This window comes from Panthera tigris, chromosome C2 (assembly GCF_018350195.1).
Source record: "Panthera tigris isolate Pti1 chromosome C2, P.tigris_Pti1_mat1.1, whole genome shotgun sequence".
Taxonomy (NCBI): domain Eukaryota; kingdom Metazoa; phylum Chordata; class Mammalia; order Carnivora; family Felidae; genus Panthera; species Panthera tigris.
In genome coordinates this window covers 28,659,911-28,948,268 of record NC_056668.1, presented here as the reverse complement: position 1 = coordinate 28,948,268, position 288,358 = coordinate 28,659,911, and the positions used below count along the sequence as shown (strand labels likewise).

Sequence of the window (288,358 nt, the reverse complement as noted above, 5' to 3'; positions counted from 1 at the left end):
GGCAGGAGTCAGGTATTTGGTAACTTTTAACAATGTCTTCATACTAAGATCCTAAAAGCACATCCAGAAAACCAGTACATGTGCCTGGTGATTTGTTGGAATGGTTACAACCAGCAAGCCCCTTGGCAGTTGGCAGGCACTCACCAGCCCCATCACAATTTCTGAGTCAGGCTCTTCTTTTTGTCCTATGCTTCTTTTCCAGAGGATTTGAGCTCCTGTTCACACATCTATCCATTTATTCATCCACAAACATTCACATAATGCTTATTACATACTCGGTAGACAACAAAATACAACAAACATATCTTTCAAGTATTGCCAATTGTTCAAAGGGTTTTTTTTTACTCTTTTATTCCCCTTAGTCACTGAAGGTAATAAAACTACCTAATGTATATGGTAGCTTTCAATACTAAATGAAATAGTGCAAGTCAAGGACTTGCTAAAATCACAGACTGGTGGGGCACCTAGGTGGCTCATTTGGTAGAGCAGGAGACTCTTTTATTTTAAGTTTATTTATTTATTTTGATAGGGAGAAAGAGAATTCCAAGCAGGCTCTGCACCATCAGCACAGAGCCCGACACAGGGCTTAAACTCACAAACTATGAGATCATGACCTGAGCCAAAATCAAGATTTAGACGCTTAACCAACTGAGCCACCCAGGTGCCCTGAGCATGAGACTCTTGATATCAAGGGCATGAGTTCAAGCCCCATGTTGGGTGTAGAGATTACTAAAAATCAATCAATCGATCAATCAATCAATCACAGACTGTCCCATAGTAAGTATTCATTGTGTATTTGTTATTATTATTATAATAATGCAAAAAACAGGACTAATACATAGGCCATAAATTTTATGACTCACAACAACACCTTTATGAATAAAACTATTTCTAAGTATTCTTACATAATTTTGCCTTGTCTATATTGGCTACACACACACACACACACACACACACAATTATCCAATATTAGAATGATATTACAGCCAATGCAAATGATGCAATTTGGTTTTTTTAATGTGTAGTTTATTAAAACAAAATACAGTTTGCCGAGGATTATATTTACTCCTCATTTCAGTCAACCATTATTGGAACAAAGGTATGATTTGTTGCTTTGTTGGTGATTTTTTTAAATATAAAATTTATTATTCCATGGAAACACAAGAAGACACATCAATAAAATTGTAATATATTATTTAATTAGATAAATCCTAAAACTAACCTAAAAATAACCAAACTGCATTGTTGAAAGGACTTTGAAAGACAGGGTTGAGTCTTGATTCATGCCAAGTAAGCATCATGAAAGATAGAAATTAAACATCTCATCTCTGTTTCCTTTTCTATCTGTTCCAGAACAGCATGCCTTCAAAGCATCCTGGTGTAACATATTTTGTGCATAATTCTTATTTGTTCCTTTTGTTGTCCCTGATTATTGCTATAGAATACCTGTGCTTCACCATAATCCTCCAAAAAACACATTTTTCCCCTTTTATTTTTGATCTATGATTTCCACAAATTTAAAAAAAAAAGAATAAAAAATGTTGCTTAAAGACTATGAACTTGAGGTCAGAGGAGTCACAGCCTTCTTCCCTTCTCTGTTTTTATCTTTTAAAAAATGGGAATAATTAGAATCCTGGAAGATATTATAATATGGAAACCTATAAATATTTTATAAGCTTGTGTCTTCAAGTTATACTTGGGAGAGTCTATCACCTGTGGCAAGAAGTTTTATTATAAAGGTTACAGGAGCCATGAAAATGCTATAAGTTTCTCTATTATCCAGAAACCCTAAAAACTGGAATACTGGAACAGAATTTCTGGTCCTCATAATTTATCTGTAGTGCATTTATTGACATTTAATTTTAAATGTCATTCCCATCACAAACAGATCCAAAAGTTGCTGGGAATATCTGGCAAATTAATTAGAGAGGATTAGCAATTACATGAGGGTTTGTGGTTTTGTTTAAGAATGTGAGCAGACACCTCAGAGACAGAGAGGAGCAAACAGGTGTCTCTGCAGACTTGAGTCAGAGGCCTGTGTGGTGAAGGCTGAGGCAAAACCCGAAGGCACTGTTTTCAAAAAGGACTATCAGTTGAGGTACAGGCTGCACTGATTAAATCCCTGGACAAAAAGTGAGGAGACTTCTACTTGTTTCTGCCTGGAACACTCATCTAGTACATCAAGAGTCTTCACACATCAGTGTTTTCCAGATGGGCAACAAAAATGACCCCAATTAATCTTCAAATGGCTTATCAGGCAAAGGTCATCATTGTGGAGCTAATGAGTCATGGCAGGTATTATGGACTGAACTGTGCCTCCCCACCCCACTCCCTTCCACCACCACCCCCACCACCGCCAAATTCATATGCTGAAAGCCTAACCCTCAGCACCTCAGACTGTGACTATATTTGGAATTGGGGTCTGTAAAGAAGTGATTAAATTTAAATAAGTCCTTTAGGGTAGACCCTCATCCAACTGGACTGGTGTCTTCATAAGAGGAAATTCAGACACATGGAAGAGACATCATGCACAGAACAAAGACCATGTGGGGAAACAGCAAGAAGACAGCCATCTGCATGTCAAGGAGAGAGGCCTCAGAATAAATGAAGCCCACTGACACCTGGATCTTAGACTTCCAGCCTCCATGCCTGTGAGAAAATAAATTTATGTTGTTTAAGCCACCCATTCTGTGGTATTTTGCTGTGGAAGCTGTAGCAAACTAATATAGCAGGAAGTCAAAACACACGGACTGTGACTGTAGTTGACATATTGGTTTATAAACACACATGCAACAAACCTTGGGAGTATTCAGACATATGTGAGAGAGTGGAGGCCCAGGAATCCCTCAATGTCTTTATCAGCAGAAATAACGAGGTCAATCTCATAGGGTTTTTGTAAGGATTAAATGAATTGATATATGTGTTATTAAACTGTGTAGCAATACAGGGATGTATGTAAGTGTTAACTATCAGTATTTTTATTATTATTTTCATTACATATTTCTTACTATTATTATACTAATTTGAAAAGACACCAGTCAAAATATTGACTCAATCTTCACAAAAATTCTTAGGTGACTGAAACATGATAAAGTTTAGCTACTCAAGTTCACACCATCAGTAGGTGGACCCAAAGTCTGACCTTAAATATTACGGACCCATATATTACTGTGCTCCATAGAAATAAATTTATTTACAATGCCAAATAAATCAAATATATCTCTAAATGCCAAATAGATCACTAAACACAAGGTGGATTTATGTTTACCAAATTTACATTAATCCAAGCGACTTCTCCAAGTGACAAATTTACAATTAAAAATACTTCTTTTATGACTGCAGTTTGACAAGTAGAAAATGATAGTTTAGACAGTGTATTGAAACAATAGGCTTCTCTTTTTTCTAAAGACATATTATCTATTAAGTAATTAAGGGAAACATTTAATGATAAACATTTGATTGAGGTAAACAGAGATAAACAGCTTTTAGAATATATTCAGAATGCTTTACTATATGCATTTTAACATTTTTCTGTATTTTTTATTTTTAAAATTTATTCAGGAAGTAGAAGTATGTGAATCCCAGATTGAACAATGCCTTCATAAAGAAATGCTGATTACATTGTTCCCATTTACAAGTTCTTTAATCACAAACCGAATCCTGATGTGCATGTGCTTGGATTGAGAAATAATTCCTCATTTCCTTTAAGAACAAAATTATATATGCAAAGTGGTGGTCTGTGAAAAAGCAAGGGAGAGAGAGAAATAATTATTAATAAAAAGCAGCAAAGTTTATTTTTTTTCTCATAAACATTAGAATATTCAATGCCTATAATTAATTAGTTTTCCAAATGCAGGGAAAAATCTATAGCATCCTTTCCATTCCATCTCACTTGGCTACACAGGGATGAAGTAGACACAATATTTATGAGAAAGAAAAAAACTGTGTTTCAAATTCTTCTCTCCTTGATGCCTCTTTGGGATACTAACTTTATATGGGAAATATTTTTGGATACTGAAATAGCTGAAGCCTGAACTCAACTCTTAGTGGCTGGGCCACTTTTTCTACTGGGAGAGCCACCATGAAAGAATGGAGCTTAACTGCATAGACAAATTCTGTCAAAATAATGTAATCATTCCTTTTTTCCACCTGCTAAAATGGAAGTAATAATGAGTAAAGAATTCTGTGTCTTGGAGAGATTGTGTATTTAGCATTTGAATATTTCTGAAAAGTCAAATCACTGTGGTGAATCGAGCATCTTGTCTAGTTTTTATCTCCCATTAATGTCTTAAAAACTTTCAAAACAGGTAATCAAGGAGGATAAGAAAAGATAGGTTAAAGTTTAGGAAAGGAGCTAAAGAAAAGATGCATTGCTCTAATTCAAGATACACATTGCTCCCAATCTCCTTCTAGCTTGCTTGAGACACCACTGAGCAAGTTTTTAAAATATTCAACAGCATTTTTAGTCAAGTTATTCATTTTTAGATAAATCAATTTTCTATGTCTGCAAATTTGATTAAAATAATAAAATATAGACATACTCATTTTTAATTATAAAAACTGAAACAGAATACTAGAGTATCTTCTATTTGAAATAATAAAGGCACCTTGGAATTTTAATTTTAATGCTATAACAGTGAATATAAAATGATAATACTTCAATCATAAGAATTTTAGGTGTTAGCAAAAGTAGTTTTTTGTCACATTATCAGAGATCATCAACCTTCCTTCATTATTAAGAAATAGGTGTAGGAATGACTTTACCACTTCTCCAAACAAATGTATATATACTCGTGTCAATTCTTTACCTATGCCGCTATACCGCTTATCCATTGAATGTGACTTCACTGTTCTGGACCTCCCTGATCTACCTCATTTTTAAGTTGTCATAGTAGAACAAGTGTGTCATTAGACTTATTAATAGGTAAATTACCTCAACCATTAAGTAATTATTCTATTCAAATATTTATAATATAAAGGCAAGTGTGGTTTTACTTGTTTTCTACAATAAAATATTACAATATGTTCAATCAGTAATATAATAAATGCATATTTTTGAATTAAATATTCTACATTTTACAAATCTTTGCAAGCATTACAAGTCAGCTGGGGCAGGTTTATAATACCTACCAAAAGTTAAGTTTCATCAAAATGTATGAGAAATATTAATTTTCTTTGTTTTTACGTTGTGAAAAGCCTGTCTACTTCCTCTGCCAGGACTCTAATTTTGACATCATTTATTCTATGTTATTAGTTCCTACTCTCCAACCTATAAAATTTTTTAAAAACTATAATTTAGAAGAAAACTTGTGTTATATATTGAACTACCATGGGGAGATTATTATATGTTTACTTGTTTAGTTTTAAAAAGAACACTGAATATTGCATTTCAAATGCTTTACTTACCACAAATTAGTGAGATAAATACATTACTTTGATTATATAAAATAACAGAAGAAATCTAGTGATAAAAAACTCTAAAATTCAAACATAGTTCATTTTTTAAAAACTTAAATCCATGTATTATTCCAAATTACAAAAAATACATGTACTTCCTTATTTTAAAAAGCTCCCTAGGGCCTTTGTACAATAAATCACCACACCCAAGCTTATCATACTGTTTTTAAAAGTTACTTAAGGTTCTCAGCACTAATTCAGGTGCTTGTTCCCACCTGCCAGATGGGAAAAGCCAGTATTTCACAGGTCACTGGGGAAGGCATATGGAGGTTCTTGCCTCAGTAGTGGGAGTAATTAACCCTAAACTACTCCAGGACTGCCTAATAAATCTTGAAAACAGGACCCGAAAAAAAATCAACCTGTTTATAAGAGCTTAAGTGCATCTTCAGAATAAACCTGAAGAATATTTATAGGAATATAAAAATATAGAGCACCCAACATAATAAAATACACAAAAATCTATCATCTAATCAAGAATTACCAAGCATGCAACGAAGCAGGAAAATGAACCCATATGAGGGTCATCAGTTGGAACCAACCCAAAACAAAGCACAGATGTGAGAATCAGCAGGGGACATTAAAGGAGTTATTATAACTTTATTTCATATGTTCAAATAGTAAATAGAGAAATGAGAAATACAAAAAGATACTAGTCAAACTTGCAGAGGTGAAAACTACAATGTCTGGGATCAAAAATACCCTGGATAGGATTAATATCAGATTAAACATTGCTGAATAAAAGAATAGGAACTTGAAGACATAACAACAAAAGTATTCAAAATAAAATACATAGAGAAAATTAAATATAAAAATTAACAGAGCATCAGTGAGCTGTGGGATAACTTCAAGCAGCCTAATGAACTTGAAATTAGTGTCCCCAAAGGCACAGGAGAGAGGGGGGACATGGAAAAATGTATTTTAAAAACTAGTCATGATTTTAGATGAAATTTGGTGAAATCTATAAAACTATGGGTCCAAAAAAGGTTAACAAATACCAAACACAAGAGGTATGAAGAAAATTACAAGTAAGTCACATCATAATCAAACTGCTTAAAATCAATAGTAAAGCGATAATAAAACCAGCCAGTCAGGGGCGGTGGGGGTGGGGAAGACATATTATCTTTACAAGAACAAAGGAAGGATAGCAATAGATTTCTCATTAGGATCAATGCATAGTAGAACACAGTCCAGCAACATCTTTAACTAACTGAAATTAAAAAAAAAAACAAAACTGTCAAACTAGAAGTCTATACCCAGAGAAACTATTTTTCAAAATCAAGGCATCACAAAGAATTTTTCAGACACATAAAAGTTGAAAGAATTCACACCAGCAAACCCAGACTACCAAACCAAACCAAACCAACAATAAACCTTAAAGGAACTCTTTTAGTCCAAAGGTAAATTACACCAGATAAAAATATGCATCTGCATAACAGAAGCGTATCAGAAATGGTAACTATGTGAATATATAAATATATAAGACTTTTCCTAATTATTTATATCTCTTTAATAGATTGACCCTTTAAACAAAAATGATATACTGTATTATGGAATTTTTAGCATATATCCAAGTAATATGTCTGCCAACAACAGCACAAAAGCCAGGATGGGAGAAATGGAATTATACTACTCTCAGGTTCTCATGTTAAATGTGAAGTGATAAAATTCACTTGGAGGTAGACTCTGATAAATTAAGGATTATAATATGAACCCCAAATAAACCACCAAAATAATCAAAGAGTTAATAACAATGATAATAAACCCAGAAAGGAAATAAAACATAATCCTAAAACTACTCAATTCATCCAAGAGAAGGCAGACAACGACAAAACTGGGAACAAAGAACAGATGGGACAAATAGAAAAGAAAATAATAAGATGACAGGTTTAAACTCAACCATATTAATAATCACATTAAACTAACTAATCTTTATACCCTCAATTAAATGGCAGAGGCCATCAACATCATGTGTCATTTGAGAAATCCAAATTAAAAACACAAATTAGTAATGAGAAAATAAAAACCAAACAACAAAAAAACTTGATGATGATGCAGGAGAGCAAAGGAACTCTGCTAAGTGTTGACAGGATTGCAAAATGTACAGTCACTTTGGAAACCAGTCTGGCAGTTTCATATGAAGTTAAACATACACTTACAGTATGACCCAGCGATTTCACTGCTAGGTATTTATCCAAGAGAAATGAAAACTTATGTTCACATAAAAACCTACATGCAAATATTTATGTTGGCTTTATTCATAGATAGATATCAAAAACTGTGAACAGACCATATGTCCTCAAACTGGTGAGTGGTTAAACGAACTGCGGTAGTCATCAATAACATTCCATTGATATAAGCAACAAAATGCATGAATTTGGAATGTTTGAAGCTGAATGAAAAAAGCCATATTTAAAAGGCTGTACATACTGTATGATTCTGTTTATATAATGATCTGGAAAAGAAAAAACTAGAGACAGTGGTTGCCAGAGAGTGGGAGTGGGTAGTGGGGTTGAAAATAAGGGAGCAGCACAAGGCAGTCTTTGTCATTGATGGAAATGTCCTGTACCTTGAATGTGATGGTGGTGTATGACTCTATGAATTTATCAAAACTCATAGAACTATACACCAAAGAGTACATTTTACTGTTAGGTAAAATTTTTAAAAGTAGATTTAGTCCCACTTTTCGCAGGAAGTCATCCCAGGTCACTTCCACTAGAAATATTCCTCTCAATCCCTAAGTTCAAAGGCCCTACTCTCCTGGAAATGCCCTGAAGGAACGATGCTGTAGTCTCTATCAGAGTTTGTTACAGAGAGATAATTACTGGTTGAATGCATACACAGTATATCTGGGCCATACGACGTCCCACTTTTATAACTCACGTTCCCAATAATTTGGCAGTGCTAATTCTCATTAATTGCACATTATCTGTAGGGACGGATCTAAATAGGAAAAGCAACTAAACAGTTAATGGCAATTATCTAGGTAATTAAACTTAAACTATACATTTCATCCAAGCATCTGTTAGCACCCTCAACCAGCAGGGAATGCTGTGTTTTGCTAACCACCCACAAGTTTTTTTGTTTGTTTGTTTTTTGTTTTTTTTTTCCTCATGAGTAGAAACAACTGTATCTAAATTGTATAAATTTGGTAAATTTTCATAGTCTATTCACTGTTTATATTTTACATAAAAGTTAAAATTACATGCATGCTTATTTTTTCTCTATAGCATATTCGATTACATTACCCTATTTTTACTGATTAACCAATGAATGAATTGTGTACAATATTTGTCCGTATAAAAATGATTAAGAAAATAGGGATTGACATATAATAGTGGACACATCTGTCTGCTTTTACCATTTCTTTTCCCCTTATGAGTGACTCAGAAAAGAGAAATGCATGGAAAAAGTCAACTCTCTACGGCTCGCCAACAATCTGTATGAAGGTGTGAACATCATGTGCTAAGGTGCAAGATTTGAAACTGTTCTTCATCCTTGATGTTCCTTCTATGAATGTAAAACAAGGAAAATTGTTTACCGTGCAGATAGTTGTCTCTGCACAGAAAATCAGTATCTATGATAAGCAAGCACTGAGGGGAAAAAAAAACAAAGTACTCAACAAAACAGGAAAGACCAATTTGAATGTTCCACAAAAGACAGAATATAATGGCAGCCACTAACTTACATTTTGGAAGAAAAAATTGCTTCTAATCAGGTCCAAGGTACTGCACAACCCCAAGTACATTATGTTCACATTGTTATCTATGTAAACAGTGATTCCCCCAAAGCTACTGCAGTGAATAAGCTTCATGATTCTACACAGAAAGCCTGCTTATAATTTAACATAAATAATCAGAGTCAGGGGCGTTTGCATGGCTCATTTGGTTAGGCATCTGACTGTTGGTTACCACTGAGGCCACGATCTCACAGTGTGTGCATTCAAGCCCCGCTGTCAGCACAGAGCCAGCTTGGGATTCTCTCTCTCTCCCCACCCCTCTCTCTTGGCCCCTCCCCTGCTCATTCTCTCTCTCTCTCTTTCTCTCTCTCTCTCTCAAAATAAACTTAAAAAAATAATTAGATTCATGATTCAGTTATAACATGTGTGATTATTAGTAAGCATGACAAAATATTAACAGTGGTATCTCTTAGTTTTAACATTATATTTGAATTAAATTGCCTGAATACTCCATAATGGAAATAATTCACTACATTAATTAATGAAAAAAAATGTTTATTCCTATAAAAATAACAGCAACTAAAACAAAAGAAAACAAGAACATTAAAAACCGAAGAAAAGCCAGGCTTCAAATCATTGCAAAGGCACTTCTAGGCTTAGAAACCGTAGATGTGCTATACAAAACCCCTCCGTTTCTGTTCCTTTACTAATAAAACAAAGAAAATACCTACCTCAGAAAGGTGTTGCAAGGATCGCAAAAATAATGTCTGGGATGTAGTAGATCTAAACAAATTTAGCCACTATTATTCAACTTGAAAGCAGCTTACTAACAGAAAAAAGAAAACTTTGGGATATCTCTTTCATGCCTACCTCTTCAAAGAAGTCATCTTTCTTTGGTACATAAGAATTTTCCCTTAAATGGTATACATCATACAAAACATGCACCTAAAAAATCCCTTCCATGTGTGCTAGTTCCCTAAAAAAGAAAGTTAAATTACATTTAGGGCAAATAATTTGGACAATAAGTTCCACTTTATGAGATGAAATTGCAATCAATGCGAGTTTTCTTCTCTGAAGTTCTTAATATATTGTCTCAGAGTCTTCCTATGTCCCCAACAAAGCCACTGGGTGAAGATTCTGATCACAGCATTATCAGAGAGGATAGTGTGGGAAAGCGAATACAGAGTTTGTGTAGGAAGTTTCAAAAGGACTACAAAAGGAAAGTTTTACAAGAAGGTAGAAGGATATATATATGGAGAATGAGACAGTTTCATAAAAATATTGGGAATGAGGCATTTTAAGGACGAATTGCTTTAACAAGACAAACAGATCTCTTTCATGTAATTATTGGCTTGGTCAATCTTTTGCTTTAGCTGTGTATTTACAGGTGAAATGAGGTCTAAGAAAAGTTAAATTAGGGACCAAAAAGAGAAGAGAAGAAAAATGAGAAAAAAGGGATTGCTTTAATTGGCCATCTATTATCACCCAAGTATAAACTTTATGTATATTCTGCCACTGAAAATATTTAGAGCAAATTAAATCACAAGACAAATATACAAAAAAACAATTGTTTTATGAACAGTAAGGATTGACTGAAAATATATTTGTTTGTTATATATTAATGTAAGGTACTTTTAATTCAATGTTGTTAAGATTTCTATTGCTTATTGGATATTTGTGTAATAACTATAAACTGCACCTAACAGCATAGTGAAAATATATATGTTGTACCTTTTATGATTACAACTTGAAAAACCCTGATTACGTTGTCCAGTTTTACAATTGCAAATTGGAATTATGTCATCATAACTTTTAAGCAAATTAAAGAGAACCACTTATTTCAATTATCAAATATTTTAAAAATCCTTATATAACTGCAAGAGAATTTTAATCTAAAACAATGTTAGGAGAATATTAATAAAACTATCTTGTCCCTTAATAATTAAAAAACTGAATTTCTAAAAATATTTAGGTATAACATTTTTGTTCAATAATGACTCTAATAGTATATAATATGAGAGTTTGTGTGGTTGGGTGGCTCAGTCAGTTGAGCATCCAACTTTTGATTCCGACTCAGCTCATGATCCCAGGGTTGTGGGATCGAGCCCCACATAGGGCTGTGAGCTGAGCATGGAGCCTGTTTCAGATTCTCTCTCTCTCTCTCTCTCTCTCTCTTCTCCTGCCGCCTCCCCTGCTGTCTTGTTCTCTCTCAAAGAAAATAATAGAAAAGAAAGAAAAGTAAGGAAAGAAAATAAAAACTCATTTCCAGTCGTCCTAAAACTACTTAATTCTCTCTTCCTCTGCCCCTCTCCCCCGCTCTCTTGCTCTCTCAAAGAAAAAAGGAAAGGAAAGGAAAGGAAAGGAAAGGAAAGGAAAGGAAAGGAAAGGAAAGGAAAGGAAAGGAAAGGAAAGCAAAGCAAAGGAAAGGAAAGGAAAGGAAAGGAAAGGAAAGGAAAGGAAAGGAAAGGAAAGGAAAGGAAAGGAAAGGAAAGGAAAGGAAAGGAAAGGAAAGGAAAGGAAAGGAAAAGAAGGGAAAGAAGGAAAATGAAAGGAAAGGAAAGGGAAAAGAAAAAGCTCATTTCCAGTCATACTAAAACTACTTAATTCTCTCTTCCTCTGCCCCTTTTCCCCACTCTCTTGCTCTCTCAAAGAAAAGAACAGAAAAGAACAGAAAGGAAAAAAGCTCATTTCCAGTCATCCTAAAACTACTTAATTCTTATATGAGGTGTAGCTTACATTACATATAGAAACACTATATGCATACGCTACTCACACAGTTGACATTGTTTTGGAGTTCCTGACCCATATCACCTCTCAAAATTACAGTGACCTAGAGAACATCATTTGGGGACATAGGAAAAAGTGGGGTGTGGATATTGAAGATGGAGGACAGGTTTCAAGAAGGATGAACAAATTTTGGGAAAATGTAAAATGAGTTATGTCAAAATTGCTACCTGTAAACACCCTTCAGAGTTCTAGAGTTCCAATCCTCATATTCCCCCAAAGTACTGCACGGGTCGGCCTTCAGCCAGGCAATTTCAAAGACACAAATGCAAGGTTGAAGACTTTAGCACAATAATGTAACTGTAAATGGGTTTTCTAAGATTACTCTTTAAGTTGAAGACAATACTGTTGCCTTTTCCTAACTAAATGCTCTCATTAAATTTAAGTTCCATGTATAGTATTTTCAAAAGAATCTGGAAACCATTCAACTAAATGCAATACTAAATAACTAGAGAAGTTATCAGGAAGTAAGTAAAGCATTCAGGCAAAAGCTACAAAATTATTGATCGAAATATTTAATTAATTTGAAAAAGTACAAAATGTCTAAATGTATTTATAAGCCCTCCAAGATATACTGGAGGAAATTATTTGAGGAGTTACTACAATGTTCAATCTCAAGTTGTTTTACAGGCAAAATATTACATTGTAGCCATCCAGAACAATAAATATAACCACTTAAAAAACCTAACTTACCCCCAAATTGTTTAAAGTATCTTGAAAAATCTGAATTTGAGTACTCCCACTTAAATATTCATTTTTTGCCTTCATTCACAGGTTAATTGCATCTGGCAAACAAATTTTGATTTTTTTTTGTTAAACCAATGTGTAACTTTAGTAGGATACATTACAACCCAATGTACTTTCAATTAATGTTTTGCTCGATTTATCAAAATATTTTCAGTTTTTCTGTAGTGTCCTGTTATTTTCGCCACCAAGCATCTATTCCCTTTCAGGTAATATAATCTTCTTTGATAATATATCCTTTATCATTCTTTATCCCACTCTCGATATATAAACTTTGATTGAATTCGATTCCATCTTGTTTCAGAGTAAGCATAAACCAAAGGACTTATTTCCCTGGCCAATCAGAAGAATCTATTTCCTTGACCACAGTGTAAGGTTCAAAGGTATGTACTTGCCCAAAGTCAGTGAGATGCAAGGAGACCTTAAAATCTTTTCTCCACCCATCCTCATGGGATTAGAACTTGGAATCAAGTAGTAGCCAAATTGGTATTCTATAGACAGAGTATGAAGCAATGTGAATGGTAAAGCCTAGAGCTAGCACAGAACTGTTCTTTGAATGCAGCCAAACCAGGAGGCATATCTTCCATGGGATTTTCAGATATGTCTGGCTACATGACCCTTTTATCTTTAGGGACTTGTAGTTGGATTTTCTGTCTTTTGTAGTAGGGAGTTCGCTTGTTTGTATTATCTGCTATACAACATTGTGCCTATAGTAAACATTATCATATTGTGCACTTAAAATTTGTTGAATGTAAATCTCATGTTAAGAGCTCTTACCACCGCAACAATAATAAAAAAAAAAAAAAAACAATAGACAACTTAGCAGGTGGTGACAGAGTTTGCCTTTTGCTTCATGTGAACTCTGAGCAGCAGGGATAAGGTCTTTAATGAATAAGCCATTTGGTGAAACAGGTAAGGGGGAAGCACTTGGCAGAATGTCCACAGCTATTAGAAAGTATATTTGTTTACATCTTCATTACACATTATTTATACAACAAAAGAAAAATAAAACATAAAATAAAAAGCTCAGATCATTTTTGTAGTTTGTACATTTTCTCTTTTGTGTCCTTGTCTGTTTATCCTCGTAATATATTCATCCTTTTATTACTGATTTGTAAGATATCTTTTTTAATTAATTATTTTTTCAGCTTTATTGAGATATAACTGACTTATAACACTGCGTAGGTTTGAGGTATACAACATGTTGATTAGATACACTTATATATTACAAAACAATTACCACCATTACCATTTTTTGGTAGACAACATTTAAGATTTACTCGTAGCAACTCTCAAGTATATGATACAGTACTGTTAACTATAATCACTACATTATACATTATAACCCCAGAACTTATTCATCTTATAACTGGAAATTTGTATTTTTTTACCAATATCTTACCTTTTTATCTGCCCCTTAGGCCCAGGTAAACACCATTCAAGTGTCTATTTCTATGAGTTGGGCTTTTTTAGATTCCACACACAAGTGATACAGTATTTATGCTTCCCTGATTTATATCACTTAATATAATGTCCTCAAGGTCCATGCATGTTGTCACAAACTGCAGCATGTCCTTCTTTCTTCTTTCCTCTATGATGAATAACATTCATACACATATGCACACATACATATAGTGACCCATCCATCCATTTGATGGACACTTCAGTTGCTACAAGATTTAATCTTCCACTCTATGAAGATTTCTTTGAACACTTGCAGAATTCTATCTTTTTTTAAAAAGTTTATTGATGTATTTATTTTGAGAGAGAGAGAGAAAAAGAGAGAGAGAGAGAGAGAGAGAGAGAGAGAGAGAGAGAATCCTAAGCAGGCTCCATGCTGTCAGTGCAGAGCCCGATGAGGGGCTCAATCTCACAAACCATGAGATTAAGACCTGAGCCGAAATCAAGAGGCATACACTTAACAGACTGAGCCACCCAGGTGCCCCACAGAATTCTATCTTTTAAATTTTTTTTATGTTTATTTTTGAGACAGAGACAGAGCATGACTGGGGGAGGGGCAGAGATACAGGGAGACACAGAATCTGAAGCAGGCTCCAGGCTCTGAGCTGTCAGCACAGAGCCTGATGTGGGGCTTGGTCTCATGGACTGTGAGATCATGACCTGAGTCGAAGTTGGACACTTAACCGACTAAGCCACCCAGGAACCCGCAGAATTCTTTCTTTATCACCAAATTTTAAAAAATAAAATATATAAGAGTGAGTCTAAAGATTGGTCTCTTTTAGTTTCTGGTTCTTAGTTTACTCTATCAATTTGCGATCTGTATCTTCTTTTGAAGACAGTTTTCTTGTATCACATCTGCACTTAGTTTTTCTGTTGTGTCTCCTCTTCAACAACACCAGATAGCTATATTTTGCATTTCAATTATTTTTTCCCAACAATTGTTCCTCAATCTTTTATATTATGTATATCACCTTATTCTGTAAATTATTATAAAATGAGTTTTTTACATTAGTGATCAATTCTATTTTTTTATTTTTAATGTTGATACTAAACTTGATACTGTCTTTAGTTTAACTGTGAGCTCACTCTGCATCATAGTCAGCTGTTTCATAATCACAAACAAGTGCTCTTCTCTTGTTCTTTAATGAATTAATGTTTTCTTAAATATTATTAAGAACACCAAGCAATGATTTGTACAATTTCCATCTATTTCCTATAATAAATCTTTTAAAGGGTCAACCTTATTTCTAAATCTTGATTGTTAGATCTTTTTTTCTATGTTGCTTATGCTGAAATAGGCAGCATTTTGTTGTCGTCATTGTCACTGTTGTTGTTGTTATCGTTTTTTGTGTTTTTTCCTGTTCACTTTTGCTTAAATGATAAAAGCAATATCCAGTCCTATCATTTGCCCATATAAACAAAGGGTGGATTATCCTTATTTCCTGTTATTGTCCTTGTGTATGTAGTTAAATTTCTCTTTCTCATCTTGAGCTTCTGTGCTATTTTATGTATAAAGGTTCTAGCTAATACCTGGTATCTGGCCAAAGCTTACATTATATGCTTCTAGACTGAAGAGAAAATTCTTTTTCTTTTTCCAGTTGTGATATATAGGGAAAAGACTTTATTCAGGGACAATATGAATTCTTTACACTTAAGTACCAGAAGGAAGGTATAAAATTACAACCTCTAAACTTCTCTGTTCATACCTTCCTTAAGCTCAGAGGAGTATTAATGGGGGAAATTAGGAGGCTATGATGGTGCAACAAGTTTGGTCCCTTTAAAACCTAGCTTTTGGAAACACAAGTATAGTCTGCATTCTTATGTTTACCAGAAGATTTGCATGTTTAAGATAATAAATACAGAGATCAGTTGAAGATTACAAATCTTGAGACTAGTCCTTTAAACATTACCCCCTAATGTGTGTGTGTGTGTGTGTGTGTGTGTGTGTGTGTGTGTGTCTGTTTGTCTGTCTGTCTGTCTCTCTGTCTTTGGTATACTCTGGCAGGGAATAATATCACTAATATTTCTAGCTGAAAATTTCAAATATTTTGGTATTTTTGGTAGGTATTTCAATCAAAGGCAAAGAAAAGTAGAATTACCCTGAGATTTTTTCCACTATAATGACATCTTAATTATTGACTTTTGAGTGACTAAATATTCTCATACCAAAAGTTACAAAATAATTTACACTTCAAACAATCTTTCCAGTTTTCCTCTGTTAATATAGACCTCATCTAAATGCATGGTCTTGTCATTTATTATTTTTATTCTCCAAAACTTCTTATTTACTCTGTTCAACATTCATATAAAGGTAACTGGAGAATCAAATATACAAATACAGAAAAATAAAGAGAAATAAAAAGAAAGATCTACAGTCAACTAAAAAAGTGCTAGCAATTCACAAACCCATTGCTATTGACTCTCAGCTGGCACTCACAGTTGGAACAACTCACATCTCACATATCCAAATTGACAGATGGTCAGCTCATTAAAGGGGTCTTAGTGGTTCTTAATGTTTTCACAGAGGTGTTTCTGTGGGAATATGAATTCTGTCATGGTGAACATGTACATCAATAACATGGGCACAAGGATAGTAGGAAAACCTCTCCAGTTGTGAGAACATGGAACTAAGAAAAGCATATTAAATGGACAAAGAAAAATACTGATACAGTCTATCGTCTTCAAATATCCCCAACATGTCAGGATAGTATCACATTTTTGTGTAATGGAGATATTTGTGATGTAACAGAGAAACCAAGGCATAGGAGTCAGACTTTCCTCCTGCTGTTATTGTATATATGCTAGAGCTTCACTGATGTCAATATATTCCTAGGGTTGAATCTCCAGTGATGTCTAGACTCCGATATATAATAGATAAAAATGGATTTTTTTCTCTTCCCAAATAAAAATAAAGTTAAGAGAAAAATCATTGAAAGTCCTGATGACTTCTATCTTCTATGACGATATGCTTCATGATAGAGTTTTCAGCCATTGAACCCCATCTAAAGAATTGTACAAAAGGAATCTCAACCAATCTATAAATATATATGTATATGTAAGAAATTATTGATCAACTTCTAAGGCAGATATTTGTCTCACATTTTTCATTTTTATTGTGTCTAATGAAATGATTGTGTTTTTTCTTTGCCTAGGTAATGTGACTCCAAACTAAACTTCATTCAAACTAATTTTCATTTAAAAAGTGCATTTTTCACCTTTTAGATATTCTAATATTTGTGTAAAATATAATCTGAAATACACAATAAACATATATCTGAACATATGAATTCTTAAGCCATTTCTTAGCATACTGGTATTTTCAAGTTTAAAAGATAATATACTGAAATCAAAATTTAGTTTTCTTACCTTTCTGGATAGGTAAGTGATTGTACCATGACACGGTGGATGTTGTAATTATATTGGAAACATTGCCAATTTGAGCTCTGAAAATATCCCAAACCAATGCCTGAAATATTTACAACATCATTTGAAAACTGAGCAAGAATCTTGACTTCTTGAAGTTGATAAAATGATCTGTTCTTCCTAAACAGAAAATTTAATATGCTCACCATATTAGTAATTTAAAATTTAATTTAACTCTAAAGTCAATATAATCTTAATGTAGTATAGAAACAACAATCTTAAAGGAAAAAAAGCCAAAACATATTTGTGAAGTATTTATTAAAATAAATTGAAACAAAATAAAATAATAATATATGTATCCTCATACAAAATTATTTGGGGACACTTTTTGAGAAAAAAAGTGGGGCATCTTGTCTTTCTGACTTGGTGTCTAGATTGTACATTTGTCTAAGATTACAGGAGTCATTTTATGCTTCCTGTTTTAGACACCGTAACAACTATTACAGTTCCCTGAATGGACAGGATACTCAAATAATAATTCTTAATTGATCTGTGCCATTTTGTCAAATATTTGTGAATTATTACAAAAGATTCAGATTCAAAAGGAAAAAAATAAATGTAGAATTTAATAAGTACAATTTCCTGAGCATTTACAGTGTACCCAGAACTATAATGAAGCTTGACATGCTTGACCTTATCTAACTATCTTGACAACTCCCTTTACTAGGTACTATTAGTATTGCCGTTTACAGATGAGAAAACTGAATATCAGAGCATACAAATGACTTTCCAAAGCTAGTGAATGCAAAACAAACACAGCCATGTCAATGCTCTTCTTCATCACTCTACTCAAATTCCTCACCCCTATGTGCCAGAAACATAGGGGGGCCTGGAGTCAGATCAATATGGATCTGCTTGACTACAAAGGAAACTCCAAAGAAGGTGAAGAAGGGGGAGGAGGAGCAGGATAAGTAAGAGAAGGAGGAAAGAAAGGGAGGGAGAGTAGGAGGAAGGTGGGGGAGGGGGAAGAGGAAAGGAGGAAGGAAGGAAAGAGAAAAGAGGAGAGAGCAAAAAAAAATTTAAAAATCTGTCGTGTTAATTTCCTCCAAGGTGACAATGATTTGCTTGAGCAAAGGCAACAATCATACGTAAAACAGCTGAGGAGCAACCAGTGGTGTCTCCAGCTCTTGTGCCATCTTATATTTATCCCTGCTCTTTCCTGCTTTTGATTCTTCGAAACAGCTGGGCTCCAAAAAGGTTGTTATTACTCTCCTCAAAGCCCATATCTATTCCCCCCAGGAACTGATATTACCTCCTCTTTCATGGAATATAATGTCATTGTTCATATCTCTAAGACGTTATCTAGATTTCTCAGAGATGCTTCAGAGTCAGTATGTCCAGATGGGAACGTGCTATCTCTCCCCACAATTTCACATCCACTTCAATGATTTCAAATACCAACTATTTGCTCGTGACCACCAAACCTCTGCCTCTATCTGAGCTCTGTTTGCTGATATCTATGGCTTTTCACCATGTGTACCTGCATACCTTAAGGATGTCTAAAACTCAGTAGGGTTCAAATCTAAATGACATCTTTCCCAACACCCATCTCTCACACACACAAAAAAAAATAATAAATAATAAAAATAAATAAAAATAAAACCTACAACTAACAAATTTTCTTATTATTTTAAATGGCACCACTACCTATTACCCAAGCTAGACAACTAGGATTCGCCCTTGATATCACCCCCTCTTTCAATCCCTACATCCAATCTATCATAAATTCCTACTGATTATTCCTACTAAATATCCTGAATCTGCTTTGAATTCATACATTTCCACAGCAAGCACTCAGACACCACTGTTCCTTTCCTATATTCTTGCAACAGCATCCTGTCTTTTTCCTTGTCAACACATTGTGGTCAAATTGTTTTTCCAAAATGAAAATCCAACCCGGCTCCAACCAAACTGCCCCAACTAAAACCCTTTAGTGATTTTCATTTGCTCAGTGAGAAAAATATAAATCCCAAAATATGCCCTACAAGTTCTAGTTCTTACAAAATCCAGGGGCTCTCTACTTCTCTCATATCTCTCTTGCTGATCCTGCCTCCATTCTAAGACATTAGAAAATTCCTTCAGATCCTGAAATGGGCTATGTTCCCTCCTGCTTCAGGATCTGTGCATTTGTTGATACTTTGTCCTGTAATATAGCAAAGAAAATCAATCTTGTCCCTCATTTAGGTCTCAACAAATATAAAATGTTCTCAGAGAAACTTTTAGTGACCTCACTAATTCATGTCCCTTATTTCACGTTTCCATGCACACTATAATTTGCCTCGAGACATTTTTCAGATTTTATTTATGTAGTTTTATTTAATTTTTATAACTGTTATATATTTCATTAGGGCTTTAAGCTTAAAGAGGGTAGGACCATGTCTATCTTTCTCATCACAGTATCTTCAGCACTTAGCAAATTCCCTGCTCAATGTAGATTCCTCTGTTTGAATAGAGGAATGATGAACATCATCATTTTATTTGTATTATGTATGTGTAAAGTCTATCTGCTGCACTAGACAGAAGTTATGTAAAGACAGCAATCTAATTTGTCCAGAATGGTATCCCTAATTTCTAGTACAGTTATTGGCCTATAGAAGCTTTCAAGAAATTATATTGAATGATTAAACTGGCTCCTCTCCATGACTTCCTAGCTCAATAAATGGCATCATAATTTAACTAGTTATCTTAAAACTGGTTTCTTTACTTAACTTTCACATATTTAATTAATCATAAAAAATATCTATCCTAAATCCTAAAAAAAAAGGAAGAAACACCTCCACATATTGAGTCTAGACCTCCATCATGTCTCACATAAATTATTAAAACAGCCACCTCTTTGGACACATGCCACTCTAATCTCTCCATTACTCATCCTCTGGGGGAATCCTTCCAACCAGAACGTCCAAAATTGATACCTCTTGTTTAAAATCCTATATTTATATATTATTATATTTAGCATCATATTATAACGTGTGAGTAATATTTAGCGGCATCAAAAAATGATTGCACTGTAGCATTCAGTATAAAAATCAGGATACAGAACACATTTGTGGTAAGATCCTAATTTTGCTAAATGAAGAAAATAATGTGTGTGTGCACAAGGGTATATACCAGAATGAAGAGAGGAAAAAGAGGAGGTAAAGGAAGAGGAGACATAGTTGTAGACCACATAGTAAATGTGAACATCCCTGGATGATATAATTATATATGATTCTCATTTTCTACTGTATAATATGACACATTTTCTACAGTAAGCAAATCTTCCTATTTTAATTTTGAAGAGGGAAACAAAAGGTCATTTAAAAATCTCTGACTTCCCTGGTTTCTGAAACAGTTTAAATCTCAAAGCATGACTAAAGTTATTAGCAAAGAATTATTAATAGAAAAACAATAAAGCCCTTGTCCAGTCATAGATGGACAGATTTGTCATGAATATATCATCCTTCATGAAAAATGCACTAATTCAAGGACGTGAATAAAATATATCAATATTTCATGGTGTTCTGCATACACAATGACGTTTATAAAGGAAATGAAGAATCACAATTTGCCTTTTGAACAAGTTGGAAACAACTTCTCTAGGACTGTAGTCTGTGAGCTGTTACTGAACTCAGGTACTCTCCTATCTCCATGCCTTTGAAAACACTGTCTCCATTCCTTGATTGCAATATCTCTCCTTTAAATGTTTCCTTGCATCTTCTTCATACACCCACAGCACATAAGTATTCTGCTACTATAGAACTTATTACTCAAAGCTGTAATTACTCATCAGTCTCCTTCAGTGTTCTGTGACTTCCTTAAGAACTGTAACAGTGCTATTTTAGCTTGAGTATCCATTATTTAGCGAAATGCCTGAATAAGTTTCAGTGGTGCTGAATAACCCTGTTGAATAAGTGGATTCAAAAGCAAAGAAAGCATATGTTTTAGAAAAATAAATAAAGGATCATACGCATATGTGTGTGCACAGATAGGCACATACATACACTATTTTAAGCAACATAAAGCAATAAACTATTACAAAATAACTATTATAACCCAGTCAATCGTACTGAGAATTAGGTGGAAAGAATTTGAAGTTTCTCTTATTAAAATATGGGCCTTGATGTAAATGAAGAATTTAGATTGAAATCCTGGTTTGATTTACTTAATAGTCTTTGGGTGACTGAAAAGAAGTTGAGAAAAGGGAAAAACAAAAATAATTGATGCTCACTCAGGACAAGTTTCATCCAACTACTAAATTATCTGCAAAGCCTTTAAAAATTTTATGAAAACTAATTTGGTAAGGCTCTAATATTAAAAATACATTTATCTCACAGTTAAAAAAATTTTCTCTGACTTATGACTCAGAATGTTATTTCCAAGAGTGGCCTTAGTATCCCATGATACTATAAATAGTTTCTATGTTATGTCAGTACACAGGTTCTCATTATTTGATCATAATATACTTCTTTTACTATTATTTTCTTTGTGGATTTTAAGGTGTTAAAGATTTATCTACAAAACAAACTTGGTTTATTATGAGCTATGGCTACTTTGTATATTTTTGTTATTTTAGATTTTAAACAAAGGTTCATAATAATACTGTAAAATTACATACATCACTGCCATTATTTGTGACACTAATATGCAAATATATAAGCATGCAGAGACTTTTCCCTGGTTCACTTTAATGGTTGCATAAATTTGGATGTCATGATGTACTCAAGTCTGAATCCCATCACACACTAGATTTAGTCAATTCAGGTATTGTAACTTCCTAGACTGTGACAACAGTAAACATTGGATATACCAACTATGCTTCCTGAAATTCGAATGATGTCATCAGTAATCAGTCTAAACTTAAACCAAACTGTTGTAAGTCCAGGTGTAATAAAATAAAGTGTTTCTTTTATCGCATCACTAGATATGTTACCTGTGAGCCTTTCAAAAAGTTACATTATTTAATAGATTTCTAGAAGTCTAGCACAGCAGTTTGGAAACTACTATTTAAAAATGTTTTTAATGTTTATTTATTTTCAATAGAGAAAGATGGGGGCCCGGGGGCGGGGCAGAGAGAGAGGGAGACAGAATCTGAAGCAGGCTCCAGGCTCTGAACTGTCAGCACAGAGCCTGACGCAGAGCTCGAACTCAAAAACCGAGAGATCATGACCTGAATTGAAGTCGGACGCTTATCCAACTGAGCCACCCAGGCACCCTGAAGAAACCACAATTTTAATAGTAGCATGCATCTTCATACCATTCTTTTATTTACCAGAAAATGAATTTCCTTGTTTGAGAACTTATGAAATAGACAGGTATACCTTCAACAAATTCAAGCTGAGAACATTCTTTGAGATGATTAGATAACTTTTAAAATATGTATATGTAACATACATCTATACACAAAAAGCTAAATAGAAGATTAAGTAAAAAAAACCCTCTTCTATTTTGTAGGATTTGTAGCTGCAAGTGCTTCTCTGAAATACTGAAACTGGGTCGCTCTACTGACAGAAGTTACTTGACATTTGGTCATATCACTGTGAATACAATGTTGCCTGAAAACTAGAGAGAAATAGAAGGCAAGGTAGTTTGAGAAGAAGAACACAGGAATGACAATCAAAAGAGAAAAAAAAAGTTTTCCTAATGTTTGTAGTCCCTAGGTGTGTATGACATAAAGAAGTTAAGTAGTAGACTTCATATTCCACATCTTTCTGCAGACAATGAATGAATTAGAATATAACACCTGAGATATTTTAATATTTAATATTTTAAGACTCTCTGGAGGAAAAAATTTACACTATATGTATTATATTCCAAAGTGGATGCTCAAGAAAACAAACATTTAATTTATGAAAGAAAAAAATTACTAAATTATACTTACTCATAGACTCTTGGCTCTTCAACCATTCCAAGCTGGTTTAATAATTTAAATGTAATATAGCCATTTTTCATATTGTTATCCAGAACAGTTATACTGAGAACAAAATAATAGCCTACAAAAAATATAGAATGCAATTGACATTATTATTATTTTCTACTTATTTTTGGTACCTATACAGATATATATATGTGTTTGTAAATATGTGTGTATAATATATGTATTATATGTAATATACATGTAACACATGTAATTACATACATGTAATCTAGACACATATTATATATGCACATAATATCAAGAGGCACTTTGTACATGGGTAATATATTTTCATTTTGTCAATTTTTAACTAGACTTGAAAATGAGAAATGGAAAAACCTGCCAGAAAGTCATGGGTATGGTAAAGAGCTGGCCAAATAGAGAATACTAACTGGTGTGCAAACCAAAAAAAATCATAGTTTAGGTCAATGAAACAATTTTTATTTTTCAGTAGCACACCTAAAATAAATATGATAAGTTTCCATATTTATCTGAGGAATTGTCTTGGCTAAAATTGCTTGACAAATATAATTCCCAATTTCATTGTTTTTTAGGAATGACTGTAAAATTAAGTATTTTTATACATACCCAGCTCATAGTAGCTCTTATTCAAAATACCCAGTCAAAATATCTGTACACTGAAAACTGCATAACACTTATGGGAAAAAAACTGAAGAAGACACAAAGAAATGGAAAAACATTCCATGTTTTTGGTTTGGAAAAACAAATGTTGTTAAAATGTCAGTACTACCCAATGCAGTCTACATATTCACTGCAACCCCTTTTCAAAGGAACATGAGCATTCTTCACAGAGCTAGAACAAACAATTCTAAAATTTGTATGGAACCAGAAAATACTTCAAATAGCCAATGTAATGTTGAAAAAGAAAATCAAAGCTGAAGGCATCACAATTCCATACTTTAAGCTGTATTACAAAGTTGTAATCATCAAGACAATATGGTACTGACACAAAAATAGATATAGATCAATAGAACAGAATAATACAGAAATGGACCCAAAATTGTATGACCAACTAATCTTTGACAAAGCAGGAAAGAATATCCAATGGAAAAATGACAGTCTCTTAAGCAAATGGTGTTGGGAAAACTGGACAGCGACATGCAAAAGAATGAACCTGGACCACTTTATTACACTATACACGAAAATAAACTCAAAATGGAAGAAAGACCTAATTGTAAGACAGGAAACCATCAAAATCCTAGAGAAGAAAACAGTCAACAACCTCTTTGATGTTGGCCACAGTAACTTCTTACTAAACATATCCCTGGAGGTAAGGGACACAAAAGCAAAAATGAATTATTGGGACTACATTGAGATGAAAAGGTTCTGCATAGTGAAGGAAACAATAAGCAAAACTAAAAGGCAATCGATAGAATAAGATGAGATATTTGCAAATGATATATCGGATAAAATGTTAGTATCCAAAATCCATAAAGAACATGTCAAACTCAACACCCAAAAAACAAATAATCCTGTGAAGAAATGGGAAAAAGACATCAACAGACACTTTTCCAAAGAAGATATCCAGATGGCTAACAGAGACCTAAAAAGATGCCTAACATCACTCATCACCAGGGAACTACAAATCAAAACCACAATGAGATACCACCTCACACTTGTAAAAATGGCTAAAATGAATAACTCGGGAAACAACAGATGTTGGCAAGGATGCAGAGAAAGGAGAATCCTTTTGCACTGTTGGTGGGAATGCAAACTGGTGGAGCCACTCTGGAAAACAGTGTGGAGGTTCCTCCAAAATTTGAAAATAGAACTACCTTATGACCCAGCAATTGCAATATTAAGTATTTATCCAAAGGACACAAAATGCTGATTCGAAGAGGCACATGCACCCCAACGTTTAAAGCAGCACTATTGCCAATAGCCAAATTGTGAAAAGAGCCCAAATGTCCACTGACACACACACACACACACACACACACACACACACACACACACACACACGGGAATATTACTCGGTGATCAAAAAGAATAAAATCTTGCCATTTGCAACAATGTCAATGGAACTAGAGTGTATTATGTGTGCTTAAGTGAAATAAGTCAGAGAAAGATAAGTATCATATGATTTCACTCATGTGTGGAATTTATGAAACAAAACAGATGAACATAGGGAAAGGGAAGGAAAAATAAGATAAAAATAGAAAGGGGGTCAATCATAACAGACTCTAAAATACAGATAACTGAGGGTTGCTGAAGGGGTATGGGGTGAGAGGATGAGCTAAATGGGTGACAGGCATTAAGGAGGGCAGTTATCAGGATGAGCACTGAGGGTTAAATGTAAATGATGAATCACTAAATTCTACTTCTGAAACCATTACTACATAAAATGTTAAATAACTTGGATTTAAATTTAAAAAAATAAAAGAGGAAGAAAAAAATGCCCAGCTAAAAATTGATACATATTTCAGAGGCAAGGATACTGAACTCACCCCCATACTCAGTGTTGTCTGAACTATAGAGAAAGTTCTGACTCCCTGTGAGATTTTTTTTAGCACAGAAGAATTTATTAAGGAATATGTAGCTCAAACAATCATTCAGGGCCAGAGAACAAGGCTCAGCCAGAAACACTGCCCCAAAATCACAGGACAGACTGCTTCAAGATCCCATTGCTACCACTTCCAAACATGAGCTAGAAGATTAGCTAAGAAAGCAAGTTTAAGACACTTTCATTTCTATGATGAGAAAATAGTAACACATCTGGACAGAAAATACCCAGAGGGAAGATTTAAATTCACATCAAAGAAATATTTTTAAGTATGCACTACATCTACCCCTTTTACCAACTAACATCAATATCCACTCTTCCTCCTATATTTCAAGCACAATGCCATTATTGCTTAGATGCCCATTCCATAGTACCAATAACAGCCAAGTGGGCTACATTTGGCTGCAATCCAGGGTAAGGCAATACCCATTCTTTTAGTTCTATCCCAATCCTGTTGTGATATTGTAACTTATGGACTAGAATGTACAGTCCATCTCCATCATACTTTATATAAGGGAGGTAGACACTAGTCCCTGTACTGTGAACTATTTCTTAGAAGAAAACATATAAAAACAGAACATGGAATGTATGAAATTATCTTGTGAGAAATACATGTAGTAAAACCATGCAGGCTAGGTGTTAAATGTTGCTACTGAACAGACAAGAGTAACTTCTTGTTTTATGCCTGATGCTTACTTAGTACCACCTTAAATAAGATAATTTATTTACCACTGGACCTCAAGAAATTCTAACACAAGAGACTGAAGAACCACTTCTTACTCTGAAGTGACTCCCCAGCTTTAGACAAAAGACTTTGTTTCACCTCACCCAGAAAAGTAGGTGTTCAGACTCTCTCAGATGATTTCTGGTAGTGTGACATATTAAGATGTCACAGAAAAAGCCCATCTCATGTTACAAGTACATGGAAATGATGACTGTACAATCCATAAATTAAATACAAAACCAAGCTCAGATGAAGGCAGGGAAAATATCACAAGGCAGAAAGGAAGAGAAAATAAAGGCAAAACATAAGGAGGACTGAAGCCCTGGATCCCTACACGACCTGGGAACTAGATTTAGCATGGAGACAGAGGATGCATATCAGCTTCCATGCACAGGAGGCATGATGCTAAGTAAAGGAGCTCAGTAAGATAGAAGTTAAACCCAAAAGGAAGAAGTAGGGGAGGGAGAAGAAGGCCAGATAAAATGTAGAAAAACAACTGGCAAATAGAGTATTTGATGTAATAGCATCCATAATAAATACTAATTGTTAAACAACAAGTGAAATAAAATACTATAGAACATAATATTCAAGATGGAAAAGAAGACACAGATTTAAGGGGTCTATGAAACAAATTGTTGTGATAGAATCAGATAAAATCAGGAGGCAATTTTATGTACAAAGAAAAAAAGAAGGAAGTCACCAGGCAACTATAAAAATCCTGAACTTTTATACATCTAAGAAGCCATAGTCTCAGAATAAAGCTAAAATCTAAACAATAGCTGCCTGCTCAAAATAAAAGATTTAAATAGGACTCAAATTCCAACATAATAGACAAAATGCTCAAAACATTATTGAAAATTGCCCATTATACCAAGAACAAAGACAATCACAACTTTGGTGAGAAAGGAAATCAATTGATGCCAACACTGAGATGAATCAGATGCTAGGATTATCTGACAAGGATTTCAAAGAAGCCATTATAAAAATGCTTCAAAGTCAGTTTCTTGAAAAAAATGAATAGAAAAATCTGAGCAAAAAAATAGAAACTGGAAAAGAAAGTAGAAATTACATAAGTAAAAACTATAGTAATGTATATATAACTCATTGCATGTGCCTGACGGTAGAGTGGATGATAAAGGATAGAAATCAGTGAATCTGAAGACAGATCAATTTGGCACTCAATCTCAGCAATGTAGAGAAAAGAGATTTAGGGGGAAAAAATTAACAGGGCCTGAGACACTTGTGGGACTAAAACAAAAGATGTAATTTCTGTGTTATCATCATATCAAAAAGAGAGAAAGGAGAGTGAGGCTGAAAGAGTATTCAAAGAAATGATGGCTGATGGCTGAGGACTTTCTAAATTTGGTGAAGGAAACTAACATGAAGATTCAAGAAGCTGAGTGAACGTAAACAGGATACTAAACAAATCCTCACCATGTCATCTCATAACTAAACTTCAGAAAACTGGGAGGAGGAGCCAAGATGGTGAAACAGCATGGAAAGTTTTTGTGTGTCTCACATCCATGAAATACAGCCAGACCAACACTAAACCATCCTGCACACCTAGAAACCTAATCTGAGGATTAACACAACAATCTACACAACCTGAACCACAGAATTCAGCAGGTACGTGGCATGGAGAGGTGAACTTGGGGAGAGAGAAAACATGGAGGGCAGGGAACTGCTTTTGCATGCAGAGAGAGGACGGACATGGTGGGGGAGAATAAGGGGAAAGCACCCCTCCCTAAAAGCAGCTGGAGAGAAAGTGGAAAATTGGAAACAGCTGCAGGGACTGAACTAAAAAGGGAGAAAGGAGAAAGGAGAGGGTTTAAATTCCATTAAGACTGTAAACAAGGGGATCAGAGTCTGCAACTCTGCAGCTCAATACCTGGCAGTGGTCTGGTGGAAAGGGTGAATCCCCAGGAGCAGAGTGGGGTCTGACAGGTTCTCGGGCTACAAGGGGAGAAGCGGTTCCACTGCTGGAGAGAAGCGGTTCCACTGCTGGAAGGACGTTTGTTAGAGGCTGTGAGGCCACCTATGCCCAGCAGACCCCAGAGAAGGGCCACATTCACTGGTGCTGGAACAAAGTCATTAGGGGTGAAGCCTGGTGCCAGATGTGTGTTATTATTTTCCATACCCCTGAGGTGCTGCTGCTACACTGTCTCACGAACTTTTTCTGGGGCGGGCTAGCACCCAGCCGCAGTTAGTGGGCATCGGCAGCAGCATGATCCCGCAAGCATTCCTGGGTGTGGCCGGCACCCGACTATTGCTCTGTGAGACCCTCTGCAGAGGGGCGGAGCAGGTCAAAGCCACAGTACCTCAGAAGTGGGGGGATGGGGAAGGCAGTGGCATCTGAGACAAAACTCTGGAGGGAGGTGCTGCCTGGGGTCTGGTCACTGATGGTGTGGAAGTGGCGAGTGGACAGAAGCTGAAGATGAAGGACGGGTGCACGATTGCTGATTGGGGAGAAAAGAGTTCCAATACTAGAGACCGAGTAGCTGGGTGACACCATTTTCACTGCTCCCACACATGCGCATATGCACCTACAAGTGCCACAACAATCCACCCCAGTAGGCTAGCAGTGCCATCTAGTGGATAAGGGAGCCGTTACACTAAGCCCCGACCAACTGGGCTGACCAAGCTCTTCAAGAACACAAGTGTCACCGCTTGCTCAGTATATGTACTATAAAGTGCTTCATAGTCTGACTTCTAGGGGGAAATGAAGTAATTTAAGTACTATTTCAATCTGTTAGCAGGTCCATCTATTCAATTTTCTTTCTTTTTTCTTTTTTTCACCTCTTTTTCTTGAATACAGAAAGAGAAAAAAGTTTATTTTTAATTTCTATTAAAAAATATATTTCTTTAATTTTTTCTACTATATTCTTTACTTTTGTGTAATTTTTTTCAAATTCTATTTTACTTCCATCATTTCATTTTAGTCTATTTCAGTATTTTCATTTTTTTCAAATTCTCAAACACTTTCAACACCGAAACCAAAACACAGCCAGGATCTAGCATCATTTATTCGATTTTTGTATGAGTGTGTTTTTAATTTTTTAATTTTAATATTTTTTAATTTTAATTTTTCTACCTCATTAATTCATTTTCTCCCTTCAAAATGACAAAACGAAGGAATTCACCCCAAAAGAAAAGAGGACGAAGAAACGACAGCAAGGGATTTAACCAACACAGATACAAGCAAGATATCTGAACAAGAATTCAGAATCATGGTAATAAGAATACTAGCTGGAGTTCAAAATAGATTAGAATCCCTTTCTGCAGAGATAAAAGAAGTAAAAACTAGTCAGGATGAAATAAAAAATGCTACACCTGAGCCGCAATCATGGGTGGATGCCTCAGGGGCAAGGATGGATGAGGCAGAACAGAGAATCAGTGATATAGAGGACAAAATTATGGAGAATTATGAAGCAGAAAAAAGAGGGACATTAAGGCAAAAGAGCATGATTTAAGAATTAGACAAATCAGTTACTCATTAAAAATGTACAACATCAGAATCATAGGGGTCCCAGAAGAGAAAGAGAGAGAAATAGGGGTAGAAGGGTTATGTGAGCAAAACATAGCAGAAAACTTTCCTAACCTGGGGAAAGATACAGACATCAAAATCCAGTAAGCACAGAGGACCCCCATTAGAGTCAACAAAAACCGACCATCAGCAAAGCACATCATAGTCAAATTCACAAAATACTCAGGAAAGAAGAGAATCATGAAAGCAACAAGGGGAAAAAACTCCCTAACCTACAAGGGAAGACCAATCAGGTGTGCAGCAGACCTATCCAGAGAAACTTAGCAGGCCAGAAAGGAGTGGCAGGATATATTTAATGTGTTGAATCAGAAAAATATGCAGCCAAGAATTCTTTATCCAGCAACGCTGTCATTCAAAATAGAAGGAGATAAAAAGTTTCCCAGACAAACAAAAATTAAAGGAGTTTGTGACCACTAAACCAGCCCTGCAAGAAATTTTAAGGGGAACTCTCTGAGAGGAAAAAAGATGAAATTATAAATAAATAAACAAATAAATAAATACCAAAAGCAACAAAGATTAGAAAGGACCAGGGAACACCACCAGAAACTCTAAGCATCATAATGGCAATAAATTCATATATTTCAGTACTCACCCATTAAATGTCAATGGACTCAATGCTCCAATTAAAAGACATAGGGTAACAGAATAGATAAGAAAACAAGATACATTTGTTTACAAGAGACCCACTTTAGACCTAAAGACACCTTTAGGTTGAAAATAAGGGGATGGAGAACCATCTATCATGCTTATAGTCAACAAAAGAAAGCCAGAGGGCGCCTGGGTGGCTCAGTCAGTTAAACGTCCGACTTCAGCTCAGGTCACAATCTCGCGGTCTGTGAGTTCAAGCCCCGCGTCGGGCTCTGGGCTGACGGCTCAGAGCCTGGAGCTTGCTTCCGATTCTGTGTCTCCCTCTCTCTCTGTCCCCCCTCCCCCCGTTCATGCTGTGTCTCTCTCTGTCTCAAAAATAAATAAACGTTAAAAAAAAAAATTAAAAAAAAAAAAAAGAAAGAAAGCCAGAGTAGCCATACTTGTATCAGACAATCTAGACTTTAAAGTAAAGACTGTATCAAGAAATGCAGAAGGGCACTGTATCATAATCAAGGGATGTATTCACCAAGAGGACCTAACAATCATAAACATTTATGTGCCAAATGTGAAAGCACCCAAATATATAAATCAATTAACCACAAACATAAAGAAACTCATCAATAGTAATACCATAATAGTAGGAGACTTCAAAACCCCACTCACAGCAATGGACAGATCATCTAATCAGAAAATCAACAAGGAAACAATGGCTTTGAATGACACACTGGACCAGATTGACTTAACAGATATATTCAGAGCATTTCATCCTAAAGCAGCAGAATACACATTCTTTTCCAGTGCACATGGAATGTTCTCCAGAATAGACCACATGCTGGGACACAACAGCCCTCAGCAAGTATAAAAAGATCGAGATCATACCATGCATATTTTCAGACCACAACACTATGAAACTCGAAATCAACCACAAGAAAAAATGTGGAAAGGTAACAAATACTTGAAGACTCAACAACATCCTACTAAAGAATGAATGGGCTAACCAAGCAGTTAAAGAGGAAATTAAAAAGTATATGGAAGCCAATAAAAATGATAACACCACAATCAAAATCTCTGGGACACAGCAAAGGCAGTCATAAGAGGAAAGTATATAGCAATCCAGGCCTTTCTAAAGAAGGAAGATCTCAGATACACAACCTACCCTTACGCCTTAAAGAACTGGAAAAAGAACAGCAAATAAAACCCCAAACAAGCAGAAGACAGGAAATAATAAAGATTAGAGCAGAAACTAATGCTAACGAAACCAAGAAAACAGTAGAACAGGTCAATGTTAATTCTTTGAAAGAATTAACAAAATTGATAAACCACTAGCCAGTCTGATCAAAAAGAAAAAGGAAATCACCCAAATAAATGAAATCAAGAATGAAAGAGGAGAGATCACAACCAACACAACAGAAATAAAAACAATAATTAGAGAATATTATGAGAAATTATATGTCAATAAAATGGGCAATCTGGAAGAAATGGACAAATTCCTAGAAACATATACACTACCAAAACTGAAACAGGAAGAAATAGCAAATTTGAACAGACCATAACCAGTAAGGAAATCGAATTAGTAATAAAAAATCTGCCAAAAAAACAAGAGTCCAGGGCTGGATGGCTTTACAGCGTAATTCTACCAAACATTTAAGGAAGAGTTAACACCTATTCTCTTGAAGCTGTTCCAAAAAATAGAAATGGAAGGAAAACTTCCAAACTGTTTCTATGAAGCCAGCATTACCTTGATTCTAAAACCATACAGATACCCCACTAAAAAGGAGAACTATAGACCAATTTCCCTGATGAACATGGATGCAAAAATCCTCAACAAGATATCAGCCAACCGACTCCCATAATACATTAAAAACATTATTCACCACAACCAAGTGGGCTTTATACCTGGGATGCAGGGCTGGTTCAATATCCACAAAACAATTAACGTGATTGATCACATCAATAAAAGAAAGGATAAGAACAATATGATCCTCTCAATAGATGCAGAGAAAGCATTTGACGAAATACAGCATGCTTTCTTGATAAAAACCCTCAAGAAAGTAGGGATAGAAGGAGCATACTTAGAGATCATAAAAGCCATATATGAATGACCCAATGCTAATATCATCCTCAATGGGGAAAAACTGAGAGCTGTCCCCCTAAGGTCACGAACAAGATGGGGATGTCCACTCTCACCACTGTTATTCAACATAGTATTGGAAGCCTCTGCAATCAGACAACACAAAGAAATAAAAGGCATCCAAATCGGCCAGGAGGAGGTCAAACTATCACTCTTCACAGATGACATGATACTCTATATGGAAAACCCTAAAGATTCCACCAAAAACTCATAGAACTGATTCATGAATTCAGCAACGCTGCAGGATATAAAATCAATGAACAGAAATCAGTTGCGTTCCTATACACCAACAATGAAGCAACAGAAAGAGAAATCAAAGAATAGATCCCATTTACAATTGCATTAAAAACCATAAAATACCTAGGAATAAATCTAACCAAATAGATGAAAAATCTATACAGTGAAAGCTATAGAAATCTTATGAAAGAAATTGAAGAAGACACAAAAAAATGGAAAAGGATTCCATGCTCCTGGATAGGAAGAACAAATATTGTTAAAATGTCAATACTACCCAAAGCAATCTACATATTCAATGCAATCCCTATCTAAATAATACCAGAAGTCTTCACAGAGCTAGAACAAATAATCCTAAAATTTGTATGGAACCAGAAAAGACCCCAAATAGCCAAAGCCATCTTGAAAAAGAAAACCAAAGCAGAAGGCCTCACAATCCCAGACTTCAAGCTGTACTACAAGGCTGTAATCATGAAGACAGTATGGTACTGGCACAAAAACAGATACTCAGATCAATGGATCAGAATACAGAACCAAGAAATGGACCCACAAACGTATGGACAACTAATCTTTGACAAAGCAGAAAAGAATATCCAATAGAATAAAGACAGTCTCTTCAAGTGGTGCTGGGAAAACTGGACAGCGACATGCAGAAAAATGAAACTGTACAACTTTCTGACACCATACACAAAAATAAACTCAAAATGGATGAAAGACCTGAATGTAAGACAGGAAGCCATCAAAATCCTCAGGGAGAAAGCAGAAAAAAACCTTTTGACCTTGGCCGCAGCAACTTCTTACTCAACACGTCTCCAGAGGCAAGGTAAACAAAAGCAAAAATGAACTATTGGGACCTCATCAAAATAAAAGCTTCTGCACAGCAAAGGAAACAATCAGCAAAACTAAAAGGCAACTGACATGATGGGAGATGATATTTGCAAACGACATATCAGATAAAGGGTTAGTATCCAAAATCTATAAAGAACTTATCAAACTCAACACCCAAAAAACAAATAATCCAGTGAGGAAATGGGCAAAAGACATGAATAGACACTTCTCCAAAGCAGACATCCAGATGGCCAACTGACACATGAAAAAATGCCCAACATCACTCATCATCAAGGAAATACAAATCAAAACCACAATGAGATACCACCTTACACTTGTCAGAATGGCTAACAATAACAGCTCAGGCAACAACAGATGTTGGCAAGGATGCAGAGGAAGAGGATCTCTTTTGCATTGTTGGTGGGAATGCAAGCTCGCACAGCCACTCTGGAAAACAGTATGGAGGTTCCTCAAAAAACTAAAAATAGACCTACCCTAGGACCCAGCAATTGCACTACTAGGCATTTACCCACGGGATGCAGGTGTGCTGTTTTGGAGGGACACATGCACCCCCATGTTTATAGCAGCACTATCAACAATAGCCAAAGTATGAAAAGAGCCCAAATGTCCATCGATGGGTGGATGAATGGATAAAGAAGAAGTGGTATACATATATACAATGGAGTATTACTCGGCCATTAAAAAGAATGAAATCTTGCCATTTGCAACTACGTGGATGGAACTGGAGGGTATTACGCTAAGTGAAATTAGTCAGAGAAAGACAAATATCATATGACTTCACTCATATGAGGGCTTTAAGAGACAAAACAGATGAACATAAGGGAAGGGAAACAAAAATAATATAAAAACAGGGAGGGGGACAAAACAGAAGTGACTCATAAATATGGAGAACAAACTGAGGGTTACTGGAGGGGTTGTGGGAGGGGGGATGGGTTAAATGGGTAAGGGGCACTAAGGAATCTACTCCTGAAATCATTGTTGCACTATATGCTAACTAATTTGGATGTAAAATATAAAAAACAATAAATAATATAAAATAAAATAAAAATAAATAAAATAAAATAAAATAAAATAAAATATCCAGTTAAGAAATAGGCAAAGGATATGAACACACGTTTCACCAAAGAGGATATACAGAAAAGATATTCATTATTATAAACCATCAGGGTAACAAAAATTAAAACCACAATATGGCATCACTATCCACCTATTAGAATGAATAATTTTTTAAATAATGACAACACCAATTATTAGTAAGAAATCAGAGAAATTGGATCACTCATACTTTGCTGAGGGGATTGCAAAATGATACAGCACTCTGAAAAACACTTGGTCAATTTCTTATAAAGTTAATTATCTTCTGACCTAGCAAGTGCATTTCTTAGGCCTTTGGAGAAATAAAAACTTAAATTCACACAAAAACTTGTATATAAGTGTTCATAGCTTTATTCATAAAGCCAAAATTAAAAATATCCCTCGTGTCCTTCAAGAGATGAACAATTCAACCAGCTGTAGTACATATATACCATGGAATACTACTCAGCAATAAAAAGGAATGATGGCTAAACCTCCAGAGAATGCTGAGTGGAAAAAAAAAAGAGGCAATTAAAAGGTCACATACTGAATGAGTCCCTTTATGTAACATTTTCAAAATGACAAAATTTTATTTATTTTTTATTGTATCTTCTTTTTTTTCTTTTTTTTAAATTTAAACTTTAGTTAGTTAACATACAGGGCAATATTGGTTTCAGGAGAATTCAGTGATTCACCACTTATATACAACACCCAGTGCTCATCACAAGTGTCCTCCTTAATACCCATCACTCACCTAGCCCATCCCACATGCACCTCCCTCCATCAACCCTCAGTTTGTTCTCTCTCATTAAGAGCAAAATGACAAAATTTTAGAAAAGCAGGACAGGATGGTATATGTGGTTATAAAAATATCACCCAAAGGATCCTTGTGGTGATGGAACTGTTCACGATCTTCACTGTAGTGACAGATACTAGCCTTAAACGTATCATTAAATTGTACAGAACTACACACACACACACACACACACACACACACACAGGAGTGCCTGGGGAAATATGAATATCCTGGTGGTGATATTATATTATAATTATATTATGTTGCAAAATATTAACATTGAGGAAAACTGGATAAAGTGTACACAGGAGCTCTCTGTATTTCTTATATCATTTGAATCTAAATTTAATTTAGTAAAAATTTTAATTAAATAATAGGCCTAATTCCAAATGGTACAATATAACACTAATATTTTAAAAATTATTTTAAAATATTTTAAAAATTATAATATCTTAAAATTGATAGCAACTGTGTCTGCAAAATATTAACACTAACAGCCCTAAAAATACTTTTATTTTTTATTTATTTTTTAAATGTTTATTTATTTTTTAGAGAGAGAGAGAAAAAGAGTGCGAGCAGGGGAGGGGCAGAGAGAGAAAGAGAGGGAGACACAGAATCTGAAGCAGGCTCCAGGCTCTGAGCTGTCAGCACAGAGCCCAAGGCAGGGCTCAAACTCACAAACTGCGAGATCATGACCTGAGCCAAAGTTGGATGCTTAACTGACAGCCACTCAGGAGCCCCCAAAATACTTTTAAATACGGGAATCGATTTTAAGTACTTATCCATTAGTAACTAAAGTCAATGGCAGTGACTTGAAACTTCTCGTAAGATTCTTCTTATAATAGGATTTACCTTTATTTATAAACAACTACCAGCTTTTCATCTTTAAACAGAATAAAATTTAAAATAGCTCCTCATAAGTCTAATTATTTAATATATTTCTAAGAGATTCTCTCTTGTTCATTGAATTTTCTCTTGCCTCTAAATATATAGGGGAGGTTATTATTTACTTATACATTTTGTATTTATATAGTTTAGGTTCAGTTCCCAAAGGATATTAATAGTGTAGACAGATGTCTTGAACTCTATAATCTGGTATATGTTGACATAACTCTAAAGGTGGGAAGGATAATCAGGCAAATTTGGAGGAAAAGAACAAACAGACTTTATTGTTTCTTTGGGAAAATATTGCCCAAAGCATATGTTCATTCTATCTAAAATATCAAGTCCTTATTTGAATTTGGCTCCAACAAATTTCAGAGTTCCTTGAAATTACATGATGAAATTGGAGTGGGTATAAAGAACATTTTGGAGAATATATAAATTAGTATATAAAACTAATTATTTGTTCATTTGTTGAAAATGTTAACTTACTGCAGAATGGTTTTGTGGCAGTAGTATCCAAAAACACAGTGGTCCTGAGAAATCTTTTTTCTTTTCTTTCTTTTAAAACATCTTTCCATAGCTCAGCTTGATAACCTGAGATTTGAGAAAGAAAACATTAGAAACTAGACTTCAAGCAAATAGCACACAAAGCTTTCAAATCACTAAAGGAACTAAAGGATCAATGTATTATAATAATTATTATAATTATAGTTCAGGATCTTTATAACTTAAAAATGACTTTTCAAATAATTTTACATTATATTTATTTTAATTACATGATACTTCAAATTAAAGATTCACAAGCAAATCTACTGCCTGGAAATCTTATCAGAGGTTAGAATACTCTATATGGCTACAATCCATTTGTAGCAGTCTTTACTAATATATCATAAATTAAGAATTTTATTTGTATCTTTTTAGTAAATATAGCAGAATAAAATTATTAGATAAAATAAACACAGAATTTAGTTCCATGAGTACACCCCCCAATTCTCCTACAAATACACATTCAAAGAGATACAGTATATATGTCTGTACATTATATATAATACATGAAGTGTAGATAGCATCTATATACACTATATATTATGTATATAATATGGATATTTCCAATATATACATTATTACTAAATTTGAAATATTATCACACACACATATATATTGAAAATGCTTCCCACTTTATGTATTTGTCTCTTTCCACTTTCTACCTCTGAATTTGAAATGTGAACAAGGTAGAAAGAACACTGAATTGAGAATTAAGGATTTTAACTCTAGCTCTCACTTGTGTCCTTACATAATACTTATGCTCACACCGGGTCACAATTTTCTCATTTATATGGAAGAGCAATGAAACCAGAAAAGCAATCCCCAACATGAGGTCTGAAGAAAAGGAATCCCACAGGATGTTTTCTGGACAGAAGAGGTCTACAAGAAAATAAGTCTGACAAAGCCTGCATATTGCCTGTCTCTCCTAGCAATTCTCTATGCATGTTAGTATAAACCTCCTGCTGAAGAAAACTGCAGGAAGCTTTTTAATTCAGCCTTTGTAATTGCTTCCCATTTAATAGAGCCCCTTTGGCTCTGGAAACATTTCTGGCAGATCCTGATCATGACACTGATCAGATGTTTACATGCTCATAACATGCCTGGGGGTTGGTAATGTCTTTGGAAAATCCTGAACAAACAACCCCTGAGATTCTTTCCAGCTCTTACGTTCTATTTTTATGTGGATTCATTTTTCTCTATAATTTCCCACCAGCAGGCTGTAGTTATCGAAAGTTGGAATACTTAACTGCTCTTGCCAAGTTTTATCAATTTGGAAGGTGTGAACCATGTATGATTCATGTCTACTTGCTAATAGCAAATGAAAAGCTAACAACGGTTTATACCTCTCCACTTGCTCCTAAAGCTTTCCATAAAAATAAAAACCCTCAATGCCACTAAGAATGCACAACTCTCAAAAAAAGAAAGAAAGAAAGAAAGAAAGAAAGAAAGAAAGAAAGAAAGAAAGAAAGCAGTCTCTTTCTTTAATGGAAATATACATGGATGATAAATAGTGAGAGTCCTCTGCAAAGCAAGAACAAAGATCCTCATGAGACCACCAGATCTGTATACTACACTGAGCATAGAAAGGCAGTTGATTAAACTTCTCTCACTAAATACCTTATAAAATACTTAGTAGGAAATAAACTCTTGTGTCTGGTTGTTCCACAGGCAATTTTTCCATAAAATGCTAACATGTTCGTAAGTAAATAAAAAGCTTCCAGCAAAAAATACTAACAATTATGTTATTCATTTTCCACAAAATCTTATAGTCAACATACCAATCTCACTTACCTAGCCTAGGACATGATTTTTCCTTGAAGTTGTCACAGTCCACACATGAACCAGCATGGAAATCTTTGTGTGAAGGACAAGGAAATGAAATAAAATTGCAGGTTGTTTCCAAAGATGCCATGAACAAGTAAACGGCTCTCTGGTGACTGCATTTAATAAATGCAACGCCTTAAGTGTTAAAAAACAAAAAAACAAAAAAACAAAAAACAAGCAAAAGAACTGCAGATGTATTAAACCAAGTTCAAGCAAATTAGAGAAAAAATTAAAGGTTAAGTTCTACTCAATACCATGCACTTGTGAATATTGAAATGTTGCCTGACCACCTTGTGCCGTTTTAACTCAAGCAGCTAGAGGTAGTACCATTGAAAATGTAAATTCAGTATGCTTTTACAGGAGATTTAAAAGACATTTTTCTAAAGTAATAATTACCACAGGGGAAAAACGTGTTTAATTTCAATAATCTGACACACTACAAGCACAGTGCCACAACACTTAATGGCTATGTACACATGGTTCTCTTCTAATCCCTCACCCCTAATATTTCTATTTAATGTCAGAGATGATTATGAAACCAGGTAACATTAGAACTTCATTATGTACCTTTCTTTCCTCAACTTCTCATATCCTTATAACCTTTGATCAAACTTCTCTAGCTACAGTGGGCTTTGGCCATATGTTACTTGACCAGGTGTCACTGTAGATGCTTCCTATGGCTCTGAACTGAGCCAAACTCCACACCTGGAGCAGCTGTTTGGCTATTTATGTAACAACCAAGTGCAAGAGATTATGAATCTGTGTTTGTACAATACTACAGTGATGGTAAAGATTAAGTCCTGGAACCAAACTCATGTTATGTGATACTTTGCCCAGATTGCTTCTTCAATAACTCAGAACTTCTCCTAATGTTTAAAATAATGAAATACAACTGTTGAAACTAATGTAATAGGTTTCATCATGACCAAATGGTATATCTACTGGTCAACTTTATGAACCAATAAAAATCCAATTAAACCATTTTTCACCAATGACTCTCATTAATCATGAGCAACAGTGATCAAAATCTTGCCCATAGATTAAGAGGGAAAAAAAGTAAACTGATTTTCTTTCATCATTTTGAATCATCTGTAATTCATTCAAAAATATTATTGGTATACCTGCAAAAATGGATTTAGGACAGCCAGGTTGCTTTTTTCCTCCATTTGCATAAAAATCTATATGTCCCAAAGGTTCATTAATGCCTAAACCTGAGAAGAAAAGCACTCGAGAATCACAAAGTGAACATAATCAGGTCAGCAACACTTGTACAAATAGCATCTCCTATAAATTCCATTGAAAGTGACTCCTACAGTTTGAATTGAAAATAAAATACATGCTATTTTTAAAAAGACGCATTTTAATGCCTCAAATTAACTCCTCATGAAAATTATGTCATTAATTTAACATATTTATCAGTCACCAATTTACTATGCCCATCACAGTTCTTTGTGCTATGAATATGCAAGTAAAAAAGAAAAAGAGAGAAAAAATCCTTTTTTTTTGGGTGGAAATTAAATTTTAGTGAGAGAAAGACCTAATAAACAAGTAAGAATATAGTATGCCAGATAATAATAAGGGCTGTAGAGAAAACACAAGTAGAACAAGAGTACAGTTAGTGCCTAGTGAGGGTGGCAGGTTGCTCTTTCAAACAGTTTGGTTAGGGAAATTCCCATTGAGGAGGTAGAGTCACACAAAATGTGAAAGATGTAAGACAGTGAGCCCAGCAGAAAACTATGTGAGCGTACCTAAAGTATTCAAAGAAGCCAGGCTAGCTGGAGTACAACGTGGATGAGGGAGCACTGGAAAGAATGAAGCCAAGTCATACAGGACCTTTTAAGCCAGTGTGATGATTTGCTTGTACCCTGGATAATAAGGCCTAAGACTTGGTACTAGATTCACTAACTGGAAAAATCTAAAGATGCTGCTTCAGCTGGAACAAACTGGGCCAGAGTGACATAAACCTGTAGCTATGATTTAAGGGCTTTTGTATATCTGTAGATCCTCAAGGCACTGGAGAATTACAAATTCTGAGTCCATGATTACCAATATGGGATCTATAACTTGGGGAAGTCATAGGAATGAAAGAGGGTAACAAGTTCAGAATACTCAGGACTATGATTAGAAATGAAAATCTTGCTGCCAAGTAAGCCTGCTGGGCTTTGGCTTAGGGACTACAAATTTCCTACAACATAATAAACTCTTAAAAGTGATCGGCAATAGATATATATAACAAAGTAAATACTTGCGGCTGACAGTCAAGATTAAGATGCAGCAACATGATTTGGTTCTGGTATGTAACAGAACAAGATAACCATTAGTGAGGTATTTATTACCAGAGCATAAGAACACTGGGCATGTGCAATGTCGGGGAGGGGATTCAATGTGTAAGGAAAGGCAAAGAACAATTTTTTTCTTTTTTTTTTTTCCTTCTTTTAATGTTTGTTTATTTCTGAGAGAGACAGAGACAGAGACAGACAGACGATGTGAGTGGGGGAGGGACAGAGAGAGACAGGGAGACACCAAATCTGAAGCAGGCTCCCTAAGCAGGCTCCAGGGTTTTAGCTGTCCACACAGAGCTCATGAACCACAAGATCATGCCCTGAGCTGAAGTCGGATGCTTAACCAACAGAGCCACCTAGGCACCCCAGCAAAGAACAATTTGGGTGAATTCATTGGAACTCCTTAGAATTGGGAAGCATAAGTGTGATTTGACTGTAACAGTGGTGAGGGTTTGATAGCCTCTTTATATTCCATCAACTGCCTGCAATTTCCTAAATATGGCCCCCAAAAACAAAAAGGCCAATGATTTTGGAGACCTTTAATTTCCTTATGTCTGAACTCAACATGGAGTTCCAAGAATAGGGGTTCCAGGTTGGAGCCATCATTTTCTCCAATCTTCTACTAAAGTAGAATCAAGCCAAGAAGACTCCTCAGGGATCAAAGAGAAGCAAAAGACATTTATATTAACTTAACAAACAGCCCTTGATGTCATTTTCCCTTTATCAGATGGAGGAAGATGAGCAGTTTGGTCATTTAGGTCATTCATTTCCTTCATTTGAGGAAGTATAGGAAAAGCATATATGGCTTTTTAAATTTTCTTTTTATTATAGTTTATAATACGTATATGAAGAAAACATAAAGCTATGGATTAATTACTATCAGGGAAATAGTCAATTAGCTACCACACCAATGTCAACCTGGAAACCCCTACAGTGTTCTTTTTTTTTTTTTTTTTTTTTTTAATTTATTTTTGGGACAGAGAGAGACAGAGCATGAACGGGGGAGGGGCAGAGAGAGAGGGCCACACAGAATCGGAAACAGGCTCCAGGCTCCGAGCCATCAGCCCAGAGCCTGACGCGGGGCTCGAACTCACGGACCGCGAGATCGTGACCTGGCTGAAGTCGGACGCTTAACCGACTGCGCCACCCAGGCGCCCCTACAGTGTTCTTATCTAATCACCAGCTTCTCCTTTTCCTACAATAATAATAACTACCTTTTAATAATTTTTTTGCTAATCTTTAGCTTCTAAGGATGCCTCCCAAAACATTACAATTTATATTTTCCCATATAAAAATTGACTCATATTCATGTATCCTTTTATGTATGCTTTTATTATAAACTTGCTTTCTTATAATAATCCAAATTGGGTATGATTCATTATCCATTTTTATATGTTGCTGAATTGGTTTACTAGTGTGATGTTTTATGTAGAATTTTTGTATCCATGGTTATAATAGAAAATGTCCACAAATTTTCTTTTCTGTAATGTCTGTCTCAAGTTTTGACATTAAATTTATGAAGGCTTTTTAAAAAGGTTGTAAACAGTTTCCTACATTTTTTTTACTTTTTAATTTTTTTTTAAACATTTATTTATTTTTTGTGAGACACAGAGAGAGAGAGACAGAGTGTGAATGGGGGAGGGGCAGAGAGAGAGGGAGACACAGAATCTGAAGCAGGCTCCAGGTTCTGAGCTGTCAGCACAGAACCTGATGTGGGGCTCTAACTCATGAACTACGAGATCGTGACGTGAGCCGAAGTCAGATGCTTAACTGACTGAGCCACCCAGGCACCCTGGGATTTTTAAATTACAGTTTCTATTTCATTAATAATTATAGAACCAAATTTTCTCTCTTAATTTGTTAGTTTGGTAAATGCTTTTTCTTCTTCATAAAATTTTTCTATTTTATATATCATACCATATAATCATATATTTTCATTTCTGCATAATATTGTTCATTATATCATAATACAGTCATTTTAATACCCGTAGCATCCGTAACACTATCTCCTGTTTATTATTGATATTGTGTCTTCTCTCTTTGTTCTATTTTTTCTCTCAAAGAATATATTAACATGGAGAGTGATATATAAAATTTAAGCATTCTATATTTCCTTCATTTCATGGAAAGAAGATAAAAATGAGATGTTTTACAAGCTTCATGTATGGGTTTCAAAAATATTTCTGATACCTCTGCATCAGAGAACTTACTACGAGAAAAGTGACTCCAAATCGCCAGTTCACTTCTAGAATTTTTCTAGATGTTGGACTGGTAAGTTTTCCCTGATATCCCAGCAGGAATATTAGCCCAAATTACCTAATTCACAATTTTGGAAGGCGACATAGATTTTTTAACATATACAACTGAATAAGGACAAAACCTATTGGTAAGTAAAAGATGCACTCTGAATAGTATTCAAGGAAGAATTAATCTGTCAGATATGTACTGACCCCAAATATCTCATTCAGAAATTCCTTGAGACAGGTGGATATGCAGCATCAAAATTCTGTGTCCCTTATTTGTGATGGTCATGAAAAGATCAACCAAAGGTGCCAAAACAATGTGGCATTTAGTGGTAAGTTAGATCTGATAGGTTGGGTCATCAAAAGATGTTGAGAATGAAAGACAATACAAAACAGTTTATTAGGAAAATCCAAAAAATAAAAATAAAATAAAAAGTAGGAAGAGCTAATTCCAAGGCCATAGGCAGAGCTGAAGTTGGGATTTCAGAAAGAAGAGCTCAGACAAAGAACTGCAGAGCAATTGGGCAGTACGTGTATTATGTGTGGGAATGCTAAGCTGATATAAAAGCTAGAGATAAGGAAGACTTGAGAGGTTGAGGTATCACACTAGAACTGTGAACCTTAGGCACTGACTCCCTGTGAGATATAGGTGAACTCAGATTCCACTTTAGAAGCAAAACTGTACCCATATAGAGTTAGTCCAGGCATTGATATTGAGAAATTGTCATCTATGGCATTTATAGCATTTGTATCTCTTGCAAAGGCACTGGTATGGATCACCATGAAGACAATTTAGAGGACTATGGGAGCAAATAAATTACCTGGACCAAAGAGAAAAGTAACCTGAGGAAATAGGAGAATCAGAATAGTCTTTGCATCACTTCCTCCTTTCTCCATGGTAGCACCATAACCTCCCCATGCCCACAGTGACAACACATGTAAATTATCAGCTAATCAGAGCAAGAAACTGGTGAAGGCAGGCTCTGGAATCAAAAGATTTCAAATTTTTTGAAATTTTGAAATTTGAAATTTCAAAAAATTGAAATTTTGAAATTTGAAAGCGGCTCTGCCACTTACTGGCCTTGTGACTTTGACTCTAGCTTCCCCATAAGTAAAAAAGAGATGACATTTACTTATCTCATGGGAACTTAGGAGAATGCCATAATTAATTCACATAAAACATTTAAAACACTGCCTGAAGTATATAGGAAGTGCTCAATAAATATTAGTATCATCAATTCCAAATCAGAAAAGGGCTTAGGGCCATCTAACTTATTCCTTGAAAGTGCCTGTCCAAAGCATTCTGGACCAAACTATCAATAGCATATTTGACATTTTCAGGAAGATAATTAAAAACAATAGAGAAATTATTTCTCTACCTTAGGGGAAGGTATTCTTTACCTGTGCCTGAAATGCTGTTTTCATTTCTAGTTGATAGATATCACAGCAAGAAAATGAGCGGAGAATGGTAACCTAAATACATCAGGAACATTAAGCATGGGAGAATTTGTGATCAAATCAAAATTGTCAATAGCATGAACAAGATGAAGTATTTTTTAATCAAATTTCCGCTTTTTAGGATGATAGGACAGGTCTTGAAACCTGAAGGAGGTAAACTGAAGGCAAAAAGTGCCATGTTAACACCATAGGATATCACTAACTCCAAGAAATACCACTTGTGGGAAACATAATCATTTTATAATTACAGACTCATCATCACTTTATCCACTAATCTTCCTCCTTTTATGTTCTCCGCATCCCAATGTCTACATCTCCTTTTCCTTTTCAAGTAATTAAGCAATAAATCCTACATTGTTACCATTGATATCAGAATGGATGACATCCACAAACTTTGCATCAGTGTAATCTAATCTGAGATCACATGGCTGTCCAGAGAACTTTGGCCCAGCTGGGTCAAGACCTGAAATTCAAGAAAGAAACTATCAATCAATTAAGCAACTTCTACTATAGTGTTTATTAGATCATATGTTTGCATTATTATATTATAAACATAAGTCTATACAGCTTTAAACTTGTCTAAAAACTAATCTAAATATAAATGAAATTGGATGAATAGCAAATATCTTCATTATCTGAATAATTTATACCAATCTTCCGAGTTTACCAACAATCTAGTGTTAAGCCACACTAGAAATGCCTCAACAAAATATTGTAGGGTTTTTTTTTAGCATTTTTATTTAAGAAGTACTTAGAGATAAACTGGTAGTATTTTTATAGTTAATAAGTAACTACTACTTTTCCTGGAAGGGAAGGGGAATGAGTAATAGCCTGGTCCTATCTTGAACTTCATGCCTTACTAGTTCATCCCAGATCTATCTGCAGTTCTAAAATGAATTTTAAGTGCCAAATACAATTTGTGGTGGGGTATAAAACATAATTATTCTTATGTTATCATTTATTTTCCACCAAAAGCTTCCCATATACACACAAGAAGAGAAAAATGTATTAAAAGTTCCATGGAATATAGATATTATTTCTGGTGCATGTGAAATTCTACATAGAAATTCTAGGCTCATGACCTACTGGCAACTGTCAAAAAGGGGCAAAGAGGTAAAATTCAACACCTTGAGAACATCTGTGCAATGGGAGATACACTCATCTCAAAAAAGAGATTTTTTAAACTAAAATATAATGTTGCTCATCCCAAACCCTTCTATTTTCCCTAGTGTATTTATCCCACTTGACTGAATGAGGCAGAAACTTCTCTTTTCATAAATAATTCTGATGTAGAACTACTACACTTGCTGGAATTTTAAACCCTGGTGATTGCTTGACATGTGGAGCCATTCAAACTGGACTAATGTGTGAATAAACACACTTTAACATAAAGTAGGATTACTGTGATGGTTGAAAGAGAAATAGGCTTTGGTTGCTAGAAAGCTTGGCATAAATCCTGGCTTAGCTGTTAAGAACTTTTTGACCTTCCTACATTCATTCAGTTAACCTGTTTTCGTATCTGTATAACAGGGATATTACTAAAACTGATCAAAGTAAGAAAGGTATACTTAAAGTTTGTAAAGCTCTTACTTATGCAATTTATTCACCTCTCCCCTCCCCCTTTGCTTCACTTAATACTCTATTACTTTTATTAACACTCAAAATCATTATAAATCTTCTACAGACACATATCTCAATAATTGTTTTAAAAAAACAACTATAGGGCACTTGAGTAACCTGACTATAGGGCACCTAGGTGTCTGACTCTTGATTTCAGCTCAGGTCATGGTTTGGGTTCCACACTGACAGTGTGGAACCTGCTTGGAATTCTCAGTCTCCCTTTCTCTCTGCCCTTCTTCTCATGCTTTCTCTCTCTCTCTCTCTCTCTCTCTCTCTCTCTCTCTCTCTCTCAAACAATAAACCTTTTTTTTTTTTAAGCTAAATTGGTTGGGGAAGGATACTAACTTTCTGGTTCTAAAATCACCACCATTCCCAAAAGGAAGCATGAAAATCCATGTCAGCATTATTTGGCTACTAAACTTTCTGCATGCAGGAACTCTGTGAAGGAAAATATGAGAGGAATCAGGATCTAGACTCCCTCAAGCCTGGTTGTCAACTCCTGATTCTCTCTTCTGATGTTCAAGTAAAATTTTTAAAAGAACTGAAATATGTTAATGAAAATTAAATACATGGGTATATATTTAGTTAATACATGAAAAAAAGTTTTATAAAAAAAGAGTTACAGAGGGAAGGAGGCAAACCATAAGAGACTCTTAAATACTAAGAACAAACTGAGGGTTGATGGGGGGTGGAAGAGAGGGGAAAGTGGGTGGTGGGCATTGAGGAGGGCACCTGTTGGGATGAGCACTGGGTGTTGTATGGAAACCCATTTGACAATAAATTATATTTAATATAAAAAAAGAAAAAAGTTTTATATTTAATGAGTCAAGCTTTTCTCTGGATTATTACAATAATAGGTTCTTAAAATTCACATGGAGCTGCAGAAATTGATCTTCCTCCCACTTCTATATGAGCACTTCAACACTGCTTAGAACTAAACAAGAAAGAAGACTTTAGAATCTAACTAAAACAAAGGCGAGCATTGAATATAATATAGAAAAAAATAATGTGCATCATTTTTACTGTTTAACTATTGTGCCTGTTAACTTGTAAATAAAGTAATTTCTCATGGTTAAAATTATGCTAAAACACTAATTTTATCAAAAATATTTTACCTGTTATTCTTCCAAGTTGACCTTGAAATATCTTTCCAACAAATCCACTAACATGAGCCCCTAAGCTCATACCTATGAAATGAAAATTATCAAGAGTCGCTCCATGGTTCTGCAATTGAAAATGAAGTGTTATGATTTTCATTTCAGAAATCACAAATTATGCCTTGTGCATCAATATTATAGTATTCACTATTTTTTTTCTGGTTTAATACATTTCTGGGAGATAGAGAATGGGATTTTATAATTTCAAAACAATATACTGTTGTTCAAATTTTTCCATAAGATATCTGATTTTTCTCAATATATTTTTAGTAATAACATTAAGCTTTTAAAAACCTTTGTTATCTATTATCTAAAATAGTATATGCAAAATAATACATTAATTAATAAATAATTTTGTAATAATAGTAATAGACATTAACAGGTACTTAACTTGAATAAGTGTTTTATAACTATCATATTCACATTAACTTGAATAAGTGTTTTGTAAATCTCATATTCACACTAGTCCTACGAGTTATTTATTTTTATCCTATTGCCCAAAGTTATTAAGAGCACATATTAAGTGTTGAATGAATAGTTTGATAATGAGTTGCCCAAAGCCAAATATACTTATTACTGTAAGGGAAAAAGATGGACTTCAAGTCCAGGCCTATTTAACTCCAAAATATATACTAATCTGCCTCCTTGTTTTATCTGATCAGATTGTGTCAAAATCCCTAGGAAGACTGGAACAGTGTGAATTATCATTCTTATTTCAGAGATGATAAAATGAGACTCATGGATTTTAAGTGATTTCCCAAATCCACAAGCTGGAGAGTGATGGAATCTGATCTTCCAAGCCCAAGTTTTGAGCACTTCTTAGAGTCTTAGCCCTGGAGGGCCACTAGGGAGCTAACAAGGAGGGAAAGTTTCTCCCACCACACTCTCAGAAAGCAGGTTATGGTCCATTCGGCAGAGTGACACATTTGATGGCTTGGAGAAAGATGTGGAACATTTACTGCCAATGAGAAACTAGACCCAGGCTTTCCAGCCACAGGTTAATTTTCTTCAAATTTCTCAGAGCAATGCCCAGAAACCTGAAGGGGTATTGTTGTCAACTTCAGTGTTATTAATCTTTTCATTTTTTTTCCTTAATATAAAGCCTCTTTCTAAATTTCTATATTTAATAATCATATTTCCAACACTTTGAAGTACATGTTTATTAGAGAAAAGACCACTTCTATAAGCAAAAATCAGTTATGTAGTTTACAGGTGATAAGAACAGGTGAATCAATCACCTCCTCTGTCTCTCTATAGAGAGATGGTTTGGTTTTGTCCAAACTTGGGGATGTATAAATTATACTGATCCTGATTTTTACTCAGATTATTTTATGCCAGGTCCTGGTTAAGAATTAATGTCATTTTATACTTATATAAAATATTGTCATAAAGTTTGATTATCTGAAATATATAGATAAATAAATGAGGCAGAGAGATTAAACAATTGGTCAGAGTCACACAGAGGATAACAGATTGATTTGATCTTTGAACTCCTCCAGTCTGACTCCTAACCATTATATGTAACTGCTTCTTGGATCAGTTATGCTTGCTTAGTTTTAAGAGAGTCTCCCAAGCACAACTGAGCAAGTTGAGTTGAGCACAACTCAAAACAGATTTCAAGCCCATGAATGCCCCAGAAATTACCTTTCTTTCTCTCAAGCGCTCATCACCACCACATCTCTCTCTAGAATAGACACTGATCGCCATATGGGTTGACATAGTCAATGTAGATGTAAATTCCTGATAAGCCCAAATTAGCCTCAATTTGTTAGACTCATCCCAACCCTGGACCTAAATGCTGGACAAATCTAAATAGTATTAAGACTGGTCTCGAAGATTGGCAGAAGTATGCAAATTTTTAAGATGTTTTTCCCTCACTTTTACCAATTCACACTCAATTAACTATAAACATATTAGCCATACCTTAGAAAAGAACTTAATGATTATACAGTTTATCTCCTTGGTGCACAGAGAATCACTACCTTAACCTCAAGTCAGTATAGGTAAAGTTACAAAAGGATAAAAATCTTAAAAGATTGTTTTAAGTTTATTTATTTATTTTGAGAGAGAGAGCACGTGCAGGCATGCACGCATGTGAGCAGGGGACGGGCAGAGAGAGAGGGAAAGATAGAATCTTAAGCAGGCTCTGCACTGCCAGCACAGAGCCCAATGTGGGGCTTGAAGCCACAAACAGTGAAATAATGACCTGAGCTGAAACTAAGAGTCACTTAACTGACTGAGCCACCAGGTGCCCCCAAAAATCTTAAAAGATTTTTAAGACAAAATGTAATAACTAAGTCTTTAAGACATTTCTTCTAAAAATAAGACAGTACACATCTACGTATGGCATTTATCCATTTCCACAAAGAAAAGATGGCTGTAAATGGTAGCATATAAAAGCAATAATTCTTAATGCTTATAGAAAAAAAAGTATTTATCTTACTACCACTCTGTGGTATTACATAAAACACTGTATATTGTATAACATACGTAATATATAAAATTCTTACCAAAAGAATCTGAACGTATGTACCCAAAGTAGCAGCAACTTTTCTGATGTTTTTAACTGCTCTGTTGTAAATAAAAGTTGTAGCACCCCGGTTCCAGTCTACTACAATTACATTCAGATCCTCGTGATTCAACAAAACCTTTAGAAAGTTCTGAAGCCATTTAGGAGTGGAGCCCATTGGTCTGTATCCATGAATAATCCAGACTGTTTTCTTGCTTGTATTGAAATTAACATTAAGTGAGTTATTCTGCTCAAACAGTGGCTCAGCACAGGAAGGGTTGTTTCTTGTATACATCATCAAAACAATGTCCATTTGGGGAGAAAACAAATCTTTGATGGAATGCAATATGTTTAGCTGAGAGAATTCAAGGCATGGTCTTTTATTCTCTGAAATTGAAAAAAAATTCAGTTAAGCTGAGTACTGGGATAGTATTTGGTACAATTCTTATTACTGTTAAAAAGAACAGATTTGAACTTGAAGGGTGGGAAGGATTTTATTTCACTAGTATTTCAACATAATATCCTGAGCAACTACAATGATTAATTTGTTGATTATATAAAGACTTTTTGAACAAGCAGCATTCAAAATTTTAAAATAAAATATAGAAAGAAATATGGTTGGTTAAAAAAATTATTTTTTATCTGTACAAAACAGCAATGGTGTGACTAAAATCATTAATATTGTTAGTAACGAAAGTATTATTCATACCAGTGAAAGTACATAAATTGATTGTGAGCTTTAAAAGAAATTCTGCAGAAGAATACTTACATGTGAATAATAATCATTCAAAAATATATTTTATCTAATTAGCGATCAAATAAAAAATCAAAACAATATGGTATAAGTTTCTTCCTATCAAATTAAAGAAAATGAAGAAAATCATATTAATACTTAATACTTGTGAAGGTAAATTTGACACATAATTATATAAATGAATGCTAAGAGTATAAATTGGTATAACATCCTTTCCTTTTGAAATTGAAATTATGTGGTACACATTCATAATCTTAAAAATATGTATTCTTCCTCACTTTCCTTCTAGGATTTATATTAATGAAATAAACAATTTGTATTAAATATAAGACATTAATAACAGGTTTATGCATAATTGTACAAAAATTTAAAACAACTTAAATATCATCATTTAGTATTTTCTACTTTTTTTAAGTTTATTTATTCATTTTGAGGGGACAAGAGGACAAGTGGAACAGAGACATAGAGAGAAAAAGAAACAGAGAGAATCTTAAGCAGGGCCCATACTGTCAGCACAGAGCCTGATGTTGGGCTTGAACACACAAACCATGAGATCATGATCTGAGTTAAAATCAAGAGTCAGACACTTAACCAACTTAGCCACCCAGGCACCCTGTCATCTTATAGTATTTTTATCAATGCATGCATCCTATATGTCTGCCTATCTATCTACCTTATGTACCTACCTACCTATCTATCCATCCATCTATCCTACAAGGAAGTAGGGAAGAAAATAAAATATCTAAGCCAAATCAATAGCAAGAATCATAGCTAGGCAGTGAAACAATGGCTGCTTTTTTAATTTTCTTTTCCATAGGTTCTCAGAATTGTAATTTCTTTCAAAGTAAGCATGTAATCCCATTTGTTTTTATTTCTAAAAAGAGAGAGAGCATGTGAGTGGGAGAAAGGGGCAGAGGGAGAGAGAGAGAATCTTAAGCTGCTTCACACTCAGCGTGGAGCCCAACAGGGGGCTGATATCAGGACCCTGGGATCTATGACCTGAGCTGAAATCAAGAGTCTGATCAACTTACTGAGCCACCCAGGCACCCCTCAATTTTTTTTTTTATGAGAGCATATGATTGTACTGTTTCTGGAAGTTTTACTTGTTAAAAGATTTGGGAAACAATTTGCCAGCATATATCAAAAATTCACAAAATCATTAATATACTTCATGTCAATAATTCTACTTCTAAAAATTTATCCCAAGAAAATAGTCATTTAAACATATAAAAAAGGAAGAAAGATTTCAATTAGGAGGAGAAACAAATATTGGGGACAGGAAATGATGATTCAAGTTAAAAATCATCGTTTTACTGGAATGGGAAATAATTGGAGAGGGAGAGGGTAGCAGTTACAATAACTAAGGAAATAACTGCACACCAGGGTGTGCAAACTGAAAGACTCAACACAATCTAGAGGAAATCAGTTAATTAGACTCATCAAGAAGAGACTTCCTAGAAACTGGTTTGGGTTTTGATGAAAGAGAAAAATATCCTAAAAACATCAAGGCAGAAAATCCATGTTAAAAATAGAGGAACGAAGTCTTGATGACTTCAGATTTGCCTTCCGAAGCAATACATTAGACAGATAAAAGTGTAATGAATGAAGGTTATAAGTGGAAAAGTTTGTGGCCTAAGAATTTTATATCCTCCCTTAAGTGCACCACTCACAAATGACACAGTACAGTTCCCGACATCATCATTGTTAAATAAGTGCTATATTTAATGAAGACCAGATCCACAGAAACTCACAGTATAAAAAGATTGAAAGTGAGCATAGAAATAGGTTAGACACCAATATAAGTGTAAATATTAAAAACTGGGTAAAACAAATGCAATATCAAAAGGCATTCTTATTTGAATGCTTGATAAGAATATTTAAATATTAAGACAAGTCAATATACTAATAAGATGGGAATTTCAGTTAAAAGTAGTATCAAAAAAGTAGGTGTGGATAAAATTCTTTAACTGGGGGATTCAAAAGATGTCAGTTATTTTTAATTTTAACATATAGTTAAATGTGGCTTTAAAAAGATATTGAAACCTGAAATGTTAAACCCTGTACTATGTAAAACAGTACATGTAACTTTGTACACACTAAAAACATAGAAGTACAGCAATGTATATATATATAAGAAAAAATGAAAAAGAGAAATATAGAAAGTTAAATCCATGAAAAAAAATAATACAATTATACTAGAGAAAAAAATATATGATATATACAAACTTATGTAACTGTATAAAGATTGCCTATTCAAAAACAAAGAATCTTCAGTTTTCATTAAAAAATGACACTTAGCTATAAGTTATTTAAAAGAAGTACACAGAAATTTTAAATAAATGGGAAGGTATATTCTACACAAAATAAAAGGAAAGCTGTTTGGTATACTAGATTATAAGGGTGGTTCCAATTCATCCCCCTTTCCTTGCCATGGAAAATAGGATCTTGGTATATATAATACAAGCAGAAACTTAAAATGGGCTTATACATTGCGGGGTTGGCCTCTCCTACTTTGGCCATCACCATGAGAATATCCCTGGTCTGGCCTGTTAGAAGAAGAGAAAGAGGTGTAGAAGAGCCCAGCTCATCAAGTTCCCAGCTGGTCACCCCAGGTGACTGACAGCCAGTCAAAAGCAAAACATGCAAGTGAACCCAACAGAAGAGCAGTGCTACCTAACCACAAAATCCCCACCTGACTCCACAAGTATGACTAATGCTGCTTTAAGCCAAATGCTACTGAGGGCCTGGGGTTTTGTTTTGTTCCATGGTGTTTGGCTTTACTGTGACATGATATAATTTATTTCATTGGTAATATTAATATCAGGTACAGAAAATAAAAACAAATGTCTTTAAAAGATAATAAAACGTTACACTAGCATACAGTAGAACTCCTAAAAAAAACATTGAACTGAATTATGGTAGATGTTAGGAATAGAAAAATAAAGTTCTATATATCTAAAACTTATCAGAATTCCCAATAATACTGTCATATTTCTCAGCAGAAACTTTGTAGCCCAGAAGGCAGTGAGATGATATATATTTAAAGTGATGAAAGAGAAAAACTTTCAACCTAGAATTCTATATCCAGCAAAACTGCCCTTAAAAAAATGAGAGCTAAGTTAAGACATCCCTAGACAAACAAAAGCTGAGGGAATTCACTACCATAGACTTGGCTCTACATGAAATAACAATGGGAGCCTTCAAGTTGAAATGAAATGGCATTATACAATAACTTAAAGTCATATGAAAACATAAAGAGCTCTGGAAAGGGCAAATGTATAAACAAATACAAAAAATAGTATTTTTAAATTTTGATTTATAACTCTTTTTATTTTCTACAGAATATAAAAGGCAAATGCATAAATACAATTATAAATTTATGTTAATGGTATGCAATATAAATACAAAATTTGTGCCATCAACAACTGAAATGAGGAAAGCAGAGCTATAAAGGAGTAGTTGTTTATGTAAAAGTTAAGTTTTTTATTGAAGTCTTCATTTTTTTGAAGTTAACTTAGTATCAATTTAAAATAGATTGTCATAACTTTAGGATGTTACAAGTAATCCCTATGATAACCAAAAAGAAAATAATCTATAGAACATATACAAAAGAAAATGAGAAGGGAATCATAATGTGTCACTAAAAAAAAAATTAAATACTAGACAGTAATGGAGGAAATGAAAGACAAAAATGAGCTCTAAGACATATAAAAAACAAATAAGAAAATGGAAAAAAATAAGTGCTTCCTATCAGTAATAACTTTAAATGTAAATGGATTAAACCACTTAATAAAAAGAAATAGATTGAAAGAGTGGATAAAAAACAACAACATCCAAGTGTATGCTGTCTACAAAGAGACTCACTTTAAAGACATTCATAGGTTGAAAGTGTTAGGATGCAAACAAGATATTCAATGCAAAAAGTAACTGAAAGAGAGCAGGGATATGAAGAGATATCTCCACACTCATGTTCACTGCAGCATTATTCACAATAATCAAGACATGGAAACAACCTAAATTTCCTTAAGTGAATGAATGGATTTTAAAAATGTAGTATATATACATAATAGAATTTATTCAACCATAAAAAAGTAAATCCTGTCATTTGGAACAGTAGATAAAACTAGAGGGCATTATGCTAAGAGAAATAAGCCAGACAGAGAAAAACAAATGCTGTATAATATCAACTATAAATGGAATCTAAAAACAAAAACAAAAAACAAAAAAACAATTTCATATTAACAGATAATAAAATGGTGGTTACCAGAGGCTTGGGACTGGTAAATGAGGAGGTACAGTAACTTCCAGTAACAAGATAAATAAGTTCTTAGGATCTAGTGTGCATCAGGTGACTATAGTTAATAATACGATACTGTATATTTGATTATGTAATAATATAATATTGCATACTTGAAAGTTGCTGAGAGTGAATCTAAAGCATTCTCATCATGCACAGAAAAAGTGTTAATTTTGAGAGGTGATGGATGTATTAATTATCTTGATCTTGGTAATCATTCCACAATGTATATGTGTATCAAATCATCACATTGTAAAATTTAAATATACACAATTATATTTGTCAATTATTCCTCAATAAAGTTTGGGATAAGAAAAGAACAGAGATTGGGACATCTATACTTTTACCAGAGAAAATAGACTCTAAGTTAAAAATTCTTACAAGAGATAAAGAAGGACATAATAGAACTAAAACCATAAAACTCTTAGAAGAAAATACAAGAGAAAACCTCAAGACTTTGGGTCTCAAAATTACTTTTTGAGAATTACCAAAAACAGCACAGACAATAAAAGAAAAAAGGATGAAATGTACTTCATCAAAATTAAAAACTTTTGTGCATTGAAGGACATTATAAACAGAGTGAAAAGGCAATCCAGGGAATGGGAGAAAATGTTTAACAATCATATATCTGATAAGGGATTTATATTCAGAATACATAAAGAACTCCCATAATTCAATAACAACAAACAACCAATTAAAAAACTGGCAAAAGATTTGAATGGACATATAGATAAGATATACAAATGGCTAATAAGCACATGAAGAAATGCTCAATCTCACTAATCATTAGAGAAATGCAAATCAAAACCATAATGAGATACCACTTCAATTCCATTAGAATCTGAAGGTAAAAGATGTAGCTACTACCAAGAAACACAAAATAACAATTGTTGGCAAGAATGTGGAAAAATTGGAATGCTGCCCATTGCTGATGGGAATGGAAAATGGTATGGTGGTTCCTTAAAAAATTAAAAATAAAATAACAATATAATCTAGAAACTCCACTTCTGGGTATACACCTAAAAGAACTGAAAGCAGAGACTCAAAGAGATATTTATACCACCATGTTCATAGAAACATTATTTATAATAACCAAAAGGTGGAAGCAATCCAAGCATCCATCAATAGATCAATGTAAAAACAAAATCTGGTATACACATACAATAAAATATTATTCAGCCTTAAAATGAAAGTAAATTCTGACATGTGCTGTAACACGGAAGAACTCTGAAGACATTATACTAAGTGAAATAAGCCAGTCACAAAAATACAAACACTGCATGATTACATTTACATGAGTACCTAAAGTAGTCAAGATAGAGAGACATAAAACAGAATAGTGGTTGCCAGGGGCTGGGAAGGAGAGGAAAATGGGGAACTATGTTTTTTATAGGTATAGAGTTTCAGTTTGGAAAGATGAAAACATCCCGGTGATGGATAGTGGCAATGGTTGTACAAAATGTGAGTGTACTTAATGCCACTGAACTGTAAAAATTATTAAAATGGCGATTTTTATATGTGTTTTACCACAATTAACACAAAACTTTCTAGAATCCAATTCCTGTCATGAAATATATCAGATTCCATACTTCTCTTACTTCTGTAAACAACTCGAACAGTGGATAAAATGTGTATATGAAACTTTAGACACTGGACAACAAAAAGCACAGAACTGTGATCTCTAAAAGAAAAGAAACAAATTATGTGAACACTATAATCTAGTAGCTTCCTGCCTGGAGATAGTCTCCCTTAGTGCAGAAAGTTTGGACCCAAGGAGAGCATGATGATGTTACCAAGTTGGGGAGAAAGATCAGGGTTTGGGGAGAGTAAAACAACTAGAATTTCTAGATTATATGCTGCAAAAGAAGTGGCTCTACAGAGGCAGAGGCTTGAAATCTGCAGAGGGGTCCCCAAGAATCGGTTGCTGTATACAGACCTATGCATGCATAATGTGAAATTCCACAAAGAGCTGTAAACTGAACAGTTCCAGAGGTCACAATGCTCTGGGAGACAATGAAGCCCTGGCTAGCCAGAGTAGAAAGACCTTAAGGAACATCATGGACATTCAACAGAGACCCTAGAAAGGTCACATTTGGTTTTAAGAGAGCTAAACTAGCTCTAGAGTGAAAGAGACTCATCTTTTCCTCTTTTCATTCTCTCAACTCTACTTGCTTTGATTCAGCTTCATTCTCTGGCAGGCAACAGGCTATATGTCTGTAATATTGAGAGAAAATATTAATGATCTTGAAGTAAGCAAATATTTCTCAGACAAGATTACAGTGAGTGTGAAACATAAACGAAAAAGGTGATAAATTGGACAGTCATAATGAAACATGTCTGTTCCTGAAAAGACACTCATCGTTAAGAATGTGAATATGTAGGCTTGTAATATGTACACCTGAAAATCACCTGTATCCAGAATATGGTGGGGTGGATGGAATCTGAGTGTTTATATACACATATACGTTAAACACACGAACTCAATTTTTCAGAATTGTCAAAATAATTGAAGACACTTAACAAAAGATGGTATAATGGCCTAAGATCCATGCTCAACATCACTAGTCACCAGTAAAATATAAGTTAAATTAAAATAATAATATCACTACACACCCACTAGAAAGGCTAAAATTAAAAAGACGGAGGGGCACCCGGCTGGTTCATCCAACTCCTGATGTCGGCTCAGGTCATGATCTCTCACTTGGAGAGATCAAGCCCCGCATCAGGATTTTCTCTCTCTCCCTCTCTGTCCCTCTCCCACTGGTGCGTAGTTTCTCTCTTTTTCTATCAAAAATAAACTTAAAAAAAAATATGGACAGAACCAAGTATAGGTGAGGATGTAGGGCAACTTGAAGCATCCTTCATTGCTAAGGGAAGTTACAAAATTATATATTTTGGAAAACCATTTAGCAATTTCTCAAAATACTAAGTATATACTTTTATGACCCTAAAAAATCAGTTTCAATTGTTTACCTCTGAGAAATAAAAGCATTTGTCCACAACATGTACAAGCTCATAGACATTTTTTCATAAGGACCCCAAACTGGAAAAAACCTGCATGTCAATAAAAGGAGTATAGATATACAAATTGTGGCGTAATTATACCACGTAATACTACCCAGCAATAAAAAGGAATAAGCTGCCCATACATGCAACAACTTTGATAAGACTCAAAAACATGATGATGAACAAAATATTCCACAAAGAAAAGTACATGTTGTTTAATCCCATTTTTATGAAATTCTCGAAAAGGGATATTTAATCTAGAGTATCAGAAAGCAGGTCAGATTTGTTTAAAACCAGACAAGGAGAGGGGGTTACTTGCAAAGAGCTAACTTTTGGTAACTCAATAAATATTTTATTTTTTGATAAGACTGTTACATGCCATGTAAAATGTGGTGCACATATTTTTAAAAACTCATCAAAGTATACTCTTAAATGAGTACATTTTAGCATATATAAGTTATACCTCAATAAAGTTAAAAAAAATTATAGTAAAGTTCTAATTTTTTTACAAAACAGAGAAAAACATAAAGCTTAATCATTTTTAGAAGCTAGAATATCTCTAATATCAAGCATAACAAAAATAGGGCAAATATCCACATAGATAGATACAGGAGCTATAAATTACTACAACTCATGTAACAATTAAAGGCAAAATTCCCAAATAACACACTCACAAGCATACACAGTCCATAGCACAGTCCACAGCATAAAACTAGAACAAGAGTTAATACTATATTATATAAATTAAAAATAGAAGTATATTTTATTAAAATGACAAAATATTACCTATTACATGCCAATAACGATTGTCGTATTAGTGATGAAACATTAGTGACATTATTTCCATTAAAATTAAAAAAATATAAAACATCTGCTGTCATACATTCTTCTGTCTAACTCAGCAACAATATAAGAAAAAGAACCAAACTCAACACCTGAAAGACAAATAATCCAGTGAAGAAATGGGCAGAAAGCATGAATAGACACTTTTCCAAAGAAGACACCCAGATGGCCAACAGACACATGAAAAGATGCTCAACGTCACTCATCAGGGAAATACAAATCAAAGCCACACTGAGATACCACCTCACACAGCTCAGTGGCTAAAATGAACAAATCAGGAAACTACAGATGCTGGTGAGAAGGTGGATAAAAGGAAACCCTCTTGCACTGTTGGTGGGAATGCAAACTGGTGCAGCTGCTCTGGAAAACAGTGTAGAGGTTCCTCAAAAAATTAAAAATAGAACTACCCTATAATAGCTAGTAGCTAGAGTCAAACCACATGAGACCCTTAAATACAGAGAACAAACTGATGGTTGACGGGGAGGGGCAGAGAGGGGACATGGGTGATGGACACTGAGGAGGGTGCTTGTTGAAATAAGCACTGGGTGTTGTATATAAGCCAATTTTACAATGAACTATTTTTAAAAAATTCAAAAAATAAAATAAAAAAATTCAAGGCCCCCCAGCAAAAAATATATATAAGAAAAGAAATATAATCATTGGGTACAGACATAACTTGCTTAATGTGATATATTCTATTAAAAATATGAAAACAGAAACTCAAAAAATTAATCCAAGGGGAAGTTTTAATATACACATATAAAAGAGGCACCTGGGTGGCTCAGTTGGTTAAGCCTCTGACATTGGCTCAGGTCATGATATCACAGTTCATGGGTTCAAGCCCTGTTTCAGGCTCTGTGCTGACAGATCAGAGCCTGGAGCCTGCTTCATATTCTGTGTCACCTCTCTCTCTGCCCCTCTCCTGCTCACTCTGTGTGTGTCTTTCTCTCTCAAAAAATAAATAAAACTAAATGGGCACCTGAGTGGCTCAGTTGATTAAGCCTCTGACTCTTGGTTTCAGCTCAGGTCATAATTTTGTGGTTTGCAAAATCAAGCCCCACACTGGGCTCTGTGCTGACAGTTCAGAGCCTGCATGGGATTCTCTCTCTCCCTCTGTCTCTGCCCCTCCCCCCGCTTACTCTCTGTCTCTCTCTCAAAAATAAATAATCTTGAAAAATTTTTAAATAAATATTAAAAAATAGATATATAAATATATAAAAATCATTAGCCTTGGCTCATATTAGCAATAGTCAATATAAAATATAATAAAATTATTAAAACCCACAAAAATATAAATATTAATAATATTGCTGCAAATATATTTTATATTTACAGTTCTCCAGCTTTTCTTTTTCAAAATTTCCCCCACAGTAAGTGAATTTTTGGAGCTAACCATAAAGATATGCTCTCCCTTCATCCTAGACCAATTTGAATACCCAATCAACCTAGACCCAAGATTAGACCACAGGGGAATGTAAAATCCAAACGGGTCCATTCAGGACCCTTTGGGGTGGGTGGATATAGACCATGGGAGAGAAAGTGGCTTTCTTTCCAGATTTCAAGCTATAAGGAAATAAATCCTGAAGCTACAGACGGTAATCTTTTTTTTTTTTTTCAGTACTTGGATCCAGTGGTATTTAATGCAAAACTTTTCAGTTATATGACATAATAAGTTCCATATACATATATATATATATATATGTATATATGTGTATTACTTAACCATCAAAAAGAATGAAATATTGCCATTTGCAACAACGTGGATAGATACAGAATGTATTATGCTAAGTGAAATAAGTCAATCAGAGAAAGACAAATCCATATGATTTCACTAACATGTGGAATTTAAGACACAAAACAGATGAACATATGGGAAGTTGTGGGGGTGGAGAGAGAGGGAAACATACCGCAAGAGACTCTTAACAATAGAGAAAAAAACTGAGGGTTGACAAAGGGAGGTGGGTGGGAGATGGGCCAGATGGGTAATGGGTACTAAGGAGGGCACTTGTTGGGATGGGCACTGGGCGTTGTATGTAAGTGCCGAATCACTGAACTCTACAACTGAACCCAATATTGCATTACATGTTAACTAAACAAAATTTAAATATATATAAATAAATAAATAAATAAATAAATAAATAAATAAATAAAGTTCCTTCTTTCCTTAGCTAGTTTGAACCAGGTTCCTATGATTTGCAAGTTAACTAGCCCTTTGAAAAGAGGAGAAGAAAGAAGAGAGAAAGGATGAAGAAAAGAAGGAGGAAAAAGAGAAAAAGAAAGAAGACCAGAAGGGAAAGAGAAATATACAGTGCCCCTAAAAGAAAAACAAAGCTTAAAAATATTACAAAGGAACGTAAAAGATTTGAATAAACACTGAGATATACCATGATCCAGAATGGAAGATCTATTATCACAAAATCAATTCTACTCATATTAAATTTATATGTGTAATATGATTCTGAATTAAGGTCTCAATGAGATGTTTCCAGGGAGGGGATAAATGCTCAAGGAAAATGAATGATATTTTAAAGATAATAAATGGGCATGATTAAAATTATGTTTATATTATAAACTAATTAAAAAGAGGCCCAGAAACTGCATCAAGAATTGATATACAGGTTAATGAAACTGAATGGGAACACCCAGAAATAAACTATATTACCCATAATAATTATGGCAATCCATGGTCAAAGATAATGGATTTTTAAATAAACAATGACAAGGATAATTGATGTTAGTCCTATTTAAAAATGCCATGTAAAAATTAAATTATATGACCTAGAAAAATATAGTTAATATGTACATGACCTCAGTTTGAGGAATGACTTTTTAGCATAAAAACAAAAGAAACTATAAAGTAGGAGACTAATAGGTTTCACAGCACATAAATTTAAAACTTCTGTACATAAAAACTATATACCAGCCAAAAGACAAAATATATAAGCTAGGGAAATATTTTCAATGTAAGGTAGGAAAGGAATTGATATGCTTACAAGTAAGTATAAATGAAGAAAAAGAATACCCACCTGAATACCAAGTGAAAGATATAAACAAATATTTTATAAAATAAAATATGAAAATGGCTCATAGAGTTATCAAAATGTACTTAATCTTCTTAAAAATCAAATAAAAATTACAATAATATTTTCTTATCATATTTTTATTATACCCATTAATAACATCAATTTATATCACAGGATTTTTAACAGTGAATATTTGAGAATCAACTAAATGCACAGAAATGAGAGACTAGAAAAATAAATTAATGGTGTATCCATATGATGGGGACTGTAAGCAGCAACCAAAAAATTTATATAATCCATATATATGTGTGTGTTAATATACAGTTGTAAGTTTTATTTGTTATATATATATATATATATATATATATATTATACTAAAAACATACACATTTGTGCACACATACATATTTATTATAATAGAACTGATAGGAAATAAAACAACTTAGTTATTGTCAATATTGGAGTCGTTTTTTCTGTATTTTTATGTGTGTTTTCTATTTTTTGTACTTCACCATTTTCTAAATGTTCTAGATCTAAAATATGCATTTATTTTACACTAATGAAAAATGATTTAAATAGGCTTCAATTAATTGATAATGACAATAGCAAAAATAAGTTAACAGCAAAAGGATGACTATATCAAGAACAGAAAGGCAAGTATCATTTTTTTAAATCCTGTTTGAAAAATTAACAAATTGAGGGTCTAGAGAATACAGTAAGTAATTCTATTGTGGTAAGAAATTCAGTAGCAGGGGCACAGTATCAGATTCCATTGCCAAATATGTAGGGAGATGATGACTCTAGTAATCTCAACAGAGGTACACTGAGAAAGAATTCTGAAAATCTTCTGAGACTTCAATTCTAGAAGCAGTAAAATTGTTAAAAAATATCAAAGACATATGGTGGAATTAGGATAATCATTCTAAGTTGTTCAGTTGTATCTCTGAAATATATTTCCATTACAGTGACAATGGCTGTGATGAAGACAAGGGGATCAAAATGGACAGAGTCCAGAAACATGGACAGTGCCCTGGACATGGGCAGCTGAGACCCAAGTGCCTCTAGCCTCCTCAAATATCTCTTGTGACTCTGAGTAAATCTTCTCATCTCTGAGTCTTGGTTTCTTTAAATGCAAGGAGTTGAAGCAAATGCTCCCTATGACTTGTATTATTCTAACATTCTTTGATTCCAAACCCATATTCATACTCAGTAAGCTGCTAAGACCAGTTAGTCTGCCTTGCAACTTTCAGTGTTGACCAAGCCAATAACAGAGGAGCCTCAAAACCCAGCCAAAGAAAGCCAACAATCCCAACACATTCTGGAAAGGTCTACTGCTACTTCCTTTGATAATCCTCTGATATCCCACACTCACCCTAAAAAGACTCCATGAAAACCTCTTTTCTCTTTTCCCCATTTCTGAAAACAAAACATATTTGTTAACACCTATAAACAAAACCATCAATGATAGTAATAATGGCTAATGGTTATTTAGCACTCACTCTGTGTTGGGCACTGTGGTGCTTTTGTATTTGCTATCCTTTCCCTCATTTTATATATGAAGAAAGGTCACACAATTAGAAGCAACAGAACATTTATGAGTGATATCTGAAAAGCATAACCATATTCACAGCACAAGTTACTATGTAAACAGTTGAGCAACATAAGTTCACTAGCTTAATTATACTCATGTGTAATAAAAAGAATGAAGACCTTTGGGGGCTAGCAAAATATCAGGTACCAAACAGTAGACTGACTTTATAGCTACAAAATCAGAGGTTTTTATGGTCATAGAGCCAGTTAAGACACAAAACTGTAGGTAGAACTGTAATATCTCGGAAGGCTAGAGGCAGAAAGCAAAATTAAAGGTAAAAGTATCCTTAATTTTCTGATTCTGAAGCAATCAAAGCACATTTAGAAAATGTACACTTATTTAACAAGTCATAAGTAGTCCAGATATTCAATCCACAACTCTTCCAACTGTGCAAATGTTTGGAAAGTCGTTAAAAATGAAGCTGACTACACACACAAAAAATAAACTTGATGTCTGATAGGTCTTGAGGCCAAGAATTCTCAAGCATGGTTTTAAAAATGGGTGTAAAAAATGACTGGGAACGTTTGTTCAAAGTGTAGTTTCCTGGTCCCATCCCCAGAGATTCTGGTTTGGTAGGTAAATCTGCATTTTAAAATGCATAACCCAGGGGATTCCGATATAGGTAGTCCATACAAGTCTACCACAACTGTGTACAGGTAGATATAACATGAAGACTTATACCTGGAAGTTAATCTGAGACAATTACAGAGAAAGGGTACAGGGGAAGAAAACAGCAGATTATTCTAACCTAATTTATAACTGACCAAATCATACTTTATCTCCTTTGAGCTTTTCAATGCAGTGAGACAGTATTATAACTTTTACTTCCATTTAAAAATGAGGAAACTGAGGTTCACAGGAGCTAAGTGATTTGTCTGGGATTATAAGCTGCCAGGACTTGAATCTGGGTCTTTTAATTGCAAATTCCATGTTCTTGCATGTTCCCCTTATTTTAAAGACACTTTGGTACAATAAATTGTACCAATAAATTTGGTACAATAAGTTGCTTGTAGTCATCTGATTTTAGCAGATCAGTGGAAATGAATTACTAGTCATATCAGATTTTTAAATACAAATTATACAAATTTACATAAATTGTACAAAATTTTTATACAAATATATAAATTTTTATACAATTACATAATGATGAATTTATTGAGTCCATGAGCTTAGAATGCCATGAGTTTCAGAAAGACCACTGCCCTACAAACAGCCCACTAAATAAAGTTCTACAAATATCTATACTCTCACTACTCAAAGTGCAGTCCCATATACCCACAGGCATCATCTGGGAGTTTATGAGAACTGCAGAATCTTGGACTTCACTTCCTGCCTATGGGATAAGAATTTGTATTTTAAACAAGACTCCCAGGTGTTTTGTATTACATATATGATAAGTGCTATCTATCATCTTAGAAAAGTGACTCCATTTTTCTGAATTTCACTTTCCTCAACTGTAAAATGAGAAAGAAGAATTTTTTTTTTAAGTTTCTTTCTTATTTATCTTGAGAAAGAGTGAGAATGAGCAGGAAAGAAGCAGAGAGAGAGACAGAGAGAGAGAGAGAGAGAGAGAGAGAGAGGCAGAGAGAGAACAACAAGCAGGCTCCATGCTAACAGCATGGAACCTGATGCAGCGCTAGAACCTACAAACCGTGAGATCATGACCTGAGCTGAAATCAAGAGTCAGGTGCTTACCTGACTTAGCCCCCTATGAACCCCTAATTTATCTTTAATATCTCTTCCAGATTACCGGAACAAGAGAATTGGCAAACTATGGTCAGAAGGCTAAATCCGGCTGGCAAGATAAGGCAGGTTTTTACATTTTTAAATGGTTGAAAAAAATTAAAATAATATTTTGTGACACGTGAAAATTACAATAAATTCAAATGTTAGAGTCTATAATAAATTTTATTAGAACACAACCATACTCATTAATTTACAAATTATCTACGGCAGTTTTCACATTATGATGACAGAGCTGAATAGATGCAGCAGAAATCATATGGCCCTCAAAGCCTTAAATATTGATCAACCGGCCCTTTACAGAAACATTTGCTGCCCCTTGCTATGATAACAGCAGCAACTACAACTACTGTTTAAGCACTTATATGAGCAAAAAACTGTAACAAGAATATATATTCATATAATTTGAATATATATGCATACCGCTACATATCTGTACAGTTTGTTCAGCTATCTCTTCATTCCCATTTTTTCCATTAAAAATTTTTTTAAAACATTTGACTAATCTCAGTTTTTCAGAATGTTTTTCCTTTGTTGAAGGCAGATATAACCATATAATGATTTTCATGTTGAGGAGTGTGAGGATTGAGGAGATGCTAAGAGACATCTATAAGAATCTCTAGCAGAGAAGGGAGGAGAATGTACGGTTTAAATAAAACATACTTACATGAAAGTAATTACTGAAAATTCAACAAAATTCCCTAGGCATGTGGGATTTCGAGGAAAATGACAGAGAGCACAAGAGTTTGCATGGGTTACAAATGATTTTGAGAACAGATGAATTCTTTACCTTATTTTCTATTTACTGTTATTAATATCTAAAAGGTCTTCTGTTCTATTTCAGTCAACAGAGACAGAAACATACTTAGTAATTATATCTGAGGGTTCCCAATTGAAAAATTAGGTAATTCCTAACTACTAATCAAAACAATAATCTTAGAAAGTCTGCCACATGAGGTTGGAGTAGAAACTATGATACTAAGATAATGCCAACTCTAAATGACATAAAAGTTAGGGGCTTAGACTTCAAATTTCTCTGACTTCCAATTTAAGGTGGCACTATCATGCATTACACAAATATAAAATGCCTACCAAGAAAAATCTAAATGAGAAAAAATATAATAAACTGTATATTAACACCATTTAGATTCTGCATTTGAATATAAAACTCAACATTTCTAGAATTTATGATAAACTCAAATATCTAATTGAAAAGAAACAAGAAATAATTTGAATTTCTAGGTGATATTTTAAGGTTATTCAAGTATGCATTCAATAATTTTTTAAAAGAAAATTTAAAACAAAATCATCTGCCTTTGCAAGGGACCAAAATCTATATGCATCATGAATTTTAAATTTATAACATTATCATAAAGTAGAACAAGTACTTCTACTTTATTACCAGAAAGAAATAAATGATATTACTAACATTAGTAAACTTTATTACCATAAATCTGTAAAACAGGAGAATAAAGTTCTACTTTATTACTATAAACTAATTTTGGTTTTAGTCACACTTGAGCATAACAGGACAAAAAAAAAGTTGTAGTATACGTTTACTTGTTAGTTTTGCAATTGACAATTTACCTATGTAAACATTTTCCTCAAAAGTAAGATTATTTGAGCATTCAAATTGAAATAAGATGTTTATCAAGTCATGATTTTCAAATATTGATTTAATTTCTCTATTACTGAATTATTCTGTCTCTTGAATATTTGTTCTCTATTTACACCTTCTTTATAAAAGGTTTTCTAGTTATTAACTGGAAATTAAGTAAAATACAGAATATAAAATTTACCAAACACACACACACACACACACACACACACGCAAACTTTATTCATAATTAACCATTTGATATAGTTAGTATTCACAATCATACTATTTCCTTTCATACCATGATGTCACAGAATTTTTTATCCCAGAATCAAAATACTATACTCATTATTTGACACACAATTTGGTAAGATAAATCAAATTATTAAGTTCTTACCAGATCTTGCCCAGCACATCAAACAAAGAAAAATGTATACTCTCATTTGGAATCCAGTAAAAGTAAAAGCAGCTCTGAGATTCAACACAAAAGAAATTCTGAAATTCATTAAGATGTCTCTTTTGTAAGATTGTCAGAGTCTGGTAGGTTTTATCATAAAAGATCCCTGATCTTTTGCTCCTCCCTGTTTGTTGAAAAGGTAAGGTAGGTTGTTTTTTTTTTTTTTTTTTTCCCCTCTCATCTGGCTTGTGGTTGTAAGAGGATTTTTAAGTCAAAACTCTGTAATAAGTCACAAACAGCTGCCCAAGTTGAATTGAAGGGAAAGAAAAAGCTAATTATATCTTTCCTTATTCCTCTTAACCTCAGAATTTCAGAAGCGGTCAGGAAGAATATGTTTATTGAAAGCCTAGAACAAATGTGATGTTAGAAAATGCTAGAAATGGAAAAAGTCAGAAAACGTTGTGGTTTATGTTCATTTTGATTACAAACCAAGCTGTCTTCATATACCATAAAATCAATAATAAAATCCATATCCATCAAGCTGTCAGATATAAAATATGACCTTTTCATGTTTATATCATTTTGCAACCCAAATTCAGTGGCTATTTTAAAATTCAAAATGCTAGCTTGTCTCTTGAGTTCTACAATTGGAAAATCAAAAAAACGTATTTTTGTTTTTAATATAACATTTTTTAAAAATTATTATAGGTTTCTTTTCGCATGTTTATTTTTCTCCTTATTTTCCTTCCAGTAATAGACTTTAGTAGGTCAGGAAAATAGAGAACAATTTTCAGTACATGCATTATCAGTTCAAAACTTAAATTTGTTTTTTGTAAATTCAAGTTTCTATAAATTTGCAAAGATACTTTAAGAACAGTATCAGCAGAAACTAATCTGAAATCTAGGGAAATATTTCAAAGAATCCACAAACAAAATGAGATATTCATTTAAAAACTGTGAAAAATGTAAAAATCATGATTTTCAATTGTTTGATCTCTAGGGGGTTTATGTGAAACTTCATTTTTAGAAGGGGGCCATTACTATAATTTGACTGGAGACCACCAAATAACCTATGTCCTTTAATATCACTTAGCTGTAACAACTGTACTTCTCTAACAAAAATATAAATAAACCACATCTCTTCAAAATGTGGGAAAAAATGTAATGCAATTGTACATGTTAAAAGAGATTATTAACAAGTTTATACTTAAATTAAAAGATAAACCCTTCCTATTTAACATATACTTCTTCTTTTATTTTGTGCTTTTGATGTGACACTGTAATATGAATCTTATACATTATTTTCATCATTGTCATTCTAAAGAGCTTATATTGAAAATCTCAACTTGGGGGCGCCTGGGTGGCTTGGTTGGTTAAGCGTCTGACTTTGGCTCAGGTCATGATCTCACAGTCCATGAGTTCGAGCCCCGTGTCGGCTCTGTGCTGACAGCTCAGAGCCTGGAGCCTGTTTCAGATTCTGTGTCTCCCTCTCTCTCTGCCCCTCCCCTGTTCATGCTCTGTCTCTTTCTGTCTCAAAAATAAATAAAAACGTTAAAAAGAAAATTAAAAAAAAAAGAAAATCTCAACTTGGCATTTAAGACAGTACAATACATAGCAGTAACAAAATATAAAAATTATACTGTTTTCATATTTTTTACTTACTGTCAATAGCGATAAAACAGATGAATGTCCATTGCATTAAATAGCATAATACTGAGGAGTAACAAAATATTATATAAAATGTCTATAATTTAGTAAGACAATATTTCTGTGCTTTGTTTAGTCCTCCTGAGAAATAAAAAATGATTTTAAGCTTACAGACATGGATACATTATTAATAATACTATAAAGGTGATAATGAGGATGATGAGGATGAAGATATAAAATTGATTGAGCTCTGTGTACCAGGCAGGCTTCCAGGCAGTTTATAGGTAATTATAATAGGTAGCTGAGTAGTGTATATTGAGATGGGGTAGTCATTGTTTATCAGAATATATTTTGGCACAATCTTTTGTATAATTTAGCAATATGTGTCAAAATGTTTAATGGTTATTACCCTTTGATTCAGCAATTAAACATCCAAGATATTTTCCTACATAAATTTTTTACTAACGTATGTGCACAAAGGCATATGAGCAAGGATGTTAATATCAGTATTTTTTTAATGGCAAAAAACAATGGAAACAATGTAAATGTCTAATGGGGGGGGGATTAATCTAATTGGATACATACGGTGGATTAAAACTAATGATGTGTATAAATCACTATTTATTGGTAAAGAAAGTCTCCGTTACATAGCACAAAGGGAGAAAAGGCAAGCTACAAACAGTATGTATAGTAAGATTTATTTTCCTAAAATGTTTTTTGTATATATGTATATGTATATGTATATGCACATGTATATTTCAAACTAAGGAAGGTTTTCCTCCAAAATGTTTATGTCTGCATGGTAGACTTATTGATGATTTTTACTTTCTTATTTATTTCTTTAAACATTAAAAATATTTCTTTACAATAAGTATCTAATACAAGTAAAACAAACAAAAATCTTGGGACAGATACAGTTAAGAAAATCAGAATAAATAAAAAATGAAGGTAGGAAAAAAGTGAAGTCAAAAGTGAGGTCAATTTTAGAAAAAGCATCCACTAACTAGAGTCCCTTAATACTAATTTATCAAGTTTCTCCTTTCTTTCATTCATTTATCCAACTTTTATTACGCATCTACTAATTTCCAGGTATAATGTAGTTGTCGAACATACAAAGTAGAGACATTTATTTATTCAAACTGTACTATATCAACAATTATTTATGATATATCCACAGATATGTCAGCGATTGTCCTAAGTACTGAAATATATTTATTTACCTTATAGCAATTCACAGTGAGGAGGGCTTGAAAAAGGCGTATCTATGAAACTATGGCACCACACAGCAGGACCGCCAGCTAATCTAGAGTGCAGACTTCAGGGAAGACCTTCAGGACATGCTGCCTGAGCTGAACTGCCAATGAGAGTAAGAGTCAGTTGGGCAAAGAAGGGAAGAAAGAAGCTCTAGTTTTAGCTAGATAGGTAAATAGATACACTTACTTATTTATATACATAGCTTATAGTTTTACATATATTATTATATGTAAACGTTTTCATTTTTGAATACATAAAGTTAGGGGTATAAAACATCCTGATAGGAGTTAAGAAAGGCTAATTCTTTATAGTGTACCATGCACTTAACACATTAAAACTTATATTTGGCTAATGGTCCAGGAAATGCTGAGAATAAAGTGAATTATATTTGGGGGTACCAGTTGAGTGTCCCACTTTGGCTTAGGTCATGAACTCACTTTCTCTCCCTCTCCCACTACCCTCTTCCACTTGTATTCGCGCTCTCTCTCTCGCTCTCTCCCTCTCTCAAAAAAAAAAAAATTAAACCAAGCAAAATCAAAAAGTGAAGTTTTTAAAATCCATTAAGAAGGTGGCTTTTTGAGGCAACTGGGTGGGTCAGTTGGTTAAGCAGCTGACTCTTGGTTTTGGCTCAGGTCATGATATCATGGTTCATGGGTTTGGGCTCTGAGTCAGGCTAGCTGCTGTCAGCAGATCCCACTTCAGATCCTGGGTCCCCCTTGCTCTCTGCCCCTCCCCCGCGCTCACTCTCTTTCTCTCTCTCAAAAATAAGTAAACATTAAAAATAAGTGAATTATTTTTTAGCTACTGCTAGGTTTATTACTACGTGTTCATTCAACAGAAGCTAGGAAATACAGTAAGCTTACGTTAGAAAAATGATATATATTAAGGTCAAATTCTGAACAGTTAACTGCACGAGCTTTCAAAGCTCATAACATTAATTTTTTTAATGCTTATATATTTTGAGAAAGAGAGAGCACACCCATACAAGCAAGCAGGGGAGGGGCAGAGGGAAAGGGAGAGAGAGAGAGAGAGAGAGAGGGAGAGAAGCCGGAGCCTATGATATGGGGCTCAATCATGACCTGAGCAGAAATCAGGAGTCAGACACTTAACCAACTGAGCCACCCAGGCACCCCAGAGCTTATAACAGTAAAAAAAGTACCATAGAAATACAAGCACCATAAACTTAGTCCTGCCAAAAGAAAAGAGGATTGATAAGAACATGAAAATCATACACATTTCTAAAAAAAGAAAAAAAAAACTATGATGCAAACCTCAAAACTATGATGCAAACCTCAATATAGCAAGACAACATGATTATCAACTATTTGTAAATATAGCTAAAGTTTTGTATCATTCACAATCATATACATGGGCACTGCAAATTTTACAATGAAACCTGAAGATACAGCTCCCAGATCAGTGTGACTGAGAGGAAACAAAAAATATGTTCATTTGGATAAGATTTATGAGATAAATGAATTTTAAAAATCAACAGAATTATACATAATAGAAATCTTCGGGTGTCCATTCATTTGATCAACACATATTTGTTATATAACTACAATGTGCTAGTTTCTTTAACCCCTTCCTACCCTACCACAATAATGTTGATGGCAGAGGAAAGGAAAAACGGAGACAAGACCTGTATACTTATGATATATCAACAGAAGGTGACTGTTGAAGTTACTGACACATTATGTTGTATTTATTTGTATAGGAAGAAGTCTGTCTCTCTCATGCTGAAAGCTCTAGGACAGATCTTTACACTTAATCTTTGTTTTCCAAGGATTAAAGACAGAGGCAGGCACATAGTAAGCATTCAGAAAATATTAAATGAAGTACTGTAATTACATTAGCTCAATACATTCCTTAAGAAATAGAATTTGAATTCCTAAAAGTGAAATTACTTATGTAAAATCATGAAATTAAATAATGTCACAGTTCAATTAGAAATCAGGTTTCCAAAGATGTGTTCCTTTTCATTAGAAACGAAGGGCATTTTTGTCCACCAACTAAGTAAATGCGTGCAATGCAAAATGAATTATCACCACTCCTAACTAAAGGCCAAATGATGTCCTGATTACTTGTTTATTTACAGGATAATTTCAGGGTCTTTTGGAGACATGGATTCTTCAGAAAGGAAACCAAGTTAATAGTTGTCAGTTGATTTATTAATCTATTGACATTCTGAGTAGGTTTTCTTCCCCCTTTAATTACCTTTCTTCTTCTTCTTCTTCTTCTTCTTCTTCTTCTTCTTCTTCTTCTTCTTTTTTTTTTTTCCTAACCCTCCTCAAAAAAGAATGAATTCTTCACCCTGGTCACTGTATACAAACATTGGATCCCGCTACAAGCGCCCTGCAGCCATCCTCAAGAATTCTGGCTTCAGTCATAAAACCTGCTATACTCTTTCTACTGTTCCTAGGTATAGGATGTTTTCTCAGGCCTTCTGGCCTGAGAAATGCCTTCTGGAGTCCACCTAAAACGTCTATGCCCATTTTCAAAGACTTCTTTAGGGTGCGCTTCCTAGGTAAATAAACTTTAATTCTAGCACTCCATTGTATTCCACACCCATAGCCATGCATGCATGGATTTATTCTTTCAAAAAGCATTTTGTACAGAATATACATTCAAAATCCTAGTGATTTAGACATTTACTCTTTGGAAACAAATCTTCCCCCATTAGCCTAGGAGCGACTGTACAGCAGCTAGTACGTCTTAAAGCCTCTCTACACACATTTTATTGAAAATTTTGATTGAATAAATCCGAAGTCAATTAATAACGGTGTGTCCAAGAAAATGGAGGGCACTCCACAAGCAAGAGGGGCAAGGCCCGAGCACAGTAATCTTTTTTATTCTCACTCACACCCCCTCGGTCCCGGCCGGATCCAGGGCGTTGGGGCGGCATGGTGGGCGGCCCCGCGGGGCGCCGGGGGGCGTAGCCCCTACCTCGCTCCGCCCCTGGCGCGCGCGCTCCCGTCGTCCGCCCGACTCCCCTAGTCCGAGCGGCGCAGTAACACGGCGAGAGGGGGCGGGGTCTGGGTGCCTCCTCTATCCTCGGCCCGAGACCGGAGGGATGTTCCCTGCTCAGGAGGAGGCCGACAGGACGGTGTTTGTGGGGAATTTAGAGGCCCGAGTACGGGAAGAGATTCTTTACGAGCTGTTCCTTCAGGTACCGTCTGCGGGGGGCGGCGGAGGGGCGGGGAGCGTCAAGCCGGAAGCGCAACCCGAGGGGCGGGGCACACCTGGACCACCCGGTGCCCGGCCCCCTTCCCGCCCCATCCTGAGCCTAGGTTTATAGTTTAGTTCCGTTTGGGCGCACCTGTCCCTACGTGAGCAGCTGGCATTGAAGTGATATCATGTGCGTCCTATCGCCGTCCCCACTGTACAGTTCTGCGGGTAGGGGGTGACTTGGCTCCCCCCAGCGCCCAGCCCTGAGTGAGGGCTTCCCAGAAACTGCCTGGGCCTTGAGTATCTTGGGCAAAACAGAAAACAGCCCTGTCACTGCCTTCCTTCAGGCAATAAGCACCCTCACGCCTTACATCCAGCGAAATGAGAGGTATAGATTTTAAAATGTTGCCCTATACATTACTTATGCCCCCAAGCCCTTTTATATGGAGGGTATTTTTACTCCAGTATGGTAAATGAAATTTAGTGATTTGGACAGCCGCATCATAGCTGACCAATTGATTCCTTGGGAAGCTCCCTGTATTTCATACCAAGAGGACCTTCTGGAAACTTTTTGAGACCTAGGACTTCCATGAGTAAGCCTCCTCTGTCTCCTCTAAACACTCACCTATTATATACATGTAGGTGTCACTTGCTAAAGAGATATTTTCATCCAGCTATTTATCTAACTGTTTAACATTTATTTATTTTTGAGACAGAGAGAGACAGAGCATGAATGGGGGAGGGGCAGAGAGAGAGAGAGACACAGAATCCGAAACAGACCCCAGGCTCTGAGCTGTCAGCACAGAGCCAGACGCGGGGCTCGAACTCATGGACCGTGAGATCATGACCTGAGCCGAAGTCGGACGCTTAACCGACCAAGCCACCCAGGCGCCCCTGTCTAACTTTTTAATGGTACAAAAATTACATGGCAAACGCAAAGTAAGATGCTGAGCATACAAATTTAAGAGATAGGCCTTGGTTTTTCTAAAAGGGAAAATTTTAAATTAAATTTTTGATTTAAGATAATCTACAAAAGAGGGGGATATGTAATATACCGTAGTTGTTTGACTCTGATGTCAGCAAAGTGACACTGGGCAAGTAAATGAATATCTCAGTACTTCAGTTTCCTTAAATGTCAAATGGTAGTAATAGCATCTACAGTATGATGTGGTGTGAAGGTTAAATAAATTAATCCAGGTAAAACAGTTAGAATTGAGCCTGGCACTTGTAAGCGTTTGCTGCTGCAAACTACTGCTACTACTGATAGTATTACTATTACTACTAACATCAAGAGAAATCAAGAAAGAATGACTTCTCTCTGTCCTAATAAGGGCAAGTTCCAAGGGAGACTATAGCAAAACTAAATTTCTAGGACTAAGTATGAGTACTGGTGGTGAAAAGGGTTCTTGATACAGTTTCTGAAAACCCCTAACTTTGTCTCTGTCTACTGCTAATTATAGATACACACAATTTGGTAGAGAGAATTCCCTCCCCACCCCAGGAACATAAAACTTGTTATTATTTGAAAAATATTGTTGATTTTAAGACTTTTATGCTTATTCTAATATGCCCTCTTAAAAAGATACTTAAGTTTAAAAAGTTTAAAAAACTGGCCTTTTTTAATCTGTTCTGATAGTTTCCTATAGTTATTTCCCCAAATATCATTTGAAACTTATGACTCTAACTAAAAGAAAAAAAATTTTTAAGACAAAAAAAAAAAAAAGAAAGAAAGAAAGGGAGGGACGGAAGGAGGAAGGAAGAAAGGAAGGAAAACAGAAAGAAGCCTTATAGTTGTTTTCCCGTGAAGGCTTCTTTAATGATGAGCTTCCAAAAAGAAGGCGGGGAGTTGGTAAAGGGGTTGGAGATAATCATGAAGGCCCCATGCACTTACATTATTTCTAGTCAGCATGGCCTGGATCCATCTATTTATATACATATATATGTATATATTATATTATATTATATTATATTATATTATATTATATTATATTATATTATAATGTAATATATAAATTATACACAAATATATAAAATTTTCTCATTTTTTATAATTTCACCATTAGAGATCAGGCAACCAAGCATATGTTTTTATTTTTGCCTTGGTCCTTCTGTATTCTGGAAGGATTTGCTAAAGTGAGGTATCTTTTAAAAAGGCTTTTTAAAACACATAACCTTAGTCTTTAAAAAGATTGAAAGGTGATGGGATTGTTGCTATGAGCAAATCTTGTTGAAATTTATCTTTAAAAATGCTTTGGTGTATCTTTGAATTTGTGAAATTCAAAGCATTTAAGCATATTCTGTTCATTTGTGATTTTATATATAATATCTGTAGAAGAACAATACTGATTAAAATTGATTTTATTTTATTACTGTGTATTTATCCTTTTACTAGTTTTTTTTTTTAATTTCTCATTATCCTTTGATGTGAGAAAATCAGGTTTAATATTTTTGTACTTTTGACTAAGAAATACTGAAGTAAAGATGTGGGGGAGAAAGATAATGAATGCAGTTTCAAATGTGTTGAGTCTGAAGTACAGTCACACAGAGGTCTCTAGGAGTCATGAGTATAACAAATAGATTTGTTGGTGAAGTGGTCCTTGAAGTCAGAGGGAAGGATGAGCTAGTCCCTGGGAAAGCAGAAAATGAAAAAAAAGAAAGACTGAATCTTAAAATATAGTATAATTTTAAAGATAATAGTTAACATTTTTCTTTAAAGGCAGTTTATGTATCCAACTCTACAGAGAAAAGTAATCAATCATTAATATACAATTAAAAAGTATGAACCATTTGCCATTAAATCTTGTTTATAAATCTTTGTGTGTACTACCTGTGACACTTATAATGGGGGAGATGTAAGTTTTTAGTTTTAATTAACACTTTTTTATAATATTTGCATCTACTTTTTAACTCTGTTTTGCTAATTATAGGTTTTACTATAAATACAATCTGAATATTTTAAATTTATTTTATCCCACTTTAGCAATACACAATGGAATAATATTCACCCATTGTTGCATTTGGAATCTTTCTAATCTTTCATTCATATAAATAGTGCACCTACTTAAAAGTTTTAAAGATATTACAACTTTTTCTTTGGAAATATTTACCAAATAGGATTATTAGCTCAAAACACATGATAAATTTAGTTTCTCTTGTAAAAATGTTTAATCTTGACAAAAGAAATTAGGCTCAATAGAATATTAACACTTTTTTTAGGATCACTCAAATAACATTAGGTTGGTGATTTCAATTTATTTTTGAGTTTACACAGTTAATATGTATGGAGAAAAGTAGTAGTTCATTCTTAGATTTAAATGCTCTCTACATTGTTTTGTTAAGCCTAACAGAGGGTTTTCTGTTCCTAATACTACAAATGTTTCCTTGATCAGCCAAAAAATACCAGAAAGTGTGATGAAATATTACTGTTAGTAAAATGTATTATTTGCAGAACTACATAAAGCTATTATTGCTAACAAATTTTTTTAACTTTGAAGTTGAATATACTTGATTTATCTGAATGTAAAAAAATCTTTAGATTTATGAGAAAATAATTTTTAAGTTTCTTATAGGCTGGGCCATTAACCAAAGTGACTATATGCAAAGACAGAGAAGGAAAGCCGAAGTCTTTTGGATTTGTCTGCTTTAAACACCCTGAATCAGTGTCTTATGCCATAGCTTTGCTGAATGGAATTCGTTTATATGGAAGACCAATTAATGTACAGTATCGATTTGGTAGGTCTTGCCATCGATGAATCTTCCAAGTGTGTTTTGTTGATGGTGTTGTTCTCAGAGGTGTAAATATTGTGTGTTCTATATGGTGTATAGGGCCCTTGTGGTCTCTGTTAAATTTTCTCAAAATACATGTGGACATTGAAAATGTTATATGACTAATTAGTATTGCCAACTCCATAGCACTTTTTTCTATATGAAAATTTAAAATGTTCTATCTTAGTACCAGCCAGAAGGTAGCTACGATATTGCTATTTGCTGTTTTAAGTTAAGCAGATCTAAATGAACTGCGGACACACAGCTCTAGCCTTTATACAGCAAGGCTATTTGCTAATCTTCTCGTCAGTGCTAATGTATGGTATCAAATACCTACTATTTGGAAGGTATAGTGAGTGTCTTAGTCATTCTTCTGGGAAAACCATGCTCTACATATTGCCTAGATCAAAGTCCCTGCAAGAGCAGCTGGCTGAAAGTGGCTGCAGAGTGACCCTCAGTAACTGGAGGAAAGCTTCCTGACATGAATGACCTCAAATGCCTTCTCCTGCATACTCCCCCAACAACTGGTTAAATACCAGGGAACACTGTGCTACTGCTCTACCTCTTTCATGCTTTGAGGGACTGATAGAGGCGATGCTTATGCTCATGGTGCAGGGCTTGGGATGCTTATGTTTCCTCCCTCCCCAGATTATTCAAGGATATTGATGTATTCCTTGTTTGTTTTTTATTCCTCTCATTATACTAAAAATGAATAAGAATAAGAAAACAATACCTCATTGCAAAGGAAAAGGGTTTCTCCTTGTGTTTCTTTCTTTTATTTATTTTGTTAATGTTTTCTCAAAGCTAATTAGCTGTATAATGCTCTCAAGTACTTTCTGGTTAACTCACAAGGACTGGTAAAATGGGCCACGACATAGTATGTTCTGACACATCCCAGCCAGCTGCTCAGCATCCTAAGGTTGCATCCGCTTTTGCCAGTGCGGGTTGGAGAACTCATGCATTCTACAAAGGATGCAAATAACGCAAATGTTTGCCATTGTTAGTCTACAGGCATGTAGAACAATACAACATCAGGGACCTTATGGTCCTATATCAGTATCATTTTTCTGTATAGCCATTACTTTGGACAAATCTTGGTTGTAATTCATTCATTTGCAGTGATGTAAATAATTTATAAATATAACTTGGGAGATCAAAGATATATTTGGGTATCTTAATTATATGATTGAGGAATTTTAACCAGTGCTAAATCCTTTCAGGTTTCGAGTTTCTGTATGGCTTAATGTTAGAACTCAAAAAAAAAAAAAAAAAAAGTACCATGAAGTAATCAGTTGTTCTATTTCTTCCATAGGGAGCTCTCACTCTTCTGAACCAGCCAACCAAAGTTTCGAGAGCTGTGTTAAGATAAATTCACACAGCTACAGGTAATTAAAAATATTTTTTTTCAAAAAGGTAAAGCAAATAAATGTGTTCTTATACCAGCAGTAGTTTTTATATATACTGCACTATTGTAAAACCTTACTATTTAGACATAGGATACAATTAAGCAATTCACTTTTTTTCTGAAACCATGAAAAGTGACAAAATATTTTCATTTAAAGTGGGGTTTTAATATTTTCATCAGTAGGTGGGAGAGATTTATGTTTCTAGTGTTCTTTATGGTTTACCTTGTGCCTGTCATAGTTGTTAAATTACTTAAGCATCCAAGGTGTCATTGTGATGATCACAGAGATACCATTATCCATATTTTATATTTGAATAAATTGAAATGCAAACGTTAACTATTTTTAAGGTCATAAAGATGAAAAAGTGGTAGTGGCTAGTCTTGAAATAAAGCCTTCTGCCATTAAGCCATTCTGTTATTTATTTTACTACTTTTTAGAACTTCCCTATTGTAATTTTCCAAATATTCTAAAATTTTGCATTGGCTGATTTTTCGATGCAACGTTAGCCTCTAAGGACATTGTCAGGCAAGCTATCCCAGAGGTCATGGAACAGAAGGACTCTCAAACTGAATTAAGATGTTTGAGTCACACTGTTTATTAAACCAATTTAAAAGACACAGTGAAAAGCAACAAGAAAGATACTGGATAGGTTAGCACACTTAAGCAGTGGGTACAAGTGGGCCGAAGGACCAGCGTACCGCGTTCTGGTTACACTAATATTCATGCACCGTTTTTCGCTCTGCTGCATCAGCCTTCCTCACTGCTAGCGTGCTTCTGAGAACTAGAGTTGAGGTTCAATAAGGATATCCATTCAGATGGAATATTCCCAGAATTTTCCTTCTCAAAGAGGGTCAGGGGCAAATACACCTGACCACACAAGTAACTTGTTGGTTAGTCTGCTAGATGCCCCCAGGTTTTATCTGAATTTCTGAGGCAGAGCAAAGATAAGAGAAGCAACATAATTGTTAGCCCAGGGGTGACATGATGAGGACATGGTGTTTCTTTCCCTTTCTGTCCATAAGTAACGTTCTTACTTATTCCATCCTATATTCTGTTGAATCTATCTATAGCATGTCTGGCAGGATACTAACATTTCCTATCTATATTTAATATATATTATAAATTCTGCCTTTATCTCCCAAGTGATTTGCTTATTCTATCTCTAACCCAGCTTCATCACTGTTCCATAAACCGCCAGCTAACTTAGAGTCTTTTACAAGCATTTCATCCATCTTGTTTGTTTTTGCCTTCTGCAGCAGAACCGAATATTCTCAAGTAAACTAGCTGTAGCCGAAACTCCTGTCTCTCTGAGGCATAAGGCAGTGCCTCTTAGGACTGACAATTACACAGGCTTATCTGTAGTAAAACTGTTTCATCCCAAATAAAACACAGTGTGCTTCACATCATCTTTCTTCCCAGCATTTCTGTATCAGGGACATTAGAAGTTAAAAAGTAGGTGCTGACATCAAATTGCCTGAATTTGAATTCTGCTTTTACCACTGTTTTAATGTTATGACCTTGGACAGGTTATTTCGCCACACCATAACCTGTCTTTAAAATGAGGATAAAGGGCGCATAGGTGACTCAGTCAGTTAAGCATCCAACTCTTGGTTTCAGGTCAGGTCATGATCTCACGGTTCATGAGTTCGAGCCCCGTGTCGGGCTCTGCACTGACGGTGCGGAACCTACTTGGGATTCTCTCTCTCACTCTCTCTTTGCCCCTCCCCTGCTCATTCTCTCCCTTTCTCTCTCTCTCTCTCTCTCTCTCTCTCTCTCTCTCAAAATAAATAAATAAACTTAAAATAAAACAAAGATAATACCTCAGAGATTATTATGAGAATCAAATTTTGTAATAAATGCAATGTATTTAAAATACTGGACACATAGCAAGTATTCAGTGAACACTTTCAGCCAGTGTTACCAAAAAGGAGAGAGTAATTAACTGTGTTGGTAGGGGAAGTGCTATAGACTCCTGAATTGAGCTATATATTTAATATGAGAGTTTCCCCTCTTCTCATGGTAAAATATACCTCTTTTTTCTCAGGAATTAGGAAGGAACAAGTTATTGCTACGATTTGAGCAGATGTAGAAAGACAAGACAAACCCTATAAGATGTTAACATAACTCTTGTATTCTGTACTTACGTTTTACAAACTAACTCATCACAAATTCTAGGGTAGAAAATCAGAATTATAAGTATATTCCATAATACTACACTTCATCGGTAGTAGTACCTTATCTTCTAGTTATTTGTTATATCATAAAGGAAGAATGAGAATAGGCTATAGTAATGTCCAGAGAAAAGTGGTGTACATGTCAAACCCTTCATCTTTCACTGGTCTTTCTTGGAAAAGGGTTTTTGTGCTTCTATTGATTGCCTCTCATACCTTCTGTTTTTAATAAATAGTTCCTGAATTAGTTTGTTAAAGCTGTCATAACAAAGTACCACAAACAGGTACTTAAACAACAGAAATATTTTGTCTCACAGTTCTGAAGGCTAGGAGCCCAAGATCAAGGTGCCCACAGAGTTAGTTCCTTCTGAGGGCTGTGAGAAAGAGTCTGTTCTGTGTCTCTCCCTTAGCATCTCCTGGTTATTTGGCAATATTTGATATTCCTTAGCTTATAGACCCATCACCTATATCTCTGCCTTCATCTTCATATGGTGTTTTCCCTGTGTGCACCCATCTCTAAATTTCCCCCTTTTATAAAGACACCAGTCCTGGGGCACCTGGGTGGCTCAGTCAGTTAAGCGTCCAACTCTTGATCTCAGCTCAGGTCATGATCTTACAGTTCATGAGCTTGAGCCCCGCATCAGCGTCTGCACATGACAGCACGGAGGCTGTTTGGGATTCTGTCTCTCCTTCTCTCTGCCTCCCCCTCCCCCCAGTCTCTCATTCTCTCTCTCAAAATAAATAAATAAATAAACATTTAAAAAAATAAAAATACAAAAATAAAGACACCAGTCCTATTGGATTAGCGGCTCATGCTACTCTAGTATGACCTCCTCTTGATTATATCTGCAACAATCCTATTTCCAAATAAGGTCGCATTCTGAGGTATAGGGGGTTAGGATTTCAAAATAATAAATTTGGAGGTGACAGTTTAGCTCATAACCCTTCCCAATTTACATGCAATTCTTCTATGTAGACAACTGTGCATGCCCAGATACTCACATAGGAAGGATCGTGGTTTTAGAGAATCTGTAATTGCTTTCATGATGGTGCTAATTTCACTATTTCTGCTACTGAGGTCATATCTTCCCTACTCTAGAATTTCATTGCACTTTCCATTTGTTTCTTTACTATCGCTTGTTCTATACACATGTTCTGGTCTTTGCACCTTGTCTCTAAATCAGGCTATTATATTCCCCCCCCCCCACCGAAAAATCTTTCATCCTTCACATCCTTACTTCCCATACACTTCCTCTTTTATAACTGACAGCTGTCTAATTCCTTCCTTAATGAAATTTACTCTTCTCTGGTTTTTGCAATACTGTCACCGCTTATAAATGGGATCTCTGCCTATCCATCTAACTGCTCCTGTCATTCACCTGTCCTCATTTTTGCCTTTACCTGCCTGTGTTAGTTTTTTTAATATGAAATTTATTGTCAAATTGGTTTCCATATGACACCCAGTGCTCATCTCAACAGGTGCCCTCCTCAGTGCCCATCACCCACCCTCCCCTCCCTCCTATCCCCCATCAACCTCACTTTATTCTCAGTTTTTAAGAGACTCTTATGGTTTGGCTCCTCCCCTCTCTAACTTTTTTTTTCCCTTCCCCTCCCCCATGGTCTTCTGTTAAGTTTCTCAGAATCCACATACGAGTGAAAACATATGGTATCTGTCTTTCTCTATATGACTTATTTCACTTACCATAACACTCTCCAGTTCCATCCACGTTGCTACAAAAGGCCATATTTCATTCTTTCTCATTGCCAAGTAGTATTCCATTGTGTATATAAACCACAATTTCTTTATCCATTCATCAGTTAATGGACATTTAGGCTCTTTCCATAATTTGGCTATTGTTGAAAGCGCTGCTATAAACATTGAGGTACAAGTCTCCCTATGCATCAGCACTCCTGTATCCCTTGGGTAAATTCCTAGCAGTGCTATTGCTGGGTCATAGGGTAGATCTATTGTTAATTTTTTGAGGAACTTCCACACTGTTTTCCAGAGCGGCTGTACCAGTTTGCATTCCCACCAATAGTACAAGAGGGTTCCCGTTTCTCCACATCCTCTCCAGCATGGATAGTCTCCTGATTTGTTCATTTCAGCCACTCTGACTGACGTGAGGTGGTATCTGAATGTGGTTTTGATTTGTATTTCCCTGATGAGGGGCGACGTTGAGCATCTTTTCATGTGCCTGTTGGCCATCTGGAAATCTTCTTTAGAGAAATGTCTGCTCATGTCTTCTGCCCATTTCTTCACTGGATTATTTGTTTTTCAGGTGTGGAGTTTGGTGAGTTATTTATAGATTTTGGATACTAGCCCTTTGTCTGATATGTCATTTGCAAATATCTTTTCCCATTCCATCGGTTGCCTTTTAGTTTTGTTGATTGTTTCCTTTGCAGTGAAGAAGCTTTTTATCTTGATGAGGTCCCAATAGTTCATTTTTGCTTTTAATTCCCTTGCCTTTGGAGATGTGTCAAGTAAGAAATTGCTGCGGCTGAGGTCAGAGAGGTTTTTCCTGCTTTCTCCTCTAGGCTTTTGATGGTTTCTGTCTCACATTCAGGTCCTTCATCAATTTTGAGTTTATTTTTTGTGAATTGTGTAAGAAAGTGGTCTAGTTTCATTCTTCTGCGTGTTGCTGTCCAGTTCTCCCAGCACCATTTGTTAAAGAAACTGTCTTTTTTCCATTGGATATTCTTTCCTGCTTTGTCAAAAATTAGTTGGCCATAAATTTGTGTATGCAATTCTGGGGTTTCTATTCTATTCCATTGGTCAGTGTGTCTGTTTTGTGCCAATACCATGCTGTCTTGATGATTACAGCTTTGTAGTAGAGGCTAAAGTCTGGGATTGTGATGCCTCCCACTTTGGTCTTCTTCTTCAAAATTACTTTGGCTATTCGGGGTCTTTTGTGGTTCCATACAAATTTTAGGATTGCTTGTTCTAGCTTTGAGAAGAATGCTGGTGCAGTTTTGATTGGGATTGCATTGAATGTGTAGATTGCTTTCAGTAGCATTGACATTTTAACAATATTTATTCTTCCAATCCATGAGTATGGAATGTTTTCCCATTTCTTTGTTATCTTCTTCAATTTCCTTCGTAAGCTGTCTATAGTTTTCAGCATACAGATCTTTTACATCTTTAGTTAGGTTTATTCCTAGGTATTTTATGCTTCTTGGTGCAATTGTGAATGGGATCAGTTTCTTTATTTGTCTTTCTGTTGCTTCATTATTAGTGTATAAGAATGCAACTGATTTCTGTACATTAAATTTGTATCCTGTGACTTTGCTGAATTCATGTATCAGTTCTAGCAGACTTTTGTAGAGTCTATTGGGTTTTCCATGTATAATATCATGTCATCTGCAACAAGTGAAAGCTTGACTTCATCTTTACCAATTTTGATGCCTTTGATTTCCTTTTGTTGTCTGATTGCTGACACTAGAACTTCCAACACTATGTTAAACAATAGCAGTGAGAGTGGACATCCCTGTCGTGTTCCTGATCTCAGGGAGAAAGCTCTCAGTTTTTCCCTATTGAGGATGATATTAGCTGTGGGCTTTTCATAAATGGCTTTTATGATGTTTAAGTATGTTCCTTCTATCTCAACTTTCTCAAGGGTTTTTATTAAGAAAGTATGCTGAATTTTGTCAAATGCTTTTTCTGCATCAATTGACAGGATCATATGGTTCTTATTTTTTCTTTTATTAATGTGATGTATCACATTGATTGATTTGCGAATGTTGAACCAGTCCTGCAGCCCAAGAATGAATCCCACTTGATCATGGTGAATAATTCTTTTTATACGCTGTTGAATTCAATTTGCTAGTATCTTATTGAGAATTTTTGCATCCATATTCATCAGGGATATTGGCCTGTAGTTCTCTTTTTTGCTGGGTCTCTATCTGGTTTGGGGATCAGAGTAATGCTGGCTTCATAGAATGAGTCTGGAAGTTTTCCTTCCCTTTCTATTTTTTGGAACAGCTTGAGGAGGATAGGTATTATCTCTGCTTTAAATGTCTGGTAGAATTCCCCAGGGAAGCCATCTGGTCCTGGACTCTTATTTGTTGGGAGATTTTTGATAACTGATTCAATTTCTTTGCTGGTTATGGGTCTGTTCAAGTTTTCTATTTCTTCCTGTTTGAGTTTTGGAAGTGTGTGGGTGCTTAGGAATTTGTCCATTTCTTCCAGGTTGTCCAATTTGTTGGCATATAATTTTTTATAGTATTTCCTGATAATTGCTTGTATTTCTGACAGATTAGTTGTAATAATTCCATTGTCATTCGTGATTCTATCTATTTGGATCATCTCCCTTTTCTTTTTGAGAAGCCTGGCTAGAGGTTTATCAATTTTGTTTATTTTTTCAAAAAACCAACTCTTGGTTTCATTGATCTGCTCTACAGCTTTTTAGATTCTATATTGTTTATTTCTGCTCTGATCTTTATTATTTATTTTCTTCTGCTGGGTTTGGGGTATCTTTGCTGTTCTGCTCCTATTTCCTTTAGGTGTACTGTTAGATTTTGTATTTGGGATTTTTCTCGTTTCTTGAGATAGGCCTGGATTGCAATGTATTTTCATCTCAGGACTGCCTTCGCTGCATCCCAAAGTGTTTGGATTGTTGTATTTTCATTTGATTCCATTGGTTAAGCCATTCATTCTTTAGTAGGGTGTTCTTTAACCTCCATGCTTTTGGAGGTTTTCCAGACTTTTTCCTGTGGCTGATTTCAAGTTTCATAGCATTGTGGTCTGAAAGTGTGCATGGTATGATCTCAATTCTTTTATACTTATGAAGGGCTGTTTTGTGACCCAATATGTGATCTATCTTGGAGAATGTTCCATGTGCACTCAAGAAGAAAGTATATTCTGTTGCTTTGGGATGCAGATATATCTAAATATATCTGCCAAGTTCGTCTGGTCCACTGTATCATTCAGGGCCCTTGTTTCTTTATTGATCCTGTGTCTAGATGATCTATCCATTGTTGTAAGTGGGGTATTAAAAGTTCCCTGCAATTACCACATTCTTATCAATAAGATTGATTATGTTTGTGATTAATTGTTTTATATATTTGGGGGCTCCCATATTCGGCGCATAGACCTTTATAATTGTTAGCTCTTCCTGATGGATAGACCCTGTAATTATTATATAATACCCTTCTTCATCTCTTGTTACAGCCTGAAATTTAAAGTCTAGTTTGTCTGATATAAGTATGGCTATTCCAGCTTTCCTTTGACTTCCAGTAGCATGATAGTTCTGCATCCCCTCACTTTCAATCTGAAGGTGTCCTCAGGTCTAAAATGAGTCTCTTGTAGACAGCAAATAGATGGGTCTTGTTTTTTTATCCATTCTTATACCCTGTGTCTTTTGGTTGGAACATTTAGTCCATTTACATTCAGTGTTATTATTGAAAGTTATGGGTTTAGAGTCATTATGATGTCTGTAGTTTCATGCTTGTAGTGATGTCTCTGGTACTTTGTGGTCCTTGCAACATTTCACTCACAGAATTCCCCCTTAGGATCTCTTGTAGGGCTGGTTTAGTGGTGATGAATTCCTTCAGTTTTTGTTTCTTTGGGAAAACCTTTATCTCTCCTATTCTGAATGACAGACTTGCTTGATAAAGGATTCTCGGCTGCATATTTTTTCTGTTCATCACATTAAAGATTTCCTGCCATTCCTTTCTGGCCTGCCAAGTTTCAGTAGATAGGTCTGCTACTATTCTTATGTGTCTACCTTTGTAAGTTAGAGCCTGTTTATCCCTAGCTACTTTCAGAATTTTGTCTTTATCCTTGTATTTTGCCAGTTTCACTATGATATGTTGTGCAGAAGATCGATTCAAGTTACGTCTGAAGGGAGTTCTCTGTGCCTCTTGGATTTCAATGCCTTTTTCCTTCCTCAGATCAGGGAAGTTCTCAGCTATGATTTGTTCAAGTACACCTTCAGCCCCTTTCTCTCTCTCTTCTTCTTCTGGAATTCCTATGATATGGATATTGTTCCATTTGATTGCATCACTCAGTTCTCTAATTCTCCCCTCATACTCGTGGATTTTTTTATCTCTCTTTTTCTCAGCTTCCTCTTTTTCAATAATTTTATCTTCTAATTCACCTATTCTCTCCTCTGCCTCTTCAATCCATGCTATGGCCACTTCCATTTTATTTTGCACCTCATTTATATCATTTTTTTTAGCTCCACATGACTATTTCTTAGTCTTTTGATCTCTGTAGCAATAGATTCTCTGCTGTCCTGTATGTGTTTTTCAAGCCCAGCGATTAATTTCATGACTATTATTCTAAATTCTTGTTCTTTTATATTGCTTAAATTTTTTTTGATCAATTCATTAGCTGTCGCTACTTCCTGAAGTTTCTTTGAGGATAATTCTTCCATTTTGTCGTTTTGGGTAGTCCCTGTGGTGGCTCCGAACTGCAAGGCACTTCTCCTGTGCTGTTCGGAGTAACTTGTGTTGTTGGGCAGAGCCACAGTCAGACCCAATGCCTGCCCCTAGCCCACTGCTGGGGCCACAGTCAGACTGGTGTGTACCTTATCTTCCCCTCTCCCAGAGTCAGGACTCACTGTGGAGTGGTGCGGCCCCTGTCTGGGCTACTTGCACACTGCCAGGCTTGTGGTGCTGCTTCGATGGGATCTGGCGTATTAGCCAGGGTGGATCTGCAAGGTGCATAGGGGCAGGAGGGGCAGGCTTAGCTCACTTTGACGTTGGTGGTCCCCTGCGGGAGGGGCCCTGCAGCACCTGGAGGGAGGCAGGCCTGTCGGAGGGATGGATCCACAGAAGCACAGCGTTGGGTGTTTGCAGGGTGCAAGCAAGTTCAGTGACGGGAACTGGTTCCCTTTGGAATTTTGGCTGGGGAATGAGAGAGGGAGAGGGCACTTGCCAGTGCCTTTGTTCCCCTGCTGAGCTGAGCTCTGTCTTCCGGGGCTCAACAACTCTCCTGGCATCCTCTCGGCCTCCCCACTCTCCAAGAGCAGAGCTTTTGACTTATAACATTCCAGATGTTAAGTTCTGCTGGCTGTCAGAACTCACGGAGTCCAGCCCCTCCATTTTTGCAATTCAGACTCAGGGCTCTGCCCTGCCGGGCGGGCTGCCCGTCCACCGCCCTGGTTCCCTCCCGCCAGTCCGTGTAGCATGCACTGCCTCTCTGTCCTTCCTACCCTCTTCCGTGGGCCTCTGTCTATGCTTGGCTCTGGAGTCCGTTCTGCTAGTCTTCTGATGGTTTTTTGGGCTATTTAGGCCGATGTGGGTGGAATCTAAGCGATCAGCAGGAGGAGGTGAGCCCAGCGTCCTCCTACGCCGCCATCCTCCCAGGTCCCAAAAACATGCCTGTGTTAGTTTTACCCTTTCTCCCAGCACATCTCTTTCCTAAGGATTAGTCGTATTAGCATTAAAATTGTGGAATACTGAGGAGCAAGTAGCAAATGAAGGCTAGTTGTTCTAACATTCGAATTTATTAAACATCTTCCTAGAAGCAAATATTACACTTACAAATGAAACTTTAGCTCACAACTGTTCTTGAATTAGGGATTTTTATTATCTTAATTCATGTGTGAAAGAAATCAGCAAACATGGCTTGATGGTAACATTAACAGTCCATTTAGGAAAGAGCATAATTTTTATAGTTAAACAGTGAAGATACCTTCCAAAATAAATTGAGGATAAATTCTATATTTCTTTCACTTTTTATATCTGTAGAAAATTAAATGCATTCTTACTAATGACTAGCTTTGCTCTCTTCATATCTAAGTGTTCTTTTTCTTTGTACAAGTATAACATATTGAACATTTTCCTATCAGAAAGTCAGATGTGACTCTATATATTTAGATTTCAGTGTGTTAGTAATTAATAAGATATAAGGCACTATGAGGTCACTATTTTATCAGTATAATGTCTGAGCATTTGTATGTATATGTTTCAAGTTAATCTTAATCGAGTTGTCTTAGGGAAGCTTTGTTTTTTAATTACAAAGAGCTTTTATTATTTTTTTATTGTTTTTTAGAAAAAAAGGATATTTGTGTGTAAGAATTTTAACTGTTCATTAATTTTTCTTTTCCCTTCCCAAAGAAATGAAGAAGTTGTGGGCAGATCTTCCTTTCCCATGCAGTTTTTTCCAATTAATGGTGCAACTTTACCTCAAGAATATTTTTTCTTTCAGAAAATGGTAAGTTTGATATGCCTTTGGTTCAATGTATAATATAATACAGACTATGGTGGAACTTACGGTTCTCAAATCTCCACCTGGAGTGAAGGCAGAGGCTGTCTTCTGCCCAGTGGTGGTCGGCTCTAACACAGGCATCTTCAGTCTCAAACTTAGTATCTGAGTAAGTGTGTCCATACAAAGCGGGTAGATGGTAGTGAGGATGCACTGTGGTCCAAGGAAAATTTGAATAGAGAGTTCTCATTTAAATTTAATTTAATTTAGGTTCTCAGTTGGTAGAGTGACCTGCATTATTTCCAAAGGCTCTCAAAAATGTAGTTCCAGCCTAGAAATTATTAGTATGGTCACAATAAGTTAAAGGGGAACTTAGGAAAATATTTTTCTTTTAACTCTTCATTTTATGCCTAATAAAACTGAGGGATACAAATAGGCCCAAGACAGCTTGTCAGTGACAGATGTGGGATTGTAACACAAGTAGTGTGGTTCACAGGTTGTGATTTTTTTTTAAATACCCAACATATATGTGAGCTTCAGATGTTTCAGATAGGCATTTTCATTTTGCAAACATAAGGAACATCGAGAATTGAACTTCTGGAAAAAATTTTTCTTAGTTACAGTGAGATATTAACAGACAACTAGTTCTCATTCAAAACTGTCAATACCCTTCTTCCTACATGTCATGTTGTTGGTAGAGATGAGAAACATACACACCCATGCATGTACTCACACACACAAGTTCATTTTGTCTCTATTAATCTTTCATCTACTTTGTGTAGTTAGAAATTTGAATTAAAAACAAGAAAGCGTCTATCTTAATAGTGGACAAACATGCTCTATCATACGGTGGCCATTAGCCGCATGTGAGAATAAGGAGCTGAGTTTTAATTTTACTTAATTTTAATTTTTATTAAAATTTAAAAACAGATACTCAGTTCAGTTATTAGAATATTTTTTAAATTTTTTTAATGTTTATTTTTGAAGGAGAGAGAGTCAGAGCATGAGCAGGGGAAGGGCATAGAGAGAGGGTGACACAGAATCCGAAGCAGGCTCCAGGCTCTGAGCCATCAGCACAGGGCCTGACGCAGGGCTCGAACCCACAAACCGGGAGATCATGATCTGAGCCGAAGTCGGACGCTTAACCGACTGAACCACTCAGGCGCCCTCAGTTATTAGAATATTTTTAAGAATATTTGAAACCTTGGGTATGTGAATCTCCTTTTTCAAATGTAAATTTTGGATAATCTAAATTCAGATCAAGTATTATCTGTGCAAATGTAGCATCTTAATTGAGACATGCTATAAGTATAACATGCACACCAAATTTTAAAGACTTGGTATGGAAAAGGGAAAGTAAAAAAGCTCATTAATAATTCTTATATTATTCACATGTTCAAATGACAGTATTTGGGATATTTTGGGATAAATAAAATACGTTATTAATATTAGAAACAGTATTATAAACAAAATATTTTATTTTCCTATTGTAGCTACTAGAAAATGTAAAACTGTATCTGTGGCTTGTACTGTATTTCTGTAAGGCAGCACTAATCTGTATTGTAATAAGGCATATACTACCTTCAATCTTCACATTAACCATTTAAGGAAACTACCACATTCCTGTTTTGAAAAGTCACTGTCCTTCTAACACATGGTTTAGTTTGCTCGTAGTTATTTGTAACTGCTAACTTTTTTTAAACGTTTTGGGCTTGTTTTGGTAGAAGATTATCTTCTTTTTCACGGCAGTGGCACGCGTATAACCCAGCACTGCAGCTTCCGTACTACGAGGTGACGGCACCGCTTCCCAGTAGCACGGCCATGTCTTCTCCCCTAAACTGTGTTCCAGATCTAGAGGCTGGACCCAGCTCTTACGAATGGACTCACCAACAGCCCAGTGAACCTGACCTTCATCAGACGAATAAACGAAAGAGGCAAAAACAAACCAGTGACAGTGACAGTAGCACAGAAAATAATAGAGGAAATGAATATAGCCAAAAGTTCCGAAAGTGTAAGAAAAAGAAAAGATATTAGGGATTATGTTCAAATGAAATTTGTCTATACTGCTCTTCATTTTCTTTAAAAAAACAAAAACAAAAACACAAACAACCTGTATTCTCCTAAATGACCAGTTTCGTGGCTTTCTTGTGCTGTTTGAAATATATAATAATATGACATCTGATTTCCTGTTAATTGACAAAAATTTTTGTCTTGAATGACAAAAACTTAAAAATAATATAATGTAGTACTTTTTGTATTTGTAATAGTATTTTTGACACATTGTCAACAAGAAATACGCTTTGAGTTATTATATTTTAGTACTGATGATGGCATTGCACTAACTTCTCAATCAGAAGTCACTTCCTGAGCACTTGTGGATAAGGCACCCTGCTCTCCGAGACTGTTGCCTATATGGAGCGGTGGATTTTCTGAATGAAAACTAGTGTAAATATTTAGGAGTTGCATGTTGTTCCTAACAAAGATGGAAAAGCAGGCTTTAGTTTCCTTTGTGAACAACATTTTATCTTTTATGTCTAAATATGGTGTTTCTGAGCCTTACTCTCCTGCAGCTTTATTTCATAAAATGAGGATACCAAAGGAAAGCTTATCATGGGACTAGTTTTTAGATCCTTCCCTTTTTACGTGACTGTATAGAAATAGGAATGCCTGCCTCTTTACTTCTCGCTTAATTGTAGTTCATGAAAATTAGCTATGACAGTATTACCCAACCTCTTTTGTCAGCTGGGTTTGATATAGTATATTTGACATACTTAAATCTTGATAATGAACAATAAATAGAATGATACTTCATTAATGTATGATATTTAATATTTATTATCAAATCATATTTCTTGTCTCTGGTTCATTTATTTTATTTTTTATTTTAGAGAAAGAATGGGAGCAGGGGAGAGGGACAGAGGGGGAGAGAGAGAGAGAGAGGGGCTCTGGATTTCCGTAGAAATTATATTTTAATGCAGAAAGTTCAAAGGACATCTTTTTTACAAAGGATGCTTCTGTACCTCAAGCCTGAGAAAGTTCAGTGAACACAACTTCTCTGGTTTGCATTAAGTGAGATTTCTGAAGTTGACAGTGATGATGTTATTTGATCAGAATGTGTTCTACAAGGTCACGTGAGGCCACAACTGTGGACTAAGTCTACCACCAGTCATGCCCAAACTGCAAAAATTACTTCATGTGTGTGTAGAAACTGCTTTAGCAGATGAGATCAAGTAATCTATTACCTGGTTCCCAGTAATATTTCCTTTTCAGTTTCCAATACCATCTTGTTATATCATCAACAGGTATAAGGGTTAAGAAACACATGTGCTACTTGCATTGTAATTAGAAAACATAACCAGTATGTAAGGAAGGATACAAACTCACATATTTCCTGTGTTATAAACTCTGAGAATTATTGGCTTTCAACAAGTTTATAGAACATCATCTACTGCAAGGAACCTGGATATAACAATAATTGTTTCAACTACTGGACCTTGCTTGGGGAGCTTAATAAATGAAAACATACTGTAAGTGAATACTGTTAATCAGTCCCATACACTATGAATCCTAATAATTAATGTCTTTGCTTCTATTTCTATATGAGAAAATTAGTAATATCCTGGATAGGAAAATAACTTTCACCCCAGCTGCTTGCCCCAGGCTGGCAACAAATCTTCACTGATTTTATCCCACCTCTAAGTTAATCACAAGGGAAAACATTGCAGATTCTCTTGCATGCCAATCAAAACCCTTGGAGTTATTCTAGACAGTTCCTGTCACTCCCATTTCTAAATAGTCATTAACTCCTCATTGTGACCTTGTTCAGGTTCTCTTCATTTCCTGCTTGGAGTACTCATTAAAGCAAATCAATCAACAAGGAATGATTATCATTCCAAACACAGAGTTTGGTGCTGAGGTGACAGACATCACTGGAGAAGTTTGATCCCAACATTCGAGGAGTTTATGGTCTTCTGGCATAGATGCAGAGTTAGGTGATTTCAGGATAATGTTATAGTAGAGGTAAACAGAGCACAGTAGGAGGGCATGAGAGTCTCCATTCCTCAAGACAATAAATCCTGGGAGGAAGAAAGGCAGTCACCCGAATACACAGAAAAAAAGGGAGAATACCTAGAAGTCCAGTTTTCTATCCTGACTCTCAACTGTTCTCACATTTTTAGGCCTGCTCTTTACCCATCCTTGGAAGAATGGCTCCAAGTTTTAAACCTGTATTAGTAAAATGGTTTGCCTCTTGTCAATATCACCCCAACCTCTTAAGGATACAGGAACGTGGGTTATGCAATGTATTTTTTAAATCATGTTCTTATGGAATAGTGTAGTGGAAAGAGAAAAATTAAGGTCAATAACAAAGTTAGATGTTTATAACAGCAAACTGCTGAGGAAAAAAGATATATATATACACACATATATATGTATACACACACATACACACACACACACACACACATACATATTTTAAAGAACATGTTTAGGGATTAAAAACTCAAAGCAGGAAAGAAAGCCATGTGGATATCTGAGGAATGAACACCAGGCAAAGGGAACAGCAGAGTCAAAGACCCCATGGGGGAAGCATTCCAGGGAAGAAAGAGAATATGGCTAATATGGTGGAGAAGGTTGATCACAGCAGAGATGTGAACAGAAGATAATGGGAACTTACAGGTCATTGTAACAACCTTGACATATTATTCTTAGCAGGGATGTCTTGTGGATGGGGTGTGGGGAGTGAGGGTAGGACAAGGGCAGAAATATTGAGACTATTGAAGTTATCCAGTCAAGAGGACATGGTTGTTTGGATCAAAACAGTAACAATAGAAGTGGTCAGATTCTAGATGTATTTTAAAGGTAAAGATGACCATTCACTAAGCATTCTAATCATGGGAAAGAGGGAATGAAGGGTAACCGATGACTCTTAAGGTATTTGGTTAGAACAACTGGAAGAATTGGGCAAAACTATGGAGGAGTAAGTTTTAGAGCAAAATCTGGAGAATTTTGGACATGTTAATTATGATTTGCATGTCAGAAATCTAATAGATATCAAGAAATTTGTACATATAAATCAGTCCAGAGAAAGATCTAGGTTGAAGATTTAAATATTATATATCAGTGGTATTTCAAGCCTTAAGACTGGATAAGACCATCTAGGAAGTGTGTGTAGGTAGAAAGGACAGGAGCTCCAAGGTCTGTGCCCTGGGTATTGCCAGTATTTGTACCATAGGGAGATGAGGAAGAACCGCAGTAGAATGACAAACAGAACATGGTATCCGGGAATCCAAGCGAAGACAGTGTTTCCAGGAGGAAGAAATAATTAGTTGTGTCAAATGCTATTGATAGATCAGGTAAGATAAGTACTCAGAATTGGTCACTGGATTTAGCAATGATGTTTCATATAAGACATTTTGGTTAAATGATTCTGGCACAAGCATGATCAGACTGATTTCAAGTGAGAATGAGAAAATAACTATAGCTAATGGACTGCAAAAGGATAATTTATTCAAGTTTCTTCCTGAGAAAGGGACATAAGGAAGATATGTGGTTAAGAGATTTTTATTGGGTTGGTTAGTTTGTGTTCTTAAAAATCTAGAGAATGTCAAAAATTTTGTTGTTGGCCCTTTTCCCAACTTCTGCTGCTTAAATTTTTTTTTTTCTTTTTTAAAATTCTTATTCTTGTTTTAATCAGTTTTTGGAGAATGAGGAGATAAAACTCTGTTTCTCAGTATGTCAGTGTGTCAGGTCTAAAAGGAATTTCTATTTGCTGATTTTTAAATCCTTCTTTATCTTAAGAAAATTCACTCCTTTTTATATATATTTAAATAATTTTCCAGGGTTTTTTTTATTTAATTTCCAGAGCAGATTTTAATTTTCATATAGTTTGTGGGGGATAAGCTTAGGAGTGCCCCGGGTTTATACCAATGGGTTAACAAAGCATAAAGAAATACAAAGTCATAAAATGCTCACACCCAAGTTTGGGTAAACCAGATTGGCACACCAAGAATAGGGGGTGCAAAACACCCTGGGAATAGTGAAGTGCAAAGGCGCCAGGAATATGGAGGTGCAAAGGCACCCCAAAATAGAGAGGGGGTGCAGAGTCCCCAGAATAGAGAGGGAGAGGCAAAGGCCTAAAATAGGAACGGTGCAAAGGTGACCAATACATAGGAATATGAAATAAACGAGATTAGATGTTCAGGGTGGAAGCACCCCCAATTTAGTACTGTGGCAGAAAAGCTGCTTTCACAGTAGGATAGAGCCAGGTTAGGTAAATTGTTGAGTTGGACTATGGACCCTGCACTGCAGGCAAGCAGCCCAGAGCAGAGATGGTGACCAAAAGAGAAGGTGCCTTGTCAACCCTGAGTTTATTCCTCCTACCTGCCTCATGCCCTAGGCTAGCTAAGATAAACAGAGGTGCTGCCTCACATCCACGGTAAACAACCTTCCTCCCAACTGCCCTGCGCCCGGATTTTGTGTTATATTGATCCAAACCCCCAAACACTGTATATCTTCAAATACCCCCTTTTCCCTCACATGCCCAAGTTAATGTTCCCAGTTTCTTTGTCTATTTGTACATGCCCATCACGTTTGTAAGCCTTCTGATCTGAATAAAAACAGGGCAAGGACCCTTATTCAGGGCTCTTGTCTTTTCCCGGACATTAGCCATCTCTCACTTTCAATCCTGCATCCAGCTCTTTTGCTAGACAAGAGAGAACTTTAGACCCAGAGTCCACGACATAGTTAATATCTTATCATACGTATTAGTCTTTCCTATAGTTTTGGGGATTTTTCCCAGAAAGCCTTTCATAATCAAAGATTAAGAAAAAATCTATTTTGTTTTAGAATTTTGCTGAATTCAATTTTACACATAAATCTTTGATCATGGTGTGTTTTTTTAGGATATGAAGAGGTAAAATCTTTAGATTTTTGTACAATATAAACAATTTTGAATTTCTTTCGGAATGCTTGCCGAAGGGTTTTTTTTTATATTAAAATAGTGATTGTGTTCATATGTTAGATACTCCTGTAGAGGATACAGTCCTGAGGGAAGGAGGGAATACTCCCAGTGACCGAATTTATTGCCCCCACCCATTGTCATGGGAGTGTGGAGCAGAAAGTAAGTTAAAGAAGTGATGCCAGCCTTTTGCACAGAATAAACAGTGTAGTCAACAAAGGTGACAAGGTAGAGTTTATGAAGGTGGTGACATTAAACTTGAATTTAGAAAAATGAGTGGTATTTTGAAACATCCAGAATGAGGAGCTTATTTCTCAGCAAAATGAATATTTAGAGGTAAGAAAATGACAGCATAATCAGAATATGGCAAATAAAATTAGAGGAAGTTAAGGAACTGAAGTAAGGTACAGTTGATGGTGTTTAGAAACTTAAAAGTTGACTATAGTTTAAGTCAGGGAAATCTTAAATAATAATATGACACAGTTTAAAATATCCTAGAGGGGCTCCTGGGTGGCTCAGTCAGGTAAGCGTCTGACTTTGGTTCAGGTCATGATATCAGGGTTCAGGAGTTCAAGCCCCACATCGGGCTCTGTGCTGACAGCTCAGAGCCTGGAGCCTGCTTCGGATTCTGTGTCTCCCTCTCTCTCTGGCCCTCCCCCACTCATGCTCTGTCTCTCTCAAAAAAATAAAAACATTAAAAAAAATTTTAAAAACAGCTTAGGAAATATGTCTGCTGTCATAAAAAAAAACATTTAAGAAAATAGATGAATGAATCTCTAAGGAAAAGTAAATTGTCAGTTGTTATGCAAGGAGCAGGAGTGTCTGAAAATAACCCACATGCCTACTTTGAAAAGGAGCTGGCCAAAATAAGGATTCCTGCTGCTGCTTCCAGCCACAAGTGTTCAACTTAAGCTCAATTCCCTAGGGGATAAGTGGCTTCCTCCCACCTTTCTCTCTTAGCGGAGACAGCAACTTCCTATGTGTCCAAGGTCTTTAAGTTCGGGGCAGCAGTGACCCCTGCACTGGCCCACAGACTCACAGGCACGCAGCTTCTCACAGGGAATAATTAGAGGGCGGTGAACCGTGCCTTCTCTTTTCTTGTTCTAAGTTTCAATGGAGTCTCCTTTTGAACCCATCAATGGGATGAGGAGAAATTCATCCTGAGTCCTATCACAAGACAGCTGGTGACTCCAAAGTGACCCATCTTACAGTCAACAATCTATAAGCTACTTTCGGAAACCAAAGACACAAAGATTAAGAAAATGGACCTTGTTTCCAAACTGTCAAGCTGTGATATGTTTGCCTCCCGTAAAGATACTGGAGTTTAACATCATGGGAAGTAGGGGTATGTATTCAAGTGGGTTATCTTTAATTACCAAGGTGGGTAGTGTTAGGAGGAAAACTTTTCTGCTACCAACTTAGGTGTAAGTAGTCTGGAGCCTGAAAATTAAATTGACAAAGGTTAATTCAGTAATTTTGTTTGAAATTATTTGCCTGAATAAATGAATTTAAGAAAAGGTTACTTCACATGCATGTGGGAGCATACTATAAGGACTGGCTCCTCAAATTGCAAGGGCCAATGGTTTATACACCAGCTTGCCAAATGAGCGGAGAGGGTTAGGGCTTCAGTGGGAAAGTATGGAAGATTCTTTTGTTTACATGTGTTTACATGTTTTCATGCAGGTGCTGATAGGCAGTTTCCTTCCTGGCTTGAAGCTCTCCCAAAGGGGCGTTTATGGCAGCCTAACTCTCATCTGACAGGGTTAAGGATCAGTATTCTCTCGAACATGAGCCCCTTCAGGTGAAAGTTTATGGCTCTACTTAAGGCCATAATGGGAAGTTAGATAAAGTTTCTTTCTGAGGATGCTATTTGTTCAGATGTTTTCAGTTTAAAGTTATCCTCAAACCACTCTGATGGGTTGTTGGTCCCTTTAATAGCAAATATACTTACTTGTTTATATTTATATAAGGAACCTGATACTACATTTTTAAAAAACATCTTAAATGGTGAAAATTCAGTAATATTTAAACTGTATTTCCTATGAGCTAAGACAGTTTTGATTCAACTAACATGCCTCTGTATGTATATCCATATATCATACTATTTTTTATTGTTCAAATGCTTGTACAATACTTAGGTCTGGAAAATTGGCATGTTTCTTTAGCCAGACATTCTTATATTAGTGACTATATTGCTTTAAAATGTAATTAAAGTATCCTGAGCTTAAAACCTCATTCCTAGGTAGTGGCATAGCTCAGGGCCATGTCACAGGATCTTGGAAGGCAAATGAGACCAGCCATTTGGCCCAATTTCTTTCCTTAGAATATGTGCACACAGGAAAAATCTGATAAAAATAAATGTCATTGTTAGAAAATAAGAAAATGAACTCCAGAAAGTTAGCCAATGGGTTATGTGTGAAAATGGGAGTGAGGTGGTTACAAGTCATTTCTTTGATGAAAATCTCAGGTTTGCCTTTCTCATAAACTAGTAATCTCTACCTTCTACCTACGGGTTATCCAGCTGCCCACACAGCAGTTACTTCCCTCCTCCCCCTGCCATCCAAATAGGACAAAGACAATTATTCTCACCCACTGCCCACAGAAGCAATTGGGAACTTTATGAAAAGAATTTTTCAGAATTCCATCATGTACTTTTCCGAAGAACACTGCAGATAAACTCACTGAACTGCTTCAAAGAACTAAATTTTCAGGCAATATTAAAAAAAAAAAAAATAAGAACATTAATCAAACCTTCTTTGTTTACTGCTTAAGTATTCATTACTGGATTTGGGGAGTAGGAATGAATGAATGAATGAATGAATGAGGGGCTGAAACTGTACAAGGTTAATAATCATAATAACTACTATTTATTCAGGCCACTGAATGCCAGACATTAGTCCTAAAAAAAATACCCTATAAATGAAGAAGCTGAGGCTCATTTGCCCAAAAACACACATCTTTTTTCAGCAGAGAAAAGGCTAGAATATAAGTCTTGTGAGGTCTGTTCCAGTGCTCTAAATATGTTACTATACTGTTGGTACTAAAAATTTATTTACAGGATCTATAATAATTGGTCAGTACTTTTGAGAAAAATTTGTAAACAGGTATCATAATTACCTCATGCTAGATTGAATGTCATTGTCACATCTCCTTCATAGAAATCGGGGCCCAATGGTCAGTGGGACTAAAAATGAGGCTCTCTATCAAGATTCTGCCCTAACTGAGGATAAATTTCAAATCTATTAAAGTTACTTCGGGTAAGCTAAATGGAAGCTTCCCAACAATATTCTGAGCAAGAGAACCATTTTATGGCAAAACTGCTTTTTTATTCTTTGATACCCTAATCATCCGATTTCAGTTTTATTTCTCCAGATTTCATTGATTTTTTCTCCAGATAATATGTACCATTTAGGAAATATAAACATGAGACATGTATTAAGTACAGGTGACACACGATATTACAGTAGTTTCAGGTGTACAACACAGTGATTCAATAAGTCTATATATACCTTATGCTGTGCTCACCACAAGTGTTGCTACCATCTGTACGTACAATGCTATTACAATACCACTGACTATATTTTCTATGCTGTACCTTTTATCCCCATAACATGAGAAATTTTATTTTTTTAAGTTTATTTATTTTGAGAGAGAGAGAGCCCAAAAGTGGGGAGGGGCAGAGAGACGAGAGAGAGAGAGAGATGAGGGATAGAGAGAGAGGAGGCAGAGAGAATCCCAAGCAGGCTCCACACTGTCAGCACAGAGCCTGATGCAGGGCTCAATCTCACAAACCATGAGATTATGACCTGAGCCGAAATCAGGAGTCGGATGCTTAACTGACTGAGCCACCGAGATGTCCCAACGTGAGAAATTTTAAATGGACTTGTTGAGTGTTTGTGTATTTAAGAGGGACATCAGTAGAAAAAAATATTTTTAAGAAAGCTTTTAAATGCAAGAAAATCACCTCCTGCCAAGATGAGTGACAATGAAAAGCTACCTTCTTTTTTTTTCAATGTTTTTTTTTTATATTTTTTAATGTTCATTTATTTTTGAGACAGAGACAGAGCATGAGTGGTGGAGGGGCAGAGAGAGAGGGAGACACAGAATCTGAAGCAGGCTCCAGGCTCTGAGCTGTCAGCACAGAGCCCGACGTGGGGCTCAAACTCATCAACCATGAGATCATAACCTGAGCCAAAGTCAGATGCTCAACCAACTGAGCCACCCAGTAGCTCCTTCAATGTTTATTTTTGAGAGAGAGAGAGAAAGAGGAAGAGAGAGCATGAGTGGAGGAGGGCAAGTTAGAGATGGGGGCAGAGGATCTAAAGCGGGCTCTGTGCTGACAGCAGCAAGCCTGCTGCAGGGCTTGAACCCACGAACCATGAAGTCATGAGCCAAAACCAAGAGTTGGGTGCTCAACCGATGGAGCTGCCCAGACACCCTGAAAAGCAACCTTCCTAATGAAGGTTTTGTTTGGTAACTTTTTTTTTTTTTTTGAGACAGTGAGTCTGAGTGGGGGAGGGGCAGAGGGAGAGGGAGAGAGAGAATCTTAAGCAGGGTCCTCACCCAGCGTGGAGCCCAACATGGGGCTCCATCTCACAAACCATGAGATCATGCATGACCTGAGTTGAAACCAAGAGTTGTATCCTCAACTGACTGGGCCACCTGGAGCTCCTGCTTGGTTAAATTTTTATGTCACTAGCTTCAAGAAACCTGAAATTGAGGCATATTGACTATATTGAGATTTGAAAGGTACAATATAAAACAGAGTTGTTGCCCATAGAGTGGAGCTGTACAACGTTAATAACCATAATAACTACTATTTATTCAGGCTACTGCATGCCAGATGTTAGTACTGAGGAAAACACCTCAGAAAACATAAGGATGCTGAAGTTCTCCCTGAAATTGTTAAATTCAAAATGACGAGTCTATAAAGAGTCTAGTCCTCCATTTTGAAGTTCAGGAACCTGATTATGATTATGTCTACACACATATTGTGGATTGCCTCACATTAAATAATCTCATTTAAAGACCAATCCTGCCTCACCCTGATCACGTTATAACAGCAATTTCATAAAAGGACACTGCTTCCTTAGTCACACAGGTTTGGAATACATGCATAAAACCCAACCCAAGCCAATCCTTGTCGCCCCCCACTTGTAGTCAAAAGTGCTTGGTTGGGATTGGCACCCAATCCAAGGAGGCTCAATCAGGGTCTTTTCTGACTGAAAATACAAAAAGGAAAGGAAAGAGTGGTTTTATTCAAAAAATGAAAATTTGGGGGCTATCTACAGCTGGCTTTTCATCTTGTAGGTAAGGAAAACAGATGAAGTCCTTTACAGAATAGAATAACATAGATATGTGGAGAAAAACAGAAAGAAACAAAAGAGGGTAACAAGAACATCTGAGACCCTCATTCAAAAAAATCAACCTAAGACCCCTGTAGTTTTACAATAAATTCCTTTCTTTGGCTTGGGTGTTTGATTTGCATTCTAAATGATACACTCCTTAAATCCAAGAGTTTATGGTAATGTAAGGACCATAGGTTTAACTGGTAGTGATCTCTGTATCTCAATCTGATTTCGGTCACTTCCTAGCTGTTAACTTAGGGTAAGTTGCTTAATATTTCTTGTTTTGATTTTCTCTTCAGAAAGATTATGCCAATTTACATTTCTATCAGCAACATTAGTTCAAGCTGCTATAACAAAATGCCATAGACTAGGTGGCTTATAAATAAAAGAAATTTATTTTTCATAATTCTGGAGGCTGGATGTCTAATGCCAGCAAAGTCAAGTTCTGGGGAGAGCACACTTCCAGTTTGCAGACAATGCTCTTTTTATTGTATCCTCACATGGCAGAAAGGACAAAGGTGAAGCAGGTTCTCACCTGACTCTTCAGGCACTAATCCCAAAGGGCTTAGTACTCCCCACTGATGACCTCATCTATTCCTAATCATCTCCCAAGGGTCCCCCTTCCTGATATCATTACCTTGAAGGGGTAGTTTTCAACATATGAATTTTAGGGAATACAAACATTCAAAATGAGACAGCTAGCTCATTTTCCAACAACCTTACCCTTATTCAATATTTAGTTTCTTTTATAATTGCCAATCTAATAAGCCATGTGTGCTATTTTTTTCTTTTTTAAGTTTTCATAGATTTTATTACAAATAAAATTTATGAAGAAAAATAACATGAACGTTTTTTCTAACTTATTGATCATTTCCTGTTCTATGTGAATTAAGTCTTTTGTCCATTTTTTTTCTTTTGGAGTATCATATTTTTCTTAATTATTTTTAAGGAGGTCCTTACATAGAAGGAATATTCTTGATTACCATTTATACTTGTTGCAAATATACTTTCGCTGTGTGTCATTTGCTTCCAGTTTTGTTTAGGTACCTGTGAGCTGGAGAATTTAGCTTATATTCAAGTCTACCATTTTCTCCCTTGTGGTACCTGCCATGCATGACATTCTCAGGAAGACCTTTATTTTCCTACTAAATTTTGTGACTATTTCCAGGTTTTCTTCTCGTATTTTATTTCATACTTAGCATTAAAATATATAATCAACCTAGAATTAATGTTATTGTGTGATATAAGGCAGGAACCTCACCTTGTTCATTCTCCAAATGGTTAGTTAAAATGACTCTTCTGTCATATAATAAAATTTTACTTGTTTGTTTCTTGCAGCAAAGTGTATTTTTTATTCTATTCCTTTGAACCATCTGGCTTTACACTAATATTGCATTGTTTTAATTACTCTAGCTTCACAATATAAGATTCTACCTCCATAGCCTTTTGCCTCTCCATAAAACATTTAAATCAATAAAGTTTTATTGTAGTTAAAATGTGTTTTTCTGCTTGTTCTATTGTATTGACGTAAAATAGTTTAAATTAAAGGACTACTTGCCACTGATTACATAAAGAATATGGCAAAATAATCACCTTGAAGAACTAATTTTGCTTTGGGATTCCTTTCAATCTCTTTTCTAAAGTGAGCTAAAGTATCTACAGAATTAGTCCCGGAAATTTATTTGAAAAATCTATAGGAAAAGGCTGCCCTCTTGTGTCAAAGTAACTTACATTTTATTAATTATTCCAGTTTTAAGTAGTCTCTATTTACAGTGAAAAGGATAAAACACAATCAATATTTTTGAACATTTTCTTTGAATGTATCATTAGAAATAAGAAATAAAAGAAAGTGAACAATCTAATGTTACTGTCTTTTTTTCTCTCATCCTCGTTTAATTAATAGCTCTTGTATCATAATTTTTTTCCTGAAAATTCTTTGCCACTTATAAAAATGTGCTAATTCTATTTTCAGTGGTATTGACACATAATACTTAAAAACGACTAAAGATCTCCTAGTCTTTAAACATGTAAATCTGTCAGGCAGGTGTTTCTCTGTGAAGAGCCCTCCCACGGTGTGGTTCTCTAGTATCCACAAACTAGGAAGAGGCTAATCTGAAATTCATATAGCTAATCTGAAATTCATATAACATTACCTCTAGCTCAAGAGCAGGAAATACTAGCGTTATTGGAGAGAGTCAAGCTGGAAGACACTTCAGAAGATGGTGAGACTTTGAAAAACAATTAGGAAATTGTAATTGAAAAGTTTGGTAACATAGCTTCCTGTCATAATGTAGAAAATAAAAATGGTATTTAATGAACTTCTGGATCTAGCTGGAGAGATTTAAAGACAGAATGTGGAAAATCTCAACAGGCTTCTAGCTTCCTGTAACTACACACAAGATGGAAGGGCGGCTGGGAAGAGGAAGAGAAACTAAAGAAAGAACTGTACCATTTTCATTCAGATTTTAAGAATTTAGAAGAGATATAAAGGCTCAGGGATTTGGGGATTTGAAAATAAAATTGGTTTTTCAGCTATTACACCCAGAAAAAGATTCTCAAAGAAATAAATAGCTTTAGCAATCCAGCTATAATAGCAATAGCTATAAAATTGTTATATAGCAATAGCTATAAAATTGTTATATAGCAATAGCTATAAAATTAGTATATAGCAATAGCTTTAAAATCCAGCATACTAAAAGAAACTTAGGGTAAAGAATGCAAGTGTCTGGCTGCTGTAAATCCCCTTGTTGGCATCTTAAACAAAAACTAAGGACATGTCTCCTAGTACTCTGCTAGATCATATAGGTGTTGCCCCACATCATTCTTACTCTTGTCCCAAGGTAGAAAAAAGCCCGTCTCAGTAAACAAACAAAGAAACAACAGTGTGTGTATATGGTTTATGCTTAATGGCATGGATTTAGAAAGTACAAAATAAAAAATCTTTGGACATCCCCAATTTACTGTGGGCAGGAAGCAGGCTAAGAAGTACACTTTGTCGCACAAACTTTGCCATTCCATATAGATGAGGACACAAAAGGCAGAACCAAGAACTTAGAAGGCAGTGCCAAGAACCAAGGAGAATCATTCCCAGGAGTAAAACTGTCCCTATTTCGGGATTTCAAAATTACTAACCCCAGTAACTGCTGTGCATCTAATTCTGTCCCTATTTGCACTGCACTTATTTTTGGCTCACCATCCTGTGGTGACAGAAAAATGTATCTCTTTAGTTCACAGCTTATCAGATAGAGAGGAACCACATCCTAGGAGCCAAAGAACCCATCCATACCTGGACCTGATTCAGATGATGACCACCTGAGCATGATGCTGTAACATGAGAACCTCAGAGGTCACGGAAGGGGCTGAATGTATTTTCTGTGCAGTCGGAGGGCAGGTAAAACACAATAAAGATGACCCTAAGTTCTTTGGTTCTCTCCTCACTGAGTTAGAGGGTATTGTCTTCTCCCCTTGAATCTAAATGGGCTCTTTGACAGCCTTAGGAAATAGAATATGGCTAAAGTGATGAGATGCCAGTTTCTGGACCTAAGCCTTCAGAGACTAATGTTTCCATTTTCTGTACCTTGAAATACTTACCATTGGAGACTTTAGTCTCCATGTAAGCAATTCTGCTAGAGGGACTATGTGGAGAGGTCCTGAGACTACATGGAGAGGGAGAAGAGCACAGCTGAATCCAACCTTCCAACCATTCCTGCTAATGCCAGGCATATGAATGAATCCGTTTTGGACCCATCAGCTGAATAACACCGAATGACTCCAGCCAACAACATAGGGAGAAGAACCTCACCATTGAGCTCTGCCTACATTTCTGACCCACCGAATCATGAAATAAAATAAAATGTTGTGGCTTTTTAGCCACTCAGGTTTTAGCCACTTTGGGATAATTTATTGCATTGCAGTAAATAATTGGAACAATGTTTCAGCATGAGACATCTCAGTCTAAAGTTGGTGGGATACAGAAGAAAAGCATTCATATCATTTTCATATGGAGAAGAAGAACAGCTGTTTCCATTGATCTTCTTGGGGTAAGGTTGGTCTCAGGTATAGGTATTCTCTGTTCCTTATACAATAAATTGGACCAGCACCACCTTTGCTGAGTTAATAAGCTTTCGTGAATTTTAGAGTTTAATAATTGGGGACTATTTAGATGTAATACTCTAGGTTTTCCTCCCAAGCTTTATTAATAAAGATAGTTATGTTTTGGCCACTCCTTGTCTTCCCATATCTTTGGAAGTCAGATGAAGCTAAGGGGGGATATGTTTTCATCCCTCTCTAAAACATTTCTGCCAAGCCCAATTTTCCAAATTTTATTTTATTTCTGATTGGTTTTATTTGCTTTTAAATACAAGTGAGATGGAGGGGAAAGAACTGATTTTTTTTTGTCACATTCCATTAACCAACCCAAATAACTTTCCATATGCTCACTGAACAATTTAAATGCATCTCTGCAGTCAACCTGCCTTTAATCTTTTGCAACATATCCGTTAGCTGGGGAGTTTAGATCTCCATGGCACCTCTCCCTCCTTATGGTTAGAGAGTAAGTAAAACTACAGACTTCAATCCTTACAGTTAATCTGTAAAATTTTTAATGCTCATTTAATTTAAACCATAAAAAAATCCCATTTAATCATATGCTATATCCATAAACAGATACGTTTAAAAGCTGGCCTTAAAAAGACTTGGGAAATCAACTTGCCTTAAAGATGTTCTAAGAATTTTCGTATTCTGCTTATTGTTAACTCTGGGTGTCCTCTCTGAGCTGGCCATCTGTACAGCTCTTTCTTAGCCTTCTTCACATTTAACTATGATTAGGGCAAACCACACAACCTAGGAAAGCTTCAAACCCAGCTTAATCTTCTCAGATGGAGTAATATTACAAAAGCCCTGTTTATCTCACTCAACACTTTTCATTTCTTTACATTTCCTTCAGGGAGACAAAGTTGGCTCCTCCCACCTTCTTTCCCAATCCATCCTGTTTATTCACAGTGACCATCATGCAGATCCAGCCTTGTGATTCTCAGGCTTTCTAACTCCAAACATCTAAGTGGTATTAGGATCCCCAATATTTCCTATAACTATTAAGTAGGAATCTAGGTATAAGTATAGAATATAAGGTATTCTATAAATAAGAATCTGGATTCTATAGCTATTTCGTGGTTAAATCAGAGTTATAAATCCCTCAGGTGACTGGATTATTTTTGGGGTTCCATCCAAAGGGACAAGCTGTGTGCTGACAAAATGTCCCTTCCTCTTCCCTCTCATTACTAATAAAGGAGGGCTCTGTAGCTCTGTAATGTTCTGGTAAGAGCTTCACCATTCTCTCCCCCCGCTACTTTTAATCCTGGTACCCACAACACCCCCATAATTATTTTCCCTGACACCATTAAGATCGATCTTATTATGGTGTTCATGTTGATTTCCTTCAGTTGCTACAAAAAAGCACATTAAGTTACCCCTCATCTCCCAGACTATAGGGACCAGAAGGCTTGTGAAAATTCCTTTTCTTACCTATATTCCATCCCTTCCCAATTCCTGAAACTTCCTGCTAAATTCCTTTGAGAATTGACAGTCTTTTGGCGCACCTGAGTGGCCAAAGCTTCTGACTTTGGCTCAGATCATGATCTTGAGATTTGTGGGTTCCAACCCTGCCTTGGGCTCTGTGCTGACAGCTCAGAGTCTGGAGCCTGCTTCGTATTCTGTGTCTCCCACTCTCTATGCCCTTCCCCCAATCGTGCTCTGCTTCTCTCTCTCAAAAAATAAACATAAAATTTTTTTTTAGTAAAAAAATAAAGAATTCACAGTCTTTCAACAGAAAGATCTCCTGTCTCCTTAAGCTGTTCTGTTGCCTTCATGCTCTAACTGAAACTGGATTCTCCCCTGAGGACACTGGTTCCCTTGCAGCCTTCTCAAGAGGAGGCTGTCTCCTTATGTACCTGTCCCTTTCTGCTCAGCCTGGAGGAGGGGTAGTTTCTCTTTCCTCAACATTTCCACTTCAAGATCATTCTCTCTTCTCTCTGTTGGAATATATCTCCTGCCATACCTACTCACTGCATCATTTACAGTGTTCTCTCATTTCCAGAATCTAACTCCTGGCTCACTATCAGTGTCTTCAAATCTATTCCCGCTAAAATTTCAGTGATTTCAATGTACATCCAGCAGATCCTTCCGAAGGACTGGTCCCTTAGTTCCCTGAATTCTTCTCGAAGCTTCTCAATTCTTAACCTCATACACTCCCTCCCATGGTCATATATTAGACCTGGCCCCATTACCAAAAAATGCAACCTCCCCGTATTTCAATTTCGAGAATCCTACACTTCACTTCCTGAACAACTCCTGTCTTTCCATTAACAGGTGAGGGCAAGAGAAAGATTCTTGCTTCAAACTTTGAGCTAATGCAGGCTGGAGAACCTACATTTCATAATACTGCTTGATTACTCTGCTAGGAATTTGAACTGTTTTTCACTATTGTAGATCATGCTGAGCCAGACATCTTTATGCAAACTGCTGACCATTAGTGAATTTATTTACTTATATGCATTTCTAGGCCTTCATAGACTCAGAAGGATGAGCTCTTTTAGTGTTCCTGCTGCATTAGTTGAAAGTGCTAAACTTTCAGAGGAGTTATAATGAGAACCAGAAGATACAAACCCTTTTCCCCCCTTTATATTTCTGTATAGTTTGAGTTTTAAAATAAGAACCAGCATTTATGAATCAGTGATAGAGCTAAAAATCTTTTAGTTTTAAAAACTGTAGATAATACTAACCAGTAATTCACGGAAGATAAAAAGCAAATTGCCAATGAATATGTGAAAAAAAAGTTCCAAAGTTGAACTTTAAGACCAGGATGAGTATTCTCTTATTCTTTGTAAGAAACATAGCTTTTGCCTCTTCATACTTTTAGGATTTTGCTCTTTATCATTCTGTTTTCTTTTTTTTTTTTAATCTGAGAGTATATTCAAGGTGTTGATTTCATCTCATTTACAGGATATTTAAAGGTGTGAATGTATTCTTGTTGATTCTACCTGAGATATGCTGTCCTCTTCTTCCAATTTTGCTTTTTTTTTTCATTTATGGTATATATAAAACCCCTCTTTTTCTCATTCATCTCCCTTTTTATAATGTTTTATTCATCTTTACACCAACCTGTTCTTTCTTTGTGGTTCTTCTGCCATGTTTAATTAATGTGGAAACCTCTTGTGTCAGGAGGTAAATAAACATGCTCATTATTACATTGCTTAAAGTAATCAATCTCTGGAGTTTCCTCTTTTTCTGAAACTTTATGAAGACTTCTATTCTGTTGCTTTATCATACATTTTAATTCCCCTCTTTTAAAATGTACTCATTTTTAAACGAGAACTCTCCTCAAACAGTATTTACCAAATTACATGCAATAAGGAATGAGTTTATGTCCATTGTGTGCCAACTTGGGTGCAATTCCCATTCTTGTGTTGGGACTTTATCCAGAACACTGTTTCAGGAGCATGTGCCGAGCTCATAAGCTCTTTGATTACTTAGAAGACTCATCTATTTCTGTCCTGCAGGAATGAGATGAGCCTTTTCTGTATTCACCACCTGGGTTTTTAACATTCTAAACAGATAATGCACATGGATCTGTAGAACCCTCAGTGTGTACTGTGACCAGAGACCTTCCCAACTCCACCCCTGTTTCTAATGCTTTATTTGTGAGCCTTACACATTGCAGAGGATAGTAAGCCACCACCATCAGTCTTGATTTTGGGTGGCTCCTGGTTCTATCCCACCAGTAGTATGTGAATTTTGGTATCTAATTAGGTGTAGAAAAAGTTGAAGTGGGATGTAGATATTGATATTACAAAGTAGAGGAATAGCTGTTAATTTTCTATTTGATAGCGATCTTCAAGTTCTGAAACAGGAAGAGAATGGCAGAGAATGGAGGGAGAATGGCTCCTGCTTCTCACAGCTGAGCTGATTGGCTTCTTCTCACTTCCACCAGCCTGGCAGATGGTAGGGAATTTCCCAGCTTCAGACAAGTTTACTCCTGTGGCCACTTTGAGTTTTTCTTGTCTTCTGCTTCTAGAATTGATAATTTGAGTCCGAAGCTGAGTGAGGCAAATTAATTATAGCCATTTTCTTAAAAAGACACGAGGTCATTAGTCGAACTACTTTTTATTCATGAGATGTAAAAAGGAAACCAAAACAAGCAGGTGGGGAAAAAATACTGTATAAACGATGGATCTGATTTCCAAATAATCCTGAAAACAAAATGCAAATTACTAATACTTTTCTATCATTTACTTTATCTTTTACTAAGAGAAGCATTTAAATACATGCTCTGGGCACAATGAATTGAAACAAAAGAGTAAATATGTTGTAAAAATCTCATTAGTCCTCTTGATGCAGCCTCGTATCATAGAAGTAAGTTCATCTGTTCTGTCTCCACAGCTTTTGAAGAAGATACAATGCTGTCGACCTCAATGAAGAGGCAAGCTTAAAAATCATTAATAAAGATGAATTTATTCGGGAATAACAGAGGAATTGTAATTCAGGACAGGCAAACTGTAACAAGCTACAAGCAAATCTACTGAGGGTTTGGGGTGGGCTGTATTTATGGGAAGGAGTGTAAAGGGTGGGGGAGGTCAGTTAGAGCCTGATAAAATCAAAACAAATGCAGACCATCCTTTCTTCAAAATTCCCCAGCCAGCCAAAACCGGTCCAGTCATACAGACAAAGCTTAATTTAACTCATTTTGCCAGCCAACCCAACCTCGGTCATTTCTTGTTTAAGACTCTGGAAAAGAAACAAAACTTTCCAAAATCTCTGGTTACTTTCCTATCTTTTAAGAAAATCCAGGGTGCCTGGGTGGGTCAGTGAATAAGCGTCCAACTGCGGCTCAGGTCATGATCTGCGTGGTTCACAAATTTGAGTCCTGCATTGGGCTCTGAATGTCTGACAGCTCACAGACTGGAGCCTGCTTCGGATTCTGTGTCTCCCTCTCTCTCTGCTCCTCCCCTGCTCACGCTCTGTCTCTCTCAAAAGTGAATACATGTTAAAAAAAATTAAAAAAGGAAAATCTGAATATTACTAGTTTTCTACCTGTTAGGTATTCGGGGGAAATCAGTCTCTCTGTCCTTAAGTTTTGCTTTCTTGAGGGCACATCCATGAGGTTTTCCATCTTAAATTCTCTGGTTCTGTTTTAGATTAAAATTCGTTTATAGTGCCTTTGAATCAAATGGACTAGATATTTGATTTTTCTTACCAATCATTTGAAGATATCATTGTTTACTAGCACTTAAGTCAGTGTGCATTGATTAATAGTTTGATGGCAGGAATATATGCATTTAAATTGACTTATATCGCTACTTAGGACATTTTCAGAAATTGCCATATGCTAGTTGTCCTAAATTCTCTGTATAACAGATCCTTTAACATTTCTTCAAGAAACTGAATGTCTGAAATCTATATCCAATCCAAATCAAATATAGAAACATAGCCCATGAAATCTGTACCATTTCTATTCTCAGTTTTATTCATTTGAAAGTGAAAAACAATGATCTATTTCCTATGTTAAGGATAAATGCAACTAAGAATGCCCTAGACACCTTGTAAACGTTTAGTAAATATTATTTTTCTTTATGGACTACAAAAATCTAATTCATCATATCTATTGCAAGAATTCTGTTTGTAATCATGAGATGGGACATGGAAATGGACTGATGCTTTTGCCATACAAATACATAAAAGCAAAGCTCTGTTCCACATCAATGAGAAAACACTCAATGCAGAAGCACCAGTTAATAGCTTTCAATATTAATACAAGGATATGTTATTGCTATGTTCAGTTTTCCATATCTCTTTGGTTATGTTTATCCATTGAGTCAGATAATTGATACAATTCTCCAATTTAAGTCATCTGTGTGAGGAAGAATTTTAATATTTTTCGTTCTATAGAAAACATGATTAGATGAGGAATATATCTCATTTCCTCAAATTGTTTACCCATTATCTACCTAGTGTAGTCAGATTGTAAGGGATAAATTGCTGCCATGTGACACAGCAGGAAAGCAAGTTAAAATTCTTAACAAGTCCAAGGCCACTATTTGGATATCCCAGAATGCAGTGAAGCGATAGGGATATGACTAGATCATGCAAGTGTTTGCCAGATCACCCTACTTATTCTATAGTTTTACCTGTGCAAAAACAACATTAATGTTTTGACTCATCATGCTCTTTGCTACCATGGATATAACAATAATTAGGTCCCTTACAAAATTCATTTTTGCAATGAGAACTAAGAAAGAGAAAAATTACATCTTACATGTGTCTGAGAGTTGTAATATCATAATCCTACAGCTTTCTGAGAAGATAGATGGCAGTCATGAATATAGACTAATTATATAGAATCACTGACCCTTTTTAGCAGATGTCAAAGGAAGGCTAAGAAAATCCTTCCAGTCCTAGAAACTATAGGGCAAACAACAAACTACTTCCAGAGAATAGGATGCTTGAGTTCCAATCATCATCACTTACCTTGGGGGTTTGTAAATAACTTTAAACAAAGGTTTTGGTTATTAATCTAGCTAATTCTGAGTAGAGAATTTTTTTTTTTGGTCTGAATGATCAAATCCAGAGATTTGATAGACAGAAACAATTAGTTATCTATCTATTAAAGAAAATCAAGTTTCACTTCTTAATTCAAGAAGATTTAGACTTTGAGCTTCTAGTAAAACGTACAGAGTCAAGGGCAGTCAGTATATTTTCAGACTGACCAGTATATCTCCTTTGACCCTTTGCTATTCTCTCACTATTTTATTTCTCAAAAATATCTCATCCATAATCTCTGTGAATCCTCCCTGTGGTCCATATTCCAGCCCTGAACTCTCTCCTGAATAGCAGTCACTTGTTCCCAAATATTTACAATGTGCTTTAACTGCAGATATTTGATGTGGTTGATTGTTTGGCAGAACAGAAGGAGAAAAGTGGGGGTTACAGCTCTGCTCCAAAAAAAAAAAAATGAGTCCTCTTGAAATTCAGCAGAGAATCCTCCTGACTTGTATCTCAGGGGTGCCATGGACAGCTTTAAAATACATTAGATATTTTTTAATCACACGAGTATTTGCATAGGTATTTGACTCATATCTGATCATTGAGAATGAAAAATATTATTTCAGCCAACAGAATTTTACATATGGGTCATAAAAGCCAGTTGTCAGTGCCATTAAACAAAACAAACAGCAAAACCCTTGGTATGTCTCCTTAAACCCTCTAATTTTAATAATTTCTTCTGTTACACAAAACATGATGAATTATGATGATATGTGGCCCAGTGAATTACTTCTTGGAAGATATTTGTATTTGATATTGACAGATCATTTCTTTTCAGAGAAATCATGTTTTTGCAAAATAAGTGGAAAAATACAAACGTCTTTCTAATCAATTTCTCAACAATTTAAAGAAGTTGGAAAATAAAGTTATATAAAAATCATGCTGAAACTGGCTTAATCTATTGCAAGTGAAAAGTTTCAAAATGAATTAGCTTAACAGCTGAAAGGGGGTGATTAGGCAGCGTCTTTATTTAGCAAAATACCTTGAGACGCCATTAGAGGGCAATCATTTAGTGGGAAACTAGGGAAAAAAATGCCAGCACTGCATAGAAATGAATAGAATTGTGTGAGAGAGTAAAGAAGGGAAATTGAGAAAAACAGAAAGGAGAGCAAGAGAGAGACAATACAGCTGATCAAAATAGTACGAGACTGGATCCTTTGTGGGTGGAAAGTACCAAGAGATAGTGTTTAATACTCAGTTTCAAATTATTTACAATTTCAAATTACTCATCAATGTAATGTCAACCTAAGTCATCCATCCAGATTATCAGTGAAGTCAAGTAGGCCAGTAAAGACCCTGTGTGTGTGTGTGTGTGTGTGTGTGTGTGTGTGTGTGTATACATGAGCACACATGCACTTGTGTTAAAAAAAAAAAAACACTGAGTTCAGTGTTTGAGTTAATAAGGTGTGGAGCAGTATCAATGTATTATTTATACTAATTTAGTGGAAGAAGAAATTTGAAGATAAAGATGACTATGGCTATGACTATGTTGGGTATTTCTAGAAATCTTGGGGAGCCCCCTGCATACTTCATAAAACATGGATTTGGGATTTGAATCAGTCCTAACAATCTTAAGTAGTAGAGTTTAACTATCACAAAAGATTTGATATGACACACACATATGCACACCTCTTTACTGAGTAAAAGATTGGCATGGAGCTTTTAAGTGGTTACCAGTTCATAGTGGCAGATAAAATAGTCTCGGCAGACAAGTAGACTCTCCTAATTGACAGGTATGTATCTGTATCAACACATCTATCATCTATCTATCTATCCTATCTATCTATCTATCTACCTACCTATCTGTCTATCTGTCTATCTATCTATCTACCAAAAATAAGAGATAAAAACCCATAAGGAATCTTGGAAGAAAGAAAAGCAAAGCATGGCCCAAATAATCATTGGATATACTGCTCCCAATAGTAGGATAACAATGAAAGCACTCTAGACCCAGGGTCTGTAGACAGCTAGAGCCAAAGAAGGTGCAGGTGAAACTAACAGTGTGATTTGTTACTTGCAGAAGGATCATCCAGACAGGGTGATCCCCCAGCCCATCCACTGTGAGCTCCTCCTTTGAGCAGCAGCCCTAGGGCCTCTGTCTCCTGGTAGCTCTGGAAGAGGTGGGTCACTTCTACCAATGACTTTGTCAACTTTTCTTTGATTCTATTTCATTTATATTTATATTTTTATGACAGAAAGAAAACTCTAATGTTAATGCATCAGTATTGGTACTAATTCCAATGCTGTGGGCTTGAGAAATAAATTTAATCATAACAGTTTTATGTTACAGAATTCCTAAAATATCTAAAGAGTTGTTAATATAGTTAAAGTATAAGGAGGTCAATATTTCATGAAGCACTAGGTCAATATTTCATGAAGCATGATACCTAGTGCCTTCCCTTAGAAAACTGTTCCTTTAGAATATTAGACCATATCTCTCAAATTTGGGGCAATGCTCTGTCACCTTGAAACTCACTTTTGGGTTCATTTAATTTTAGTGTTCTGCTGTGTGGGAGGAAATATACACAGCTACTTAATGGACCTAGGAGGTAATCTATAAGAGCAATGTTGGGTATTGAAGAAGTTGGCTGTTAAAGTTGGAAGCTGTTTGCTCTGGTAGGCGGCAAGTCTCACCCTCAAATGGGAAATATCCTGTCCCTGATTGGCTTTTGACCTAAGGGTTAAGCCTAATGGATTAAGAGAATGGAAAGCCTGGGGGTATTAGAGGGAAATATGTTGTTCATTCACCTCATGTTTTCATTCCATGGACATTTCCAAATAATTCTTTGTAGCCTCTTATCCTATATCTTATTTACTTGACCCTATGGAGGTGTGGAGTTCTTTCTTCCTTGAAGAAAACTGTTAATCCATATTTTCTGATTGTATGGACATATTGATAAAAACCTGGAAGTCGTAGGGATTTAACTCCTATCTTCTTCCCCATCTGCCCTGGACTGATGTGAGAAATCACAGTCCTGGGAACATATGTTGGCTCTGCAGAACTAAACTTTTCACCCTTTGGTTGTGTCAGTGTCTACACTCCATAGGAGGTGGTGTTCATAGCTCTTCTAGTTTGTGTTTGTTCTTTTAAAGGTCTTTCTAGTTTGCAGTTTTCTGGTGTATTTCATGGGGTTTTTTTTCACCTTGGAATTTGAACCTCTTTTTCATTCAAGGTCAAGGAATTGAAACTGGAAATGCCAATTCTGGTTTTAAGTTCCCACTAAGTCCAGCGATGGTCACTAATATAGACAGACTGCAGCTGGTGAGGCCAGGAAGTCAAATCATGTTAAGATAGTGCAACAATAAAATGCAAAAAGTGCATTAGTAATCAAATGTCAATATACGATTTCCTCATTTTAATATAATCACTGACAATGTTTCCAGGGAGAAATTAACAAAATTAATCTCCTCACAACCTGAAAGAAATGAAAAGGAAATTAAAGTCCCATAGACTGAAATAAAATAATCTTGCCCTTGTGAGTTAAGGCCCCAAAACTCTAAAAATTTTTAAGTTAGAGTCCAAAGAAATTAAAATATTTTGTGGTTTTGTGTTCTTCTCAGTAGCCGTCTGAGCAATTCTCCATGCCTGTTTGAGGCTGGGTTTCCTTTATGGCTACATCTGGTTTCTGCCTCATAGTCTCCATAAGTTTTCCAGATCCAGTAAAAACAACTGGAGACCACTCCCATTGAAGGATTTAATTTGACAATGTGTTTTGTCACATCTGAAGGAAAAGTTCATCTATATACCCATTTCCTTTCTCAGAGATATTTAAAGATTGCTGCCTTATAAAATTTAGGAAATCCCTACGGTGATAGCCCCAGTCTGCAGGTTTTTTGAGGTTTCTTATTTTGGTACGCTCCCAAATATTCAGAAGTTTATCATCTCAATTTCCCCTTTCAACCCTGATTTCTCATTCTTTAAGCCTGCATGGAGAGTAAGCTCAGTCCTGCAAGATGTGAAAGAAGAGTTTAAGGACCTCCATTTTGACCTTAGTCTGTACTTTCTCACTGATTAAGTTCTTTCTAGCTTATCTCTTAACTCAAGCAAAAGACCTGGCAGGCAAGGCATCTTGTGATGGGAACCTGACCTACCTAAGCAATAACAACTGCCCTGATTCTAGCAAGACCCCACACGTTTGACCCCAAAACAAGGACCTACCCAACCTTTACTGCCCACCTGTCTGTACCCACTGACCTTTGTCCCACATTTTCTTATATAAACCTAGAAGTATTTTCAGCATTTTGGAGACAGTCTTTGAGACTGAGATTGTCGTGTGCTATCTTCCTGGTGTTGACCTCACTGAAATAAATTCCTTTCTTGTTTCTACGCCACCCGTCTCTCTCTGCCTTTGAATTTTGTCAGCAGCGAGTAGCTGAATCCGTTCTATCTGAGACCCCTGGAGACAGGTCTCTTGCACCCTTGGGCCCTGATTACAATACCTCCCTTCAGACACCATTTGCAAGTCTGGGTTATCATCTGACCAACTGAATCTGGATTGGAGGTTCCAACAACTCCTGCCTTGGTTCAATTAATTTGCTAGAGCAGCTCACAGAACTCAGAGAAACACTTCACTTACTAGAGCAGCAGTTTATTACGAATAATATGTATAACTAAGAACAGCCAAATAGAGATGCATAGGCAAGGTATGGGAAAATGGTGCAGGGCTCCCATGACCTCTCTGAGCACATCACTTTCCCCAAACTTCCATGTGCTCGCCAGTCTGGCAGCTCTCGGAACCTGTCCTTTTGAGTTTTTATGGAGGCTCCTTGAATGAACATGAACACAATTGATTAAATCATTGACCATCTGCTATTGATTCAGCCTCCAGCCCCTCCTCCCCCTCTGAGTTCAGGAAGGTGGGATTCAAAGGTCCAACATTCAAATCACAGGGTTGGAGTTTTTGTCACTCAGGCTCTACCCTCAGGTGGGTTCCAAAAGTCACCTCATTAACATCACAAGAGACCCCTTCGTAACTCTCATCTCTTAGGAAATTCCAAGGGTTTCGGAACCCTATCCCAGAAATGAAGTTGAAGACCAAACATTATTTCTTATTGCAAATCACAATATCCAAAGTTGTACCCCAGAGTCATCCCACTGGAGGGTGAGGAGACTGGGCCATTTATCCTTGGACTTTCATCCCCCATCAGCTAAGAATTGCCTTGGGCACATTAACTACCCATTCCAGCCTTTCCAGGGCTCTGGAGAATTTGCAGACAGAAAGGAAGCTGACTGGGCTGGAGGGAGAAAGCTGGGAGCTATGGGACATTGTACTTAACTGCTAGTGAACTCAGATGGGCCGGAGAAAAGAGTGAAGATTCATCCACAGCATCTGCTACATACTCTAGCCTGAAGTTTTCCTCTGCTATCCCCCTACTACTTCAGCTAAACTCAACAGTTTCTAGAAGTTTCTGATAACTTAACATTGCAGGATAATTATTTTCCTTATGTTAGCCGAACCCCAGTGTTCCTTTCATTTTAGTTTTCTTTTCCTTTCTGGTCCAGTTTTCTTGTTTTGAAAGGCCACCCATAGTAAGATAGATTTATAAAACATACACAATAAATTCAGAGTCTCTGGGGGCGCCTGGGTGGCTCAGTCGATTAAGCGTCCGACTTCGGCTCAGGTCATGATCTCACGGTCCGTGAGTTCGAGCCCCGCGTCTGGCTCTGTGCTGACTGCTCAGAGCCTGGAGCCTGTTTCAGATTCTGTGTCTCCCTCTCTCTCTGCCCCTCCCCTGTTCATGCTCTGTCTCTCTCTGTCTCAAAAATAAATACACGTTAAAAAAAAATTAAAAAAAAATTCAGAGTCTCTGAAAAACATCAAGTATACAGCTCTTTCCCACCTGCACCTCATGGAGCTGGATTATGTTACCCAAAATGCATTCTCTTATCCAAGCATCTTCTAATCCAAGCTTGGACTCTTGTTTTGGACTCTTTTGCTCAGAGCCCTTCAATATGTATCATTTCTACTGTCCCTTCCCTTCGAAAGCTATTCTCTAACTTCTGGAACATGACTTTAAGGGTCAGGGGAATGCTCTGTCACCTCGACATTCACTTAATAAGGGTGTGTGTATATTATACTGATTTTGTCAGCTTTCCACTTGCACATTTATACAATCCTTTGATATAGCTGTTACACTTTTTAAAGGATGTGTCACAGTTTGGATTCTCCAGAAAGTAAATTTTGCATGGAGTTTAGTGTGCAAGATGTTTATCAGAGAGTACACTTGGGATCAACACCAAAGGAGGGAGATGTGAGCAGTAATGGGCAGAGGGAGACATGAACGTCCTTTCATAATTAGAGCTATCCTGTTTTGGACTGAAATGACCTGGTCTTTATACCCCAGCCTCAATCACCCTCATTTAATGCAGCACTTATAATAATAATTGATATTGATATCAAAATGTTGATAATTCATATTTGATATTGATATCAAATGTAACTAATAATTTAATTATTTGACTATTATCTCTATCTCACTATATATCCATCTATCTATCATCACACCAACAAGAACACTAAACAATTAAGAAAGCTTAACTTATACTGAGTCATAAAACAAGTCTTTAAAAATTGTAAAGACAGATATCACATATATTAGGGGTTAGTAAATTATGAACTATAGGCCACATTCAGTTTGCTGTTTATTTTTTAAAATAAATATGTATTGTAATAATATAGCCACAACATTGTCGATGGCTGCTTGCATACTGCAATGGGAGACTTGAGTAGTTGTGTTAGAGATCTTTGTTTCTGTTAACTTAGTGATCTCGGTTCCCAATGGAGTAATTCTTGCACTAGAGGACCCAGTAATAAGGTACCATTAAATTGGAAGTTGAGACTACCGCCTGGCCACTTGGAGCTCCACATGCCAATAAATCTATAGACAAAAAAGGGGGTAAATGTCCTGAGCGGGCAATTAATTCTAATAAGCTAGATAAAATGTATTGCTACAACACAAGGGGTAAAAGTAGATCTGGAATTTGGGAATTTTCCCTGCTTCTATCCCTTAGTATTCCAAAGTTCACAGCAAATGGGATGTTATTTAAAAAGCGTCCAGCAGATGGTGCCCGAGTAACATGCGTAGTGGAACTGCCGCTCCTGCAGGCTAGTGGTGGATTTGATTTGCATCCACTGGCCCCTGCTTTTCCCCTTGGAAAGGTAAAGTCTGCATTTGCAATTGTTAAAACGCTGGCTAGACAGCCTCCTGCTTCTATATAGGAGCTGAATGCAATTGCTTGTTTTACTTTGGGAGTAGAAAGAATAAAGGTTAAACCAATACCTTCTAGTTTTTATAGACTTACTGATAGAGTTTTTATAGAATCATAAAATATTCTTGAAATTAAAAGTGTGTGGGCATAAAGATAATACTATATAATCATATATCATATATTTTAATGGAAAAGTCATATTTGAAAAGCGTGTTCAATTTTTAATCCATACTATGCATCAGCATACTGTTTTATTCTAGGGTTAGTGTCTAATCCTGAACAAGAGCACTTGTTAAGCTTTATTTGATCTTTTATAGGAATTCCCCCATCAACTGAAATGAGTATTTGAGATTTTATAAGGGATTTCAATTCAAATTTACAAAGCTATAGATAATCAAAAGCACTTGCTCAGCAAAGTTGAAGTTATAGTATATAAAGGATTTAATTATTTGGGGCAAAATGGTAGAAAATATAGCTCTGGAGACAACCAACCTAGGTTCATACATTTATTTGCTCTGTACAATTTGGAACAAGGTTCTCAGAGTCTCTCTGTGCCTCAGTTTCCTCAGCTTTAAAATGAGAATAATTATAGTTTTTCTTCATAGGTTTCTCTGAGACAACATGAGTACAAATAAAACACTTAGAACATACCTGGCATATAAGAAATGCTAAAAAAAGTTAATATTATCACTATTATTTAAGAAATTTAAATTTCATGAACATGCGTCTAAAATATTAAAATTTTACTGTGTAATTTGGGCCACTCATTTAGGGTAAATATGTCCTTATTCTTATTTAAATCTTTTATGTTAATCAAATTTCTTTACAAAATGCAATGTTATTATCTTTCATTTAAGTAGAGTATATGTAATTTAATTTAAATGAATTTTGATTAAATCAGGATTTAATTCAGGGACCAGAATTAACTTCCTCATTCTATTTTATAAATGGCATATTCTGGTTCAATATACCAATATTTACATTCTTGATAATTAAACTATAGTTGCAAATTTTGTACTTAAATGTAATAAACTGTTTGGAATGCATATCTTATATATTTCAAATAATATCCAACTAAATATATTACATTCTGTAGCTACAATCAGACACAGTTTTGTTCTAGTTATAGAAGTTTATTCAGGGGACTCTGATGGGAGCCCTGGAAGGTTTCATTTAAGCACATGATTGCACCTGTGTTACATTGAGACGTAGTGACAAAAACTTAACAATTTGACTTTGATTACATTGAAAAATATCAATACTCCTGAAGTTAACATATACATTTAACACAATCCCACACCATACACTTATTTTGTAACTAAATACATTTTCTGGTAAAAAATAAATTTGCAAAACTATGAAACAATACTGGGAAACAAATGAAAACCATGGGTTTAGTAAGAAAGTATAGCCTACCAAAGAATGTAACATATTTTGATCCAATAGTTACTAAAGTACCCTTGTACAGCCATAAAAATATATCAGTGAAAAAGAATAGAAATTTTAGAAATAGATACAATTGTATATGATAATTCACAATGTAAGGAAGTACATAACACTAAGTGATGGCAAAAGGGATATTTAATAAACAGTGTTGTGATAAATGAACAATATTTAAAAGAATTATATCCACATATTTTAACATATTAAAAATAAATTCCAGTTATATTAAATAGGTCGATTTAAAAACTCAAGTCTTTAGAAAACCAATCCTTTCAAAAATCCCGTAAGATTTTTAAGTACTAAGTGCATAGTATGACTGGGAAAACTTATTTTAAAGAGATTAAGTAAACTACCCGAGGTCACTGAGCTCTCTACTAGAAGAATAATGAATCAAACACAAGTTCATTTGAATATAAAATCTGTAATTTTCCATTACAATTCTATATAAAGTGCTTAGAAAAGTACCCGGCGTATTTTGAATTAGTCAAGTTTATCATTTTAGTGGTGTTGTCATGTCATGATAATTAGTATTCTCAGAGCTAGAGGAGAGTTCAGAACCAGGTGAAATAATGTAAGTTAATAGTCTATACTTCTGTGTAATATTGCCAAAGCTAAAACCAGAGCCATTGAAATGTTTCAACCTCCTGAACTTGGTTCAACGAATAATTCTTGGTAATTCATTTCAAGGAAGTAGTGAAACGAAGTGGACAGAAACACTTTGTGCACAAAGAGGTTATGACTTGAGTCCTTTGTGACAGTAAAAATTAGAAAATAATCTAAAATTTGAAGAATCACCATTACTTTATTAATTAAATTATGCTACATTAGCAATAAAATGTTAGGTAGTTATTTTAAAATGATGATTATAGGGGTGCCTGAGTGGCTCAGCCGGTTAAGTTTCCAACTCTTGTTTTTGGCTCAGGTCATGATTTTACGGTGGGTGAATTTGAGCCCCACACTGGGCTCTGTGCTAATCATGCCCAGCCTGCTTGGGATTCTCTCTCTTCCTCTCTCTCTCTGCCCCTCCTGAGAATGTGTATGCTCTCTCCCTCAAAAAATAAATAAATAAACATAAAAAATAAATAAGACAAAATGATAACTATGTAGAAAATGTAGCAAAAGGCAATCCTTGTAGGAAAAGGAAAAACATAAATGTAATCATGGTAAAATTTCAATTAAATGTAGTAATGGTGCTCATAGAAAAAATCAGAACATAGAAAAATCATCCGCAGGGTGGCCATCAGAGGAGCATGGAATTTGGGTGATTTTCTTCTTTGCTTTTTTTAAAAATCTTTTTTATGTTTGTTCAGTTCATGAAATTGTAAGATGATACATTCAGGTAATTTGCTTAATATATTCATCATCATAATTATTTCAAATATGAACATAGGTATATTTGACATTTAAATTCAAAATAATGTGAGCTTTAAAGTAGATTGTTTTAGCAATTACAAAGATAATAAATTTATCATATTAAATAATACATACTTTCACTTTCTTTTCCACTTTGTCCAAATTCAGATAAATTTTTCTTCTCTTTAATCCTTAAATTAACTCCCAATTAACAATGAATCACTGGGGGAGAAACCATGTCCAAATTTTTTTAGGGGTCTACTGCAATTAAGGCTGGATAATCACGTTGGTAGTCTTGGAAGAATCTAAAGGTTTTTTGACTTCCCTCTGTTCATTAATGTGCATTTTAACAGCCAAATTAATAAAACTCTTGCTTCTATATCTCATCCTTATCCCACAAATTCATCTTGTTAATGTTAATGGGAAGATAATTACTACATTCTTGAGTCATACCATCACCTTTCCTTTAATAGCTAAAGATTGATGGTGATTCTAAGTAGGAGAATATTGGTCAAGGAGGGGACAGGAAAAGAGGCAGAAATTGTGCACAGCCTGTCATGACCCCTTTTCAAGCTTTTAAATACACATGATTTTATCATTTCTACTTGAAAGACATTACCTCTGGCACACCTGGGTGGCTCAGTTGGTCAAGCGTCCAACTCTTGGTTTCGGCACAGGTCATGATCTCACGGTTTGTGAGACTGAGCCCTGTGTCAGGCTCTGTGCTGACGGTGTGGAGCCTACTTGGGATTCTCTCTCTCCCTCTCTCTCTGTCCCTCCTCTGCTTATGCATGCTTTTCCTCTCTCAAAATAAATTTTAAAAAATAAATACATTAGCTTTATTTTAGAAAGTATTTTTTTTAAATAAGAAGCCTCCTTTGCAAACTTCTATCCTTGATTAAATTACACCATATGCTGTTCACAATACTGTAATTCACTGGATCTAAGATGTCAATGATTACAGATTTACCATTATTTCATGGACAACGAAGGAAAAAACTATACTACCAACTAAGCTATGAAATAAGGTTTTCTTACCTATCACATGTGCTATTTTATATTTCTAAGAGAATGTTTTTAGACTTTAGAGAGTTTTTTTTATTTATCACTCTTCCACCTGCATGAAAATGATAGAACGGGAATAAACCAAATCAATTCATACATTTCTAAAACGTCCTGGTACTCAGATCCAACTTTTATGAATCCCTCTTCAAATCAGAGTTGTTGTGGTCCTGTTTGTCCGCACCACATTGTCCTCTGTGCCATCAGGAGCCGGTGTAGGTGGACATTCTGAAAAGTGTCCAGTTTTTTCCAAACGGCAGACACCTGTTCTGCAAGTTTTCACGCCAATTTCCTTGAATATTGCCAGACACCACATTCCTTGTTCCTCTTTTCCCAGAGGAATTTGCTTAAAAATTCTTTTTCAGAGAGTAAACATTTTGCTGATCACCACATACAAATTGCAACAACATCACTCATATTTCTTTCCCTCTTTCCCTTACTGTTTTCCCCCACAGTGCACTGACAGCAAAACATTGCTTTATGTATGTATTCACTGTTTGTTCCCCCAGATGTAAAGTTAAGTTTTATGTAGACAAGATTCTACGTCCTTTAAAATTTGTTGTTTTTGTTTTATCCAACACCTACCACAGTAGTATTTTATCCAGCACCTACCCCATAATACATACTCAAAGAGTAACAGATGAATGACTAAGTGACTATTCACCTGAACTGTGGAAAATTCAGAAAAAAAAAAAAAAAAGCAAGCACTCCTAGCTTTCAGGAATTGTCCTCCCTTTGAAACGCTGGGGTTATGCACTTAGAAAATATGTTTCTCCCTGAACCCTAGTCTATGATAACAACCCCACCCCATTTTGTTGACACCACCTTTCCCTAGCTGTGTGAATATCACTATACACAATCTTCCATAGTTTTGGGGCTTTCGTAGCATGGTTGGCTACCTTCCATTCTGAATATCTTGATGGTAAAATGCTTCTGGTCAACTCTTGGCTGATCAGCCATATGACTCTTTCAAGTTATTTATTTTCTCAAAAAGTCCTGGTTGTATGGACTTAGATTATAAATGTAAATAATATACCAACTAACATAGTAAATGCACTATTAATGTTAACTATTATTAAGTTTGGATCTTAAAGTCTTCAGGGGTCTGTTTTAGCATCTTACATGAGTTTGATAAAAAAAAATACTCAAATCTACTAGAATAGATTTGCACTATGCATTATCTACAGAATGTATAGAAGAAAACATGGACAGAGTTGTGTAATGTGGCTCAATACATGTTCATTTAAATAGGATAAATGTGGACTTTGCTCCATAAATGTCTCTCCAGAAACCAAATAATGATTCAGGCAATGTTGGAAAAAGATGGAGAAATAAAGAATACGGTCTGCTGCATGTTTAGCAATACCTAGTCATGGGCAGATTGCCTGTTTTCAAGTAATTTGCATCATAAAAAACATGAAAAAAACACACAAAGAAAAAGTGTTTAGGTTTCTGCCCATAGTATTTCTCTACCTGAAGTTGTTTGCCTCGTGCTATTGTGGTTGGCTATAGTGTATTCATTATGTTATAACCTGCGAGCCTTCCCCAGCTAATTTGGAACAGTGTTCCGTATCTTGATTCACTGTTCTCTATTATTGCATCTTGTTCATTTTCTTCATATCACTGTACATTTTGTAGTTATTTATTTTCTTGTCGGTCTCTCCCACTAGTGTATAATTCAGTGAAGACAAGAACAATTCACTACAGTCCCAGCACCTACCAGAATGCCTGGCACATAGAAAGTAGTCAGTGCTTGTTAAACACATGATAAAGAGTGGCACCTGGGTGGCTCAGAGGGCTAAGCGCCCAACTGTTGATTTTGGCTCAGGTCATGATCTCACGGTTCATGAGGTGGAGCCCGACATCCAGTTCAGTACTGATAATGTGCAGTTTGCTTAGGATTTTCTCTCCTCCTCTTTCTCTGCCCTTGCCCCGCTCTGTCTGTCTCTCTCTCTCTCAAAATAAATAAGTAAACTGGAAAAAAAAAAAAGAATTAACACATGATAAATAAAGCAGTGAAGATTTGAAGAAATTCTCTGGAAAATATTTGGAAATTTCTCTTGGCTCAATGATGAGCATACAACTTTGGGATCAAAGAAAAACGATCACAAATAAATTGTTACCATAAAAATGAGCAGACTTATAGCTTCTCTCGTACATTCGCAAATCACTAGTTATTTGAGGTAAAAGGAAAGGGTATTATATTGCTATAGTGGAAAAACAAACACAAAGAATCCTGGATTCAAGGCAATCTAATACTTTGCCCTGGTTTTCTTTCTAACTGGAGTCGTAGGAAAGTCATCGAACTTTCCCCTGGCCTCCTGGTCTCCTCCTCTGTGACATAGTGGATTTGGAATAAATCCTTAGAACCTCGAGATCTTTTCTAATGTTGCTTTATTTTTAATTTCTCTAGTGTTGATTTTTTAACTTTTGTAATGCAATCTAAAGCAGAGCAACTTGCACTTGCTTTTAATACATGGAATTAATAAGCGACCTTATACTATTTAGACTATTATTTGTGAAAATATATAAAAGAAATTCCATTTAAAATGGAGTCAGAAAAAAAAAATAATAAAATGGAGTCAGGGGCACTGAAAGGGGTGCTGTCATGCACTATAATTCAATGTAAGAAGGGTACATCATCCCAAATGGAAGAAATTTACTTTTCATACCGCATCAACAGGAAGGAAGAATTTCTCTTTGCCCATCAATAGTCCAGCCAATGAGAAACTGCCGCACTCAGCCAATGAAAAGCCATCACCACCCTGAACTCCTCAAAACAGCCCCTCCCAGCTTCCTCCTTTCTTCTATGAAAGCAAGCCCCTCTCTTGTGTTCTCCGGACTTGCCTACGGTTTGCCAAAGTTTGCTTGTCCCGAATTGCAATTCCTCTGCTATTCTTGAATTAACTCATTTGGCTAGTAAAATAACTGGCTCTTTTGTTTTTTAAGGTCAACATGTTCTTCTAACTCCACTTAGCTATTAGGAAGAACGCGGGGCTGAAAAAGTTGGCAATTTTCTCTATACTGTCAGATTCTGAGGTCTGAGGTCTGAGTTTCATAGAGAAAAAACCTGTGCGTGCTTGATAGAAATAAACCAAGATATTCTAACCTGAAAAACGTTTGATTCTCCCTGTCAAAATCAATACCTGCCCTTTCCTTTTGCTGCTAAATGCCATTATTGTGATTCGTGTGGAAATTCTGAAGAAATTTGGTTATGCTTACTACTGGGGGAAAAAATAGTAGCCATGTTCAATAAAGAATAAAGCCATCAACTCCAAATGACAGACCTGCATGTGGGGTTCCCTGTAAACCCAGTGGAAGAAAGCCAAGTTCACCTTTAATAGACAGCCGTCTGTTGGCAGAGTCCTTTGGAAAGTTGTTCTATCTGCCCCTCTAAAGTCATGTTTGGAATCGTGATCTGGTGACTGATTGTTTACATACAGCTTGTCAAGGTTTATACTCTTTGAGATGTGCTGGTCTCCAGTTCCCTCCCACTTTCCTATCCACAGTGACACACTCAAAAGCAGTCTCAATTCTTGCATCTTAATATTTTACAGGTTCTCTTCATGGAGTAAATCCAATCATTCCTTCAAATACTCTCGTTCCCATGTGGATAAGGAAATCTGGAAAGATTCTGCTCACTGGCTGTGCTTTACATTTCTGGTTTCCCATGTCAGCTGGGCCCTAGCCTTTGGACTTTTTAGATATGGCTGTAAATGTAATGTGATTGCAATGTTTACTGAGTACTTAACCACATGCTAGGTTCTGTGCCCAACATTTTAATTTAGATTCTAATTCAGATTCTAATTTAGTACTTTTGGTGCCTTGTGAGGTAAAAATTAGGCTGAAAAGCTGAGGCTAAGAAACAAGAAGCTAAGTAACTTGCCTTGTTTCACACAGATCACAAATGCAAACCGAAATTCTAGCCCAGTTCTCACGCTCAAGCCTTGTTTTCAACCCGGTCCTCAGTCATCTCCTCCTCTCTTATTCTGATAATGAGCCGTGGAGGTACAAAGCATGTGCTGAAGAATTACATGTCTATTTAAAAACACATCTGCCTAATGGAGAAACATCCCTCATTTAACGTTTATTTTTGTCTACTTTAAAAACTAATGCATGTTTGCTATAGAGAATTTTGAAAATATATAAATATGGACAATAAAAATCTTTCATAATCTCACTATCCCATGGGGACCACTATTAACACTGCTTATTTGCAAACAGCAAATAATTTAACATTTTTAAATGACAATAATTTAACTAATTACATATACTTTATAGTTTCTGTCATAGATAGAGGCTATATCCTTTAAAAGTTGTATAATTATATAATTATATTGTTAGCATGTTCAGATGTTAACTTTTATCATAAATATCATGACTTAATATTGCATCATGTGGATGTATATATATTAACTCAAAGGTTGTCCTATTGCTATACTTTAATTTTTCCTTGCTTGAAATATATAAATAATGACCCAGTGAAAATATTTATCAATAAATCATTCGATTTCATTGCTGTTTATTCCCTTGGGGTGGAATGTGAATCATTAGGAAATTCTGTTATTTAAAATTAAATTTTAAATATAATGTAAATTCTCTTCAGACCTTTCCTGAATGATAGTCTTGCTATGCACCACAGATGAATAATTAGTCTTAGGACCTTGTCTTTTTTCACTTGCCTTCCTCACTTTGTAAATATTTGGACCCAAAAGGCAAAAGTAATCCTGGGTAAAACTGCTGGCTCCCCAGGACAAAAGAATGTAGGAAAGCCAAGCCAAGTCCAAGTAGTCACTGCTTACTTTACCATTGTGTGTCCCAGTAAATTAAAGTGTGTGTGTGTACAAATATTAAATCTTGACCCTTGAGTATGTATTTCTAGTATTTTGTGTGATGAAATTCTAAGTCACACAAAGAACTTCTGCTACATGACAAAGTATGATAGTAGCTTTGAGGAAAAACACTTATACAACGGTCTAAACTGAAGCTGAATTGACACTATATCACAGAACACCATGTTTACATGAAAGAATGATTGAAGACAAACTATGGTTATTCAGACTTGGATACCTGGCAGAATTTGCTCAACAGTAAACAGAGCGAATCTATCATTGCAAGGTATATAACTGACAGTGTTTGTTGCCAATGAAAAATTCAAGGTTTTTAGAGAAAGTTGTATTTTTCCACTACCAGTATTCACCATTATGAGCTTGACAGCTTTCCAATACTTAAAAATTTTTTTGCTGAAGTTGATGGTGATATCAATAAGCTTTTTTGGATATTGCATTATGATATGTGTCAACATTTGGAATGTATTCATAACTCAGTTATTCATACTGAGTTATTCATAACTCATCATACAGTTATAAAATCATACAGTTATAAAAGATTCATTCAAAATGCAAGATAGACCAATGAATTTTAATGTAGCACAAAAGGTTTGCTGATAGGGTTTCAGGTTCTACATTGCAACTAACTTTTAAGAAACTAGCAGAGGTTTGCTGTTATTATCAGACAAATATCTGGGACTACCTGAAGAGCAACTAAATTAGTCCACCTCTTCCAACTATAATGTGTGTGAAGTGAGATTGTCTTCATCTACTTCAATCAAAAGCATACATCGTAATAGACTGAATACAGAAGCAGGCATGGGAGTCCCACCATCTTTTACTAAACCAGACATTAAAATGTAAAACAATGCCAGTATTCTTAGGAAAAAAAAACAACAACAACAACAAAATACAAAAAAAACCTTTTTTCTTTAAATATAGCTATTTTTCATAAATAATATATCATGAATGAAAACAGGTAATGGGTTATTGTTAGCTTTAAATAAATTAATAAATAAAAATTTTAAAGTCTCATTTTAATTTCTAATGTAGTGAATATCCGTAGAGATCCTCCATATACACAAAAGTTATTTAAATACTCAGTAATTTTACAGTATGTAAAGGGTTTCTGAATACAAAAAGTTAGAGCTCTCTTGACCTAAGAGAAATTCATACACCAGTCCTCTGAGAGAGAGATTCTTCACAGCACTGACCATGGGAGCAAGGAATTGGAGTGAGCCTATAGCTTGTTCACTAGGCAATTATTTAAGTAATAATCATCACAATAATTTATGTAATATATACCATGTGTTCTTGCTGTTCTAAGTGCTTTACTTATTACACGATTGAATTGTGTAATGCTTACCACGAATCTATGAAGAAGGCATTGCTATTACTTCCATTTTATAGATGGGAAAGTGAGCTCTGAGATGTTAAATGACTTGCTGTTAAATAGTGGCGCTGGACTTTAACCTGAAGTCTTACCTCACAGTCTACACGCTTAATGACATTCAAGTTCCTGTAAATTGTAGTGTTTACAGAGAACAAAGCACCATGGAGAAGTCAGGAACAGCAGGTGATTATTGCACAGCCTCACGTGGGTAGATCCTCTACAAAGAAGAAGTTAAAAAATATGGGGGGAGGGAAGGAATTGTATTGCAATTGTGATGACTTGTAGGAAAATGCCATTTGTATACTTCCATGTTATTCCAGATAAATGACTTATGGTGGCTAATAAATGTACCGGAAAAAGAATCAGTGGGGAAATATCAATGAAACAAAATAAAATAAAAATGGCCCTTCACAAAATGGCAGTAGTATGCCATGAACTGAATAGTATTGTTTATTCAATTTTTAATGGCAAGGTTAAAAAAAGCAATGAAAATAACATCTACTCCATACCAAACCCCCCCCCCCCCATTAAAACATAAACTATGATTGTCTTGAGGAGAAGAATTCTCCCCTGTTGGCCACAGTGCCAAACACTTGCCCAGATAACTATGGGAAACAGGCAGCTCTTTCTTTCAGCCTTATTTCTAATCAGCCTCATTTCTAATCAGCCTCAGAGATTCTGATCCTAATCTATGAAGCTCTCAACAAGAAGGGATAAGGTGTGTGCCTAGAGCACTTCTAAAGTAGAACAGAATCCCTGGAAGGAAAAGAACCCGAAAATGAGTCTTTGCAGCAAGCTAAAAAAATTGAATACTATGACATAAAACGTGTCCCACCCATTACTAAATCCATATGCCCTTTTATTCCCTCTCTCCATGATTTTCTTTTTGCTGAGAAGGAAATATTTATTTTATAATTCAGTTAGTGTGAGAGTTGAGTGATAGAATGCTAACTTTGTGGCAATGTTTAGTTTATGTCAAGGTCATTTTTTTCATACTTTCTGTTGCCTAGGTAAATCTAAATATTTTACTGTTTTCTTTAAGTATTGAAGCAATGAAAATTGTCATTCCTTTCTTAAAAACCTCTCATGCCTTCCATCTCATTAGCACAGTCTTACTGTACATACCTCCTTCAAAATAGAGAATCTTGGCATTGAAATACGATTCTGGGGGCTCCCAGGGATTTTCCCCCAATTCCTTTGAGTGGAGACAGTATTACTCCAGTTTCCCAACACACCTATAGCCCTGATGTTTACTAAATTACCTTGGGGACCTCTCTCCTCCCACTGATCAGTAAACTGTGTGTCTCTATAGAGCTGAGTATGTGTAGAAATCTGTCTGCTTTCAGTTGCTAGAACCAGCTTTTTCTGAGGGGACTGATTCCAAGAAGAGGAAGGAAAACAAACGTTGAATTTAAAGCCTGAGCTATTTTTAGGCCTCTTCTTCCTGGCTTACCTCCTTCATGGCACAGGTCCAAACTTCCTTCTTTCCTTGTATCTGAAAAGCAAGGACTAGCTCTACAGAAGATCTTGCACATGGAATCCACACAGTGAGCAGTTTCGAAGTACAGATGGAGAAAGGGCCCCTCAGGCTGAGGCTGCTCAATATGAGATATCCCCAGATTGGCACATGAGTTTGTGTAAAGTTCTAGAAGAAGTGAGACAAAGTTTCTAAGTCCTGAGCTGCGATCTCATTTCTTCATAGACACATTTGTTTTAAAGTAAAATCTGTCACTTCCTCTTTGCATAGGGCCAGACAAACGTGGTCCAAAGAGAGGAAGAAAGCCAAATAAATCTTTTCTAGACATCTATGACAAATCATTTAGTCTAACCCTTATGTAGAAATTATCTGGTTCCTCACAGTTTGACTCATTCTATGAGCGGACTAAAACTTCCCCCAGGTATCATCTTTGGGCCTTTTTCTCTTGGAAGCTGGCTCTCTCCAATGCTAAATCTCATTCTTTCTATTTACCTCTAACATTAATTTCAAGAAGCAGACAGAATTTTCCTTTGTCCTGAAATATAATTACCCATCCTTGTAAAATCATCACACTGCCTTATCTTTACCCCATTATTCAGAATGTCTAAAATTTCTTCCTCTTGTGGTGCTTGGCTGGCTTAGCCAGTGAAGCAAGACTCTCTATCGCAAGGTGGTGAGATCAAGCCCTACGTGGGGATGGAGCCTACTTTAAAAAATAAAATAAATAAATAAAATTGCTCATTCTTCTGTTGCTTCAGGGTCTAAGTTAATTGAAACAAAATATTTCCTCAGACCAATGACACATCTCAGGGATCAGCAAATCTTCCTCAAAGTATTGCATACACCAGACTTCTTCTTTTTTAAAAATGTTTTATTTTTTTATTTTGAGAGAGCAAGCACAAGTCGAGGAGGGGCAAAGGGAGAGAGGAAGAGAGAGAGAGAGAGAGAGAGAATTCCAAGCAGGATCCTCCCTGTCAGCGCAGAGCTGACCCTAGGCTCAATGTCACCAACCAGGAGATCATGGCCTGAGACCAGCAAGAGAGTGATGCTTAACTGACTGAGCCACCCAGGTGCCCCTACAGCAGTATGTCTTTATACAAGGCTCCCTGTTCCTTAATAGTTATTGAAACTCAAAATGCCATCCTTAACATTATATTCCCTTTTATATGTCTTGTATCTCATTTAGCTCTTTGCTAGTTCTAGTTACTGGGGAGTTTTTCATTTATTATGTTGCTTTATACTTAATTTGAAGAATAAAATTTAGATTCCATATACTCCTATGGTTTTCTAATAGTAAGGGAAGCATTTCATGTGTTTCTAATTTTAAAACCAGTCCAATAAAATTCACTTCATACAATTCTACTGACACCTGTTGTCCTTAACAGTTTCCTGTAGGGGACAACTGCAATATTCTGTTTACAAACAAAATTTCTCCCCTCATCCCAGGGAGAAATGAGCTTTGTGCTTTATCATGAAGAAACACTGATTTTCTAACAGAGCAATCCTGCAGCTTCAAGAGTGGAGACATACAAAGTGCAAACTCCCCCGAGGCAGATCTTAGTACCCTACAGAAGGTCCCGCCTCTCCTTCCGCCCCTACCTCCCACTCCGACCCCCCTGCCTGCTCCACCCCGCGCCCGCCTCCCGCCCCCTGCCGGTCGCCCGGGGCGCGCTCGCGGGAAGGGTCGGGTCCGGGCAAGGCGACTGCCAACTAGGTCTGGGCTGAGTGCGCGCGTCCTTCCACCTTGTAGGCGCCGGACTGACCGACCCCAGCGGAGAGAGGTGACAGCCTCGGTGCCTCTCTCCGCCTCCCGTCGTCGCCAGGCGCCCGAGGACCATGTTCTCCGGCCCGCAGAGGTGGGGCGCCCGCGGCGACTACGAGCGGGTCCCCGAGGGGCCTGAGGCGCAGGTAATGCTTATTGGTCCTGCGGGGAGAGGCGGGCGGTCTCCCGGCCACTCTCGATGGGGAAAGGGAGTTGGGGAGGGGAGAGCCTCCTGTTAAGACGCTGAAACGCGAAGTGATGGTTTAGAGCCTTGTTTTAGCCGTAATCACACACGAGACACACACACACACACACACACACACACACACACGCGAGGGCAGTCTTGAGAGCGGCAGTCGAGGAGGCTGCTGGAGGAGAGAAAGAGGCATCTTTGTTTGAAGGGATGAATAACTCCCCCGTAGTAAACAGAAACAAGCATTTGAGAAAAGAACGAGTGGACCTGGCATCGCTGAAGGAGTAGAGGTTGGAATTAGAATTCTGCAAGCGGTGGCAGACCCCAGGAGAGACTCGGGATAAATAATGCTGTGTTAACCGACAGTTTTGGGAGACTGAGGTTGGAGCAACCCAGAAACTGCGGACACTGAACTGTGCCTTACTCTGCCCCCATGATAACACGTGCTTCTTCCACAATAGGAGTCACGTGCTAGGGCAGAAGTACAGGGAAATGAACCCCGCACTTGTGTGTTAGGAGGAATTTCCTTAACAAAAAATTCCACTTGTTTTACTTTTCACCACTATAGGAGACAAGTCTTAGAAATAGCCCCTAACGTTAAGTAGTTCTGTAATTCTAAAGAGGAGGAGGAGGAGGAGGAGGAGGAGGAGGAGGAGGGAGATTTCAGATTCAGGTGATCTTGTTCTACTCCTGGTTTTTGTTAGTGACTCCAAGTGTCAAATACATATGACGATACTGTTCTGATTACATATGAAATGAAGCTATAAACTTCTTTAAAGGTAAAGCAAATTATATGGAAAGTATTCTTTTAAAGGTTTATAAAACATAAATGTTGAATAAATCGCTTAAAAATATGAAAGAGCTCCACCAGGACAATACACCTTTTTTATTTGTTAGGCTTAAAGTGGGAAACAGGTTTAACATCACTAATACAACTACAGAGGTGGCAGTAAATTACACACTTGTAGGGAGGGAATTTATAAAACAAATAATTCTCTTACCCCAAATTCCAGTCAGTTCTTCCCATAGGATTCCATCAGTGTTTATATCTTTGACTATTATTCAATCTGGATAGCTTTGTGGACCAGGAATCCATTTAGGTAAGATTGAAAATACTAGTTTTAATTGCATTTTCTTTTTGTTATTTCTGTGATGTCAAATTGAAAAAAAAAAGTTAAAGGTTTCAAAGCATATTGAAAACCTTTTATGATTAATTACATTCCATTAAAACGACTTGATATTTTTGACATAATAGATCTCAGATAAGAATACTACCTACTTATAAACTAAGAACATGGCTTTGTTTTAATATTTATGTATTTATTTTGAGAGAGAGAGAGAGGAGAGGAGAGGGAGAATCCCAAGCAGGGTCCCTGCTGACAGTGCCAGTGAACAATGAAATCATGACCTGAGCCAAAAATCGACAGTTGGATGCTTAATTGACTGAGCCATGCAGGCACCCCAAGAATATGACTACCTGATAGTCTACGGTTGGCATGGTGACCTACGAATAAAATGCTTCTAAATATTTTTCTTGCAGTGATTAGTGGCCATTCATTCATTCCTCCAAAACATGTTTGTTATGAGGTAGTCTTTGGGCTGAAACTGAAAATATAAAGATAAATCAAATATGGTTTTCTTCTTTCAGAGCAATTAAGTCTAGCAGGAGAGAAGAAACTGTGAGCAAATGATTAGTCAGGAAACAGTGAGGGTAAATTCAGTGAAGACTGAAGCCCTTTAAATCCTTCGTGAAGAATATGTTGAGATTGCTATGGTAACCCAGAACAACAATATAAGCCTTGAAGGCGGGGATGGGAGGAAAGTAATTATCAAAGTAAATCTTTTTTCTTTCTTTCTTTCTTTCTTTCTTTCTTTCTTTCTTTCTTTCTTTCTTTCTTTCTTTCTTTCTTTCTTTCTTTCTTTTTTTCCGAAGACAATAAATCTTAAATAGGATTGAAGTACAAGTGAGAATTAGCCAGAAGTGAAGTAGAAGGATGTGGGCAGGAGGAAGGGTATCTCTAAGCATCAGCAAAAGCCTGTAACAGGTAGAGTTGAGAGTGTGGAATTATGGCTGGGAGATAGAGTGAACTAAGTAGATTAGATCCAATTGCTTAAACTTCTTAGTTGGAGGATCTTCAGGTAAGTTTCTTAAACTCTAGGTCTTCGTTTTGTCTTCAGTAAAATGGGGATGACAGAAATGGTTTCACCACAAAGACATGTTATAGTTAATGAGATAATATACTTTGTACAGAATCTGGCACATAATAATTGATTAAGAAACCAATTCTTTTTGATTTCTGGATGTTTTCCCTTCTCCATGAAGCTGTACTTCCACCTCCGCTTAATTTCCTCCACCAATTCCAGAACTCTCCTCCAGTATCTAAAAGAGAGCTCCTGAAGCTAGGGGTTATGAGATATCGTTAAATGTAGCAGTCACACAAACCATATCCTCGTAGGCCACATCTGAAGATTGAACCCAAGGAGATTGAAAGCAACATGCTGCATTAATCCTGGACCCTGACTATGCTGTGGTCTCATGGTCTGAATACTTCCTGTTCTTCCATCATAATCCAGAAATAACAGGACCTCTATTTAGTTGAGAATTGCCCTTAAGTCAGAAATGTTAAGGTATGTTTATGGAATTCCTGCTATATGCCCAATGGTAGATAAGTACAGTAGATAAGAAAATGGCTTAGAAAACAAAGGCCTGTACTAGGCTTGGGTAGATGAGGAAAATGGGAAAGATTTGGGGTAAATAGATCTGCAGACCAAAAATACTGTCAGAGTGAGGGTAAGTGAGTTAGAAGGACTGAGAAATGCTTAGGAGAGGATAGGAGGAAATCAGAACACTGAAAGATACTTTTAGAATTGTTCTTAGTTTTCTATATAGATGTTGCTTTGTGGCAATATATCAATAATGAACTCAGTGAGACCCGTGCTATGAATTCAGTAAGTATTTATTAAAAAGTCATTCATACATTCTTGGTGCTTGGTAAGGCTTATTACCTTCACCAGATATTTTACCTTGTTTACTGTTTATTTTCTGGGAGGTAAATATGCTTGGAATTCACTGTGACAAGTTCAGTGTAAGATGCCTGGCCCACATCTAAGGAGTCTGTTTAACAGAGGACTCAAAGGACCTCATAGGAGATGCTTTCCCATGGACAGTGGGCCTAGACAGAAAGTTAAATCAAATACTGAGTTCTTGGTCTGCTAAAATAACCCTCTCTAGAAGCTTTGTAAGACATGGGTGCTGAAACCAACCACTTTTTTTTTTTTTTTTAATTAGCTCATGATTCTCTGATCAGTTGGATCATGACCTAGTTTGGATCAGCTTGACTGATCTCTGCTGAACTGTTTTAAGCACTACTGCCAGCTGGAGGGTTGAATGGTGACTGGGTAGTCTACTCATATGTCTGGCAGTTTCCAAGCCAGGATGACAGACAGATGAGCACCTCAGCTCTCTTCTCCGGGGTCTCTCATCCATTAGCAGGCCAGCTTAGGATCAGACACGTGGTGCACTCAGGGTTCTGAGCACACCAAGCCTCTTGGGGCTTAGAATTGGAGCTCTCTTTGTGTCACTCCTGATCAAAATAAGAAGCAACGCCAGCTCAGATTCAAGGGGTGGAAAATGGAGTCTACCTCTTGATGGGAAAAGCTGCTAAGAATTTGTAGCCATTTTCAATCTGCCACAGACATACATGTGTCTTGGATGTGAATAAAATCTTTTCATTGGTGGTAAATGATCAAATTGGCAACTCCCTGTGAAAGAAAATGTGACTTCCAGGTTAATTGAAGAATTTTCGGAACGTTTTCCACAATAATATGTGCACTTATTTTCCAAATGATATGTTTGGTAATAGTAGTGATGATGATATCATAGGTCACAGGAGTGAGTGGTTGTTTTCGGCCACAGTGTGATGATGACTGTTTTATGTTTGTCATTGCATTTACTTTTGCAAAGTAATATCAAGGTAGATAGCAATTGAGTAAATTATATATATCTTCAGTGATTTATAGTATGTCATTTGCTACAACTCAGAGAGCAGATTTGGAATAAATAATGTTCTCACCTCTATACTGAGGACATTTTGCTGTACAGGATAGAATTTTGGCACTCACTCCTTCTAGGATAAGAATTTTTTAAAAACATGGTAAACACTTTATGTATGAAATCAGAACCGGATTAGAGAGGATGTATGATAAAATTGTTAAATATGGGACAGTTTCTAATAATGAGCTTGACTGTGGTGATCAGTTTTACTTTTTAAAATATAGACATTGATGCTAACTCTAAAAATATAAAATGATTACTTTTGAGGCCTTCTTTGTTAAAACTTTCTTTTGGTTGAACTCACCAGATCAACAGGAAGGAATTTATGGAAATGTTATAACTTCCCAAAATAATATGTAATGGTGATAAATAGATAATTGTTTATGTATTTATACATTTATACAAAAATATGTAATTAAACACACAGAAGTAAACCAAATGACTATTAGTCTCTTATTTTTCTATTTTCCAGAAAAAGACAAAGCTATCTTTAATTTAGTGAATAAAATATTTTAAATTTAGCTTATATATATATATGTTCACATATATACACAGTCATAGAAATTTGAGGGTATATATATACACACACAGAGAGAGAATGAGAAGTAGAAATATCAGAAATGATTTCCTTTCCTACATGGTTTTTTGCTGTGAAAACGAGTCATAATGATAATTTTGGGAGAAATCTTAAAATGCTTGTAGTCTATCCACCATTCTAATATCTTAATTTTATTCCTTAAGGATTACGATATGAACATAGCTGCGACTGTTAGTAAATGAAATTATTTCATGTGTACTTTTCCACCTGCTGACAAAGATATTTCAAATACAAAGTAAAGGCATATTCTTCACAGACTACTTGTTGTATTTTTCTTTCTAGAAATGCAATCCAGAGAAAAGTGCTTCATTCTTCAGTAGGATGACATATTCCTGGTTTAGCAGGTAGGAATTTTACTAATTTGTATGTAACATACTATCCTAAGGAAGATTCCAAGGGAAACGACACCTAAATGTTATTCCTCTAATCTAAGCATGAATATATATTTTTTAATGTTTATTTATTTCTGAGAGAGAGAGAGAGAGAGAGAGAGCGAGCAGGGGAGGAGCAGAGAAAGAGGGAGACACAGAATCTGAAGCAGGCTCCAGGCTCTGAGCTGTCAGCACAGAGCCCGACGCGGGGCTCGAACTCAAAAACCGCAAGATCATGACCTGAGCTGAAGTCGGACCCTCAACTAATTGAGCCACCTAGATGTTCCAGCAAGAATATTTTTATAGAATGACTTTGTGAAGATTTTTTCTCATAGAAAAAATTTTATTATAGGGGCGCCTGGGTGGCTCAGTCGGTTGAGCGTCCGACTTGGGCTCAGGTCAGGATCTCGCAGTTTGTGAGTTTGAACCCCGCGTTGGGCTCTGTGCTGACAGCTCAGAGCCTGGAGCCTGCTTCCGATTCTGTGTCTCCCTCTCTCTCTGCCCCTCCCCCGTTCATGCTCTATCTCTCTCTGTCTCAAAAATAAATAAACGTTAAAAAAATTAAAAAAAAAAAGAAAAAAATTTATTATAGAGAAACCACAGATAGTAACATAGAAAGTGGTTCACAGATAAGATTGCTAATAGTCCTGTAATATGGCTGTCCCTTTATAGGATTTGTATCATATTAGCACTATGGAGGGGCAGAAATTTGGATTTTTTTTATTATCCAGTATATATGTGTATATAATTTCACTTAATTCTCCCCCCAAGTCTTATGAGATAGGCATTTACAGATGAGAAAATTGAAAATTGAAACTTAAGGAGGGGAAGTAACTTGTCCATTGATACACAGGAAGAAGCACACCAACTTGGTGTTAGAAGTCAGATTCTTTGAGTCCATGTTTCATGCTTTTTTTTTTTCATTTTGTTATTCTACTCTTTACTAGGAATACTCCCACAAATATTTGAGGTCTATCTATCTGCATCACAAGCTCAATTTGAGCTTTTATATATGTATATATATATTATATATATCATAAAATATTATATATATTATATATTATAGACATATATATACATTATATATTATAAAATATAACTATTATATAGTTAAATATAACTATTATATAGTTAAATATAACATATATATTACTAATTACTTAATTACTATTACTAATTACTAAAACACATACACAGTCATTTTTATAAGACATATAATGTGATTTATCTCACAGAGTAATTCATCTAGAATTCAAACAAGAGCAGAGCTGACTTTTTCTAATTTTATAAATTCAGAAGTTTCTTTAGAAATGTATTTTTCCCCCATAACAGAAAAGTCATGATCATAGGAAACTAAATTTATCTTAACTTTATGCCCCTTGTTCTATAGTTAATAGAAACAAAATTTCCCAATTTGATGTACAAATATGCTCTCATGATTCTCATAGATGAATCCTTAAAGAAACAGAAAAGGTTGATTGTGTGCCAGATACCCTGCATTATGCTAACCTTTAAAAATGCAGAGAAAAGTGACCTAGTTCCTATCATCTAGGAATTTGTAGTAGATTTAGAAAGATCAAAAGGTGTTCTTTCAATTACCCAAAAAGGCAAAAGGCAATATAAGCATTATAAAGAAACACAAATTTCAGGAGCGCCATGTAAGCGCATTTGCACAGTTAGGGAATGTTTTGCAAGTAATTCATGCTTTTAACTCAACATTTGACAATGTGTAAGATGAAGCCAAGTGGCATTCCAAATTGAGCAAATACTGTATGCAAACCAGAGGCAAGAGTGAACTGACCCCTCCCCCATTGCAGCCAGTTGATGTGGCAAGAGATCAAACTGAAAGAACAGATCATAAAGAGTTTTCTAGGTCACTCCAAAGATAATGAGAAGCCACTGAAGAATTTTAAATAGAGAGTAATGTATTCGTGTTTGCGCTTCAGAAAATCACCTTTGCAGTTGTGTGGATATGGTATGTACCAGATGAAAATGGAGATAGAGGGAATGGTTAGAAGGTTCTTCAATTATCCTGGTAGATTTATGGCTAAAGTTTGAACTATCGTAATGATAAAGAGGATGAAGAGGAAGGAACAGATTCAAAAGCTAATTAATAACGTTGATTAGATAAGGAAATTGAAGAACTGGGAAGAATGTTAATCATTTTTTGGCTCAGTTAACTGTCAGATTCAGGTGTGACAAAAAACTTTATGTTCAGTTTAGAGAAGCGTCAATTTAAGATGTCTAACTCATTCCCATAAAAAGTATTAAATAGGTGTTTGGATATATAGGCTTTTGATCTATGAATACGGATTTGGGAGTCATTGACTATATGTCAGTAGTGGAAGCCATGAGCATGAATAAGATCATCCAGAAAGAGAGCTTATTGAACGGGATGAACAAATGGAACATTGAGATTCCTCAGTATTTAAATGGTAAAAGGAGTGGTAATCTAACAAGAAAGCTAAGGAAAGACATTCAGAGTGTAAGAGACAAACAAAAGAGTGTGTTTGAAAGCTAAGGAAACTGTCAAAAAAGGAAGACAATAAGGTGGTCAGTAGTGCCTAATGCTGAAGAGGGGTAAATTAAAAAAAAAAAAAGAATTGAGTATTCTTTATTGAATTTATCATTGTAAAGTTCATTGGTGATTTTTATGAAAGCAGTGTAAGTAGAGAACCGATATACTTGGTGAGCAAATAATTGAGCAGAAGCATATAGTTGGGTTGGGTTATAAGAATTCCAAGTTAACACAAATCTATGAATCACTTAAGGAGGATGGCAAAAATTTTACACCAACATACTACGTTAAATTACATATACATATATATACTATAAAAAAAGAAAGGTTAAATAAGAATTATGTAAATGTGGGCTATTTATACTTAATGATTTTTTGTTCATGTTTATTTTCCAAACCTGAGTTATATTTCATTCGTGTCTTGAGAGAAAGAGTGAGGTCTATTCTGGCTTTAAAAGTTTCAGACTGTCAGTTTTAAGTCACAGAAAATATGACAGAATTTAAATAATGCAAATAAAATTAATTTTAAGTAACTGTACTTTTAAAACTTAATTATCAAACTATAAAAACTCTATGTATTTGTTTTAAATATTATGAATACCATTTTATGAAGCCTAAAATATGAAGCTGAAATTAAACTTAATACGCAGGATAAGGCACAACAAACTTTAAAATATGGCACCTCAATATCTGTCACTATCTCAGATCAATCAAACCAATAAGATATAATTGTTGAATATAACATTTATTTTCTGTTCAAATTTAACATCTTAGACCTAGATAGGAAATATTTTTATAGCATGCTCCTATCTGGAACTGTCATTGGCATGAATCTAATTTGATTTCTTATCTGGTAATTAAACAGCAGCAGCTGAAACATAGCTATTGTTTAAGAGAATGCCTTTTTGAAGACAGTGGCTAATTGTGTTCTCAGATCTGTTCTTTGAGTTACAGAATAAAATCAGAAATTATTTCCTAGGCCAAATTCAAGCTCCCATAATTATATGAATAATTCAATTAAAATGTGCTCAGATGATACAAATAATTAGGGAATTATATGCTTATGAGCCTTAATTCCTAAGGCAGAATTTGTAGAGTGGTTTTGATGATCAAATAATTATGAAGCCTTTATTAGCAAATATAATCTGTCATCAGTGTATAATAATCATTGTCATAGAATAATCCCCTTGACATACACGGAAAACTCTAGTTAAAGTTTTTACCGGTCACAATTGAATCACTATTTTAACCAGGGATACACTATTCAGTCTGCCCTACCTTTTCCTCACATATTAATAAAACTTGTACACTGCCTGACTTTGTCCTATCCTACAACTGTTGGACAGACTGACTTTTTGCCTTCTCCTGTGACACAATCACCGCTTTCCAGAAATATTTAAAAAGGTGATTAACAGTAGTGAACTTGATAATTCGATTGTATATCTATACTTTCCACGCTTTGTAGTATTACACATCTACAAAATTTACCTTTCATCTCATCTTCCTGGCCTACTGCTACTGGTTTGCTGCTCTTAACATCAGTTGGATGAGATGTGTACTCACACTTGTTAATGTCAAATATACTCAGAATTCTCAGATAACAATATTGAAAACAGAGTGGAAATATTACACTTAACGGCATTGTCTGCCTTTGGTCACGTTAGCACCGGTTTATGTCACATTTAAAAAACTCTGACCAGGCTCTGGAGTTCCTGGTGTTTAACCGCCTGTAAACACGGGAAATTAATACTGCTCTGCCTGCTTCAGAGAGTTGCGAGTATCAAATTCATTGAACTGAATGACCTTTGAAAAGCACTATCAGTGTAAAACATACAAGATGCATGCAGGAACCTTATTACCACTTAGGAATCAAGTCCTTAAGTTTATGGGACCCAGTCCAGGCTACATTCCACTATCGGGAGGGTCAGCTGTTGGTCCTTGTTGCCTCCCTAAGAGCTGCCTCGTCATTGGATTTAAAGAAGCACTGCTTCCTCTTTTCCTGGATGCTTATGTGTGGTAGAAAGATGAGCCAGGGTGATGAGCATATTTAAATGTACAGAAGAGAGCAAAAGAGAAGGAAGAAGCACACACCTGGGAAAAGGGAAGTCACGGTGGTTAAACAACTGAGCCATGTGCATCACAATCAATTCAGTGGAAGTGTCACTTTTAGATGCTGCATTATTTGGAGACTCAGCATGAAAGCCAGGGGTCACTTATCCCTGTGCACCAAAACCGCTGAGTTTTGCATGGTTCTAACTCAAAATGCTGAGGCAGTAAATGTTATTAAAATGCTTTTGTGAAAATCAATGCAGTCTTATTTTGAAAATGAATATTTATTTTGTGGAATGGAAGAGAAAGGCTTAATATGACTTAAAAGTAGTTTATTGCTTAATATGGTTTTGAAACTGCAGTGCAGGAAAATGTCCAGCATATTTGAGCCAACAGAAACGTGATTACAGAAGGTCCTTTCTTATTACATTTAAACCTTTTTGTTAAATATGAACTGTAATATGATATTATATAGTGTAATAAAAGTAAAAATGAATCCTGTGGAGACTCTGGTTACCACAGAGTTTAAATCCATCTCAGGGTCAATCAATAATAGAGATTGTTCAGTAATAATGACAATGAAGCAGTCCCAATTTGGGATAGTGTAACACCATGTTATGGTTTCTTGGACTAATAAGGTACTTTATAACGGAAAGAACAGAAACTATTGAGTCAGAAGGCCTGAGTTTAAATGTGGGTTTAATTTCTTACTGAACGAGTCATGTCACCAAGCTCATAAACTGAGTATATCTGAACTTAGGAACATGTTTTGCCTCAAGCAACACAATAGCCAGATAATTACAGCTTAAACAAATAGGTATTTATTTTTTTATGTTACTGAGAAGAACGCTGGGAATAAGCTGATGAACTACCTCAGAAATGTTACAAAGGGCCCAGAGTTTTTCTTTCTACTTCCCATCCTTATTATTTGGCTTTTCACCCATGGTGAAGAAGATGGCTTCTCTATATCAGAGCATTATGCCTTCAGTGCAGGCAGGAAGGAGGAAGGGGAAGGAAAAAGGAGGCAAGACATTTTCTCCTCTTGAAGTTTGAGCCTTCTTTTGGAAAAGACAGTTCTCCTCAGCAGACTGAGTTATATTGTTAATGCCAAGCAAAATGTTGTCAGATTACCAGGACTGCTTTAGACTGATCATAATTATGACTCTGGCTGAGATAAGGACTTATCCTGAGTTCAAGACATTTTCACCTGAATAAGTATCAAGATTCCTGGTAGTAGGAAGATGATGGGGCAGAAGGATGGCTGTGAGGTAAGTATAATTTATTGTCTGCCACAACATCTGTAGTGTAACTAGATCATGCATCCTAGTTTGCCTGGGACGGTTCTAATTTAGACCTGTTGTTCTTGCATAATTTATTCACAGTCTCCCTTGGGGCAAGTTCATTGAATGGGGGAGAGTGGAAGTGCTGAGACTAGCAGTAATTTGTCACACTTCTTAAGGCATGGGCTCAGAAATGGCACTGTCACTTTGGCTCATAGTCTATTGGTCAAAATAGGTCATATGGCCAAGGCTGATGTTTATGGGGCACAAACAGGTACTCCACATCTAGTTGAACAATTTGCAAAGTCAAGTGGCAAAGGGTATATAATGTCCCGGTGGAATAGGAGAAGTTGCAGATGCAGAGGTTGGATCCATTTCTCCTCTTATTCAAGACTAAAAAGCAGCTAGTTTGGGGTTTTGGAGTGAATATACCTTACTGTGAATGTTAACTATTTAAATTTCAGTAAGGTAGGTAAGTAGTAGGTGACTCCAATATGAAATGAGTAAATTTAGTGTTTCACTGAATAAATGGATGTCCCAATAATTCTAAAAGCTACAAATGATTATTACACATTATTCAACTGCAGGATAAGTTGTATGACTTTCCAAAATACAGTCTAATCATTCCATCCTGATTAAAAAAATAATTTATAAATCAAAGAATAAAATAAATGCATGAAAAATTATTTTTAAGTTGATTATTAGTTTTGCTGAATTGTTTACCTTACTCTTTCATTTTTAGAATAATTCTTTTAGGATATAAGAAACCTTTGGAAAGAGAAGATCTTTTTGAACTAAATGAAAGTGATTCTTCGTATATTGTGTGTCCCATCTTTGAAAAACAATGGAGGAAGGAAGTTTTAAGGAATCAAGAGAGGCAAGAAATAAAGGTAATTAATTCTTTTTCTTTTAATGTTTTTATTTATTTTTGAGACAGAGAGAGACAGAGCATGAGTGGGTTAGAGACAGAGAGAGAGGGAGACACAGAATTGGAAGCAGGCTCCAGGCTCTGAGCTGTCAGCACAGAGCCTGACGTGGGCTTGAACTCATGGACTGTGAGATCATGACCTGAGCTGAAGTTGGACGCTCAACCGACTGAGCCACCCAGGCGCCCCAAGGTAATTAATTCTTAAATCTTAAGTACCTAATTACTACCTAAAACTAGAAAAAGCTTCTTCCAAATGTGAGATATTATTATTAATTTAGAAAGTTCCTAAAATATGTGAAATGCAAGCCATTTTCATAAGTACAATTGATTTTTATTGCAACTAATTTATGTCATAAAATTATTTAGCATCTCCTCCCTTTAATATCAAGAACAATGTGTTGATATGTTATCTTTGGCTTTTCACCAGTATCTTTTGCTCAACTATCATGGCAAAGATGGTTTCTATATCTCATGGCCTCATATCTATTGGTCCAAGTAAGTAATATGGCGACCATGGCCAAAGTTTATGGTGCAAGGGCAGGTACTCCATATCTTGTATCACATATGCACACATATCTCCTCTTTAGAATTCCCAAAAAGAAAATATAATTTGAAGATAAAACTGTATTTATATTAATTATTTTAATGAAAGTTTCAACATTCACAAAAGTAATAAAATACAACTATTTCTCTTGTGCATTTATACCCCATGATATAAATAATATCAGGCGTTCTGGAGACATACTTTACCAATGATATAGGTCATATTTTCAAGTTTAACTGAATTTATCCCTTTCTTATTATTATTTTTGTTTTATTTATTTATTTATTTATTTATTTATTTATTTATTTATATTTTTTGAGAGGGAGAGAAAGAGAGAGAGCATGAGTGGGGGTGCAGGGGCAGAAGGAGAGGGAAAGAAAGAATCTTAAGCAGGATCCATGTGGAGCCCCATGCAGGGTTTAATCTCATGACTGTGAAACCACGACTTGAGTTGAAATCAGTAGTCGAACACTTACCTGGGTGACTGAGCCACCCAGGTGCCCCTATTTTATTATCTTTGGGTTACATTACTAATTTTATGGTTGGTTTATATATATATTTCATTTTTACTTGTATTTGCTCTGTCCAATTTTCTCATGGTTTCTTATTTTCTTTCATTATGTAGGCATCCTTTCATAAAGAGGCACGTGCCAGGAAACCATCTCTGCTCTATGCATTGTGGAACACCTTTAAGTTTGTCCTGATTCAAGTTGCTTTATTCAAAGTGTTTGCTGATATTTTGTCCTTCACTAGCCCACTCATAATGAAGTAAGTTGTAGTCTTGTCTTTTTTTTTTACTCTCCACAGTTAAATGATAAGCAAATGATAAGCAAGTGTTTCACTCTAAAAGTTGTACTAAAAAAAGAGTAGGAAAAGACCTTACTGCAAATTTTACTTAGGATATGGACATTCTGTTAACTTTGCCATTCACACGAATGTGAATGATGATAATATAGTCAATATTTACTGAAGCCAACTGTGTACTACACACTGTTCTAAATTCTTTATATTAATTATCTTATTCAATCTTTACAACCATCCTATGAGATAGGAAGTATTATTACAATCATCATGATGCAGAAACAGAGAGGTTTAAGTAATTTGCCTAACTTCACAGAGCTAGAAAATGCCAGAGTTATGACTAAAATCTAGGAACTCTGTTTTAGATGTATATTCAGAAAATGAAATGATATATATGAAGGAAAAACAAATTTTTTTATTGACCTATAATAATATTTTTTTATTGAATACATTTCCAGGTTGTTGGAGTTTTTAAGAACTATTCAATTCATGAAAACAGAATTAATCCTTAGTTACTTGACTCTTAGATAATGTCCAGGCTTGAATTTTGTCCGGTATTTATTGAGTACTTACTACACGCTACTGTTCCTGATTGACCCTAGGGGTAGACAAAAGTCAAAAAGTCCCTGCTCTGATGACACTCAGAGGGGTGAGACAAATAGTAAACAAATGAATAAATATAAATGATATTAAGAAATAATCAGTGTTAAGGACAAAGTATTCAACAAGGAGAGGTAGGAAATGCCTCTCTAGGGAGATCGAAGTGCTATGTTAATTTAAGGAAGTTAGGGAAGATACTAGTGATAAGGCGACATTTGAAAAAAGTCCTGAAGGAAGTTAGAGAGGAAGCCAAGACCATATCTATTGCAAATAGGAAGAACAAGAAGGGCAAGAGCCTTGAGGCAGGTGCATGCTTGGTGTCTTTGAGGACGCATGGGAGATAAAGTGAAGCTAGAACAAAGAACTGGAGAAGAAATCAGAGGTAAGAAAGGTCTGGGAATGAAAAAGATTTTAAAGGAACTTATGGAATATGATGGGGGAAATAGGCTTTTATTCTGTGTTAAGAGGGAAAACGTTGGAAATTTTGAGCAGGAATTGATATGATTAGACATAAGTTTTATAGGGATCATTCTGCTGCTATGCAGAAAATAATATAAAAAGGAGGAAAAGTAAAAGTATCACCAGTTGAAATACTGAGATAATCCAGGCAAAAGTCAGTGGTGGCTTCAGCTGGGTTGTAGCAACGAAGATGATAAGAAGTAGTTAGATTCTGGCTCTATTTTAAAGGTAGAGTCAACATCATATACTGATGGCTTGAATGTAAGTTGAGAGAGGGAGGAATCAAGGATGTCTTCAGAGTTTTTGGTTGAAGTCACAAGGTAAATGAGACACCATTTACTGAGATATAGAAGGCTCAGGAAAGAGTAGAGCAGGGTGTGGGGTTTCCTTTTGGACTTGCTAAATTTGAAATACATATTAGCCATTTTGCAGGAAAGAATGAACTGACTGACTGCTGTCCTTTGGAAAGCCTGACTGCTATTCTTTGGAAGGTCTGCTTAGAGGGGTGACTTTTGGTAGGCAACTGGAACTTGCATTTCAGGAGGGTTCCTGCTACCGTAACTGTTAACAGTGGCTCAATACGTCCAAACTGCTTAACAATCAATACGATTCATGCTGAATACCTGCTTTCCTTCTGGGAGTTTGGAATTTTGGCATATGTTAGGAAAAGGGTGCCCTGGATACTGAATCTCTAATGAGCTTATCTGGTAGACAACATTTTATGTATGCGGCCACAACTAGTTGCCAGGATGATTAAGTGTGTTTTGTGTGACCCTACTGAGAGAAGACTTTTGGAAGCTTATATCAGTTTTCTCCTGGACTTTACTACATGTACCTTTTCTCTTTGCTGATTTTTTGTGTATACTTTCACCATAATAAATCATAGTCATTAGTATAACTAGATGCTGACTGCTATATGTCCTTCTAATGGATCATTTAACTAGGGAGTGGCGTTGGGGATCCCTGACAGCCATCTAGCCAGTCCAAAAAGATTGAGTAAGCTTAAGTCTGGAGTCAAGAAAGATATTAGCTGAGATAATAAAATTGGGAACTGTTCCAACAAATTAGATTGGGTATGTCAAATCATTTTTCTGGATGAGACCACCTTACCATGGATAAGGAGAAGTAAACATCTCTGTAGATAATCAGCTATTCCAGTGTGTGGAATTAATGAAGATAGGGAAATCCACAAAAGGACAGTGAGAAGGAGTGCATAGTGCAAAGAGAGGAGAACCCAGAGAGAATGGTGTTGGGGAATCTAGGGCAAGAAGATATCTCTTTGCCATCAGAAAACTGGTCCTGTCATTTTTCACCCCAAAGTCTGGTTCCCTTGCCTATGGAAATATAATCCAAATGTCTGCTGGATTAAAATCCCCCTCAGACAAGGTAACATACCTTTCCTTCCCCATACCTCTGCTGCTCACCCTTATATATCCCAGCTATTTTAAGGAGTTGCCATAGAATTATCTCATCTTTGGCCAGAAATCTATCAGAAATGTATATTAAACAGCATCTTCCTCTCCTGCCCTGTTCTGGTGATCTATTGCCATAGTATTAAGCATGTCAAAATTTATTGGCATAAAACAATGATGATTATGTTCACAAATATCTGTGAGGCAAACACAATAATCACTGTGCTACAGAAACAAGGCATAATCTTGTGTATTAGAAACAAGGCATGATCTTGTGTATTCAGAGAGGGATGGATTTTCTTTGATCCACCATGATGGTGGCTTTAGCTGAGTAGCTTGAATGGCTGGAGAGACCTGTAGCAGCTCAAGTAGAGACAAATTTTGGGGACCTTGGCTCTGACTGTTAGCTGGGTTACTTTGGTTCTTTTTTATGTGTACTAGTGCTGGAATGTCCAGGATGGCTTCTTAACTTACATACTGATGCCTGGGCTACGATGGGTGGAAATGGCCTGATATCAATCTTTGTCTGTCTGTCTGTCTGTCTGTCTCTATCTCTCCATTGCCTCTCCAAATGGTTAGGTTGAACACAGGAGTCTCTGGTAAGTTGAACTTCTCACATGGCAGCTGGATTTTTTCAGAGTGAACATGCCAAGAGGCTCAGACAAGTCTTGTTATGACTTAGGCTTAGAAGAGCCAGAGTGTCACTTCTGTCACATTAGTTTGGTCACACAAGCCCCTAAATTAGCCCAGAGCCAAGGGGAGGAGAATTAGAATACTTAGGTTTAACTTCTCAGTGAAAAGTGTAGTAAGACATTCCCAGCCATTTTTAGGCATGCTCTGATTCCTATTTTCCAATGACTACTGCTCAAAAACTCATTCTAGAATCTCACTGTGGTTACTGTTTTCTAAAATAGCTATAGGTGATGGCAATTCAGGGTCTCTATCTTCTCCAAATATTTGCAGTCTATAATAGGGTGTTAAAGAATTGCTAACTCCTTGCCTAAGGGTTACACAATGGTGCCCATAATTTTATGACATACTTTTGTAACATTCTAGCTTGACCATACCTGCAAAACAGTAGTGTCAATATTGTACTGAAATGAGTTGATGTGTATTTCTTCCTGCCTAGACTTCCAGCTCCTCCTGGTAAAGGATCATGTGTTACTCAATGTCTGTGTCCTTAGCACCTAGCACAGAGCCTGGCACATAGGACTCAAATACATTTCCTCAATGGAATACTAAATAAATGGGCTTATCCAAAGTTATACTTTTCAAGAATCAAGACAATCAAGAGATTCTCATTCTAAAGTAGATGAATAGCCTTAATATTTCCACATTGAGGAATAAATGATCAGAAAAAAAATTATGAGTTTAACTATATGTTAACTAACTAGAATGTAAATAAAAAGTTGAAACATAAAAAAAGAAAGAATTTTATGAGTTTGTATGATCATAATCCGAGCCTGGGGGAGTTAATTTTTTTTAGCTAATTTTGAGATGTCTATTTTTTCTTTTGATAAGGAAAAGTACTAGACAGGACTGTTTGTAAGGATGAAAATATATTGTCCTGTTATCATGACTCATATATGTAATAATCAAACATCTAAAAATAACACTTTCATTAATTTACTATTAGAAGAAACATGTTTCTTGCTGATTGTTGTGCTTACTATTTTCCCCCTTTCTATGAATTTTATTATGATATTAGTCAAACAAAAAAATGAGTATTCACATCTGATATGATGAATATGGTTTTATGGTCTTCACCATGCATTGATCACAGATTATTTTTAGTACTTCCTGATTTATATGTGTAGACCCACTATGATACTTATTATAGTCATTTAGTTGTTTGATTTTATGAGAAAGGAAAAAGTCTGATAGGTAGATACATCCACAATAAGAAGAATAGTGCACTTCTTTCAAGAAATTTAATTTCCAGACCAAGAAAACATTCAGTAAGTTGCTCTTGTAAAAATAATTTGGTGTCCCAATGGATAGCATCTGATACAGATCCACTGATAAGTACCAAACCTCCTATTATTTTATCTAGGTGGGGTATGGAATAATTTAATAGTGTCATTGAGAATATACAATGCTCCAAATAATTTTCAATGACTAGAGGTTTTAATAGTAATTTTAGAAACACTGGTTGGTATATATTGATTCCAAAGTACAATTTTAATAAAGTTAATATTTTGAAGTACTTGGTTTATAAAGCAATTTGGTTTATAAAGCAACACAGATTGCTTTTAATTTTTCACCCATATGCTGTCCAAGGTGCGAATAAAATAGATCCAAGCTTAGACATTAATTTTTTATTTTTTAAAAATGTAAACTTTAAAAATGTAAACTCACATAAAGAATGAATTTTTATTTTTTATTTTTTATTTTTTTAAGTTTATTTTTGAGAGAGAGAGAGAGGGAGAAAGCGAGCAAGCACGGGGGGAGGGAGACACAGAATCGGAAGCAGGGTCCAGGCTCTGAACTGTCAGCATAGAGCCTGACATGGGGCTCCAACCTATGAGCTGTGAGATCATGACCTGAGCTGAAGTCAGACGCTTAACTGACTGAGTTACCCAGCACCCCTAAACAATGAATTTTTAAATTCAGTGTTCTTAAAATAATTTAGGTATAGTCTTACCTAATTACATGTGGTTTCCTGTGAGTATAACCTTAAGTACATTCAAAATGGCTATTCACAATGACAAAGCACATTTCTGTATCTCCAGAACTCAGAGTAAAAAAAGGTACATTTCTAAAACATCTAATATTATACTTTTTACCTATAAAATAACAGGAACTACTTAAATAAACCAAGAACTGAGCCTGCAAAATAAATGACGTATTAATCTGTAGTATCAGAAAGAATATATCCAAGTTGTTTCCACCATTATGTAGAGTATATGTAGTCTTTTAAAATTATTATTATTAGTCACATAGAGGCAGTTGAAAAAAGGTTAAGAGTACCACTGTGTTATTAACAATGACATCAGGCATTCTGAGTTTTAACCAGTGTATAGTTGAAGGACAATAAGCAACCAAGATTGTTATGATTAGAACTGTCCCCATTGTCTAGCATTGTCCCCAGCATTGACCTGATATCATGGCCCTGCTGTCACCAAACTTAAGAGAAAATAAGGGAAGATAGAATAGAGGGGAATTGGATAGGATAAACGTAATAATAAGAGGTGAGATATAATTCAGACCTTTGAAAAAAAACTATGTGCCATTTTAAGAGATTCACTACTTAAATTTTAACTGTCATATTTCCCTATATTTAACAAAATGTATGATTATGATAAAAAAGAAGCTTTAAGTGTCTGTATCTTAACTTTTATGATGAAGTTAGACCAGAACAGTTAGTTGATGAGGTTACCATATGAAAACTAGAAAATAACCTTGCACTCAAAAGCATTTGAAAGTAACTGTTGATTCTATTAATTTTATTATATAATACTTGAATTAAAAATAAATGGGGGCACTTGTTGTGCCGAGCATTGGATGTTATATTTAAGTAATGAATCACTAAATTCTACAAGAATAAGAGTGTGTGTGTGTGTGTGTGTGTGTGTGTGTGTGTGTGTTTGACAGTTTGAAAACACTTAACTCTAATTAGCATTTAACTATTAGATGTTTAACATTTCTTCCCCTTTCTCAATTTTTGTATGACGTTCAGGCAAATGATTATTTTCTGTGAAAATCGCCAAGATTTTGGATGGAGAGGCTATGGTTATGCTTTGGCACTTTTTGTTGTAGTCTTTTTGCAAACCTTGATCCTTCAGCAATATCAACGTTTTAACATGCTCACTTCAGCAAAAATTAAGACAGCCGTAATTGGACTCATCTACAAAAAGGTAAAAAGTTAAGGAATTCTCAATTTCTAAATGGATTCTTTCATTGTATGCTTTGAAATAGCATATAGTATATTAAAAATTCTTAGAGTGCCCGTTGAATATACATTTATTTTGCTTTAAAAAACTTTGACTCATCAATACTGGTTGTATTAATTTCTCTATATGGTTCTCTATAGTCCTTACGGTCCCTGAAACTTCTAGTGAGCCCTAATCCAGGAAACTAGATGATGGTTTCTGTCCACTGTTGTGTCACTGAACTCCTCCTCACAAAGTGAATAGCCTTGAGTATTTTCATGTTTGTCTGTGTTTATGTATGAACATTTCTTCCTTTCATGATCATTTTCATTCCGCATGCTACTTTTTTCTTCTTCCTGTGCTCACTCTGCTTTCTCATGCAACAAAGCCATCTTTCTCTATGCAGTCATTATCTGCTACTCTTTCATTCTGTGCCTTGCCTCTGCACCGCACCCCCAGAAATGAAACCGGGCTGATACTTATACTTGTCATAACCCTGAAGTTTAATTTGTTCTTTCTTGAAAATACAGTTTTAAATACCACCTCCTTACCCTCCAGAGCCTTTTATTTACATCATAATTAAACTGTTGAAGAGCTTATTTACATCATAATTAAACTGTTAAAGAATTTCTTCCTTCCAGTAGTTATCACTTGAATTATTCAGTTAAGTGTATTTTGCATTCTTACTCACTACTCTTTTATAAATTGTGGGCTCTTTAAGATTTGGAATAGAAGCCTATTTACCTGTTGTACTTTTATCATCTGGGAGAGTGACTTTTATACATTTTTATAAAAAGCTGGATGTCTGAGTAAATAAATAAACAAGCCACTCCTTCAAGAAATTAGGGAGAATTATTAGCATATATAATTAATGTGTGGAACTAAATGCAGGTTTTATAAGAGGTCAAAAGAACAGGAAATCTACAATGATTGTGTGCGGTTAAGGAAGGTTTCACATAGAAAGGAAGCCTTGAAGTGGTCTTTGGGAAAGGTGTAGAATTTGTATGAGTGGAAGGAAGTATTACAATTTGGACTGAGCTGGGCATTAAGCATTACAGGCCATTTGGCCATATTGGTCCAAAATGGGAGTATGGAATGGTTTTAGCCCAAGTGCTGGGTCATACTGCCACAGTCATAATTCTAGAGGCTATAAATTCTGAGAAATCCTAATAGGGAGGAAAGATGTCAACAAATCTAGGAATCAGTTTAAATGTTAACACTTGTCTTTGATATACGGTCCATATGGAATAGGATTTCATTCAGTGATGAAAGCATTGGAGTTTGAGTGTAGGATTTGGGTGGATTTGCAAATATGGAAGAGGGGAATGTGGTAGAAATTAGAACAAGTTGTCAAATAAAAAGAAAATCAAGCATTGTGGGTGACTCTTACAAGGGCAGAGAGACCTTGGAGATAATAACGTAAAAGGTCACACTGGCTACAGGGAGGAAACCATAGATTCTTTAGAGAGATTGTTTAAGAACAAAGAACACTCAGGATCAAAGGAGTATATCAATCAAGCCAGCTCAGTAGACCTTGCCATAGGGATTATGATTTAACTCCAAGTCCATCAAACAAGCAGCAGAAGACATTACAACCTGTTGTTATGACCTGCATTGATGCACTGAGGTAGCATGTGCACCTCTCACTGATTTTATAAGGGTGGCTTTTTTCTGAGTCTCCTATCCTACACCTGCTTTCTAGAGGGAGTCTCTCTCCATGGAACTAATTAGGGTAGTTAAATTTCTCTTCTCTTTCTCTTCTTTGTCTCTTTACAGGCTGTAGAATTCTGATTTTCATCATACTTAGATACTCAATGTCCAAAATGTCTCTCATAGTGGCACCAGATACCCATATTAATCTGACATTGGCTCTAGTTCATCAAGGACTTGTTTTTAGAGTGGGGTAAACCTGATCTCAGATCCTGTTCTTGTTGAAGAGGGGAGCTGTTAGGACTTTCTTGTTCTCTGTCCATTCAAATGCTGCTCGTTTGGAATAAAGGTCAGGGCATACCAATTTTAAGGTTTGTGGAAAAAGCAGGGGCCTCCTTCCACTTGATCACTTTAGGAGTTCATGAGTCTCAAAGCTCAGATTTTGTTACAACTTAGCTCAGAGGTACGGCTCCATGACAATTCTTGAGGTCTAAGAAATGGGATATGCTTCAAAAGCAGCATCAGTTATCCTGGGTTTAAGGTGGGCAGTCTGAGAGCATTCCTCTACCAAACACTGTCCAGTAGAATCTTTGTGATTTTAAAAATGGGTGAAGATGATCAGAATGTATAAAACTTCTATTTAAAAAATAAATGTCATGGGAATATAATGTGTAGCATGGTGACTATAGTCAGTAATACTGTATTTTGTATTTGAAAGCTGCCAAGAGAGTAGTTCTTAAAAGTTCTCATCACAAGAAATTTTGTAATTTTGTACTATGTGTAGTGATGGATGTTTAGACTTGTGATCATTTTGCAATGTATACAAATATCGAAGCATTATGTTACACACCTGAAGCTAATGTATGTCAACTAAATATATCTCAATTTTATATTAAAATGTTTTTAATGTTTGTCTATTTATTTTTTAAGTTTATTTATTTTGAGAGAGAGAGAGAGAGAGAGAGAGAGAGAACACAAGCAGTGGAGGGGAAGAGGAGAGAGAGAGAATCCCAAGAAGGCTCCATGCTGTCAGCATGGAGCGCAGTGTGGGGCTTGAGCTCACAAACCGTGAGATCATGACCTGAGCCAAAATCAAGAGTCGGTTGCTTAACGGACTGAGCCACCCAGGCACCCCTTTGTTTATTTTTGAGAGAGAGAGAGAGAGAGAGAGAGAGAGAGAGAGAGGTGGGGGAGCAGAAAGAGAAGGAGACAAAGAATTCAAAGCAGGCTCCAGGCTCCGAGCTGTCAGCATAAAGCCCAATGCGGGGCTTGAACTCATGAACTGTGAGATCATGACCTGAGCCAAAGTTGGACACTTAACCAACTGAGCCACCCAGGCACCCCAATATATCTCAATTTTTAAAAGAGGGAGGAGAAAAGGAAAAACAGGAGAGATTTGGGACATGGAGTGCTGACAAAGAGAACAGGTTTGAGTTAGAGACCAAAGTTTTGTTTTCCATTGAAGGAATAATATGAGGATTTGAGATATCTGGAAAAAAATAAAGTGAAATAAAATAAAAGTTTCAAAACAATTTTTTTAACTAAAAAAAGTACTACATAGACACTATCTGGTTGGGCAGCCACTAGTAACATATGATTATTGAGCCTTTGAACTGTAGCTAGTAAGATTAAGGAAATGAATTTTTAATTTTAATTAAATGTAATAACCACACATAGCTAATGACTACCATATTGGATAGTATTACAGTGCCTAGACTGTCTACATTTGTACTTTAAAGATTTATTCTTACCTTAATTGTGATAATTATAAAATGCAAGAAAATTGATAAAATATATATATATTAAATTTTTGTTTATTTATTTTTGAAAGAGAGAAAGAGAGCATGGAGGAGGAGGAGTAGAGAGAGGGAGACAGAGGATCTGAAGCAGGCTCTGTGCTGACAGCAGAGAGCCTGACACGGGGCTTGAACTCATGAACTGTGAGATCATGATTTGAGCCGAAGTTGGACACGTAACCGACTGAGCCACCCAGGCGCCTCAGACATATTTTTTTAAAATAAAGACACTCTACTGTGGTCAGGATTAGGAGAAGCAGAATCCAGATCCTGCATGTAGAGTCAGAAAGATAATTCTGGCATATTGTATTGCATGCAGTGGAATTGAAGAAGAATGCGTTCTTATAAATGTTACGAGGGTCTACCTTTAGGTACGCCTTATGTCATTAGATGTATAGTAACTTTTGGTTTAGAATCACTGGGTTAGGAATTTTTAGGGCCCTTCCAGCTCTAAATTATGTGATTTCTGTGACTTATAGCAGCGTTGGTCAGGAAAAATGTCATGGTTAATATTGCCTAATATTGCATGACGTAGGTCTGAAGGATGAATTGCATGAGGCAAAGGCTCTACTGTTGGAAATATATAGTGGGAGGAAGTCCACAGATGGATACATGGCTTACTCAGAAAATGATGAGTAGATTAATGTAGCTAGAGATAATATTTTATGAGCAGGTTGGTGGGGAGGGTTAGGATGGTAAGAAAGAAGGGATTGCAGCTCATTTTTTTAGAAGCTTGAAAACTACATTGTAAACATGTACTTTAGTTCTAGAGGAAGTTAGGACTCATTTGAGCCATAGGGCAGATGGATAATCAGAAGAAAGTAATTAAAATAGGTAGGGTTGGAAATAAAGAATATTTTAAAACTATATTAATAGTTCTGGAAGTAAAGATATGAACCAGAGCCATGGCAGTGAGTCTAGAAATGAAAACATACATTAAGAGGGAGAATGTGAAATGGCAAACATATTTCACCATCAGATGATAAAATGAGATACTAGTGAATTGAGTTCAGTGATAGTCAAGATATCTCAAGTCAATAAGATGTTTTTAAAGGCTGGGGCCATACCTGGCTCATCTGGCTCTTGTTGGAGTATAATTCAATATATGAAATCAATGACGTTTTACAATGTGATGAGTCACCTACCTGTGCTGTGTGTGTGTAGACTAGATAAAGACAATATTCTACAATATTCTAGAAAAGAAATCTCAAACTTGGATGGAATTTAAAAATAACAGAGCTTTGTGAGTGTGACTATGATTACAATATGACTGTTAAATGAAAATTGGTTAATTTTCATTTTGATTGCAGAGTATTTATAAACTCTCAACTTTTCATAAGGTTTTAGATTTTACATTTTTTTTCCTTTTACCTCAGTGTTGGTTTCTCTCTTTTATAAGGTTAAATACTTTTTACCAGACAATTCTTCAGTATGTTACATCATCCAGTATACTTGTGGTGTCATATTGCAGTATTCTTCCAAATTGTTTCGTATAACAAAGAGGCAGTTTAGATTGTGTAATTTAGGAATAAATGGTAACTAAATTCCCCTTCATGCCTTGTGAATTTTGTCCCTCACAGAAATGTAAAAGTTTAGTTGGCAGAAAAAAATATTGAAAGAAAAATCAGTGCTCCTGATGTTAAAAATGCAATGCAGAACAACATCCATTTATATAGTGCCCTTTAATCTTAATATTTTGAAAGCAGTTAATTTTTAAAGATAATTTTCTTTTGTATATTGAAGAAAATATGTGTAATGAATAAAATGGGGCAGACAAAATGACAGCAATTCATAATTCCAGATTGCAAAGGTAATCAGTGATGTAATTTCCTCTAATTATTTTACATGCATGCATATATATGTGTAATATACTTTTTTATAATCTATTATTTATTTCATAATAGGTCATGACCAAACATGTTGAGAAAATACTTTGTTATGTGACACAAACAATTTAAATGCATAGTAGAAACTTTCATATATGTATACACTACACTTTTTCCTACTACTGTCATTTTTTGCCTGATTTACTTGTCACCTTGTTTACCATCTTCACTCATGATACATATGGTTCACTCAATGTATATCAGAGTTCTTTTTCCACACATTCTTTTTTTTTTAATTTTTTTTAACGTTTATTTATTTTTGAGACAGAGAGAGACAGAGCATGAACGGGGGAGGGTCAGAGAGAGAGGAAGACACAGAATCCGAAACAGGCTCCAGGCTCTGAGCTGTCAGCACAGAGCCCGACGCGGGGCTCGATCTCACGGACCGTGAGATTGTGACCTGAGCCGAAGGCGGACGCTTAACCGACTGAGCCACCCAGGCGCCCCTCCACACATTCTTTATAACCATAGCAGTATTGTCTTCTGACTACAGATTTTACAGCTGCTGCCAACCCCCACCTCTTACCCCACCATTTTCAGATCACCTGTTTTATTTTAATTTTACTGTGTTTGGGTGCTTGTAAGTATTTCTTTTTTTTTTTAATTTTTTAAAAAATATTTATTTATTTTTGAGAGAGACAGGGAGAAACAGAGCATGGGGGAGGGACAAATTGCCTAGAGAGACACAGAATCCAAAGCAAATTCCAGGCTCTGAGCACTCAGCACAGAGCCCAATGTGGGGCTCAAACCCATGAGCTGTGAGATCATGACCTGAGCTGAAGTCGGATGCTCAACCGACTGAGCCACCTAGGTGCCCCATAAGTATATCTTTCTAAGGATAATTTTAACATTATAGAATTTGCAAATTTTACCAGGATAAGAGAAGGTACTGTTTTCTAACTAAATTACCTGGTACTTCCTGATTGCTTTTGGTTTGAAATATTTTCTTCGATCAGAGAGATTGTCTTCTGTTTTATCTTTAATTATTTCTTATTCTTTACTTGTAAAGTAATTGTTATGTATTTATGTGTCTACATATATATATGTATATATATAATATACACACATGTATATAATAGACACATACAAACATATATGTTGCACTCTGTTTTAAGCACTATTATGTACATAGAAATAGATACATGGTCAGTTATAGATATGGATGTAGCTGTCAATATAATGCTATAAGGAAACTTAAAGTCAGAACAATTGAGTAACTTACCCACTGTCAAAGAGTTATGAAATAGTGTTACTGGCTGGCCCTGGAACCCAGGCATTTCACCCTAGAAGTTGGTTATTCATTAATCTATATTTATAAAGAAATATAAATGTATATGTAAATACATATTAATATAAATATGATGTATTTATATTAATATGTATTTACATATATGTAATATATATTTAATATATTCGTATAAATATAATACATTTAAAACATATTTATGTAATATATACATATATGTGTGTATATTTATATCCCATGAGTGTATACCTACCTGAAACTCCTCCATGCCTTAAATCTTTTTTTTTTAATATTTCATGTTTAAAATATGTTTTCTCTAATATCTGGGAAAAGTTTTTGAACATATCTACTGGTTTAGGAATTCCATTTTTGGGGGCGCCTGGGTGGCTTAAACAGTTAAGTGTCTGGCTTTGGCTCAGGTCATGCTCTCATAGTTCGTGAGTTCAAGCTCCACATCAGGCTCTCTGCTGTTAGCACAGAGCCTGCTTCAGATCCTCTGTCCCCCTCCCCTGCTGTCTCTCTCTGTCTCTCTCACTCTCAAAAATAAACATAAATTTAAAAAAAAATCCTTTCTTGTAACATCCATTTGGACTTTTGGTGCCTCCATTGTAATTTTAAACAATTTGACACTTGTATTTTCAATTTAAATTATTCTTTTTTGTTTTTACTCATTTTAAACAGTTATCGTGTTCTTTTGCTATAAGATTAACAAGGGTATTCATATATTTCTCATGTTTCTTGTGATATATTTTGTTCCAATAGGCCATTTATTTGATTCCTTGGATAATTTAGCTACTTTGAACTATTCAATCTGCTAGTATTTTCATAAATACTAAATATTCTTTAACTTTTCCTTCTATAAGTGTGAGAGAAAATAGTTTATAACTTTTTATAATTATAAGTTGCTGGTGGATTCTATTAGAGATCAATGGTCCTCTCTTAAGAAATGTTATAGACTTAATGAAATGAGAGTTACAGTTCTAGGATTTCCATGGTTTCAGTTGGCCAAATTAGGCGATCAGTAACATGTTAGGGGAAGGTTAAAGAGCTGCCTTTGGGGGAGACATGGCTAAAGCTTAATATCATAATGACTAATATGTTTTTCTTTTTTTCCCCCTCTTGTGGCGGTAGTAGTCATTCTGTTTTATCACTAGCACAACTGTCCCCCCATTACTAGTCAGTAATAGAACTGTTTCTAATTTACTGTGTAGAAATGTAAACAAGGATTGAACACTGCAGCAGTCATAAATGTTAGGGGGATTCTGGAACCTTATGATGCTCCCTTATGATATGGATATGGATATGATACAACCTTATGAGGCTGTGCAGACCACCACCTCCCCTGCCCCCAAAAAGGTTGTACCTCCCTCTTACATGAAGCCCTCCTGTTTTAAACTCAGGAATTATAGAAGAGTTCCACTGAAAGTCCTACCTACTTATTTTTTAATATGGGCCTTTTCTTTGGCTTTTTATTATTCATTTGTTGAAAAAAATAGACTTTGAGTGCTTCCTATATCCCATTTACTCTTGTTAGCCCCAGCTGTCTATCCTGTCCCTCTTTAAATCAGTGCAGTGGACGTTCCTTAAAATTCTTGGCATATGAATGAACTTTTGCCTGGCTTCCAGTACAAATACCAATTCCCCACTACTTTTGCAGTTTATTTTTTCATTTCACTGGGAATTTTAAATGAGTGGAGCATTAAATAAATGAATTTCTAACATCAACCTTAGTAAGAGTTACCAATAATTAAACTTGGGAATATTGAATACAGTATACAAATATTAAAATAATGTGCATAGAGACAAAGTGAGAATTGGGCCTTGGAAGAAAAAATGTATTTCCATCTGCTCCACCAAGCCTTTCCAATATTTTTATCTTTCTAAATTCCCATAGCCCTTCTTAGCTATTTTTATACTTACTATCATTCTGTGTGGGAGGTATATGTGTGTGTGGGGGGGTGGTGGTAAGTAGACTCCACAACCAGATTATAATCTTTTTGAGAATTAGGATAGTGTCATTTTTAAATTTTCTAGTTTTAAGCATAATACTATTCTTCAGCATTCTTTAGATATTTATTGATTCTTTTATGTACTTTGTATTGATAAAATTTAGATGGTTTAGCATTTTAGGGGTGCCAACGGATAGAGAAGATCCTCAATGCTAAAAATATAGAATAGATTTTTTTGTGTGTGAATTCTGCACCCATTGTGGGGCTTGATCTCATGACCTCAAGATCAACAGTCACATGCTGTACATACTGAGCCAGCCAAACACCCCTAGAACAGATTTTTTTTTTTAATTTTGTAATCAGCAATTTGTAGAGGGTTCTTAGTGAAGGTATTTGCTTGGGAATACAAATGTTACTCTCTACCAATATGCAGTGAATTTTAAAACTATATGTTTTGATCAATAATTGTATCTTCCTCATGTAATAACATTAAAAGTTCTCAATATTTTATAATCCTAATATATAAACAATCTTGTACATTTTCCTAAATATATTAAAAATATATATTAAAAGTTACCATTGTTTGATGATGATAATGCCCCAAGTTCTACAGAACTCTTAAATATTTTGCTGCTTCTTTTTTTTTTTCCTAGGCCCTACTTTTATCTAATGTCTCACGAAAGAGGTTTTCAACTGGGGAAGTTATTAACTTGATGTCAGCAGATGCCCAGCAGCTCATGGACTTGACCGCAAACCTCAATCTCCTTTGGTCAGCCCCTTTACAAATCCTGATGGCCGTATCACTGCTTTGGCAAGAGCTGGGTCCAGCAGTGTTGGCAGGGACAGCAGTCCTGGTGTTGGTTATACCAATAAATGCTTTGGTTGCAACTAGAGTAAAAAAGCTAAAGGTAAGAAAAAGACTGCATCCTGTTACACATGTCAAACAGAAGCCGCGTTTTCTGACTTGTGTTGACAATAACCATCTAGCAAATTCTGTATATGTGGAAATAACCCAACTTTGTCATTCATTCATTCAACCAACAGCGATTGGACATCTGTTCTGTGCTGAAGTACTGCAGTGAGGAGAACTGATGAGTTCCAGCTTTCATTGGAGGAGAAGGCATTGAGAAATGAATAAATAACACAATGCCAGATGTTAATTTGTGTACGAAGAAATATGAATTAGGCTAGGATGATAGAGTAACAGAGTGCCATTTCACATACAGGAGTAGTGAAGTCCTCAGGAAGGATATGATATATCATCAGGGTAAGGGAGGAATCCATGTACATGTCTGAGAAAAAGATTCACTAAGCAAAAGTAACAGTGTGCACACAGTCTAGAGATAAGGGTGTGCTTGTTTTGTCTGAAGAGTGGCAGGGAGGCTGGTGGGTTACAGTAAGCAAGGAGTGACTACATCCAGAAAGTAGTTGGTAAGTGATTAACTGAAATAATTTTAATATTCTTCCTTTACATTCATTCATCTTACTGTTAATACCTTATTTGACGTCTGCCATGTACCAGACAGTGTGGACTGTGCTATACTGTAGAAATGAAGAAACAGGACATAGTTTACTGCACCAAAAAACCACAGTTTAAGGGGAAGGACGAATGGTTTCATGTGTTAAAGTAAACACACACATGCACATGCAGGTGTATTGCTTATGACACTTATTTTATTTTTTTAAATGGATAAAAGATTAACACTATCTATGTACTGACATGGAAATGTGTCAATCACATATTAGGGGGAAAATAAAGAAACCTATGTATGCAGATATATGTGTATATTATGCATACATGTACATATACATAACCCAATTTTTTTTATGTTTTTAACCTTTATTTATTTTTGAGAGAGAGAGCGAGAGAGCATGAGTGGGGGAGGGGAGAGAGAGAGAGGGAGATATGGAATGTGGAGCAGGGTCCAGGCTCTAAGCTGTGAGTACAGAGCCCGACGCGGGGCTCAAACTTGCAGACCATGAGATCATGACCTGAGCCGAAGTCTGACACCCAACAGACTGAGCCACCCAGGCACCCCAAATTTTTTAAAATGTGAATATACCTATGACATGGGTGTGATAGAGAATACTAAATGAAATGATACAGATTTAGATATAAATGAATTTTTATAGGCATAGAAATAATCTAGAGATGAAGCACCAGTCTTTTAAGAATAGTTACCTATAGAGTAGAATTAAATGGAAGGAGGGAGATTTTTCACTAATTACTTGAATACATTTAAGGGATGAGGATTTACACCTTCTTTTATATTTTTCTGAATTTTCTAAATACAGATCAATCACCAAATAATTACTAAAATTATTACCAAATAATTACTAGAAAGATGACTAGTCTTTAGATGAAAACTAGAAAATACCATATAACTATGAAATAATTATGAATTACTAACACAATAGTATTTAGAATAACAAGTTTGTATTATAATTAATATTTTTAAACTAGCTTTTAAAAATTCTAGATTTTAAATAATTTAAATTCAAACTTTTATGAATTGAAATACATTTGGGGGAAATTTCAAAGAGAGTACAATATTATGTACAAATATACTAAACAGAAAATATGCCTTCAATCACACAAATAGTATTATGGATAGTAACTTGTAAGTGTGTAGTTTGTTAGATATACAAATACAGTACTTATTATTTGCCAAAAAAGAATCAGTATTTGAAAATATCCATTTTAATCACTTTAATTTCCAAAGTATTAATACTCAAGATAGTATACTTATAATATACAGACTTTTATGTTTATTCTGTTATAAATGAATATATATGTATATATATATAATTAATAAAATTTGGGGAATTTAATCCCATTTAAATAGAATATGGGTGGATATTATTTTTTTATTCAATTTTAAACAAATTACATGTAAATAAATAAATTTTCTACTATTTTGTAAAGTATGCACTTTGCTCTTATTCTACTGCTGGCTACTTTTAAGTTTTAAGATATCTACTTATAACTAATTTGTACCTTTACCAATGAAAGAATATATGAATATTTTATGATGGTTTTCAACTAAATATTATATAAAATAGAGGGAAGAGACTGTATTTTTTTAAAAAGCTGTAGCAAAGTAAGTTAAATTATTAGCAACCTTTGTCAAATATGCTATCATTTTCTTCCCCTTAAATAGAAAAGTCAAACGAAGAACAAAGACAAACAGATAAAACTACTCAATGAAATCTTACATGGAATTAAGGTAATATAAAAGGAATGTGATTTTAATTTCACTATTTAGAATACAGTAATGTTAGTGAATAAATGAATTTTTTACCATTCTCAATATCAAAGTAATGAAATATATATATTTAAGGAAAGTAATGAAATATATATATTTATATATATATATATGCAAAAAATACATATGAGTATATCATATAAACATAGGATACACATTATCTACCATTATATCATAGGATATAAACATTCACCATTACTACACTATAAACATTCATCAACACTATCATTATAAACATAGGATATGCCCATTATATGTACATATTGATTCACATATATAGGTATACACACACACACACACACACACACACACACACACGTAATTGTTGGCAGAGTATTTCAAGTCTCATGTATAGGAATTCTTACTGTTAAAATAGCATTTAAATGAAACCAAATAAAATGCAGGTATTTTCCTTTTGTTTCTCACCCAAGAATTAAACATAAAGATCCCCAAGAGACAACATATAACTTGTTTTAAGGGGTTGTGTGGAAGAGATAGAATGAGGCAGGCAAGAGTGGCAATGACATTATCATCAGGTTGAAGGCAAGTTTATATGGGGAAAGTGATGAAATGTCATTCAGGTTCTTTTAGGTGGAATGGAAATGATCATACAAATGTTATTTTACAAAACGTATGTTATAAATTATAAATTATTTATCCCTAAGAAAGCTACCCCCCATTCCACTAATATTTTCTCTATCATAAAAGAGTGCAACCTCATGAACTTTCTAGATAGATAGATAGATAGATAGATAGAATTTCAAATTCTGTTTCACCTAGATTATACCATATCAGATTTTTCTTTTTTTAAATTTTAATGTTTATTTATTTATTTTCTGAGAGAAAGAGAGAGACAGAGAGAGAATGAGAGCAAGCCAGGGAGGAGCAGAGAGAGAGAGAGAAATCTCAAGCAGGCTCTGCACTGTCAGCACACAGCCTGATGTGGGGCTCAAACTCACAAGCTGTGAGATCATGACCAGAGCCAAGACCAAGAGTCCAGTGCTTAACTACTCAGCCACCCAGGAACCCCTAGATTTTTTCTAAAGGACAAAATTTGTAAAGCCCACATGGAATTTCCTTCTGGAATTGACAATTGCATAGGAAATTTTCTGTCTTGTGCATTTATCATTACAAACATAGGATATGCCCATTATATGTACACATTGATTCACTTTAGGAATCATTAAAAATTCTGCTCTATTGTACTGTGTAGAACTTTCACAAAATTGAAAACTACTGAAGTGAAAGACATTGTTAAAGATACCTTGAAAAGAGACTGATATGATTCACTTACTTATCTGAATATAAGAGTAGCCTTAAGTAGCTCTGAAATTTAACTCAGATTAAATTACTGAATAGCTGATATTCTGTAATAAGGTCATACACCCCCAAAGTAATGTGATCCTAATGCATCCAGTACTTCTCAGTGGGTTAATTGATAACCCCTGCATTCATACAAAGTGTAGCAATGTATGTTTATAGGTTGTAAATGCTGATATTGGGGGGGGGGGCCTGGGTGGCTCAATTGGTTAAGCGTCCGACTCTTGATTTCAGCTCAGGTCATGATCTCACAGTTTATGGGTTTGAGCCCTGCATCGGGCTGTGTGCTGACAACATAGAGCCTGCTTAGGATTCGCTCTCTCTCTCCCTCTCTCTAGCCCCTCCCTCACACTGTCTCTGTCTCTAAATGAATAAATAAATAAATAAAGATTGATATTCATAAAAGGAAATTTGTATTATCAGTAAGACTGGGACAGTGTAGATAAAATAAAAGAACATTTCCTAGATATCTGAGCAAAGGTCAAAAATTTGAAATTAGTTCCAGCAGTGAATATACTAGACAACTGGTAGAGGACCAAGTATAGGGAAGTTTAAAGTATAGGATAGTTTGAAGGTGTGGGCAGTCAGCATCCCTGGGGTTTGGGGGAAGGAAACAGATGCGATAGCCTCTCTTTGATAATGATAATAGCTCTCATTTAGTGAACAATTTTTACGTGCCACATGCTGTAATGATCACTTTGGATCTGTTTCCTCATACAATTCTTAGGAACCCCAAGAAAATAACTTCTCATCTTCATTTTCCAAATAAGGAAACAAAGTCTCTGAGAAGTTAAGTGTCATGTCTGAGTTCACAGAGCCAGTGAGAGATTTTTAGGGTTCTCCAGAGAAACAGAGCAATAGGATGTATGTGACTGTATATATTCCAGTTTACAATCTCAAAACACTAGTCACCTTTCAGAAAATGGCTTGAAGTCCCATGCCATCAGTCTTCCAGAAATTGAGAGGCCATAGAAAGGAGCATAGCTATTGGGAAATGGGAGTGGACAGAAGTGAGAGCTGAACCAGCAGGAAGAGTACTAATATTAAGCTAGACAGAAACACTGTGGGGCTCATGCCCAGAGCTGAGATGTTGCTGAAGTCTGGCTCAGGAATAAGCTATTGGTGGATGAGAAGGACATAAACTTGGAGAGGTGGTGATTTTCTACTCCCAGCCATCTACCCCCCAAAAACCCATAATAAAAGGAAATACTTTTTTTATGTTTATTTTTGAGGGAGAGAAGATAGAGAGAGAGCACGAGCAAGGGAGGGGCAAAGGGGGAGGGAGACAGAGAATCTGAAACAGACTCTGTGCTGTCAGCACAAAACCTGATGTGGAGCTTGAACCCATGAACCGTGAGATCATGATCTGAGCCCAAGTCAGATGCTCAACTGACTGACCTACCCAGGAGCCCCAGGAAAAATTTGACCCAGGTGAAAATAGGAGTATTATTTGCTTTATGAGTTTAATGTCTTTTTTAAAAAACCTTTACAGTTGTGTGTATGTTGGGGGCCGGGGGAGTATACTGTGTATATTTGTATGGGTGCAGGTTTTTATTTCTTACATGATATTGATTTATCAAATAGTCATTGTCTGCATCCTTTACAGATCCTCAAACTTTATGCATGGGAACCCTCCTATAAAAAGAAGATTGTTGAAATTCGAGAACAGGAGTTAGAAGTTCAAAAATCAGCTGGGTATCTTGCTGTATTTTCTATGCTGACATTAACTTGCATTCCATTCTTGGTGAGTGTGTATAATATTTCCTGTTTTGATTTTCAAATTTGATCTGCAGATCACCTCCAAATTACCTGGACTTAAGGTGTCCAAAGTGGAGTCTTCTGTATCTGAAATAACATTTTCATGAAATGCAGTCGTTGATTTATGTAGATTAGAGAATGGAAGTTTTAAAGAAGAGAAAAGTATATGCATTCTCATTGATCTGTATTTTTTACCTATAATACAAGTTTGTTTCTTTACAAATTTCTCACAGATCGACCACTTGCCTTTCTATCCTTAAACAGTATAACCTGCATTTAAGAGTTTCATTTCAGGTATAAAATTCCTTGATTGGTGTGATTAAGCAAGACCCAAAGGCATACTATATGGAGTTGGGAAGGGAATGAAGAATTATTGAGTGCTTCTCCAGCATGCCAGACAAGTTAATAGAGGTTGCCTTGTTTCATTCTTGCAATGATAAGGCATTGCTTTTCTCATTTCACAATAGGAAATGAAAGTCCATTCTACTTTGGTAATATCCTCAAAGTTATAGGATTAATATTCGGAGGCAAATTGATATGAACTGAGGGTGTTCTCTTTCTGTCATACCATGTAAGTGTTGGGAATTCCATGTTATTTAAACTAGAATATAAAGTGCCTTGAGGTGTAAAGCGATGACTGAAAGCCAAAGGAAGACCAGACCACATAGAGCTGAAGCATCAATGTTAATCAAAGTTACCACTCCTGGTGGTGATGGGGGCCAGGGGAAGTTCCATATGTCTCCCTGGTTGGCAATTTTAAATATTATTATTTTTTATTTAGATAAATATATGAGTATTATGAAAATAAAAGTGATATTTACATTTGGAATTCTTTGGTAAAAATGTCCAAGAAGTATTTGCTTAAGTCCTATGTACATGATAGTCAGCATATTCTCATGCATATATGAACTTTTCTGCCCTTTCTAAATGACACTTACAAAAGTAAATATAAATGTTATGAGCCATGATTTATTCATACTTTCTTCAGTTAATTTTATGACTCACAGAAAGTATAATCATTACATATGAGTCCGGGTGTATACATATACCATTGGAAAATAAATTTACATAATACTCCATCTTAAAAAAAAAACAGATGTACACATTTTATTTATTTTTTAATTTTTTTAAGTAAATTTCTTCTGAGAGAGAGAGAGAGATTGGACAGGGGAGAGACAGAGAGAGAGAGGGAGAGAGAGAAAGAGAATTCCCAACAGGCTCTACACAGACAGTGCATTAGTACACATTTTAAATTTTTTTTTTTCAACGTTTTTTATTTATTTTTGGGACAGAGAGAGACAGAGCATGAACGGGGGAGGGGCAGAGAGAGAGGGAGACACAGAATCGGAAACAGGCTCCAGGCTCCGAGCCATCAGCCCAGAGCCTGACGCGGGGCTCGAACTCACGGACCGCGAGATCGTGACCTGGCTGAAGTCGGATGCTTAACCGACTGCGCCACCCAGGCGCCCCTAGTACACATTTTAAATGGGAATAATTCCAGTAAGAACATGATATCTGAAAGAAGGGAATTGGGCCACATGGTCTCAAGGATGCCGTTTTCTAAGATACACAATTGTATTGTCTAAATATTATTTTATATTCTTCAGCAATCATACTGAATAGTACTGGATTTTGGTAAACAACAATAAAAAAGGTTTTAACATTTTTTCCCCTATTTTGGGGGACTTTAACTCATACTGTTGTTAGCACTGAATAATTGAAGGAAAGAACATGTCTGTATTTTTTAGGTGTCCCTGGCGACGTTTGGCATCTATTTCTTATTGGATGAAGGAAACTTTTTAACAGCCACTAAAGTGTTCACATCTATGTCTTTGTTTAATATTTTGAAGCTTCCTTTGTTTGATTTACCAATGGTGATCTCAGCTGTGGTCCAGGTACATCCAAAATATGCTTAAACCTTAGAAGAGTCATTCATTCATCTACTGAAGTCTGTGGTTTTGCACATTTTACTTCTGTGTCTTTTTTTTTCAGTATTTATTTCACTTTTTGTTGTTGTTTTACACTGCCTTCAAAATTAATCTCCCCGAATTAATGAGTAATAGGGAACATTAACGAATCGAAGGAATCATGTTTTCTTTGCCTATGCTTTTCTCCTATCAAAATGACTTTTAAGTGTTTCCATATAGGATATTGTTTTCATTGCTAAGTGTTAGTTTATTTTATTTAGCTTTTTAAAAGGCAGTGTTAGACATAATGCCATCAAAAGTCTCATTTTATGTTTTCAGTTGAAAAAATATTTAGCTAGATGCTTGTATGGAACTTGATATGAATGTTTCTCCAGGGTTCAGCAACATTTCATCTGTACTGAAGGAATAAGACAGGGAAACAAGTGCACTGATAATGTCAGTCTGCCAACAAACCATGTATGAGGTATCTGCTTCAGCAGATCTTTATTGTAATCTCCAGTCACTGGGGGCTCTTTTAATATTATTATAATGAGTAGAAAGCTGCTAAAACCACAGGGAATGTGGAGAATGATTCCTTTGCGCTGAGATTTTGTGTTAAATTTTTTGAATGTCAGGCTTCGATTTTCTGGGTGGCCTCCATTGAATCCTCTTCCTCAAGTCTGAGTTCATAAGCAAAGTGAAGCTTTGCTAATTGGAACCAGCTCTTTAATCTATGAACTTTGCCTTTAAATTTTTATATGATTTGATGGGTGCCTGGGTGGCTCCATCTGTTAAGCATCTGACTTTGACTCAGGTCATGATCTCTCGGTTCGTGAGTTTGAGCCCTGGTTTAGGTGAGCTCAAGTCCCGCTTCTGGTGAGCCCCACCTCTCTCTCTCTCTCTTTCTCCACTCCCTCTCTGCCTCTCATGAGTTTCTCTCTGTCTGTCCCTCACTCACTTCTGCCCTCTCTCTTAAAAAAATTTTTTTTTGTATTATTTAAGTAAATAGTAACTTATAGTTACTAATAGTAACTGTAATGGCAATAATTATATTAAATTATATTAATTATATTAAAATTATAATAGTAATAGTATATTATTTGAATAAATATATAGTGAATACCAAGTAATCCATTTTTGTTTTATCATACCTTTTCTGGTTGTTATTTTACTAATAATGACCAACAGAGGGCATAGAAGTACTATTGATGTGATGCTTCTAACAACTTGTTTTCATGGCATTCTGAAAAATGCCATTCTTAGAATAAATATTGTTTTGGTTTTGAAATTAGAATCTAGCTAAAGGTCTAGCATCTCAAAGTGTTCTCCAACTCCTAGTGATACACTACTGCCTTCACTAAATAAATATGGAGAACAGTTGTCAAAAGAAAGGAAAGGAAAGGAGAGGGAGAGGGAGGAGAGGGAGGAGAGGAGGGGAGAGGGAGGAGAGGGGGGAGAGGGAGAGAGAAAGGGAGGACAGGGAGGAGAGGGAGAGAAGAGGGAGAGAGAGAGGGAGAGGGAGAGGAGAGGGGAAAGGGGAAAGGGAGGGGGAAGGGGAAAGGGAAGGGGAAGGGGAAGGAAAGAGGAAAGGGGAAGGGGAAGAGGAAAGGAAAGGGGAAAGGAGAGAAAGGAAAGGAGGCATACCTATCTGCCGCACTTGGTAAACAAAACGGTGGCCCAGTACATCTTATCCACTAACAATAGATATCTTCTAGCATAGTGTGAATAAAAACATACTAGAGGGGCGCTTGGGTGGCGCAGTCGGTTAAGCGTCCGACTTCAGCCAGGTCACGATCTCGCGGTCCGTGAGTTCGAGCCCCGCGTCAGGCTCTGGGCTGATGGCTCGGAGCCTGGAGCCTGTTTCGGATTCTGTGTCTCCCTCTCTCTCTGCCCCTCCCCCGTTCATGCTCTGTCTCTCTCTGTCTCAAAAATAAAAAAATAAAAAAAAAAAAATACTAGAGATTTCATGTAAGTCAGTTTCAGGAAAACAAAATTGATTTTATTTATCCTAATTGTAGGTAAGCATTTTATAGCTTTTTTACTAAAACTAAATGTTATTATTGCCAAAACTATCATTTTATACTCAGAAGCAGAACTCATTGAACAATTCTGAAGTTGCTTTTGGAAACTAATCTTTCTATAATTATTAATGAATTAGTCATTATGGCTTTACTAGAGTGTTAAGGAGTAGTTTTTGTTTCTTTTTCTCATGCCTTCCTGCATATATGATGTTTGTTTTGGTCTTTGATCCTTGAAGCTGTTCTTTCTTTTTAGGAATGAAATTATTTATAAACATTAAAATAATTCAAACTATGCTAACTGAAAATTTATATCAATATCTTCCATTTGCATCAAATATTTTTAATCGTACTGTAGAGTCCCAACAAAATTTTTTTAGTTGAAGCTCTCCTTGACCCCCAAATAAATTCCATCTGTGTTTATTCTGATAGACAAGAATATCATTGGGTCGGTTGGAAGACTTTCTCAACACTGAGGAGCTTCTTCCTCAAAATATTGAAACAAACTACATAGGAGGTCAGCATTTTCTCTGCCTTCAATATTTATTTGACTTCTGGGTTGAAGGTAATTGGCTCTAAAATGCACCATTGTATTTATTTTTCTTCTCAGATCATGCCATTGGTTTTACAAATGCTTCCTTCTCCTGGGATAAAACAGGGATTCCAGTACTTAAAAAGTAAGTCATAATTTGGGAAAAATTAAAAACAAAAAATATTTTAGCATTGAATTCTATAATGTTCCATATTTTTATTTCTTGGAGTTTAAAAAAAAATTTTTTAATGTTTATTCATTTTTGAAAGGCAGAGAGAGACAGAGCATAAGCAGGGGTGGGGCAGAGAGAGTGGGGGACACAGAATCTGAAGCAAACTCCAGGCTCTGAGCTGTCAGCACAGAGCCCAATGCGGGGCTGAAACTCATGAACTGTGAGGTCATGACCTGAGCTGGAGTCGGCTGGTCAACCGACTGAGCCACCCAGTTGCCCCATATTTCTTGGAGTTTTTAAAGCAGAAGATGAATATATTGAAATTTACAAGGCTTTTTATTTAAATCTCTCACAATACGTTTCATTTTTATAGTTTTTTTTTTCCCTCTCTTGCTTTCTATTCATTTCCTCTGTTTCCTCTGTAGCATTTGTTGTTTGCAGTTTGAAAGGTTGGGTATTCATAGAATAGTGTAGTCTCATATGAATAGAAGCAATTTCAAGGATGATGCTCTAATTTATCTAGGAACATACATTGAAAACTGTAACAAGAACTTCCTATATCAACTCTCTCCTTTTCTTGTCATGCAGCTTGAACATAAAGATTCCAGAAGGAGCTTTAGTGGCTGTCATAGGGCAAGTTGGATCTGGAAAATCATCTGTGCTTTCTGCCATGCTTGGGGAAATGGAGAAACTTACAGGAGTTGTTCAAAGAAAGGTAGAGCCAACAATACATTCATTCTCTATCTCCTAGTGTAATAGGCCATAGCCAACACATGGTTAGTATCCTAAGAATTTATCAAATCAAATTGAAGATGCAAGGATGTAATGGGCATTTCTAGTTTGTAACAAACATTTCAATTTCCACAAAAATTGATTAGCTATGGATGGCTTAGTAACAGCATTCTGTCCTCCAAATACTTTAGCAAATCATTTATGAATGCTTATGGTAATTGTTTGATGATATTAACTGAATTGCAACCAATTATAGAGAAACTAATGTGATTTATATTTTAATTTGATTTGCTTTCTAATTATCATCCATTGCAAAGTTCCCTAAGTAATTACAGCCACATTTCTAAGAAGTCTTGTAGTTGCTCATGGGTAGGATTTTTGACCTAGAAAAAAATCAGAAAAATAATAATATTAATAGCTTACTTTTAAATTTCAGCCCTTGGACTAGGGAGAGGACTACTCCAAGCCTTTTGTTCTATTCTTAAAGGTCAATAGGAATAAGAATTCAACAGGTTCTTAATCAGCTGTTTCTTTTTTGAAACATTAGACTATCTAATGAGTTTTTCCTTAGGTTTAACTAGCTCTTGGATAAAATACTAAGCTAATACTAACCTACTCCTCACTTCTGATAAGATGGAGAAGTTCTATGGATGTGAGACCAGTTTCTTCACAGTTTTCTCTCTAGGAAGAATCAATTCCAACTCTTTTATTTTTCTTCATAATATGTATTTCCTCATATCCTTTTATCTTTCCTGATTCCAGCCCTCCAATGAATAGTTCTACATTTATTATTCTCTCTCAGCATTACTGTTACTTATTTTAGGATCAACTATGATGTCTGGGAGTTTTTCTGATACAATTATACTGAAATGAATACCCCTACTTTTTAACCTTAAGTATATTGTGTTTGTAACCCTGTGCTCTTCATAGCAATTGCAGTCAGCCTTTTGTCTATAGTTGAAGATGATTGTACTATATCCTAGGCCAATGAGTGTCCTTTAAAAATATTGTGATTATCATATTGACTTTATTTTCATTTAGTCTCTTCAGCTATTTTTACCAAGCAATTATTGCACACATACTGTGTTCTTGATACTTAGTAAAGCAAAATAAACACGAATATGACATACCCCTCTTTTTACAGAGTTCATAGTCCAGTGAGAGAGATACTAAAATTAATTATGACTAGTATTTAAATCAGACATAAACAAATGGATCAAAGTATAAAAAACAACAGATTCTGCCTTGAAGAGTTAGAAATATTAGAGAGGAGGTAGCCTTTTATTTGATCTTGAAAAATAATTAGAAATTAATCAAGATAACAACAATATCAATTTTGGGTTTCATCTAATGCTTTAATGTGCAAAGACTTAGCCTGGTTCTTGGCAGAGTCAGATAGCTCCCTGTGAATTTTAATGGTTATTGTTATCTTTACTATGATTGTTGAGACTCTCATGGTAAGATTTAAAGATTATTTCTGATACCTTTGAGGGTTTGAAATTAAGAAAATGTTCATGGTTATGCAAGAAACCATAACAATGCTGTTCCTAATTATAAAGCTGAGAGGAAACCCTTTGTTTAAATTAAGCTAAGCTTGTGGAAGAGAGCAGATATTGTCTGTCAGTATAGTTGGCCGCTTTGTCCTTCAGAAAGTTCTTTGGTCTGGAGGAGTGGCAGGACATGAGGTGTCATATATGAATTATTTCCCAAAACTTTTTTAATACTAAATTTATAACTATCATTCTTATTATCTCTGATTTAGTAATAATAATCATAACAATAGACGTGACACTTTGTGTTTACAAGGTGCTTTTGTGTTTTATCTTTCTGTTCCTCAAGGTTTCACATGAGAATTTTTTGAGGAATATCATGTTACAATGTTCAACCTCCGGTCTCCTGGTTCTCAGTATCAAAGGTTCACACCAGGCACTATTTATTCAGAGTATTCAGTGTTCGGTGTTGTTTGATGGAACATTACAGATTTGGAAGACCATTTTTGAATTAGCAAATCTTCTATTGTGGTTTTATTATTAAGAATAAAATGAAACAAAAACCCCTTTTCATTTGTGTATAAAATTAAAATAATAGTATAAAAATTAAAGGAAAAACTTATATCTCTGTGAAAATGGATCAACTCTTCTGTAGTTCCAGTTATACCAGCACATCGACTCTATACCTCTCAATGTAGTATTTAGTTTCTGTTTTATATTTTGTGCCATTTTTTTGCTGTTCTTCAGCCTTTTTCTCCTGTGTTTTTCATCCTCTTTCCCCTTATCTGGCCGAATACATAGCAAGTGTTCAAAATCTTTATCACTTGAGAATTGATTTAATATTATTCTAATTAAAGGTTATTCAAGAGCAATCACCTTTGTGTTCAAGATCAAGTTGGATCAGAATTACATTGTTTTGGATCAAAAGCCACTCCATGTCTTACATGCTGAAAAAAGAAGAATTAAAGTTAATCTTGGATCTTTAAAGTACCTGATAGAAATCAAAATGTTAATAGTTATATACATACGCATAAGTTCATAGGTCAAAAAGTACGTTCAGTGTTTTGCATTATTGTACAGCACATAGCAGTCAAAATAAATTCTTTAAAATCAATGTTTGGATAGAGTCCATGGGGTAGATTGAAAGGTAAGTCTCTAGTTCAAATACTTGGGTCCTTTCTAAGAAAAGAAGGGTTAGTTAAAAGGATATTTTATGCAGCAGACTGTCATATATTCAGGAATCATTTTGAGATATAAAATCTTCAAAAAATAAACTTGGGAACAGTGAGTATGTGGAAGACACAGATGTGCCACCCAGATCCCCCTTCTAGGAAGGGCTTGCCTCCCAGCTGTGGGAATACATATAGCAAGCCAGCTCATTCAGGGTTGGCCTGGCTAAGGCCCCACTCCTGAAGGTCAGGCCAATTTAGCCTAACACAGAACAACTCTGATGGATAATACTCCTCTATGTCTCTCTGGGGGGTTGGTCAAAACCTTGTGGGATCTGTATCACAGTGTGACTTTTCCATCTACCCAATCCTCCTACCCTGTTTTCTTCCACAAGCATTGATCCCAAGTGAGCAACCTGTACTTCAGGCTTAGGGCCAAACCTCCCGCCCCCAAATAGATATTTGGAAGTCCTAATCCCAAGAATGTGACTGTATTTGGAGAGAGGGTCTTTAAAGAGGCAATTAAAATAAGGTCAGTAGGGTGGGCCCTATTCCAATATGACTGATGTTCTTACAAGAAGAAATTAAGACACACATACTCACATGGAGAGAAGGCCATGTGAAAACTCAAGAAGGGAATCATCTACAAGCTAGAGATTTAGGCCTCAGGAGAAATCTTGCTGACAGCTTGTCAGACTTTTAGCCTCCAGAATTGTGAGAAAAGAAATTTCTGTTGTTTAAGCAACTTAGTCTGTGGTACCTTATAATGGCTGCTGGAGCTAATACACTCAGCCTTTTACTTCCAGAAAACTTCCAGTTTTACTTCCAGAAAACTCCACCAAAGACAGATAACTTAGATAGAAACTACAGAGAAAGTAAATAAAAAAAGCACAAAAGTAACTCATTTGAAAGGGCCTATAATAAACATATATAACATTAAAATGCAAATAGGATATATTTATATTTAAGAAATAACCTAGTTCTGTAAAAATTCAGTTTAAAGTTAAAAGAAAACAAAACCATGGACTAAATATGTTTATGTTCCTTTAATGTGGTACATGCAATGTTTTTTCTTTTCCCTTGTTAGGAGTGTTTCTTTTATTTCTTTCCTTTTTAGGGTTCCGTGGCTTATGTTGCCCAGCAGGCCTGGATTCAGAATTGCATTTTACAAGAAAACATTCTCTTTGGCTCCACCATGCAGAAGCAATTTTATGAGCAAGTATTGGAAGCCTGTGCTCTCCTTCCTGATTTGGAGCAGTTACCAAATGGAGATCAAACTGAGATTGGAGAAAGAGTAAGGAAAATATAATTCATCACATGCAGGAATAGAATTCCATTCAGCCATGCTAATAAAATATTTATAGTCTTTTTTCTGAAGTCTTAAAGAGCTCTATACAACTATAATTTTTAAAAATCATTACAGAATTTCTATGAAAGAGACGGCGATATTAAGGACAAATAATTATCTATAATTGACTATTTGGAAAACAGATTTAAAATCAGCAGGGAATGCTGTCGTTAGTGTCCACATGGGGGAACGAGAGCCTACCAACTGGATCATCAACACTTTGTTTTTAGCTGCTCCCATAATGCTGTTCACTGTCTAATGAGTGAATGATGTTTTGTGTTTTTCCTGTATCTCTTGTGCGCAAAGTCAAGCCTAGGACAGTAGCAACAGAGCACCAGTCTCCAGCGGTGGCACGGAGGCCAGGTTCTAAAAAGACTCAGACGATGCTGTCGTTAACGTGCCTTCTCCGTGTTTGCTCATTCTTGCTTAAGAGGATCTTGCTTCCCATATTCTTTGTTCTATTTTATTTTCATTGCGTTAATGAATAGTCATTACTCTGCCCAGTGTTTTGGAGTTTAAACAAAACAAAACAAGAGAGCATGAGCCAAAGTATGAACCCTGAGAGATTATCTCTGACCCGTGACTAAAATCTCCATTAATTAAACATGAATGCAAAAGCAGCCTCTGCCTGTGATTCATGTGTGCTGTGAAGATGGGTAAATGATCTTTACCAAGTGCTTTGAATTTCTGAAAAGAGAGTCAGCATAGTGTTGTTAGGCGTTTGTACCCCTGGCCCCAAGTTGTTTAATAGTGCTGTTATATAAATTGATAAATAAAATAGTTAGAGAGCAAAAAGATAGAAAGTAGAAATATTTAAAATCTAGAATGAGGCAATACCTTTTAACGAGACTTATGTTGGCTTTGTTCATAGCCTGTTACTTTGCAGATGTATTTTCTCAAGTTATTAAATAGATTTCATTTTTTTTTCCACCACATCTGTGTTGTCGTTTTTTTGTTTTTTGTTTTTTGTTTTTGGTGTTTTTGCTATCCCTTGGCAAAATGACACCATAGCTAAAATGATGCAGAAATGTGACTTCTTCAAACTTGTTAATACATACTGAATATTATGCTGATAAAGCCAAACTCTAACAATATGAAATGTTGACGGTATGTAAGTAAAAAGAATTTAAAGGGGAAGAAAATGCAAAATGTGAAGTATATATTAAATATAGGCATAAATGTCATCACCATATATAACTTACACTTTTTGTAATTAGATGTCTCCCAATCTGATGATATGCTTTAAAATAAACATGTAATTGACTATTTCAAAAGGAAATCTGCTTACAGCTGTTTATGAGACAACTAAGATAATGGGTATAGAATTTTATTCATTTTTATTCATCTTTTCCTTTGGCATTCTTCAATTGACGACAAATATTTTTAAATCTATTATATGCCTTTTTTCTGCTATGGGGTACATAATGGTGAGCAAGGGAACTGTCCCCCTACCTTTAAGAGATTTGCGATCCAGTGTATCTCTGCCAATGATATTATCAGTTGTCCTTATTAATATTTATTAATCACCTAGTGTCAGACACAATCTATGTGCTGGGAGTGTAAGGATAAACTAGATCATAGGCTTGTGAGGGAGACTGATGTGGGTATTGCCATTTCTGACAATGGGATGAGTAAACTGAGCATCGCAAGACAAGAATGGAAGGAACGAATCACTTTACTTGGAACAGTGGGTGGAAGATTGCTTTGGAAAAAGACTTCTTAGAGTGACTGGATTTTGAATTAAAAGGGAGGATATGGGCTCTAAGTAGAATGAACAGCTTGGGCCAGTCTGGCTGGCAGGCCACCTTCAGGTGAGGACAGTATCAGGAGAATGGTTGAAAGATGAGTTAACACCAGAACGTAATTATTGTAGATTTATACTAAGGAATTTGTTGTTGCTCCTGGATGATGGCAAATGAGATGTGGGCATCCCAGGTTTTTAACCAAAGTGATGACATAATCACAGGATATGTAATGATAAGGCAGAGGATGAATTAGAAGAGTGATTGGGGATAATAGCTAATGTTGATTGTGTCTGTACTTGGTGTTGGATTTGTTGTAAATTTGTAAGTTTTTTAAATTTTTTACAAATATCTTTTGTTTTTTTGTAATTTATTTATTGTAAATATCTTATTAAATGCTCATGACAAACCCATGAGTTGGGGGCTGTTATAATCACACACACACACACATACACACAGACACACACACTCACACACACATATTATATTATTTTATATATATTTTTGCATGCCTGTCCCCCCTGCTAAACTGTGACCTCCTCATGATAGAGGCTCAGTTTCATTATCTTTGAATCCCAAGTGTTATCTAGCACCCAGAATATGATTATACAAAGGAGGTATTTGTTGAGTAGGCACAAGATGAGAAAGGCAAAAAAGCAATGGCATTTTACAATTAGAGGTAACTGGCTAAGTTCTGTGCTGCAAGGAAAGCTTTTAAGCCAGATCTGTAAACACTAAATATAAAATAAATCAAGTAAATTGGGCCTGGCCCCATAATTCTCTATACAGGGCTGTACATGTCGACTTTAATTCTCACATGGAATGATGGATATTCCTTATTTCTTGCTTCTTAGAGTTGTACTTTTGCCAACAAGACTTGTAGTAATCTTTCTACAGAATAAAATAGGACATGATGATTACTGCTTTAGTAATTTAGCTATTATTCTCAATTTTCTATGTGTCAATTTAAAAATGATCACTGGTGTCAGTATATGGTTAGCAGCCAAAAATCTTATTTAATATATCAGAGGCATGACTTTTCAGAGTTAGGGGATTGGAAATTCTTTTCTCCTTAATTGTTAGTATCTACTTTTGAGAGTAAGCAATTAAGAGAAAGCAGATATATCTGTTAATTTGCACAAGTTAGTAGCACTTGGAAATAGCAGATGGGGGCTAGGCCTTTGTATTGTGGAATAAAGAAAGGTTTGAGGGTTAATCTTGAATTGTCATCTGTCCATGCTGCAGAAGAGAAATTGGATGTCACTCTATGTGCTTTGAGATTTACCCATTTTTGGTCATGGTTTTTCTCCTGCTCCATTTTCAGGGTGTGAATATAAGTGGGGGCCAGAAGCATCGAGTGAGTCTGGCCAGAGCTGTGTATAGCGGGGCTGACATCTACCTCCTGGATGATCCCTTTTCTGCAGTTGATGTCCATATTGGAAAGCAACTTTTTGAAAAAGTGATTGGGTCCTCGGGTATTTTGAAAAACAAGGTAGCCATAGTGTCATTTATGCTTTGAGAGGATAAAGGGAAGATAATCTGCATCGCAGTGTGCCTAAAATTCCAGTAGTTTGTTCATTTGTTGAAGCAAAGTAGTGAAATTTTACGTGAAAAGGGGTATTACATTAATCTTTTTACAGACAAATTTTCATGAATATTTTTTAGAGTTTTATTTACAAGTTTACTGTGACAACAATTTATGTGATTGTTACCTTATAGACTGATACCACACTCTAAAGGGGATTTGTATGTCAAAATGAGTTGTTTTTAGTTTATTTGATTCTTTTGAAAAATGGTATTTTCATACATAGCAATTTCATAGAAAGTATTATTTTACTGACTATTAATTTGTTACTTAAAATTATGGTATTTTTAATATAGCGATAATAATTCAGTTCTCTTGTGAAAGGGCCAAGAAGAAGGGTATTAATATTTACTGAGTGCATTCCATGTCTGACACTAAATTAGTTCATTTAGTTTTTAAACCAAGTCTCTGAATAGGTATTAACATTATTCCTGTTTTACCTCTGAAGTAATTTGTAGTTCAAAATAGTTTGATATAGGTTGCTTACCTTAAGAAGAGCAGAGATTTTAATAACATTTAGAATTGTTGAATTATTATGTTATGCACCAGAAACTAACATAATATTGTGTGTCAACTGTACTTTATTCTTTAATTTTTTAAAAATTGTAAATGTTTATTTGAGAGAGAGAGATGGAGTGCGAGCTAGGGAAGGGACAGAGAAAGGTGGGGGACAGAGGAATCCGAAGGGGGGCTCTGTATGGACACCAGAGAGGCTGATGCGGGGCTCACATTCACAAACCTTGAGATCATGACCTGAGCCAAAGGCGATGCTTAACAAACTGAGCCACCCAGGTGCCCTCAACTGTACTTTAATTAAAAAAAAAAAAGAACAGATTTTAAAAAGTCTGTCTGACCACAAAGCCATACTCATTCCTTTATAATATGCATTTATGGATTTGTTAATATAAGCACTCTGGAAACATTAAATGTGTAAAATGGTAAAATATATATCTAAGTAAATAATAGATAAATACCTTACTTATCAAAATTAACCCAAGATGAAAACTTCTGGTTCAATCCTATGTGTGTGTGTACAGTGTGTGTGGAAAGATTTAAAAATAAATAATATGAATTATGACTGTAATCAAACACTTTATTGTAATCCTATAGGGCCTTTAAAAAACTAAGCCATGGATGACAGATACGAAATTTTTAAATTTGTTATGAAATTGATTCATTTTTAATGAATGAAGAATTCCTGAACCAATGGGTTAAAAACGTTTGCAGTCCAGGGCGCCTGGGTGGCTCAGTTGGTTAAGCGTCCGACTTTGGCTCAGGTCATGATCTTAGGGTTCGTAGGTTTGAGCCCCGTGTTGGGCTTTGTGCTGACAGCTCAGAACCTGGAACCTGCTTCGGATTCTGTGTCTCCCTCTCTCTCTGGCCCTCTCCCCCTCGTTTTCTGTCTGTCTCTCTCTTTCTCAAAAATAAATAAACATTTTGCAATCCTTTTTTTTTGGTCTAGCAGCATATAATCATTCATTGTGAAATATATAAATGCTGCCTTAAACTGGTACCAACCAACAATTACACTCTTAAATAGTAAAAAAAAAAAAAAAAAGAAAGAAAGAAAAAGAAAGTAAGAAAGACTACAGCTTTCTTTAAAATAGATTAGTTTTGGGGCGCCTGGGTGGCTCAGTTGGTCAAGCGTCCGACTTCGGCTCAGGTCATGATCTCACGGTCCGTGAGTTCGAGCCCCGCATCGGGCTCTGTGCTGACAGCTCAGAGCCTGGAGCCTGCTTCAGATTCTGTGTCTCCCTCTCTCTCTGACCCTCCCCCATTCATGCTCTGTCTGTCTCTGTCTCAAAAATAAATAAACGTTAAAAAAATTTAAAAAAATAAAAAAAATAAAATAGATTATTTTTGCCATTTTTTACTATAATGCAAGAAATAAAACACTCTGTTTTTCAGACTCGTGTTTTAGTGACACACAACCTCACACTTCTACCACAGATGGATTTGATTGTTGTAATGGAGAGTGGCAGAGTTGCACAAATGGGAACATACCAGGAGCTGCTGTCTAAAACCAGAAACCTCACACATTTGCTTCAGGCCTTCAGTGAACAAGAAAAAGGTGAGACACAATGAAAAATAAGCCTAAGATGTAGCGTGCCTACCCATTCTGAAAGTCCATTAATTGTGTGATTTCTTACAATGCATTTTTCTTTATTCATCCTGCTTAAGTCAGGAATTGGGCACCTTCCTTTCTCTAGAAAGGAAACAAATACATTGGAACACATCAGCTAAAAATTAACCTCATTTATGATTTTTAAGCAAAATGTCATGCCCCAAGATCTGTTTGTTCATCTATGAAATGAGAGATTAGATGATTTATAAGCTCTACTGCAGGTCTAGAATATAATGGGTCTAAACATTCTACTTTCTTTTAAATTAAGAACAGGGAGCATAAATCTATGTCAAGTAAATAATAAATATTTTAAATGTATTGTTGCATGTTGAGGGAGAGAAAAAAAAAGAAGGGAAATGATATTTGTCTAACTTTTATTATGAATTAACAATTGAGTTTACTAGTTTTTCTTACTATACTCCTAGCATTTTAACTTAAGATTCATAAATGTTTATGTAAATAAAGTGGTTTGATCTTTACCTAATTAAGGCACAGGGATGTTTGAAATCAAGCATTCGAGGGGTCCATTATTTCCCATCTCTGAAAGTTTAATGCACATCATCTTTTTCTAGCTAGATGGTTTCTTATGTAGACCACTATGATCATTGTCCTGTAACTTCCCAGAATACTACTGAAAAATTACTATAAAATCAGTTAACTATTTCATAATTTTGGGGTAACAGAAGAAATATTGAGCTACGCTTTGTATTTTCTATATGAACTGGGTAGCCACTAATTCACTTTACATTGTGCCTAATTATAAACGTCATAAAAATGTGTAACCAGTTTATAACAAGATCAGTGCAATTTATTATTTGAATGTTGTGAAATTAAAAAACAAAGCAATTTTGCTGATGTGTTTCCTTTTTGGACCGCAGCAAATACCGATTAGTTATGCACCACTGTTTTTCTATACCTCGTCTTTATTCTTTCTCAAATTCAAATATTCTATTTTCAGGTGCATTCTGAAATGTCTGATGCATCATCAGATGGCTGTGGTCATTCTTAATAAAAGAAGTACCTCCTATTCTCTTAATGGCTAGCGATTTTGGAAATGATCTCTTACTTGGTCAGGCTCAGTAATAATTTATATTTAGTATATGTATAGGAAAGAGATGTCTGTGAATGTCTCCAGGACTAGAATGAGAATGTGGTCTGTCATTTTTTTTTCTTTTCTCAGCACTTAGGTAGTCTCATGCAAGGGAGATTACAGGTACTCAGTAGCTGTTAAGCAGGCAAATCTGCCGGAAGTATGTCTCCTCAGGAATTAATGGGATGATTTAGAATGCTATGAACCAGTGTATTTTTCATGTGGCCATTTATTTTAAAGGCCACATGAAATATAAGTTATATTATTTTGGAAAATAGAGCTCTAAGAGCAGACAATAACTTCAATGTTCCATATTTAATTCACCATAAAATATGAACAGTGTGTCTTTTGAAAGTTGTGGAATTTGCTCTTGTTTAAAACTCCATTTTTGGAAACAAAAATCATGCCCTTTCTGTATTTCTGTATACCTTCTTATGTATATGAATCCTCTATGGTAACAAGTGAAAACAGTATTATTCTTGAAGCAGGGCTGACATTAATAGATGTCACTGCCTTACCACCAGAAATGTGCCAGAGTTAGAAAAATGTAAATTGAACTTTTTTTTTCTTAATGACTGCAGTGTTGTGTCTTCTCTGTTAAAATTCAGGAAGGTGATGAATAGAGTTATTTTTTGCATTAAAAATATAATACATTTTTAAATGAATATTTCTAGGACTTTGATTTTTTGGATGCTGAATAAAAATGTAAAATGAAGGCTTTTTAAAAGCAGTCATCAAATTCCTTTACCCATGATGATACTAGATGTTAGATAGATATTTGTAAAAGGTCAGCTATGTATAGTGCAATTCCCTTAGGGGCCACACAGAGCAAGGCAAAAGTAGTTATTGATGACATAAAACACCCCACTAAACAATAGCTTCAAACCAGGTTACATTCAGTGTCAAGTTCTTGCAGTGCTGCCCTTAGACATGGGCCAATGTGACCCAGTACTATGCTCCATGCTTTAGAGAGTCCCTGTTTCAGACTTTCCTAGCTGGTTCTCTGACCAAGAGCCCAAGGGATTATTGTGCCCATGAAGGGTCCCCTTCTGATATTCTACCTTTTTTATTGTTTGTATTTTTAAACATTTTTTTTAAATTTTATTTATTTATTTTTGAGAGACAGAGAGAGTGTGCAGGGGAGGGGAAGAGGGAGAGAGGAAGAAAGAAAATCCCAACAGGCTCTACACCACCAACATGGAGCCTGATGCGGGGCTCAAACCCATGAACCATGAGATCATGACCCAAGCTGAAATCAAGAGTTGGATGCTCAAATGACTGAACCAGCCAGGTGACCCCTCATCTTCTACTTTTTTTTCTACTGTTCTGGGTATTTGGGGTTCCAGAATTCTCTGTCGAGATGACATAAACTTGCTCCTCAGTTCTGCCCTCCCAAAGGCAGGCTGATCTACTGGCATTTGCCACTCTTTGGCTTGAGGAATTTTTTTTCTTTCTTGGAAGGGTTAGGGTGAGTACAGCCTAGACATGTAGCCTGAAGTGTCTGTCCACAGACATGGTTCAGGATGGGGCCAGGGTAGGAGAGAAGGGGACAGGAACCTTGACTGAGGCCATGTCACCCAGAACTTCCATGTTTTCCAGAGGAACTCTTAGGGTTCCAAATACTCTCACATGGACCTTGCCTTGAATATGGTTGGGGAGGTGGATTGCTAAGGATAAGCAATAGAACATATTTGTGAGTCTGTTAGTTCAATCTGTAACTATTAAATAATTAGCAATATGGCATGTGGGGCCTTCATTTATACTCTTGCCCTGGTTCCCACCAATGTGAGATGCAGCCTTGTCCCTGTGGGGCATTTCTTTTTTTAATTTGCATAAGTAGTAGGGAAAACCCAAACTATATCTGAGAGGATTTTTGTTGGGATTTAGAGGAAAAAGATTGTCTGGACAGGTAGTAAAATTTAAGAGGTATGATCCTTAGTTTGAAAATACCCTGTGATCTGTCATTTATTTAACTTATCTTCTTTGATCTTGAGTCTGTTCAAGAATTCTTTTAAAAAGAACACAGTCCTTCCATTTTAAAATTTGTGTTAACTTATATGACACCAGAGTGGGAGTAAATGTCAGCACAACCTGGTGGAAACAACACTGGGCCAGTTTTAGGTGCCCCAAGCACCTAACTTGGTGAATCTTCATAAATATGACTTAACTCTTCTGGTTCTTCCCATTTATAAAACATGGGACTTGAACTAGATCCACTTTTCCCGGTGGCTGATGTGGAATTGAACAGTACAGGTTTTTATCACTCCTTTGCCCTCAAAACTGCTTATGACTCAGCTGCTTTTTCTCCTTTTCTTATCATCCTCAATCTTGCTATTGGGGTTGAGGACAGATAACTTAAAAAAAGTAGTTTTACAGTATGATCTGGGTTTGGATACATCAGACCTTTAAGAATCCACCCAGCTCTGAAAAGTCTATAAAAAGTCTATAAAAGTCTCACCTTTTGGAAATATTATTAGAGAATCAATCAGAAGTAAAAAGAAAGGTCAATGAAGAAAGATATGAGGACTAATGATAAATTTACATGGAATCTCATGTCTCAGAGAGATAGTTGATGTAAGTCAGATTCTTCCATTAAGGGCTATTTGATATTTATTTCTAGAAATAAGAAAACAGAATTCATATGAGATGTAGAAATTCCCAACTTCAGTTTCTATCTTTTAAAAATGAGAAGTCTGAAATTCAAGGAGCTTAGGTATCATACTGTAAAAAAAGACAAAACCCAGCCAAGTTCTGAGATGTTTCCCTTCAGATTCAGGTTCAGATAACTCGAACCTCTCAGTGTTGTAGTTCTAGATGCGACACTTGTTTCTGTGACTTGCTTAACTTCTCTGTGCCTCAGTCTTTTTATCCCCAAGATAAAGGGATAATTATACTATCTTCCTCATAGGGATACTCTTGAGAACTAAGGGAAAAATTTATATATATATATGATTTAGAATAGTGCCTGCCACATAGGAAGTTAGTATTAGTGGTATTAGTAAGAAGATGACAGAGATTTGGGGGACTTACCATTGTGTTTCATCAATAATCACAATTTTCTGTAAGACTTCATTAAATTACATTTTTCCTTTAAAGACTAGAGTCATATTCCTCTTGGGCAAATAACTAGCCCTTCTGTGGAAGATCCAAAACAAGTTAGAACTCTAATGTCCAAAAAAATAATTTCTGTGGACTTATTCATTATGAAATCTCAGTTTTTATGAAGATATTACAAGATATTTCAGGCAAAGGGGAAATTATGGGGCAAATGAAAGGACTCCTTATATTCCTGTGGATCCAGAACACAAAAATTTCTTCAACTGGTATAATCTTTCACCAAATTTCTCACTATTTAATGCATTGTTTGCTTATATGTATATAAAAGCACTCACCATCTTCCTCTCCAGCTCATGCTTTAAAGCGAGTCAGTGTAATCGACTCCAGAACTATACTGAAAGACCAAATCTTGGAGCAAAATGATAGGTGAGTATTAGGATGATACCAAGCTCACTGGGATTATGGACTAATTACAATTTTTTAAACATTTAAAATGCATCCTTTATAAAGGATCTACACATTATAATGGCTACAGAAGTACTTAGTGGTTTCCAAATTTTGAACTATAGGTTAGATGGATGTGTCTCAGTTTTTAAGTGAGATGGATGTGACTTAGTTTGGGGAAGATATGCTCATTAGACTCTCAGTAACTTCTAGACAAATTCTAGTAGAAGAGTTGTGTGTGTGTGTGTGCACTAAAAATATCTCCAACCTATAGCATTCATATGCACTGCTGATGTAAATGGGAAAATAAGCTTGAGACATGAGAATTCTACAATGGACTGGGATGATTATCAGGCCAGGATATGTAACCTAGAAATACAGACTTGGTGTAGGAATTGAAGAATCTGTTTGCTAAGACAAAAGGAAGGAAAGAAGGAAGGAAGAAAGAGAGGGAGAAAAGTGGGGAAGGAGGTATGAAGGGAAACAGGGAAGGAGGAAGTGAAAGAAGGATGGGAGAAAGTGAGAGAGAAAGAAAAATAATACAACGTTGACCCTGATTGGATTTTGTTATATTACACTTCTTTTTTTGTAAGTTTCCAAAATGAGCAGTAATTGAAGCTTATTATCCTAATCTGTTATTTGCTCCAAATTTCCCCACAGCAGTTGCAAATAGGAGCCTGAAAGAAGAAAAAGAAATAATAGGAATAAAAAGATTAAAAAGTCGGTGCCAGAATTATAAGGAGCGGTCACTCAGCAAGATTGCTAAAATGGAGAATTAGAATGGATTATAGGGAAGCAAGCACTTTGGGATCCAGTAGCTTAGAAATTTGTAGATTTGACTTTCAATTAAAAAAATGGACCTTAAAATAAATGGAATTTATTTATTTATTTTGAAAAGCGTGGATATCCCTAAGGATGTGTGGATGATGTGAACATTACAGGTTTGAGTTTTGCCTCCGTGACAGATTCAGCTGACTCAATAGATCAACTAAATCATTCTCCCAGATATTATGGCTTGCTCACCCAACCTCTGTAGGTCTTGTTCCAATGTTACCTTATGAATGAAGACTTTAGGTTTAGTCACCCTATTTTAACATAATACTTCCTCCCCTTTCCTGGCTTAATTTTTTTCCCCATAATTCTTATTAATTTTCAGTATACTGGAAAACTTACTTACTTTTATTTTGTCTTTCATTTCTAGGTTTTAAGCTGTAGGACAGCAAAAATTTTTGTCTATTTGTTCATTGCTTTATTGCCATCTAAACAAGTTTCAACTAAACCCTGAGTAGCATATAAGCTGATGTTCAATAAATATTTTGTTGGATGGATGAATAAATAACTGAAGTCTGAAAGAACACTCAGTGATTTTAATCCATCATTTGTTCTATGTTATTTTTTTGAGCATTATAACAATAGCTTTCATTTAAATGAGTGCCAGTTTTTAAGCATCCCTAAGAGAAGCAAATCCAGGAGCACTGAACCAGACTTTGAAATTTATGTGCTGTAGGATCTACACATCTCTGATCATTAGGAGAATTTTCACCTGTGTGTAGTTTCACTGGCAGCCAAATTGTAACTTGTTTAAAAGCTTAAAACTTAAAAATCTATAAGGATTGTTGTAAACTTAATCATACCCTTCTCTCTATAATAAATCAATTTCTCTTATTTATAAAATCACTGTCAGTCATAATATCTAAATTGAACCCCTCATAGTTTTTGTGAGTCACCTTTGGGAAATTTCTACTTAAAATAAGAATCCCAACCCCCATAAAAATACACTTACAGAATTGATTTCTAAACATTTCTCAAGTTGTGGAGACCCAAACTGAAGCCAGCATTCTGAAACTTCCTTCTCCAGTAATAAGTACATTGAGAAGATGGCCTCAACTCCAGTATGTCATATTCTTATCAACACAGCCCAGTATCAAGCTTCCTTTTTAATGACTGTGATAAAAATGTAATTGAAGGTCCATAAATTCCCCCATGCTAATCTTTTCTTGTCACCATAGTAATTAAATCATTTTTTATTTTGTGTTTGAGAGACCAGAGGCCTATTTTAATTTTTCCAAAATATGTGCATGTTTGGCTACTGCCTATGTATTTCCTAGTTTATTATTTTCTGTGCTACTTCCCATTCTTGCTTTCATTTTTTTTTATCTGCTTTACTATTTGGTAAGATAATATTACATGGAGAAAATTTCCTGACTTTTCAACCTAATTTTCTATTTTTAAGAATTACCCAAATTTCCATTAGTGCAGCATTAAGATAGACTAGGGGTTGGAAGATACACAGAGGCAGGAACTGTACAACAGCAAGAAACTCTCTACAATGGAATGTACAGAGAGAGAATACAGTGAGTCTTCTTCATGGAAGAATTCATGGGGATAATGGCTAATTGCCCATCGGGAGGTAGGTGAAAAGGAAGGGAGTTGGACTAAATAATGTCTGAGAATCCCTCCCCCTGCTGAAATTTAAGGCTTAGAATCATTTTCTGATGTTAATTCAGATTTCTAATAGGGACTAAAATAATTTGAACTGTCTCCACATTTTTTTTCACTTTTTGGTTTAAAGTTACCTGGTATATATTAATTATTTTTTTAAAAATATTCCTTAATATCTTCCACAAATAAATTAAATTAGGAGTGTTATTTCAGTACCTAGACTGCCCCCTTTCTGTCTTTCATGTCAGACTCTTTTCATCACTTTAATCCTCCCATGCACATTCCAGACTTTGCAACTGCATGCTCAGTTCAAGAATAATGGTTTCAGTATGTTAATTCTATATCTTTTATACAAAAATATGCAGACGGGTATTGTGCCAACTTTCCTGAGGGTTTCTGAAGGACAACACGAAACTCATTTTTAAAACTTCTCTACCAGCAAAATAATTTGCTCTTTTAAAATTCAGATAGAATCTGTTATTCACAACAAAGTGCCCCGAACTAAGTGCAGTATTTTGTGGAAAAAGAATAAATAACATTGTAGTCTGGAAAAGCAATACCCTCCTGTATAGTGTCCAATAAATTCTTGTTCTTTGTTAGTTGTGTCTAATTACGATGCTTTAATTCCCTTTTAACAGTTGGGTTTCACAGCATTTTATATCCAGCTACATTAAGAATTAATTTTTTGGCTTGATACCAATGCCAAATTTGCTTATCCAAACAGAAGCCATGCCAAGGGCTTGAAAGATGATGACAGTAATTAACCCAAATCATATACCAGGAGTTGTTCCAATGAAAGTGTCTGTTAAATAGTGTATCTTTTCCTGATGGTGAAGCTGATTGTACGGAGGCCATGTATTGCAACGTCCCACAGAATGTTTCTTGACACTAGAGCCAGAGACAGAAAGGGAAAAGCCACCAGACTGATCAAATAAAGCCTTTCTTATTCTGGTAAATAACATGGGAAATGGGGAGAAATGAGGGCACATAACTCAGTTCAGTATTTCTAGAGGTCAGTTCAATATTAGATAAATGACCTAGAACTTGGCATACTTCACGCTTCTATGTCCCTACAAGGGACGATGAGAGATAGGTGAAAAGCATGACCATTGCAGCAAAAAAGTAGGAAAAAACTGCAGCCACTCTAACTACTGATTTTGTTATGTAAATCTTAATATAGTAAGTGATAAAATATATCATCATAATATAAAATATAATGCTGTTATAGAATAATATTTTAGGTTCATTATATACTGAGCTACAAAGACCATGTATAAAATGGTTTAAAAATTAAAAATCTGTTTTAGAACAACATTTGTATTGTGATACTACACACATGTAGGGAAAAGACTGGTAATATTCACAAGCACTTCAGCACCGAATGTCTCTGGAGCATAGGATTATGAATGTTCCTTCTCCTGCTTCTCTCCCTCCTCTGTTTTCCCTCCTCCTTTGCCATTACTTTTCTTCATGCTGTTAGACATTTTCCAAATGTTTCTCCAATAATACAGTTCTAGAGGAATTGACACGCACTTGGTGATTGGTTAGAAATGTGCCAAGATTGAGAAAGAGGAAGTATTTGTAGCTCTTTACAAAGCCAAGGAAAGCTTTAAAGAAGGTAGGAAAATAACTGATTCAATTTAGGGTGGTGTAGAGATAAACAAGCATTGAGATGAATTGGATGTCGAATAAGCATTTTACTGTATAGATCTGGAGCTCAGGGAAGAAGTATGGACTAGAACAATCAATCTGAGAGTCACCCACAAGGAAGAAAGTTTTTGAAACTGTGGGAGTGAATGAGATTTCTCAGGAGAGTGTGGAGCATACAAAGGCAATACAGCTGGCCCTTGAACAATGTGAGGGGTTGGGGGCACCGACTCCCCATGCCGTTGAAAATCTGAGTGTAACTTTTGACTCTGCAAAAGCTTAAGTACTAATAACCTACTGTTGCTGGGAAGCCTTGCTGATAGCAAACAGTCAATTAACACATATTTTGTGTGTATTAACTGAGTCCCAGGCAAACCTATTATTTCTCTCTATTCCCTTCGATATGCAGCCTGTACTCCATGATTACCATCTCATCCAAACGATGGCAATAATGTGAAGTCTCAGGCTTTGCTTTCTTTCCATTAAACCTTCATGTTAGAACTCACATGTCAGTGCTCATCACACTTGCTTCAAAAGATCATACAGCTGTATAAATTGGTTCCACCGTGAATTAACACCTTTCCTCCACCTGGGCTCTTAATAGTGCCTAGAAATTCTTCCATGACTCTCAGAAGGGGCCCCACATCTTACTTGATGGAGAAAGTAAGGGCAGACAGGAAAGTCAGTCACCAGATCTCTACACTTATCTGCATCTCTACACAGCCTTTTATAGTTCTCTCCTACAGCAAACAAAGGAAATTCTTTATTAATATCCAAGAATAGCCAGATGATCTGAATTCCATTCTGTCCCATTTACTCAAAACACTTTTCTTTTTGTTTATTTATTTTGAGAGAGACAGAGAGAGAAAGACAATGTGAGTGAGGAAAGGGCAGAGAGGGACGGAGGGAGTGGGAGAGGGAGAGAGAGAGAGGGAGAGAGAGAGAGAGAGAGAGAGAGAGAGAGAGAGAGAGAGAATCCCAAGCAGGCTCTATAGTCAGCATGGAGCCTGACACAGGGCTCCATCTCATGAACAGTGAGATCACAACCTGAGCTGAAAGCAACAGTTGGATATGTTGTGTGTATTATGTACTGTATTCTTACAATAAGATAAGCTAGAGAAAAGAAAATATTATTGAGTAAATCAAAAAGAAAAGAGAATACATTTACAGTACTGTATGTATATTTATTGAAAAAAATCTACATATAACTGTACCTGTGCACTTCTAGCCTGTGTGGTTCAAGGGTAGACTGTAATGACTAGATCTGAACCTAAGGAAAAATGAACATTAAATGGAAGACAGAGAAAGAAACCCAAAGAGAAACAAATGGGAGGTGGGGCAGAGAGGAGTGAGAAAATACAAATGCATGGTGGTAGGGAAGTAAAAGGAAATGTCCCTTAAACAAGGGAGTGGTCAGTGGTGATGAATGTCATAGAGAGTTAAAGTGAAATAATTTTTAAAATATTCCATGGATACAACAATAAGTATTTTACTTATTTCATTAAGATGTTGTTGATGGAAACGCTTTCAGCCAGGTGCCAGGTAGTTCAAAAAGGAAAGGTGACTTGGCAGAAAAACATTTAGCTATAAAAAAGTCATGAAGTAGGATAGTAAGTGAAGAGGGATATGGCATTGAGAGTAGAATCATTTTAGTGGTGATGGTATTGGTTTTAAGATAAGAAGAATGTGAGGTACATGTGTGGTTCATTCAGTTATGCGTCCGACTTCGGCTCAGGTCGTCTGGCTTTGTGCTGACAGCTCAGAGTCTGGACCCTCCTTTGGATTCTGTGTCTCCTTCTCTCTCTGCCTCTCTCTCTCTCTCTCTCTCTCTCTCTCTCAAAAATAAGTAAACATTAAAATAATTTTAAAAAGACAAGAATATGTTATTCTCTATAGACTGATGGGAAGGAGTCAGGAGAAGGGAAGATTAGAAAATGAAGATTAGAAGATTGTGAACAATTCTGGGTTTCTTAGATTTGCCCTAAGATGAAAGTCCCTTGGATCATTTATTTGAAAGGCAAGTTTCTAGAAGGGAAATCTTATAATCTGTATTTTTAACAAGCACCATCAAGTGACTCATTGATAGGAAAGTGTGGAAACACTATAATTAATAAATGTGTTTTATAGCACCTGGCTGGCTCAGTTGGTTAGGCATCCAAATGTTGCTTTCAGCTCAGGTTATGATCTCACTGTTCATGAGATGGAGCCCTGTGTCAGGCTCCATGCTGACTATAGAGCCTGCTTGGGATTCTCTCTCTCTCTCCCTCTCTCTCTCTCTCTCTCTCTCTCTCTCCCTTTCCCTCTCCCTCTCTCCCTCCGTCCCTCTCTGCCCTTTCCTCGCTCACATTGTCTTTCTCTCTCTGTCTCTCTCAAAATAAATAAACATTAAAAAATAAAAGTGTTTTGAGTAAATGGGACAGAATAGAATTCAGATCATCTAGCTATTCTTGGATATTAATAAAAGAATTTCCTTTGTTTGCTGTAGGAGAGAACTATAAAAGGCTGTGTAGAGATGCAGATAAATGTAGAGATCTGGTGACTGACTTTCCTGTCTGCCCTTACTTTCTCCATCAAGTAAGATGTGGGGCCCCTTCTGAGAGTCATGGAAGAATTTCTAGGCACTATTAAGAGCCCAGGTGGAGGAAAGGTGTTAATTCACGGTGGAACCAATTTATACAGCTGTATGATCTTTTGAAGCAAGTGTGATGAGCACTGACATGTGAGTTCTAACATGAAGGTTTAATGGAGAGAAAGCAAAGCCTGAGACTTCACATTATTGCCATCGTTTGGATGAGATGGCAATCATGGAGTACAGGCTGCATATCGAAGGGAATAGAGAGAAATAATAGGTTTGCATGAGACTGAGAGTTTCCTGGAATGTGGGACAGTTAATGCTAAAACTAAGAATATCTGGGGAAACCAGAATCATTAGTCATCCTAGAGAGCAAGGACGGTAGAAAGTTGGATTCAGGATCTGGAAGTCTAGATGGAATAAAAACCAAATGTAGTGAGAATAATTTAATGTACAATTTGGAATAGAAAAGGTTATGGCCAGAGATTGAAATGTTTAGAGTTGAGTTTTCCAAGGTGTGTTAGTTCCAGGTTATAAGATTCATGACTTAAGGACCTGACAATTGATGGTCAAAGTAGAATGCAGATGAAGGACCCTAAATATATGATGGCTCTGAAGTTGAAAAGAGATTGAGTTTAATGAGCTGTCTCTATAAGCTATGACATCACTCAGGATGGTGGCAGAACAAAGTGGGACGGTGAGCCTGATGCCATTTTTGATAGGCCAGGAGGCAAGTAGATGAGAAGACATAGATTATGGTACAGACAGGTGGCATTAGCTTAAATAATCTAGGGATTTAGCTCAAACTTGAAGGATAATTATCTGTAGAAGAAGGAAAAAATCAGACTTACTCTTCTAACTTTAAAATATATGGGATATCAGAGAATGAACTCTCCATTTGAAGAGATTAAAGGAACAATGCTATATCATCAAGGCAGAGGAATATGCAGCAAAGCAGTTGAGAATGTATAATTTTAAAAAAATGCTTGGACAATCTAAAACTTACAAAATGTACATTGCCTTGCTTTACCAGGCCCTCATTGGATCAAGGAAAACAATTCTCAATGAAAAAGGAAAAGATCCCTATTGGTGGGGTAAGCACCAGAATGAATATTATTATTTGTTATTAATATATATTAATGTATATGATTATATTGCATTATTAATAAATATATATTTGTCATTGAATTTGAGGAGGTTTGTTATATAATAATTCGAAGAACATACATTAAATGGAACTATTGGATATATAGTGTTGTTTAATTAGGATTACATGCTACTTAGCGATATATATTCTTGTTTACTAATGATAGTAACTAATATTATTTGAATATTTATTTTTAAGTGCTCCGGACTGTGCCAGCACTTTAGATATAGCTTATAAGGTGGCTACTATTACTATTCCAAGTTAGAGATGAGTACTCTGAAAGATATAGAAGTTAGTAACTTGACTAAGATCACATGCCTCCAGAAATGTCAAGTAGGATTTAAATCTACCTTGTCTCACTTTTAAGTACAGTAACCTAATTTTGTATCAACTTTGCTTTTAGGTGAAGTTCTCAATCATTCTGAAGTACCTCCAAGCCTTTGGCTGGCTCTGGGTGTGGCTGAGTGTGGCCAGTTATGTAGGGCAGAATTTGGTAGGCATTGGGCAGAATCTATGGCTGAGTGCCTGGGCAAAAGAAGCAAAACACATGAATGAGTTCACAGAATGGAAGCAAATAAGAAGCAATAAACTTAATATCTATGGATTATTGGGATTAATGCAAGGTAAAAAAAAAAAAAAAAAACAACAGCTGCTTCTCTTTTCTCTTTCTGTCCTATTCTAATGCAAGCATATGGCATCATTTTATTTCACATAAAATCTGTGCCATAATTTGCATATATTTTAGAATAATTTAAATGCATATGTTTTTAATTCACCGTATTTGAGAAAGTAAACCAAAACTTATGTGTGTCAGCTACATGGCCCACACTAAATAATGTGTTTGTCTCATTTAGTCTTGACAAAACATTATTTATAAAGGTGTTATTATCCCTATTTTACCGCTGAGGAAACTGAGACTCATCTGCTAAGTCATTCAGGACTCAAAAGTCTTGATTACATGGCTACTCACTATATGTGTTTAAACTAATTTATTAATTCATTTAACATACATTCTAATGAAGGGACTCCTTAAACTTGGGCATGCTACTTAGATAATATGTGTAAAGCTTATAGAAAATTGCTGAGCATAAACCAAGAGTGCAGTAAGTGTTGGCCGTTACTTAACACTATACCGAATGAATACTGTGCACGAAATCCTACGGACAGAAAGTTTCAGAGGCAGGATTTGAATTCATGTCTACCTGATTCCCCAAACTTAACCACTAAATTAACATTTCCGAAAGAGTTTTACATGAAACAATAGAGAGGCTCCACAAATATAGGATTCTGTCCTCTAATAGGTCTGCAAAACTGAGAACTGTATTTTTCTGTGCATCTGAAATCTTTTTTCTTTCCTTTTGCTAAAAAGTTTGAGATATTCTTCAATAAACTGACCCATTTAATTATATTTAAACCAATGTTTCTCAAATCCATTTGACCATAGGGAAAAATTATTTTCTTGCGTTGTCCATCAACATCTTGAGCAACTTGTTTTCCACAGAATACATTTTGGAAAACTCTATACTATTATATGCTCCATTCCAAGTGAAAAGTATAATGTAACAAAATCCAGAAAGAAAAAAAATAGTCTTTCAAAAAACTTCTTAATAGTTCTGAAATGCTATGGAAACGTTAAGGAGAAAGAAAATTGAGAAAAATTCTGTGATTATAGTCAAAGATGCATAATCCAGAAAGAGGTAGGAAAAGAATGCAGATTGTAAGTAGTTGAATAATTGATGATTAAGGAATAGATACATGTTGTCCTTCAAAGAAGTTAGGTGATTTGAAAGAGAAAATTGAAGGATATTCAAAAGTACAGTAGAAATAAAGAGAAGATTTTTTTTAAGTATAGACATTTTGTGTGTGTGTTTTATAAGAAGAAAGTAAGGCACCTTGAGGGAGAATGATAGCAAATTCAAATTAGAAAATGATGCATGGAAGTCATGCTATCTAAGGATATTCATAAGGGAAAAGACAAAGAGGGGTACATGCATTTGGGAAAATAAAATAAAGATAAAATAAAAAATACGAAACTAGGGCTTTGCTTCTCTTTCGTCCTTTCCCATCTTTATTGTGTGGCCCGAGTATTTCTTGTAAGTATCTTCATCAAAAAGTAAGCAAATATTGTGAGACAGATTTATGCTTATTTTGTCATTCTGCTAACATAATTCACTGGGGAAAGAGATGTTATATTAATGACTAAAATGAGATATAAGGACTAGCTATAGTATGAAAGATACACTATGTTTGCCTTTGAATCAGTGAGAGTCAAGTTTATTGGCTTGCAGTTTACAATTCATTGAGGAGAAAATGGATATAGCGGTCTAGAATTCTAAGCAGCTAAAGAGGATCCATATATACAAATATCTCTATATCTATGTCTATCACATGTGCATATGAGAGTTAAACTCATATCGATCCAGGAGCTCATGTTACAACTTTCAGGGAAATTCAGTATACTTTGAAGAATATTTTAAGTGAGCAAATATCATTCCCTATACTAGACAAGGTATGCAGGTTTAGTACTCACAATTTTACTTTTGTAAAATGAGAATTTTTAAAAAATTTTTATTTAAATTCCAGTTAGTTAACATACAGTCTAATATTAGTATCAGGTGTAGAGTTTAGTGATTCATCACTTACATATAACACCCAGTGCTCATCACAGTAAGTGCTCTCCTTAATGCCCATCACCCATTTAACATGCTCCCTCACCCTCCCCTTCAGTAACCCTCAATTTATTCTCTACAGTTAAGAGTCTTTTTCCTGATTTGCCTCTCTTTTTGTTTCCCCCTATATTCATCTGCTTTGTTTCTTAAAGTCCACATATGAGTGAAATTATATAGCATTTTTCTTTCTCTGACTGACTTATTTCCCTTAGCATCATACTTGCTTCATCCATGTCATTACAAATGGCCAGATTTCATCTTTTTTAATGGCTGAGTAATATTCCGTGTGTGTGTGTGTGTGTGTGTGTGTGTGTGTGTGTGTGTGTACACACCACAATGTTTTTATCCACTCATCAGCAGATGAACATTTGGGCTCTTTCCATAATTTGGCTATTGCAGATAATGCTGCTATAAACATTAGGGTGCATATATCCCTTTGAATTACTATTTTTGTAATCTTTGCATAAATACCTAGTAGTACAATGCTAGATCATAGGGCAGTTTTCTTCTTAACTTTTTGAGGAACCTCCATACTGCTTTCCAGAGTGGCTGCACCAGTTTGCATTCCAAACAGTGCAAGGGGGTTCCCTTTTCTCCACATCCTCACCAATACCTGTTGTTTCTTGTATTGTTGACTTTAGTCATTCTGACAGGTGTGAGGTGATATCTCATTGTGGTTTGATTTGTATTCCCCTAATGATGAGTGATGTTGAACATCTTTTCATGTGTCTCTTGGTCATCTGTCTGTCTTCTTTGGAAAAATGTCTGTTCATGTCTTCTACCCATTTGTTAATTGGACTCTTCACTTTTGGGGGGTTGAATTTTATAAGTTCTTTATAAATTTTGTATACTAACCCTTTTTCAGATATGTCATTTGCAGATATCTTCTCCAATTTCATAGGTTGTTGGAATTGTTCATTTTGCTGATTGTGTTTCCTTCACAGTGCAGAAGCTTTTTTATTTTGATATAGTCCCAATGTTTTATTTTTGCTTTTGTTTCCCTTGCCTCAGGAGACATCTAGTAAGAAGTTGCCACATTTTATATCAAAAGGGTTACTACCTGTGTGCTCTAGGATTTTGATGGTTTCCTGTCTCACATTTAGGTCTTTCATTCATTTTGAATTTATTTTTGTGTATGGTGTAAGGAAGTGGTACAGTTTCATTCTTTTGCATGTTGCTGTCCAGTTTTCCAAATACCATTTGTTGAAGACACTGTCTTGTTTTTAATTAACTATCCATAGACACAGGAAATATTTTGTAATGAAGGCAATAGATTATGCACAGCTTAATCAAAAGATTTTTTCTTGATTGGTGTTTTGTGTAGAGTGGTCTTCAGTCATTAAAATATGAATCTTCTCTGTTTTTTCTTTATTTTTAATTTTTTGCATTAAAAATTAAAATTTTCTGAAGATTTGTTATTAGATGCAATTATAAGTTATCTATAAGTAGGGTGAGCCTAAGAAATGAAAATGCATAATTTCTAATTTTTTTCAGTAGACTATAGCTGCATCTTATGGAATCTTGTCCAATCAAGAGCAGGTTGTATTCACTGACATCATCATAGCTCACAAAATAAAAAAGCATAAACAGCATTGTCATATGTTATTACCACAGGCCTCTTATGAATTATATAAATGTTAACATTCAAAATAAGCTAGAGCTCGAAGCACAATGTTAGATCTATATTTTATAACAATAATAAAACTCTTACCTTATTTTCTACAAAAGAAATATTTCTGAACATCTTTTTTTCCCTGGGTCCCAGCTATTTGCCTTAGAATCTCTAGGACACTCTGAACATCTCTTATCTATTGTATTTTATGCCTTACCTTTCTCCAATCCAATGTGAAAATATAGGCACGTTATTTTCAAAGTGCAATGTGTTTTTTTATTTAAATTCTTATTTATTTTTATTTTGAGAGAGAGAGAGAGAGAGAGAGAGAGAGAGAGCTCATGTGCAAACAGGGTAAGAGGCAGAGGGAGAGAGAGAGAATGAGAGAGAGAGAGAGACAGAGAGAGAGAATCCCAAGCAGGGTCCATGCCCAGCATGGAGCTCAACTGGGGCTTGATCTCATGACCCTGGGATCATGATCAGAGCTGAAATCAAGAGTCGGACATTCAACCGACTGAGCCAGCCAGACGTCCCCAAAGTGCACTGTTTAGAGTACACTGCTGTTTCTAGTTTAACATGAGTAAGTGGATCATCTACTTTACTTACCTCACAAAATACCACTGAAATGACAGTGAGTAAATATAAAAGGAAAGACTTCCCAAGATTTCAGAGTGATAAAGTTTTACATAAGCAGTTATTATACTGATAGATAATCAAGGGTAGAGGAACATGTAGATATGGGAGAAGCTGTAACAGAAGAGAGAGTTGTTCCTTTGAGCAGTGGATAAACACTAAACTCATGGTCATGGGTAGAGAATAGGATTGAATTGCATGGAAATAATCAAAATAATTCACTAGACCATTGTTCTCCTCCCATTAGCCTCTCCTACAACACCCACCACCATCACCAATGTGCACAGCAACTGTCATTGTAGTAATTTCATTGTAGTAATACAATAAAAACTAGAAAGTTGATATATAAAGAGGAAATGAGGGTTTCTAGTGTGTGTGACATACATAGAAGAAATCCTTAAATGGCTTTTGGAGAAGCTCCAGCCTACGTGTCTATATTCCAGTATTCCAGACTCTCTGTGTCACACCTACCCAATTTTGTGGAATTTGAAGCAATCTCTTCCATTCAGAGGGGAAAAATGTTGGGGGAAATTAATGTGTGCAATAGCAGAAGGAAGCCATCAGGTACCTCTATTAATTAACCATGTGTTTATTTAATATGTTTAAACTGATAATGATGGATGATTTTGCATTTTAATTAAACCAACAGTATAAATAACAGCTAACAAATCAAGCAATGGAGTTTAGTAATGAAACAATCCTATTTGAAATAGAAGCTTAAAATGTCAAATTAGTATCTTCAGAGATTCAAAATACTATATCCACAAAGCCAGTGCAAAAATGTGCTGAAAAAAGTTCAATCATAGACAAAAAATACTTGAAACATTTAAAGAATTTAAAGAGATTATACAAGTGTGAGAAGATATGTTAGAAGACATTTTCCCAGAAGTACAACATAAAAAATATAAATCGAAATGATAACTAAGAAAATTAAGGGAATAATCCAGGAAGTTCAACATTCACATAATACATCTTTCAATAAATGCAGGTGAAAATGGTCAAATTCACAATATTTAGCATTTCCCAAAACTGAAGAATGCAAGTGTTCTGATCTTGCAACCATTCCAGGTTAGAGTGGAAAGTGAGAGGGTTCCAAAAGAGTAGATGATGCTGCAAAACAGGAGAGGGCTAAATACGATGAAGGAAATAGAATATCTGATGAGTCTGAATATATTTGGAAAAGATTTGCTGACAATTGAAGTGTTTGGGGATGAATTAGTGGTTGTTGCATAGAAAACTAAGAATATGAAAAAAGAGTGGTACAACCATAATAAATTTTGTTAACTTCATACATAATGTATGTTTGGTGGCAATATAAACATTGGATATTTATTTGAGGAAAGAGGGTAACAACCTGCTTTTGAAAGGGAAAGAAGGAAGTATGGGGGAGTGAGGTAGGAAAAAAAAAGAAAATGTATAAAGTTATAAATCACTTAACAGCAGCATATATTATTTAAAATATAAAGGAATTAGTTAAAATAATTTAAGATGATCAGGGTTAACTATCATTCTTTTGTTTTGTTTTAAACACACTTCCAAGGATATAAGAATTATGCTGGCATCACACTTTTGTTAGCAATTTTGTGTATTAGAGAGCAGTGGAGCAATCCTGTATCCCCCATGACTCAGAACAAACTAGCATAAGTAACATGGGAATTTATTGACTCCCCAGACTGAAAAGTCTAGGCATAGGTCATTATACACACTGCAGATGAAGTGTCCACTATTCTTTACGAACTCTACTTGTTGTCCTCATTGGCTTAATTCTCAGGCTTCACATGATGAGGAAATGTTCTCTTTCAAAGAACTTCCTTTGAAGTTCATAGAAATTCATAAAATTTTACTCCTTGAAACAATTTGAATCACATATCCATCCTTGACCAATCACTGTAACGAAGCATGACTTCTTTTAGCCCTGTAAGTTCTCCATTTTGAGAATTCTTTGTCCTTTCATTTCCTCTCCCACATGGATAGCCTTCTATGAGCTTGTCTTTTTCTTGTCATGCTTTGTCAAATGCAAGTAACAATAGTCGATAGATAAAGCTAGATGCTTATTATTTATATGTCTGCCTTTTCAGCTGTGGCAAGAACAACTCTTCCACCAACCAAATCTCAGTAGCTTAACAGACTAAAAAAAAAAAACGTGTTCATTGTGGGTCAAGTAAAGGACTACACTTGTTCTTGTGACCCAAGATGAAGAAGCAATCCAACCACCATTATAAATGTTAGCAGGCACTGTACGAGGAATAAACGTGAGCAGTTCTGGTACCAACAATTAAATGCTTTAACCTGGTATTATGTGTTGTTTCTCCCTCAACTTGTTCTTCAGAACCCTTGATATGGTCCCCTACATCACAAGGAGGCCAGAAAGGACAACTCTACCATGGACTAGAAGCTAGGAGAACTGAAATTATTTGGCTAGCAGCACCAGTGACTACCATATTGTCCCATGGGACATCACGAATAGGTTGCTAGAATTCTGCGAACCTGGTTGATCTGCTATATTTTGTTCATTACTCCAGAATCTATGCCCATGAATAAGGAGAGTTCTTCTTTGATAGGATTGCAACCCATCAGAGTGTCTGTATTTATTATAAATGCACCATTTACATCTATACTTAGTTTGATCCACAGTCACACGTTAAGTTTGTGCTTTGAGTTTTCCATTTAAAAAATGCTATGATAAACAATACTTTGAGAATTAAAATATAAAATTCCTTAAAAAGGTTAACATACTCTTGATAACAATTTGTTTTTAGGTCTCTTTGTCTGCTCTGGAGCCTATATACTCACTCGAGGGTCCCTGGCTGCCTCTCGAACATTGTATGCTCAGCTATTGGATAATGTGCTACACCTCCCGCTCCAGTTTTTTGAAACCAGTCCTATAGGCCAGATAATCAATCGGTTCACCAAGGTTAGTAAAGCTGTACCTTATTGAATAGCATGCTTAAAAATTATGATCCATATTTAATACCTTGCAATAGCATTTTTTAAATTTTTAAAATTTTTTTTAGTGTTTATTTTTGAGACAGAGAGAGAGCATGAGCGGGGGAGGATCAGAGAGAGAGGGAGACACAGAATCTGAAGCAGGCTCCAGGCTCTGAACTGTCAGCACAGAGCCTGACATGGGGCAAAGAGCCTGACATGGGGCCCAAACCCATGAACTGCGAGATTATGACCTGAGAGCAGTTGGACGCTTAAGCAACTGAGCCACCCAGGCACCCCTTTGCAATAGCATTTGCAAAAAAAAAAATCACCCTGAAAAGATGGGATTATGTTTAGTATAGATTTTCTTGGTATTTTATTTCTAATTCTTGGGATATTTATAATTGATGTATAGCAGCATCACATCTTACACACATAATCAAAATAACCCTTGAAAATTGCTGGAAGAATCCAAAAAGTATATGTGCTCTGGTGTCTACAACTCCAATTCTTGTATATATTTAGCTTGAGAATCACTAATTTAAGCTGAGAAGGTAAAGAAAATTTAAGTCTTTATGGAGACATTTGTATTTTAAGCATTCTGCTTTTAAGAAAACTGTCAACTCACTTATGGTGAATGTGGGAAGGGGTATAGCTTCCCAGAGTGTCTCTGCTTACCTCCAGGATTTTCCCCATTATATTCACTATTTTTTTTAATGTTTATTTATTTATTTTGAGAGAGAGAGAGAGCATGAGCAGGGGAAAGGCAGAGAGGGTGAGAGAGAGAATCCTAAGCAGGCTCCGTGCTAAGCAGAGCTTGATGCAGGGCTGAATCCCTGGACAATGAGATCATGACCTGAGCCAAAATCAAGAGTTGGTCACTTAGCCAGCTGAGCCACCCAGATGCCCTGGGAAGGTGTGTTCTAAAAACAGGCAGGAAACTACATACGGATATGATGCTCTTACCCTATTTGGTTCATGAGATAATCAGGAAAATCCCAAAGCAAGACTTAGAATTAATAAAATTCCACCTCCACTCTTTGTGTCAATTTTGTTACAAACTGATTAGTTGATCCCTTAAGGTTGGATGTCTTCCTATTCCCTGGGATTTCATAGGTCATACCTTATACCATAGATTTGACAACATAAATTTGATTAACTTATATGTGAATTGATGCATGACCTTCCTATGTTCTCTCTCTCTCTCTTTTAAAAGTTTATTTTGAGAGAGAGAGAGAGAGAGAGAGAGGAGGGGAGGGGCAGAGAGAGAAGAGAGAGAAAGGGAGAGAGACAATCCTTAGCAAGCTCCACACTGTTGTGGGGAGCCCGATGTGGGGCTCAAACTCAAGAACCTGAGCCGAAGTTGGACAATTAACTGACTGAGCCACCCAGGCACCCCCGCTATGTTCTTCTCTCATTCCCCATTGTCCACTTCCATCTTTCAGTTTCTAATTTTGTAAATGAAAATTATTTTGTTTTCCTGCCTTTTGTGATGTTGACAGGACCCAGCTAGCCAAGAAGGCCACTGAATGTGTTCTTGATGGATAAGAATGGCCCAGGAGTATTTTACATTTTTTAAGTAGTGACTAGTGCTAGGCCAATGCTCCTGAACACCCAATTACTGGGGTTTGGACTCTTTTTTAAAATCTTTTTAAGCAGAGTCTGACATCAGTCATATAAACTAAGTGCTGTGTATTTGTCACTGGGAAATACACATTGCTTGATCATAGGCATTTTGTTACTAAATATCCTCTTAACTATTACAACTGACTACAGGGGGAAAATATGTAGGGATAGATTGGGGAGGGCAAAGACCGTGTAGTTAGACGTATTCAATCATCATATTGTCACATCCAGGTATTTTTAAAATTTTTACATTGAATGATATATTTCTTCTTCTTCTCATTCTAAACCATGAAAAGTTAAAAATATAGTGACCTGATATCAATTTTTTAGGACATGTTTATAATTGATATGCGTTTCCATTACTACTTACGGACCTGGGTGAATTGTACATTGGATGTTATTGGAACAGTTTTGGTCATCGTAGGAGCTTTACCACTCTTCATTCTGGGGGTTATTCCCTTGGTTTTCCTCTATTTCACTATACAGGTAAGTACATGGACTTTTATGTGTATTAATAACAGAAGTTCACAGTCAATTATAGGTTCAAGCCCACTTCAATTGCCTGTTAGTTCAAGTTCTCCAAAAAGTAGATTCCAAGAAAGGATTCCATATAGTAGAGTATGACTAGAGAATGCCTGCAAAAGATAGAGGAGAGGGAGCCAAGGGGTGAGCCCTCAGACAGCAATGCATGTCTGATTCCTGTGAGGGAGAGAAGAGGATTGGGTAGGGAAAATCTTGGATTACAGGACAGTTCCATGAAAGATTCATCAAATGGATGGGGAATCTACAACCAATGTCACCCATTGGAGTATTCCATGTGTCCCCGAGATGGGCCTGCTCTAGCACCCCTGCCATCCCCACTCATTGCCTGGAAACAACCTGTGGGTAACATGGCCTCCATGCTTAATAGAGTGGTGGATGCCGGGGCAGCAGCTGGACTGACAGTCAGCTGTTCTCCCTGCAGCTGGAGAACTGAGTTGTGCATTTTTATGGTCACCACGAAATCTATATGGTATTTGCATTTTAGCAGAAAGTTAATTTGTCTGTAAATCCAAGAGAGAAACAGATGCTGCCTTTTTGTCCTGTTATCCCTGATATCGGCAAAGTACTCCTAGAAGAACTAAACAGATCTCTCATGACATGATATATATCTTTATATTCCAATTAAAATGTGGTCAACCACATTTCAAAATTATGTCACTGTGAGACTACAGTGTAAAATGAAATTTATTTTTTAATGAGATGTCTTAACACATATTTAATTTAAATACGAAAGTATTTTGAGGCTGTTTACATGAAAGGATGCAGTTCTTGTAGTTCAGTGCTTTCCCAAAACCCAAGTTTTAAAATTCGCATTGGAGTTTAATCTGCCCAAACCAGAATGTTAATCATTTTCTTATTTCTACACCTTTGTGATTATTATTCCTCCTACTTTCTATGTTTTCCCTATTTTCTCTGCCTGACTGGATGTTACTTACCTTTCATGGCCTAGGTCATATTTCATTTTCTGTGTGAATGAAGCATTCTTTACCAAAATAGTGCAAAGAGATGAGACTCATTCAGGTATTTTTGATTTATTATACTACTAGTATTATAGGCTATTTTTAGACCACAAATTATCTCTCCAATGAGATTGTAAGTCTTCTAGGGAAGACAACTACATCTTAGGGCTAAAAGAAACAAATCTAGACCATGAAGGATGGTACTGATGGTACGATTGTACCTGCTTAAAAAAAAAAACAACGCTCATATGACAAAAGAAAATTTATGTGATAGTCTTGTGGTTGGTAAACTATAACAGGGTGACCAGGAGTGGAAACGATCTAGAAACCATCTCTTGTTAGGGGACACTGTATGGAGTGAGCCCTGAATATGAATTCAAGAGCCTCAAATTCTAATTACTTTCCTGACTTTTATGTTTGGCACATCACTTCCCTTTCTAGGCTTCATTGATCCCCCCTATAAAACAGGAGTTTTGTTTTATATCAGTGCTACTCAAAGTATGGTCCCTAGACCTATGGGAGATACCCCAGACCTATTGAATCAGAATCTTTGGTTGTACCTCTTTTTTAAAAAATCACATCTTAATGTATACGTATATAATTTTTATTTGGTAATCACATTCTAATAAAACTGGGAGGAAATAAAGAATCTATCATGGTGAGGCCCACAGTCTGTGTTTTAACAAGCCTTCCAGGTGATTTTTATTAAAGTATGAGAAGCATTGATCTAGATCAATATTTCTTAAACTAAATACTCTAGATAGATTCATGGAAGAACTCCAGTGCTTTTGCAATTCGTTGAAATTTCCTGAAAATTTCTTTATGACAATCTCTTAAGTCCCCTTGCAATCCCAGAATGCCATAATCCTTCCTCTGTGTTCTCCAGGGCACTTAACACAGAGCAGAGCTGGTAGACTGCAAGTTGACAGGCCATATGGAGTTTCTGATATGTTTTTGTCCGGCCTGCTCAGTGTTTTTTACTAAAATGAAGACATTTTAAAATCAGTGATTTTACATAAAACTCCAAGCCCAAAGATTTTTCTTGAAAACATTGCAAAATGTGGTAATTCTTGATTTTCATTTCTGGTGTGTTGTGATTATCTGGGGCTGGTGAATGATGGTCCAGTTAACTAGGACATGCTCCCTCCAGCCCTCCAGTCTCTGCCCATCCCAATTATTCTCAACCAAGTTGGAGGGGAAGTAGCCAATTATACTTGTGGCTGCACTGGAGGGAAGTGCTTGTAGACCAGAAAAATGAATATTTTTTTCATAATTATATTTAGGAAAAAAAATAGTATTGTTTGTATACTTGACTAACTTCCTTCACTTAATGGGTTCACTCCCTGGTCACATTTCCAACATGTGACATAGAGCTTTTTCCACAGCAGGTACTCAGTAATGGTTGTTTGAAAAGATTACCAAAGTGGAACCTTGCCCACCTCTGTTCTAGTTGTGCTGTCCAGAATCTGGGTTTTTTACTGTGCCAAGGGTGTATTCATTTCTTAGAGCTCCTGTAACAAATTTGGTAGCTTAAAACAACAAAAAAAAATTATTCTTTCACAGTTCTGGAGGCCAACAGTCCAAAATCAAGGTGTATGTAGGGTTGGTTCCTTCCGGAGCCTTTGGGGGAGAATTGGTTTCATGCTTCTCTCCTGGTTCTGGTGGCTGTTCTCAATGCTTGGCATTTTCCCTGGTTTATGCACACATTTCTCCAGTCTCATCCTCACATGGCTTCCTCCCTGTGGCTTTGTCTTCTCCTTTTCTGTCTCTTATGAGGACACTCAGAGTTGGGCTTAGGGCCCACCCTAAATCCAGGATGATCTCATCCGGAGATCCTTAATGACATCTGCAAAGATTCCATTCCCAAATAAAGCCACACTCACAGGTACTGGAGACTGAACTTGAACTTCACTTTTTGGGGTCTTGTCATTTTCAAACTATGGAAGCAATTTCTGCTCCATCTTTCCAACTGCCTTTTTCTGTTTTCCGGTTAGAGATACTACGTAGCAAGCTCTCGGCAGATTCGACGATTGGCAGGAGCCTCTCGCTCTCCTATCATTTCCCACTTTAGTGAGACTTTATCAGGGGTGTCCACTATCCGGGCGTTTGGACACGAACAGAGGTTTATCCAGCAAAACAAAGAGGTGGTGAATGAGAACTTGGTCTGTTTCTACAATAATGTAATTTCAAACAGGTAAGTGAGAGCAATATACCTACCTCAAGACCAGTCTCTTTTAAGATGTCTTGTGCCCTGACTTCTAAACAGAAGGAATGTTTTGCAACGGCATTTCATGAAATTATTAAAAAAAGAAAAAGAAGAAAGCTTTAACTGTTTCTAATATTTAATGGACATTTAAGTTAAAATGTATCTGTTCATATTCATATAAAAGTACACACTACTTTACATGAAAATAAGGTCCCAAGTTTCTTGAAGGTCATATAAGATGCTATTGGAATTTCTAGAGATATGACTCTGTTATATTCTATATTTGTAGAATATGTTCTATTTGCAAGCAATACTTTATAATAGTTTAAATTTGAGATCATCATTTTACATAAAGAGGAAAGTGAAATATTAAATAATAGCGGGGCACATATAACTTTTGGAGACTAATGTTACCATAGAAAAAAGGATATGTAATCGGAAAGGTGATTGATTTTCTAATAGGATTTTAAAATACGACGCATCATTTTAGCTGGTGTTCTTTTTTGATTTTTTTATTCTGATTAAGTTTTAAAACAAAGTTCTGCAAAAGTAAAGTGTTTTTATGCAAAGGAATCCTTTAATGTATCATCACTGCAATCGTCCTATTTTGACTGAGTTCTTAGGAAAAGAAAGCAGCTATTGATGTTTATTTTACATTTCCCAGAGGAGAGTTCAGACCAAGTACATCAAAAATCTTGCATCTCAGTTGAAGAATATTTTCCATTATCACAGGTGGCTGTCTGTTAGACTTGAATTCCTTGGCAACCTAATGGTATTTTTTGCTGCACTGCTTGCTGTGCTGGCTGGCAGTTCGATAGATTCAGCAATAGTTGGCTTGTCCATATCCTATGCCCTAAATGTAAGTAATAATGATTTTGTGGTATATGATATGTTTATAATGCAATTAATTAAACTATCCTCTCCTTTGCCTGTCTGAATTATAGATTGTATTAACTAAGTAATGAGAGACAAATCTGGATTGCCCTGGAGGCTCATTTCTTCCTCTGTTGCTACTAGCAGGAAGCTGGCTCAGCAATACTAAGTCAGTTCACAGAAAGAACAGGCTGAGTGCTAAAAGACCAGGAAACTCCTGCTGTTACACAGTTACCCAGAAGTTTCTTGTTCTCCTATCTTTATGGATTTATAGCATGTAAGGGGGGGGGAGGGCCTCTCTCCACTGTGGCCTGCCAATCCAGTTTGCCCAGTCTAACCAAGGAGATAATGCAAACTCTGGGGAGAGTACATGCTCTCCTTCTTTGCTTGTAAGTTTTTCCCTAATAAGCCCTATTTTATATTACATTGAAAAGTACTAGTGGTATGAGTGTGTTCTTGCCCTCTTTGTAAAATAGAATATTCCTTAAATTACTTAGTATAATTACATATTATTAGAGGATAAGTCTAGATGATGTGGGTACTTTCCCTTCATCCCTTTTCCAAAAACCTTAATTAAGGCCAGTTGCATTTCAGAATTCAGAACTTAGTCTTGTAGAAAGGAAATAATGACACATATACCATAGTCAAGGTCTGGGGCAGAATCCCATAATCAAACTACTTGCTTTGCGGTAAAATATATGAATGTTTACTCTAAGTGGGTTCAGTAAAGACTTTAAAGAGCCCCATGTCAGTTCAGGTCAGGTTGGCCATCAAATGATTTGGCAGCAAACTTGAGGAAAAACTGAACTGACAAGAGTTTTTTGACGTCCAGAATTAGGCTTGAATTACCACCTGTACTTGTGGGTAGGGTGAGAAGAAAGTAGAGTTTAAAAAAAAGAGGAGACAAGAGTGGTCAAGAGTTAGGAGATTCCTGCTTCCAGTGAATCCTGCCAAAGATAATGTTATTCACAACTTTTTTCTCACTTGGGACGTATACTTCTTGAGGCACATCTCATCAGTCTTGGTATCCACTGTTCCTTACACCAAGTATGGACTCCTTCCATACCTGTTGAACTATATTCATTCTATCTTCTGCCAAAAAAACATTGTTTGTGTTGATCAGTTTAACATAAAGAAACACTTGTGTGTATGTGTATAAATACATTTACTTCTAAAGTTGTTAAATAATCAGAAGAGAGAAAAGTACATGAAAACTATGAAAAGTGAAAGTGTATAAAGTATTATTAATATTATGTAAAATACTAAAGAACCAGTCAGTAAGCTCTTGGGTTTTTCCCTCCAGATTACTCAATCTCTGAATTTTTGGGTAAGGAAAGCTTGTGAAATTGAAACCAATGCAGTTTCCATTGAAAGAGTTTGTGAATATGAAAATATGGGTAAAGAGGTAAGCACTCCTAAATAACCAATAAATAGATGCAGGATTGAGATATTGTAGTGCACCTTGAATTGACATTTAAAAAAAATTTTGGTTGGCTCACTAGGTTAAGTGTCCAACTTCGGCCCAGCTCATGATCTCGAGTTTGTGAGTTCAAGCCCTGCATCGGGGTCTGTGCTGACAGCTTGGGGCCTGGAGCCTGCTTCTCATTCTGTCTCCCTCTCTCTCTCTGCCCCCCACCCCTGCCCCACTCACACTATGTCTCTCTATCTCAAAAATAACTAAATGTTTAAGAAAATAAAATAAAATAATAAATTTTAAACAAAGCCTACCTTTCCAAATTCATGTTTTAATATTCAGCATTTCAATAAAATTAAAACCCAATGTATTGTGGAATACACCATTGTTTTATATATCACAAAAATAGAAGAAAAGACCACAGATAACTAAATTAGGATAATACATAAAATGTAAGATACATTTGTAAAATGTAAGATATATAACATTTGTTATGTTATAAAAATGAAATATGATTACTTGTTTTTAGAAGGCACAATGATTTGTCCTCTACCAATGTAGAGTAAAATATGCAATCTAAGATTATAACTTTGTGAGGATTTTATGTTGAGAAAGGTGTCTTAATATAGTGCTCTCATAATTAAAGTCTGCGCAATTTTTAAATTAACTATATACTTATTGCTTATGCCTTCTGTTTCATTTACTCATCATTAGCATCTCTGCGCATGGGAAGGAGGAGGAGAATAAATCAGTCTGTTTTATTTCCTTTAATTAGTTATAATTTAGACAAGAGAAGAATTGGGGGTGCCTGGGTGGCTCCGTCAGTTAAGCACCTGACCCTTGATTTCAGCTCAGGTCATGATCTCAAGGTTCCTGAGTTTGATCCCAGTATTAGGCTCTGTGCTGGTGGTACAGATCCTGCTTTGGATTCTCTCTCTCTCTCTCTCTCTCTCTGCTTCCCCCCCCCCCCACTCTCTCTCTCTTTCTCAAAAATAAATAAATAAACTTAAGAAAGAAGTAGAAAAATTAACATTCTGTCTCTCTCTGTCTCTCAAAAATAAATAAACATTAAAAGAAAGTTTTTAAAGGGGGTCCCTGGGTAGCTCAGTCAGTTAAGCATCCAACTTCGACCCAGGTCATGATCTCACAGTTTGTGAGTTTGAGCCCTGTATTGGGCTCTGTGCTGACAGCTCAGAGCCTGGAGCCGGCTTCAAACTCTGTGTCTCCTTTTCTCTCTGCCCTTTACTCTCCTGTTCTCTCTCTCTCTCTCTCTCTCTCTCTCTCTCTCTCTCTCAAAAATAAATAAACATTTAAAAAATTTTTTTGAAGAGTAGAAGAATTAGGCTATTGACAGTATAATATTTGAGATATCAGTGTATTTTACTAATCTGATTTACTTCTGTCTCCCAGTTCCATGAATTAACAAGGCAGATGTTATAGTTGACTTGAGTTTCTGTATCTTCTTCAGTCCACCTGTAAAGGTATCTGAATCTTCATGAAACATTCCTCTTTTGCTGATATCTCTCAGGAAGAGGTGTCCCTCCTCCAAATAGAAAACCTGAGTTTCTACTTGTATTTTTGGTAATATTTGTTCATTTTTTCTCTCAGATGTTGCTTCATTAACCACTTCCTTTAATTCCTACCCTGACCCCCTTGCCTCTCTTAACCTACAAAGATGCTAAAATATTATCAACAGCCTGGAGCTCCTGGGTGGCTCAGTAGGTTAAACATCCGGACTCTTGATTTCAGCTCAGGTCATCATCTTACAATTAGAAGCCCCACATTGGGCTGGGAACTGACAGTGAGGGGCCTGCTTGGAGTTCTCTCTCGCTCTCTCTCTGCCCCTCCCTGCCTCTCTATCTCAAAATAAATGAACTTAAAAAATTTTAATATCTATATCCTCCAACTCTACCTAAACTTTGATTCTTCTCTAGAGTCTTCCTCAGGTCTTAACCTCTTTTTTCACACATGGTTCATGGAAGATTAATCTACCTTCACAACCTCCAATTATCAGTATTCAGTTAGCTCAGCCTATTGCCATGTGAGGACCACTATATCATTTTATTGTTTTCTGTATTTTCTAAATATTTGTATAAATATTTTTATATGTAAACTTTTTATATGTATAAATGTTATATATATATATTCTTTTCATATTGTAAAAAACAATAAAATGTGTGTGAATACACACATAACACACCCACACCCACACATTTTTAAAACAAAATCATCTTTATGTGGGGTGGTTGGGTGGCTCAGTCCATTAAGCGCCCAGCTCTTGGGTTTGGCTCAGGTCATGATCTTACAGTTCCTGGGTTCAAGTCTCGAGTCAGGCTCTGTGCTGACAGTGAGGAGCCTGCTTGGGATTCTCTCTCTTCCTTTCTCTCTGCCCTTTCCCCCACTCGCATGCACTCTTTCTCTCAAAACAAATAAATAGACATTAAAAAAAATCATCTTTATGTAATTTGGTAACTCAAGTTCTAAAACCTCTTGACATGCAAGAAGTAAACTGTCCAGATAATTCTGTTTGTCTCTCTGTAGCCCACGTTGTCTGGGCTTTTTACAGCAGAATTCTTTGGAATAGCCTGTACTTCTCTCATCCTACTTTGGACTCGCTCCAAACAGGCTTTTAATTCCACCACTTCACTGAACCTGCCCTTGGAGATCACCCGTGGTCTCCTTTCAGGCCTCCCTTGACCTGATCCATCATCTGACATTGGTCATCACTCCCTCTCATGAAAGCACTTCACCTCCCCACCAGACATCACACTCTCCTGCATGTTCTTCCGCTTCCTCCTGTTCCCCCAACATCCCAGGCAGGCCCTGTCTCAGGACCTCAGCACGTGTTGTTAGGTGCCTGCCAGGAAAGTGATTCAACCCATATCCCAACAGCTTGTTCTCATATCTTGTCCAACCGAGCCTTTCCTAACCACCCTACTTAAAAATCACACCACCTCTAACTTGCCTATCTCCCGTCTTCCAAAGCTTTATCACTGTTTAGCATTTTGCATATGCTATGTGATTCTTTCTGTCCCTTCCCAGCAGGCTGTATGCTCTGTAAGGACAAGAATTTGTGTCTGTTTTGCTCACTGCTGAATCTCCAGCAACTAAAGCACTGACTAGCATAGTAAATACTCAGTATTTGGGCAATGAATGAATGCCAAACTGTCCTCATCTCAGCTGCAATTTCAAATAGATTACCTTCAGCTCCTTTGTAGGGTTTAAGAAGACTCTTCTTAATAACTGGATAGGGAGTGGGAAGCCTGGTTACCTCTAAAAATTAATTTCTAAGCTTTCTTATAAGTAGATGAGAAGTTTTATGCCGGTAATATTTAAAACTGTACTCAGGAGATCATAATATCCACAAATGTTTTCCATCACTTGTGTTTTTTATGCATGGTAATTATTTTTAGAGAGAAAGTTACTTTTATTGTAGTTATTGTAATCTTTCTTTGTTTCAAGGCACCCTGGATAATGTCTAAAAGGCCTCCAGCACAATGGCCCAACAAAGGGATAGTGGAATTTATTAATTATCAGGCTCGATACCGAGATGATCTTGGTTTAGCATTACAAGATATCACTTTCCAGACTCATGGAGAAGAGAAGGTACCATATACATTTCATAAGTTTCACTCTCCTTTTTATCTGAAAGTATTCATTGTTAAGGTCAAAGTTTAATACGGTACAGAATAGAAGATGGTCTTTTGTTCAAATTTCATATAAAAGTATTAAACTCAACTGTTTGCTATATATAGAATAAAATTTCCTTTTTAAAAAAGGTATTTTTAGGGGAATCTGAGTGGCTCAGTTGGTTAAGCATCATACTCTTGATTTTAGCTCAGGTCATGATCTCACAGTTTTGTGAGTTCAAGCCCCACATCAAGCTCCTCACTGGCAATGTGGAGCCTGCTTGGGATTCTCTCTCTCTGCCCCTCCCTGACTCATTCTCTCTCTTTCTCAAAATAAATAAATAAACTTTAAAAAAGGTATTTTTAAATTGTGCATACTATATTATGAAACATGATTTTAGTGTACGTTTCCAGTTTTACTGAGTTATAATTAATAAGTAAATAATGTATATATTTAAGCTGTACAATGTGATGGTTTGATAATGAAATGATTACCACATTCAAAGTAATTAACACACCCATCACCTCACATAATTACAAGGCTTTTTGTTTTTGTTTTATTCATTTATTTTTGCTTGTGGTAGGAACACCTAAGATGTACTGTCTTAGCAAATTTCAAGTATACAATACAGTACTCTTAACTATAGTTAGCTCACTGTACTTTACATCCCCAGAACACGTTCTTCTTATTCATCTGAAAGTTTATGCCCTTTGGCCAACATCTTCCCATTTAGCCCACTCCTCAGTCCCTGGTATCTACCATTTACCCTGTGGTACTACAAGTTTGACTTGTAGATTCCATGTATAAGCAAGATCATACAGTATTTGTCTTTCTCCATATAGCTTATTCCCCTTAGCATAATGTCCACCAGGTTCATCTATGTTGCCACAAATGGTAGGATTTCCTTTCTTTTTATGGCTGAATAGTATTCCAGTGTGTGTGTGTGTGTGTGTGTGTACATTTTCTTTATCCATTCTTCTATGGACACTTTGGTTGTTTCCATATCTTGGCTATTGGGAATATGAACATGGGAGTGCAGATTTCAATTCAAGATACTAATTTTATTTCCTTTGGATATGTATCCAGTAGTAGTGTACTATTATTTTTACTTCCTCTATTAGGTAAAGAGTGATAATAAGACAATAAAATTAAGTTACCTGAAATATAGTAAATTCATAGGAGAGAATATCTGTATAGTCAATGACATGTTTTGCAGCATTACTAGTGAGATGGGAAAATACTTGAGATGTAATTTGATTAATAAAAGCTATATACAAAACTGTTGATACTATATCAATTTTCTGTTTTAAAAAAGCAAACAGGTAAACACATTAACAAAAATCCTAGAACAGTTGTAAAACATAAATAGTAGTTCTCTTCAGGTGACAAGATTATAAATAGTTTCTACTTCTATAGTTTTTCCCATAGTTTTTAAAATGTTTTATGAAAACATATTATTTCCCTAGACAGAAAGATTTTACAAATAAGTGAAAGTAAAAAAAAAAATGAACAAAAAATTAACGGCAATGGCCCATTTTTTCTTTTACAGACCTGGCTTTTGTGACCCCAGACATCTCTTTTTCTAAATGTCTAAACCAGGTCCACTGCAATAACATCAAGGACAAAAAAATGTCTTTGGAACAAATGAAATCATTGTGGGATTTTGATTATGCCAATTAATTTAACGGATTCCTGATTTTTCTGGCATAGAGTGTCAGATTTAAGATCTTTTATCAGGGAAAACCAACCTCCGTAATGTTTTCTCTGCCTTATGTTCCCATTAACACGAAAGTACAAATCAACACGCAGAAGGAATTGCTTCAGTCCTCGTGGTCAAAGGAATATATGCAATCATTTGCTATTTATGACAAGGTGATTATTTTGTCCAGGAATCCAAGATCCTACATGTTATCTGTGGCCACCTTCTATAGTTTTAGTGCAGTACCTGTTTTGATACACCAAGGGAATTTGCAAACATTCCTTTGGATTTGCTATCCTTCTGGCAAAGGGTTCCTGTTCCCTTTGTTTGTTCCCTTTGTTTGTTTGTCCCTCTGGGGCAAGGAGAGTAGAGAAGCCTCATTTTGAAAGTCCCAAGAAAACCACCCCATTATCAGAGTCATCTTTGGCCACACTCTTAATGGCTAGTCCCAGGATAGGTCAGGGGTGGTCTGCTCCTCCTGGGGCTGCTGGCGTGTTTTGGTTATGTGGTTATTAAATAACTCAAAAGTAGAGAAAATACACATTTTAACCTGAGCCTTTCCCATGAGTAATGAGTGTCTGGGTAAAGACTTATCCTTACAGTCCACATTACATATTCCATGCCAGTCAGGGTTATTCTGGTTGGCAAAATTAAATCCCACTGATCTGACAGTGTATCTGTTGTCAGTGCAAAAGCCCCAGTCCCTTACAAAAAGCACAGTGCAAACTGCCCATGATCATTTTATTGCAGATTGGAATTGTGGGACGGACTGGAGCAGGCAAATCAACACTTTCAAATTGCCTATTTAGAATTGTGGAAAGATCAGGAGGCAAAATTATTATCGATGGAATTGACATATCAACTATCGGACTTCATGACCTTCGGGGCAAACTTAATATTATTCCACAGGTAAAGCCTGTTTTGTCAGTAGACTTTCTTAAATCCCTCTAAATAAACTTCCTCTTCTTCTTTTTTTTTAGTGTGTTCCTTCCAAGCATCTAAATTCATTTTTTAAAGTCAGAGCATTTTAGATGTGTTATGAAATATCACTACATAACTGAATCCTATTAAACATTCTTACTGTAAAGTATTTTTCCTAAATGCATTTATCTATTTGAAAAACTGGCACATTGCTTTACAAGTTCCCTTCATAATAGTAAATGCAAATAAAATTTGAATGAAGTGGATCTCAGACTGAAACACACATTGGTATTTTTTGGAAGAAAAAAATTACAAAAGCTCTTGCTTAGTTGGTAGAGTGAGTGTAGAATTTTGCCTCTTTTGATTTGAAATTTAAACACATTTTAAAAGATGAAAAGAATAATAATTCAGTTAGATCATTTTTTCAAGTCCTTTGATTTGTCTCTCTGTGGCATCAAAGGAACTTGATCATTAACAAGTATGCAAATTGGCTCAAGAATATGCCCCTGTAGTCAAAGATGACTTATTCAGTTGTTTGAGAGATTTAAGCTGAGCATTTATGAGATATCTTTGTATTACCTTCTAAAAATATCTTAAAATACTTTAATCTCTTTGTCATATTATTTAGACATATGCCTCTATTCATGAATTTACTTCAAAAGCAAATTTGAATGGAATTCTTGCAGGGAAAAAATTAATGAAGAAAGGAGATATTAGTCATTCCTCTCTTAAAAATAAATACAGGTGTAGTAAAATACAGTTTCACCAGGCATGTTGGTAAGTTGGAAAGAGCATGGACTTGTCCTATTTGAATTCTACCCAACCACTTACCTTCTGTGTCTTTGGACAGTTTAGACAAGCATTCTTTTGAACCTCCAGGTCACTACCTGTAAAATGGGAGTATGGACTTCCATCTTTCTGGAAGATGATTGATAACATTATGTCCATACTATAGTTTGCATTTATTCAATTCTATGTTATCTTATATCTCTGACCAAATGGCAGCTGTCATCATCATTATTATTATGGCTAGTATTGACATTGTTAAGGAGAAAGATGATCAGGAAATTGGAAATGATTCAATCTCACTTATAGCTTATTCTGATTCTCTTCTGCTTTTGTTTTCAATATAATGAATTTTATAACTATCTAGGTCAATCATTTTGCTTTTTCCTTGTTTATTTTCTGAATCTAATTTTTTAATGTATCTATGCATCATGTGACAATGAGATTACTGGTGATGATTTTATTCTCTAGGATCCTGTTTTATTTTCTGGAACCCTTCAAATGAACCTGGATCCTTTAGACAAGTATTCTGATTGCCAGCTCTGGGAGGTGTTAGAACTGTGTCACTTAAAAGAGTTTGTGCAGTCCCTTCCCAAGAAGCTGCTGCATGAGATTTCAGAGGGTGGTGAAAACCTCAGGTAAGCTGCTAAGAACAAAGCTTGGTCCGGTTATTCATTCCAAGGCTCCTTAGGAACTTTGAGTTAGCCTCAAAGGGAAGTCGCTCCTGAGTCACCAAAGACTTCCTTTGGTCTATTCGGAGCACACTATTGCTGATTCCCTCTAGGGAAGAGGTACAAGGAATAAAATGGTAGCCACTGGTTGGGAAATGCTGGTGAAAGGAAGAAAGGGCGGGGGGAAGGAACAATACAGTCTGAAAAGTCATATTTAATCGACTCTTCTTTTATAAAGACTCCTACTCGAATAACTTTCTTCCTAAAAATGTTGTAAAGGGCTCCTTTTTTCTTCCTGGCGGTTTGATGACCAATGACAGTCCCTTTCATGTGATCAGAGACATAAGGAAAGAGAACTAGATCCTCCCTGTGATCAGAGATATAAGAGAACTAGATCCCCTCAAGCCCTGCATTGCATGACTCAGCCTCTTGGTTGCTCTCTCCCTGCCTCTGTTTCTGCCACACTGGCCCCCTTGCTGTTTCCTCAACATGCCTAGCCAGCCCTTGACTGCCTCAGGGATTTTGCATCTTCTGTTCCCTTTGCCAGGAACAAGTTTCCACTGGAAATCTGCATGGCTCAGTCTCCCCTTCCTAAGGGTCTTGAAATAAAAGGCAACTTCCTCAATCCAGTGAGGGTTTCTTTGGCAGGCCCATCTAATGTTCACCCCATGCCCACTCTCTATACCCTCCCTTCCTGTGTGCTTGAATTCTTCTTATTACTATGCATTTTACTCATTTATCATGTTTATTTTTTCTGTCTACCCATAAGAATATAAACTCCACATTGAGATTTTTGTCTCTTTTGACAAAATAAATATTTCTTGAATAAATGAATGTGTGGCTTAGAAAGTGAATTGCAATGTAATCAGAATTACAGAGCGCGAAGTGTGTAGCCATAAAGTCCACTGTAGAAGTTATTTTACTTATTTTTTTAACAGCGTTGGACAACGGCAGCTTGTCTGTCTTGCTCGTGCTTTGCTTCGAAAAACAAAAATTCTCATCTTGGATGAGGCAACAGCTTCCATCGATTTTGAGACTGATAACCTGGTGCAGACCACAGTCAGGAAGGAGTTTTCCGATTGTACCATCCTGACGATTGCACACAGATTGCATTCTATCATTGATTCTGATAGGTATGCTTTGTTTTCAGAAATAAAACATCTCTCTATATCTCTATAGAGATAGCCACTGAATACACTAAACATACTGATTGCCATTAATAATTTTACCTGTGCTGAAAACAATTGTTTTCTGAAACAACTAGAAGAATATGCTAATCCTAACAGAATATTAGAAAACTGGATATACTTCTTGAGTTCCGTGGTCCCCATATTTTGTAGTGACATAACTCACTACGTAATCTAAACTTTACTTTATCAAGAAAAAGAAAAAGAAAAAGAAAAAAAGGTGAACTGGAAAACTGATTATAATTACCTGACTGGGTTCTTTTCACATTGCAGGGTACTTGTTCTAGACTCTGGAAGGATTACAGAATTTGGAACACCACAGAATTTGATATGCCAGAAAGGACTTTTCTTTGAAATGCTAACAGAAGCAGGAATAACACAAGATTCAGTGACAAAATAATGAATGATTTTAGCTGTGTATTGGTTATACTGAGTAAAAAATAAGTTAGTATTTAAGAAAATGACAAGGTGCAGTGCACAAAGACAGGCCCCTAGCTACATGTTGGCATAAATATCGATAAGCATCGTATTTCTAACTTTCCTGGGCTGTACCCAAACTTCTCTCTTCCATTCCTGCCCTCTGGAATATCGGCCTGCTCCACAGCACCCAGTGTGCTACATGCCATTTGTCCTTTAAGATCTCTGAGTTCATCCAGGAGTCACCTTCTCTGTGACATGTCCCCTGATATTCCCCTCTGTTCTCCAGTCTGATCCAGCTGCCCCATTTCTGTGCCCTCACCATCCCCACATGCATACCCATGTACCATGGCAGGGACTCTATTTCAGTTATTTTAGTCTGTCTTCCCACTAATGCTACTTAAAGGCGAGTACCCAGTTTCAGTTGTCTTTGTATGTGAAGTTCCTAGCATAGTGATTTTCATACAGTTGATACCCAACAAATGTTTGAAGAATGAATGACTCGGCATTTTCAAGTATATGATACAGGTATTTATAGACATACATAATATATGCTGAGCTACTGGACAGCATATAAAATGATGGAGGAATCACAAAAAATATTAAGAGTTATTCAGTTGATTTTGGAAACAGTGATTGTATATTAACTGAATTTTCTGGTGTACTTTATTTAAAAAAATATTTTTACTATTGACTTTGAATTAAAAAATGGTATTTTCTATGCAACCTTATACTTTTGGTTGGGTTAACCTCAGTGACTTATATATCAGATGGTATACATTCACAAGAAGATTGTTGATTTGTAATACTAATCATATTTTGAAGGACTTTTTAATATAGTAGTTTTATGTAATACAAGCAATATTATTTCTCTGAGTTGCCCTTCAAATTTGAAGTATTTAAATTTTAATGGCGTTTTCCTTTCAAGATGGTTTTAATAAAATATTTTAACATGTTCTTGAAAAACCATCAATTATTTCTTTTATTCACTTTTTCTCCTTCCTACAGCCATGTACAACCTAGCTTCATCCCTACAGGTATTTATGAAAATTTGCTTTAAGTTATAAAACCCTAGATTATCTAAAGCCTCCTTCCATTAGAATGGAAGCCACTAGAGGTGTTTTCCTGTCTTTACAATCCCTGAAGTGTCAACCACTATATTTTGTACTCAGTAAACAATGAATAAATATCTGTTGAATTCCATTAAGAAAGGGATCTAGACTCTTCAACAAATGATGTTGGGAACACTGGATAGCTACCTACAAAAGAATGAAACTGGACTACTTTCTTTCACCATACACAAAAATAAACTCAAAATAGATTAAAGACCTGAATATGAGACCTGAAATCTAATGTTTTCTTAGAAGAAAACATAATAATTTCTTGGACATTGGCCTAGCAACGTTATTCTAGATATGTCTCCTTAACCAGGGAAACAAAAGCAAAAATAAACTATTGGGAGATTTTGCATACTAAAGGAAACCATTAACAAAACATCAGGCAAACTACTGAATGGGAGAGATATTTCCAAATGATATATCTGATAAAGGGTTAATATCTAAAATATATAAAGAACGTATACAACTCAACACCAAGAAAATGAGTATACTGATTAAAAATGGGCAGAGTACCTGAATAGACATTTTTCCAAAGAGGACATATACATGGCTAACAGAGACATGAAAAGAGGCCCAACATCATTCATTATCAGGGAAATGCAAATCAAAATTACAGTGAGATATGTTACACCTGTCATAATGGCTAAAATCAAAAACACAAGAAATAACAAGGTTGGCAAGAATGTGAAGGAAAAGGAACTCTATGGTGGGAATGCAAATTGGTGCAGCCACTGTGGAAAACAGAATGAGGTTCCTCAAAAAATTAAAAATATAATTACCATATCATCCAGTAATTCCATTACTAGAAAACAAAAACACTAATTTGAGAAGATATATACACCCTCTTGTTTATTGCAGCATTATTTATAATATCCAAGATACAGAAGCAACTGAAGTGCCCATTAATAAATGAATGGATAAAGAAGATACAGTATGTATGTATGTGTGTGCATGTGTGTATATAAAAAGAATATCATTCAGCTATAGAACAATAAATCAGGGGGCGCCTGGGTGGCTCAGTCGGTTGAGCGTCCGACTTCGGCTCAGGTCATGATCTCACGGTCCGTGGGTTCGAGCCCCTCGTCGGGCTCTGTGCTGACCGCTCAGAGTCTGGAGCCTGTTTCAGATTCTGTGTCTCCCTCTCTCTCTGACCCTCCCCCATTCATGCTCTGTCTCTCTCTGTCTCAAAAATAAATAAACGTTAAAAAAAAATTAAAAAAAAAAAGAACAATAAATCAGTCTTGTCATGTGCAACAACATGGATAGATCTAGAGGGTAAAATACTAAGTAAAACAAGTCAGGGAAGAACAAATACCATAAGATTTCACTCATATGTAAAATTTAAGAAACAAAAAAAGGACAAGAAGATTTTAAAACTGGGGTTTTTTGTTTGTTTTTTTGTTTTTTTTCTTTTTAAGAGAGAGAGTGCAAGTGGGCAGGAGAGAGAGGGAATCTTAAGCAGACTCCAGTGCTCAGGGCAGAGCCTGATGGGTGACTCTATCCCACGCCCCTGTGGGATCATGACCTGAGCCAAAATCAAGAGTCAGACACTCAACTAACTGAGCCACACAGGGAGCCCCCCAAAAACATGCTCTTAAATACAGAGAACAAATTGGTGGTTGCCCAAGGGAAGATGGGTAGGGGGATGGGTGAAAGAGGCGAAGAGGATTAAAACTACACATTTTGATGAGCACTGAGTAATGTATAGCATTATTGAATCATTATATTGTACACTTGAAACTAATACAATACTGCATGTTAATTATACTTCAGTTTAAAAAAAGGAGGGGCGTCTGGGTGGCTCAGTCGGTTAAGCGTCCGACTTCAGCTCAGGTCACGATCTCACGGTCTGTGAGTTTGAGCCCCGCATCGGGCTCTGGGTTGATGGCTCAGAGCCTGGAGCCTGCCTCCGATTCTGTGTCTCCCTCTCTCTCTGCCCCTCCCCTGTTCATGCTCTGTCTCTCTCTGTCTCAAAAATAAACATTTAAAAAAATATTTTTTTAAATAAAAAAAGCAAAGGGAGGGGCGCCTGGGTGGCTCAGTTGGTTGAGCGTCCGACTTCAGCTCAGGTCATGATCTCGCAGTTCCTGAGTTCAAGCCCCGCGTGGGACTCTATGCTGACAGCTGGGAGACTGGAGCCTGCTTTGGATTCTGTCTCCCTCTCTGCCCCTCCCCCAATCATGCTCTGTCTCCCTCTCTCTCTCTCAAAAATAAACATTTTTAAAAAATTAAAAAGGAAAGGGATCTAGATATTTCATTAAGTTAAAAGATTGTTGGGGTGCCTGGGTGGCTCGGTTAAGCGTCCGACTTTGGCTCAGGTCATGATCTCGCGGTCCGTGGGTTTGAGCCCCGCGTCAGGCTCTGTGCTGACAGCTCGGAGCCTGTAGCCTGTTTCAGATTCTGTGTCTCCCTCTTTCTCTGACCCTCCCCTGTTCATGCTCTCTCTCTGTGTGTCTCAAAAATACATAAATGTTAAAAAAAAAAAAAAATTGTTTTAGCCTATTTACACCTTTGGTAAATCAACCAGAGACCTTCTGCTATTTATTCATTCATTCATTCATTCATTCGTTTATTATTTGTGACCCTCTGTAATTTAAAAAACCAAATGGGAAATCAACAGTAGCCTGAATAAACTGCAGCGCAGTCACACAGTAGAAATGTATACAGCCATGAGCGTGAACAACAGCTACAGGCAACAGTAAGGACGGATCTCACAAGTAAGATGTTGAGGGCAAGAAACCAACTGCAAAGGAGTAGTAGTATGTGATTCTATAATTCTGTTTCTACAAAAGTTTTTTTAAAAAGGAAAAAGTATACTGCTACTAGAAGTCAGGATACTGTTTCTTCTTGGTAAAGACAGAGGGGACAAGATTGAAGGGGTACACAAATTGGGCTTCTTGGATACTGGTTATATTCTGTTTCTTGATCTGGGTCTGAGTATTGGTTCAATTTGTGAAAATTCATCAAGCCATATACTTAGGAGTGCAGTTTTATATCTATATCTATATATCTATATCTATCTATAACTATATCTATATCTATATATACACACATATGTATATGTATACACACACATATAACATATAGTATACTTTAAATAAAGAGTAAAAAGAAAGCAAAAGTAAACATAAAATATGACTAAGTCAAAATTACTCAAAAATATTTTTTTCATGTTTTAAGAAATTAGTATTACATTTTCATTTCAATTACGTTCACAAAGCTTATTCAATCACTGAAGTATACGAGAAGGAAAGTGCAAGGTCCTCAGTATGACTGGATTACAGAGAAGTAAGTTCATTTGAATTTTTAAAACAAACATGTGTATTCAATGATTGTCTGGTTTGCTTAAAGTCTAACTCCGAAACAGATTTAAGAAGATAAGGATTATAATTTCAATATATAGAAATATTTATCTTAGCTTATAGAAGGAAAATCCTAAGCAGCATTAAGTTGAATTTTTTAGGATATTGAGGATATTTATTATTGAAAGCATACCTATGCCAACTAATGTGTGAGGCATTGGAATCATTTGTTACTTCAGTCTTCACTAAGGAATATAAGAAAGGTATTATTATCCACCCTATGTTTCCAAAAATAAGATTTCAAGATCTTGGCCAATAAAATGTAGACTCCAGGTCCATGTGATGAGAAAATTGATTGTCTTTGCAGTGCCTACTAAGATGTCCCATTCCTGGGAGAGCTAGTTAACAAGAGTCTGGTGGTTAAAAATAGAGAAGGACTTAAAACCAATAGTGTTGTAAGCATAGTAAACGGAATTAAAGCTTGGGGGCAGGCTGCTTTTTCAAATGTATTATTCGTTTGAACCATACGAAATAGCCATTTTTGTAGGTCAAAATGGTTTAGTAATGGTAATTTGATATATTTTCTAGCATAGCTTTGGTATCCAACAGTATTGAGATGTAATGCTGTATTTTAATATACACACAAATAATAGTTATAACTGATCTGTAGAGCCTTCCGCTTAGGAAACATAATCAAGAAAACTAAAAAAGGAAAACACAGTAGTTTTTAAAGCTACTGGATCGTGAGATAGGATGTTCAACTCCACTCTCACCACTTTGTAGTCCTGTACACTGGGGCAAGTTAACTTACTTCTCTGGGCTTACTTGGTAGTAACAATTTTATCTACCTCCTAAAGTTTTTGAAAATTAAGTCATGTAACACAAACTCTTAGGACAGTGTCTGGCATATAAAACACATTCAATAACATGTTAGCCATTTCAGTATCAGCAGTCACAGCTCCTTGCAATTGGTGTCTCCTATTTATAAACCCATCACAGAATGCACTGTTAATATAAAGGGCAAAATTGAGCCACTGTTTATGAAAGTCTCTTTTATACACAGCAACTTTGGGATAACCAGGGATTAAAATAAGATCTAATCCCCATTGCTACACAATATGGCTATATTATTATCAGGTTATTATGTCACTTGAGGAGGTAGCAGTCAGGAGAGATCTAGTTCCTTCCTGTTTTCCCAACTCCCATCTTTCTGGCTGTCATTTTCTAAGCAAGTGGGCCATCTCTAGAACACTGAAATCTTGACTTCTGGCTATATTGTGAGCTCTATTTCTCTAAATGTGCTAATGGAAATGAAGACTAGGTAGTTCATGTGGCTGCTGTGCTACTACTGAATTAGTAAGGCCAAGGTAGTGGGTATGAACTGGGCCAAGGCTGACTGGCTTCTCTTGATCTCTGACAAAGGTAACCAGAGTTGCTCACCTGTTTTTTTATGGATTGACCAATCTGAGTACATGGGTAGTTATATAGTTGATCAAAGACAGGAATCTTGTTTATCTCCTGAGCATGGCACAAAGAACAAGATAAACATGAACAGATGTATGAGTAAAATGTAAAAATAGGTTATAAATGGAGAAATATTTGATATTTATAAAAAAATATTGTGAAAATCTTGAAAACTATTTGCTCCAAGATGTTAGAAGGGAAGTAACACACATGCATTTTTGTGTGTGTGCGAAGATAAGCAATAAAGGTCAATGTTTGCATTCACATTTATAAAATGTAGCTCATCATTAACATATTTACAATTGGTTTACTGCTGATATATGTAGTAGAAAATGTAATGTGTTCAGAAAGTAAGACTTAAATGATTTGGAATGAGTGACAGTGAAGTGCAAATAGGAATGCAAAATACATATTGATAACACTTCAGTCACCATGAATTCCCTCTAAACATCTGCTTTTGGCTTTCTGTTCTGAGCATTTGTGTAAGTCTCCAGGTATTACAAAACAGTCTTCTGCTTTCCCTGCATTGCCATATCTATGATTTTACAGAGGTAATGGACATGAATTAATGTTGACCATGATGTGCAAAGTCCTGTTGTTTCATATATTTCATCTGATATTTAGTTGAGTCAGTTCCTTTTCATTAGGTCTTGGCCAGAAGCACAGGGGCAACAAATGACACTTTGGCCAAATGTTTATGTAGTTTTTGTCCAAAGAATAAGATGAACTTTATCAGAAAATTACAAAGTATTAATGAATCAACCAATTATGCAGGATTATTTATTAACTATAGGTTAATTTAGGTCTTGGCACCATTATGGTCAAAGGCCATGAATTGGTATTCAGAATACTGGACATACTATTCAGATGGTAAAGGAACTGTCTCTTCTAAATTAGGAAAATACAGAAATTAGAAAAATTAGAAAAGTACAGAAGCAACCCCAGAGTCAGGATGCAGGCAAGTAGGCAACAGCTGCTGAAGTCACATGCCATGAGCATCAGATCAGCTCTATCCCTACTTTCTCTGTCACTTGTAAACCTCAAAAATGTCCTCTGGCCTAGTCCTGAATGGAAAATAAAGTACACAGTTTAAAAAACAAACTTCAAAGTGGTATTTATTTACATTAAAATGTGAATTACCTGTACACACACAAATTTAAGAGGCACAATCTGCTATGCACAAGAACTATATAGTTTTCAGTACATGTGATACACAGTAGCATCTGTTAAGTCAGTGGTTTGAGTGAAAACACAGTACCAAAACATTCCTGATACAAAATAAATTACTCATTCACATATTCTAATCATACATCAGTTAATATTTAAAAAGTTATGCACTTCAAAAAACACTAGCTAGATGTACAACCAAAATGTATTAGGTTTGTTTTATGAAAAATGTTTTCAGATTAGGCATAAATATCCCTTTCAAGAAGCATTTTTGTCTTTTAAATAAATAAACTACATTGATTTCAAGACCATTTATATATAGCCCCCTAAAATATGATCAAAGACAGACATTACTTCGTATTTTTAAAGGTGTAACTATATTAGAGAATATGCTAAACACTGCCCCCAAATTCCAACACTGCCATTCTATTTTTCAGACACAATCAAATTATTTAAATTCCCTTTTTAGTATATGAGATTAGCTGCCCTTTTTTAACAAATTGTTGCCCTAACACATTGTCCTAAACTATCTCATGTATTTGAGAAAGTCAAGGTTTTTTTTTTAAAAAAATGTCAAAATTCTTCAGGTTAAAATTGATATTTTATGTGGAGATTTTGACAGATGGAACACTTTTTTCTTAAAGACCTTTGCAAAAAGATCTTTTCCAATTCTAAAATCTATTAAAGATTCATACTGTCTGAGAGAACACTCAAATATTTTCATAATGCAGTGAAGGATTCATCTTTGGCATTTCTCTGTTAGTTCTAAAATAAAATATGTCAACAAACATTTTTTTCCTACCTACTTGACATTCCGTACACAAACTATTTGATTGAAATTGTGTCTTAACAGCAATCTCATTGCTAACGTTATTTTTTTAGATCTGCGAAAAATATTAACATTCAGCTTTTTATTATGAGTAGCTGAATTGCTTTGATGTTGCTGAAATGAGTTTGCTTAGTTCTCTTTTCAGTGATTGGAAATTCAACAGCCTTTAAATTCAACAATGGATATAAAGCAGACATACTTTACATCAACAAACATGTTGACCAGAGTATAATCTTTGAATATGGTATGAAGCATGCTTGTATTAAGAAAAAAAAATAAATAAGTAAATCTTTAAATATGGGCATCTCAGACCCAGAACTGCTTGCTATATTTTCTTTCTTGGTCCCTGTAGCTTTTCTAAACAGAAACAAACAAAAGCAAAACAAAACTGCTACAAATGCTGATTTGTAGAAATTTTTCCACATTGCCTTCCACATTAGATTGCAACATTACTTCCAATATTCACAATTTTTTTTGCTCTCATCACATACTAACCTTAAGGCTAAAAACAGTCCAAGAGTGACTATTGTAAAATGATAGTGGGAAACAGTAATAAGGATTTTACAAATGATCTTCATTCAAATAATATGGGGTAAAATCTCCATAGAAACTGAATCAAGTAGGATTTGATAGTTCAAATGCAAGCTACAGTGTCCAGGGCTCACTGAAAATAAAGATACAAAAACAAAAACATAAATACTGTAGCTAATTACTACTAATTACCAAGTCTGCAAACATTGTGGATAACAAAAAAGAGATAGTGATGATGGCTTTATTATGACATTAAGACATGTATCAAATCAAATTAATAATTCCTGTTTTCTAACCAGGCAGAATCATGGAAATCCAAGCAAATAATGCGTAACAAATGAAGGAACTAGAGTGTAAGTTGGTTACTTTTACTGTCTGGTACTGAAACATTTGAATAAATCACATAAGTTTGAATTTGTGAAAGCAAATTTATTACATACATGTCAGTTACTGAATATTACGTACGCAGCTTATATTAATAATACTGCCTATCTCCCAGCCAATGTAAAAATCTGACACCAATACTGTCCTTCAAGTATAGCTCAAACTAATAGTTACATGTGATAACCAAGTCAATCAATTACCAGCTCCTGCTAATACAATTTAGTAAGAACTGGGAATTGTAAAATTGGCACCAGGCAATGTTTACAGAATACAACGTTAAGTGCATATGGTTATCTGCTTCCAGAATCCAAAAAACAAAGCCACCCATGCTCCTTTAAGAGTTTTACCTCAATTCTGTCATTTTAGAAGTATTTGTTGGAATGTGATCTCTCCAAAATCAAATAGGATCAATCTGGTCACATTTCATCCTAAAACAAAATGTTACGTAAAATTTCTGTGTATCTAAATGTTCCCTTTCAGATAAATTTGTGAGATTATTTTTCAGATTTTTCTTTATTGGAGGAGGTGGTCTGATAAGGAGGAAGAGATCATGAGACAATCACAAATAATCATCCCTCTATAATTCAGTTGAAGTTGGTCTTCTGTAAATGCTTATTGGGAATTTCTAAAGCACTGACTTGAAGAGGCCAAGAGCCACCATCGATCCCTGCTTGGATGGCCACTCCTGTCACCACGGCCAGGTCAGGGTCTACAGAAGTGTTGGGATCCTTTCCAAAGAACTCTTGAATGACTTGGCGGATTCGAGGAATACGAGTAGAGCCCCCAACCAAAACCACCTCATCAATCTCAGTCTTTTCCAGGTGGCCTTCTTTTAGTACTTGCTGAATGGGTACAAGTATTTTCTGGAAGAGATCTTCATTAAGGGTGTCAAAGAGCTTCCGTGATATTTCTGTTTCAAATAACACCTGACTTTCTCCACTTTTCTTTTCAGAAAGGCCAGCTCCAAACACACTGTTCACATGGTGGCCATCAGCGGGGAAAAATCTGTCCTTTGGCAGTTCAGTGTCACTACTCTGAGGTTCCTTCTTGTCTTTTTCCTCCACTGTTAGTAATACTGACAACTGAGCAGACTGATGAAGAGTCAGGTTTAATTTGACCATTTCCACAGCTTGTCTTAATCGGTGAATTTCTTCTTTCCTAGAGGGTCGAAAGCCGTATGTTTGATAGATCTGTTTATATAAGTACTGAAGCAATCTTTGATTGAAGTCCTGTCCTCCAAGTTTATTGTTTCCTAAGTTAGAAATAAAAAAGTTCATATTACATTTATCCATTTGTATGTGTATATGCATATACATGTCTGTAGTATGTATGGAAATGATATTCTAGACATACATCTCTTGCTTAATGTACTTAACTATTAAGATTTTATTCATACAAAAACTGATTAAAAATAATTGGGTTAAAAAGATTTTAACTAAAATGTGTTCTATTTAAAAACAGTGCATATCTGGTTAAAATCCTTATTTTTCTTAGTTTTAATTTTTTAAATATAATTTATTTTCAAGTTAGCTAACATATGTACACAGTGTGCTCTTGGCTGCGGGAATAGATTCCCATGATTCATCGCTTACATACAACGCCCAGTGCTCATCCCATCAAGTCCATCCTCAATGCCCATCACCCATTTTCCCCTCTCCCCTGGCCACCCCAACAACCTTCAGTTTGTTCTCTGTATTTAAGAGTCTCTTTTGGTTTGCCTCCCTCTCTGTTTGAAAGTATTTTTTTCCCCTTCCCTTCCCCCATGGTTAAAATTTTTAAATGATAGAAAAGGAAATATTTCTTAAGGATATCAAATAATTTTTCAGAAGATAAAGATTGACAACAGATTAGCTTTTAATTGCAATTTAAAAACACTAACTGTCATTAGTCTCAAAAGAAGAAAGTCCTTATAATTAAAAAGTAGGAGTAGACATTTTATCTTTTTATAACATGTTTGCTTGCTTAAGAGCTGAAATTAAAAGAAAAAGAGATGTAAAGGGAAAAGATTAATGTAGCACAAACCCCTGGCACTGAACTTGGTTCTAAAGAATCCAGTTAGGAAAAAGAAAAATGCAGGAGTTAGACAACCTATAACTGACAACTTCTCTTTCAAAACAGGCTCAATTCCTTAAATTAAAACAAAACCTTTAAAGAAAGATTTAGAATGCAAAATCCTCTTATTTCTTAGAGAATACTATTAATAGTATTAGATTTTCTAAAGACATCTATTTCGTAAAATATATTATCAAATGAAATAAACTGATCACTCCTCATTTTAAAGGGTATTTATGGCTTTCTGTCCCCCTCACCACAGCCATCAAGTCCTACTTACTGGCTCAGTGAACTACAACTGGCAGTATATTTATCTACCATGTAGGATGCCCAGTCAGTTTTTTTAGACTTTACTTTTTGCTGTAAAAATACACAAATGGTGGTTATAAAATTACATACATAGATTACCAAAATGAAGTCAAAGTACACTGAAAAAAAATCTTAAATAAACATTTAACACATTAGGTGTGCTAAGGAAAGCATTGTGTGAACCTCTTTTAGTCTCCCTGTATTTTTCTTACCAGACATTGCTCGGGTTAGAAACATTCCTCCTTGTTTATTTAGCAACGACACATCTAGAGTTCCTCCGCCCAAATCTATCACCAAGACGTGGAAGACATCAGCCTTGTGGAGGCCATAGGCCATAGCTGCCGCCGTGGGTTCATTTATTACCCTCAAGATCTTCAGTCCTGTAAGATTGGTTGGAAGGAAGAACAATTCATCGGAGGACACCATTATCAAAATTTCGTCCCACTCAACCTCACACGATGTTCGTGTGTTTTCTAAAGCATGAACCCCAATGAGTAACAACGGCTTTTAAGGTAAAAAAAAAGAAAAGCCCAGATTCAGTGGAATGTATCATTCTAGTCTTTATTAATTAATATTTAATTAAAAAAAACTCTTAGCTTCTTCTAATTCTCATTATTTTACTTGGGAATACATAAGCAATAAAAGCTTAATCATTACGTGCTATAATAAATTGCTGTGGAAATGAAAGCCTGGAGCCTATTTCAAATTCTGTGTCTCCCTCTCTCTGCCCCTCCCCCGCTTGCACTGTCTCTGTCTCTCTCTCTCTCAAAAATAAATAAAACATCATATATATGTATATATGATATATATATCATATATACATACATATGACTTTGACAGGGGCTCCTGGGTGGCTCAGTTGGTTAAGCATCTGACGCTTGATTCCGGCTCAGATCATGATCTCAGTTTGTGGGATCGAGCCCCGTGTTGGGCTCTGAGCTTGGGATTCGGGATTCTCTCTCACTCCCTCTCTCTCTGCCCTTCCCCTACTTGCCCTTTGTCTCTCTCAAAATAAAGAAACTTAAAAAAAAAAAAAAAAAGACTGATAAAAACAAGCAGACAAATAGATAAAAATTAGATGAAATATTTCAATAGACACAATGACTCAAAAAGTAGACTTAAAATTTAGAACCCTCAAAAAAAAATTTAGGACCCTCAAATGCAAATCTGAAATATACAGCAATCTGATCTTGAAGATAATGTTAAACATTACAGTGAACAGTGAAAGTTCAGATTTCTTTGTGCAAATTTCTTGCTTTACCCTAAGTGCCACACTTAATGAGTGGTTTAGCAAGCAATATGCTATTATGCATCAGGAACCATAAAAAACTATTCAAACTCTGAAGAATTTATTTAAAAACCTTAACACCATCTCCTTTAGCTCTCTGACTTCACTCACTCTGCTCTGGCCACACTACCTACTTCTCATCTTCACATGTGCCAGCAAATTCCCATTTTATGGCTGCTAAATGACTGTTTTCTCTCCTGCAACAGACTTCCTCTGTATATCTGCTTGCCTAACAACCTCACCTCCTTCAAATCTGCTTACATGTCACCTTCTCAAGGAGGCCTACTTGGCCACTGTAAAACCCAAGTCCCCCACTTCCTGACCATCCCCAGCAATCCTCGTTTTATGCTGTTCTGTCTTCCACAGCACATTTCTTTCTGATACACATTTATCAGGGCTCTGCACCAGGGGCAATTCTGGCCCTCAGGGAACACTGGGCAATGCCAGAAGACAGATGACTGTCACGTCCTGGAGAGACTGGTGCTGCTGGCATCTAGTGAGCAGAGGCTAGGGATGCTACTAACTCTCCTATAATGCATGGGGCAGTTTCCCACAAGAGAATTATCTAGGCCCAAATATCTAGGCCCAAATATGCTAGGGGTGAGAAACCCCATAATATACTTATCTTTAATACAGACTTTCTGTTTCTCTCCAATAGAATAGAAGCTCCATGGAAACAGGGATTTATGTTTTGTTTGCCAAGGCACCCAATATTTGCTGAATGGTTTTAAATGAGTTCTCTTCCACCTCAGATTTTTAAAAAAAAAAAATATTACACTCATCTTAACATTAAAGAAAATTTATAAAAAAAATTCCTCACTGCTATCATGAACCCATGTCCTCAGTCTTTGTCACAGGACTATCTTATTGGCCGTCGTCATAATATGTTGCATTTTACATTGCGCTATAGAATTATTTTTAATTTTTATCTTTATGTATATCAAAATCCATCTAATTTACCACTTTGGGTTTATTTACATGCCTAGATAATTAGGTGGTTTGCAAAGTGATATACCTTACTACAGAAGATTTTCAAAATAAGAACATTTTGAGAAAAAATTCAACACAGGCAAGGGTGGTATTACCTGCAAGGTTAGCAGCTTCAATTGTTGAATTTCTCTGTTTTAGATCAAATTCTGCTGGTACAGAAATAACCGCATTAGCAACTGGCATTCCGAGATACTCCTCTGCCATTTCCTTTAACTTCAACAGTAGTCTAGAGCCAACATATTCTGGGGAAACGGTGATGGTCTCATTACTTGTCACCGAAAACTCAACCATTCCATTTTTGTTTAAAACCTATGAATAGGATTAGTAAAAAACAAACAAAACAAAAAGGACAGAAAGAAATGTAAAACTGTGTGTGTACACATCCACACACATATACTTAAACACATACATACATACACACTGGACTTATTCAATAAAAATTTTAACTTCATAAGGTCATAAAATTTTTTGTAATCTTGTCATTTACCAAGATGAGAAGTTATTAAAAGTTATACTTCAAAATCTATAAAGCGAATCAACACCATAGCTTTCAATAACAGCAGAATAACCAAATTCATCACCAAGCATATAAATGGAACACAGAAGATCTTCAATATATATTTGTTAAACGAATAAAAGAAAAAAGATGAAATATAAGGAATAAAAGTTGCTGGATCATGTATTTGATTCAGGATCTTCTTTTAATTAACTTGTTTCCAAAAATAATTGATAACTGAACAAATGTTCTGATACATATTAACACGAATCATTTTAGTAGTTCATTATGTTCTTATCCAAGAATCAAGTATCATTTACATTCTTATTTCCATGAAAACATGTATCATGTATCAGCTCCTTATCCCTGCTAATGTGGTTGTATATTTAAAAAACTAGATGAGGGGCACCTGGGTGGCCCAGTCATTTAAGCATCTGACTACTGATTTTGGCTCAGGTCAAGATCTCACGGTTTGTGGGGGATTAAGCTTCTAGTCTGGTTCTTCACTGACAGTGTGGAGCCTGCTTGGGATTCTCTCTCTCCCTCTCCCCTGCTTGTGCATGCATGCTCTCTCTCTCTCAAAATACATAAACTTTAAAAAATAAATTAAATAAAAATAAAGAAATAGATTAATTCTAAAACATACTATTCCACTTTCACCAACAGACTATATTAATATCAATAGTAAAGACAATTAGTCTCTTTTAAGAAATTATAAGAACTTTACTCTCATTGCTCTAGACTGTACAATAGGTTTCAATGAAGAAACTTGACCATCCACAGACCTATCTGGGAAAAACAAAAACAAGCTACGATTAAAACAGACGTATCTGGGAAAAGCAAAAACAAGACACGATTAAAATAAGATTCAAAGACACCATACCCTCAGAGCCCAGGTGAAACAAACAACAAAAAAAATCAAAACACTTAGAAGCTTAACAACAACAACAAAAACTGAAAACAACTCCGTGTTGGAAAACAGTACAGAAGTTCCTCAAAAAACTGAAGCTAGGACTACCGTATGATGTAGCAACTCCACTTCTGGGAATATACCCTTGTGTAGCTATCTGCACCCCCAAGTTCACAGCAGCATTTACTTACAATAGCCACGCCACGAATACAAACTAAGTGTCTATCAACAGATAAATGGATAATGTTGATATACACACATAATGAAATATTATTCAGCCATGAAAAAGAAAATCCTTCTGTCTGTGACAACATGAATGGACCCTGAGAGTATTACACTAAGTGTCAATAAGTCAGAGAAAGACAAACACTATATGATCTCTCATGTGTAGAATCTAAAACAACAACCACTCAGATAAGCTGGTTTGTCAGCTGGTTTGCCAGCGGCAGGGGATGGGAGCATGGGCAAAATGGATGAAGATGGTCAAAACAAAAGGTACAAACTTCCAGTCATAAGGTAAACAAGTACTGGGAACATAATGTTCAACATGATAACCAGAGTTAATACCGCTGTGTGGTATATATGAAAGCTGTTGAGAGAATAAATTCTAAGAGCTCTCACAACAAAGGAAAAAATTTTATTTCTTCTTCTCTATATGAGATGATGGATGTTAACTTATTGTGCTAAACATTTCACAACATATTTAAGTCAAATCATTATGTTGTACACCATAAACTTATACAGGGCTGCATGTCAGTTATACCCTAAAAGTTAGGGAAAAAATAACTTGCATCAATACGTAATACACTCAAAATCATAATTTTGAGGACATGTATAGCTTTATATAATTTAAGCACTGCTTATGAAAGATTTATAAATTAATAAAAGATTCTAAGAATAAAGCTAAAAAAGAACAAAGAAATAAATATAAGAAATACATGGGGTAAATTTATGTTCTCCTTTGTATATGCATAAAAGATCTGAGAATTTTATTCAATAAACAGCACTGATACAGCTATTAATTTTAAAACCTATTCGTTTAGAATTCCACTTCATAATTACCAAAAAAAAAAAAAAGAAAAGAAAACCCTCTATGGAAAGAACATTTAAATATTTAAAAGACATGGGTTGGGGGTATGGATAAAATAAGCAATGGGGATTAAAGAGTACACTTACCATAATGAAAAAAAGAATTAAAATATTTAAAAGAAAAAACATCAAAACACAACCTTACAAACGCTCAAGTAAAAGTATTAGAAAAAAATTCAAATGGATAGGATGGAAAAGGGCATTGTAAGTCTGTAAGAGTCTATAAGCATTTTTTTTTTAATTTCAAGATGATTTGCCACATGAAAATTTAACATTTAAAAAAAAAATTTTTTTCAATGTTTATTTATTTTTGAGAGACAGAGAGAGACAGAGCATGAGCAGGGAAGGGGCAGAGAGACAGGGAGACACAGAATTCAAAGCAGGCTCCAGGCTCTGAGCTGTCAGCACAGAGCCTGACGCGGGGCTCGAACCCATAAACTGTGAGATCAGACGCTTAACCAACTGAGCCACTCAGGTGTCCTGAAAATTTAACATTCTTGAAAGCTCAAAAGCAAAATTATATAGCATCAGTTAAATAAAAAGAACATTAGAAACAAACAAAAAAAAACACTGAAAACATATCACAAAGGTATTTTATAGTCATAAAAAAAGATACACCCCAAAATAGGATTCCTAAAGAAAATAAAAATGCCAATGAACATATTAAAAAAAAAAAATCTGACCTCACTAAAAATCAAAGGAATGAAAAATTAATATAAGATACAATTTTCACTTATTTATTGGCAAAGATTAAAAAATAGTAACTAGGGAAGACGTAAGCATTCTAAAGAAGATAGTTAAGACACACAACCTTTCAGCGCACAATTTGACAATATCAATCAAAGTACTCAGAGAACTCAAATTCTCCTACTTCTACAATTCCAGTTTAGGAAATGATCAAGAAGAACACAAAGATATATGTACAAGGCTACTCAAAGAAGTTACAACATAAGTGGAAAACCAGGGAAAAAATAAAATGTGCACTTATGGAGAATGGACAAATATAGGAATAGCCGTTCCAAGTGTCCATGAAAACAATGTGACCCTATTATCCAACTGTCCGTGTCACATTGTTGAGTTTCAAACAAGTCATAAAACAGCAATGCCTAGTATGATCTCTCTCTCTTTTTTTTAAGTACACAAATGTGTATAACCTAACACCCACAAAGCATCTGTCCATCTATCTGGCTATCTGGCCATTGATCCATAGTACATGGGGGCTTCAGCTTTCTTGCTACAATGAAACAAAGAGCTAAGCAGACACTCTGAGGATGGCAGAGCAAGGATACAGCTAAGGCTCCGAGTCCATGATAGCACTGTGGAGCCAACGAATCGACTCATTCTGGAATTGCTGTAGGTCTGCTTGTTGTAACATGCCTTCCACGCAGATTAAGGCGAAACAGAGTGTTGTATAAGGCATCATTTGCAACAATATACGCTGAACTAAAATTAAAATAGATTTTAGCCTAATCACTTACCTTAAACGGGTATCTGCCAATCTCAGCCTCCAGCTCTTCTGGGGTAAATATCTTGCCTATGAATCTTTTGGCATCATATATTGTGTTCTGAGGATTGGAATCTGCGAGCTCTAAGCTTTCATAACCCACATACACATCATCGTCAGTAAAGGACACCATGCTGGGTATACTGATATGCCCATTTTCATCTGGAATGACCTTTACTTTTCCTGTGCCAGGAAAAAACACCCCAACCGAACAGTAGGTGGTGCCAAGGTCAATGCCAATCACTTTAGGAGTAGGCAATGGTAAATACTGTTGTGCCAAATAGCCAGCCAACAGGAGAGTCAAAACAGCTGATCCTGAAATACAGGCAAATTAAAAGATAGGTCTTAGTAAACTAGTATGATACGCTAAATTACTACAGCAAACTCCCTTTAATATCACTCTTTGAGATAATACTAATAATCCACACTCTCAAAATATTTTCTTTTATAGTACTAATGGTAACAATTCTCTCAGGCATCAAGTTTTTCATAATGCAAAGTGATCATAACACAATTAAAATGAAGGAACAACAACAACAAAAAGCTCCTCTAGTTGTAGGTCTGTGTACTTCACCTTGGTGAATGAGAAGTAAAAACTTTTAATTGTGCTGATGCTGACAGGAAAACCCATTTATCTCTAGCAAAAGCTAGATAAATGTTAAATATAGATGTATTTCAAATTCTTGATCATTTGGTATTTAGATCTTATAGCTTTCTACACAGCTTTAATTATCATTATTAAAAAGAAATTTCATTATTAAAATTTCCACAGCAAACATTTTGTTATTATCGTAGGGCTAAAACTCTACCCCTTCATCTCCTTTCTCTTTCCAAAAGAATGAACGGGATAAATTGGTAAAATGATTTTGGAACTTGTTTAAATATTAAACTGTCACTTTACAAAAGAACACAGTTAACTTCTTGTATTTAAACAGGAATTAAGGAATACTTCTTGGAGTTAATATGTAGGGAAAGAGAACCATAAATGTGGAACCCTGAAGGCAACATAAAGCCCCTTGAAGGCAGGTTTTGTTCACTGTTGTATCCCCTCCACCAGGAATGGCTCCTAGCAAATAGCAGAGGCTCAACTAATATTAATTGATTAAAAAAAAAAAAAAACAAAAAACCAAAACACACAAATATGAACAAACGCCATGTAGATTGTAAACATAAGTGATGAAGAAAGATGCCACTTTGAAATTACAATTAATCTGTTATTTGTTTTCAGGAGAGAATATCCATACGTGTTACATACGACCCCAAACGTCAATCGGTAGGAGTCTGTTTCACTAACTGTACGCTCATCTTCAACACATAACTCAAAAAAAAAAAAAAAAAAAAAAAAAAAAAAAAAAAAAAAGGACATCAAGGGCCAACCCCACTTTCCACTTGCTCCTACGTGGGAAACTTCAGAAACATTTCATCGTTTTCCCATTCGGGGAGTATTAATTGATAAACTAGATGGGTGGAAAGAGCATCAGACCACACATCCAAGAGGCCTGACCTCTCAAGATGCAGCAGCATCCCAGGACTCTGCAGCTCAGGCTGCTGGTGCTGCTCCTCCCCCTTCCTCTACAAAGAGGTCTTGGGGATGCACGTTCTTGCGGCCTCTCGAAGGCCTCAATTCAACTAATGACTCAAAATCGACGTTCTTTTGAAAAGAACTGTTCCTGAGGCCCGATGTCCTTGGGATGTACGCAGAGGGTCGCCGCCGGCCCTGCATGGCCTACTCTGGCCCAGGCCATTCTAGACGCGACCCCCAATTCGGCAACCCAAGAGCCAAAAACCGACTCTAAGTCATCTTTTCGAAGCCCTTCCCACTGCGCCAATTGGATCCAGGAGGTGACAACCACCCCCGCCTATCCCCGCCTCCCCAAACCGCTCGAGTGCCCGCAACAGCCACAGGGAACCCCTGGTCACTGACCTAAGATCGTCATCTCTCCGGCCATCACAGTCCCGCCGAAGAGGCTTGGGATGACTGTACCAGACGTGAGGTGACGCCCCCACACCGCCCCGCAGCCCCAAGGCCTACTGGGTAATGTAGTTCTTTTTCTCTGACGCAGTCGGAGAAGCTACGTATCTGACCAGAGAAGGGACTTCATTTACCGTCAGGTCGCAGGACTGAGAACTTCCATTCAGTAGCTGCCAGTGACGTCTAAGCCGCCCTCCTACGCCGGGGCTACGAAACCAATGAGGCTGAGGTGGAGGAGAGCCAAGAAGAGGGACTGGAATATATAATCAAACCTGAAGCGACTGGAGCCAAGTAGAGGTAAAAACAAACGATTTCTTTAGCGCCGCCCTGCCGCTTTGCATTATGGGAAGTGTAGTTCCGGCCTGCCCCTCTTCGCTGGAGGGAGAGTGAGGACAGTTAGGTTATTGTTTCGTTTGGCCCTGTTCCTAACCAGGCCCGGGTTCGAACCTTTGCTTTTTCGTTCTTCCTGCCTTTCAAAGAGTGCTCCTTTGCCTAGATCTAGATTCTGCATGGGGATCCTTTAAGTGCCCCTCACCCCTCCAGCCTTCCTACAACAGCCCCTATAGCGGTGTGGGCACAGAGGCAGGCTGATGGGGCATCGCTGAAACTCCCAATAAATCTCCTCAGCCCTCTACTTTTGTTTTGGGATAAAAGTATTCAAGCAGTCTTCAGTGAATGTGATTTATTCAAATGAGCAAGGAAGCATTTTGTCTTGCTAACACCGAAGTGGACTATTACTAACGAAAACAGAACACTTGAGCTTTCTCTTGAATTAAGTCACAATTGATAGGAATTGCTTTCATGGACAAGTCCTGTAACATATAATGGCCATTTAGGACACTTGTGAAGTGTTTTCTCAGGTCCGTGTCTATAATATACAACCCCCCCCCCTCTTTTTTTTCTTCTTTTCTTCTTGGTTACTGGGTAGTACTTAATGGCTCTTCTTGAGAGTGTTTTGTCTTTTATTGCTGTTATTAAAGGGCACCAGAACTATGATCCTGGAGAATTGAAATGTTTCCTCACCTTAGATGTAAATCAAGTTGATATCCCTGTTGATAACAAGTCTACCTGCTGGAGTAATACACCACCACTGGCTTTCTAGCTGCTTAAAACACATACATGAAAATATTATGGTTATTGAAGGTGAAGGAAGTATAGTTAATGGGGATTTATTATAATCTCTCCACTTTCATGCATTGAAAAAAATATTTCACAATGTAAAGCATAAAAAGTATGTGTATGTCTAGGGAGTACTATTGAGTATAATTTCCTTATGAAGAACACATAATTCACTCAATTCATGGGTATTATTAAGTATAATGATCATATTAACAAACATTTATTGACCATAGTGGTAACCACTGGTAACAACAGAAGGAGAGACAGAAGGTAAACACATACATGTAATTGATTATGGTCTATGCTGTGAAAATAAAGGAAACCTCATCTAAAATGGAGCCCAGAAGTCTTGAATGGGGAATTCTCTGGGACTACCACTGGTTGTCAGTTGCAGACTCCACCAGAAGGAATCATACTTTGCATGCTTAGCAGGAAGAAGCTTAATTTACTGCCCCAGCAGGAGGAAGTAAACTTTTCTCCTTGACCAGCAATAGCGATAGCCAATGAGAAGTTCAAACTCTCACTCAACTCCAACAGACTTTTGTTTAAGAAAGAGCTTCACAATTTCATCCTTTCCTCCATAAAAGCAAGCCACTGGACTTTGTGCTCTGGACTTGCCTGTGGTTCACTATAGTTTGCTTGTCCCAAGTTGCAGTTCCTCTGCTATTCCTGAATAAACTCACTTTGCTGATAAAATAACTGGCTAGTTTTAGGATTGACAACACCGTATTTGTGGTATGGACAGAGGGCAGAAACAGAATTGAATAAACACTGTAATTTTATCTTGAAGTTGAGAAGACTTAGTGAAAGAGAATATGTCTAAGAAATACTTAGAAGAGTAAAAGGGAGCCAGGAGATGGGTTAATAGGATAATATGAAGCAATTGGTTGAAGGTGTCCCAGAAAGAGGGAACTGAATTACCAAGAGCATATAAACAGAAAATAATCTCATAGGTTAGATGTTCTGGATCATAAAGCAATAGGTGAAAGTCTGAGAGGGAGGACAAGAGATATAAACCAAATCAAGAGGATTAGTCATTTGTGGCAGGCCCTATTATCCCTGCCACCCACTCCTTCCTCCTTGTTAATAGGATCCTGATATGGTCAAGAAGTAGGTAGAGCTCACATGATCTCATCGTGGAATGCTCTTAATATAAGAGAGAAACTAAAATAGAACTAAACACTTTCCATTTTTCCATTACATTACTGCCTTAACAAATTACCACAAATTTATTATTTTACATTTCTGTAGATCAGAATTTTGGTATGGCTCTCACTGGATTAAATCAAAACAGCAGAGGGCTACATTCCTTTCTGGAGATTCTAGGGGGGAATTGTTTCCTGCTAGATAGGAATTGCTGGCAGAATTTATTTCCTTGGCGATTGGAGGATCAAGGTTCTTATTTTCTTGCTACCTGTAAACTTAGGCTTATTTCCAGCTTCTAGAGGCCACCCACATTACTTAACCGAGAGACTTTCTACCTCTGTGGCAACAGTAGACTCAGAAGACATCATGTGATTAAATTGGACCCACCTGGACAATCCAAGATAATCTCCCCATCTCGAGCCCTGTAACTTAAAAAAAAAATATCTGTAAAGCCTGTTTTGCCTTGCAAAGTAACATAGTCACAGGTTACAAGAATTAGAATGTGAACTTAAGCCTACCACAATTTGCTCTCTGGTCCCCAAAGATTTGTATCCATCCACATGCAAAGTCTCATCCTACTACAGCATCAACTCAAAGTCCAAGAAACTCTTCTAAACATCATCAGCTCAAAAGTTCTAAATATCATTACCTAAATCATCTAAAGTGGATGGTAGCTGTGGTCACTTATTCCTTCTTGTCTGCTTATAATCAGAGGAACAATGAAATACTTAGATAAGAATGTTGGTTATACTAATGTTAAATAGAACTACAAACCCCAGAGTTGGGAAATAAGGATGAGGGCAGGGATATGGAAAGAAATGTGGATATATCGTTTTCTTCATTTTTCTTAGCAGGGAGTTCATAGATATTTGGAATGGAGAATTTAAGAAATCAAAGCTTAAATAGATAATTCAAGGTTATGAAGGCAACTTTCTGAATGACTAAAAAATGATAAAATATACAGATAAAAGAATAGGTTATAAAGAAGAATAAGTAGGACAAAGTTAAAATATATACTTTTTTCAGTTTTTCCTAGAAAAGTGTCAATACGTGTCATTTAAAGTTAAATTTAAAAAATCTATGTACCAAAACATACGAAAAAAGGAAGCAATAAACCGAAAAAATTTACCAGATAACAGATTTAGGATCAATTGTTATTGTATGCATAAATATAAATAGGGTGGACTAAAAACTGCCAGATTGTCTTTTTTTATTCACAGTCGTAAGTATTTATTAGAGACTTTTAAATAGATAACTAAATGAAGTTCATAGCCGGAAAATATCTTAGAGGGCATCTGGATCCACCCCTTTATTTATAGAGAGAAAAATAGAGGCCAAGAGAAGTCAAGAAAATTATGATCTCAATTAGTGTTCATTCTCTTAATAAATTATACTTCACCTTCAATTTGGTGATTAGAGGTAATCTTTAACAATAGTAGCTGAAGTGAAAAATTGTCCAATTATATATCCCAATATTTCTCATTATTATTTCAGAAATGTGCTCCATTAGGAAAATCACTGCCAAATAATAAAAATCTTACCATATATCAATCTAATTCAGGGGACAAATTGTCCTTGTTGTTGTTTAATTCACACTTATTTCTCTTCCCTCATCTGTATACGAAAAGTTCATTGAATGGAAAATTGATCCAGTTCTCTGCACATTCATTAAAAGAATAAGTGTATTGAAATTACAATTTAGTTTGAGTTACATTGCTAGATTCTATGAAGCACTATAATATTTGAACATAAAAGATTACTACTATGTTAAAATTATGCCATAATAGGACAGATCTCATGTATTGAGCCAGAGTATTTATACATTTTTTCCTTCTGCTAGACTGTTATGGTTCCATATATTTCTGTTTTCGGGGGATTGAAAATTTATTGCATGAAGATTTTTCATGTAAAGGTATTGGTAGGAAATAAATTTGATTTGTAACTAAAAAGCTGATACTAATGTTTTTGTTTTTTCACAGAATCTCATTATACCTCCAAACTTTCAAAAGATGAATATGTTTGCCTTTTATTTTAAAAATAGCTTATATTTTCATTATTGTCTGTAAGTTTAAATTAATTTAAGTGGAAATGTATATCACATATGTTTACAATAAGAAATGTATGATCAAAGATATATCCCAAACAACGAACCAGCACCAAGCTTAGAATTATTACCAGTACAGTTGAAAATGAGATAAGAATACTCATTTACAACTATCATATAAGAGTACTTTGGAAGTAACAGTCTCTGCAAAAAATAAATAGAAAGTATAAATTCGAGAAAAATAGGCAAATCTATCATCATTTTCTAATTATATGATTATTGTATTAGTTCAGGCTACTATAGCAAAATAACATAAGCTAGATAGCTCATAGACAACAGAAATGTAATTCTCATAGTTCTGGAGGCTGTGAAGTCCCTGTTTCCTGGTTCAAGACTGCTGTCCTCATTCTGTGTCTTCACAGGGTGGAAGGAACAAGGGAACTCTCTGGGGTCTTTCATAAGGGTATTAATCACATTCATGAGGATTATACCCTCATGATCTAACTACCTCTCAAAGGTCCCGCCTTCTAATACTATTATATTGGGGATTAGGTTTAACATAGATTTAGGGGGTAAGAAGGAATGATTGCCTTAAAGATGTTGTTCCATTGCCATTGTCTTCTATTGTTTCTTTTGGAAAGTCAGTCATAAATCTCATTCTTACTTTCTGAAGGTAATCAAATCTTCTGAAATCTTCTTGTCTTGTCTCTGCCTGATTAAAAAGTTTTTCTATTTGTTTTTGAGCATTTTACCTATGTTTTGCCATGTATAGTTCCTTTGTATTTATCCTTTTTGGGGTTGACTGAGATTCCTGGATCTCTGATTGATGCTTCTCATAAGGCTTGGAAAAATTCTCATCCATATCTCTTTAAATATTGTTTCTGTCCCTTTTCTCTTCATCTGAGATTCCAGTTACACATACATTAGCTCATGTCTTGTATTAACTTTTTCTCCTATATTCATTTATACTCAGTTCTTTCTGTTCTTTCTATTTTTTTCTCTCTGTGCTTCAGTTTGAATATTTTTCTGTTTTTCTGTTTACTAATAGTGTCTTTACTGTGTCGAATCTAGTATTAAACTATTCCATGAATTCTTAAATTCATATATGTATTTTTTTTGATTCTAGAATGTTTCATTGGTTTTTACATTGATTCTAATTATATGTTGAAAATATCAATCTTTTATTCTTTACATAATTTACTTTATTTAAAATTATTGTAATCTTGTTATTTACTTTAAAGCTCTTGTCTGTTTATTCTGATGACATTCATGGAAGGGACGTGGTCTCCTTATATCATCTTATTTTCCCCCATTTCAATTACATTTTCCTGCTTCTTCCAGTGTCTCATATTTACTTTTGCATGCCAAAGAACCATGAAGAGAGAGGTTGATATTATTTCCCTCAGCATTTGCCCTTTTCTTTGTTACACACATGGGCTGAGGGCAGATCATCTCAGTTCACAAGGGAATTTAGCTTGGTGGGCACTTAATTGTAACTTAAGATAAATTTAGTACTTCTATGGTTTCATATATTTCAAGTAGAGAAATTTTCTGTGTTTTTGTGGACCCCACCCTCTAAAGGGGCTTTGTCTCCTCAGCTGTGCAAAAAAGCAGGAATTTTTGCACCACCCCAACACTCACATTTGGGCTCCTTTAGATTCTATTGCCGATGACCACCCAAAACTCTGCTGATTTCTCTTTCTGTAGCAAGTTTTTTTTCTTAATTTAAATCAAGGTGGATCTTTAGTATGTACACGGAAGATTTTGCAAATGCTCCCAATGAAGATAATTGCCACTGGTCTTATCTTGCCCAAGAGGAGCTATTCCATCCCTGGAAACAATTCTTCTAGTCCTCTTTGCTTTCTCACTACTTTCAGGTTTGCCTTTACAAACTTGAGTTACATGCCTTTTTTCTTGCATGCCTTTTTTCTTGTTTATTGAAACAGGGGCTAGAGCTTGCTCCTATGTTCTGCATTCTACTCAGGGGTTTTTATTTATTTTTCTTTATTTATTTTTGAGAGAGAAGGAGAGAGAGAGAGAGGGAGAGAGAGAGAGAGAGAGAGAGAGAGAGAGAGAGAGAATAAGAGAGGAGCAGAGAGAGAGGGAGACAGAGAATTCCAAGCAGAATCCCTCTGCTGTCAGCTCAGAGCCTGACTCAGGGCTCGAATTTATGAACTGTGAGATCGTGACCTGAGCTGAAATCAAGGGTCTGATTCTTAACCTACTGAGCCACCAGTCACCCCTATATTAAGGGGTTTTAAGTACATAATTTAACTTGTTTATTAACTTTTTTTATGTTTATTTTTGAGAGAGAGAAAGGGAGAGAGCAAGAGCCAGAAAGGGGTGGAGAGAGAGGGGGACAGAGGATCCAAAGCACCCTCTGTGCTGACAGCAGCAAGCCCAATGTGGGGCTTGAACTCACGAACCTTGCAATCATGGCCTGAGTGGAAGTCAGATGCTCAACCAACTTGAGCCCCATCTTGCTTGTTAACTTTAAGTGATAAGTCATTGCTGGTGTGAATACTGTGATTCACAGTGTTCACGGTATTCACAGGATTGAAAAGGATTTTGAAATCACATTCGGATTCTTGGGGAATGAGAGCCATAATTAATTAACAATGTCTACCATGGGTTTGGATATGGAGGTGTGGCATACATGCTATTCCTATGTCTGATTGCACTATTTATTACTGTGTGCTAAAAGCTTTGGTGGGTGGTGAATGTGCCCAAGACAGAGGAAGATGAAGAAGGAAACAGGCAAGTACAGTGCAGACTATGGTGGAGGTTTCAGGAGACAAGGGGCTTTGTTGTCTTGTTCTTCGTTATATTCCCTGTTCCTAGAACTGTGAGCGCCAAATACATGGTGGCTGCCTAAAATATATTAACTGAATGAATAAATAAAAGAAGTAAATACCGAAAGGATATGAAAGGATATGGGTGAAACCCTTTACTAAGTCTTAGGGATCCAGCTGCTTAAAGACTCTGACTATGTCTAGCACATTTTAATATTTTCAGAGCATGCCATACATGAATATTAGATGCTTTGTGATTGAATGGATGTGTGTTGGAACATGTCATCACATATATTTCTAGTGTTACTAAAATAATTGGATTTATCCATGAACTATTATCTATTCCCAAATTGTGTCAAATGCTGTATTCACTGAGGACGATTTTTACTTAAGCTAATAATGACATGTGAGTTTGTACAAATAGCATGATTATATCTTTAAATTTATTGTGCCAAATACTGCATAAACAGTGTGGTCAACAACCTGACAAAATAATTTTATAGGCTTTTATCTTCTTTAATGAGTATTAGTATATTCTGCCATAAGGCTAGTCATTCAAAGATCACACTACCTTGAACTTGAAGATCAAAACAAATGATTAGACTCATGAAAGATAAACCACTTCTTTCCGGACAATCAATTTTTAATGATGAGTTTGAATTTAAATATGTATTATTTGAGCTGTCTTTAAGGTATAACAGTCTATGGTTTGCTAAAAAGTTTATTTGAATTATTAATAAAACATAAAATAATAGTAGTTACCTATTTACTGCTATAATAGCTGCTTTGTATGTATTGTAAGCTTTTTTTGCAAGCTTTATTTCTAAAAATGGATTTGTGATAGATTAATAACTTTTTAAAGACAGGAAACAGATTTTGAGAGTTAGCTAAGGGAGAATTTGAAACTAGGTCTGTTTATTAAAGACATTAACAAACAACCTATCTTCTTGTCTTAGTCAACTTGGGCTGTCATAATAACAAAATACCATAGATTAGGTGGCTTAAGCAATAGAAATTTACTTTCTCATATTTCTAGGGACTGTAAACTCCAAGATCAAGGTATCAAGGTAGCAGCTGATTCAGTTTCTGGTGAAAGTTCTCTTCCTCGTTTGCAGAGGGTTGCCTTTTCTGTGTGTCTTCACATGGTTTTAAGAGAGAGGGAGAGGGAGTGGGAAGGGAGAGAGATTTCTCTTCTTATAAGGTCATAATCCTTTTATTTTTATTTATTTAAAAATTTTTAAGTTTATTTATTTAAGGGGCACCTGGGCGGCTCAGTCGGTTAAGCATCTGATGCCTGGTTTGATTGAAGTCATGATCTCACAGTACGTGAGTTCGAGCCCCATGTCAGGCACTGCACTGACAGCAGAGGGATTCTGCTTGGGATTCTCTATCTCTCTTTCTCTGCCCCTCACTGGCTGACACTGTCTCTGACTCTCTCAAAATAAATAAATAAACTTTTTTGAACAAGTGACTGAGCCACCCAGGTGCCCCGGTCATAGTCCTTATAGATTAGGACCCCACCTATATAACCTCATTTAATCTTAATCACCTCCTATAGATCATATATATATAGTCACATGGAGCTTAGGGCTTCAATATAATAATTTGGAGGAATGCAGTTCAATCCATAGCAGTTTTTAAACACTATAATATGCAGTTTTGTAATTAGCATTGTTATCATTTTTAAATGAGGATGAAATATTTTAATATTTTGAGTTATTTTTCAGTTATTTTATTTGTCTTCTGGGTGTGATTCATTTTGTGACTTACAGTTAATAACTCCATGAGTAACTCATGGCACAGAGTAATGGTAAAATAATAAATGCATTCCACCACCTGAGAAGAATAAGTTTATGGTCACACAGGCTTGTGTTCTTATAGGATTTTCAATTTTTTTGTCTCCAAAGTATGAGTAAGTTATGCATTGTTTTCAATGCAAATGACACATCCTTTACTTGTTCTTGCTAGCAGCTCTAGAATTCAAAGCGTAAACTCAGCTTCTGGCCCCTAAATTTAATTATGCCTTATGATTTGGCACTTCAAGTGTCTAATCCTCCTTGGCATCTTCATCGTTCCTCAGCCCATCAAAATATTATGTTGTCACAGGACGATCATTAGATTTAAGATATGCTTTTGAGCACATGAAGAAAACTGTCTTGATAGTTAAAAAATTATTTTACATAGCTGGGCCAGTAAGGGAGTTAATATGGAGTCTAGAATATGGCAGCTTTTCAGGTTTCTTTTTTCTTTCAACAAAGAAATCCTTAAGAAACGTGGTCTTTTCAATGTATTTATTTAGTTTTCTATAACACATAGTTTTGGCCTTAAATTTTTACCTAACATAAAGAAGAAACTTGATAAGAGTTGCAAAATAAAATACCTTCTAACCTTAACTACAGACAGGCTGGAGACAAAGGAGAGAAGGGAAGGGAAGGGACATTCATAATCCATTGATCCTATTCAAATGGTCTGATTCAAATGTTTTAACAACAATCTGAGATTTTAGCGATAAGTGTTGAAAGGTTTGCCTAAATTTTACCAAATTTGCCGTATGAAATACATGAAGATATTCAAACTGGGATGAAATCCACTAATTGAAACAAAATAGCATCTGTTGTCTGGTAGAGCAGAAAAATTCTGGTCTAGTTAGTAGAAGACAATTCCAGGGCCAGCTCGGTTGTACTCATTACATACTTCTTATATCTCTTTTATCTCTGCTAAAGAGAGATGGCATTGGAGTACCTTTTTCTTCCAAAATGTGACTGATTTCCTTCTTCCTCTCCTCCCTCCCTTCCATAAATATTTGTTTTATACCTACTGTTTCCTAGACACTCTGCGCACAGTAAGGAACCAGAATGAAAGAATTCCTGAGCTCAGGGAGCTTATAAGAGACCAGACATTTAACACTTAGTTGCTGAAATAGTCATATAATTTTAAGTGTGATAACTGCTTCAAAGAAAAATTTACCTTAGTGGAGAGGAGGCTTTTTAAAAATATTATTTTATGTCTTTATATATACTTAAACTCCCATGTATTGAAGGGAAGCATTCAGAGTCTTTTTTTTCCCCTTACTGCAGTGAAAGAAAAATTTAATTGATAATGGGCTAAAATTTCTATGAAGAAAATAACATTTGTAATGCAGTCTAACTTGGGCTTCTTTTAGGCTAACAGAAGGACTCTTATAAATACATTTTAAACAACATTATCTGTCCATTTCCTAAAAATTTTCTTTTGCACTATTCTAGGAGATTTCAGTGCCTTCTACTTTAGGAATTACAAAAGTTGCCAATGAGTTGTTTTATTCATGAAGATGATGAGCTCAGAGGATTAGGTGAAATATACTGTGCCCTAGATTTCTCCTTTTTTTTAATGTGAATTTTTTTCTAGATTTTAGGCCAGCTGAAAGTACTCTCTTTATATAGCTTTTTATAAAAAATCTCAACAATGCAGTAGTATATAAAATTAGAAAGAAAACTTTTCCCCTTCAAACAATCCAACTTTCCCATATGGTGTCTTTCCTTGAAAAAAAAATGTTTTTGCATAGATATGCATAACATAGCTATACATTTTTATTAACAGGAATGTGTTTCTGTGATACAGTTTTGTAATTTGTATATCTTCCTTAACTACACACACACACACACACACACACACACACACACACACACACAGTGGATATTTTTCCATGCCGTTGTACATAATTCTGTTTTCACTCTAATAGTTACGTAATTTTCCACTACACTAATGTACTGTAATTTATTTAAACAGTCAGATAATTGGGTAATGTTGGATACTTGTGTTATTTCTAGCTTTTTGCTAGTATAATTCTGCAATGAAATCCTTCTTCGTCAGTTTTTCCTTTTTCTATAATTTTTGTGTACCAGTAATTGAGGTTAAAATTTATACAGATTCAGAATTTTAATAGATATTGCTATTTTGCCATCTAAAAAGCTGTGTACCAAATTATACTCTTGTATATTCATGTGTATTTGCCCCTGTCCCTCCCTGCCTTCTGGCCAGTGCTGCATTTTGTCAATATTTGCTCATTTCATAGGGAAGATTACATTGCCGTTGCTTTATTTTTGCAATTATATGTTTACTGGTGTTGTTAAAAATCTTTGTTAATGTTTATAATTCACTTATACTTATTTTTCATATCCAAACTTATTACTGATTTTACCTATTATTTTGTAGATACTTACTATTAATATTCACATCAAGACTCACAATTATATGCTATAATAGTTTTTCTCAGTATGTCATTTGTTTTATTTTGTTTATACCATCTTTTTGTCATGTTAAAATTTTACATTTTTATATAGGTAAGTCTCTTTTTTGGGTTTTAAAATTGGTATCATGAATTAAAAGAACTTCCCAGATTAAGATTTAAACAATGCTCCCCCACATTTTATTCTTACATACTTATGTTTTTAAATATTCAAATCTTAACATAATTTTTTTATAACATATGTTGCAAGATTGATTTCCAACTTTATTTCTAAATATAAAGGCAATTGTTAAAATAATATTTACCAAATAAACTATTCTTTCCCCACTGGTTTGAAATGTTTCACTTACCATATATAAAATTTCCATATGTGCATGAGTCTTTGGTTGACTGTTGTGTTTCATTAATCTGATTGTCAAGGTGAGTAACATACAGTTTTAGTAACTGAAGCAGTGTCATAAATATTTATATCTGGTTAGACAAATATATGCTTATTATTCTTCATTTTGACAATTTCTTGTCTCTTTACATTGACCTTCTTTTCCACATGGACTTAAGAATCAACTTACTTCCCTTTCCTCTAAAAACATTACAAGGATTTTGATTAAAACTTTAATTTTATGTATTAGTTTGAGAAGAATTGACATCTTTAGAACAATGAGATTTCCTATCTAGGAATAAGGTATATTTATACATTTAATAAAGATTTCCATGTCCAGTGTTTTAGTTTTCCTCAAATAGTTGTACACATTCTCTGTTAACTTTATTCCAAGGTATTCTGTAGCTTTTGTTGGTATTGTTATGCAATCTTTGTTAGAGTTATATTGCCAATTAAAAACTTTTAAACTGCTGATTTTTGATACATTAGATCATTGAATTTATTTATACTTGATTTGTTTCTGATTTTCTAAGTAATGATCATCTCCAAGTAATGATACTTGGTTTCTGTTGTGGAGTAAGGAAATAGGGAAGGAATTCCCAGCAAATGGGTGGAAGCATTTTTCTTTTCATGTGCACTATGTAGAATGGTGTTATTGGGAATACTGTAAAACCTTGGATTGCAAGTAACTTGTTCTGTGAGTATTCCGCAAGACGGGCAAACATTTCTAATAAATTTTAACTTGATAAAGGAGTGACCTGTTGCAATAGGAGTATGTGACGCTGAATGGCACATGATCACAACTGAGCCAATGGTTCTCTCTCTTCTCTCTCTCTCTCACTCGCTTGCTGTGGGATTGTGGGTGATCGTCTCCCATGCTCAGATGCTCCCATGCTCAGATGCTCCCATGCTCCCATGCTCAGAGTCAGCTGTGTCTGGCAGAAATCAGCGATTTTTCAGAACAGTGGAAGGTGCCCACAACTGGCATTAGTTTATTTTTTGTCACTTCAAAGCACCTATATGAATGGTCCTTTACTTTTCCATACAAGAGTAAACTTAGGGATGCTTTGCTTCATTCTAGGTTGAGCTGCCTGCAGATCTAGACCCTTTCCTCTGCTGCCTTATTGCCATTTACATTAAATATAGTTTATGACAAGGGTTTATTAATACTGTACTGTAGTCAACATCTGTGTGAGCATATATAATGGCTCCCATGCAAAAAAAAAGTTTGATAAGAAAGGTGGTAAGAAGAAGGAGATGATTATGGTGGAAGTTAAGAAGGAAATCATTGAGAAGTAGGAACAAGGTATGCAAGTGGCTGAAATTGCAAAATTTTATGATAAGTCTACGTCTGCATCTTGTATGCAGAGGAGGAGTAGAAAAAGGCGGAAAAAATCCTCACTTCAAATGAGATTAGGGAGATGTGTAAAATGTGGGAAACCGTGCAAAATTTTGTAGAAAAGCACCACCCAAATAAGACTGTACTGTGCAAGCGATAAATCTGTTTAATGACAATGCAATGTCACATTTCCACGGAATCCTCAAAAGGAGGCAAAAGCAAGTGTTATTGCATAGGTTCCCTGTTAAAGATTCCATTGAGCCAGTTGATAGCAGTGATTCTGTTAGTGATAGTGAAAGTCATCCTACACAATAACCCTCTGCTCTCTTGTTTCCCTCACACCAGCCCGGAAAGTTTTCAAAGGTAAATGCAAGTTAATTTGTTTATTTTTCTTTATACTTTGTATTGTCTTTATTATTACATATTATATTACAGTATTGTAATAATTTTTATAGGAATATTTTTGGGTTGTGGAACAAATCATCTGAGTTTCCATTGTTTCTCATTGGGGAAATTCACTCTGATGTGTAAATGCTTTGGATGACAAGCATATTTCCGGAATGAATTATGCTCACAAATCAAGGTTTTACCATACTACTCCATTGCTACTCTGGCTGTGAGAACCGTGTTAGGAACCTGCTGCAATATTGTCCTAAACGCAGTCGTGACCGGTTACAGCCTTAGTTCGTTGGACAGACAAGCCTTTCTGGTGTATACTCAGAGTACTAAAATTACTACTCCTAAATTATTTTGATTACCCTGAGGCTTACACCTGGGTCTGCTCATGTTTGTAGCCTTTGCTATCTCTGAGGATGGGTTTTTCTAGGGTGGTTCAGAAAATTGGTGCACCTTCTGCTCTAGACACTGCATTCTTTTCCTGTCCATTTTTTTAAAATGTCTTAACTCTTGTTTTTATGCCTTTCTTATCTCAATGCTTTATTTTTTATTATTATTACATACTATTTGATACACACAAAATTATATGCATAATATATATGCAAATTGTGAAGTGAAATAATAAAATGAACACCAGTGAATCTCCCCTCTCACCTGGAGGACTTTACCCCTGCCATTCTGAATACCATTGAGTCCACAAATGTATTTCTTTCTTATCCTTTCCTATCCCTGCTTCCCTCCAAGAGGCAATTTTGTGTTTGCCATTTTCTGTCTTAAAAAATTTGTTATCAATATGATGCATAGCAAAGCAATGCATTTTTTAGTTTTAGTTTCGAGTTACCTAAAACATTTGGACACACTCTGACGTCATGCTGTTTGTATCAGGTAGGGTTTGCTCAAGGAAGCAGAACCCATGTGAGTGATAATGAATAAGGGATTTATCACAGGGATCAGAATTTAGGCAATTATGGAGCCGTAATTATGGAACCAATTAGGCAGTTTATGTACGTCTGGCCTTTCTCAGTTCAAAGTCAGCCAGGCTTGAGTCTGAGTCTGAAGCTGGACATGAAGCGGGAGAGACCACTAACAAACACACTTATTTCCTGTGGCCTCCAATCTGGATGATGTAGGTGACCTGAAGGATGCTTCCCTTCACCCAGGAGCTGAGCCATATCTGGCCAGAGTCAGAGAACCTGAGGGAGAAAATGTGGAGGGATTTGGGGAAGCTGCAGGCAGGCCTGGCTGCTGTCTTTTGCCCGGATCAGTGACAACGTGTCTGGAGCTACAGCTACACATGAATGATTCTGACCTTCTGGGAGTTAAAACTTTCACCTTCTAAAAATCTCAGATACATTTTTTTAAGCAAGCAAGCTTAATTAAAAATCACAGAAAGAAGTATTATGGGACATGTAGTTTCAAATTACTTAAATTGACATGATGGAAAATGTATCTAGTCTATATAGATTTATGTGCCTTTTTCCTCTCCATATTTATTTTGTAAGATGTTTTGTGTAGCTATATGTCCTTAGTTTCTGTTGATATATAAATAGTTCATTATGGGAAAAATCTGAAATTTATTTACCCATTCTCCCATTTCTGGATATTGCACTTATTTTCAGTTACCATCATCATCAAGAGCGCTACAGTGGACACTCTTGTCTGTTTCTCCTGATGGTTGAGAAATAGGAGAAAGTATGATATACAAATGTTCAGCTTTATAAAATAATTCCAAATTGCTTGTCAGAATAGTTTTGCCAAATTTATACTCCTACTCATGCCATTTCAAGTTTTAATTGAACCACATTGCTGCCAATACATGGCATTATCATACCGCTTAATATTTGCTAGTCTGATGAAAGTAGAATGATATTTTTTGTGATATTTATTTGCATTTTCATGATTGCCAGTGAAATTGAATATATTTTCATGCTTATTCTCCAGTTCTTTTTATCCTGTGGAAATTCCTGTTTGTATAATTTCACTTGTTTTGTTTTTTATTTTTTCCTAATTTTTAGAAGTTCTTTGTATATTTTGAATACTAACATTTTGCAGATTATATGTGTTGCAAATATCTCTATGGTTTATCTTTCTAATATATTTGTAGTTCCATTTAATGACATAAATTTTAATTATATAAAGTGCCAAATTTTATCAATCATTTATGGTTAGCACTGTTTGTATCTTGTTTAAAAATACCTAACCTATTCTGGGGTAATTAATAAATCCTCCTGTGTTATATTCTATTAGCTTTGAGATTGGGTCTTTAATCAACCTCAAATTGATTTGTATGTGGTTTGTGGCAAGGATCCTATACCATTTTTTCCCATATGTATAACTATTAGTCCAATATTTATTGAAGAGTCCATGATTTCTATAATATTTTACGTGACCATCTCTTTCATATATCAAGTTTCAATATGCATACATCTGTTTCTGAGCTATGTGTTCTATTTTGCCCACCAATTGATCAAACACTGTTTTTATTATTATAGTTTTATAGTTGGTCATGCTATTTATCAAGGCAAACACCTTTGCTGTGTTCCTCTTCTTCAGGAGTATGTTGGCCATTTCTCTTTCCATTATTCTTCATAAAAATATTAGGAAGGAAACTGTCCAGCTTTCAGTTCTGTATGTAAGGCTCTTGGAAGTCTCCACTATGTCCTAACAACAAGTAAAAAGGTGAACAGACTGAACTGAAAAATCAGCAACTCTTTTACGATTTATAAGGCAGGTGAGGACATAGGGTAAACTGATGTTCCCAAGATTACAGAGACAAACAGGTGAATACAGGGAGTCATGGCTTACCAGAGCAGAGACTCAGGAATAGAAATTGCTGTGGGAACCAGTGCCAGGGTTGGAAAACTTGAACTATAATTGGTGAATTTCTGGAAGCTCTGGGTGGACAGCAAATATCAGAGAAAAATCCCCTTCTACTTCTAGGAGGGAGGGGGAAAAGGAACCATTTTGAAATAAACAAGAACTCTCTGTTCTTCTTAATAATGTCTGCCCTTAGGAGTTAACCAGAGTCCAGCTGACCTGAGGAGGGGAAGTACCCAACTTTACTCAGTTCTAGCCTTCCATGTGGGAGAATGGAAATACTCAACCCCAGCCCACTCTAGCCATCCGTTCCAACCTGGGGGGTGGAGAGGGGACTTGTGAAACACTTGTGAAATTTACAGTCCAGAGGCATAGATTCACTAAAATCCTCAGAACTAATCATAAGACAGATCCAGGAAGCTCAGAAAGAACTAGACAGTCGCCTAGGAGAAATGGGGGTGGGGTGGGGTGTTGGGGAGACTGCAGAATTTATCCTGTTAATTGCCTAGGAGAAATGGGAGGGGTGCAGAATTTATCCTGTTATCTGATATCATATTATACTGTATCTCTCTTCTTCTCTCCCTCTCTCTCTCTCTTTCTCTCTATTTAGATAGATAGATAGATAGATAGATAATATAGGTACAAGATGAGAATTATATCTGATATATCCTCAGAAACCATGCAAGCAAGAAGAGAGTGAAGTATTTAAATTTTTTTAAGTTTATTTACTTATTTTAACAGAGAAAGAGAGCGCACAAGTGAGGGAGGGGCAGAGAGAAGGAGAGACAGAATCCCAAGCAGGCTCCATGCCATCAGCACAGAGCCCTATGCAGGTCTCGAACTCACAAACTGTGAGATCATGATCTGAGCAGAGATCAAGAGTCAGATGCTCAACTGACTGCACCACCTAGGCACTCCAGATAAGTTGGACTTCATTAAAATTAAAGACTTCTGTTCTACTGGGGCACTTGGGTGGGTCAGTGAGTTAAACATCTGACTTCAGCTCAGGTCATGATCTCACAGCTTGTCATTTCGAGCCCTGTGTTGGGCTCTGTGCTAACAGCTCAGAGCCTGGGGCCTGCTTCAGATTCTGTGTCTTCCTCTCTCTCTGCCCCTCTCCCACTCACACTGTATCTCTCTCTCTCTCTCTCTCTCTCTCTCTCTCTCTCTCTCAAAAATAAAGAAACATTTAAAAATTTAAAAACTTCTGTTCTACAAAAGACAATATTAAGAGAAGGAAAAGACAAGCCAAAGACTAGGAAAAAATATTTGCAAAACACGCATCTGATAAAGGATAACTATCCAAAATACACAAAGAACTCTTAAAATTCCACCATAAGAAAACAACCAGATTAAAAATGGGCCAAATACCTTAACAGACACCTCAATAAAGAAGATACACAGATACCAAAAAATCATATGAAAAGATGCCATATATTATATGTCATCGGGGAAATGCACATTAAATAACCGTGCGATCCACTTACTAGAATGGCCAAAATCCAGAACACTGACAACATCAAAAGCTGGGGAGGATGTGGAGCAACAGGAACTCTCATTCATTGCTGGTGGGAATGCAAAATGGTGCAGTCACTTTGGAAAACATTTTGGCAGTTTTTATCAAAACTTCATTCATAATAATTATTCATTCATAATTAATAAAATTTGGAAGCAATCAAGATGTCCTTCTGTAGGTGAATGTATAGATAAATTGTGGTACGGGCAGACAATGGAATATTATTCAGTGCTAAAAAGAAAGGAGCTATCAAGCCATGAAAAGACATGGAGGAACCTTAAATGCCTATTACTAAGTGAAAGCAGTCGATTTGAAAAAGCTACGTACTGTATGATTCCAACTATACGACATTCTGAAAAAGACAAATCTGTGAGGATAGTAAAATATCAGTGGTTGCCAAGGGTTGGAGTAGAGGGGAGGGATAAATAGGAGGAACACAGGATTTTTAGGATGATCGAAGTACTCTCAATGATACTATAATGATGGATACTTATCATTATACACTTATCAAAACCTATAGAATGTACAGAATCAAGAGTGAACCCTAAGGTAAACTATGGACTTTGGGTGATTATGATATGTCAGTGTAGGTTCATCAGTTGTAACAAATGTGCCATTCTGGTGGGAAATGTTGATAATGGAGGAAGGTATGCATGTGTGAGAGAAGGGAATATATGGGAAATCTCTGTACCCCCCACCCCCAATAATTTTGCTGTGAACCTAGAAATGCTCTAAAAAAATAAGTCTTGGGGCTCCTGGGTGGCTCAGTTGGTTGAGCATTTGACTCTTGGTTTCAGCTTAGGTCATGATTTCATGCTTTGTGGGGTGGAGCCCCCACATCAGGCTCCGTGCTGACTGCCAGAGTGTGCCTGGGATTCTCTCTCCCTCTTTCTCTTCCCCTCCCCTGCTCTCTCTCACTTGCATGTCAGCTTCTCTCTCTCTCTCTCTCTCTCTCTCTCTCTCAAATAAAAACAAAACAAAACAACAGCAACATTTTTTTAAATTAAGTATTTATGTATAAAAATACTTATGAAATGATCCACTTTGATCAGGACAATTGATTTTGGACCACTTTAGTCTTGTCCAAGGACTTTGGCTAAATCCATGAATCTCAGGTTCATCTTCTCTGTCTTGCTAATGGCCCAGAATTTGGAGTGATGATCTTAGCATTTGCCTTTAGGGTATCTCTGCCTCCCTCCTTTTGAGTTTCAACAAACTTTTAAAATATTTTCGTCCCTCAGATATTTTCCTCCAAGTTTCAGGAGATTAACATGCAGTTAAAACAATGGTTTATGGAAACCCCCACCTTTTTCCTAATGAGAGGGCTCTTTAATATGTCTAATACACAGTTTTTCCAGAAATACAAGTCCTCCAGATTTCTTATGTTGCAGTTTTAAAACTCTTGAGCCAAAAATGTCACATTTTGAATTGACTGATGACCTTTGAAATGGTAATTTTTACTTGTGAGTTAGGGTCAGTGAAAGTGACCAAACAGTTTAGCTCTGCCATTAAAACCAATTGACCCAGACCCACTTCCTCTTTTTTTATTGTACATTATTACCGAAATTGGAAAGAACTGTGTACCTAGATAGTTAGCAGCCCTTAACCTTCTTTCTCTCTTATTTAAAAACTATAAATTAGAGATTATTTGCTCCCAAATAGGGTTATACTAATCAATAATAGTGAAAAGCCATGCCAAAATGAGAAAAGCAATCAAGAAAATCTCAGTGTCAATAGTTAATTTTAAGAACTTTAAAAAACAAGCTACAATATAGATATGCCTGAATGATATCCTCCAAACTAAGTATCTGAAACAAACAAAACTAGATTATGATATTACCTGTTATTCAATGTCAATCTTCAGTATGACTCTAGGATACTTCAAGTTATTTTTGAAATCCTGAATTGAAAGTCTGCCAACTGAGTTCTTAGCCAGATCTTGCTATCAATACTCATACTTTCCATGATTACTTCAGTAGTAGTCCGCTAACATTTTGGCATGCTACAAATTGGATGTAGTTTGAAACAGGCTTTAACTTTAACATTTAGCTTTAGGAGGATGAGGCAGGGACAGGATTCATTTCAACGTTTCAAGCAGTGTCTTCCCCAGAGAGACTAAGTAGGATCATACTGAGAGCACAATCTTTGGGGCTATATGGACCTGACTTCACATCCCAATACACAATCTGAGGGAAGCTCTTCCAGACTCTGTGAGCCTCAGGCAACCCCAGTACAGAAATAGAGATCACAATCTCTTCTTTGCAAAACTTTTGTGAGAATGAAGTGAGATAATATTGTCATTTATGTTTGAAGGCATTCATTAATAGTTGCATATATTCCCTATTGCAATTACTAGTATATACTTACTGGAGTCTTATATAAATCAGGACAAATCTACTTTTTCTTGAAGAGGACTAGATAATAAAAGGACGATGATAATTGTTGCTTTCTCTTATGCAGTATTTATCCTTCAATCAGGGAGTAGAGCAAGGACAGTAGAAGAGAGTGAGCATGGGAATCTCATTTACCAGACTGGTCATCAATATGAATCAAATTTATTGCTTAACTTTCTTCTTCATTTATTATTGGCATAGATACCAAGTAAATAATTTAATCATCATATCGAATGTATGAAGTTATATATGAACTTCTTTCCCTGCAGCTGAAGTTTGAATCCAAATATTATTAGCAAAGTAACTCAAGTGGAGCCAATCTATTTTGGACCACTTATGGTGAAGATTCCTGCCAAACTAATCTTCCCTAAACAGTGAATTTATCAAGTCACTCTCTTTGAATTTATCAAAACTCCCCTTTCTATGTCCTGATGCATCAAATCTAAACTTTCTGCCAAGCTTTCAAAAATCTCCCTACACTGGCCCCACACTTTCAAGACAAATATTTCTTACTATTCCATAACTTCACTCACTGCTTTCGGGAGACCGACCCTGTGCTCACAAACAAATTCTTACCAGGGTTTGCTCCCTTCCCATTACTCATGTTGTTCTCTTTGCCTGAAACAATTTTCACTAAAACTACCTACTCGACTTTAGCACAGTATTCATGTGCGCACTCAGTGTTTATTTCTACCATGAACATTTCCCTAACTGGTTTCTAACCATCCTAGCACTCATGCAGGAACTTTTACATGACTTTGGGTTATCATCATTTGATTTAGCTCATAATTAAATGCTGACATTTTTGTACAATAGTTCATGTGAAATAAAGTAGTCTATCCAATTAGAATTGAAAATAGATTGTCTTACAGTTCTGCATTTTTTACAATCCTTATTATTGAACACAGAGGGTTAATACATGTCAACTGATGAACTAATTGATTACAATTAGCCCTTTTTGTATTTACTCACATTGTGAATTTAGCCATGAACAATATCTCACTGAGTTAATTTATGCCACATGCAATTTTAGATTCTGAATGTAATTCTTAGTTTTGAAATATTTTTTAAATCTTTATTTTCAAAGCAAGAGATTTGACGGCGCTAAGGAAAATGCAAATTATATTGTGTTTGACAAAAGTATATTTATTCATAGTATTAATCTCAATTAGAAAAAAAAATAACTTCTGAGTTAAAGTTCTCTTTGTGATAGGAGTCCCAATTTATGTCTCAATCAACTGATTAATGTTTGTCTGATGCCTTTTAAGTACCACTATAGTTGATATAGACACATCTATGGTGAACATTTTATAGCAGTGAGAGGAGATAAACCAGTTTCTTTTACTGGCATATAGTATTAGAAGGTAAGCTTTTATTATTTCTACATAATCATGGCTTACATTCTTTTTCTAAGACAAAATGCTAGCTTGGTATCTTAGATACATTTGTTTTATCATTTTTATCATTGTCATTAACCATACTATTATTATGTACTTTCAAAAAGCAAACACTGGTTATTTTTGTTCTGGTAAAGGAGACTTGCATGGTATACTTTAACTTTTAGCAACATTATTACATTACACAAAGCAGTTTTAATGTAATTATATTAAAATGGCATCAGCAAAATTGTCTTGGTAGCACAGATTTTTCTCCAGATTCAAAGTGAAAAATACACTCCATTGATTTAATTATCTTTTTATAGGAATCTATCATTATGTTCATGCTGTGAATTTTCAGTGGTTTGGAGACTAGCTGAGGGAACAGGATACAGAATGAAAGAACAAATGCATTTGAGAATTTGAACAGTGAAATAGATGATAACCAGCAGGTGTCTCTGTTACACAATACAGTTGAGATTCTGGAAGCTTTTCTTACATTGACCCTATTTTACATCTAACTAAATTCTCTTCAGTTTTTACATTTAAATTTCCTTTCTTCTCTCATGCCATGTGAAGAAATTGTTATTACTCTGATGTTGTTAATCATGGCTCTGCTTCTTATTTTCCTTACAGTGCTGTATCCAAAATTATTTTTTAGTGCCTGACTTTTGCCTTCCTTCTCTAAGTTCATCTTATACAATCTTTCAGAATGAGGGCTGGATTAAGATGTTTACCCTAAGTACTGAAAAGATTGTGATATCACATCTCCACATATGTAATTAAATCAAAATATAGTAAATTAGCTAATGGTAAGGACATTTGATGTTTTTTCAAAAAATGTAACTAAAAGTTAAATAATAACTATGGCAGCATGGTAATGTTTTCTTAATATATTCTTTTTCTTAAAAGTTTAGAAAAAATCTGATGATCTATATTGAGAGATTTCTAAATTTGGGCTGCCTTTTGTATAATGTATCACTGAGTTAAAGGGAGGGTCAAGATGAAGCCCAGAATTATGCAGAATTCCCCTGCAAAGAATTTAAATCATACAGCAACAAAGTAGAATGGATAAAGGAGACCAAAGGAGAGTCAAATGAAAGCAGAAGCAGAGTGAATGAGCACACCTAGACATTGCTAGTGAGAGCATAATTTGTACATTCTTCCCAACAGAATCTAACGTTTATCTATCGTTTAGTATGTGCTAAGCTTTGTATATATTCTTTTTTTCTCACTGTAGCTCTAACTGGTGCTATGGATTAGTCTCATAAGTGAATAAACTGAGGCCCAGAGATACGTTGCACAGGGTTATACAGTAAGAGATTGGCTAACATTCCTAACCTCTGACCTCTATGCTATATTTTTAGAAGACAGTTTGACACTATTTTTTAAATTTTTTATTTTTTAAAATGTTTATTTATGAGAGAGAGAGTCTGAAGACAGAGGGAGACACAGAATCTGAAGCAGGCTCCATGCTCTGAACTGTCAACACAGAGCTTGATGCGGGGCTTGAACTCACAGACTGTGAGATAATGATCTGAGCCGAAGTTGGTCACTTAACCAACTGAGCCACCCAGGCACCCTGACACTATTTTTTTAATTAAAATTTTGCAAACTTTTGGCTTAGTACTTCTAAAATTTAAAGAAACAATAATGGATAAGTGCTAACTGTATCTACAAGGTTTTATTTTTTTTAGAAAATTTATTTTGAAATTCTTAGTTAATACTACAGAATCAGACTTCCACAGACATTTATTTATTATGAGGCTTCCAAAGAGTCTCCAGAGAAATGGAAAGTTGATTCAATAAGGATCAAGTTACCAGGAAGGAAGAGGAAAGAAGCAGTCTTGTAGCTAGTAGATCTGGTCCAGATGCCCTCATAACTTTAGCAGACACTACCCCTGTTCAGATGAACAACCTCTAACATCTTCCTTCTTTACTTACCTCAAGACTCGATGTTCAAAGTCCCAGGAGAAGGCCTCCAGCTGGCCCAATTTAGGCTACCTGCCAACAATACCTGGCTGTTGAAACAGGAGAGATAATTTCTTCCCTTTGGCTGCTTTGTAATGGAAGGCAGTCTCTGAGAATTTTTCTCTCCCAAGACTTAAAACAGTGGAAAAGAGTTACTTTCTAAAAATTAGGGTGCTGTTGGGGAGAAGGAATAAAGCTTGAAAGACCAAAAATCAAAAAAGGGACAAATGACCACTGGACTATTTTAAAGTTGAAATATCCAGCAAGGAGGATTAATGGATTAGGTATATTATGCCACATCAATCTAATAGAATACAAATGAACAATTAAAAATCAAGTTGTAGAAGACTGTTTCTTGACATTGAAAGATGATTGTTGGGGCCACCCATGGCCTGCCTCTGCCCCTCTCCCACTCGTGCTTACTCTCTCTCTCTCTGTCTGTCTTTTTCAAGAGCAAACGTAAAAAAAATAAAGGTGGTCATGATATACTGATGAATTAAAATTAAGCTAAATTAAAAATAATTTGTAACATATGGGTCCTTTCTTGTAAACACACACACATAGTCACACATACACATTTTTTTTATTTAAAGTTCAGAAACACTAATTCTTAGAACTGGTACTATCCTAAAATTGCCCAGCAGCTTTTTGTTCTTCTTAACAGTTTTCTCTTCCTTTTCTCCTGACTTCTTTATTAGGTCTTCTTTCACTTTCAGTTCCAGTCAATCTCTGGGAGAGAGAGGAGTGGAAGTGATGTGTGTCTGTGTGTGTGTGTGTGAGAGAGAGAGAGAGAGAGAGACAGAGAGACAGAGAGACAGAAAGAGAGAGAGAGAGAAGGGGGAGAGAAAGAGAGAGATCTTCTAGAATTATATAACTTTACCCTTCCCTTTGTCATTTGTGTGTGTGTGTGTGTGTGTGTGTGCGCGCGCGCTTATGCCAGCGTAAATAGTTGTAGAAGCTGATTTAGGTCATGTGAATTGTGCTATGAAATCATTTCAGAATCATTGATTGAGAGCGATCATCATTTGATTTGAAATAATTGGAAAATTTGGGTGGTTCTAATCTCTTTGCTTCCTTCATGAATTTACATTACTTTCTCTATGAGGGAGACACAATCACACCGTTTATTGAATTTATAGGAGCACTGGGAAAAATGAATAAAAGCGCTTATAAAATGTGTTAAGTATTTTAGGCAAATTTTATTATAAAAGCATTATATAGTAATGATAAATGTCCATTTATAAAGATTGCTAATTTTCCAGCATCTAATCTAAAGTCAGTTTTTTTGAAATACCATCTAGTCTTGAAAATACATCTGAAAAGAGCTTGAGACAATCTGTTAACACATGTGGGATTATGCTGATATTTATCAAATGTTTCTTTAAAGGCAGTCCAAACTATTAACCACTGCAATGCCTCACTTAAATATCACTCTTGTCTGTGCTGACATGTGACTTGTAGTTGTCTTGATGTCTGACTAATACAAAGAACTATTTGTTTGGACTAAATGTATTTTTGAAGCTTCCTGCTTTCCCTGGTCAGCTGAGAATGATCTCATTCACACAGATTTCCTTAGTGCACCATAAGTTGTTCCAGAAGTCACAGCTGAGCATATTTTCAAGTTAGAGTACAGTGTTAATAAGGTCAGGGAGCTGGGTTTTATAGGCCAGTTAGCTTTGCTGTATATCTAGCCCCAGTGCCTTAACTCCATACCATTGTTTGTCAGATATGTGCCTCAGGAGAACTGCGTTGAAGTTTACCTATGGATTAGTGGAAATCTCTTACCTATAATAGAAAAAGGAATCAAGATCCACATCATCTGCCTTATGTAAAATTCAAAGCATATCGTAAAACAAACAATAATTTTGAAAAAAACATATATATTTTACAAAATGCAACATGGGCTAACACATGGTGATTTAAACAATACAGTAAATTGTTACAGCATATTAGAAGAGATTTAAGAATGAAAAAATAAAAAATCTAGGAGTGACTAGATCTCATTGGATCATAAATTCTTTTGTCTGTCTGGAAGCAAGACAGAAAGTCCACCATCCCAGATGCTGATTTCACATCTTTCCTAATCACACACTTCAGGAGAATAAAATCACATTAATGTTTTAAAATATTGCAATTAATGTAATGAAAATAAAATGAGATTGATTGTCACTCCTTTTTGCATATATATTTCCTGTAGTGTGTTCATTTTATTTAAAAAAAACTGGTGTGCTCTAGTCACATGGTAAAATGAAATCACAGAACACATATCATGTTATATACTTGAAAGCAATTAAATAGAGTAAGCAGGGTACTGAACCACTAATGTAGAACTTTTTGTTTCTATCCCATGTGCATAATTAATATGCATATAAATGTATTAAAATAATGAGTCCAATGTTTGTACTACTTTGAGTGTGAAGGCAATATTGGGACAGAACACATTTTGAACACTTTTCTATTTTACATTACTTGCAAAGTATTTTGTAAATGATTTTCCCAAGTTTTTGTTCTTTGCCTCCATGTGAAATGTCTTCTTAAAGTATTAATAATCTGTATTTCAAAGTGGAAATAAGGAATTAATAGCTCTTACATTTCCATATACAAGTTGTATAGGATGCTTAAGTTAAATGGAATGCTTCCAGTGGGATGCCTGATGAAAGCAAACAAAGGTGTGATTATCCTCCTGCTGCAAACATGAATAAAATGTAATAATTTTTAAATGTACCAATGAGTTCAGAAAAAGACAGGGAAATGCCGAGGTGCCACAAATGAAGAGGGAACTGATTCCTGGAGTGCTAAGTGCATTAATACACCATGCCCTTTATGGAGGTCTCAGTCCTGGTAACCAAGGAGCTGTATTTTAAGTCTCATGTAGGGACCAACTATGAAGCTTGGGATCTGACAGGCCTTTTGAGCCTAGATCAATACAAAAGCCATGATCCTAAAGAGTTATGCTACTGAGAGAAATTATATAGTAAAGGGAAAAAATATCCATCACTAGCAATAAGGAAGTTTTCTGTAACTGGGACCTGGGTGGAAATAAAAGTAAAACACAACAGTAGTGGTCTTTTCTGAGAAATCAAAACTCCTAGCTCTTCCTCTTGCAACTTAGGGATCCAAATTGAAGCTGAAATTGCAAACTGAGAGATTAACATAAAAGTTGGCCCCTGCCTGGGATACTCTAGAATATTTTGTGGAAGGCTTTGCAGAATCATAGTGAAATTAGACCACATAATCCACATCATACAGAAATCCACACAAAAATGACAAAAAATAGCAAATAACAAACAGGAAGAATAGAACCTCCAGAACTTTGTATAATAGAACAACCTAAAAGACTAAACATGTTTTTTTTTTTGAAGATATAAAAAAAGACATTCGAATATTAAGAAGGAAATGCTTTTTTTTAAAATATTTTGAAAAGAACCAAATAGAACTTTTTGAGGAAAAAATTGCTTCATTTCTTTCTAGCACAGGTAGATAAAGCAAACAATTCACCAGAAGGATATAACAATCCTAAATACACTAAGAATATAGCCTCAAAATACAGGTGTTTGTGTTCACTTTTGTTTCAAATATAATGAGGAATTTTTAAATTCCCTTCAGTTAATAAATAGATTAAGCCAATAAAATATTAATAAGACTGTAGAAGACTTGAGCATTTCAATTAACCTTCTTAACCCATGGACTTTTTTAGACCCTGTACCCAATCTTTATAAAATGCATGTTCTTTTCAAGACCACATGGAATGTACCAAAATTGTGTTCTCAACCTACAAAAAATCTCAAAAATTCAAATGAATCAATATTACACAGGCAACATTCCCTCACCAGGAAAATATATAGAAATAATTACATAAATTAAAATTAATACCCATAATATAAAAATATAATAAAAAGTCCTTACACATTAGAAAATTAATGCAACATATTTCTAAATATTTCATGGGCCAAAGTAGAAATAAAAATGTAAATTACAAATTATTTAGTACTGGATAACAATGAACACACTTTATAACAAAACTTAACCAGATGCCACTCAAGCAGTAAAGAGAATGTATAGCCTTAAATTCATTTGAAGAAAAGTCAGAGTGATGAATAATGATTGAGGCATTCAACTAAAGAAGTTAAAGAATAAAAATAGAAAGCCAGAGGGAAGAATATAATGATGATAAGAAAGTGAAGTGAAATAGAAACATGAATAATAAAGATCATCAAAAGTCAGATCTCAGTTCTTAGATCAATGCAGGTCTGTTTCTATGTGTTCTGAATTTTTTTTTCTTTTTTCTTTCTTGTTTTTCTTTTCTCCTTCTTCTCCTTCCCCTCCTCCTCCTCCCCCTCCTCCTTCTTCTTCTTTTTCTTCTTCTTCTTCTTCTTCTTCTTCTTCTTCTTCTTCTTCTTCTTCTTCTTCTTCTAGGGTCTATTTCTGACATTGCTTTAATTATAACACATATTCTAAAAGCTATTGTAATCAAGACAAAGAAGGTACTACCAAATCAGTAAACCAAGGATGGAGTATTCAATAAGTGGTACTGGGATAAGTAGCTATACCTTTGGAAATATGTAAAGCTAGACACTTACCTCTCACCAATATAAAACTATATTCCAAATAGATTATATACCAAATATAAAAAGCAAAACTAAACATTTAAAAAGAACATATCTTTATGCTATTGGAGTAGCATACGATATCCAATAGCATGAAGATATGATAACAAGAAAACATGCAGAAACTATAAAAGAGTATTAAGTAAATATATTCAAGTATGCTCAACATCCTTAAGGAAATGCAAACATTAAAATCGTAATGAGATACTTCTATTCTCCCACTAGAGTGACTAAAATGAAAAGGATTGACATACCAAATGTTGACATTGGGTGTGGAGCATTTGGAACATTCATATACCAATGATGGGAGTGTAAATTGAGATAACTACTTTGTAAAACTTTCTGTTAGTTTCTACCAACTCCTAACAAATGCCTACCCCATGGCCAAGCAAATCCACACATTCAATAATATTCACAGAACTTGTAGTCATGGTTCTAGTATTCTCATCACTAGAAACATCTCAAATGGCCACAAGCATGAAAATGAATGAATTGTGGTAAAGAATGAGCTATAGCTACTCTCAACATGGATGAATCTCACAAATAATGCTGACAAAAGAAACCAGTTACAGGAATTGACATTGTACCTTTATATTCCTATGACATAAGACTAGGCACAACTGATCTGTCATGGTTGATGTCAGAATACTCGTTACTTTTTCAGAATGTATCTACAGGGAAGGGACACAAGGAAGTCTGCTGAGGTGCTGGCATTGTTCTATACCTTGATTAGTGTGAGGGGTACACAGGCACACAAATATGTAAAAATTCATTGATCTATACACTTAAGATTTGTATACTTTAATGTTAGTTTATACCTCAAAAACACATTTAAAAATATATTTATCAATGGGGGCGCCTGGGTGGCTTGGTTAAGTGACCGACTTTGGCTCAGGTCATGATCTCCCAGTCCCTGAGTTCGAGCCCTGTGTTGGGCTATCTGCTGACAGCTCAGAGCCTGGAACCTGCTTCAGATTTTGTGTCCCCCTCTCTCTGCCCCTCCCCCACTCCCGCTCTGTCTCTCTCTCTCAAAAAGTAAGCATAAATTTTTTTTAATTATTTATCAATGGGTTGACTAAAAGTGACAAAAAGGGTGATAATGTTTGTAACTATATAACTAACAAAGAATTAGTATCCAAACTCTACAAAGAACTTCTAACCCTTAATAAAAGAAAAGTACAAACAATTCAGAACAAATAGGCAAAGGATAAAATGGGCGATTATTAACCAATGGACATTAAGCTGACAAGCTGTTAAAGCTAACTAGGAATTGGGGAAGTGCAAGTTAAATAAAAGTGAAATATAATTTCATACCCATCAAATGAACAAAATTAATTGGTCAGGTAATGCAAATCTTGGTAACATATCAGTTGCTAGGAGCTCTGAGGGGTTGCTGGTGGATCTACATACTAATATACTTGGGAGAGCAATTTGGTAGTTCTAGAAAAGTTGAAGATGTGGATAGTATCCAACCAGTAATTCTACATTTGTGGCTACAACCTAGAAACATTTCCCCAAACGTTCACAAGAAAAAAAAATTCAAGTCTAGACTGTTTATAATAAAGTGGAAAAACTTGTTACCTAATAGAGAGATATAAATGAACTTTAAATGTGTTCTATTTATGCAATGCACTCTAATTTCTTGATTAAAATAAATGAATATATCAACCTATCTCGGTATATACATTTGTCACAAATATGAGTAAAAAAATAAGATATATTGTAATACTACTTATGTAAAATTTAAAACACAGAAACATAGTATATATTATTAATGTACATATACATATGTAACAATTACAAAAATATTCATGACAATAATATACACCAAGGTCAGGATAGTAGATAATGAATGGAGGGGAATGGGGATTTTACTGTGTCTGTAACTTTTATTTAAAATAAACTTTGGGGGTGCCTGGGTGGCCCAGTCGGTTGAGCATCTGACTTCAGCTCAGGTCATGATCTCGCAGTTCATGGGTTTGGGCCCCATGTTGGGCTCTGTGCTACCAGCTCTGAGCCTGGAGCCTGCTTCAGATACTGTGTCTCCCTCTCTCTCTGCCCCTCCCCTGTTCATGCTCTGTCTCTCCCTATCTCAAAAATAAAAACATTAAAAAAAAATTTAAAATAAACTTTGTATGAAGGATATTATATTATTTTCTTTACTTTGGAGTTAATAATTAAAAATCTTAATTATTCAAAAAGAAATGAAACTAGACTAATGCCTTGAATTTTCCATGAATTATCTTCTCTTGGACTTGATCATATATTCTAGCACAATTTTATAAAACTTAGGACAATATTAGTATAAGAAATTTTCCATGTCCTGCACTGTCATTTTAATCCTAGTTTCTTCTAGAGATAGTACAGTGGAGAAAAAGCTGTGGCCTGGGAGAAGGAATTGGCTTTGAATTCCAACTTTTTATAATCCTAGATGAATCTGTTTACTTCACTGAATCTTGGGTTTCTCATCTGTAAAATAATAAGTTTGGACTGTGTTATGGGCTGAGTTGTTTTTCCTCAAAACTCATATGTTGAAACTCTAAGCTGCAATACCTCAGGATGTGACTATATTTGGAGGCGGGCCTTTAAAGAGATGATTAAGTTAAAAGGAGGCCATTAGGGTGCGTCCTAATCCATTCTGACTGGTGTCCTTGTGAGCAGAGGAAATTTGGACACACAGACACCAGGGATGCATGAGCCCTGAAAAAAGACCATATGAAGGGCACAGCGAGAAGGTGGCCATCTGTAAGCTAAGGAGAGAGGTCTCAGAAGAAACCAAACCTGCCAACACATTGATCTTGGCTTTTTAGCCTCCAGAACAGTGAGAAATTAAATTTCTGTTGTTTTAGCAACCTAGTCTGTGGCATTTTGTTACGGCAACCCTAGCAATGTCATCCAGTAATATTAATAAATCACTGATAATGTCTTTTCCAGACCTAAATTTCTACTGTTGTTTTTAAAAGATGGCTTCTCTCTTTCTTGATAGTCGAAGTGGATACAGATAATGCTGATAAACTTGGTGTGGTCCTAACCTTGCTTGTCTGTCCTCCTCTGCCTCTAGATATTTGCTACGAATTGGTAGAATCTCACTAGCTGATGGTGTAGAATTCTAATATCATACACAAATAAAACTTTACTCCCTCAGCTTTTGTGTATACTTCTTCATTGCTATGTTTGGTCTTTCAACTCAGAATCGGTGCATGAGGATTGAAGTGTGGATTTTTCAGACCTTTATCTTTTCTATGATCATCGTTGGTAAAATATATCGATGAGTTATTATATAAGTAAATTCTTCTAGTCTCACCAGTTTGTTTCCAGTGCCTTTAGTATCAGATCCTCCCCATTTCATTCTTCACATAATTCTGATAAATATAAAATCTTGATGCATTTGGTTTTATTATAAGTTAAATGATATTTTCCGCGTGCAGAGGTAGCATATATTGCATGCATATCTTCATGATGGCACAAAGCATGGTAACTAGGACTCCCTAGAGAAATTATTGATTCTAGAACTGGAGTAGGAATTATACAAGATGAGTCTGGACCATCCTGTGGTGCCAGAAAATAAGGAAATGCTTACAAATAAACAAAATCCATATTGATGGGAGTGTGTCAAAGGGAAACAGAAGCCAACCAAAAGAGCCCTTCATGGCCAAAACTGGAACAAATTAGGCACAAAAATAAAGTAGTATTGGGTTATAACCCAAAGTATAAAATAAATATTCATGAGTCCTTACTGTCTTAATAATATCAATGTAACAGATGATTGAATAAGTAGATAATGGTAGGAGAAGGAACAAATTTATGTACAAGGACTCTAAGTAATTGATGTAGCTACTGTGCCCTCAGGGAGAAGAGGCATAATTGCCCACTTCTTAAGTGTGGGTTGCCCATAGTGACTTCTTTCCAAACAGGAGAATATGAACAGGGGTGGAGAGAATAACTCTATAATGGAGAAACCTATTAAACACTAACTCAGGTGGTTAAGATCAACAACAATAGTCATAAATTATAGTGATAGTATGTACCCTTGGTATGCTGTGAGAAAAACAGCACTTTAATGCCATGAGAGTCTTCCCCCCAAATCCATAACTGGGTATAATCATAAGAAAAATATCAGAAAAACTCCTAGTTGGGGGGATACTGCAAAAATCCTCCTCAAAGCTGTCTAGATTGTCAAGCAAAAACAAAGTCTAAGAAACTGTCACAGGCAACAGGAGCCTAAAGAGACATAACAGCTAAATGTAATGTGGCATTCTGGATAGAATCCTGGAACTAAAAAGGGTTATTAGGTATTGATCCATTAATTGTAACAAATGTACCATACTAAAGTAAGATATTAATAAAAAGAGAAGCTGGGTCCGGGAACTCTGTGCACCATCTTCTTGATTTTTCTGTAAATCTTAATCTGGTTTTCAAAAAAAAAAAAGCTATTTAAAAACAAACAAAATAAACAAAGTCATAAAGTCAGACTTTAAACCTAAGTATTATGATGACATTTTGAGCTGAGCACTAATGATAATATTAGAAAAAAGGTTAAAGTGTGTCTAAAAACTTGTATTTTAATTAGGTTTCCAGAATAAAATTAATTTGAGTTTTCTCTTAAAAACAAACAAACAAACAAACAAACAAAAAAAGCTTAAGATTATGAAGTCTATCCTGGTTCCTGATATATCACAAAGCTTTTTCCTAAAACAGTAAAATTTGGGAAAATGTAATTTAGTAAGACATTTTATTTTGTATTACTTTTCAGTTTTGAAATTTGCCCTCATAAATATGATGTGTAATTATCAGTAATCCTCACTTGCAGATCAGGAAACCAGTACACGGATATATGCTCAAGGTTACAAAATTAACAGGACCGAATGGAGACCTGGAACCCAATTTTCAAGATTCCTCGCTAAAGATGTGTACTACCACAACAGTGGTCTCCAAATACTTTTATGGCGTGTGCTTATCAGTAAATTATTTTGAGAAGCATCCCCAAGTATATGTTTGTATGTTTATGAATCATATGCATGCACTGCTAAATTAATTTTGAATAAAGTATAAATCATACTCCAAACTAAGTTTTAAGATGATTCAATAGCAAATGCATATAAAATTTCCATACTTTCCTACATACCAGGTGTCTGTTCAGCCTTGTTAATAAAGTACTGATGAGGGGCACCTGGGTGGCTCAGTCAGTTAAGTATCCGACTTGGGCTCAGGTCATGATCTCACGGTGTGTGAGTTCGAGCCCCACATCGGGCTCTGTGCTGACAGCTCAGAGCCTGGAGCCTGCTTCAGATTCTGTGTCTGCCTCTCTCTGCCCCTCCTCCACTTGTGTGCTCTCTCTCTCTCTCTCTGTCTCTCTCTCTCTCTCTCTCTCTCCCTCTGTGTCTCTTAAAAATAAACATTAAAAAAACTATAAAGTACTGATGAGTACTAGTGTTCCAATTATTTATTGCTATGTAACAAACCATGTCAAAACAATAATTTGTAGGTTAAAAACATTTGCATTTTATTATTATTTTGCCTGGCTCTAGGGTTGACTGGGCTCAGTGGTTTTCACTCAGGGCATCTCTCTTGGTTGCAGTCAAATAGTGATGGGCCAGAATCATCTGGCAGCTTTGCTCATTCACCTATTGTGCCTAGGATGGGAAGATGCCAACAGCTGAGGCTCCTCATACCATATCTGTCTCTCTCTCTCTGTTCTCCCTTTGTTTCTCTCCAGCACAGTGTCTTCAGGGTAGTTGGAGTTCATCCATGGTGGTTCAGAGTTCCAAGGCCACATTCCAAGAGAGAGCCAAGTGGTTATTTTATCTCTTTTTATGACCTAGACTCAAAATTCATGCAGTGATGCTGTTGATTCTGTTAAGCGTCACCAAAGTCAGTGTATTTCCAAGGGGAGGGACTTAGACTTTATAACTAACTATTAATGAGAACAATGTCAAAGGACTTGCTGACATGCTTTGAAATCATCAAAACCAAAATGAATAAACGTTAAAAAAATTTTAATAAAAAAAATAAATAAAATAATCAAATCCAGAGTCTGAACTCTGGTCATTTTACTTTATGAGGTAAAGTCTACCTAAGAATCCACAGCTTTGAAGAAAGAATCTAGGTATCACTCCATACTTCTGGCAGCTGCCTTACTGTGGTCATTTTCACAAATAATTCTGATACTCTCCTCTTCTGTAATTCCTTAAAGAGGAAAGGTACGAATTCTCAGACGCCTCAGAACTCTTTCTCTCTCATCTACATCTATAGCAGCTTCCCAGGAACTTTTTCCCATCAGCCCAAATCTGTATCCACCCTGGACAGGGGATAGGATTTTTACAGTAAAGTCTACTGATACTGTTTTTGTTTTGTTTGTTTGTTTGTTTTGTACTTTGCTCTTTCAGCAAGCTTTAACATAAATTGCTGGTATCACTAATTTTTCTACTGAGCACTTTTTGACTCCTTGTTATTCACCATACTCAATATGTATTAGTCTCTGGATTGCATTTGCTTTCTTCAAGACCAGTGACAAACAAAAGAATATAATTATCAATGCCATTGTCATTTTACTTCCTAGACAATTCTGCCTCAAATATCGCTACTCCTAAATGAAAACAAATGGAATATAACTTATGTCACAGTATGGCATGTGCACCTCTTTTTGGGGTGCATGCTAAAGACACTATTTCTGTTTCTTCTATTATCCCCTTAAACCACTCAGGTAAGTGGTTCTACTTTTTTACCCAATTTGATATGTTGGACTTAGACTTTTCTATTTTTTCTGATTATAAAAGAACTCTCACCACTTTCCAACTTAAAAACAGCCTCATTTTAGTAATAGATTCAATCCAGAGTTTCAGTATAAATTCTTACTTCATTTATAGCTACAATAACCTGTCTCAGTTCTGGCTTGCTACTGCCTGGAAGCCACAATGTGGAAGAAGTGAGGGCTTTGTCACTGGTTTTTTGGGTTTTTTTTCTCTCTTTCCCTGCTTTAAGTTTTTCTGCCTCCTGCTCCAGATTGTCTCTGGCTCTGTGCAAGTGGTGGGAAGGAAAGGGGGAGGAATATATGGGTACCTTTCACTTTTCGAGTTTCAGGACACTGGTGTTCTTATTGTCTTCCTGTTCACTTTATTATTCTCATTCTCAAATCTTCCTGATCCTTTTCCACACTCAGAAATTCCAGCTGAGTAATTTGTAAAATGAAGGGTTTAAAGAAGTAGAACTTCTAGGCCACATGGATGTGGTGCTCCCTAAGCACCTGGAGGTTTAGATAGACCTGAGGCAGGGAAGAAAGCACAGGATAAATGGGTTTTGATCACTGAAATATTAGGTTCTTGCAAAATAGAATGATAATGGATCAAGAGGAAAGATCATGGAATATGAGAATTCACAGTTGGCAAGTTTTATAAGGTACCTACACTTAATTTAGTGAGGGACAAAATGTTTTGTCATACAATTAGAAACAAGGCTTAAATGCAAATTATCCAGGAAAAATTACAACAATAAAAGTCATTCAAACTATGGGTACCTGGGTGGCTCTTCAGTTGAACATCTGACTCTTGATTTTGGCTCAGGTCATGATCCCACGGTTGTGGAATTGATCCTCACATCAGGCTCTACACTGTCAGTGTGGAGATTGGGATTCTATCTCTCTCCCTCTGCCTCTCTCCCCAACTTGAACATGCTCTCTCTAAAAAAAAAATGTGTATATATATTTGCATGGCCCAAACTGGCTATACATATACATAGCCAGTATGTAAAATTCATACTAAAGTGTAAATAGTTAATATAAAATCAGTCTTGGACATGACGATGGGAGAAAAAGGTCACTGCACTTCCCATGGGCAGTAAATGACAACACCCAACATCTGGATGAGAAAATGGCACAAAGATGTTTAAGGAGACCAAGACTGGTTCTTTTTTTTTTTTTTTTTTTTTTTTTTTTTTTTTTTTTTTTTTTTTTTTACCACAACGGCCTTTGGATAAGTAAATTTTTCTGAGATATGTGACATTTTTTATATGGGACATGTTTCAAATGTTCTGCCTCAAAGTACACAGAAAAGGACTTAAAAGGGACAGGGGGAGCCACATTTCTTGTGGACAGTAATTCTGATTCTGAAGAACACATGCGGTTGCTCAGCAACACTGCTGGCTTGAGAGATGAGGTCTTGGGAATCCCAAAGTAGTGCTTTCAAGATAATAGAGCTTTACAATGTTCCATTGCCTGCAGGGGAACTCCAGGGCAGATGGTCTTCTCTTGGAAAAGGGCTAAGCCTCTAAAACAGAACAACGAACAACGAAGGAACTGAGGCTTTGGAGTTGTTTTAAGGAAACAAACACCTGTGCATGCATATACACAAATTCCTGCCACTTCAGGATTGACAGTACTTACTTTTACTCGTTTTTTTTTTGTTTTTTGCTTGTTTTGTTTTGTTTTTGTTTTTGGTGGCATTGGTAAATGAATGTCTCCTGGGGGATCAAGTCTTCATAGCAGGAGGAAAGCAGAGACAGGAAGCAGCTATGTGGAAAATTCAGGGAGATATACTGCTTCTGCATACATTAGCATAGGTACGTCTTTCTAGAAGCTCCTGAGAAACTGGCCAGTGCTAAGAAACTGCTTTCAAAATTACTTTTGAAATATTCATTTTTTACCTTGGTTTCTTTCACCTCCAAAATTTTCATGATTATTGGCTCTCCTATTATTTGACATTTGATAAAGAATTTCAAAAATTGTAAACATTACAGTTCATTTCACCTTGTAACCCTTTTCAGCTTGAGCCCAGGCCTCTTCTAATATTTACATTACAGATAGGCTGAATTTTAGTCTGTCACCACACACAAAATTTAAGGGACAGTGTCTTTTGTGCTCACTCGTCTCCTTTGTCAGCACTACTTTGGTGATTCTGCTGCTTCCATCTGCTCTGGCCCCTACGTCCTGGCACCAGTTCCATCTTGGCTGCCATTCTCGAATAGCCTTTCTTTTTCCACTCAGTAAATAGATATGGGAAACAGTGGTATCCTTACACTTTGGCATGAGGTGAAAATGTTTACATCTGATTTGTGGATCCCGAGATACAATTTTGAAGCAAAGACTGATGGTAGTGAAAGTGGCAGGTAAAATTATATGGAGCCCTTGCCTTATGCCTCTTGTAACAAATACACCTCAAAAATCCTCATCCTCTGAACTAGATCGAAGGGGAAACCCTCTTCACTATTTTTTTGTCTGGATGTGACTTGTAGTTATCTAACAGGATGATGAGATTCTCATTCTTCATTTAGGATAAGACTACAGCTATAAGCATGGAAAAGAACTAGAAAATTGTTCTAGTATATTAACAAATCGATCATTTGGAATAAATGCCCAGGATGATAAGTAGGAGGTCTCTTAGAATCATCCAGATAATGTCTCCAAGATTCCACTTCTTGTTATGATGACTTGGCCTCTCACATTACATCTATTTGAAACTACTACCTAACTAAACAGACGTGAGGATGCTTGTAGCAGAGTAAAGCAAATTCTTTGTGGTACAATTGTCACATATTTTACTAAAACCAGTAGAGCTAGAATTGTGGCGATGAATTTATTTAGGTGATAGTATATAAGATAAAGTAAGTCTCATTAAGACAGAGATTTGTAAGGCATTCTGCTTTCTTGGTTTTTGCTTCCTTTGGACAATAGAATAGTGATTTTTCATAGCTAGCAAGATTCTACCTGATCTGGGTAGCTATCTAAAAAGATAGTTGTAGGTATTCTTTAAGATTTTATAAGGTAATAAAAATATTTTTCTATGAATAACCGAGTCCACACTTTCTATACACATAGCTTTTGTTACAACACAAAATTTTTAAATCACTTAGCACATTTCATTATTAAAAATTTTCCTTTACCTTCTCCCATCTCCCTTGAGCTCTACTTCACTGTAATCACTGTAAAATTATTTTGTAACTATATCCTTCCAGATTTTTTATTCAATGTCTTCCTTTTTATTCTTTCCAGACTATTCTTCTGGAAACTATACCAGATGGATGTTGGCCTCTTGGGAATTTCCTCTATGTCTCTAGATGATTTTTTTTCTACTTTTAAACTTTATGCATTTATGATGTATTCCAGGAACATTGGTCCATTTTCTCTCCCAACTCACTGATTTGCTCTGTAGCAATGACTATTCAGTCTACATATAAAGGTTTGTTGTTGTTATTTAATTTCTACAAATACATATTACTTCTTTTTCATAATTTTCTGTCCCTACTACCTAGATGAAATACCTTCCTGCATCACTTTAAGGATAATTACATTTCATTTTAAATATCTTTTCTGGCTGCAGAAGTAGTTATTTTTACTCACTTATCAGTCCTTTCTTCATTATTCCCCCTCATGGTTTTGGTTTTCATCAAAACTTATCTCTATAGTTCAGAATTCCAACTGTTGGTAGCCAGCCTAGGAGGAAGGGTGGAATCATCTTCCAAGGGGTTAACTTCACCTGTTTTCAGCTACAATGAAGAGAAGGGAATAATGTCTCAGCAACTGGTCTTCTGGCCCTAACATCTGCCAAATCTTCCATGGTGTCATCACCTTTTTGGGTGACATGTCTCTTTGACCTGAACACTGCTCATTCCTGGAGACAAACCCTACTATAATGTCAGGGGCATGATACATAGGGGCGGAGGGTTGCAGAGTCAGCCAGTTTCTATGCTCTTCGCGCGGTTACCAATTAAGCCTGTCAATAGAACCATACTTTGCATAATAGTTGAAAGATTGCTTTTAGCACTTAACAATATATTCAGGACATATTTCCAGGTTATCCACCTCATTGTTTTTAATGTCTGCACAGTATTCCATTGTATAGACATGTTATGATTTGTTTAATTACCCCCTTATTGATTTTAAACTTGTTTCCAGCGTTCTGCTATTGTAAACAAAAATTTGACTGTTATTCTTTTCTTTATTTTCAAAGAATAGATTCTTAGAAGGATGATTGCTGGGTCATAGAGTATGCACGTTTTTAATGATGTATAATCTCATTAACAACATCGGAGAGTATCTGTTTCTCCACTTGTAAATCAACTTAATCTTTTTTAATTTTGCCAAGCTGATACATGAAGAATGGTATCTGACTTATTTTGACTTGTATTGGCATCATTATAAAATTTTTCTTCTCTATTTCCTTCTAATTTGATTACAGTTTTGTTGTTTTCACATTTATATCTTAAATGATCTGTCATTTATTGTGGTATAAATGTGATATAAGAATTCAACTATTCTTTTTCATATGTGTCAATACCACTTATTGAATAAAACTTCCTTTTCCCCACTGATACTAAATGTCAAATTTATCATATATAGATTCTAATATATACTTGCATTGTTTCTGAACTCTATTCTAGTCTGGTGACCAATTTCTCTATTCTTATATTTGTATTAGACTTTATATTCATAATGACAAGGGAGTGCATCTTATTATCTGATAGGCTACATCTCTTCTATTTTTTCAAAATTTTCTTAACTTTTGTATCCACTTGTCAGATTTTAAAAAGAAAATAAAAGGTCAAGCTTCTGTTTGGAATATCATTGCACTTATCTAATAATATATATCCTTTATATATGAATGGAATTAAGTCTTCTCACCTGGGAATATCGTGTTTCTTCCTGTATGTCCTTTAGTAAGGCTGTATAGGTTTCTTCTTACAGTTTTTATTTCTTTTTTTTCATATTAAAACATTACCAATTTTTGTTACTAATATAAATGTGTTCTTTTTCTCCATTTTCTTTTTAACTTTATTTTTTTTCATAAAGGAAACCTATTGGCATATTTTCTTATATAGGTCCACTTTATAGAACTCACTTATTCTAAAATTATTTTAACTTAGGAAAATAAGCCAAAACAAAATGGAAAGACCACATCCTGAATGGGAGAAAATATTTATAAATCATATATCTGGTAAGGGATTAAGATTCAAAATATATAAAGAACTCATTCAACTTAATAACAAAAAACCCAAACAATACAATTAAAAAATGGGCAGAGGATCTGAATAGGCATTTTTCCAAAGAAGACATACAGGTCACCAATAGATACACAAAAAGGTGCTCAACATCCTAATCATCAGGGAAATGCAAGTCAAAATCACAATGAGATATCCTCTCACAACTGTTAGAATGGCTATTATCAAAAATATAAGAAATAAGTGTTTTCCAGGATGTGGAGAAATGGGAACCCTTTTGCCCTGTTGGTAGGAATGTAAATTGGTGCAGCCACCATGGAAAACTGTATGGGGATTGCTCAAAAAATTAAAAATAGAGCTAACGTATGATGCAGCAAATCTACTTCTGGGTATTTATCTGAAGAAAATGAAAGCACTAACTCAAAAGCATATATCCAACCCCATGTTTACTGCAACATTGTTTGCAATAGCCAAGACATAAAAACAACTTAAGTGTCCATCTATGGGTGAATGGATAAACAAAATTTGACATATGTATACAATAGGATATTATTCATCCATAGAAGAATGAAATACTGCCATTTGTGACAACATGAATGGACCTAGAAGGTATTATGCCAAGTGAAATAAGTCAGACAGAGAAAGACAAATATTGTATAATCTCACTTATGTGTGGAATCTTAAAACAAAAACAAAAACAAAAACAAACCTAAAAATCCAAACTTACAGATACTGAGAACAGATTTGTGGTTGCTGGGGTGGATAAAATGTGTGAAGGTCATCAAAAGGTACAAACTTCAGTTATAAAATAAGAAAGTCCTGGAGATACAATGTACAGTATGGAAGCTATAGTTAAAATAGTGTACTGTATATTTGAAATTTGCTAAGAGAGTAGATCTTAAAATTTCTTATCACAAGAAAACAGAATTAACTGTGTAGTGATGGTTGTTAACTAGACTTATTGTAGTTATCATTTTGAAGTATATATATTATGTTGAAATCATTATGTTGTACACTTGAAACTAATATAATGGTTTATGTCAATTATATCTCAACTTAAAAAAAAATTACTCCAACAGCTGTGAGGATCATTGATTAGAGAAGAAAGAATATAGTTGTTAAAACAGGGAGGGAACAAAACATAAAAGACTCTTAAACATAGAGAACAACCAGAGGGTTGCTGGAGGGGTTGTGGGAGGGGGGATGGTCTAAGTGGGTAAAGCCATTAAGGAATCTACTCCTGAAATCATTGTTGCACTATATGCTAACTAACTTGGATGTAAATTAAACAATAAAAAAAAAAAAAAAAAGAATGTAGTTGTTAAAGTAACCCAGACCAGAGAGGGTGGTGGCCTGCAGTAAAGTCATTGTATTGGAGATAGAGAGAAGTAGATCACGATTAAAGTTAAAATGTTGGACTTCAGTAATTCCTTTACTTTGCTACCACCATGCAAACAATCATGAAAACTTACAGGCTCCAACTTTTACTTTCTCAGACATGACATCCTATTTCTAATAGAAATAGTAGTAGTAGTAATAATAATAAACATTTAGTTATTTCTTTTGGATTCTCTAAGCATAAAATTACATCATCTACAAATAATAATAGTTTCTTTCTCTTCTTTTACACAATTTGATCAATTAGCAAACTCTTCTGAAACTTGTTGCATGAGCTATAGCCTCCAAACTATTGGTGACCCTCAGTTATATTCGTATTACTCTTGGCTTTGTTGGGGATGATTTAGTATGTCATCTTTTAATGTTTTCTGTTGGTTTCATACATACATATACGTGTGTGTGTATATATATATATACATATATATATATATGTATATATATATATACATATATATATATTTTTTTTTAAGCTCTACATCCAACGTGGGGCTCAAACTCACATCCCTGAGATTAAGAATCACATGCTCTACCAACTAAGCCAGCCAGGTACCTCTTTTCCAGTAAATACTACTTATAATGTTTAGGAAATTATCTTTTCTATTTTTATATTAGAAGCATTTTTTTTTGAAAGGAGAAATATCTGCCACATTTTATCAAGTTTTCTCTTTAAAGGACTAGTAATAATCTTATATCATCTGAGGAAATTCATCTGGCCTGATCTGGACTCTTTCTCTGTACCGGGCAAGTCTCTGGTCCCATGTGATCTGCAGTAAAACATCTGCTGCTTACTTTTTTATCATTACCTTTTATTTTATGTGTATATATTTAATGAGTACATAATGTACTGAATCTTTCTCAACCAATTTCTTTGGAAGTCCCAATTTTGTCCAAATCTCACCAAATGCTCTCTGTGGCCATATGATGCTGTGACTCTTTTCTCATGTCTCCGTCTTTCATTTGGATCCATGTTCTCTCTTTGGCAACTAATCCTGTTTTCTCTGTGGTAGCAGCAACCTCAATGGCAACAGGAGTAGGGGAGATTTTTACATCCTCTTTGGCAAGAATAAACACTTCCTGCCTGGAACCCAAAATGAAAATAAATTGCCCACTGTGCAAAAACATGGAAGTCATGATACTCCTGATGAAACATCTTTAAATAGTCTCCCAGCAGTCATGGTTTTGGGTGTTACTATTTACACAACCATAGGGGTCACATTTCCATGAGGTTTTGAATAATTTAGCAATAAAATACAAATTATTTATTGTGTAATGTCTATTTTTTTGCATTGTTTACACTTTAGCATTTTATTAGCTCTGAGGGATGGTGTCCGTTATTTGCATCTTTATTTCTGCCATTCATGGAAAAAGAAAGAATGGAAGTGACTTGGACATTTCAAACAAGTTGGCATTGTGAATGATTACAATTATAATCCTGAAGCTAATTCTTAAGAATGGGATTTTTTTTGCACTGAAATGAAACTAAATAATTGGCAAGTTGCTGTGTATTTTCTTTTGTAACAGTAGGTCATACCAGTAAGAACTTTAATTGTATTTTATTCTTTGCCTGCTATGCAAAATGGTTCTAAATTTTCTATATTCCCTTGACCTTTTACCGTGCTAGTTTTATTTTTCTCATATCTAAGATTGCCCCACTCTCAACCCTTCTTTATTTACTAAACTTTTTAATTTGGTTGTTGTTCTCTGAATTTTTTTCCAGTTTCTTGATGTGCTTTAACAAAAAAAAAAACTAAGAACTTCAATGTTGAGTGCTTTTAATTGCCACATGGGGAAGAAAAATAATCTGTGTTTACATGTGATACTCTTATTAACAACAGTCTCAGTTCAGTATTTATTTTTCTGGTGAGGATATTTATTATTGACTCATCCTTTTTATTCCTTTCCTTATAACCTTGAGGGTAATATATAATGAACAGGAAATTAAACTTAAAGCATAGGGCAGAGATTGGGGGTCACAAGAAGGTGGTATGATGTTTTTTCAAAATTAGCTTAGCATTTGTGATATTTGCCAGTCAAACAAACTTTGGGTATTAAATCAACAATATATCGACAATTATACACAATTCAAATGCCCCTCTGCCTCTACCAGACTTCAGCCATGATGTAAATAGGATCACATTAAACATTCTTATTGCTGATGTTATCATAATTTTGACTTAGTTCCTACAGATTGCTTTCAACCTTTTATCTTTACATTTCCAAATAATCACTTGGTGTTATTTCATTTTTATTGTACATATGAGTTCATGCTTCCTGACCATAAATATAAATTCAAGGGTATTTTATGGCACTTTCCAGTTTGGAAAAATCTTTCATGTATGTATTCTCACTTGATCCTATAGCCTTAAGGGGTGGACAGGAAATGGACTCTTGGTTTCATTTTACAGATGGAAAATCGAGGCCCAGATTACTTAAGACGTTGTCCAGTGAGCTAGCAAATGTGAATAATCGCATGAATACCTGTTAGAAGAGCTTGGGTTAGTGTATAGGTCCATTGACTCCTGGTCAATTCGTAGTTTAAGTACACAACTCTATAAAAAAAAAGTTTAGCTATTACTTTAACTCTTTCATCATTGCGTTTAGACTACTATGCCCACAATGTATCAATGGTAGGACTCAAATGCAGATGGAATGAATATGGTCATAGAAATTAAGAAGGAAAGAACAAAGAAAGTCAGTCAAGGAAGGAGCGAGAGAGAGTAGCCTCACGTGAATTGTATCTGCGTGCTCATGGAACTGTTGTCAGACATCACCAATTTATTTAATTTTTGAATCTATCTGAGCCCTTTAGTACTGACAATATAAATTATGCCAATGAGGGCATAGATGAATATCTGTTACTTGTATAACTAATATTCTCAGTTTGTGTGTGTGTGTCTGTGTGTGTGTATGTGTGTGTGTGTGATTTGTGTTTGTGTTCGTAGTAACAAAATTAACCACTGCTACAAGACTTTTACTCTAAACCTCAGATCTCAAAAATTACAGCTCTTTCTCTCTCAGAGGCCTAACGCTTACCTTGCTGCCACCATGAGAACTGTTCCATACCCTGGAGCCTGCAAGGTATTATTCTTCTGTAACTGAGCTCTTGGCATGTGGTTTCATTTCTATATGAAAGACCACCCAGACTCTCTCCCCTGTAGCCTTTCAACTTAAGTTTGTTGGTACAAATGTTGTAAACTTGGGATCAAAGGGAAAGCCATAACTTATGTTAGGTATCATTCTTTTTTAAATTTTATTTATTTTGAGAAAGAGAGAAAGGGGGTGTGGAGAGGGGCAGAGAGACAGTGGGGCTTGATCCCATAAACTGTGAGTGAGGTCCTGACCTGAGCAGAAATCAAGAGTTGGACACCCCACTGACTGAGCCACCCAGGAACCCCTATTAGGTATCATTTGTATTAAAAGTGTTTATAGATCTAATAAAGAAGGTCAACTGCAGAGATTTCCTAGAGGTAAGTTGTAAAATGAAATAACGGAAACTCCAACAAATGTTTTAACTTTTCTTTCATTTCTGTTTAACTTCTGAACCTATGATGATTCCATCAGAATATTCCAGAGTTGTGAATGTACCTAATTCATTTCTTTCGTACTAGCATTCTAGCTTTGAGTAAGTTATAATTATGGACACTTTAGTATAAGGCAGAGACTTGTGCTCCCTGTGCAATTCTGGCTTCCATTTCTGGCTCACTGCCACTCTCTCCTGTGGCAAAGACCCAGAAGCCTGGGAACAGAAGAAATACACTATCAGTTCTCATCACACCAACCTGGCTTTTTGCCACTTTCAGCTGAGAGCACCTGAAAAATAACAACCAGGTTAGCTGCCATTTTATTGACCTGGGGAAAAGGAAAAAGCCAAATGGGCAAACTATTCCTTATTTAAACTGAATTCAGTTCAATCCATCACACATTTTTGAAAGCGCGTTCTGTGACTGGCACAAAGCATGCAGAAATGAACAGGGGTTTGCTTCAGACGAGGCAGGTGCTTACAATATATCGCGATTAGGGAACTTTCGGTTGTATGTACAGATAAGCAGTAGCGTCTCATTATTACCCCAATGAGAGGATCATTTGTCCATCTGCATTAGACCTCACAGCCCCTTTGTTATGTCAGAACGTGGCATGAAACACTGAATGCTCTCTGCAGTTCCACAGAGGGCACTAGAACAGCCAGTAGGAAGTGGTGGACTTTTCTAACAGTCTTGCACTCTTGGCATGTCTGGCAGCCAATGACATTAACGGTATTAAAGGTCTAACCCTCTTAGGTTTGGGATTGGCAGGACACCATTTTACTAGTTAGTAGAAAACCCGCTAATACAAAGACTGTTTAAAAATATCAATAGCTAACTTGCATGAGGAGCTGTCATGGTAAGAAGCCATCCTTGCAGACTAGGGAACAGAGTAAGTAGAATGAAAAGTTATTGAGGTAATATTACGGTATTGAACTACATCAGGGATAATAGCATTGATTCACTCCAGAAGGATATTGTAAATAATGACCAATTAATTGTTGCAGAAACTTTGAAAATAAATCAATGAAAATCAGGAAGACAGATCTGGGTGACTCAATGAGTCTGTTCAGTTTTTTAGAAAGTCCTCCTTCTGAGTTCTCTGTCATCAGGGCTCATGGTATGTTTGCAGTTCCTTCTGTCAGAAGCCTTGAGAAATTTTATCACACCATTGTGACTTGAATGTGGACTTTTCTAAAGTACCTATGCCTCCTTCTTTGCTCATTACTAAACCCTTAAAAACAACAAGGCTGACAAATAGAAAGACACCTGTGGAAAAAAGTGACCCTTTAATGCTTATTTTATTTGGGAAAACAACCAGAGGTCTTCGTTGACGGGGTGCGGTAGTCTATCAGCTTGGACGAGTGACCAGGAATGATCTATTTTTCTGTCTTGTGCATAGCACTTTTGCAATTTGCATTTTCCTTTTCTTAAGATGCAAATAGCACTCATTGGCTTCTCTGACCCGCCACCTCTCCTGTCACTCCTACAGTCATGTTGAGAAAATGACACCTTTACAAAAGGTCAAGTATTTGTCATATGTAAGAAAACTCTCTCAGAATTATGATCTCAAGATACAGAGGCAAAAAGTTAGGTTACTAAAATCTTTCGATTGGGTTTACCCGTTTGAATCATGAGAAATGCACCAACTTTATGGATGCTTTGGACTATTTATGAGGAGGTCTTGAATGAAAGTTTTCATCCTTTAAACTGTCATCTTTCTGATTCCTTCATGCCTTCAGAAAGTAAACAGCTCTCCTCTGATTGGGGTTGTTTTCAGGATGTAGTAAAGTGATGGGCAGTCATTCCAAACAAGTGAAAAATAATAGTACCTTCAAAGATATGTGCATCTAAAGGAAGTGTTCAGAATTAGCCAAGTATCAACGCTCAATATTCTTCAACTCCTGACCAGGCAGTATGCTCATCTTCTGGGCAATTTTTTAAAAAAATAAAATGACTGACAATCATTTTAAACTGCTTATTTATTGTATAATAACAGCTTACAAAGAGGAATGCTTCCTATGTGCACCTGATATGCATTTTTATTTTATGCTCACCATGAGCCTGTATGGTGGATCCTGGTTGTTTGTTTTGTTTTGTTTTTGTTTTTGTTTTTGTCCCTTTATTCTACTGGTAAGTTGGCCATCCCTTCACCCCCCACTTACATCACTGGCCCTATTGATTCTATCCCCAGGATACAACTTGAACAGTCTACTTAACACCATATCCAGGGTCAACCTGCTAGTTCAAGGCACTATCATCCCTCACTTAGCCTCCTGTAGTAACAGTCCTCTTTTCTATTCTGGCTCCCATCCAATCTACATAGTAGCCACAAGTACCTTCTTAAAATGCATATTGATTCACATTGCTTCTCCCTGTAAAATCCTGCTCTGTGATGTTCTGTGGAAGCCAACCCACCATACCCTGGCTGTTCTGATCTCACCCAATTCTCCAGCCTCATCTTCTACCACCTTGTCCTTGCTCATGCCACTCCAGGCTCATGATTGTCTTTCTTTTCTAGAAGAGGCACACTTGTCTTTCCTTCACATGAGCTGTTTGCACCCAGGCTGCCTGATGCACTCCCTCAGAATTTGCCTGGCTACTGCTTCTCCTCATTTAGGTCTCTGCTGGAACATCGGTTCTCAGTTTCCTCAACTCATCCCTCTAAAATAGGTTGTTCGCTCTTTGCTCTCATAGCAGCATTCTGTACATCAGTATCTATTTATCTCTGCTATACCTACTGTATTTTCATCCACATGGATAGATTTTGTCTCAGACCCTTTCTGATGCTGTCCTAGACCTGCCATAATTTTACTGTATAAGTCCAAAATCACTTAGCATTTTTTAAAACAAAAGAAAAACATTTTAGAGTCACTTTTAAAAAATTTTTTTAATTAATTTATTTTTAGTTTTTTTTTTAATTTACATCAAAATTAGCATGTAGTGCAACAGTGATTTCAGGAGTAGATTCCTTAATGCCCCTTACCCATTTAGACCATCCCCTCTCCCACAACCTCTCCAGTAATCCTCTGTTTGTTCTCTATATTTAAGAGTCCCTTATGTTTTGTCCCCCTCCCTGTTTTTATATTATTTTTGTTTCCCTTCCCTTATATTCATATGTTTTGTCTCTTAAAGTCCTGTTATAGTGAAGTCATAAGATATTTGTCTTTCTCTGACTGACTAGTTTCGCTTAGCATAATCCCCTCCAGTTCCATCCACATAGTTGCAAATGGCAAGATTTCATTCTTTTTTATTGCCGAGTAATACTCCATTGTATATATATGCCACATCTTCTTTATCCATTCATCCATCAATGGACATTTGGGCTCTTTCCATATTTTGGCTATTGTTGATAGTGCTGCTATAAACACTGGGGTGCATATGTCCCTTGGAAACAGCACACTGATATCCCTTGGATAAATACCTAGTAGTGCAATTGCTGGGCTGTAGGGTAGTTCTATTTTTAATTTTTTTGAGGAACCTCCATACTGTTTTCCAAAGTGGCTGCACCAGCTTGCATTCCCACCAACAATGCAAAAGAGATTCTCTTTCTCCGCAACCTCGCCAACATCTGTTGTTGCCTGAGTTGTTAATGTTAGCCATTCTGACAGGTGTAAGGTGATATCTCCTTGTGGTTTTGATTTGTATCTCCCTGATGATGAGTGATGTTGAGCATTTTTTCATGTGTCGGTTGGCCATCTGGATGTCTTCTTTGGAGAAGTGTCTATTCATGTGTTTTGCCCATTTCTTCACCAGATTATTTGTTTTTTTGGGTGTTGAGTTTAATAAGTTCTTTATAGATTTTGGATACTAACCCTTTATCTGATATGTTGTTTGCAAACATTGTCTCCCATTCTGTTGGTTGCCTTTTAGTTTTGCTGATTGTTTCCTTCTCTGTATAGAAGTTTTTATTTTGACGAAGTCCCAATAGTTCATTTTTGCTTTTGCTTCCCTTGCCTCTGGAGACGTGTTGAGTAAGAAGTTGCTGTGGCCTTGATCAAAGAGGTTTTTGCCTGCTTTCTCCTTAAGGATTTTGATGGCTTCCTGTCTTATATTTAGGTCTTTCATCCATTTTGAGTTTATTTTTGTGTATGGTTAAGAAAGTGGTCCATGTTCATTCTTCTGCATGTCACTGTCCAGTTTTCCCAGCACCACTTGCTGAATAGACTGTCTTTATTCCATTGGATGTTCTTTCCTGCTTTGTCAAAGATTAGTTGGCCATACATTTCTCTATGGTTCTCTCTTCTGGGTTCTCTCTTCTGGGTTCTCTATTCTGTTCCATTGATCTGAGTGTCTGTTCTTGTGCCAGTACCATACTGTGTTGATGATTACAACTTTGTAGTACAGCTTGAAGTCTGGGATTGTGATGCCTTTAGAGGCACTTCTTAAGATTTGGAGGCCAAAAAAAGGAACAGCATACCATAGTTCCATAACATTTTATTCCAAAACCCTGATCTGCAAAGTTCTGTGGGAATTTTTCTTAAAATCTCTGATTGTCCCTCCTCACATTGACTTCACCATCACACAGGATGCAACCAATACAAGTGCACTGGAATTCCCACCACCAATTCCCCGAGGCAATAGCACTTATATTCTCCATTCAAAATGCATAGCAATTATTTCTGGTCTAGCTTCTACCCACTAATCTCCACTAGTTACACCTTGGTCTACACAGACAATCCAGCCACTAGAATGGTTTAAAAAGCTGTGGGGAGGGGCATGTGGGCGGCCCAGTTTATTAAGCATCTGACTTTGGCTCAAGTCATGATCTC

At 35.8% G+C, this 288,358-nt stretch overlaps 4 protein-coding genes across 18 annotated transcripts; 2 read left to right on the top strand and 2 right to left on the bottom strand.

The window, feature by feature from the left end:
• Positions 1-3,165: 3,165 nt before the first annotated feature.
• Positions 3,166-73,511, bottom strand: LIPI (lipase I). 9 transcript variants are annotated; one of them, XR_006207682.1, is made up of 12 exons: positions 72,799-72,840; positions 70,548-70,681; positions 50,431-50,816; positions 47,879-47,987; positions 45,505-45,606; positions 40,282-40,371; positions 39,128-39,295; positions 37,280-37,384; positions 23,406-23,517; positions 17,489-17,665; positions 10,004-10,109; positions 3,654-3,737 (listed from the first exon to the last, which is right to left on the bottom strand). XR_006207682.1 is itself a non-coding variant. In XM_042956791.1 (11 exons), the coding sequence occupies exons 3-11, from the start codon at positions 50,740-50,742 to the stop codon at positions 3,647-3,649; spliced, it is 1,266 nt and encodes a 421-aa protein (XP_042812725.1). In that variant the 5' UTR covers positions 50,743-50,816; positions 70,548-70,676; positions 73,445-73,511; the 3' UTR covers positions 3,166-3,646. The 9 variants fall into 9 exon arrangements, 5 of the variants coding, with proteins under 5 accessions (XP_042812725.1, XP_042812724.1, XP_042812727.1 ...); XR_006207683.1 differs by lacking the exon at positions 3,654-3,737 and adding an exon at positions 12,611-12,702 and having other exon boundaries at positions 10,088-10,109; XM_042956791.1 differs by lacking the exons at positions 10,004-10,109; positions 72,799-72,840 and adding an exon at positions 73,445-73,511 and having other exon boundaries at positions 3,166-3,737; positions 70,548-70,676.
• Positions 73,512-73,572: 61 nt separating this feature from the next.
• RBM11 (RNA binding motif protein 11) lies at positions 73,573-92,088 on the top strand. Its single transcript, XM_007088707.3, has 5 exons — positions 73,573-73,750; positions 77,319-77,481; positions 78,827-78,899; positions 89,153-89,249; positions 90,990-92,088. Exons 1-5 carry the CDS (start codon positions 73,655-73,657, stop codon positions 91,272-91,274), a joined length of 714 nt encoding a protein of 237 aa, XP_007088769.1. The 5' UTR covers positions 73,573-73,654; the 3' UTR covers positions 91,275-92,088.
• A 40,517-nt stretch (positions 92,089-132,605) lies between these two features.
• LOC102965415 (multidrug resistance-associated protein 1-like) lies at positions 132,606-220,359 on the top strand. Of its 6 annotated transcripts, none has more exons than XM_007088712.3 (28): positions 132,606-132,817; positions 137,799-137,860; positions 144,477-144,624; positions 145,832-145,974; positions 152,158-152,335; positions 161,531-161,785; positions 164,039-164,104; positions 167,070-167,207; positions 168,970-169,116; positions 171,579-171,663; positions 171,757-171,823; positions 172,439-172,565; positions 176,359-176,535; positions 179,656-179,823; positions 181,825-181,987; positions 186,539-186,614; positions 194,327-194,387; positions 194,844-195,063; positions 202,114-202,268; positions 204,236-204,391; positions 207,402-207,601; positions 208,346-208,472; positions 209,790-209,891; positions 213,363-213,506; positions 215,980-216,138; positions 217,408-217,574; positions 218,546-218,740; positions 219,068-220,359. In XM_007088712.3, exons 1-28 carry the CDS (start codon positions 132,746-132,748, stop codon positions 219,192-219,194), a joined length of 3,885 nt encoding a protein of 1,294 aa, XP_007088774.3. In that variant the 5' UTR covers positions 132,606-132,745; the 3' UTR covers positions 219,195-220,359. The 6 variants fall into 6 exon arrangements, with proteins under 6 accessions (XP_007088774.3, XP_042812477.1, XP_042812478.1 ...); XM_042956542.1 differs by lacking the exon at positions 132,606-132,817 and adding an exon at positions 134,669-135,003; XM_042956543.1 differs by lacking the exon at positions 168,970-169,116.
• Positions 220,360-226,183: 5,824 nt separating this feature from the next.
• Positions 226,184-238,668, bottom strand: HSPA13 (heat shock protein family A (Hsp70) member 13). Of its 2 annotated transcripts, XR_006207721.1 has the most exons (6): positions 238,569-238,668; positions 236,619-236,959; positions 232,741-232,954; positions 230,580-230,747; positions 228,354-229,258; positions 226,184-227,755 (listed from the first exon to the last, which is right to left on the bottom strand). XR_006207721.1 is itself a non-coding variant. In XM_007088706.3 (5 exons), exons 1-5 carry the CDS (start codon positions 238,591-238,593, stop codon positions 228,591-228,593), a joined length of 1,416 nt encoding a protein of 471 aa, XP_007088768.1. In that variant the 5' UTR covers positions 238,594-238,668; the 3' UTR covers positions 226,184-228,590. The 2 variants fall into 2 exon arrangements, 1 of the variants encoding a protein (XP_007088768.1); XM_007088706.3 differs by having other exon boundaries at positions 226,184-229,258.
• Positions 238,669-288,358: the final 49,690 nt, after the last annotated feature.

What these genes read in the sequence shown, in the direction of transcription:
- LIPI (XM_042956791.1), bottom strand. Translation starts at nt 50,742, where the DNA reads ATGGACATTGTTTTGATGATGTATACAAGAAACAACCCTTCCTGTGCT. An exon ending in TGCCACAAAACCATTCTGCA is followed by an intron (nt 23,518 to 37,279) that starts GTAAGTTAACAT and finishes TATTTTTTGTAG; the next exon opens with GCTATTATTTTGTTCTCAGT. An exon ending in GAAGAGCCAAGAGTCTATGA is followed by an intron (nt 17,666 to 23,405) that starts GTAAGTATAATT and finishes TTTTCTGTTTAG; the next exon opens with GAAGAACAGATCATTTTATC.
- RBM11 (XM_007088707.3), top strand. Translation starts at nt 73,655, where the DNA reads ATGTTCCCTGCTCAGGAGGAGGCCGACAGGACGGTGTTTGTGGGGAAT. An exon ending in TAATGTACAGTATCGATTTG is followed by an intron (nt 77,482 to 78,826) that starts GTAGGTCTTGCC and finishes TTTCTTCCATAG; the next exon opens with GGAGCTCTCACTCTTCTGAA. An exon ending in ATTTTTTCTTTCAGAAAATG is followed by an intron (nt 89,250 to 90,989) that starts GTAAGTTTGATA and finishes TTTTCACGGCAG; the next exon opens with TGGCACGCGTATAACCCAGC.
- HSPA13 (XM_007088706.3), bottom strand. Translation starts at nt 238,593, where the DNA reads ATGGCCGGAGAGATGACGATCTTAG. An exon ending in CGGAGAGATGACGATCTTAG is followed by an intron (nt 236,960 to 238,568) that starts GTCAGTGACCAG and finishes CCTGTATTTCAG; the next exon opens with GATCAGCTGTTTTGACTCTC. An exon ending in TTGGCAGATACCCGTTTAAG is followed by an intron (nt 232,955 to 236,618) that starts GTAAGTGATTAG and finishes TCCTATTCATAG; the next exon opens with GTTTTAAACAAAAATGGAAT.
- LOC102965415 (XM_007088712.3), top strand. Translation starts at nt 132,746, where the DNA reads ATGTTCTCCGGCCCGCAGAGGTGGGGCGCCCGCGGCGACTACGAGCGG. An exon ending in AAGAGAGGCAAGAAATAAAG is followed by an intron (nt 144,625 to 145,831) that starts GTAATTAATTCT and finishes TTCATTATGTAG; the next exon opens with GCATCCTTTCATAAAGAGGC. An exon ending in AGACTCATGGAGAAGAGAAG is followed by an intron (nt 213,507 to 215,979) that starts GTACCATATACA and finishes ATTTTATTGCAG; the next exon opens with ATTGGAATTGTGGGACGGAC.